The sequence below is a fragment of the Leptodactylus fuscus genome, chromosome 7 (assembly GCF_031893055.1).
Source record: "Leptodactylus fuscus isolate aLepFus1 chromosome 7, aLepFus1.hap2, whole genome shotgun sequence".
NCBI lineage: Eukaryota > Metazoa > Chordata > Amphibia > Anura > Leptodactylidae > Leptodactylus > Leptodactylus fuscus.
In genome coordinates, this window is record NC_134271.1 from 114,054,962 (window position 1) to 114,343,319 (window position 288,358).

The following is a 288,358-nucleotide window of genomic DNA, read 5'->3' on the forward strand; positions in this document are numbered from 1 at the left end:
TCTGTTATACACGGTGTACCCCAGGGTTCAGTGCTAGGTCCTCTGTTATACATGGTGTACCCCAGGGTTCAGTGCTAGGTCCTCTGTTATACATGGTGTACCCCAGGGTTCAGTGCTAGGTCCTCTGTTATACACGGTGTACCCCAGGGTTCAGTGCTGGGTCCTCTGTTATACATGGTGTACCCCAGGGTTCAGTGCTGGGTCCTCTGTTATACACGGTGTACCCCAGGGTTCAGTGCTAGGTCCTCTGTTATACATGGTGTACCCCAGGGTTCAGTGCTAGGTCCTCTGTTATACATGGTGTGCCCCAGGGTTCAGTGCTGTGCCCTCTGTTATACATGGTGTACCCCAGGGTTCAGTGCTGGGTCCTCTGTTATAAGTGGTGTACCCCAGGGCTTGTTGCTGGGCCCTTTGCTATTAGTGGTGTACCCCAGGGTTCAGTGCAGGGTCCTGAGGAAACAGTTATTATAATGATGTCATAGTACATATATAATAAACACTGTGATGTCACAGGAAACAGTTATTACACACAGTGATGTCACAGTATATATATTACATCTCACACTGTCTTGTGTATATTTGTTCGTGCTTTGGTACTTGTGTTCAGTGACTGCTCTGTCAGCATTCCCCTGTGTGCTACTCCCCGCCATTCCCCCTCCTCAGGGCCGCAGTATTACATTCATTGCCCCCTATAGTTACAGCCCTGGCTACACCAGTATATTTAGTATAGAACCAGTCCGTGTGCTCCTATCCATGTAACCATAGTAAAGTGCATCACTCTCCGTGCTATAGCTATGGACTATCCCAGTGTATTAGGCGCCAGCACAGCCTCCATCTTATGTACAATGGGCCTTGTGGGGCCGCCAGACCTAGTAGTGTCTAGTTAGTTTCTGTTCAGTCCTGTCAGGCCGTACGTGTAATAATACTGTACACACCATCCTCCTTCCTCCAGTAGCCACAACGGACTGCGCTGAACTTTCATTCTCTCAGCCCGGGACTACAAGTCCCATGATGCCGTGCGCCGCATCCTACCCACGTGGTGGCCGCCTGGCTGCAGGAACAGAAAGTGCTGGGGTTGCGTTCACCTTCAGCCCTCGTCTCATCACAGACCTGCAGGGGGTGAGCGGCCGCCATGAGTGCAGGATCCCGGGGTGCGGTGGAGGAGATCGAGCTGGTCAGGGGCCCCTCAGGTACCAGGGTGGGGTGTGGGGGGCGGCAGCACTGCACTTCCCATACGGGTCACTCCATGGATAGCAGTGTCATGGGGCTGTACAGGCCTCGGGCATCTGCAGGAGAAAGCAGCATGTTCTGTGTGCGGATGTGTTCACATTATGTCCACTGAAGTGACAACTTTGCGTCTCTCAGGGTTAGTGCTCCAACCTATGGCTGTCCGCAGATTGCAAAACTACAACTCCCAGGATGCTGGAACTTGTAGTTCTGCCACAGATGGAGAGCCATTGGCTGAAGAGAGCTGCACCTGTTCATAAGGATCTCCATATCCTCAATAGCTATGGACCATGATGCTGGATAGTACTATGCAGGGACTCTTAAAGGGCATGTCCATGATTGTTAAAAAGTTCTAGCAAATGCAGTATGCACCTATGCCTGTGTGCACATCCTGCCATACCTGCCTCTGACCTCTTGTACCATATATACAGGCATCCCCTATGAGACCAGTGCTGCATATTCAGTTCACATACAGATGGAGTACCCCTTTAAGTCATGTTTTCTTTTATTATCCAATTTGCCAGTGTTGAGAAATGGGCTGAGGCCACACGTTGCAGAAAAGCTGCATTTTTTATGGCGCTGAATTTTTGAATTAAAGCCAAGAGCGACTTCAAAAGGAATGGGGGATATAAAGGATGTTCTTATACTTCTCCCTTCTGCTAAATCTACTCCTGGCTGTGCAATAAAAAGTCTTCAGCAAAATTTGCAACATAAAAATGCAGCTTTTCTGCAATATGGGCAACGGCATTCAGAGCATTCAAGTGATCTTATAATATGTCCTAGATATACGTGATAAGTTGTGTGATCTCACATCGCTGCTTATTTATGGTATGACTGGAGTCACGTCAGATGATTCTGCCAGGATTTAGGGGCAAGTAGCCTGATCGTGTGAACTTGGCCTTAGAATGTGCTGTTAGAAATCTCTGAGAAGTGCAAAACAAGGCTTAATCACTATGTACAGCCCTTTATTTTTTCTGTGGTGGTCCAAGATCACAAACATATCTATGACTTATCAGATGAACATTTCCCCTTTAATTGGCAATGGCCGTTCATGAGTCCATAAGCCACGAATGCTTTTACGCTGGGGATGGGATGCCCTGAACCGTATAGGGAAAGGGCTCTGGACTTGCTGGCTGGGTTTAGAAGATGTTTGTAAATATTTTGAAAAGGTGACGAATGAATGAAAGGTAGAGGAGGAGTTGTTTTAAGGGTCTATTTAAGAAGGGGGCACGTAGGTGGGTGCTAACCTTCTGCTTAGCCTAGGCTGGTGAGAGGAACACCCACCCACCCTGCCCTACTGGTTTAGTGTTTGACCCGTTTTTTTGTTTGTCTTGGTTATTTTTCTTTTCTAGGATTTTGTTGTCACAGCATGGCGGGTTACCATGCCCAGGAAGCTGACAGAAAGTACTACATGCCTGCTGTTAGAGCAGGGCATTCAGGTTAAAGTGATCCGGATTTGAAGATTGGGCATGGTTGGTCTAATTTTGGTTTATTTTGATTTACAATGTTTACTAAATAAATAAAGCTGTGGCCTTCCCACATATACCACGTACTTTATGGTTTAGTGTGTTTTCTTTGAAAGGGTTAATATTCTAGTCACCTAATTTCTACGGGGTATATATATATACATGCGTCCAGCAAGTCTTCTCCTTTGAGCTGCTTGACTTGGAGGTGGCCATTTCCATTTTTATTATTTGCTGCAGAGCTATGGTATGGTCCAGGCCTGATGCACCTGGTGTAAAGATATGGCCAGGCTCCCTCAACCTGATATGTAGCTGTAATGGACATTGGTATAAACATGGTGTTACTGTTGCGTGTAACGTACATTGAGTTTTATTAGCACGTCATTGTCTGAATATTTCTTTTACCTACAGATTGGTAGATCCAGTACAGCCATATAGCCACTTATCATTGTGCGTTTAGTCTAGATATGTAGCCAGAGCTTGGCAGTGCCATTCATACCATGTTTATCACGAAGGCTCTGTTCACACTGGCATTGTTTTCTTTCCATCAGAGGTATTTTTTAAAAATTTATGCCATCTGATATGGCAGTAGGCCCAGCTTGTCTCATTTTAGAAGCCTTTTGAGGACTCCATGACGAGAGCCATGATGGCATAAGATATGCCATGCCATTTCCAAGCCACTCATTTGCTGCCACCTGCTAGTAGACAGAGATTGTAGGACTGCTGAGTCTTCTATGGTGTATTTACTGCTGGATTATTTGCGGCTAACCTCTTTAGACTGTAATCTCATAACATGCAGCCTTTCAGATATTACTCCTCAGATACATTGGCGGAGATTCACCAAGACCCTGTGGCATAAAAAAGAAATATGTCACAAATCACATGAGTTAAAAATGTGCTGCAAGTGATATTTTTTCGCCATGCTTGGCACTTTCCGAAAAGGGATGGTGTAGCAAGCAGGGCTGTGGAGTCGGTAAGCCACAGTTGCGACTCTGACTCCGACTCCTGGATTTTATCAGGTTCCGACTCCGGCTCCTACTCCGACTCCTTCATAAATGGCCAATTCGTAACAATAAATTTACTGTTGTAAACTATTAACATCTAGTCTAGAGGAGGAGCTTTACTACTAAGAATTTGCAACACATTATCACTTTCAGTTTCATTTCATACATTGTAAGTAGGGGGGTTGGGGCAGCATGAGGTTAACCAAGTATAAGAATACATAAGGGCAGTGTAGAGCAGTGACACACAAGAAGTAAGAAATGTCTCTATCTCCAGCAGAATTGCTTACCACTGTTGTTCATAGTTTGATAGAACATATATATTTGAGTAACATTTATAAAATTCATATGAAAATTCAATTATGAAATATTAATACTTTATTTTAAAGCTGGAGTCAGAGTCGGTACATTTCTACCGACTCCGACTCCAACCAAAACTAACTCTGACTCCGACTCCACAGCCCTGGTAGCAAGAAAGTACACTGGCGTATACTGTTGGATGCTCAGGAGGTGAACGGCCAGGATCTGAGATGCCAGCTAACATCCACTATGTCGAGATGAGAAATAACTCAAAATCTTGACATACAGTTATATCGATTTTTGGAAGGGGTTATGTGACCTGCACTGCTTATACCAATATGCCGCCATTTCCCCTATATTTTAGGTCACACATAGGACTTCTGAGCATGATTGTCGTGTTATAAAGAGCCGCAGGAGATTAACTGGTGGCACGGCTGCCAAGTAAACCAGAGCTGATTTAAATGGGTACTTGGCTATAAATGCGTCTTCTGGCAGACGGCAAAAATGACTTTGTGTTCAATGTTATCTCATTGTAAAGAGTTAATATCTGAAATTGCGCAGTGAGTGCTGACGCTCATTTTTACCACGTGGAAATGCGCTGAAGCCGGAATCTCGTGTATTGTACCTGCAGATAGCTGCATTGTGTTAGGTCATGATTTACATAGTATACAAATGCTGCACATGGCTGCCTGCCATCCACCTGTCCTCACAGATGACGGATACACGTACTAGTGCGGCACAGTCACATTATTAGTAAAAGGACTAATGTATTCTGGATCTTGTTATGACTGGCGGCTCACAGCACATTTTATAGGTGGCATTTGTTTAGACTGTGGTGTGAACACCCTGTGAGTTTCTGCAAATCATACCCTTTAATTTTATATAATTTCTGACAGGTGATATGAAGAGACACGTAATCACTATGATCTCATTCCCATTGAGATTATATATAATATATAGGCAGATTTTCCTGCAGTTTTTGGAGCCAAAGTGAAGAGTGGCTGCAAAAAGAATGGGAAAGATATAGGAAATACTTAGGGCTAGTTCACACATAGTTTTTGATCCTGATTTTGACGCGGAATCTGCATCAAAATCCTGGTCCAAAAACCGCCTCCCATTGAATTCAATGGGAGCCGGTCATTTCCTTTTTCTGAGAGTGGTAAGAAGTGACCTACCCTATCTGTGGCGAAAATCACCGCAGCATCCTGCATCAAGACAATCCCTCCAGACTAGGCCAATTCATTTGGGCCAAATCTGAAGCGGAAAGCCACGACTGTTGAAAGCAGCGTCAAAATCCAGACAAAAAAACTACGTATGAACTAACCCTTAGGCCCCATTCACGCGGGGCATGGGATGGCGTAGTTTGGTCCTGATTTTGATGCGAGAAGCTGCGTCAGAATAGGACCAAAATTCACCTGCTGCGACATTTATTTGGGCCTACTCCGGAGGGTGTTGCAGCGAGGCGGACACCGAGGCTGAATCAGCCGTGGAATCCGCCTAAGGAAAGGGCCACTCGCTTTTTTTTTCCCTTAGCGGGAACATACCACTCACGGAAAGAAGGCAGGTAGCGGTCTGCATAGACCTCTATTGTGAGGGGGCAGCTTCTGACGTAGATTCAGTGCCAAAATCTGCCCCCTTTTGCCCCGTGTGAACGAGCCCTATTCAGTGTGCTATCCAGGTTTTTCCCAGATAGCCCACTGGCTCATTTATTTCTTTCAACCCACGCACATGACTGTGTATTACATGGTTCCGTGTGCAGGCCGACAGTACAGGCCGCAAAAATCGGTACAGGTCCTTTTCCTGTCCGGTTTTGTGACCATGCTTCTGTGGCTCCTATTCATTGAATGAATGGGGCTGCAGAAGCACAGCCGGCACACGGATGGCACTCAAGGTGATCTACAAGGGGTATGTCCGCATAGGACAAATATTCTTCAGATTTTCTGCCCTAGAGTGGAGGGTAAAAAATGTACAGCATCTTACAGTAGTGTCAAAATATTTTGAAATTTAAATAAATCTCAACCACACACTTGCATGAGGCAAAATCAAAGCTGCTTATTTCCATGTGGACATACTTTTAAAGGGGTTGTCCAGACAAAAATTGACAAAAAAAATGTATTTTCTAAATCAGCCAAGGACAGTGAAAAAAAAAAAATTGTACTCTCTTTTCTACGGTGGTCCCCTCGGTCCATTGTTATCTTCCACCGTGGATCCCTGCCACACGTGACTACCTGTTACATCCCGAGACTTTTGCTGAGACTGCTGATTCCTCTCAGTGGTTACGTGACCACTGAGGACATTCTGCAGCAGAAGGGATCCGGGGTGCCACAGCCAGTGAGCAGTTTCACTTTGAGAAGACGACAAAGCAGCAGGACCGGACTGCACTGGGAGGACTCTGGAACACCAGGGACAGTTGAGTATATTTTTTTTAATTTTTTTCACTTCCCCCGACCTATAAAAAATATTTTTTTAAAAATGAGCCTTGACAACCTCTTTAAGGCTAAGGCCCCATGTTGCAGAAATGCATCTTTCTTTGTTGCGTTTTTTGGAGCCACATCCAGGAGTGGATTTAGTAAAGGTAGAAGTATAATTATTTGATATATATATCTTTTGTAGCTATTCCTGGCTTTGGCTCAAAAATATCACTACAAAATCTGCAAAAAAAAAGCTGCGTTTCCGCAACATGGGGCCTAAAGCTAAGGCCACATGGAACGTTCCGCAGCGGGAACGCATAGGGGTTCTTCCTGCAGCGCTTTAAACAGAAAGTTCTCTGAGTTTTCCTCCGTGGACTTTCTGTTAAAATTATATCTACCGGTAAGCCGTTGGCATTTCCGTAGATATAATTGACATGCTGCGCCATGTTTATGTACTTTTGCAATGGAAGAAAATCTCTTGCATGCAGGACTTTCTTCCATCAGAAAAGTAAAATCATGATAGAAGAAATCCCCATTCATTTTTTTTTACATGTGGGTGAATGCAGATGGCCACCCTAAACAGGGGGCTCCATCTGCAACTGTCATTTAATGTCCGTTGCGGTCATCCTGTGACAGATGAGAGAATTGGACGTCAAATAGCAGTAGTGTAAAGCCTCCCAAAATTAGATACTTTTCTTGCATGATATCAATAGCATCCTCCGAAAATTTGCGCCGACTTACTACTAGACAGTGTAAACTTAGACAGTGTGAAAATGTTCCAGATTTATCACAGTGACTGATGCTGGATGATAATCCTGGTGCATCGTTATGGAGATTTAGCAGATGCAAATAAAAGTTTAGGGGCTAAGGCCCCACGATGCAGAATCGCAGCATTTTTTGTTGCAGATTTTGCTGTGGATTTTTTGAGTGAAAATCAGGAGTGGATTTATCAGAAGGGAATCGTCTAAGATCTTCCATTCCTTTTCAAGCTCCTTCTGACTTTGGCTCAAAAAAACACAGCAAAATCTGCAACAAAAAACACTGAGTTTCGACAACCTGGGGCCTTAGCCTAAAGTGGTATTCCAAACACAACAAGTTTACCCCGTATTTGCTGGATAGGAGGTAACTTGTTCATCAGTAGGTCAAACTATTGGGATCCCTCCAGATCTGAGAACAGAGCTGTTTGGGGTGGGGGTTCAAAATGCACCTTCCTCCATTTATTTCAATGGGACCATTGGAGGTCTCTCTGTCACACTGAAATGAATGTTTCGCCCAATACTCCGTTCAGCCAGGGGTGAAAAACAAACCTTTTTTGTGGATAAAAGCACTGCGTGAACTCACCCCTTGTATAATAAATATGTAGTAATGAATAATCTCTTGAAAAAGGGAGCCAATGTACTTTTCTGGGTTATTTTATAGCCTATGGATTGGTCTGTTCAGCTGTTATCTCCTTGTATGTAGCAGTATAAAGCTTCTAGTTCCACAATCCTGTATGTAAAAGGTCCTATGATTGGTTATCGTCCGCCTACATGCAGGCTTTGTGTACAGTAACTTGATCTATATGACATTGTGTGTTGGGGGTTGTGTAAGGTATGATAAAGTATTATCTGGTCTTCATTGATTCTGCAGACAGGACATCCTGCTGACTAGATATGTAATGGTCTGCAGAGCTCCAGGAGCCCACAGCATTCACCACCAAAGACAAACATGCTAGACAGTAATGGTTATGGAGGATCTGTGCAGGGTACAGGTTCGGCTGCTTTCACACCACTATTTCTATCAGTCAAGGAATGTGCGTAGGCAGGTTCTGGCAAAAAATGGATCTCTTGATCAGTGTGCGGGTGTTTTTAATAAAAAAAAAACCAAAAACCCCACACTAGTCTGTCTCTGCCTTGTCCGTAAAACGGATTGTACTCATGTTGCTGACTACCGTGCGACCATACATAAAGAATAGTATAGGGGATAATTTATCAAGATGGCCTGTGTGGACTTGACCCAAAGAAACAACTTTTTGTAAGCGTATAGATGTCATTAGAGTCCTCACGTAGTTTTTTCAATGATGCCATTTTTCCAATGGAGGTCAAGGAAGCCAAACTGAATCCAATCTGTGACCTGACTTAAATAATGTTGATGGAAATGGATTACTCAGGCGGACGTAGATGTACCGATTATATAACCAGCATTAGTCAAATGCGAATAGGTGGAAAATTACAAGAAATTCAATACTGACTTGTACACACAGACATATCTACTCTGGTGCTCCCTAGTGTAACCTCTGGAGATCTGACCTTTGCATAGTGGATGCTAAAAGCCTGAGAAATAAAGCATTTTTGTGATTTCTGGGGAATGTTTACAAGTTTGTACACTTAGGATGAAAGTCGTAATGTGTGATCTGCTAAAGTGATGTATATGGACGAATAATGACAAGTATCCAAGTATGTTATATAATGTGTGCATATATTGTATATAATATATCTCTAAGATAAAGATATATCTTTGTTTTACCTCTATTACAATTAATAATAATTATTTAGGCCACATACCCAGAGTATAATTAGCGAAGACCTATGGAAGTTGAGCAAAAAAAACCCAAACAGTTACCTTCCCTGGTCTCTGGTACATGGTGTTAAGACGCAAGTGTGATCAACGTTATCCCGTTTGCATCTTTGCTTCACGATACCAAATGACCGCCAAGGCCTCAGTGGTCCCTGACATAATTCAGGAGACCAGAAGAGGACTAAGACCGACACCAGAGCCCAGGGGAGTTGAGTAACACAGTCAGTTTTGGTTATTTTTTGAATAATTGTCTAACCCTAAGAGCGATAGATATCTATACATACAAAAAGAAACACAAGCCCAGGTTTCTTAACAAGTAAAGGCTTCTATTTATTTAATCTAAAAGAAACCATAGAGAATCTGAAGTAGCTTCATTCAGCCATTTAGCATCAAAAAGTCCGTAATTCAGGCAAAATGTCCAAAACAAATGAATTGGTCTCATCAGCTTGGTCTGAACACAGTAGCAGACTGTCAGATGCTTCTACAGCCTGGTGAGCATCCAGAGCAAGGTTCTCCTTCCAGTCTCTTACTCCCAGACATACACTTGTTCTGTTCACCATCTTACGTCTGGGCAGGTAAGAGGAAGGCCCTGGATGGAGTGTAGAAGCGACCTCCCCACTAGGCCTGTGGTCACTACTAAATCCTGGATTATTTCACCTAGACAAGAATCCTCGGTGACACACACCATCCGTGATAGTCCCCCTTGGATTACTACAAAATATATTCTAGGGTAAGGTCCTTAAAGGTCTCTCACGTCCCTTCCAGACATAACAGTCCACCCCCAGTAGTGACAGCAGGCCTCCCACTCCTTAGTAAACATACCTGCCCCCCTTTAGTCACAGCAGGATCCCTCCATTTACTCAGTAGTAACAGCAGGCCTCCCTCCTTCCCTGTGATCACAGCAGGGCCATCATTGCCATCTCTTTTCTCAGAAGGCAGCTACTGTTGGATATCTGACAGCCATTATTACAATTGTTGCTATATTACTATGTAATACCTATGTGTGCTTTATGTATATGAAATGTACACGAGACAATTATTATATACCACCAGTTAATCCATCTTTTTTTCTTTTAGGTCTGGGGTTTAATATTGTGGGTGGCACAGACCAACAATATGTCTCACATGATAGCGGCATCTATGTCAGTAGCATCAAGGAGAACGGGGCTGCCGCCGTGGATGGCAGGCTGCAGGAGGGAGACCGGATATTGGAGGTGAGGCAACAGTGATGAATGGGAGCCGTCTGGCTGCTATTGTTTTCAGTGCTATCTATCTCCTTCTCCTATATTCTCATATACTTGCTATTCCAGCTGTTTACTTAAGGAGCATATTCTCATAAAAAGCCAGGATCTGCCCTATGTCCATGTTCCATTATGTGAATGATCAGATTTATGTCTTCATAGACAATTCCTGGGTGTGTATGGAGGACAAGAATGCATAGTAGGTGTTATAATAGATATGTATGGCTCCTTCACCTACTATACAGATATCTGCTGCACGTGTAACCTATTTTATTCATTTATTTTTTTTATTATTATTATTCTTGGAAGGATGGTTTGTATAATGGTAAGATTCACCTGCACAGTAGATATTGAAGGGGTTGTCCGGGATAAATTAAAACTTTGTGTATCCAAAAAGAGAAAAAGACATGGCCCACACATCCCAATCTTATACATTGATCTAGTGCTCCTTAGCAAATTCTACAATACTGAACATGAGGTTCTAAGTATACATATTGATCAAGGTGTATAAGCCCAATAGCCACTTCTCAGCGACCTCTTTATAGTGGGTCCCTATTGTACTGGGTGCGGCGCTGCACAGCGACTGCAACACAGCGCCCCTGCCCTGGTGGCAGGGGTGTTGCCGGACCACTGGGTCGCTCCCCTTGTGGCTGCCGTGTTGCGGTTGTGGCGGTCGCTGTGCAGCGCTGCACCCAGTAGAGTAGGGACCCACTATAAAGATGTTGCTGTGAAGTGGCTAGTGGGCTTATACACCATGATCAATATGTATACAAAGAACCTCATGTTCAGTATTGTAGACTTTGCTGAGAAGCACTAGATCAATGTACAGTGGGGCAAAAAAGTATTTAGTCAGTCACCAATAGTGCAAGTTCCACCACTTAAAAAGATGAGAGGCGTCTGTAATTTACATCATAGGTAGACCTCAACTATGAGAGACAAAATGAGAAAACAAATCCAGAAAATCACATGGTCTGATTTTGTAAGAATTTATTTGCAAATTATGGTGGAAAATAAGTATTTGGTCACCTACAAACAATCAAGATTTCTGGCTCTCACAGACCTGTAACTTCTTCTTTAAGAGTCTCCTATTTCCTCCACTCATTACCTGTAGTAATGGCACCTGTTTAAACTTATCAGTATAAAAAGACACCTGTGCACACCCTCAAACAGTCAGACTCCAAACTCCACTATGGTGAAGACCAAAGAGCTGTCAAAGGACACCAGAAACAAAATTGTAGCCCTGCACCAGGCTGGGAAGACTGAATCTGCAATAGGCAACCAGCTTGGATTGAAGAAATCAACTGTGGGAGCAATAATTAGAAAATGGAAGACATACAAGACCACCGATAATCTCCCTCGATCTGGGGCTCCACGCAAAATCTCACCCCGTGGGGTCAAAATGATCACAAGAACAGTGAGCAAAAATCCCAGAACCACGCGGGGGGACCTAGTGAATGAACTGCAGAGAGCTGGGACCAATGTAACAAAGCCTACCATCAGTAACACACTACGCCGCCAGGGACTCAGATCCTGCAGTGCCAGACGTGTCCCACTGCTTAAGCCAGTACATGTCCGGGCCCGTCTGAAGTTTGCTAGAGAGCATTTGGATGATCCAGAAGAGTATTGGGAGAATGTCCTATGGTCTGATGAAACCAAACTGGAACTGTTTGGTAGAAACACAACTTTTCGTGTTTGGAGGAAAAAGAATACTGAGTTGCATCCATCAAACACCATACCTACTGTAAAGCATGGGAGTGGAAACATTATGCTTTGGGGCTGTTTCTCTGCAAAGGGGCCAGGACGACTGATCCGGGTACATGAAAGAATGAATGGGGCCATGTATTGTGAGATTTTGAGTGCAAACCTCCTTCCATCAGCAAGGGCATTGAAGATGAAACGTGGCTGGGTCTTTCAACATGACAATGATCCAAAGCACACCACCAGGGCAACGAAGGAGTGGCTTTGTAAGAAGCATTTCAAGGTCCTGGAGTGGCCTAGCCAGTCTCCAGATCTCAACCCTATAGAAAACCTTTGGAGGGAGTTGAAAGTCCGTGTTGCCAAGCGACAGCCCCAAAACATCACTGCTCTAGAGGAGATCTGCATGGAGGAATGGGCCAACATACCAACAACACTGTGTGCCAACCTTGTGAAGACTTACAGAAAACGTTTGACCTCTGTCATTGCCGACAAAGGATATATAACAAAGTATTGAGATGAAATTGTGTTACTGACCAAATACTTATTTTCCACCATAATTTGCAAATAAATTCTTACAAAATCAGACAATGTGATTTTCTGGATTTGTTTTCTCATTTTGTCTCTCAGAGTTGAGGTCTACCTATGATGTAAATTACAGACGCCTCTCATCTTTTTAAGTGGTGGAACTTGCACTATTGGTGACTGACTAAATACTTTTTTGCCCCACTGTATAAGACTGGGATGTGCGGGCCATGTCTTTCTCTGTTTTTTGGATAAATTAAATATTTACCCCTAAGCTAAACCGCTTCCCACGCCTAACTTCTAATTTACAGCCTTTAAAAATAAAATGTGTATTTACCCATATGCCTGGGGTAAATTTTTTGATTTCCTGGTGACATCCTGTTTCACTGTTTCTGTAGACGGGAAGCCACTAGTACTCCTCTCTCTCCCCTCACCCCGTCCCTTCATATTCACCAACGCTCACTTCCTCACTGGCTGTCGCTTCCTTAACAAGTGAGCCGTTGCCTGCTCAATACAAATCCAGCACAGGCAAAAAGAAGCAGCGTTCTATTGCGCATGCGTGGCTTCTGCTGGCGTTCTGTAGCGCAGGTGCCAGTTCTGGATCCCAGGTGCGGGCAGAAGAGGGGCAGCAGCACCTCAAAGTCGTCTCCAGGATGGGATGACAAGACAGGTAAGTATGATGGGGTTGGAGGACTGAGTTAGTTAGCTAGGTAGGTAGATAGGGCTAGTAGTCCGCAGGCTAACTAGGGAAATCGGTGGAAATGGGAGACAGAGTGAGAGGGGGTTCTGAGTGAACTGCAATGCATCATGGTAGTTGTAGGCTCAGACAGCAGGAAGCATGTAAACAAATGCAGAGGACACCAGAGAGAGCCAAAAATCACTCAGAACACTGCAAAAGGTATATGGGTGCACTTAGCGCTATCAAATTTTTTTGCCCAGAAAACCCTTTTAATATTATCATAGTATTCTGACTCCATTCATTATCATTTCTATGAAAAGGAAACCTGTCACAAGATTTAGGGCTTCTGAACCAGATACATGCCCTTATGTTACAGGTTTAGCACCCCAAACCTGATCACCTGGTCCGGTCAGTCACAACGTTACAAGTGTTTTATTCTTCCAAACATGAGTTATGACTCTTATTTGGCAGTTCCTGGCATATAGACAGTGAAGTGAGGTGGACTCTCCTAGGCTTCATTGTGCTGGAGCTGCTGCGGGAGTGTTGTAACTCATCCTTCACTTCCTGCCATATACCTTGACGGACAGGACTGGTGTTACCAGGTTCAGTTCTTACTCACAGCAGCATGAAGACACGCTAGTGGTGACAGGCAACATTTAAGCTCAAGAAAGCTGGGATAAACATGGATTTTTTTTAATATAGATCAAGGAGTTTTCCAGGTACATACACATGTATATTTGTATAGATAGATAGGTAGGTAGATAGATAGATAGATAGAAAACATGCCTCCGCAAAGCAAAAAGCATGAAAAATGTTATTAGTTGTTTTCTGAATTAACCTAGTACATAAGTAAAATAAGGCAAATCTTCCTGATCAGGATATTTATATGGTCTGTATGTTGTAGGTATGTTTTATACAATCCTCTTTCTTATTCCCATTATGAATACATGCTAGCGCTACCAAGAGATGAAGCTCATGTCCTGTATGAGTATGGAACATCTTTATCAGATAGTTGCACACAACCCCACAACAGTGGCGAGTTTTCCTGTTCTTCCTAACAGAATTGCGAAACTTTGTGCTGTGCTGCCGTGTAGCTTAGGATATTATTATGGTCTGCAGCTTCCTGCAGAATTTAAGGGCAACTAATGGAAATTAGATTTCCTGGCGACTGAGCTAGAACATACAGATGTAGCAGAGTTGAGCCAACTTTCTGCAGTAGAATAAATTTCTGCAGTGTGATATCTTCTCATAGAAGACAACAAAGACAATTCATTAAAAAAATACAAGTTACAGTGATTTGTCTTATATGATGAGATACCATGCTTTGGCAATTTATCCGGATTACTCTGCTATATGCTTATGAAACACTCAAACATGTGTAGTTGAATATAGTATATCGGTAGCTATTAGAGATGAGCGAACACTATTCGAAACTGCCGTTTCGAATAGCACCCACCCATAGAAATGAATGGACGCAGCCGGCATGTAGGGGGTTAAGCGGCCGGCCGGTAAAGTCTGCGTTCCGGCTACTTCCATTCATTCCTATGGGAGCGTGCTATTCGAAAGCAGCAGCATGGAGGACACTATACAAAAGTACTGAGCAGCTATGAATGTAGGAGAGACAGTTAAACACTTGTCAATTACAGCATTTGTGTCTGTGCAGCAGCCCCTTCTTCCAGTTCCCCTTCTCTTTTCATACTCTTCTATGGGCAGCATGTCAGCTAACCCTACAGTGAGCTGTTAGCCATATTTGAGCAGTGAATTGAGATTGAGTGATTATTCCTTTACCACTTATTAAGCTGTTCTCCTGCTCCATATCTACAGTCACACTGCTTGTTTACATTACAACAGTCTCTATATTCAGCCACACAAATACAACACTGCGAACCTGAATAATTGATTTATTGTCTCATTCTTTATCAGCTTCATATCTACAACTTAGCAGTGTTAGTTTAAAAAAAAAACCAAAAAAAAAAAACCACATGTAAAAGCAACAATTATTTGAGTGTCTCTTCTAATCCCCCTCCTCTCTTCATAGACTAATATAGAGAAAGTAACTTCCTGAAGAGTGGAGAAGAATACATATTTCTGTAATAAGATGTATTACAAAGTTTCATATTTTCACCTGTACTATTCATTTATGAAAAGTTACTTATAACTGGAGGTACACTCTAGGCTACGTTCATATCTATGCTGAGTCCACTGAAAATCGGCAGAGGAAAAGTTCTGGTTACTGTGGCTCAGCCACACTGGGAATGGGCCACCTCAGATGAATATAAAATACCAAAAGTGTACCTATCTTCCCCTCCAGCACCAGTGGTAAATGCCCACCTTTCTAAAGTTGCCCCTGTAGATGCCAATGTAAGTAAATATTCTCTTACAAGTAAGGCCTGGTTCATATCTGCGTTTGGTATTCCGTTCGGGGAGTCTGTTTGGCGATCTCCCGAACGGAAACCTATACGCATTAAAAAGTGGTTAGCTAAGAAACCACACGGACCCTATAGACTAATATGGGGTCCGTGTGGTTTCCGCTCGTTGTCCGCACAAATCATGGGGGAGAAAAGTACTTCAAGCAGCACTTTTCTCTCCGCATGTTCCGTGGGGAAACCACACAGACCCCATTATAGTCTAAGGGGTCCATGTGGTTTCTTAGCTAACAGCTTTTGATTACGTGTAGGTTTCCGTTTGGGACTAGGGGGGTCCCCAAATGGACTCCCTGCTCGGAATACTGAATGCAGATGGGAACCGGGCCTCAGTCTGCGCAAATGCTATAAAATGTATTATTTTCTTTCTGTTTAGGTAAATGGTTTGAAACTAGAAAATCTTTTGCATAAGAAGGCTGTGGACCTCTTCAGGAGTTCTGGTGACCATGTGGTGCTAAAAGTTCAACATCAGGTCTGTGACATTTACTCTTCTACGTCTTGCACTTTAGTTAGACTTTAAATATGTGTAAATTTTTATCTATGAACTGTATTTGTGGTGTGGGACACTTGGCATAAACTTTTAAATTCTGTTTTTGTCGAGGGACAGGGCATTTTATATATCTTTAAAAAATCCAGAGGTTGGAATTCCCATCACCACCAATTCCTGGCCTGCCATCGCTAACCAGCATTATTACTGGCTAGTGCACAGAAAGATGATTTGCTTACAGCTGATGGCCTAGAACCCATGAGCCATGGTCTATGGGATGGTGGGGGATTTCCAAAACTGCACATCTGAGGAAGAAAAACACAATGCTGTGCTAAAATTGGATCAAAGTTCCACTTATTTCCTTATTAAACATAAAATATAAAATATGTTATTCTCTGCAAGGGTCCAAAATTTAATTTTATTTGCAGCAGTGGGAATCCATAAATGTGTAGGCGGCGTGTGTCCCTGTGTCACTTGTAGGAATCAGTCGTGGCTTTTAATAGGGGTTTTCCAAGCTTATAAAAATGTAGAAAAGTGTGTGTGTGTGAGAGAGAGAAGGCCCATCAAGTGATACCTTGATAGATCAGTAGTTATCTCTCATTTTCATTGCTCAGCTCTATTCTGCACCTTTTATTTTGATGCCACCAGAGCTTGCCGTAGAGCTATACCATGTGAAGGACTTTAGTTCCCATGATTTGTTTTTATATTATAATTACAGCTGGCTGAACTAGCCTGCACATCAGATGTGTAAGGATGTGCTTTCTTTACCCCCTTACAATGCACACAAGAAAGATCTATTGGCACATTGTTTTGCTGCCCAGCATGTGAAACATGATCCCTTGACAAGGAGCTAGAGAGTAGTGAAGTTAACAGACATGTGATGTGTGACTTCCAGTACATCAGGGAGGGGAAGAGGAGAGATAACAATAATGTTTACTACATATGACTTACATAGACATTATAAATTCTTTAAAGGGTTTAAAAAAAATGAAGTAAAAGAAAGAGAACTTGGAACATTTGGCTGCTTTGGGCATGGATTGGTGATTGGGCATGGTGATTGCTGCTGTTAGTCAACCGCACCTAAAACTGCTGAAATCAGCCATTGAAAATTTAAGACGTATGGCCAATTTTAGCCACAGAATTGTCCTTGCTCATCATGATTGGTGAGCGGATACCAGTCCTATCCCATAAACACATGGAATATTACGTTGATGAAGATTGTTACATTTTATGGCAGTTTTGATAGGCATAGATTTTTAATCATTAGATTAATATGATGTACCGCTTTATATTGGCTGCACATGTAATGGTATGAATGAGACACTGGGTAAGTATTGTTCTGTATGTATCACAATTCTTCAGTCTTATCCTGATGGTAGACTGAAATGTTGCTGAATAGGGGCAAATAAACACTTACTGTTTTTAGTACAACTTCTGAAGTATTGCAACAATTTTTAATTTTCCTTGTAAATGCTTTAAGGAAGATGGATATACTGTGACTTGTGTTTGCCAGAATAACTTTTGTACGATCACGATTTTTAGTTGTAGCCATAGAAACAGATTGTAACTGGGTTTATCCATTAAAGATAGATGGCAGCAGATGTGTTCTACCTAACTCTGGCAGCCATTGTTCTCAGTAGACAAATGCAAGCTGTCAGGACAGATTCTTTACCCTCTCCTTGCCTCGTATACTTGTCGTGTCCTTCGTGAACTGCTCTGAACAGCAAAGCAGGACGTCTGCAGAGTGTTGTTTCTTCTCTACACCCGAGGTGTAAGCAGTTTGTTTGGTGGAACACCCTTGCATTGGTTATTAAACAAATGGTAATGTAGATGAGTGTCCTTATACATTGCAGGAGAAGCTGCTGGTAGAGCCTCAATAAGTGATGTCAGCTCTGTGTCTTGTTCCCTCTGCTTGCTGACCTTCTCCCACGGGATAGCGATCTCTGCTCCACAACATAAAACAATTTTCCATAGTCCACTTTCATTTCTGCATGTCATTATGTTAATTTCCACCTCTCCATATTGCATTAACCCTTTCAGTACTTGAAACCCTTCCACTTCTTTAGTGGCATGGTTTGTCTAGTTATTAGAGATGAGCGAACAGTGTTCTATCGAACACATGTTCGATCGGATATCAGGGTGTTCGCCATGTTCGAATCGAATCGAACACCACGTGGTAAAGTGCGCCAAAATTCGATTCCCCTCCCACCTTCCCTGGCGCCTTTTTTGCACCAATAACAGCGCAGGGGAGGTGGGACAGGAACTACGACACCGGGGGCATTGAAAAAAATTGGAAAAAGTCATTGGCTGCCGAAATCAGGTGACCTCCATTTTAGACGAATAGTGGATTTCAAATCCGGGTCATATGAGAATGTGAACTTTGTGACTATGAGACAGGGATAGCTAGGGATAACCTTTATTTAGGGGGAAATGTTATTAAAAATAACTTTTTGGGGCTCTATTGGGTGTGTAATTGTGATTTTTGTGAGATAAACTTTTTCCCATAGGGATGCATTGGCCAGCGCTGATTGGCCGAATTCCGTACTCTGGCCAATCAGTGCTGGCCAATGCATTCTATTAGCTTGATGAAGCAGAGTGTGCACAAGGGTTCAAGCGCACCCTCGGCTCTGATGTAGGAGAGCCGAGGGTGCGCTTGAACCCTTGTGCACACTCTGCTTCATCAAGCTAATAGAATGCATTGGCCAGCGCTGATTGGCCAATGTATTCTATTAGCCTGATGAAGTAGAGCTGAATGTGTGTGCTAAGCACACACATTCAGCTCTACTTCATCGGGCTAATAGAATGCATTGGCCAGCGCTGATTGGCCAGAGTACGGAACTCGACCAATCAGCGCTGGCTCTGCTGGAGGAGGCGGAGTCTAAGATCGCTCCACACCAGTCTCCATTCAGGTCCGACCTTAGACTCCGCCTCCTCCGGCAGAGCCAGCGCTGATTGGCCGAAGGCTGGCCAATGCATTCCTATGCGAATGCAGAGACTTAGCAGTGCTGAGTCAGTTTTGCTCAACTACACATCTGATGCACACTCGGCACTGCTACATCAGATGTAGCAATCTGATGTAGCAGAGCCGAGGGTGCACTAGAACCCCTGTGCAAACTCAGTTCAAGCTAATAGAATGCATTGGCCAGCGCTGATTGGCCAATGCATTCTATTAGCCCGATGAAGTAGAGCTGAATGTGTGTGCTAAGCACACACATTCAGCACTGCTTCATCACGCCAATACAATGCATTAGCCAGTGCTGATTGGCCAGAGTACGGAATTCGGCCAATCAGCGCTGGCTCTGCTGGAGGAGGCGGAGTCTAAGGTCGGACCTGAATGGAGACTGGTGTGGAGCGATCTTAGACTCCGCCTCCTCCAGCAGAGCCAGCGCTGATTGGTCGAGTTCCGTACTCTGGCCAATCAGCGCTGGCCAATGCATTCTATTAGCCCGATGAAGTAGAGCTGAATGTGTGTGCTTAGCACACACATTCAGCTCTACTTCATCAGGCTAATAGAATACATTGGCCAATCAGCGCTGGCCAATGCATTCTATTAGCTTGATGAAGCAGAGTGTGCACAAGGGTTCAAGCGCACCCTCGGCTCTGATGTAGCAGAGCTGAGGGTGCACAAGGGTTCAAGTGCACCCTCGGCTCTCCTACATCAGAGCCGAGGGTGCGCTTGAACCCTTGTGCAGCCTCGGCTCTGCTACATCAGAGCCGAGGGTGCGCTTGAACCCTTGTGCACACTCTGCTTCATCAAGCTAATAGAATGCATTGGCCAGCACTGATTGGCCAGAGTACGGAATTCGGCCAATCAGCGCTGGCCAATGCATTCTATTAGCCCGATGAAGTAGAGCTGAATGTGTGTGCTAAGCACACACATTCAGCACTGCTTCATCACGCCAATACAATGCATTAGCCAGTGCTGATTGGCCAGAGTACGGAATTCGGCCAATCAGCGCTGGCTCTGCTGGAGGAGGCGGAGTCTAAGATCGCTCCACACCAGTCTCCATTCAGGTCCGACCTTAGACTCCGCCTCCTCCAGCAGAGCCAGCGCTGATTGGCCGAATTCCGTACTCTGGCCAATCAGCACTGGCTAATGCATTGTATTGGCGTGATGAAGCAGTGCTGAATGAGTGTGCTTAGCACACACATTCAGCTCTACTTCATCGGGCTAATAGAATGCATTGGCCAATCAGCGCTGGCCAATGCATTCTATTAGCGTGAACTGAGTTTGCACAGGGGTTCTAGTGCACCCTCGGCTCTGCTACATCAGATTGCTACATCTGATGTAGCAGTGCCGAGTGTGCATCAGATGTGTAGTTGAGCAAAACTGACTCAGCACTGCTAAGTCTGCATTCGCATAGGAATGCATTGGCCAGCCTTCGGCCAATCAGCGCTGGCTCTGCCGGAGGAGGCGGAGTCTAAGGTCGGACCTGAATGGAGACTGGTGTGGAGCGATTTTAGACTCCGCCTCCTCCAGCAGAGCCAGCGCTGATTGGTCGAGTTCCGTACTCTGGCCAATCAGCACTGGCCAATGCATTTCTATGGGGAAAAGTTAGCTTGCGAAAATCGCAAACTGACAGGGATTTCCATGAAATAAAGTGACTTTTATGCCCCCAGACATGCTTCCCCTGCTGTCCCAGTGTCATTCCAGGGTGTTGGTATCATTTCCTGGGGTGTCATAGTGGACTTGGTGACCCTCCAGACACGAATTTGGGTTTCCCCCTTAACGAGTTTATGTTCCCCATAGACTATAATGGGGTTCGAAACTCATTCGAACACTCGAACAGTGAGCGGCTGTTCGAATCGAATTTCGAACCTCGAACATTTTAGTGTTCGCTCATCTCTACTAGTTATGCCAGAATAGGGGATTTATTGTTTGTTTGTTTTATATAAATTCTTTATTTATAAACATTTTACAAGGAAGCAAAACAAAAAGACAAAGCATAAGGGCTAGTCCACACAGGGTACCATGTGAACACATTCTGTCGCGGCTTTCCGCTCCAGACTAGGCCCAAATTAATGGGCCCACTCCAGAGGGTGGTGTCGCGAGGCTGAATCAGCCGCAGAATCCGCCTGAAGAAAGGGCAGCTCGCCTCCCCTCTCCGCAAGCGGGAACAAACCGCTCACGGAAAAAGGAAATTACCGACCTCCATTGATTTCAATGGGAGGCGGCAGGATCCTGACGCGAATTCCGCGTCAAAATCCTCACTATTTTGCCCCGTGTGAACTAGCCCTAACAAGGAAGGGCCAGAGAAAGCTGGCCTGTGAAACAAGAAGAAGGCACGTTAAAACGGACGAGTCGAGACAAGGCAACAAAAATCAAGTGTCAAAATAACACAATCAATAGCAAAATGACAAAGCAAAAGAGGGGAAAAAAGGAGTAAGAGGGAGGTGGAGAAAAGAATAGAAGAGACAGAGAGAGAAAAAAGGGAGGGAGAATGGAGATTAGGGAGAGCAGTCTTGTTATAGAGACGCCATTCATGATCCAGGAAAAGCAGGGTGACAAGTTTGGGAGCTGCAATGGTGGCTATTACAAGGGTTTTTACATCTCAGTAAGCGGTGTATTCTTAGGTGAAAACTAGACCATCTCGTACAGCTGATCAGTAGGTCATTGTCTAAGGTACTGCCAACTTTCTATTGCCCTACATTATTTTCTTCTGATTCCTACAGGAGCGTATCTGCTTACAAAGTGTAGAACTCTGTAGGGCAGAAGTTGTCTTTGCTTGACCACTTGTAGGACAGTTGTCGCTGTAGTGGTACAGTACCCGAGTAGTATCATTGAATCCTGGATATTTATTGGGAAGTCGGGAACTACACTATTACAAACTCCCAGTCCACCATATGGCCATCCTATAAAATATTTCCACCAAAATGTGAATATAACTCGTAAGAGTCCATCCACATGGATTAGTGATAAACGTGTGTGTGTGTGTGTGTGTATATATATATATATATATATATATATATTAGCTTTTACCTGCGACTTCGTCTGCGGTGATTTGAAAATTGGGCGGACACAGACGTGTGAAAATGTAAAAGTGCTTTAAAAAGTTTGGTGGGATAGCAAATGTGATGTGTTATATTGTGTATGTAGTGATACAGACAATGTGATGTGTTATATTGTGTATGTAGTGATACAGACAATGTGATGTGTTATATTGTGTATGTAGTGATACAGACAATGTGATGTGTTATATTGTGTATGTAGTGATACAGACAATGTGATGTGTTGTATTGTGTATGTAGTGATACAGACAATGTGATGTGTTATATTGTGTATGTAGTGATACAGACAATGTGATGTGTTATATTGTGTATGTAGTGATACAGACAATGTGATGTGTTACATTGTGTATGTATGTTATATTGTGCATGTAGTGATACAGACAATGTGATGTGTTGTATTGTGTATGTAGTGATACAGACAATGTGATGTGTTGTATTGTGTATGTAGGGATACAGACAATGTGATGTGTTGTATTGTGTATGTAGTGATACAGACAATGTGATGTGTTATATAGTGGAAAGCTATATGTAAATGTGAGTGAGTAGAGTGAGGGCTACTCCTGAGGTGACAGTAAGGAGTGTGCAGGCAGGTTGAGGCAGGAAATGCCAGGCAGTGTGTGTGAGTCTATAGCTGGGGCTAGGAGTCCTGCTTTTGTGAGTCTCCTGCTAGGAAGCCATGTTGTTTAGTGGCACCAAAAGTAGCCTGTGATTCAATCCTAAGGGAAAACTATGTTTGTGGAAAATTGCACGCAAATCCGTCCAGGCGTTTTAGCGTGATTGAGGAACAAACATCCAAACTCACAAACATCCAAACATCGGATATGTGATAGTGATAAAATTCTGCAGCAGATTTTTGCCACAAATTCACATGGACATGAATTACACGCTGATTTGTCACAGATTTCTTCGACTCTTATATTAAAAAACATGAAATATGCAGTGAAAATGTGCAGTATAAATGAACATCACAGATTGATATCCACGCAGATTTTTGTAGATGAGATATCTGCAGCATATCAGTCCTGTGTGGACATTCCCGTGGTCTTGCTTGTGACATGAACATGTATATTGATCTCGACATATTGTTTCTTAAAGGTGTATGTTAATTTGAATGTTTTTTTTCTTTCACCAGAATCATCTAAATGGTCCTTTGGGAAGTAAAAGTGATAGAGACTCTGAAGGGACTTCGCTGGTAGCCATTGTTGTGCCTGTAATTCTAGCTGCTGTGGCCATCTATGCATTTGTAAAATTCCGACAACGTTCAGCAAGATTCTAAATAGGCCAAATAGGCAAATCCTAAGAAGAGAAACTCATCCAGCTATATATACATCTGCTATCTCCCAAGATACCTCCACAGTGTCTGCTGCCTGGAAATCTATGTAATCGCTTGGAGTGGTACAAACCACAGGAATATTTAGTACAATCATTCTGACAATAGATGGTATCTTCTATTAGATACGGCATTATACTTTAATACACTTAATCTGTTCCTATTCTTGTTAAGTCTTTCACAATAAGTTATTTAATGTAAATTTCAAGTCCATGTATACTTTTTTTCCAAAATTTATTAAGGTGGGGCCTAAGAATATGAGATATGGTACGTGCTTGTCTGTTCTACATGACAAAGAAAAGAATGGAAGGTTTTTTGTTTGGTAGAAGAATATTTGTACAGAATAAGTGAGCTCTGCCACCATGACTCCTGAGAACAGTGGTTGGTCTTCTTCTTAGGAGTCCGAACTACTGCCTGGGTTCTGCTGAGGAATAGTTTAGAGCAGTGGTCCTCAAACTTTTTAAACAGTGGGCCGGAGGCAGAGCAGGTCGCACAGACATCGGGAGCGGTGCCCTCCAATAGGTAAAGTGAAGTGCGCTCCATGGCCTGGCCCGAGCTCCCCAGGAGCTTCGTTATAAATGCACGCCTGCCGGCGTTGTCGGCGGGGCCAGACAGTAGTGCTTGGTGGGCCGCATGTGGCCCGCGGGTCGCAGTTTGAGGACCCCTGGTTTAGAGGGTATAGTTATGCTCAGGTGTCATGGAGAAAGTAGGTTAATAGATGCAGTTGCATATCAACTCAGCCCTACAAATAGGTTGGGGTCACCTGAATCCCTCCATCCCTCCTCTGATTGACAGAACCAGGCAGTGTACACCAATCACCTGTTCACCTGATCCTGAGTTCTCTTGTACCCTCTGCTACGCCGTGCATGCGTAGTACTGCTGTGGTGTTTGCCTGATCCAGGCCATACTGCGCATGCACCGAGAATATGAGCAGCAGAGTGCCTGGGATGGAGGGTGGCACAGAGCAGTGGGAGGCTTACCTCTTCGAAATGATGGCAACATCCTCGTCACTTCATTGAGCTCATTTGCAGCTTGACAGAAGCTGCATATCTAGGCAATGGTTACATTGATTCACAAGGGAAAAAGGTCACCTTAAAGAGGACCTTTCACGTCCTAGGGCACATGTGGTGTAATACACCATTAGAAAGCCGGTTTTCCCGTTCTGTGCCCCTGGTGAAGAGCTATCGGTGCCAGTACCGTAGCTCTTCATTGTCAGAAGGGCGTTTCTGAAAGTCATTCAGGAACGCCCTTCCTCACAATAGCGTCTATTGCGCTGTACTGTGAGAGGAGGAGCGTTCCTTCGGCCCAGCCATGACGCTGAGCGGTGAGGAATGCCCCCCCTCCCCAGTACTTGTCTATGAACGAGTATTATCAGGAGGAGACGGGGGTGTTCCTCACCACTCTCACAGTACAGCGCTATAGGCGCTACTGTGAGGAAGAGTGTTTCTGACTGTCAGAAACGCACTTCTGACAGTGAAGAGCTACGGTACTGGCACCATTGGCTCTTCACCGGGGGCACAGAACGGGAAAGCCGACAGTGCGCGTAATTCAGCGCACTGTTAGCTTTCTAGCGGTATATAAAACTGCATGTGCCCCAGGAGGTGAAAGGCCCCCTTTAATCAATTTTCGGGGCTGGGTTGAGGTGTCAGACCCTTAGTACATCACTGTACCTGTGGTATCTGCTGGTTGCTTTTGGGCCTGTTGAAACTGTTGGTCAAAATTTTTAATGCCAAAATCTGGTACACCATATGGAAGCTGCAGGCAGCATTCACAGACAGTCCTGACCCTTATGAGCCCAGAAGAAATGGATTGTCCTTCATATGTTAGAGGTGAAAGGGTTCTGCTTGGAGTCTGAGAAGCTCAATGATGTGATTATTTAGTGGCCACCTTTCTGAGATACGTTTTAATGTCTCTGGTTTTCATGTGTAGAGCCCTGGGCTCCCCCCTTTGCTCTGACTGTTTTTTTTTTTTTGTTTTTTTTGTTTTGTTTTTTTTTTTTTTGGGGGGGGGGGTTTATGGCCCTCCTCTCACATTCAGCATGTAGATTTCAATTTCTTTGATAATGTGGAGACACTAATAAATGGTCCTGTCTTAATAAGGCCTCATTCACACTTCTATATTTAGGTCAGTACTTTGCATCTTTATTTTGAAGTCAAACCAAAGAGTGGACTCTTCACACTTGTTCTGTATTTTGGACTTGATCCTATTTTGGATTTATGCAAAATACTGACCAAAATGGTGTGAATGAAGCAGAATTTTTTTTTAAAACTTCACTGTAATATAGATTTTATGCTTGAGATTCTATGCAATTTTATTTTATAATAAACCTAACGGTTGTATTACTAGTTAACGTCAAAGGGGTATTCCAGCATGAGACATTTATCACTGATTCATTGGGTAGGTAATGAATACCAGATCAGTGGTGGTCTAACTTTTGGGAACTCCAGAATTGGGAACCCTGGATAAGTTTGAGGGATGATTCTCCATTAAGTTTCTGGCATTGATCAAAACAGCTGAACAATGTATGATCAATGGGGAGATCCAGTGGTTGGGCCCCTTAGACCTGGCATTTATCTTCTAGAAAATGAATATGTGATACTACTGGAATATTATTTGTGGGGTTTTACAGGAAAAAAATATTTTTGACATGTCCAAAGTCAATATAAGATTGGTGGGGATCAACATTTTGCCCTGCCACCCACCCCAACGATCAGATATTCTCAACTACTGATATGGAGAGAATGGAGTAGGAATCGGACAGTTCTGTTCTTTGTTGCTTCTAAATCGAGTCAGTCTCATTCGAGTGAATGGACACTGATCTGAAGTACCTGGTTTGGCCACTAAACAGAGAACAGTGCTGTCTGCTTCCTGTTCCATTCTCTATTTCTGCTGAAAAAAAAACTGATCAATGGGGATGCCAGATGTCGGCCCCTACAGATCTGATATTGATGACCTATCGTTCAGTATAGCAATATTTTTAGCCTGTCTAACCCCTTTTAAGTAAGTATTCTAGGCTTCCCAAATTATAGCATATTGTTAGACTTATGTGATCACTTACTCCAAGCACTGGAGATATCTGAAACTTGGTGCCATACAAATCAATAGGATGAGTTGCGGTACCTGCACCTTGTGCGACAGCATATTCTAGCCCTATACCTTCAATTGCTATGACTGGAATCCCCCTTTAAGTTACTAAGCCTCTAAAAAGATACATTTGAGACACTGGCTAGCAACATTCCCAATTTGTATTATGTTCTCTCTTCTGATTCACTTTGTGGCACCACTAGACTGCAGAAGATTGCCCTGCTTGCTATGGATTTACCTGCGATGAGCTTGTGAATGTTCTCCCCGCTCTCTCTTATGTAGATTATTTCCCAAAGACTTCCATGACTTGTGCCTTTTACCCTGGTATTGGTGGAAGTGCCTTGTAACAAGTGTATGAACATCTGAAGATTCATTATCTTACCAATACTGTTCCACTATGTACAAGGCACTGCAATCATTCTGGTTTTTAGTTAGAGGTTTCAGCCATACATCATTTTGAGGGGTAGTCCAGTCTTAAAGGTGTTTTCCATGGTTTAGATTATCAGGTCAGTGGGGATCTGAAACCTGGTACCCCCTCCATTTTAGTTGAGATTGGGAGCCATGACAGAACTAGTACAGTGCACAAAACTGGAAGAAGAGAGCGCCATACATTGTTTAGTGGCCACTCCTGGTTACTGCAGCTCAGATACCATTCAAGTGATTAGTTGCTGAGGTGCGTCCACTACGCAGTGTACGGAGGTGTATGCTTCTGCCTCTGTATACTGCACTAGATCTAGGGGCTTCTGATATCAGTGGCTCTGCCAGGCGCTGGATGATCCACAATTCTTATATTGATGACCTTTCATAAGCACTGGCCAATATTATCCGAATTCCAGAAAAACCCTTTAAGAAATTATGTTTTGGATTTTGAGGAACAAAAGGTTATATACTTTCTTACATAATTTATTTCTATTCACCGAATAAAGCTTTGAAGAGGTTGTAATGGTTCTCATTGAAGAGACCCAGAAGGTGTATGAAGGCTTCATTTATGGGAAATCTCTGCAAGATAGTTCATATAGACTCCTCCAACATGACGAGAGGCTCAGATGGGGTGCTCTTCATTTTGGAGGATTCTGTGGTTTGGCTGACATGACCTAATTTCATATTATTCTACATGTGATTTATGTAAGACCAGGCAGCCCCTTGTATAGATACTATGCAATGTCTAAACCTACAACAATTGTGTACTAGGTTTAGACACACACATTGAATTTGTATGAAGGTAATGGAAAAATGACACGATCATAGTATTATCATGTTGTGGAGTTATACATTTCTTGACATTAATAACTATGTAGTCTCAGTCTAAGGGAAATGGAGGAATACTCAGGTACGTCTAGGAGATGAAAGTGTAAAAAATAGTTTGGCAACCTATGGGTTAAATCGGTGTTTAGGGGTTAACAAATGTATGCCTGATAAATACAGCAGAGGCGTGCAGCACCACGTTTCACAGAAGTCCACAGTCTCAAAGCCACCACATGGCACTGTAATATGGAGATATATACAGTACCTCCATAATATGGCATCAGCTGAAACATGGTTGGGTTCTTTGTGAACCTTGTATATGAAATAAAGCATATAGACATAACATAGTGCCCCATAGTGCCGTTATATGGCTCTATACAAAGCCTCTTTCCTTGCTCATGATGTCTATGCAGTCCAGTCTGTATTCAATGTCTATGATAGTCCCTATAACATGGAGTTTTTAAAAACATCACAACTGACTGCTCCATATTATTATTTTTTCTGGTTTTAAAGGCTAAAAATATTGATGACACAAAGTAGGTCACTAACATCAGGATTGTCGGATGTAACATTATACACAGAGAATAGAGCAGGAAGCAGTCAGCTTTGTTCTCTGTATAGTGGCAGTACAAATCATCACTACAGCTTTAGTTCCCCCATTCATGTGAATGAAAGCTGATCTGCAGTACCTGGTCTGGCCACTTCTCGGAGAGCAGAGCTGTCTGCCTTTTAGCCCATTCTCTGTGTGTCAACTGCAGAGAAATGCTGATCGGTGGGGTGTCAGACCTCACCCCCCCACCAATCTATCATGGATGTGTGGTGTTGCACGCCAAGCCCATTAACTTCCATAGAGTAAAGCTCCGATACTGGACATAACCCAGGGACATATGTGCTGGTGTTTTGGGAAGAGAACAGCCATGTTTTTTTTTTTTTTTTACAAGATGGACAATCCCTTTAAATGAAGGATAGAAGGTTAGTACTCATATATTGAGCCTCATGATAGCAATTTAAAACTGAAACTTTAATTTTATTTAAAAGCTGACAAAGTTGGCATCTGCAAAATCTTACATTTGATGGCTATACCTAGCTGGATAATCCACAATGGAGCTTTAGGTTTATTCTCTGACTGTAAATGCTTTATGATCAAGGCACTACACTAATACTATGGGTTCTTTTAATTGTGAAAATTGTGTAGGATACCTGTACCTTGCTTGCATCAAGACCGTGTTGGTATGAGAATAATAATAAAATTGTACACTAAACACAGATGTCTGCTTCTGAAATCCCTTTTTACAGGCAATGACAATGTTATAAACTGTGATTTTCCAGGGAGCCTTAGTGTATAGTAATCTGATTTTATACAGTCTCTTCTTACATGACTGTTTAGGACATGTTGAGCCGATTAATGGGGGCCCCAGGCTGCTCCTCTGCTATCCGTATAGCTCTCATTTTAGTTGGCACAAGGTAATGCTTTATTTTCCCTTTAGCATCGCTGCAGGGAAAATAAGCAAGTAAATGGTATTTCACCTGGTGATAACCGCTGATCCCAAAGCCTTCCTGCAAGGAGACATCCCATAACAAGCTGCTGTAAAAAGTCATTGTCCAGTACAGACAACCAGTTCATTTTCAAGTGACACAAGCTACAGTATCTTATACAGTAAAATTCAATGTCTCTGGCATCAGTAGGGGAGTTATATACCAGATTATCATGATAAGATGTTCGTAGACAAGTATATAAACTCCTTGTGGAAGCCGAAGATATTTAGGAAAGAAGTCAATCATGAAAGGTTTGTAAGATTTTCAGAATATGGTTGCTTTCTTATAGCTACTAGAATCCAAGGGCCTGGTGCTCCGAAAACAAGCTTATCACTGGGTGCCATGTTACTGGGATCATAAGCAATACGCTGTAACCTGTGGGTGATCCTGTGGTGTTCACATGGGGCAAGAGGGGGTGGATTTTGGCACTGAATCCACGTCATAATCCGCTCCCTCACAATGGTGGTCTATGTAGACTGCTAGCCCTCTCTTCAGGCGGATTCTGTGGCTGAATCAGCCGCAGTGTCTGCGTCGCGACAGCACCCTCCAGAATAAGCCCATTCATTAGAGTAATTCCCCTTCACACGGTGTAAGCGCGCCGCTCATTTAGACACATATACACGTGTCCGAGCGCGGCACTTCAAAACAGAGCCCACTGATTTAAATGGGAAGCGTGCGTGTGAAGGGGCCCTCACATTGTACCCACTAAAATTGAAGAAGCTTTCCTATGTTCACATGGCTGAATTTGGAGCTGACTTTGAGGCGGATTCCACTTCAAAATCTGCTACAAGCTCTGCCTGAAATCTGCCTCCCATTCAAACGCTGAGTTTTTCCTATAGCCAAATTTTTTATCCTGCAAAAAAAAAAATGTCATGATCGATCTTCAAGCAGATTCCATCTGATAACTTCCTAAAGTGTGGTATTCTGTTCGTTTGTGCCCATCAAAAAACAAACAAACCACAAAATACACAAATGAATTTCATCTGGAACTCATGTCGGAGTGGTGTATCTTTCCCCTGGTTCACATCTGCATTTGGTAAGCTGTTCGGGGAGTCCACATGGAGACCCCTCGAACGGACTACCGAACACACTCGCAAATGGTGTACAGTGAAAGCACATGGACCCAATAGACTATAATGGGGTCCGTGCGCTGCCCGTATGAATCGTGCGGACATGAAAGTAGATCACAAAGTATTTTCACGTCCGCATGATTTGTGCCGGCAGTGCGCGGAGATCACACGGACCCCATTATAGTCTATGGGGTTTGTGTGCTTTCACTGCACACCGCTTCACAATGCTTTTGGTAATCCGTTTGGGAAGTGGGGGTCCCCATAAACGGATTACCAACACAGAGGTGAATGAGGCCTTTGGTGCAAATTAGATTTGTGTTCCAAAGATGCATCATTTCTTCACCAGTTTTTCTTATTTTTTTGAGGCAGTCTCATTGTAAATTCTTGCTTTGACGCTCTAGTCACTTGAATGAAGCTGTGCTACAATACCATGAAGAGCCCATGGAAACAATCCACATCTTCCTCTCTCCCTAAAATGGATCACAATCTAATTTTCCTATCATAGACACATACTAGGGCTAATTTTTTAGGACCTATATCAGCATGCTTTTGGTGTGTGAGTGAAATCTACCCAAACATGGAGAAGTAAAAAAAAAATTGCAGATTCCCTTGGTCAGATTGCAACCTGCGACAAATCTGAGATGATGAACACTATCATAAGTCCTGTATCATGCCAACAGTAAATTCTTGAGACCATTCATGTGTTGGGTTGCCCTTCATCCAAGGCAATGGACAATTTGACCATACGAACAATGCCCTAAATAAAGAACGGTTTCTAAACTTATATCCAGCATACCTGGATGATTTGCACAAGTCTTGAAAAATAAGGGTCAGCACTGGAAATCTTGGAGTCATTGCATAAACATTGTCAATAAAAGTGTAAAAATGTGTGAAATTAATACATTTGTACTTTAGTACACCTAAGGTTACATTCACACTACCATTATTAAGCCCTTCCCATCACAGGCATTTTTCAATTTTGACTCCTGCCTTCCAAACCACATAACTTTTATTTTTTCTATTTATTTTTTTGTTCACAGAGCCATATTGTACCTCATAGTGGTACCATTTAATATTCCATATGATATACTGGTAAGCAGGAAAAAAAATTCATAATGGTGTGAAATTGGAGAAAAACCCCAGTTGATGCAAATTTCTTATGGGCTTTGTTTTTTTCAGCATTCACTGTGCTGCCAAATTGACATGTCACCTGTATTCTATTCGTTGGTACAATTCCAGGGATACCATTTACTTATAGGTTTTTGGGGTGTTTTTACATTTTAACCCTTTATGAAAATAATGTTGCGAGTTGCCATATTCTGACTTCCTCTTTTTTTATACATTCATGTACATATTAGATTGGGGAACGTCTAATGTTTTGATCGTTTATTTGACTTTTTATATTACATTTTTTTTTTTAAATGGCAGTTTGGTCCTTTTTTTTTTACCTTTTTTTTTGGGCCTTCGCCGTACCAGAAAAATATTTTTTTTAGGTTTGTAGCCCAGGCGTTTTCGGGTGCAGGGATGTATAACTTGTTTATGTTTGTTTTTCGTTTGTTTATATTTCAAATTTATGGAAGCTTTTTTTTTTTTTTTTTTTAAATATTTTTAAAAGCTATAATTTTGGAATATTTTATTAGCTTACTCTAGGGGGCTTGAACCTGCAATATTTTGTCATATACCAACCTTAATAGCTATAGTATTATAACAAACCTAGGAGTCTTCATTAGACTCCCGGCTGTCATAGGAACAGGACGGCTTTTTACTTTGAGGACCCATCACAGAATGTAGTGCCCATGATCAGAGTGAACTCTAATCACGGGCATTAGCTCAGGGTCTCTGCTATACAATACAACAGAGACCCGGTAACTGTGGCGGCTGCTTAGCTTCAGGGTGGCCACCATCTTTACAGACTCTGCTGCAATAGTACAGGAAATGTCCATGACTTTCACCTATCATAGGAGCAGAGGAACTGACACAGATGGAATCCCCTCGGTCTACGTCAGTGCCCGTTGACTCTAATGTAAACAATGTGACAAATGCGCTCTTCTGTCATGTATGTATGCCTACTTTTTCTTCCATCAGAAAAGTGAATGCAGATGGACACTCAACAGAGAAGACTCCTGTGATGGATGAGAGCAACGGACATTCAATAATGATAATACGAACCCACCTTAAAGGATCCACAAACAATGAAGCAGTAAGCTTTGTGTAAACCGAAATTTGTGTCAGTCTCAAAACTTTTAGCCACGATTATAGGGAAAACTGAGGAACAGCTAAAAAGATATTTCCAAGGGCTTTTGTGTTTAGTTGGCCAATAAGAAAACTGAGAAACTGCTGAAAAGTCACGTTTAGAAAATAGATCCAATTACAAGTGAAGTGAAACAAGTCTGCTTCGATGAAGACAGCAATTCTTCTGGCCTGTGGCATATAGACAGTATGAAGATTTCTTGAAAATAATTGCTAGATCTGCTGGAAAGACTACAATAAGCAATGCTGCAGGAAAATGGAGCGTACACATTGTGCCTTTTAAGAAACAGACCGACTGTAATTTACAGTTAAGCTGAAATCGATGTTCCTTTATGAAGATCAATAATGGCTTGTGACACAATCCAGCTGTTAACTCCTTAGGGATACGTTTTAGTTTTGGAAAGGTTTCATTTCTTTTTCCTCCCTACCTTCCAAGAGCATTTTTTTGCCAACATAGGCCGAGTTCAGATCTGCGCCTGGGACTCTGTTCTGCAGGTTTCCGTGTGCTGCCCGAAACTGGGCAGGAGATGGAAACCTGCAGTCATGTTTCAGTTATTTTTACACATTTTCATTTATGGTAGGGGCCACACGGTGGCTCAGCAGATAGCACTGCAGCCTTGCAGTGCTGGAGTCCTGGTGCTCAAATCCCACCAAGGGCAAAAAAACCATCTGCAAGGAGTTTGTATGCTCTCCCCGTGTTTGCATGGATCTCCATCCCATATTCCAAAGACATGCTGATATAGAAAAATGTACATTGTGAGCTCTATGTGGTGCTCACAATCTACATAGAAAAAAAAACAAAACATTTTCATTTATGGTGTTCAATAGTAAAAATTACCGTATTTTCCGGACTATAAGGCGCACATAAAATACTTCGATTTCCTCAGAAATCGAAAGTGCGCCTTATAGTCCGGTGCGCCTTATATAAGGCTTGAAGCGGCGGCACGCGAGGAGTTAAGCGGCGGCCGCCGCCGGCAAAGTCTGCATGCCGCTTCCATACATTGCAATGGGAGCGCGCTATTCAAATAGTATTCGTTCATCTCTAACTATTTGAATAGCGCGCTCTCATTGTAATGTATGGAAGCGGCATGCAGACTTTGCCGGCGGCCGCTGCTTAAAGAGATTCTACTAGAGATGAGCGAGTACTGTTCGGATCAGCCGATCCGAACAGTACTCGCTCAACTCTAGATTCTACCATTAAAAGAACCTCTTCCCCCTAACCACGTCGGAATAGCCTTAAAAGACTATTCGTCTCTTACCTTTCCCATAGCCAGCGCCGCCTTCTCCCTGAGCTGTGTTCGCGCCTTCCGTGTCGTCTTCTTTGGGCCTCATGGATGACGCATGCGCAGTCGGCTCTGGCTGCGAGAGCCTGTTAGAGCCGACTGCGCATGCGTCATCCATGAGGCCCAAAGAAGACAGAGACGGAGCTGCGGAAGAAGGCGGCGCTGGCTATGGTAAAAAGGTAAGGAGATTATTCCGACGTGATCAAGAAGGAAGTTCTTTAACTCCTCGTGTGCCGAGCGCTTCCATTCATTTCAATGGAAGCGTACCATTGAAATGAATAGAAGCGGCTGGCACGCGGGGGGTTAAGCGGCCGCCGGCAAAGTCTGCCGGCCGCCGCTTTCAATCATATAAGGCGCACCGGACAGCGCTGCGCCTTGTAGTCCGGTGCGCCTTATATATGGACCTAGGCAGGACTATAAGGCGCTCATGGGTAATGCGCCTTATAGTCCGGTGCGCCTTATAGTCCGCAAAATACGGTACACATTAACTTTATTGTGTGGAGCAGCCTCATCACAGAAATACCATAATATACCAGTTATGTATGTATGATTGATTAGATTTTTTATTTCTAATAAATTTAGGCTAGGTTCACATCTGCGCCTGGTCTCCGCCTGGGGTTTCTGTTCCCCATTCCACTTGAAAAATGCGCTTCTCTCGTCGCATTTTAAATCCTTTTAGGGCGGAAACCCGGCAGACCCCATTACCCCATTATAGTCTGGCGTCTGTAGGCTTCGGAAGGTAACGGCTTTGTTAAGCCAATTAAGTTTCCGCACAGGGGTCCCTAAATGGACCCCCGACCAGAAACCCAAACGCATCTGTGAACCTAGTCAATTGTGTGAACCTATCCTAACAGCAGAGACCTGAGCAAGAGATTCCTGTTTAAAAACTTGATGTCCACCATAGATGTATGGTGGATGTTGCTTAGGATTGAATGGTCAGGAGTTTACGAGAAGGGGTGGATTTTTTTTTTTTTAGATACTCGTTCTTATAGCCTAGCATGTATTTGGCAGTATATTGTAATTGGGGAAGATGTCCCTTCTTGGACTATCTCTCTGCTGATAGGGATCATGAGATAGGTGGGTAAATACTTGGATAGGGGCAACTGGATATATGTGGTAGATAACCCTACAGTTGGGAGTTAGGGGGGGTGGCCCTATACAGTACTGCATTATAGGGAGGCCTGACTATGTTACAAATGTATATTTTGTTAAATTGTGTTTATTTGTATTTTATGGAAAATATAATAAGAAATATTGGATTTAAAAAAATTCTCTTTTTCATGAACATACTTACCACCTTTTAAATACAGTTTAATGAAACACTTATTAAATTCCAACTCTTTTTTTCCTTTCCATGGGACCAGATCACCACAGCTCACCTTTGACCGCTTTTGTTTTCCACTGAAAAAGTACTTGTGGGGCACCTGGGGGCATTGTAACATGGATTCATTGGTCATGCAACCTTTATAGGCATCACCCCAAGTATGTTTATACTATTCTTCCATATGTTCCAACCATCTCGGATTCAGTGGGACAGTCCTGCATGGTGGGCAGTATTTACCATTTTTAATGCAGATGCAAATGTAGTTGAGTGCAGTGGTAGAGCAAGAAGCCAGTTCCTCCCTGCTCCACCATTCAGCCCTTGTTGCATGCTGTAGCGCATTCGTGAATTATCAGTGTATAATGTATCACTACGGCCATTTTCTCTGTTTTCTGTGTTTGTAGGAAGGGTTTGTGAAGGAAGTATAGACTGGATGACAACCAGTCCAGGCTGCAAATACTAAATATCTAAGTATAACTTGGTTTATGTGACTGACCTGGCAATTATTATTCTGATATTTATAACCTCTGGGCAAAGGTTTGTAAGGCAAAATTCTACGTCAGCATAAGCTCTCACTGCAACAAAAGTTATTTTTATGGCCCTCTATGTTGGCACCATTTGTTGGCTTACCTATCAGTATCTTTGTATTAAATTGAGAATACATTTCGATTTTATATTATATTACTATCTACAGGTGGATGTGGTATTTATCAGGCTAAGAGATATCCATGTCTGACTTATCTCTTCTTTGTGGAAGTGTTGAACTTTGGCAAGTGACAAAACATGTCAGCTTGTGGTTATCATTTGATTTGTAAGGGATGATTTTTTAGAATAGGTCATCAGTATTGGATCAGTTGGGGTCCGACATCTAGCACCCCACCGATCAGTTGATTAAAGTAGACCAGTGCTCAGGTGACTGCTACAGCCTCTTAAAGGGGCTCTATCATTGGCAAAAGTAATTTTTAACTAATCACATCCTTGCATATCCTTTAGAAAGGCTATTTCACACATACTTTTTGTATGTAAATTGGCTCAGTAGTTTGTGAATGAGTCCATTTTTATTCATATGCTAATTAGGCTCCAGCATGCACAGGATGTTGTCATCCAGCTCTCCTCTCTATATGCTGTGTACTATGTATTAGAGCAGGGAGGAGGAGTCAGCAGCAGACAGTGCACAAAGAGACTTCCGGGGTGCACAGAGCAGCTAATTAGCATATGAATAAAAACGGTCTCATTCAAAAACTACTGAGGCAATTTACATACTAAAGGTAGGTGTAGCCTTTCTAAAGGCTATGCAAGGATGTGATTAGTTAAAAATGACTTTTGCCAATGATAGAGCCCCTTTAATAACTGACATCATGTCTATCAGCCACATGATCCTTTCCTCTCAGTCTCATTCATGTGATATAGCTGCTGCACTATGTAGGGTGCTATGTCTGGCATACATTAAAAGGCTCAAGTGCTCGCTCAAATACTGCAGTCCTTTCATTCAACTGATCAGTGGCGGTGCAGGGTGTCTGTATCCTACTGATGACATATCCTAAGGTTTAGCCATCCTTATAAAAATCCCAGAGTACTCATTTAGCGAAGAATCCGTTATGGTGAAAATGCAAGTCATATGGGTCGGGTTATATTTTACTAGTAGTATCACATACAGTATATGTAATTATAATTTTTTTTATGTAGATTGTGAGCCCCATATAGCCCCATATAGGGATCACAATGTACGTTTTTTTTTCTTCCTATCAGTATGTCTCTGTAGAATGGGAGAAAATCCACACAAACACAGGGAGAACATAAAAAACTCCTTGCAGATGTTGTTCCTGGTGGGAATCGAACCCAGGACTCTGGTGCTGCAAGGTTGCAGTGCTAACCACTGAGCCACCGTGTTGCCCCTATAATTTTTTTTAATGAACACAAGTGAAGAAATCTCACTGTGTCGATAATCTTAAAAGGTAAACTTGGGGACATAAAACGTGAATCCTGGCAAGTGACGCTGCATGCTTACTCATCGATGACATTTCGATGCCTGTTTTATCTCTATCATTCCTAGATGGTCCCTTTGTATTTCAGGGGTAAACAGAAGATCTAATCCTCTCCTGCTAATAGAGCTGAGGTGGGGAGCAGGTGTCGCAGCTTCATAAATGACTCTGTTATTTGATGACTTTGAAAAACCATCTGATTGCTTCATGTTAGATAAAACAGATTATAAATGAGGCTCCAGGAATCCTTCTCCCCGAGGAAGGTTTCTTCAAGTGCCCTAAGATATCACGTTTCTTTTATTTTTCGACTTGAAAAAAAAATAAACTGGTATCTGGCAGACGGGTCTAATCACAAATCCATATGCTTGTCATGTTGGGCAATTTTAGAAGCTATTTGAAGTGTACAGAAACGCATTAAAGTGGGAGACATTCTCTGTCACTCTGCCTTCTATAGACTCAGCCATGCTTTGTCCCCATTTTAACTCTTCTTCCTACAAGCCAAGATGTGAGCAAGGCTTTGGAATATTTGCTCTATATAGAGATTTCTAAATCTTTAAAACCATCTGCTCAAGCCCGCATCTTGGAGGAAATCCACAAGATGAGTTAAATGATGCATTATAATTTGCTCACTTTATTTGTAATCATATGCTGTGGGAATACACAATGCGCAAACCAGCCCCATCCTTAATTGTCCTTTCTATAAAAATAACTTTTATGCTTTGGGGACAAATTCTGAGCCAGTGATACATATTCCTCGAGGGCTACTTCAGTGATACAGATTTCTCTAGGGCTATATCAAGAATAGTCAGTAGAATGCACATATCGGTTATGAAAAAAGATTATAAACAAAACGAGGTATTGTGAGGTTAGGTAAGGCGTTTCCAAGCAAGAATCTTGGTCTACAGGGCTATTTTTGTTGGTACAAATAGTGCAATCTTAATAGAGCATGCTGGGAGTTGTAGTTATGAAATGTCTGGCTAGACGCAAGTTACTGATGGTATATCCCATCACTAATGGCATTTAAGTGGTTAAACATAGGAAGGGGGCTCTGTCTGTCATCCTATAGCCCCACCCTCTACTCTGCAAAGCGATACCAGAATAACAACAATTACTATAGCAGCCGGAGGTCTAATAATGGAAGCAACAGCCTGAACTATTAAATAAGCTGATTGTTTATCCTGCATATTAAATGTTAAAAAGAAGCCAGAATTGCTAATTTTTATCATTTTTCCCCCACCCAAAAAAAAAACCAGTTAGAATTTTGCATATATTGCAATGTAATACCAATGAAACACCAAACTCAAACCCCGACACAAAAAAAAGTCCTCATTCAGATCAGTTTAATTTCCTGTCCATCATTTATAATGCAAACAACTGCTGTTTTTACATTCCTGTCCATAAGAAAGACTTAATAAAAGTTAGCTAATAAGTTAGATGTACTCCTAAATGTTGCCATTGAAAAATACTACCTGCAAAAAACAATTCCTCATGCAGATATAGTCGAGGGGATTTCGTCACTCCATAGGGAGAGACCACCATATAGGTGTGTGGAGTCTTATTAAGCCATTAGCTCTCCACTGTGCAAGGGATCATGGGAAGAATATGCAAATCTGTCTTCCATGATGTAAACATCCTGCACATCCTCAGCTAGCGCCCTCTATTGGTGTGCACATACTGAGGCACTGTCTTTCTAATTACATCATGGAAGACAGATTTGCATATTCTTCTAATGCAGATATATTAATGGAAAATAAAAAGGTTATTGTGCTTTAGAAATCATGGGAAATCAGGTCCTTCTGCGGGGTCGGCCCCACCTCCTCTTGTTGTCTATCGGCGCCTGCACAATAGAGTCAGGGACCGGCACTTCACGAGAAGGAAGTGATGTTCCATGCCCAGAATATCCAGACTGGAAGACAGGTAAGTATAATGGGGTGGGTGCCTTGCACCTAATATGGACGGACCTTTGTGGAATTTTCTGATGGTCCGTCGTAATTGTTCTATTTTTACTGTTGTACTGTTCATACTCGTGTCTTTCTTATGTGTTTGCTGTGTTTTAATCCGTCTATTTTGGACCTTATTGTGTCTTAAGATCTTGCAATAAAACTTTGAATTGAAAAAAAATTAAAAAAAAATATGGGGTTGGTGGTTAGTATTGGTGACGTTCCGTCTCCAGAAAAATCTGAAAATGTGCCTGGATTAGTCACATGACCTCCCCAGCAATATAGATAAATATACATTTTTGCTAAAGTAAGTTAGAAGTTAGATGGGGAAGGGAGTTTAGCTTAGTTTAGAAGTATGATTTGATCCCAGACAACCCCTTTAAGGTCTAAACTCTAAACAGTCCTGGCTAATAAGAGGCAAAACACAATGTTTATTGATTTCTGGTCTAAGTTTGACCATTAGCTGTAATGGAATTGCCTAGATCTTCAGGGCCATTAACCCCTTAAGGACCAGGCCATTTTTTGGTTTCGCATTTTCGTTTTTCCCTCCTCACATTTCAAGAGCCATAACTTTTTCATTTTTCAGTTCACAGAGTCACATGATGGCTTATTGTTTGCGGGACAAGTTGTACTTTGTAATGGCACCATTCAATATGCTGTGCAATGCACTGGGAAGCTGGAAAAAAATTCAGAATGAGGTGCAACTGGAGAAAAAATGCATTTGCGCCATTTTCTTATGAGTTTAATTTTTACAGCGTTCACTGTTTGGTACAAATGACATGTTACCTGTGTTCTACGTGTCAGTACGAACGCGGTGATACCAAATTTATATAGTATTTGAAATGTTTTGATACTTTTAAAAAAATGATAAACTTTGCAAAATAGAAAAAAAATTTTGTGTCATCATGTTCTAACACCTGTAACTTTTTCATATTTCCATGTATGGAGCTGGTTGTGGTGTCTTTTTATGCGGGACAAGATGACGTTTCTATTGATACCATTTGGGGAAAGATCTGATGGTTTGATCACTTTTTATTCAATTTTTTATAGGAGGCAAAGTGTTGAAAAAAACGCTTTTTGGCTGTTTTTATTTTTTTTGCCGCTACGCCATTCGCAGTACGGGATAAATGTTTTAATATTCTAATAGTTCGGGCATTTTGGAGCGCGGGGACACCTAATATGTTTATGTTTAATGTTCTTTAATTACTTTTATAGCTGATCTAGGGAAAGGGGGGTGATTTGAACTTTTATATTTTTTTAATTTTTTTAATACTTTTAAAAACTTTTTTTTTTCTTCTGTTACATTTATGATCAGACCCCTTAGGTACCATGAAACCTAGGGGGTCTGATCGCTCATACTATTCACTGCAATACTACAGTATTGCAGTGAATAGGAAAATCGCAGCACTTCTATTAGACAATGCCTCTGGCATCGTCTAATAGATCTAGTGCAGAGACAAGCCTGGAAGCCTTCAATAGGCTTCCGGCTGTCATAGCAACCGATCACCGCCCTCATGTGACGTTCAGGAGGGCGGCGATCGGGGAAACATGGCGGCGCCCATGCCGCCGGCGCCGTTTACACACTGCGGTCAAGTTTGACCGCAGTGTGTAAAGGGTTAACAGCAGCGATCGGCTCGGGCACCGACCGCTGCTGTTAGTGGCAGGTCCTGGCTGTATGATACAGCCGGCATCTGCCGTGTATGGAGCGAGCTCAGCGTGTGAGCTCGCTCCATACATCCCCATGCGACCCATGACGTACAGTTACGTCAAGGGTCGCTAAGGGGTTAATAATTCTATGACTGTATAAAGTAGCTATGCCAGTTAGGTGTAGTTACAGTTATATCCTGTGGAAGGCAATCATAAGGCTGATGTTAATATATTGTTAATACACATAGATAATAGGGTCCTAATTATGTCACCCTACAGGTAACAGTCCTCCTACAGTTAATAGTGTCCTATCCATTCCCCACAGGTAATGGTCCTCCCCACCCCAAATCACATCATATATAGTCCAGGCCACACAACTCTGGTGAATTGCATATTTACCCCTTTTTTCCTGCAAAGAGAATGAAGTGGCACCCAGCTGTGCACCCCTTCTATTGTCCTCCCAGCTACCCTGCCTCTTTCGCTACGGGACCACAAGCAATACCATAGAGTGGCATAAGCTATGGCCAGAAGGACATGAAAAGCGATGCACATCCAGGTGCTGCTCTTATTACACCAAATAGCGACCTCCTTGTTATGACTGACAGGGCTAGGCAGTATATATGTGAATCATAGTATGAGGATTTACAGATTGGGTACAGGAATGCATAGGTCTTTGGTGTGATGAGAGCAACAGTGATGCCCTTATTGCCCCAAACAGCTTTTTTTCTGGTATGCTAATGAGATAATATCTCAGCAATGGAGACACAAGGAATAATCTTTTATTCAAGTGAACCCTTGCTATCTGACTGTAGTTATAGTTCAATAGAGATTGCTCTGGTGACTGACTACATTTAAGTGGCCTTAAGGGGTTGTTTGTGATAGGAAAGAGCTAGAGATAATTTCTTCCAAAACAGTTCCACTCTTAAACTTGAAGTTCAGTCCTACTTAAGTGAATGGGACTGCAGTACAATGCCATCCATAGCCAGTGAACAAGAGTAGCGGTGTTTGTGAAAATCAGTTATCCTTTTCTAATGTTACAGATCCCATTTTAACGTATATAGGTTCAAACATGATATACAAGGAAAAATAGGACATCTTGAAAACCTGTTGTGACTACGCAGTTCACTACTCCCATCTCACTGACCCTGTTCACTACACGATCACCGAGATTTAACATAAGAAAAAATGTCTTTGTACCGTGTTAGCCAGTGGATATATCCACTAGCTAACACGGTAAAAAGACATTTTTTCTTATACAAAATGGATGTTACCAGAATCTACCAGATTTTTATGGACCTAAAGACACTTCTGAAGAAACGGGCACAACTGGTTCGAGATTTAACATATAAAGATTGAGAGTTCTCAGTAGTTGATACCTTTTTTAATGGCTAACAAAAAATGATGACATATTGCGAGCTTTCAGAACTACTCGGTTCCTTCATCAGGCTGGTATAACACAATATCTGAAGGCAAGCACATTTATACAGGCATACAGTTTTTGATTCACAAATGATGGAAAACAGTACAAGCAAATAAACACATAAGTCCAAAAAATGGTTCTCTGAGTTTTATGATTCCCTTGATCTGTGACGTGGTGTCTAGTTATTGTTCTTCACCTGCAGAACACCTAATGTGGTGTATTTAACATTATGTACCAAGTTTCTCACTGGTGTCTGTATGTAGGAGGAGACGGGCCAGACATTTAGGATGAGAATGAACTCACACCATCACACAATTTCAGAGCAAAGAATGGACCTCCCTGTGCCAAAACACTTCTGTAATCAAGATCATAATATCATCAATGACATGAAGATCCTGGTTCTAAGAGGAAATTTCAAAAGCAAAAAAGATCGGCGTGTATATGACTATAAACTAATGATGATCTTTGACACACTCCAAAGGGGGTTAAACCAGTCACACAGTTTTATGTCCTTTTACAACAACTAGACACCACGTCACTAATCAAAGGAGTCATAAAACTCAGAGAACCTTCCGGTGAACTGACATTTTTTTGGACTTATGTGTTTATTTGCTTGTACTGTTTTCCATCATTTGTGCATCAAACACTGTATTCCTGTATAAATGTGCTTGTCTTCAGATATTGTGTTATACCAGCCTGATGAAGGAACCAAGAAGTTCCGAAAGCTCGCAATATGTCATAATTTTTTGTTAGCCATTAAAAAGGTATCAAGTACTGAGGACTCTCAATCTTTTCATTTCATATCCACTAGCTAATATGGTACAAAGATTAAATTTTCCGAGACTTAACACTAACCTTTGGTTCACATCTGCGTTCAGTAGTCAGTTCGGACAGTCTGCATGGGGACCGCTGAACAGACTACCGACCGAATTTGCAAGCGGTGTGCAGTGAAAGCACACGGACCACATAGACTATAATGGGGTCCGTGTGCTTGCTGCTAGATCTTGGCACGAGTCATGCAGACAGAAAAGTAGATTGAGTACTTTCCTGTCCGCATGTTCCCTGCAGAGATCTCGCCGCAAACACACGAACCCCATTATAGTCTATGGGGTCCGTGTGCTTTCACTGGCACACCGCTTGTCAGTGCGTTTGGTATTCTGTTCTGGGGGGTCCCCATGCGGACTCCCCTGAATGGATTACCAATGCAGATGTGAACGAGGCCTTAGTCTGCTTCTTGTTCAGCAGATTTCACCCAACAAAATGGTTGATTGTGAAATGGTTTGTATATGGTTAAAAAAAAGTATATGCCTTTTTGCTTACCAACGTTGTGCATGGGCTATGTCTTGTATTACAGCGTCACCCAGTACAATGGAGCTGAGCTGTAATACCAGACACAGACCATGGACACAAGTGGCACTATTTCTAAAACTTATGGAACCCATGTAAGGGTAAATAACAGATAACTCCGTAGGGTATGTTCACAACACAGGAATTTGAGGTGGTGAAAAAAAGAAGTCTCCTGCTCGATCTTGCTGCTGTTTCCACGGCTGAGTGACTGTGAAAACTGTAGCTCCAGGTCTCATGCTTGAATAGCTCCATTGTATATAACAGTAATTATGCATGCAGGGTAACCTTCTGGCCCCATTAGTAAATCCTATAATGGGGCCCTATTCTACCATAATCACCTTGTACACATTTCAAGAACCTATTGTTCCTATTTTGGTCTCCTTTACAAACCGTGATAATACGCATAGAGATTTCACAGTACAAAGATAATGCACACAGTGATGTCACAGTACAGAGATAATGGATATACTGTAGTGATTTTACAGTACATATAATGCACACAGTGATGTGACAGTACAAATAATGCACACAGTGATGTCACAGTACAGAGATAATGGATATACTGTAGTGATATTACAGTACAGATAATGCACACAGTGATGTCACAGTACAGAGATAATGGATATACTGTAGTGATGTTACAGTACAGATAATGCACACAGTGATGTCACAGTACAGAGATAATGGATATACTGTAGTGATGTTACAGTACAGATAATGCACACAGTGATGTCACAGTACAGAGATAATGGATATACCGTAATGAAATTACAGTACAGATAATGCACACACCTTGTACACACAGTGATGTCACAGTACAGAGATAATGGATATACCGTAGTGATGTTACAGTACATATAAATGCACACAGTGATGTGACAGTACAAATAATGCACACAGTGATGTCACAGTACAGAGATAATGGATATACCGTAGTGATGTTACAGTACATATAATGCACACAGTGATGTGACAGTACAAATAATGCACACAGTGATGTCACAGTACAGAGATAATGCATATAGTGATATTACAGTACAGATAATACACACAGTGATGTCACAGTACAGAGATAATGCATATAGTGATATTACAGTACAGATAATGCACAGTGATGTCAGTACAGAGATAATGCATATAGTGATATTACAGTACAGATAAGGGCTCGTTCACATCTGCGTTCACTGTCCTTATTGCAGGTTTCCGTTTCCTGCATGAAACAGATGCAGGAGACGGAAGCCTGCAGGAGACTTTCTCACCCATTCATTTGAATGGGTGAGAAAGCTGTCAGGCCGTGCGCGGCAGTGAGCGTTTTGCGCTCTCCGCCGCGAAACCGGGTTTTTTAATCCGGACACAGAGTCGGACATGCAGTACTCTGTGTCCGGATAAAAAAATCCGGTTTCGCGGCGGAGAGCCTAAAACGCTCACCGCCGCTCACGGCCGGACCCGGTCTATGGTTTCCGTCTTCTGCCATGCAGAAGACGGAAACCATAGAACGGAGACATGAACGCAGGTGTGAACCCAGCGTAATGCACACAGTGATGTCACAGTACAGAGATAATGCATATAGTGATATTACAGTACAGATAATGCACACAGTGATGTCACAGTACAGAGATAATGGATAAGGCAAGGTGATGTCCCAGTCTTCTTTTTGGCCAATATACACATATGGTGTGGTAGGATATATTTCTGGCCATATAACAAATATACAATGAAATAAATCAAAGGAAATCAGCTCCTAAAACAAGGTTGATGCAAGTTTTTTCCCCCCAGCTGCTTTGTATGTTTGTGTGTGTATCATGAGTTAAATAAAAATGAAAAATGACTCTGAAGAAAGACAATCCTCTGCTTGCTCATGTACTCTACAAAGATATGATTTGTTTTCCATTTGGCATGGGAGAAAGGGCTTTGTCTCCCGATAAGATAGCAGAGAGATATTGCATTCCCATTTCCCTGCAAAAACGGCAGTCATATAAGGAAGAGACTGCAAAGCACAGGTAATTCAATAGCACAACCAGCTCAGCTGTATGTAGAGGGTGAGAGGAGCGGACACATTCTGCCTTATCATTAGAGGAATATGCTAACAATATCCCTTAGGTGGCTACACCTGTATTTCTCTATGATGAAAGTCTCCATGACATTGATGTGGCCTAGTGGTCAACAGAAGACTCCGAACAAAAGTGGTTCTTACCAGAAATGCCAAATATAACCTCTAAAGATGGTGATGCCCAACGGGGGGGCCCTTAGGTGCTTGATGTGCAGCCCCCAGCGGAAGGTAAATTCATTTTCTGTAGCTGCCTCCTCTAGGATAATAACCAGGTATCAGCACCCCTGAGGACTCTACTCAGCCATGAAGCTCCTCTGTTTTCTCTTGAGTGATATCCACCTGAAGCAGAAAGCTGTCCCCGCCAAATAAAAAAATACCAGTCTAGGTTGTGTTATGGGCCTTTCCTAATTAAGATTGTAGGAAACCTAAGGGTCCATTCACATGGAGTAAACGCACGCTCATTTTGGCAAAATACACGTGTAAAAAATACACGTGTATAAATAAGGCTCCCATTGACTTCAATGACATTTTACACGTGTTTTTTGGCGGTGAAAGACGGATGCTAGGTTCACACTAGCCCCCATTCACTATAATGGGATACTTTAGGTGTCTGCTGTTTAGAAACAGAAAATGGTCCTACTTTTTTCTCCACTGATTTTCGGCATTCCAATAAAGACTCCAATGTAAACCCTGCCTATTGGAATAACCCTTTAAGCATTTGTCAGATGACACGAGTATCAAGAAACTGGGAAAAACTTCAATGGGTGCCGGCTTATGTGCGCTACACATTGAAATCAATGGGAGGCTTTATAACCCATTGATTTCAATGTGTAGTGTGCGTAAGACTGGCACCCATTGAAGTAAATGGGATCTGTTTTTAAGCGCCTTGCTCTGACACGTGTATACGTGTCTAAATGAGCGGCGCGTTACCCCGTGGGAATGGGGCCTTAAACACCCAGTCAGGGTCCATTCACACGGAGTAAACGCGAGCTCATTTTGGCAAAATACACATGTTTAGAATACACGTGTAAGGGTCCATTCACACAGAGTAAATGCGCGCTCATTTTGGCAAAATACACATGTAAAGAATACACGTGTAAGAATAAGACTCCCATTGACTTCAATGACATTTTACATGTGCATTTTGACATGTTTTTTGACGTGTTTTTTTACATGTGTAAAAAAATGTCATTGAAGTCAATGGGAGTCTTATTCTTACACGTGTATTTTTTTACACATGTATTTTGCCAAAATGAGTGCACGTTTACTCCGTGTGAATGGACCCTAAAATAAGACTCCTATTGACTTCAATGACATTTAACACGTGTATTTTGACGTGTTTTTTTACACGTGTAAAAAAATGTCATTGAAGTCAATGGGAGTCTTATTTTTACACGTGTATTTTTTACACGTGATTTTTGCCAAAATGAGCGCCGTGTGAATGGACCCTAAGACACCCAGGAATAACGTAAATCAGGGCTGGAGGCAGACATAAGGATACTCGGGGAAGTAACTTTTAGTGAAGCTGGTTGCCTTGCCTAATATATATGTTGCATATGATTTAACCCTTATTGTAAGAATTGACAACAGTGTTTGAGCCCATACATCCTACTACACCTATACACCAATCCTCACCTGACTAGGCTCCTAGTATATAGTACTATGGGACATATTTACTAATAAGACTAGGTTCACACCTACACCTGGATTTTGTTCAGGATTCCATTCCCCATTCCTCTTGGGGAGAGAAAAGTCTTGCAAGCAGGAACCCTGGCGGACCACATTATAGATCTGTGGGTTTCCACAGGTAACCTCTTTTTAAGTGGATTGGGTTTCCGTTTTTCAGGTCCCTAAGCAGACCCGAAGAACTGAAACCCAAATGCATGTGTGAACCTAGCATTTGCCAAATCTATCACAATAGCGCACTTTGTATAATTTCCGATTTGAAGTCGCCCCCACTTTACCAGACACTTTTAATATAGTATCTGGCAAAGCTCAAACATCTATTGATTTTTTGGTGTATATCGATAATAAATTTGTCAAAATGATGGCTCAACTCATCTTAGAAATTCTGCTGCAACAAACAATAGTAAATCTGACCTTATATATTTATATACAGTATATATTTCCCAGTTGTCTCCGTATACATGAATATAATTAGGATATAAGGTCTCGGAAATGTCACTTGCCATTGCATTGTACAGAAGTCTTCACATGCTGTTGCATATATTGTCTAGATTATGTGATTTTCTGGCACAGAAGCGGTTAATGCTACTCTCCTATCCCAGACGAGCCCGAGTCCTTCTCTATGAGGGAATCTCATTAGGGAATTCCAAATGCTGGAAGTTAATAAAGAGGGAACTCAGTTCTGCTTCATGAATGGCTCACATGCACTACTCATGGTTCCACCTCCATCTCTAGAGGCCTGGGGATGCTGTATGATGTAACTTGCCTCCCTGCAGCTTCCATTCACATCTATTAGAAAGGCGGCCAGGACTCCTCCTTCTATTTAGATGAAATCATCCTGTCCCTATATTTTTTATGGATACTACGCTGTCTGCACTATACAGGGTCGCACTCTGTCTCCTGATGTGAAGCCGCATGGATTTCTCTGCACCTTTCCTCGCCTGCTCTCTCTATCCTATACCATGAGTTGTCTCTTTCCCTGATTCTCCAGGAAGCAGCATCAGCACCATGGGCTCTGAGATCTGTCAGTATTCCCACGAGCGGTGATACACATCGGATACAAATCCCAGGGAAGCCTATCTGATTTAATGCTATTCTTGCCTTATGCAAGACACAATCTCCCTGCAATCTGTGCTCCGGTGGCAGCCAGACAGAAGAGATAAACAGCTCTGTATTTTCCACAACTGATGCAGAGTAGATTGGATAATGCGGGGAGAAACAGCATGTTTTCCAGGGCTGAGCTAACCTTAAGCACTGGAAAGGTCATTGGCATACAGATGCTAAATGCATTGCAGCAGATTCCATAGTATTCTGTTGTACTGAACTATGTCCCTTTGGGAAATGGATTGCAGAACATAGAACTTGGGGTTCACACCTGACTCGGCGGACGTGTCTAAGGGCTACAGCATGAGAACAAAACCTGGGATTTGCATAACTTTGGCCAAAAAGAACCTCCAAGTCGTTTGTTCGGAGGACCTAGAATGAAAACGTTCCCTTTCGTCTGTACCCCATTGCAGTATTGATCAGAAGGAATTTACAATCCTGGGAGAAACCTAAGGAACCGACTGGCTTCACAATGGCAAATGAACCGGTTATACTAAATGTATACGATATGGTAAGTTCTTCATGCTTGTGTGGTGAAAGGGTTAAATAATCCACCTATCTAGCACTGGTGGACGTATAGAATGCTGCAGCTCTTTCTAGGAGAGCACCCCGCTTGCTTGCTTGCCTGCTGTCTCTGGATTTACTGCTTGTATGTGATTGATATGCAGGTCCATTCATTTTAGTTATTTGTAGTTTTCTAGTGGACGGTCAGGGTGAATTTTCTGCGGTTTGTAAGACATAGCATGGCTTTTTACGGATGTTGTGTGCGTGAAATAAATTGTGATGATTGATCGTGGTCTAGAGAAGTAAGGCACTATGGGTGGCATTCATCAGTCTGCCGGCTATAAATCTACAGTACAACAGTCATGGCCGCTATTAACTTCCCTCCAACATTAATCTATATTTTATACACTTTATTTTATGTAATGTAATATCCTCAAACGATTATTTTATTACATGCCGTCTGATATCCTATGACTGGTGTATGTTCTATAGGCCAGGAAAGGGTGCTTACTCCTGTGAGGTCAGGTGTGGCACCTTGAGGGGTTATGGATCAAGTGTCCTTAGGATTTTCTTGTAGCTTGTCTGCTTTATCTTCTAGATACATGAACTAAAAGACATTGTGGTCATTTTTGTGCCGATAATAGTCTGCTAAATAGACAAGGCGATTGGTGATGCTGGTGCCAAAGAATATACTGATGGGTGTGTGATGGATACTGAAGTAGTTGCCAACTGTACATTATGAGCAGTATAGGTCTGGGCATCAATTATGATCCAATTAAGCACTAAATACACAAAGGCTCACTTATACAAAGTCCTGATAATGGGAATTGTCTGAATTCGGTCTTATTAAGTGGAATATGTACAGTGTCAGACTTGGGTTCTTTACGCTAACCAAATGAAAGGCGAGGTCTTAGGTAGGGTTCACACTACGGTTGGATTCCGTTCAGAAGGTGTCCATTAAAAAAAAACAAAAAAACAGACACCTATCATAATGGACACAGACAGACAGTAACTGGGGACTATCAGTTACTATCTGTTAGGATTCCGTTGCCCATAGACTTCAATGTTAAAAAAAATAACGGACACTTGTCCTGCATGTAAGATTTTTTTGTCCGCTTGAAAAAGACGGACATCGGCGTAAACAGACACAAACGAACACAAGATAAAATCCCATTGAAATAAATTGAAATTTCAGACGGACCAGCTGGTGTCCGTTGCTAAAATCTTGTATGGACAATAGCTGAGCGGACACCAACGGTAGTGTGAGCGCCCACTTACAGAGTACATGTCACTTGAAGGGAACCTGTGACCTCTCCTGACTTGTGTACTTTAGTAAATACGTCTATTACCCATGAAATAACAAGTCTTGAGTATATTTTTTCAGAACTCTGAACCGTTCTTTTCTTCTTATATTCCTGATGTTTTTTTTTGTCAAAGGGGTGTGTCATTACACTCTCACCACTGATTGGACAGTGTTAGAATGATTGGCAAACGTCCTCAAATCTTAACACCCAGGTAGCAATTTATTTAAACATGTATAAGAGGAGTAACAGAGGAAAGGTCATGATAGAGAGTTCTATGAAAATAAAACTTTTTAAAATTTTTTTAAAGGGGGTGTCCAGGCAAAAATAGACAACCCTTTTAAAGTTTAAATAAGCTGCAGGCAGTGAATTTTTTTTTAAAAAAATGTATACTTACCTGTCCTCAATGCTCCGGTGTCCTCCCGTGCCTCCCCGTTCATCTGCTCTTGTGGTGTCTTCCGGCATTGTGCTGAAGCCACTGAAGTCATGTGACCACTGAGGCCAATCAGCGAAGGGCCTGAATGTCACTACCTGTGACATCATGGGTCCTCTTCCTGAGGCCTGCTGAGGCCACTAATAAGCCTCAGCGGTCACAGGACTGCAGATTTAAATTAAAGTTTAGCCTGGAAAATCACATTAATGTGAAATTGGAATATTTTATAATATGCTGAATGTGTCATCTATAAGGTCTAATAGGATTTTTGCAAATTGCAAGTTCTCCAGGATTTAGGGCACACTCATGGGGAGGCCGGGGTGGGTGTAACAAAACTCCACACTCCCTTCTCCCCTGAACTCTGTTGTATGGTCCTTCCCCTCCTAGAACTTGCTGCACCTTAAGCAGAGAGGCTCCCATGACCACTGAGACCAACCAGTGGCTTCATTGATCGCTGGTAAGAAACCAATAACCTGTGATTGGCCTCGGTGGTCATGTATGTGTCTCCACTTCTGGGGCGGCAAGTTCTGGAGATAAAAGGAGGCCAGCCAGGAAAACCCTTTAGGTTACATCAGAGTCAAATCGTGGACAACCACTCTAAGCCATAAGAATAGAACCCAGTGGGAAGTGGTTGTGACCAACATCAGCTCCAGATGTTTCTGCTGTGTTTGTCAGAGCTTGGAGCTGCTGGGAATCCTCAGGTGGCCCAGGTTAACCAAATACATATACACACATAAAAGCAATTTGTTGCATTAGGTGTATTGTACTGAATTACAGAAAATAACTGCTGTGAATGGCCTTAGGGTGAATTCACACTGAGTAAACGCTAGCTTATTCTGAACGTAAAACACGTTCAGAATAAGCGGCGTCTAAAGCAGCTCCATTCATTTCTATGGGAGCGGGGATACGAGCGCTCCCCATAGAAATGAATGGGCTGCTTCTTTCACTCCGTGCAGTCCCATTGAAGTGAATGGGGAGTGCCGGCGTATACAGCAAGCTCTGCTCATGCCGAGCCGTACACGCCGGCACTCCCCATTCACTTCAATGGGACTGCACGGAGTGAAAGAAGCAGCCCATTCATTTCTATGGGGAGCGCTCGTATCCCCGCTCCCATAGAAATGAATGGAGCTGCTTTAGACGCCGCTTATTCTGAACGTGTTTTACGTTCAGAATAAGCTAGCGTTTACTCAGTGTGAATTCACCCTTAGTTGGGAAAATGTACTTATATGCTGCATGGGTGATACAAATTAGCTCCTTTTTAGATTTCTAGACTTGCCTATGAGTATGAAACCCAATGTGCATAACTCATAAAGTACTGAGCCATCCTATAACTAAGACACACTTTATTCTAAATGATTGCTTCTATGGCAAGTATATCCAGTGTAGAATGGTCCAAATGGAATATAATACTCTAAAGTGCGCCAACAATATTGTAGATGCAGTAAATAGACTTGATCTTCACTCTACCAAGTACCTTATGGTTTAGGATTGTGTCACTTGATAATGACATCAGTATAACACCCTAAAGATTGAGTTTAGTCTCCAAACACGTCAACCATCTCATTTGTTGATTTACGTTACCAATATTGCATTACACCAGTAAAATATTGGCAGTAATAAGTTACTTGGCACTCTATGGCAGATGACTGCACCATACCGTGAAAGTATAATGGAAGGTCCTTTGGGTGTAACATACAATATATCAATAATATCATCACTTGGTAAGAGGCTAACTCAAAAATAACCAATATGGCTGCATTTCAAGTGGGCACTTTTGCTGCCATAAAGGGCGCCATAGCAAAACAGAAAGATGTCAATACTCCGGCTTTCCTCATTACACCCTGAACCTGGCCGCCCCCTTAGATGGTATTAACAACTTCAGCACTCGTGACTATTCAGTTTCCTCCTCTAAGTATACTCAACATGGATGTGTTACATGTGTGCTATAGTCAGTGATGTTGGTGTTGCCACAGAATGGAAAGTACTGCACACGTATATTTGCACTGCACAGACAAAGGATTTCAATGTGGCGACTTGTCATGTTGAAGGTGTCAATAAAGAGCAATGGGGCTGCACAAGCAGAATTTAGTGAGGAGACTCCGAGCACTTGGAGGGTTTGGTACTGCCCACTTAAACTCCTTTGCATCTTGCACCAACCCTCATTTTCTTGGTGGCCGGACTTCTGTCCAGGAACATACAAGCATACTTGTAAAACTGTTTAGTCCACTACATACAAACCAACAATATGTATTGATCAGGTCACTCCTATAAAGAGTAGAATTTCACTTTCTGTACAGTGAATGCTCATTTCCTCATGTCTGAGAATTTCCATGCATATTCATAAGTCCAGCTGCATTCCCTTTTTATTCTGTCTATACAGCTTTCCTCGTTTACAAAAAATCTTGCACATAGTGCAAATCCTCATAAAAGCCTAATGATTTATACATTGGTAAAGTCTATGTAAAATTATATTATATGATGAGAATAACCTTTAAGCCTCCAGCACATAGGTGTATTGTACCACCCTACATCCTAAGAATTGTGAGTAGCCTTAATATGGCACCCATGGACAATGTTAAGGCAAGCTGTATTGATGGTTTCGCAGTGTGTCCCCAACATTCAGTATGATAGCGGTGATTTAGTTACCCTATATGCTCCTTCTTACTGTTCCTCTCATCCCCTGCAGGGCTGGAAGGACACTAACACATATTGCTAATGAGTCCTCCTGGAACCACCATCTTCCTACAGATCCTCTTGTGACTCCTTATAGATTTCTGTCACCATAGCTATATGTGAACAATGACTTTATACCAGAAGTCCTTTATATCCATAAATACCGTAATGCCCTCTGGTCCTTTATACGCTTCTTGGACAGAATATGCGCCAGTTTTTTGTACTGGTTCCTTATCATATGTTGCATTCTTCATATTCACTAAGAAATGTTTAGCGGAATTTAAAGGGGTTTTCTGGACCTTAGGGTAGGTCATCAGTATGTGATCGTGGGCGTCTGTTACTTGGAACCTCTGCAGATCAGCTTATTGAAGAGCGTTCAGATGAGCACTGCTGCCTCTTCACTTACTACTGAGCAGCATGCTATACGTTGTGCATGGTCAACGCTTGATATTGCAGCTCAGCCCCATTTACTTCAATAGGACCTTGTGACCAATGAACATGATGTCATCAGCAAAGGAAAGCAACCGCAGCACTCCTGAGCATTGCAAACTCCTCAAACAGCTGATCTGTGGGGGTCCTGGATGTTGCACCCTCACTGATCACATATTGATGACCAATCCTAAAGTAAGGTTATTATTAATATATAAGTCCTGGAAAACACTGTAAAGTAGAGGATTAGTAAATAAATATGAATGTAAATAAATCTAAAACACCCTTCTACTCTTTTCTACCCTACTAAGGCAGAGACACGAAGACAAATATATATTTATAACACAAGACACGAAGACAAATATATATTTATAACACAAAGCTAACTGTGAAATAGTTGTTGCACCTCTGGAGTGTCAAGTGAGATGCAGGCGGCTCCTAGAATACTCAGCATATGGGTTACATTGACGTCAATAGCAGTTACATCAGTGCGAAGTCTCAGACTAATACTAATAAAACTGTCAAAAAGCAAAAGTGAACCTTAAAGGATGTAAGCACCAGGCAATGGAAATGCATTATTACAGCACTCAGCTTTCTGTTCCAATGATCAATGCACTGCAGAGTAGGCCTTTCCTGCTAAGCCTGACCTTCCACCCCATCCCATCACACTAGAAAAACAGTCAATCGGTGACCTGGGGATTAACCATTTTCCTATTGTGGCTCCATCTTCTATAGCCTGAAGGCACATAGATCTCACCAATGGAAATTGCTTGCCCCAACTAATTCACATTGATCCAAGAGACCATCTGTAGGGCGGAGGTTTAACTTCAAGCTGGGAACCAGTGCAAAATATGTAACTGGGCCCTAACTTATCATGTGCTATCTGAAATCCTGGCGTCTTATGGTGTAGAGAGGCGTTTGCATCCCCTGAGGCATCAGGACCCTGTGGCAAGTGCCGGATTTAACAATAGGCTAACTAGGCTTCAGACTAGGTCCTCAAGATCAAGAGGGGCCTACATTCAAATTGTTAGCAAAATTAAAATTACACTATTCTAAAAACAGTGAACACTAAAACACAGCCGAAACTCAGGAGAAATTCTACGTATATGACTAATAAACAAACATAAAACTGTATTGGTTAAGATTGTGGCGGAGCTACCACCAGAGGGCAGCAACAACTTGCCCGCGACATACAAAACCGGAAGCTGACGTAAGTCACTCTCTCTTCTACTTTGTATTCGACGCAGTGAGCAGCAACGAATGATCGCGCTCTCGACAATAAAGTATTTGTTCAGCTAATCTAAGAATGAGTAAAAGATTTGAAAGTGGCGCTTGCAATCGCAAGAAAAAGAAGCTACAAGAGTATGAGGCAAAGAAGCTAACGCCAATTACTGCTTACACGCATGTGCCAACTAGTACTACTCAATTGGAAGCAATGCAGCACGTTGTATGTGAGGACACGGCTGTTGCACCAACTCAAAGTGAAAATATGGAACTAATTCAAGAGCAACTTACTGAACACGAATATACAAACGAGCCACAAGAAAATAATAGGAAGATACTGAATTTTTTTCAGACAACTAATGAGAAACACCATGCTCAAGATGTTGCAAATTTAGATAGTGATGTCAAATATATGTCTACTGCAACAGATGTTGGCTTGTGGACCAATTTATCGCAAAATGGGGGCTACATGGTGGCTCAGTGGTTAGCACTGCAGCCTTGCAGCGCTGAAGTCCTGGTGTTCAAATCCCACCAAGGGCATAAAACCATCTGCAAGGATCCAGTATAGGAAAGCTATGCCTATGAGTGTGTGGGTTATTTAATGAATTAGCTGGGGGGTTCCTTATATAGAGATTCTCTGGAGGAAACAAGTATTCGAGTATTACTCTATGGGGGACCTGCCCTAGTGAATTGAGGACTCACACATAAGTGGTGGATTAGGGTAGCTTGGCTATTCACACACAGATCCCATTTAGCCCTAATTGAGTTGACCATTTTATCATGCGGTTATTTAGGCTTTTAGGTTTATTAATAAAAGTTAAATTTTAAGTGCACTTTCCCATTTTTCATTCAGATTGTGTACAAAAGCAATTTTTTATTCAACAAAAGCCAATGGAGAAAAATATACTCTAGAATGGCTTGTGTACTCTCCCTCAAAAGGCCGCGTTTTTTGTTTTGATTGTAAACTCTTTCCAAATATTACATCTTCTGCAACAGCATTAACGATGTTTGATTAGTTATTGTTACAAGTACTATATATGGTGCTGAGAGTAAATGTCCAAATAAGTGTTCTCGACTTTTTTTTAATTTAATATCCGTGTCACATTTTTTATAAAGGTTAGTACCAATAACAACATGTTTCACTTAACATATTGATATATATCACAGTAATGATGAATTTTATTATCTCTCATGTAATTTACAAACTTAAAGGGATTCTACCATTAAAACCCTTTTTTTGTGGATAAGACGTCAGAATAGTCTTTAGAAAGGCTATTCGTCTCTTACCTTTAGATGTGATCTCCGCCGCGCCGATCCTTAGAAATACCGGTTTTTACCGGTATGCAAATTAGTTCTCTCGCAGCGATGGGGGCGGGCCCCAGCGCTGGAAATGTGATGGGGGTGTCCCCACTGCTGCTCGAGAACAGGCTTCAGCGACACCTCTATCTTCAGCTGGATGCTCCCCTTCTTTCGTCGTCTTTCTTCGGTGTCACCTCTGACGCCTGCGCAGTTGGCTCTGCCAGTGAGACACTAGTAGAGCCGACTTCGCATGCGTGCAATTGTGGCCTCAGAACTATGGCCGCCAGCCGGCATGCGCAGTCGGCTCTACTAGTGTCTCACTGGGAAAGAAAAATTGGCATGTGTGGTGCACCAAGCAAATCCTTAGGGGGCACCTATGGTTGGCGCACAGTAAGTGTTCTGAGGGGGCTTTTAGCTTCCAACCAGCTTTTGACTCATTAGATTATAGATAAGAAGCTACTTGACGATTCAGAACACCCTACCCGCTGTTCCACTCCCTTATCCTGACCTGATATCGTCTGGCGCCTGCCTCTATATCTGAAGAAATCCAATTAAAGGGCTTGTTTGGGACTATGATATTGATTTCAGTGGCCTCTTCACTATTAACCAGACAGCACTGTACATTAAATACTGGCTGTGGTTGGTATGACGTAAAGGGGATTGAGCTGCACCATGGCCATGTGACTAATCCAAGTGGCGCTCAAATAAAGTCCCGGACAACCTTTTTCATTTGCAGTTTGTCTTTCATTAAGACTCATCCACATTTCCTTTGGTTTTCAATCTGCACTTGTAAAAATGAACAACATTCCTATACTCCTAGGAGCTTATTCGTACAGTGGGAAATTCTGTGATACAAATAAAATACACTTTTTTTTTTCTTTTCCAATACTAACTTAAGGTTCAAGGGTTTCAAGTGCCATTTTTTTTTTTCATTGTTTCCATCGATATAGCTGTATCAGATCTTGTTTTTTTGGTGCCAAGTTGTATTTTCCAGTGACACCATTTTGATGCACTTTTCATTTATTATTACTTTTATTATTTTTTGGTCATTGATCGGCGTCTTTTGCTCTGTAACTTGCTGTTTGCACGACATGTTCAATGTCACAGCTTCACTTTAAGCAGTGTTGTAATAAAATGTTTTATTAGAAGTTTTTCATCTTCAGCTACTGAATTCCATCACTTGTTCATCTACTCAAATGGGGCCAAGGATCAAGACAAGACATAGCTCTAGATTGGGGTACTCAACTGATGGCCACAGTCTGACCTTGGACCACAGCTGTCAATGGTTCAGACCACTGCTCCCTTATCTAATGACAGTAATCCGAAGAACACAGAGTTTCTGACAGCCGTCCCTTTAGCACTGATACATTACAGTAGCGGCAGCCGGGATCAGTAATTGTCCTTGAGCAAGGAGTAACATTGCTCTGTAGGCCAGCAGGGACGATTGGGGATTCCTGGTGCTACTAGTGTAATGTATCACTGCTAAAGGGGCAGAGGAGGAACGCTCAACCTTTCTGGCGACCGCTGTGTCAGGAGACATTATAATGTACAGGGGCACTAAAAGTGGAGGAACTAAGGAGCATCTTAATGTGTGTGGTCATATACGGGGCATTATACTGCGTAGGGGTACTAAGGAACATTATAATCTGTGGGTGTACTAAAGGAACATATTACTATGTGGATGTCATTTAGGAGCGATATACTGTGTGAAGGATATTGTGTAGAGGCACCAATAGGACATTATACTATATGAAGGCCACTAATGGATCATTGTACGTTTTGTGGGGAGTAAAAAAAAAAATCATTATACTGTGTAGGGTCGCTAATACGGAATCATATTGCATGGGGGGCACAAAGTTCTATGGGGGGGCACTAATAGGACATTATATTATTTGGGGGCTACTATCGGGGAATTATACTGTGTGGGGTCAATACACTGTGTTGAGTGAACTATGAGGGTATCATACTATGCGGAGCCCACTAGGGGGTAAATATTCTGTGTGGGAACACGAAGGAGGATTCATTATTACATAGAGAAGGACACTATTACTTTATAGGTGCGCAAAGATATGTGTTGGGTCAAAGTGGCATGGGCAGGATTGGACACATTCAGTCAATGTTAAGCTTGTTCCTTTACCTGATGACAAACCCTACACCAAGTCCAGAATATCCCTGCTCTATGTAGTGTCTTCAGGGGTGAACCTACCCCTTTTGCCGCCCAAGGGAGGGGGCGGAGCGAAGGGCGTGACCGAGTGAAGGGGCGTGGCATAACGAAGGGGGCGGGGCTTAGCGTCATTCGCAGGCAGAGAGCAGGCACGGAGATGACCTGCTCTCTGCCTGAGCGTGAGGGGAGGCTGCTGGAGCAGCGCTGCTCCAGTGGCCTCCCCAATCCACTGCTCGGTGCTAAGCCAGTCCAGGACAGCTTGTCCTGGACTGGCTTAGGTAATCAAAAATGCCGCCCTCCCTAGGGTCCTGATGTAGCGCCGCCTGAAGCGCTCGCTTCAGGTCGCCTCATGGGAGGTGCGGCGCTGAGTGTCTTCATTATAGTTTATGCAAGAAATAAGTTTCCCCAAGACCCAGCGATATCATCTTCAGTCTGTTGTCTGGATGAATAATTACGGAAAGTCAGCCATAAGCTAGAAAGTGGCTCCCATAACAAGATTCCTCTTTTTCATATAACATAATAGAATTTTAGATTAAGTCTTGCATTTCAACAGCTGCTTATTGGTAATTTCTAGATTTTTTCTTATAGACTCCTGGGAATACTTCACATATTTGTACAGAATACATAATAGATGCAGATACATCACAACTAGCACAGTTTCCTATATATCCCTTTAAGCCTTAAAAAAAGTGTCTATAGGTAATGAATAGTTGCTTAACACATAGCCAAAGTGCCTTCCCTGCAGTTCCTACTATGGGTACCTTCCATGTGCGCTATTTTACTTCACAGACAGTGTAATTCCTCCCCTACTATGTAATGAGCACGGCAATTTCATTCTCGGTGGGAATCACTGATCTAAAGAAATGCAGCAAGAAACTGTAAAAACTAGCAGAGTTTTGGTACATGCATATATTTAGGGTTTTCATTTTGCCTGTTATAGCTTTCTACTAGCAGATCAGTGTATTTTAGATTATCACACCAAGTGCCACCTCGAATGGCAAAAATGGGTAAGCCGGGGGGGGGGGCGGCTTTCTGTCTCGGGCGACGAAAGGGGCAGGTTCACCCCTGGTTGTTGCAGATTTTCCAGATTTTTTTGAGCCAAAGCCTAGAGTGGCTTCAATAGGAATGGAAAATATACTGGAAGCTCTTATACTTCTCCTTTCTACTAAATTGACTCCTGACTTTGGCTCAAAAAATGGAGCAAAATTTGCAACAAAAAGGCAACTTCTCCACAACGTAAGGCCTTAGCCTAAAGTGGTCTTCAGGAACTTTTTAACTGATGACTAATCGTCAGGATAGGTCAACAATTGAAGATCCGTGGGGGTTCTGATACAATGGATCAGTTGCCTGCAGTGGTTTGGTAAGTTCTGAAGACCCCGCAGAACTCAACCTAATGCTGCAGCCACTTTAAACAGCTCATTGGCTGGGAACCTTGTTGTTTGACCCCTGCTGATCTTAAAATTTATGTCCTATGCTAAGGATAGGTCATCAAATGTTTACCCTGGCAAGCCCCTTTAGGCTGAGGCCCACCTCATGTCCCTTCTGTTAAATCCACTCCTGACTTTGGCTCTAAAAACCACAGCAAAATCTACAGCAAAAGACACTGTGTTTCCACAACGTGGGGCTTTGACCTTACAAAGGACTTAACACACTTTACATGAAAAAGTATTAATCCCTTTCCACTCTGTGCCGTACTATGACGTAGCGCTGAGCATATAATTAAATAAGCCCTTTTCTTTGTAAATTCTTTTTGGAAAATTCTAATAAAATTTATCGAAGAGAAATAAACCCTTCTCCTACCATGCAAATTGTATATGGCCATCACTTGCCCAAACAGGAATGCCTATAGTTAAAAAGGGAAATCTTTGCTAGCCTCACCAAGTTGAGAGAGCTTGTATGCTGGACATATGGCCATCCTAACACCATAGAAGACCCAGTTAGATTTCTAAGGTAGGGCAAGGAGTGTGGTTGTGCCAACATGGATGTGTACCATCTAAATTGGAGTTGGCTTTTAGGATGCAGCTCAGAAAGTATCAAACGTCGCAAATGCAATGCTAATGCGAACCTGGCGAAAAAAGTACACAAAGTATAAGCACTCCAGCTTTAACAGCCAAACTAACTTGCGCCTTTAAGGGGTTAATCCGCGATTTACGTTTGTTACTGTTTTTGTATATTTTATTTCATACCATGTTATTCCGATGTTTCTCACAAATGATGCCAGTGAGTCTAAGAATGAATACAGAGGGCACTCTTTATGCAGAGATATAAATAATTCCTTGGATTTGTGAATCGCCGTTGCCAGGCACTTTGCTTATTTTGCGTCATTAATTAAACAAAGTCTATTCTTAGACACCTGACATTATTTGTGTGACGGTACCGCTGTAAACTGTCCCACAGTCAGGCTGCAGCATCTAATGAGAAGAGATGTATCTGGGCAACAGCATATTAGTGGAGTAGAAAGACTCGACATGAAGAGTAACTGCATTCTATAATAATCCAGTCCTGGGAGACTGGCTCTGCGCAGGATCATTGCTAATTCTCTGTACCCTTGCACGCAGAGTCAATCCTTCATTTAGACTGTGTGGGTGGAAGTATGTTCCTTTATATTGGCAATTACTACCATCTATAAGACCTTATTGTGACAAGAAGTTCAGCGCAAACTTATGTCAAGGCAACCTATGCAACTTTTCCAAATATGTTTTGTGTTAGCAATAGGTTATCATGTTCTTGAGGGGTACCCCATTCACAACCACCCAAGACCAAGCAGAGAGCTCAAATAGTGTGTCTCACTGTAGTGGACTTGGCTCGTCCATGTATTACATGGTTAATATCAGTGGTGTAACTAGGAATGGCAGAGCCCTAAGGCAAACATTTGATATGACCTCCCCCATCACCTTCCTTCCCCCTTACAAACTGCGTTCCTGCACATAGTATTATGCCCCATAGTGGCCCCTGTACAGTATTATGCCCCATAGTGGCCCCTGTACAGTGTTATGCCCCATAGTGGCCCCTGCACACAGTATCACCCCCCATAGTGGCCCGTGCACACAGTATTATGTCCCATAGTGTCCCCTACACACAGTATTATGCCCCATAGTAGCCCTTGCACACAGTATTTTACTCCATTGTGGGCCCCTGCACATAGTATTATGCCCCATAGTGGCCCCTGCTCAGTATTATGCCCCATAGTGGCCCCTGAACACAGTATTTTACCCCATTGTGGGCCCCTGCACATAGTATTATGTCCCATAGTGGCCCCTGCTCAGTATTATGCCCCATAGTGTCCCCTGCACACACCCCATAGTAGTCCTTGCACACAGTATTTTACCCCATTGTGGGCCCCTGCACATAGTATTATGCCCCATAGTGGCCCCTGCACATAGTATTATGCCCCATAGTGGCCCCTGCACATAGTATTATGCCCCATAGTGGCCCCTGCACATAGTATTATGCCCCATAGTGGCCCCTGCACATAGTATTATGCCCCATAGTGGCCCCTGCACATAGTATTATGCCCCATAGTGGCCCCTGCACATAGTATTATGCCCCATAGTGGCCCCTGCACATAGTATTATGCTCCATAGTGGCCCCTGAACACTGTGAGAATTCTGCAAGGAATTTCAGTAAATACTTGATACACCATAAAACTAACTCAGGAGGATCTTTTCATAGAAGTTACATTACATTATGTAGATTATGCTATTCTTTTTCTCTTCCTTGATATTATGATAAAACTGATAACTTGGTGACTCCGTTTGGGGATGTGTCTCCATACAGTCTGACTCTGTCTAACACACAACCATAGGACAAGAAGAACGTAACACTGCTGCGTCCAGTTCTTCCCTGGTTGCCATTAGCAGCAGAACTAAAACAAAGAGTGTCCTCCTCCACATCCCATCCCCCTCGGTGTATACAGCCAGTTAATTGAAACATAAGGGTATATTCATGGTGACACTGCGAAGCAGGAGCTAGGGTCGCTTTCCATCTCCATACGCCGCCTTCCCGCTCTTACAGTAAAGTTGTGTGACTTATAAACACGGGTCTGGGGTCCCACTGAGCCAATTATATTCAGGCTATTGCTTTAAGTAATAGATACTATGTCCTTACACGTTGAATTCCTCCAAGGAAGATGGCACCAGTCCCAAGCCCTTGACAGAGAAGCATTAGGCATTTCTGGTTTTATAGCCTGGTTTGGAGAGGCATGGGTGGCATTCACTCTCACAGCAAAGATTTCCTCTCTCTGTTGGAGGTTTTGTCTAAATACCGAGCTACTCAATATCCGATTCTTCAGTGTATGCCATCGCAGAATTGGATTTCTACTTCAAAATAATGCCATTTCCTAATTGAATTTTGTATTTAGTGATCCCTTATGCCCTACTTCCAATGCATCACCAGGCGTCTGCATGCACTGGTAAATAATACAGGCTCAGACTCTTATCTGTACACCGCTGCAGCATCAGTATCCAGGGAATGAATCAAATCTCTCCATCATAAATCTGACACCACCTCAGAAACATTCCTTATGATGGATCTTCACACTGGAAGGTTTAAGAAACAGGCAAGCGATATTGGAATATAGGAATATGATATGGAACATTAACCCCTACAACCAATTTCTCATATGTATTGAAAGATTAGACTAAATTTACATGGTATGGTTATGTACACACACAGACATCCCTTGTACTCTATGAACAGAAGGATAATTCCTTTTTTTATTTTTATTTAGGATAATTTGATACCTATAGATCCAATGGCCATGACTTACAGTATGTTACCATAATGGCTTCCAAATAATATGAGAATGTCCTTAAAACTCCCTCATCATGAAGTGGTTAAAGTCAATTAAAGTGGCTCAAAATAGTGTAAAATAACACTATACATTAAATATGTATATATATATATATATATATATATATATATATATATATATATATATATATATTAGCTGGTACCCGCGACTTCGTCTGCGGTGATTGTAGCAGTGGGTATATACAGGCATGGGTAAGGTTTTCGTACTGTGTATATGGTATGGGATATGAAATGTAAGTTTGTATCTTGTTTTTGCTGTAATTCAGACAATACGTGAGACTTTTGTGTTGAAGTTAATTTGTATTTGAGCTGCTATATATACGGTGTTGTGAGAAACTTTACATAGTGACTTTGGGACAGAAGTATTTGAAGTTAACCCTTTCCCGCCAATGGCATTTTTTGATTTTCGTTTTTGACTCCCCTCCTTCTAAACCCCATAACTTTTTTATTTCTCCGCTCCCAGAGCCATATGAGGTCTTAATTTTTCCTGGGACAAATTTTTCTTCATGATGCCACCATTATTTATTCTATATAATGTACTGGGAAGCAGGGAAAAAATTCAGAATGGGGTGGATTTGAAGAAAAAATGCATTTCTTCAACATTCTTACGGGCTTTGGTTTTATGGCGTTCACTGTGCAACCAAAATGACATGTCCCCTGTATTCTGTGCTTCGTTACGATTCCGGGGATACCAAATTTATATGGTTTTATTTACATTTTGACCCCTTAAAAAAAATCCAAAACTGTGTTAAAAAATTATTTTTTGAAAAGTCGCCATATTCCGACAGCCGTAACTTTTTTATACTTGCGTGTACGGGGATGTATAGGGCGTCTTTTTTTGCGGGAACGGGTGTACTTTGTAGTTCTACCATTTTTGGGAAATGTTATTGCTTTGATCACTTTTTATTCAAATTTTTAGCAGAATCAAAACAGTGAAAAAATGGCAGTTTGGCACTTTTGACCATTTTTCCCGCTACGGCGTTTACCGAACAGGAAAAATATTTGTATAACTTTGTAGAGCGGGCGATTTAGGACGCGCGGATACCTAACATGTATGTATTTCACAGTTTTTAACTACTTTTATATGTGTTCTAGGGAAAGGGGGGTGATTTGAATTTTTAATCCTTTTTATTTATTTTTTTATATTTTTTTTACTTTTTTTAAACTTTTTTTTGCATTTATTAGACCGCCTAGGGGTATTGACATGGGTGGGCGGTGTCGCGGATTGTCAGAGTGGTGGGGGCAAACATGGCTGCTCCGGAGCGTTAAAGAGCGCCTCCTAGAGAATCGTTAAGGTGAGGAGCAAAGTGGTAAAGTATATGTATATGTGATTGTGTGGGGTTAGGGGCGAGGCTGTAGAGGGCAATATGAATTTTGTGGCTTGCTATGGTCCAAAGTGTGTGAGATTGCAGAGATGGTGGTGTGAGTTTGGGTTTTGTGGGGGTCCTGGCACAAACGTATGTGCGCTATTGTGACGAAAAGTAGCCTATTGTTTAATCGAGTGTAATAACTATGTTTGTGGAAAATTTCAGACAAATCGGTGGAGCGGTTTTTGCGTGATTGACCGCCAAACATCCGAACATCCAAAGGGTCCTGGGAAAAACGTATGTGAGCTATTGTGATGAAAAGTAGCCTATTGCGCAATTGAGTGTAGGGACTATGTTTGTGGAAAATTTCAGCCAAATCGGGGTCCAAAGTGTGTGAGATTGCAGAGATGGTGGTGTGAGTTTGGGTTTTGTGGGGGTCCTGGGAAAAACGTATGTGCGCTATTGTGACAAAAAGTAGCCTATTGTTTAATTGGGTGTATTAACTATGTTTGTGGAAAATTTCAGCCAAATCGGTGGAGCGGTTTTTCCGTGATTGAGGAACAAACATCCGAACATGCAAACATCCAAACACACAAACCCACTAAACCACAAACTCACAAACTTTCACATTTATAATATTAATAGGATATATATATATATATATATATATATATATATATATATATATATATATATATATATATATATATATATACACACACACAGTATATATGTCATTCTCACTTTACTGATCTATTACCACCTCTAATCCAAGGCTTTCCTCCAATACGACCAGCCTCTACTTGCTGGCCCCTCTCGATAAACAGTAAATGACCTGGCTCCAGTAGTGATCCACCTCAGTGATTGACTGAGCTGTCCAATGAGTCCATGGGACTCAGTAGTAGAGACCAGCAGGGGATCAGGGAGATTTAGAATGGGAGCAAAAGGAGATTGGTAAAGTCATTGTGACTTATTTTATTATTTTACACCATTCTTAGTCTTTTTTTTTTTTTTTTTTTTTTTAAGTGAATGAACTGGACAAGTCTTCTCTTAGTCGTCACTGGTAATTGGGCCCTTTCTTGTCTCTGTTAATTGGGAATGAAAAAAATTCCAATAATGTAGATCTTATCTTGACTTTCTAAAGGGATTTTTCCATCGCAGCCAAACATGGTGGAAACAGGAATTCAGCACTTCTGTACTCTAGGACAGACGTTAAGGAAACTGCTCAATACTAAAGTGTTCTACGCTGTTTCCACTACTCCTGTTCACCTCTATTGGATGTAAGTCCGGCCTGGGGTTGGGACTTAGAAGGAGTTATTACCATTTTGGCTGAGATGTGAATATTCCTTTATTTTGATGCTTCCAACAAATGCCCAGTATACATTGACCAGTTCCCACATCGATAATATTTAACTATTGCAGGTTCTACCGAGGAAAATCTGCCACAGGAACAAGGCAATGGCTATAACACAAGGGCAACATGGAAGCTTTGAGTAACATGACAGATAAGTCGTGACCATAAATATTTGTGCAACTTGCTGCTGTATGACTATTTTACAGCTGATACTAGGCTGTAAGAATACAAACAAATCGCAGCAAGTCGCACATACATTCACTAAATGCAATGTCGCAGGGAAACATTGGGATCTTCATATCAAGAAACATGTCGCCATTTATGAACGGTCTAAGGGCACAAAGGTAGCAGTCGCACATGGGCCTTGATGCTTGAAAAGCTCCTGTGCCAGATGAAGAGACGCCAGCAATGGCATATGATACACTGAGGCCCAGAAAATTAAAATGACACCTTTACCAAAAACATATTGTGTAAAATGTAGAATTTAGAGTGCTCAGTTGATGTGTAAAGTCTTAGGCATCTATTGTCACAAGATACAGAACCATGCAAATTAATATTTATAGTGATCGCCCTTTGGAGAAGGAGTCCTGGAAGTGATGATATGACCTCAACAGAGTGCTGTTCTCAATATCATCCAGTCTGTCTGGGATTACATGAAGAGAGAGAAGGATTTGGCCAAGCCTACTCCTACAGATGATCTATGCTTACTTCTCCAAGGTATTTTGAACAACCTCCTTGCCGAGTACCTTCAAAAACGGTCTACGAATGTACTGAGAAGAACAAGGCAAAGGGCGGTCACACCAAATATTGATTTTATTTATTCACTTCATTTTGTTAATTGACAGAAAAACTCCTATTAACACTTCTGTTTCTAAAAACATTCTATCTTTGCATCTTTTGCCTATAACTTCTGCACATCTGTCTCTTTAAGACTGCCAGTGTATGATAGATGAGAATCCTATCATATCTGCCTGCTTATGTGCTGCAGTTATTGAAGCTGACAGCTCAAAATTGAATCTGGCTGAGAGAATATGAACATTGTGCAGAGGAGGCTTCTTCATTATATTACATTCCCCAATCCTGGGTCTGGTTTGCTTTATATAAAGTTACGTGTGTTTTCATTTAGTTAATTGCTTTGGATGACAATATCAATGACTGGTTTTCACACTGACACCTATTTTAAGTAATAAATATGACAATTTTTTTTGTTCATTCAAAGGATTTTCCGTTCTTTATGTTATTGATTACCTATCCTAAGAATAGGCCATCAATATCAGATCATTAGGAATTTGACATCTGGCACTCTCACCAATCCGATGTACATAGCAGCCGCCGATGCCCAAGCTATGTCATGGATGGAGCTGGAAATAGATTGCACCATCCATTGTGTAAGGTCCATGACAGGTTACAGCAGAATTCACTTGAATGGATAGACAGACTTGTGCTTTTAGGCCACCAATGATGGCTATCATTTATTTAGGTTTTCTCACTCAAAACTCAGATAGTGAATATAGGCAGGAGCATTGCCACTTTATTGATTTCTATGAGACTGTCAGATTAGCTATTGTTAGGAGCTCAGATGTAGGTACAAGGTCCAGAGTAGTCAGAATCGAGAGAAGCAGCAGAACTGAACCTAATGACCGCTAGCGGAGAATCCGTAACCAAACACACCCAGTATAAGCCAAAGCCAATCTCAGGATGTTTTCACCAGAGCTCCCAGTGGTGAAGGTGGACTTGGCAATCTCAGACCGGAGTTGACAACACAGAGGAATGTGCCACAAACTGATTAACCACGAGCAGAAGCCAGAGAGCAGTGTCACAAGCAACTCTCCAAAGAGAGAACAACACAGCAGTGGAAATAGCAGTGAAGTACAGGAACAAGTAACAGTTGGGGGAAACACGGTGGCTCAGTGGTTAGCACTGCAGCCTTGTAGCGCTGGAGTCCTGGGTTCGAATCCCGCCAGAAACAACATCTGCAAGCAGTTTGTATGTTCTCCCCGTGTTTGTGTGGATTTCCTCCCTTTCTGTAAAGACATACTGATAGGTAAAAAAAAAAAAAGTACATTGTGATCCCTATATGGGGCTCACAATCTACATTAAAAAAGAAAAAAAGAAACAAGTGACAATTTGAGAGGTCAAAGGTACGTAGCCGGAGTCAATGCCAGAGAGAGTAAGTTCAGCAGAGTCACAATCTAAAGAGAAGTCCAGCTAGACAGTCCGATTGTCAGCGCCAGAGAAACACAAACATCAAAATGGACGGGAGCCAAAACCAAGGTGAAACCAGTAGCCGGCATAGAAGAGAGAAATGGGGGGGGATTATAAAGACCTGAACAGACGCATAAATTAAAATACAGTTTCTTAAAGGGGAATTGGTCTCTATGACCATGTATGACGTCACAACCCGAACAGACCGGAAGTGGTCGGACTGACACTATTCTACAACTTAGATGTACAATCAGTCACCAAGAATATAACCCATCGAGAAGGGGTTATTAGTATCAAATGAAACTTTATGTGTGACTAATGAAATATGTAAGTGATTACAATATTAGAACAAAAGGAGAAGTTTATTGGGGAAGACAGAAGAGCTGAAAGTCTATAGGACCCAGTTGAGCCGCTCACTAGACTGGATACAACATGAGACATGTTGAGCATGGAAACATATAAGGGGGGAAATTTTGCTAACAGATGTTACAGTTGGGTCTATAGATCTGGCACACTTATAGGTTGCTGCATTTGGCGACACAGCTCTTCCCGTAAATTCTTGATTGGCAATAAATTTGGCAACAATCTAAAGATACATCAGATTTATTATTCTGAATCAGCCTCTGTGATAAACCTAGTGGATTTTCAGGTGCAAAACCCAGGGCAGGTTCTATTCCAGTTTGTTTTGTGGTCATGTTCATTCAACTATATGGGTCCATGGAAAGCATGTACTGCACATAGATTATATATTATATATATATACACACACACTATGTGATCAAAAGTGTCCGGACACCCCCCAAAAACATACGTTTTTCATATTAGGCGCATTGTGCTGCCACCTACTGCCAGGTACTCCATATCAGTGACATCGTGAGAGAGCAGAATGGGGCGCTCCACGGAACTCACGGACTTCGAACGTGGTCAGGTGATTGGGTGCCACACATCACACAGATCAATGCCAAACGACTCCTCGCTTGGTGTAAGGAGCGTAAACATTGGACGATTGAACAGTGGAAAAACGTTGTGTGGAGTGACGAATCACGGTACACAATGTGGCGATCCGATGGCAGGGTGTGGGTATGGCGAATGCCCTGTGAACGTCATCTGCCAGTGTGTGTAGTGCCAACAGTAAGATTAGGAGGCGGTGGTTTTATGGTGTGGTCATGTTTTTCATGGAGGGGGCTTGCACCCCTTGTTGTTTTGTGTGACACAGGCCTACATTGATGTTTTAAACACCTTCTTGCTTCCCACTGTTGAAGAGCAATTCGGGGATGGCGATTGCATCTTTCAACACGATCGAGCACCTGTCCATACTGCACGGCCTGTGGCGGAGTGGTTACACGACAATAACATCTCTGTAATGGACTGCCCTGCACAGAGTCCTGACTTGAATCCCATTGAACACCTTTGGGATGTTTTGGAAAGCCAACTTCGTGCCATGCCTCACCGACCTACATCGATACCTCTCTTCAGTGCAGCACTCTGTGAAGAATGGGCTGCCATTCCCCAAGAAACCTTCCAGCACCTGATTGAACGTATGCCTGTGAGAGTGGAAGCTGTCATCAAGGCTAAGGGGGGGTCAACACCATATTGAATTCCAGCATTACTGATGGAGGGAGCCACAAACTTGTAAGTCATTTTCAGCCAAGTGTCCGGATACTTTTGATCACATAGCGTATATACTGTATATATCTCATCCATTCCGGTTTTCCTGGACACGTACATACACATGGTCATGTTCATTTAGCCTATGTATAGATCACCAATGTGTTTTCCAGACTCTTTTTCTAGTTCGGTGTAGATAGAGACTTTGTATACAATAACCCAGACCTCTGCTTCCTAAAACCACAAAAATCTGCAATTCTCAGTGTGAATGGAGGTGTGCTTCAGTAGATAAGAAAAACAATTGGCTGTCCCGAATATAACTATATTTCTGAATGTACTAAGAAATGAATGCTGGCAATATATTATTAAACCATGATCCTTTTCACTGCCTGTACCATTTCCATAGAGGCTACATGTTGTGTAAGTAGTGTGCATATGGAGATCGGCAAGAGATCTATTCATAGATTTCTTCTAACAGGTTTAAGTCGAAAATTAGAAAACACAATTAAGGCATCAACCCAGAGGAAACCCATGGCGGAGGCGCTAAGGAAATCACAAAAGCCTAAATGATGGCTCAAACCCGATAATTAGAAATGTGAAAACGGGTCTGTTGTAGGAAGAGCTGAAAATAACAGCTTTATGGACTAAACATTTCTATGGCATATTTCCAACATCTTAAAGGGGTACTCCCATCATCGGAACAGGCGGCAGCCAACCTACTGCTGCAGGGAATGGAGAAGCGGCCATATGTGCAAGGCTCTCACCATTCACTTCTATGAGTCTGTTAAGAACAGCCATGTCTCCCTATACGTCCTTTGTAACCCAGAAAGCAACACACTCAATGAATCCACAGGTTAACACTACATTGTACTATTGTAGACAGCAAAAGGATTAACAGGGTGACATATAGGCTGGGCCCACAATGGTCATTCTGGCAGCAGGTTAGTTGCTGTAAACTTGTCAGAGGCTAACCAGCTTTGTTATACGGTGACAGCATAATGGATGATTTCTACAAATCCCATCCATTTGCTGTGGCAGAAACCTGCAGAGCATATTGCCTGGAATTGTGGGCAATTCTTGTGTTTGTTGCGATTTTCGGTGATTTTTGCAGTATTGGCTTTCAAAAGAACAAGCTCTGACAGAACTTTACGGTGTGTATGCAAGAGGCTTAACATCAAGCTCCTGGTTCCCAGTGCAAAACCTGTACAAAACTATAATGTATCATTTATTGTACTGGTACCCTCAAATTGGGAAAAGACACCTTTTGAGCCCCCTAATCTTCTGGGCCCAGGTGCAAGTGCACTCTCTGAACCACATATCAGAGAATCGCTGGTGCAGCATGTAACTACTTCCACCTTCCTGCACATCACCACCACTATGTGGGGATACCTTACACCAGGGGTCCTCAAACATTTTAAACAGTGGGCCGGAGGCAGAGCAGGTCGCACAGACATCGGGAGCGGTGCCCTCCAATAGGTAAAGTGAAGTGCGCTCCATGGCCTGGCCCGAGCTCCCCAGGAGCTTCATTATAAATGCACGCCTGCCGGCGTTGTCGGCAGGGCCAGACAGAAGTGCTTGGCGGGCCGCAGTTTGAGCACCCCTGCCTTACAGTATGGGCACTGCTATAGAGTAAGGCCTCATTCACAAGCATTTTAGTTGGCAGTGAATACAGAGGTATAAGGCCAGTGGACGATCATTGTATTTCCTGAGATAGACCGATATTGGAGGTGTCAAGCTGATCATGCCAGTCTATCAGGGGGCAGCTATTATGACAGGGGTGTAATCTGTACGGCCAGTAGGTTAGGGGGTTCACTGCCACTTTGCAGATAATAACTTTCTGCTAATAGATCACAGATAATGATTTTCATAGTTCAGAATTATTGTTGAATGGTTAGAGAGACACAAGGATGTAGCCGTCACTAACTTAAAGCTGGCGAATTACGGTACAAATGCCGCAAGCCATATTGCTGTATGCTTTTTGTGTAGTGGAGCCATTCTTTTACTAAGTAAGTGAGCAATGCACTACACAAATAGTATAGGTGTTCTATGTTGATGGTTTAGTGTGCCATGCTGATTGGCTGGGTGAATGCTATACCCGTACGTGTGCTCTCCATGCTAAGTTACTAAAGAGCAATGTGGCCAATAGACTGATCTTCAATGGGGGCCCTCTGTTATTTCTGTCAGCCCCTGCCTCAAGAATATAGATTTGTACTATATTTTATTCCAGACTGTGCATTAGGCGCTTGTAGCTACTTATATAACTCTTTCCTGGTGGATTTGTTCCTCGGCTATAGTGAGTCCAGATGGTGGTCACTCCTGCCCACACACAGTGATTGACAGCTTCACCTATATGAGTGTGCAAACAGTCTAATCTGCCAACCACTATGTGGGCATGAAGACACCTACTTATTTTGGTCAGTAATTTCATTTCCTGCTGATAGTAGATGTGACAGTGAGTCCTTATGGGAGATTTGCATGGTGAGCCATGTGTGCCCAGCCTTACTTAAGTGAATTAACATGGTGAATAATCCTTAGCGGGGCAATATATAATGAAGCCAGCTTACTGACAGGTCATATTATTCCCTGCATCCTATGTAAACATTGATTTACACAGATTTGTCCTGCCACTGTGTAGATAATGGATTAACAGAAATGAATTCTCTATGCCATGGGTGAGCAGAATACAGATGAGCTGGAACAACATGAGTGGACATGTGTGTGCACTGATGCTGGGGCTGATACTGATTGTAGCAGAACAAAGGGAAGAAATTGCACCGTACATACAAAGGTGTGCGATATATCACCTAAACTGAAATAAAGTAGCAAAAAAGTCAATGGTACCGCACACTCTAAAATTATATGTGGTGCTAGCGAAAAAAGGTCCTTCGACCCAAATATACTAGTGAAAATAGATTTTGCTGCACACACTGTTTTGTGATCAAAGGAATATAGAGATTTATTTTACAATATAGTTAACGCCTTTTGACACAATGCAAAATATTGGCATAGAAAGACAGGCTAGATCAATTGGATCTAAAAATGGCTGTCCGTGACTGGATGCCGGTGCAGTGCATACAATATACCGGCATTCAGTCGCAGAATTCCGCTCTGGATTAGGCCCAAATGAATGGGCCTAGTCCGGAGGGAGTGACGCGCCACGGTCTCCCGCGGCTGATTCTTCCTCGGAAGATAGGGCACATTGCTTCTTTTTTGGAGTGAGCGAAACAAATCCCCTAACTGGAAAAGAAATGCCCGGCTCCCATTGAATTCAAAATGAGGTGGTATTTTAATCCAGAATTTGACGTGGAATCCGCGCCAAATTCCAGACCAAAATCCAAAGTGTGAACTTAGCCTAAATAGAGACACAGGACAGACACCCTAAATAAATTCAGTGACTACACCCTCTATAGGACAAAAGTTTGACAAAGTGGATAATCCCTTTAAAGGGACGTTTGTTCACCAACCTGCACGCTGTTGTGCTCTATTCACTTCCTGCTTTTTTCGGCACATTGGTGGGCAGGGTTTCACTTGCACGGCATTGGTTGTAAATGAATTACCACAGTGTGAAGCTGATGTGGCAGTGCTGGATTTGAGTCAGTTCAGTTTGCATTACATACAGAGGTAACGGACTCCCTATATCAGCCCATATCAGCCAAATTCAATTAAACCGACTGATAAGAGCTCAGAAATCTTGGAGCTCTCACCTCCCCTATCTGAGAAGCTCCACTACTTATCAGACACAAACAGCTCAGAGCTGCTCCCAGCCCCTCCCTCCCCCTGAGAGCAGGCAGCTACATCACTTGGAAAATGAGCAGACAATCCCAAGGGCCATAGAAACGGAGTGTGAACAATGAAGTGAATAAATTAAGATAGCGGCCAAACAAAGCAGTTTTGATAAAGCAATGCATTTAGGAAAAGTCTTAAATCCACATAAAATAGCAGTATAGATAGGATCCTTGTGATGGGACAACCCTTTAAGTCTTTTAGGTGCTTTGGATTAATGTAGGTCCCCCCAGACAACTGCACATATAGAACCTACCACTGTCGTAGATAAAACAGTTTTGCATAGTACTAGCTACCTGGATCGCTGGTATCATGAATAAGAGATTGTAGACCATCCAGTCATATGATAGTGACCACTTATATATGGTGTTAGATGATACCAAGCTCAGAACTACTACACCAAAATCCATATCGCATATAAGTATATTGGTTTATCATTTTAATTACATACTGTATAATGTTTCTTAATAGGATGCCTCATTCCAATGCTCCATCTCCAAATACTCTAAGTTAATAGAAGTCCCCCATTAATTCAGCAAGGCAGCACCGCTATAAAGAGCATATCTCTCGAGGATACAGCAAGCCATTGATTTCAATGGGTGCTGTGTAATACCTCATCTCCCCTGTGGTGGCGCTGTTGAGAAACTGACTAGTTACCAAGATGCTGGACCTAGCTGATCAGAATCAGATACTATTTAGAAGCCAAGTCGAGATGTGAATAGCCCCTAAAAAGTGGATTGTTCCATTCATCACAAGAACTTCTGAAGGACATACTTCTTTGCCTGCAGCTAATATACATAGATTTCCAGCACATTAGTTTCAATATGGGAAGACTAAGGATTATGGAGATTAATGTCATGATATATATATTTCACAGTTCTTCCAGCTAATAATACATTGCTGTGCTATTTTCTGATAGGATTAGGGATAGAAGTGTGGATTTGACTCTGCGTATAGGCTGCATTGTTGTCAAAGTCAATATAGCTAGTGACGCATATGAAGATCTTATAGCAGATGACACTCTGAGATGTGCCCCTGGATCAATGCCCGTGGGGACTCATCCGTACCCTTTAACTATGGGTAAAAATTGTTGATCTAGAAAATGCATTAAACTCATCTGAAGTGAATCTTGTGGTTTCTGTACACTTGCCTACAACACTGTCCTGAGTGTTACATGGTGGCTATTCAGATCGCTTAGGCCCGCTAAACCGAGAGCCACTTCTTAAGACCCCCATCTATGGCACCTATATGACTTAATGTCATCATGAGACAACCTCTTTTATTGAAGACAAGAATATCAGGTAGCCCCATTCAAATATTGTAAGCGATTAGTCTGACAGAGCAAACTAACTTCTAAACCATGTACATGCTATTGTAGAGGCAGTTAGAGGCATGGTGAATTTCTTGTACGCCTTACCAAAAAGACATGCTAAAAATTAAATATGAATTGACAAAAACCTGAAATTCACCATTACCCATATACTCCTGGCCCAATTGGAAAGCCCAAGAGAAATACAATAAGAAATAAAGGGCAAATGATCAGGTGTGCGAACACCCACTACACCCAAACACTTTGTCAGTACTATATACATTCATATACAAGTAAGGCCTTGTTCACATCTGCGTCGGTAATCCGTTCGGGGGAGTCTGCATGGGGACACCCCCCCCAACAGACTACTGAACGCATTTGCAAGCGGTGTGCAGTGAAAGCACACGGATCCCCATAGACTATAATGGGGTCCGTGTGCTTGCCGCGAGATCTCCGCAGGGAACATGCGGACAGGCAAGTAGTTCACAATCTACTTTCCTGTCTGCATGATTCATGCGGACACCGCATGGAGAGCTCACGGACCCTATATTAGTCTATGGGATTCGTGTACTTTCACTGTACACCGCTTGCAGATGCGTTCAGTGGTCCGTTCGGGGGGTCCCCATGCGGACTCTCTGAACGGATTACAAAATGCAGATATGAACCAAGGGTAAGGCTACATATACATGACAGTGATTAATGGCCATGTCACATCCATTTTTCTAACGTACGTCACAAGGTGGCATTAATCAGTGAATGGGGGCTAGCCACATGACCGTTTTTTCCAAAATATATGTCCTATTTTTGAGCACTTTCACAGATCCCTCCGTACACTGAAATGTATGAGAGATCCATGAAAACGGGGACCCTTGCGGTGCAAGACGGCCATGAAAACTTTACTTTTTTGACGGCTGTTTTGCACCTCTTTCGTCTGCATCTAGCCTGTCTGCTACCTACCAGGTGTTGTATATGAACACCTTCCCGTTTTATGGTGTGTTGCATTTCTTGTAATTTGTATGTTTTTATCCTGTAAACTTCTATGAAGTTTTTTGTCATTTCATATATAACTTGTTGTCTAGCACCTCTTTTGGCTTCTTAGCTTTTGTGCACTACCTGGGTACGTACATAATGTGCAGGGTTCTTCTTGGCATGCCTTTATTACATCATAGTACAATCTTACTGCCAAGAAGATACAATTTAACCAGTATGCCCTAACATTAGGTTTGACAGGTCGCGTGTGATGACCTCAGATAAAAACAGGTGTTTCGGCATATGCAGCCATGTTAATTTGCATGGCAGAAAGAGGTCACAGACACAAAAATCAGAATGTTCACTATGTCAATAACCCGTACACAAGTGGTATAGAAGCCATTTTGGTGATGGCAGACTTCATACATATCAAGCACAAAGGGGAAGATTTATCAAGACTGGCAGTCCAAGCTGGTCTTGAAAATCTCTTTTCCGACAGAGGATGCACCTTATTTATTATGGCGCCGTACATCCTCCAGCGGAGCCTGTGCCTGTACAGAAATCTATGCCAGCTCCTTGTTGGCATAGATTGCAGAAATCATTCATGCCAGAAAACTAGTGTAAATGATGATAAATCTGCCTGGGTCAATGCCCTGCCATGCCCCCTGCCACATTTCATTACAGGAAAGTGATGATACGCTGCTTGCAACAAGTACAAGATTATTTGGGACTTGTTTCTAACGCAAAAGTGCTGTAGGGCCTTAATAAATATGCCCCAAATTTACTATAAAGTTGTGCAGTTTTTCATTGTACACTGAATACATTTTAAGCATGTGCAGTGAACCATACAACGTCTTAAACAAATGTCCTAAAAATACACAATGACATTTATATAACAATGCACCACTTTTTTAGATCCTGCTATGTCTAAAATGATCATGTTTCCGGAGAAAATACGTTTTTGGTTAATCGACTAAAATAGTAATGCTATACCCTACAGCTTTAATATGGACTTAAAGTGAACATAGTAGTGGGAATTTAATAAAGGGATTGTAACATTAGAATCCCTTTTTTCAGTACGACCACATCGGAATAGCCTTAAGTTAAAGTTGGAATAGCAATTGCTAACCCTGGAGCCTGAGGGGGCCTGAAGGAGTTTGTATAATATAAGCAGACACCAGTATTATATAGAGACTCGGGACATCCTCTGTGCTGCTTCAAAAAACTCTCCAGCAACACCCTCCGTCTTCTTCTCCAGCTCTTCTCCCGGGTCACTACGCGTCTTCATCCAAAAACGCTGACTTCGCATGTCCATCGGCCATTCTCCTGTGGCCGCTAAATGAGTGAACGCAGTCTCGCGAGAAGAAGACGGAGGAGCATGTGTGTGGCTGTAAAGGAAGAAGGGCTTCACTGGAGAGTCTTCAGGCAGCACAGGGCACGTTCCTTGTGCTGTTTGAGCACAGGGGGACCGCCCCCTGTGCTGTCTGGAGACTCATTTGCATATGGAGAAAACCGAGAATATCATTGGAACAGCAGAGTGGAGAAGAATTCTACAGGTACCGGAAGAATAGCCTTTCTTAAGGCTATTCTGACGTGGTGGTACGGAAAAAAGGGATTCTAATAATAGAATCCCTTTAAGACTGACATATTGTACTGCAGTGTTAATTTATTCATCCGGTGGTGTGAGACATACCAAAATTATTAAGAGGCTCTGGTCTGTCAATAATTCCGTCATTCTCTGCATCCCCTATAGCTACGCCCGCACAAATATAGGTTGTAAATCAAAGCTATTCCAATTCTATGGCAGTTTTCTGAATACAAGGGATAATAAATCCCCCCCCCCCCAGTGTTGCTTTAATAAGCTTACCATCATGGCTTTGTTCATACTTGTGTGACATTACATTATTATTTTCTCTCCAGTAAAAGAAAATAGAAACATGGCAGCCTAAATTGTAGCGTAATTGATCTGTCATTTCTCCCCATAAAAACCTTAGCCATGACACTGGTGTTTACAGAGATTGTCATCAGAATCTCCCATTCACTGCAATAGGGCAGCTTCAGAGTTACAGTCCGAATGAGGCAACTCCAAGATACGATGATCTCCAGATCAATGACTAGAAGGGCATAGTGCTCGGTCACCAGAGCAATTGCTAGCAATTGCTAGTCACAGGACTCAAAAAACTGGACAAACTATTTGAGCATATTATTATGTGCAGGTAACTGCCATGCTATGTTCTGGAAAATGTACCGCATGTTGCCCCCCAGGGTTACAGTGATGGGACGAGAGCCACGGACACCAATCTATTTAAATTTTTGCTCATTTTCCAAGTGAGCAGAAAAAAATGAAGGATTAAAAACAAGATGTATCCAATTGTGTATTAGAGCGTGTCTGCAGCTACAAACAAGTGCTCTAGAAGAAGATTACTGTGTCATATTCATTCGGATAAGGGTTAGAAGCCAGATCAGTATTTTAGGAAACAAAAAATTCTGTCATACAAGTGATTTTATAATATAATGTATATGAGAAAAATGCTTCTTTCTCCACTTGCAAGGCTTTATTTCCTCCTCTTATTAAAATGATATTTACTGTGAAATCTCTTGGGAGACTCTTGTGCTAGGTTCACACTAGTGCTGTCTCTTGTTGTTTAGGTCCGTCAGGGGAACATTAATACGCACAGAGCCCAGTATGACCCCATTGACTACAATGGAATCCATCAGGTGTCTGGCAGAGGAAAAAAGTCAGACTTGCAGATCTTTATCCTCTGCTGATATTCATTGAACTCTGCATAGAGGTGAATGTAGCTTTTAGTATAAAATTATATGTGCCCATAAAAGTTAATGGAGAGGGGAGAAAGGGCAAAGTGAGAGAGAAGCGGAGATCAGCAACACAGACTGCTGCAGCTAATAGTAAGTTTTGCATCTCATCCCATGTGCTTTATTCATATAAATACTGGTAAAGGGAGTCTGTCCACAGGAAAATTGCTATTAAATCAACCCCCATACAGTACAGTAGACACTATGATAGTCACCTTCATATCTTTAATTTTGCTAATAGCTTCTCCATTTCTTTGAAAATCACAAAAATCACATGAACTACAACTTGGGTATGTCAGAGACTACATGGGTCCCATGTCTAGTTATGCCTTTTCACTAAAAACCCCACCCAGTGTCATTCCTGTATGGCTTAGTGTCAGTCTCTTCAGCTGCACAGTCCAGTCACATTAATGTGACCACCTGTCAAAATCCAGAATAACCACCTTTGGCAGATCGGACCCCTGCGAGACATGCAGGAAGAGAAGGGATGTTGTGATGATGTTCGTTGTGATGATGTTCACTGCGATGTTGAGCCATGCCGACTCCAGTGCTGTGGCCAGCTGCGCTAGGTTACGCGGTTGAGCACCTATGGTGCGAGCAACCTGATCGAGGAGGTCCCACAGATTCTCGATTGGGTTCAAATCCGGCGAATTTGCTGGCCAAGTGAGTACAGTAAACTCATCCTGGTGCTCCTTGAACCATGCATGTACACTGCGAGCTTTATGACACGTCGCATTGTCCTGCTGGTAGATTCCATCATCCTGAGGAAAAACAATTCACATGTAGTCTGCAAGAATAGATGCATACTTGTGTTGGTCCATCGTGCCTTCCACAACGATGAGTGCACCCACATGGCTGATGACACGTGCCTTCTGCGAATGGTTATTTAATTTTTTTTTTTTTTAAATGTAGATTGTAAGCCCCACATAGAGCTCACAATGTACATTTTTCCCTATCATTATGTCTTTTTTGGAATATGGGATGGAAATCCATGCAAACACGGGGAGAACATGCAAACTCCTTGCAGATTGTTTTATGCCCTTGGTGGGATTTGAACACCAGGACTCCAGCACTGCAAGGCTGCAGTGCTAACCACTGAGCCACCGTGTGGCCCCTGGCTATTTAATTTTGATGTTAAAAGTAGGCGCTGGTCACATTAATATGACCGGACTGTGTATAAGGCTGGCTGAACTCTTTGGCTGGTGCATGCACAATAAAGTCCCAAGTGACACAGGCAGGTTCAGGAATTGTACTGTGCATGTGCCAACCAGGGAAAGGTAGCTATTAGCCTCAGAGCTGAAGAGGCTGTCAATCAGCTGTATAGGAGCAAAACTGTATAGGACAGTTCAGGATGGGGTTTTTAGCGGAGATGCAAATCTAGAAATGGAGCCCATTCCAGTCTTAGACAATTCCCGCAGCACTTCATTCTCATTTGTATATTCCAAAAATGGATTTTCAAACAAACGGATCAGGTAGTTTATGGATCACTTGAATGGGCTTGAGCAGCAATACCAGACACAGCTTTTAGACAATAGTGGCAGTGTTTCTAGAATAAAGCTTCTAGCCCTGTACATTCCTTTTCATTTACATTTTATTAAATTACTGAGGTATATAGTAGAGTCTTAACTTTCAGCAATGATAATCCTGTTTTATTCTCTAGCGCTGTCATTTCATATGGATTTTAATTCAATTTTCCTGAACCTACAGTTTCATATAAACTCATATCTTAGTAAATCCTTACCAAACCCCCTACCAATTCCTGACTTGTGTAGTATTACATTTTCATTTCTTCTTCACTTTGCTACATGAAGCTTCTATAAATCATTATGCTGGATCTTTGTCATTGCAGCTGTAGAAAGGCTTTGATATACAATGTATAAATACCGGATTCCAGTGCGTGCAATCTTCTTGCATTCATTTCCTCTGCTAAACCCTGCAGCACAAGAGCCATGTTTTTTCACACAATAATTTTAACTTAACATTATTCAACACTTTGTTCTAAGTAAAAATAGGGAGTTTTTTTCCTTTTTAATTTCTCAAAATAGGTTTTGCTAAAATTATAAGAAAACAATAATAAGGATATAAGAGGTAAAGGAAGTCTATCACCTCTGCCAAGCATATTCAACTGTCATCTTATGCAGATAAGGTAGTTGGTGCACTGGGGGTGGGCCTTCACCACCCTGGAGCACTGCTCTTGTCACTCAGACCCTCCCACTGCTATGACATCATCCATCTGACTTGAGCTGCAAGAACAGTGCTCCCAGGATTGAAGGCCGCCATCAGTGCACCAACTGTTTAAGACTTGTTGGTTTTCTCCAACAAAAGTGACAGACTCCCTTTAAAGATGTCCCAGAATCACAACCTATCACCTCTCCACAGGATCCTTGGTGAACTGAATACTGGGAACTCCATCTACTACAAAAACAGGGGCCACCATCCAAATTGAGCAGGGTTCAAGCATTTGCATTCCTGCTTTCAACCCAAGATGGCTGAACACTGTACTCCGCTATCTTCAGCAGTCTAAGAGTCTGGATAGAGTTTCAGTTCACATGTTCAAACCAGTACTCTATAAGGCTAGTTCACACAGAGGTTTTTTTGCAGAAAAAAAAAAAAAATGCCACTCGCTTTTTTTTCTCGCTAGTGATTTTTTTCCCCCACAAGCTGGAAAAAGAAACAACATGCCCCTCCTTCCCACGGATTCTGCGGGTGAGACAGCCGCGGGCATCTGCAACTCAAGACTCACTCCCGATAAGGCCCATTCAATCTGGCCTAACCAGGAGCCGGATGCCGCGATGGGATGACAGTGCACTGCATCTGAATCCCGTTGCGGTTAGCCGCGAGGAAAAGGTTTCTGCCGTGTGAACATACCCTAAGACTGCTAAAAACAGGACCCAGGGCCCACATTTTCATGATCAATGGGGTCTCATTGGTTTGATCGTCACAATTCAGACACTTATTGTTTGCCCAGCAGAACCTTTTCTTGCCAGATAAATAAAATCCACTGCTCTGTATGATCTGTACAGAAAGATTATGTGACTTTATGTGACTTTCAGAATTTAAGAGGGGTATGTGGCCATGGGGGACCTAACGGTAACAGTCATACCTGGGTCTTGGCTCCTAAAGGCCACACACTACACCAGCATTATAAACAAGAGTGGAAGTATTTATACAAATATATCCATCCTTACCTTTCCTCTTGACTCAAGATATCCCTCTATGCACAAGATGACTAGCTCTGCGGAAAAAATTGTTATTTTCAGGTATTGTGAATGCGAAAGATTGTTTATTTTTTTTCCCATCTAGTCATCTCGTGCCACTTATCTTGGCATATCTCAAGCAAAAAGGAAAGGTAAGGAAGGACACATCTGGTAACTTTAGCTAAAAATGTAATGGATCTCTGGTTTAGGCTCTTTCCTAGTAAGTATCAATGATCCCTGGTGTTCTTGTGGTTACATCACTGTGATGATACAAGGTCATTCATAATCTTCCCACCCCTCCACATTTGTAGGGAATGTTGCTGTATCTACCACCGTAACAAAGTCTGAACTTTCTTTTTATATAAATATGAACTATATATTTACATAAAACTTAACAGAAATAGGTCAGAAAATTGGGATAAACATATATCGTGCCTCAAAAACAACCCTGAAAATGATAAACCTTGCTCGAATGCAGCTCTGTCCTAATGAGTTTCCTTACCACATCAAGCCGGGGGTGCAAACTGTAGCATACAGTAGGTGTAAGGTGGTGGATGCTATCACCTGCCACAAAATGGCCTTAGGTGAGTGGCCTTCTTAGATCTTTGGCCAAGATTGGCCTGTATAAGTGGTTGTTGTTGTTCTGTATAAGTGGTCTGTTACTTATGCTCAGGGTTTTTGTATATTTTATGATATGGATTGCAATAAATATTCTGATGATTTATTATAATGTATAATTTTACACTGTCAACTCGTATAAAAGTGAGGATTTCCTGCACATTCATGTCTTCCATCTGAACCTCAGTTGCTATTGTTTCTAAGTTCTGTCTATGTACTGCAATTCCAGAGACGAGTCTGTGTAGCCGAAGCCCTGGGTGACAAATCTGTTTTATGCCTAAGTCGTTGGCAAACCCATGTAAGAACTGGGCAATTGCTTTGTGTGCCACGGCACTGCTGTATGTTTTGTTTGTTGTGTTGGACTACTGATGCTGATCTGGAGTTGTTACACCTAACTCCATCTACCTCAATAAACTCCAGTATGGTAGTAATGTGCCTGTGTAGGTACAGTGTATTTCTTGGTTGCGACTTGTACTATCAAGAAGCAAGAATCCGATTGCCTTGTCCTTGAATAGGTTAGTGTGGGTGAAGGGGGATTGCCTGGCGCATTGTAACAGCCATCACAATAAGAGTTCGACCACTGGCCCCTGGCCTCTACACAAGAGTGAACAACCTGCAGCCATTTTGTGCAGCGCCCATCCATCTGAACACAAACATGCTTGTCTGATAGTGGCTGCTCGCATGTAGCTTCATGAAGGATAGAAGAGGAGCACAGGAGCAAGTACTAAAGGTACACTGTGTAGCTATGTTTAGGTATCCCAAATATCAAGAAAATAGAGGCTTAATTCATTGGGCACTCCAGAAAGTTGATATTTGGTAAAGTGAAACATGGAGCTCTCCGTTATAGTTTAGGGTACACTGTGTAGCCATCTGTGGGTCCTTTAACTCATTTAGCACTCTAGAATTTAATATATGAGGTAGATGTGGCCATGCATGAATTTGGCTCTCATTATAATATATAGGCATTATAAAATATTAGGGCCAAACCACCTATAACCTATAATGGGAGAGCCACATGCATGCATAGTCTTTTCCTCTCTGAATTGCTGACTAAGTTGACCCCCATTCTCCCAATAGGTTGCAATCTTGGAACAAAGGCTATATTTACCCAAGATGGCGAATCTATCCGTATACAGTTCAATAAGATCAAGTGTATTTTTGTTGCTGGAAAACAAATGGAAGGTTGGAATTAGAAAAAGGCTTAAGATTCAACACTAAGTCAAGGAATAAGTGATGTCAAGTTAGACTAGACAGGCTAAATATATAGCAGAGTTATCAGACAGCAGCAGTCGCTTTGATAAATCTGCTGCAGTTTAAGGCTGTCTAAAACTTAGACAGTATTTGTATATTTGTCCCTTTATGCCAAGTGGATGACATCATGAAATCTGCACATTGTACTACAGCACTGCATTATTTATTACCGTCCCTGTTTTCACTTCACCTAAGTGTAGAGTAGAGGCAAGATATTACAAGCTTCCCGTCATTTTCTGTGGAGCACACAATATTCATCTGTTCTCATTGGAGTAAACAGCTGTCATAATATGTTGTTACAACAAGAAGAACATTGAAGCTAAAAGTCACCTTGTAAGGAGCGGAGCACCAGTATTCATATCTGAGGTTTCCTATAAATGCTATGCCGCAAGGATGACATTTCATTACAGAACTGTTCTTCTGACATGATTTACAAAAAGAAAGCTTTAGTATATTATTTATACCAGTAAGGTATCCATAATAAAAACTTCCATGGGCACAATGTAGTATTGCCGCAGCCCAGATGGAAGGAACTGGAGGATGGGAGTAGTAGTGGTGGAAGACATGCCACGAACCAGGCCGAGCACACTCAACCACGCTCTATAGCTCTGCTCCTAGGCTGGACACCATTGAGAGGGGTCCTGCAGCACTATGTCATGTTGGTGGTAGTAGTTTTCCCGGGAGCTTTCAGTTGGAGAGGCTCTGAGCCGGGAGGAAAGTCGGAAGGGCATTGATTGTAAGGCAGGAACAACTCAGGTAGACAGACGTGCATTAGAAACATGGTGTCACTTTACTCAGCAACTGATCAACAATACAACAAGCAACATCCAAATGGGGGTTGTAGTTCTTCAGTGTCCACCTCCCCAGCCTTGGTCTTAGAACGTTGCCCAGGGATGTTATCACTCTAAGGATAAACTCCACCCCAACTGCTCTCCGCTGCCTCTCCCATCAGTAGATAGTGGGGGCTGTAGTGCAGGGTAGTCCCTAGCTCAGGGCTACATTTGGTTGATCCTTGTGCTGAATCTTCCTCCTTGGGGATGTCTGGAAACTTAGACCTCAGTTGTCAGTGCTGGCATGTACTGTTCACTGTTACCTGCCACATTCTAGACTAGACTGACCTCTAACAGTTCCCTTAGGAGACCCAAGTCTCCTAGACCCTGTCCAGTGGCCTGGGATCGGACAGGGCTTTGCCAAGTGTGAGGTTTGAAGGACAGGGGGACAGGGGGAATGTAGAACACCATATAATATTTACAGTACACAGAACATGGAACATAGAACACAGGGCATACAAACACCAGAGGCACAAGAGACCCAATAAAAGTAGGAGCACTCTGAGATGCTTCAGTATCCAAGTTAGGCAAGATATACTGCAAATGATATTTCCTCTGTTCTCCAAACAAGTTGTATTTATTGGTATATCTATATATTAATATTGTAACATCTCTACCTGTTCGGGTCACTGCACAACCCTCTGCTCGCATGCGGTGGTACAGGAGGCGTGTGCAGTTTGGTTCTTGGCTTAAAGTTTTTGGTCGCACTGTGTGAACACGGCTCTAGTTCTCTGATTGAATTTCCACCACACCCATCGTCTGCCCTTGTTTGCCTCTGCTCATGAAGTGTTAATTCGTGTGATTGACAGCCTGCCTTCCTGTCAACTCCAGGGGCTCGTCCTCCCTATTTAGTCTTGGCTCTCATTCACACCAGTGCTTGCTATTGCCTTGTGCATACTTGCTCCTTACTGTCCCTATTTTTGCTTGCATTCTGATCCTTGACCTTTAGCTTTCCCTACTGACTATTCTTTGGACACCGATTTGGCACAGCATCGCTCGACTGTTACTGACCCTTGACTAGCTGACCTCCTGTTGTTGTTGTCCATCTCGTCTTTGTTTTGTGTCTCACATATACAGGAAGGGACCGTCTTCGTGGTTGCTGCCTATTACGTAGGATAGGGCCTGGCAATAGGAAGGGACAGTTGGGGGCTTCAGCTTAGGGCTCACTGTCTCTTGTGTTCCGTCCCAGGGTTCAACAGCTACTGGGGAATTGCTGTCCTAGCAATTCCCTAACAAATATGTTCATGTATGTGGTTTTCAGCTAATTGCTAACCAGGCTTGGACTAGTCTACAGGGGATCAGGTGACTCCTCTGCTGGACCCCTGCTCCAAGGTTGGCCTGTAGCCGAACACCCCCTGTACAAGCAGTATACAGCACAGTACACTCACTGTACTGTGTACATATCAGAAATGTAAAGCAGCTGATCCAGCCTACATGCCAAAATAATAAGTTAAATTATTTAACAAACTACCCAGTTTATTATAATATAGACACATTGGGGTATAAAATATGCCGGTCTTGATGCCCCCTTCTCTAATGCAAGGGGTGCTTAATTCATAATGAGGGTGCACTTCATCATGAGTTAGGTGATGCATCTATCTATCTATCTATCTATCTATCTATCTATCTATCTACAAGTTTTAAGGACATTATACAAATTACAATTAAGGCAATATCACGTATGGCGGCAATGGCCATGTCCGCCCCCAGCTGGTGTGGCCAGTGTAGGTGTGCATGGCTTTACAAGCAGTTTTTGCAACGGTTGCTGTATCCGTACCTAAAATTGTACAGAAAACTGCAAATGCCACAGAATCTCTACACCTATAGGACCCTCCAAGAAACCTAAGGGCACATCTGTGCTTCAAGTGGACACATTAGACACATGAAACAGGATTCATCATTTCCATAGTAACAATCCTTTTCATCCCACCAGTCCTCACCGCCTAACATGTCCTCTCATCCTGATGTATAATCTAGTAGATGCCATTAACACATTCTAATTTGCATTACAAGTGTAGTCATTACATGGCTTTTTTATGTGCATGTCAGGGCTGGATTATTACAGAAAGGCTGATGAAAACATTGAAGTATAAATTTTATATTTTTTTGTATTTTTTTTTTACCATAAAGTAATTTTATTATAAGGAAACTACCAGTTGCACAGCTTTTAAACCACTTATATGCTGTTGTAGGCTCTTAGTACACATAATTTCATACCTTTCTTGTGTCAAAGTATAGTCTTGCGGCAGAGAAATTCTACTTTTACTCCATATGTCAAATAGCTGTTCAGTGCACTTGTCTGAGCACTTGTTTTCTAGCTGCAGGGAAAAATATCAGGGAGATTTGGGATACTAAACCATGCACAAGCCATTATGGTCCTGTTATAATGTAATCTGCAGTCGCATCAAATCTATAATCCATAAGGTTAAGGCCCCACATAGCCAAGTGGAGAAAAAAGAAGTGCTGCGGAAAAAACTGCAGTGGAAACGCATCATGTTTTTTACCGTAACAATTTTCATTGCGATTTCCCAGAGTTTTCCACTTTGGACTCTCTGCCCCTATTATACCTAGGACAACTGGTGTATAAATAAGAAAAAAACAAGAGCAAGCAAAGACAGGGAAAAAAGATGGAGAAGAATACTTTACAAAACAGTAAAAATCCTCCCAATGAAAACCTAGCTAAGGCCAGGGCCGCATGTGGCGTAAACGTCACAGAAATAAAAGTGGCGTTTTACAGTCACAAATAGTCTAACAAATGTACATGCTGCAATTTCCAAAACCATTGTGTTTTTTGGAAATCACAACATGTCAATTAAACCTATGGAAACGCTGGTGGTTTCCCTATAGCTATGATTGAAGTAGAAAGTCTGCAGAGAAAAACTGTGAACATTCTGTGCAAAGCGCCATGGGAAGAACCACGATGCATTACCGCCACGGTTTTTCCCACAGTGCTTTTTCGCTGTGGCCATAGCCTAAAGGAAAGCAGGCAAAGGATATTCATAGGCAGAAATCTTCCTAGACAATTAGGCTTTGTTATTGGTCACCTTAAACAATTGTAAGAGTGCATTCATATCGAGGAAAATGGCGAGGAATTTGGTGTGGAATCCGTGTTAGATTCAGCACTGAAAAAAAAGCCTCCTATTGACTTCAATGGGTTCCTTTTTCTGCTAGCAATGGGAGGTACCAAATTCAGCGCCATTTTCCTCTGTGTGAATGCACCCTAATAGTTTTTCATTTTGGACAACTTCAGACTAATTTTAGCTATCACCTATGTTCCACTTTGGTCACAACTTGGTGGACTGTGGTTTATTCTGCAGCTCTCTGCACTGTACGGTGGGATCTTTCCTTTTACTTATCCTAATTCAGCTTTGATCTACACTGTATGTTTGTTCAGCTGTGACCATGACCAATGCAAAAGAATCTCAAACTGGATTTCAAGAGGTCTCAGCGGTATCCCAAGATTAAAATGGGTAATGGTGGACAAAGGAGACATGGTGCTAGAGTTATCTTAGCAGTTATTGGCTGTGTATATTTTTAAGGCCCAATTCACATCTGCGTTTGGTGTTCTGGTCGGGGAGTCTGCTTGGGCACCCACCGAACAGAATACAGAACACATTAAAAAGCGGTTAGCTAAGAAACCACGTGGACTCCATAGACTATGATGGGGTCCGTTTTTTTTTCCGTGCAGTGTCCACACGAATCATGCAGAGAGAAAAGTACTGTTTGATTCCCCAAGCAGACTCCTTGAACGGAATACCGAACGCAGATGTGACCCAGGCCTAACTTGTGGTAGAATGGAGAGAATTTACTATCTACTTTACGCCAGAAAACTGGTATTGCTAGGAATGGATGTAGCACATCTTTTCTTGCAATAAAGATGCGCCACTTTCCTCTTTCTGCGCCTTGCTCGCCACTTTCTACTTTAGTGGACAGAACAGGGCACAAATCAGAACAGAATAGGATGCCTTAGCCTGTTAGGTGTGAATCAAATAGGAAGTCTATGCTAGTCCCTGACTGGCGTAGATTTCCATTCTGGCTCATGGGCATGCACCTGAATTATAAAGAGGCCAAAGCTTCTTAATTCAGGTGCATCTTATATAAACTTGAGACTTCATTAAGACTGGCGTACAGAATACCAGTCTCAATAAATCCCCCCCTATTGTCTATCTGTCACTGAAGGGGAAAACTTCAAGATGTCCGCATTGTAGTATTACTAATATATGTATGTGTGCTCGATCTTAGATGTGACCTGGCATAGCAGCTACGCTCCAGATACCAGCAGTGAAATTAAAAAGTCACCCAGGCTAAAAGAAATATCATCGCATCGGGATAGCTGGTGGAAAGTCATTTATCAATGTTGCAGAAATGCAAAGCAGGTGCTGTGAATGTACGCGTATCGGTGAGCACCAGACCGTAAAGCCGAGCATGCCATGCTGATGTGTTATCTGGTCTTATTGCACTGCCTTATTGCGTTTTCTACATACTGATAAAGTATGTGATTTATGTGATACTGGGCGGCTTTATATTAACATGCAGCATTTTACTTATTCCAATTTCACACTTTTCCTCTGCGGACTGCCACTATTATACCTATATGGAAAATGCCAGGGTTTCCGTAGGTATAACGATGGATTTTATGCGATTTACAAATATGCAGCATTTTTGAAAACACGGCATTTCCGCTGCAATTTTTTTTCCTGCTATGTGTGGATGGGATTAGCCAGAACCATATCCACTTTTCCAGAACAATAAGGGTAAGTTCACACAGGGTTTTTTGGACCGGATTTTGATGCGGAGGCCACCTCAGAATCCAGTCCAAAAAATGGCCAGCTGCGACTGAATACCAGTGCACTGCAGTGGTATTCAAGTCGCGGCATTGCGCTCTGGATTAGACCCAAATGAATGGGCCTAGTCAGGAGGAAGTGTCGTGCTGTGGACACTGCGTCGGATTCCGCCACGGAATTCGTGGCAATAATGGGCAGGTCGCTTCTTTTTTCTGCGAGCGGCAAAAAACGCTAGCGGAAAAAAGAAGTGAATGGCTTCCATTGAAGTCAATGGGAGGCGTTTTTTTGGAGTCGGATTCTGAGGCAGATTCCGCATCAAAATCCGGTCCAAATAACCCCATGTGAACCTAGCCTTAAATGCAGTATTTTCGCAACATGTGGCCCTGGCTTTAGGCAGTTGTGGAGAAGCTGCTTTTTTGTTGCAGATTTTGCTGTGGCTTTTTGAGAAATGGATTAGCCCAAAGGAAGAAATATAAGGGCTTCCTATTAGGGTTGAGCTGATCTTGAGATTTCAGGATCGATTTTAAAATAAGATTTCTGATCATTTTCCAGCCGATCCCGATCGTGAAATTGGTAGATCGGAATCCGATCTTTTCTGATCCCGATTGCTCAACTCGACTTCCTATATATTTTCCATTCCTTCTGAAGCCACTCTTGGTTTTGACTCAAAGAAACGGAGCAAAATCTGGAACAAAAAAGCAGTTGACTGCAACATGTGGCTTCAGACCTAAACCCAATTGGAAAATGCTTTTAGGCCAAAAAATATACATAAAATAATAATTTGAAAAAATTGTGTACATAATCTTTAATGGCAGTTTGTCTTCCACGTTACAATCCTGTCAGCTTTCAATTCCTTTATGCTCATTGTAACGTTTGGTGTACTTTCCCATAGAGGCCACTCCAAGGATTTTTGGAACAAGAGTCTCTAGTGTGATTTATTAATACAATTTATTAAGTTGTTATATATAAGTTCATAGGATGTATGTAGAGATACTACTTATTACTGGATTCAATCCTTGTACATTTTTTAAGGAATAAAAAATAAAACCTTTGCATGTACAATTGGTGTCCAACAGGAACAGAATGTTCCCAGTTTTGTAATCCTTCTGTAATTGGTTTTCATATGAAAAATACCATGGAGAACGGGAAGTGAAAATGATCGAACTCCCTGGTCGCCTGCTCCTGTAAATTATATTTTCATTATGCTTGGATTACTAAGAAAGGTGGATCATCTTGAAGAACATCTTAGTTTACGGTCATTTCATTAGTTGTCGGGATAAAAACTCATTAAATGGAGCAATATAGGAAAATCTAAATAGCAAACCCCGGTTCAGCTTCTCTCTGGTCCTTATCTGTAATAATGCAGGGCTAATGGATCTCAGAAATATTGCTGACTCTAACTTTAAAGGGATTCTACCATTAAACTACCTTTTTTTTCTAATGAACACGTTGGAATAGCCTTGAGAAAGGCTATTCGTCTCCTACCTTTAGACGTGGTCTCCGCCGCGCCGTTCCGTAGAAATACCGCTTTTAACCGGTATGCAAATGAGCTCTCCGCAGCAATGAGGGCGGGACCCAGCGCTGAAAGGCCGATGAGCGCATCCCCATTGCTGCCTAGAGCTCTTTCCTGTGCCGCCTCCTTGTTCTGCAGCAACTCCGCCTCTCTGGCTTCTCTTGCTCTTGTAGTTCAATACAGGAGCATAGAGAGGCCACCCCAAAATGGCCGCCGGCCAGCTCCTGTATTGAACTGCAAGAGCGGCTACCCAAAAATAGCCGCCAGGCGGCTCCTGTATTGAACTGCAAGAGCGGCTACCCCAAAATGGCCGCCGGCCGGTGGCCATTTTTGGGTAGCCGCACTTGCAGTTCAATACAGGAGCCGGCCGGCGGCCATTTTGGGGTGGCCTCTCTATGCTCCTGTATAGAACTACAAGAGCAAGAGAAGCCAGAAGAGGCGGAGTTGCTGCAGAACAAGGAGGCGGCGCAGGAAAGAGCTCTCGGGCAGCAATGGGGATGCGCTCATCGGCCTTTCAGCGCTGGGTCCTGCCCTCATTGCTGCGGAGAGCTCATTTGCATACCGGTTAAAACCAGTATTTCTACGGAATAGCGCGGCGGAGACCACGTCTAAAGGTAGGAGACGAATAGCCTTTCTTAAGGCTATTCCGACGTGGTAAAAAAGGTAGTTTAATGGTAGAATCCCTTTAAGATGTAATGAAGCAAGATGAGTTTCACCTATTAATTTGGCAAATGTTCTGGTAGCTGATGCTAGATCAGACTCTTTATTAATAAAACAGCACAACACAATTTGGGCTCTAAACGGCCCTTTCTCAAGTGCAAATAACTCAACCAGTTGGGCCAGATGCACTTGAGAAAGGGCTGTTTATAGCCCGAAACGTGTTGTGCTGTTGTATTAATAAAGAGTCTGAGTGAAACCATCCGGTTGTCTCCTTGAGTTTGGACCAGTGAGCGCGTTTTTTCCTTCTGAGCCTTGTGGCCCTCCTTCAAACTGACTGCCCAGTTCTCTGGTGTTAGCTAGTGATTTCCGCTGCCATCCCTGCCTTTGGTCATTTCACATATGCAAGTGGTGTTGTTGTGACTTATTCACAACATCCAGAGGTGAGAGGCCAACTGGTCGGATTTATATATCTCTATTTTTTCTACATCATTACCTATACAATAGTATGCTCGGTGTCTTTTTTTTTTGTTATCTTTTTTGTTTTTGTTAAAAAAAAAATAAAAAAAAATTACAGACATCACATGGTCATTATTCACTCATGAATGTAGCCAAAGAAAAAAAAGGTCTGCCAAAAAAAATGGACATGTGAATAGACCAATAGACTCTAGTCCAGAGACACAAAACTATGTGTCACCTACAAAAAAACTGCATAAAGGTAAGTTCACACTGAGTTTTTTGGCCAGGGTTTTGAGGCCGTAATCGCCTCAAAACCCTGACCAAAAAGGCGGCTCTCATTGAAATCAGTGGGAGCCGCTCAGGAGCTTTTTCCGGGAGCCGTTTCTTCTGGTTCCTGGGCCTAATCCAGAGCGCAGAGCGGCTGGATGCCAGTACAGTGCACCAGCTTTCAGTCGCGGCGACCCGACTTTTGGATTGAAACCTGAGGCAACCTGCGCCTCAGGTTCTGATCCAAAAAACTACACTAACCCTAATAGAAAGGGTAAACTATTTAAAGTAGTATCTTGTGCTATAAAAAAAAGGCAATAAAAAATGTGAAAAGCAGACCCATTTACCTCCCCGTTTTTTTCAATTTACCTGGATATTAAAAGAAAAGTATGCAAAGATAAAAATGACATAAAAATAAAGCCCTTTGTATTACAGTAAAAAAGACAAAAAATATTTTTTATAACTTTTGCAAATACAATGCAGCAAAATTTATTAAAAAATAGTGTTGGGGTTCTTTACAAATTGTAATTAATATGCTATTTAGGGGTTGTCTGATTCCTTCATCCCCTCTGTATAGTTTATCTAATGTTGCCTAAATTTCCCAGGATCAATCCTAAGGGCAGCAACAGATAGATAAGCAACATAGACCTTCAGTCCCCTAGCACACTCTGCAGGCATTAACTGCATCCTGCTTGTGATAAATTTCTCTGTCAGCTCTTACAAGCAGGAGGCAGAGGGATTGGTGTGAATCTGCATCTGATAGGAATACACAGGAGATTCTTAGCCCATCGCACTGATGATAGCAGGGAGCAGTTTTATAGGAATTTTAGAGGCCCATCTAATAATTTTATGGACTCATACTACATCATTGCTCTACTGGTCTACCGAAATTATGTCCTCAGCCGACATCTATGTATTGTGAGAGAGTGAAGGGTGTGGTGTGGGAGGACAGGTATATTCCAGCCAGGCAGTTAAAGTGTGTATGTTAAGACCCACACCAGGGAGGTCAGCCGCATGTGAGGACTAGGAGCTGTGGTACCACACTGACAGAGCTGACATGTCCAGACCATACCTATAAAGCAGGCACTGTGCCGCCTGTTGTTGTTGCCAAGGCAGGAGTCTGGTAGCCAGATTCCTGTATAGTCAGGGAATAGTTTTCTTATGTTTAGTTAGATCTCAGCCGAGAAGGTTTTTAGTTTGTTTATCCTGTGCCTTTGCAAAGGCAGTTAATGTGCTACAAGTGAATAAAGACTGAACTTGTGTGCAATCCAGTGTCTGTGTCCCTGTTTCCTGCACTGCTACAAGCATCTACCTGAGCGATTCCCCACAGTATGGAGTGACAAACAGTGGTGTGTGGAACGTGTTGTGGTCTGAAAGTTGCCAGGAGGTATTTTAATAGATGCTGATGCAATCCTGTAGTTCATAGGAAACTGAATGACACTCGGAACAACAAGCTCTGGACTGATGGTCAGACTGGGCATCATATGATATAGCTGACTATAATGAAAGGGCTCAAAAAATATGGATGCCACTGAGTTGTGATGTCACTAAATATACTCCTATTGCTGGTGGATCATCATCACATGTCCTAAAAATATTTATTTAATGGTACACAGATAAATAAGACTCTAAAAATATTCTCAATTTATCTAATTCACAACTAAATAAATCTCTCTTTTCTAATCGCATGCAATTTATTGAGCGGTGGATGATGTCTTAATGCATGACCACTTCATGACCAATTGAAAGATTACACTAAATCATCTGATCAATAAGTATATTCCATTTTTATTGCAGTACTGGATCAATGAATACACCTCAACACTGGGCATTGGAGTATTTCATTCAGGGATAGAAATCTATGGAAGAGGTAAGTTAAAGCTCTTGTTGATGTCTTTGTCTTTTATTAAGGCAAGCGAACCCTCTCCCCGAATGGAAACCCGAACGCAAGTTAGAGGGCTTCTTAAAAAGGTGGTCTTGTCGAGAATTTTCATTGCATTCAGTTCAATGTATTATTAAACTAATGGCACCCATGGTAATGCCAGTTGCCTCCATGTCCCTCTTTCTAGCCATTCTGTAGTAAACATGTTGCGTCTAGCCTCACAAGACTCAAACCCTACCCATCCGCAATGGCCGCACAACTTTAAGGCCGGGGCCCCATGGGCTGGAAATGCTGCAATATGCTCGCGGTGTTTTACAGTACAGACAAAGTGGATTTTGGAAATTGCAGCATGTCAATTATATCTACAGAAATGCTGGCGCTTTCCCCATGGATATAATTGGAGCAGAACTTTATTTTTAAAGGGGCTCTATCAGCAAAATCATGCTGATAGAGCCCCACATATGCGTGAATAGCCTTTAAAAAGGCTATTCAGGCACCGTTAAAGTTATATTAAACTACCCCCCGTTTTAAAATAATACCCTAAAACAGAATGTGATAAACTTACCGAACGTGCACGGGGGGTAGGCATTCAGGGTCCGACATCTTCTTCATCCACGCCTTCTCTTCCTTTGATGTCCTCTGGTCCCTTCTTCCTCCGGCGCTCGCAAACTGACATCTGATTAAAAAAAATTGTCCTGGTCGCATGCGCAGTAGCCGTAGTAGAAGCAGCATGCTACTGCGCATGCGCCCAGGCCATTTTTTTAGCAAATATCAGCTCGTGAGCGCCGGAGGAAGACAGGACCCGAGGACATCGCAGGAAGAGGAGGCGTGGATAAAGAAGATGTCGGACCCTGAATGCCCGCCCCCCGTGCACGTTCGGTAAGTTTATCACATTCTGTTTTAGGGTATTATTTTAAAACGGGGGGGGGGGGGGGGGTAGTTTAATATAACTTTTACGGTGCCTGAATAGCCTTTTTAAATGCTATTCACGCATATGTGGGGCTCTATCAGCATGATTTTGCTGATAGAGCCCCTTTAAAATTCTGCGGGAAGAACTGCGATGCGCTGCTGGCGGGCTTTTTTCCGCTTTATTGGTGCGGGTCTTTCCGTGGGGCCTTAGCCTAAAGGAAATTGTGCAGCCACTGTGGGAGGATAGGTTTTGCCAGTATTCGGTTAACCACAATTTGTGTCTGTCCCTGAGCCCGACACAATAATAAGCAATCTATGAATGTAATGTGTAAAATATGGCCTTACAGAAGAATCCATTACAGCAAATTGAACAGTTTTATTTTTAATCACCATGGGAACCATTTCTTCTCTGTAAAATTGTTTTCATCATAACAAAATATTCCCGTTTATGACTGATTAGATGGGTAATTATCGATGTCTGTCTGAGCGATAAATGGTAATGGTCACTGCGGCCAAAGCACAGCTTTCCTGCACTCAAGTGGTAGAGAAAATAGAGAACGTAAGGTGAAATTTAGTTACATACAGTAGTGAATGTGTCTCTATTTTTTTCATAGACTGTAATTATATTAAAGTGATAAAATAATGAATCCTAGGGCTGCAGTACGTGTTATCCGGCGTGTCCTCTGCCGGCTGCCCATCCACCCCCGCTAATCTATATTCACCTTCTCTGCTGTTTTCGAAATGTCAACTCAGTGACATTGTAAAATAATTACACCTCACCCTAGTCATTTATATAGCGCGGCTGACATAAATTGTGCTCCATTTGTCTGCGGTGCCCCAGAATTCAATGGGTATTTGTGCCTCTAACTCTTTGTATTGTACACAGGACTGTTTAAGGTCAGACAAGGCTCCTTATATAAAGGGGGTGGGTGGGGAAAAAGCTGCGGTTTATATTTTATTTTAGAAAATATATTGTAAAGAATAATCTTCCCAAAGTCAATAGCCAACATTTATCTTTGCTATGCAATAGTATATATATATATATACATATCGTACTAAAATTATAAATGTGAAAGTTTGGATGTTTGTTACTCGATCTCGGTTGAACGGATTTGGATGATAAAGCCAGGTCTGTTATCTCTCTATGTAAACACACAGATAACCCTCAGTCCATTGTGTATAAGCATTTGCATATTATCTGATCTGCTCCAGGCAGTGCTGACACACTGGATGGGAAAACACCTTTAATCCAAATTGCAGGTTGCCAATTTTAAACATGCCGGGAAAAAGGAAATCTAATTTGTTGCAAAATTCTAAAACAATGAGAGCTATGAAGGTAACCAGAAGTCAACAGACTTCTCAAGCGGAGCTTAGAAGGATTGAGCAAGCTAGGTGTCAAGCAGCTATTAGAGCAGCTGAAACGGCACCCAGCAAGCTGCTGAGATGTCGGAACAATCACAGGCAGAGTGCGAGGAATGAGTTCAGCGGCAGGCCAGCTTGAGAACTGCCGAAACATTGGAGCATGCGGATCATCAATGCCAGCAACACTCTCATTATATGCCGTCCCAGCGAGCTGCTGACATGCTGGAACAAGCACAGGCACGGTGTGAGGAACAAGTTCAGCAGCAGAACAGCTTGAGAGCTGCCAGAATACCTGAGCAGGCAAACCATCGACGGCAGCAATTTGCTGAATATAGGCGGATCATCGACGCTAACAACAGAAGCTAGTGTGTATATATGTGTGTATATATATATATATATATATATATATATATATATATATGCAATAATTTATCTTTGCTATCTGCTACTACTAATTCTGCAGAGCCTGTTTCCTTTCAGACCTATTCATTATATAGAAATTCAGATAACTACATATTTATATGTATTTTGCTTCCGCACGGCTCTCTCAACAGGTCTATGTAAAGAATGTTGTGTTGTCATGACAACTGACATTCACTATGATGTCATTGGCAGGGATGATTAAAACCCAAGTCTGTTTTTGTAATGTACCTACTTCTAGATCCGATTCCTGATCCCCCTTCCAATTCTTGTGCTTTGCCCAGGTCGTGACATCTCTGCTGTCTTCTCCAGTTCTGACCTTGACTTGGTTTGTGACCTACCGTATATACTCGAGTATAAGCCGACCTGAATATAAGCCGAGATCCCTAATTTTACCACAAAAAAACTGGGAAAACTTATTGACTTGAGTATAAGCCGAGGGAGGAAACACAGCAGCTACTGAAAAATTTCTAAAATTAAAATGGTCAGAGTTTTTGGGTGCAGTCGACGCTGGGGAAGGGGAGGGGGTGTTTTGGTTGTCTGTCTGCCCCTTCCCTGAGCTTGAGGACTGGGATTTTTTCCCCCACTTGGAATTCAGTCTGGCTGAATATAGGGTATCTGCAGTGCTCCTATTAATACCTTCCTGACGGAATAGAAGCACTGCAGATACCCTATATTTAGCCTGGCTGTAGTCAGGCTGAATTTTAAGTGGGGGGGGACCCCAGTCTCAGGGAAGGGGCAGTTAGAGCGGACGTTCTTGGACACGGGGATATCTAACGTGTATGTGTTTCACAGTATTGACAGTATTAGTTATTGATTATATGTGTTCTAGGGAAAGGGGGAGGATTTGAATTTTTAATACTTATTTTTATTTTTTTTTCCTTTTTCTTAATTTATTTATTTTTTCTTCCATTTATTAGACACCCTAGGGGTCTTGAACCACCAGGGGGTCTGATCACTAATGCATTGCAATACATTGCAAAAATTGTCATTTCTTTTGCAGGCTGCATAGAGCAGCCTTCAAAAGAAAAGCACTGTAGGCTGGGGAACCTTTACAGAAGCGCTGAGGGGAATCCCCGGCAGGAGCACCGAAGGGCGGACCTGAAGGAGAACCTTGGCCGGCCGGACCTGAAAGGGAACTGTAGCCGGCCGCTGGCGGAGGGGATCCCCGGCAGAAGCGCTTCTTCCGGCGGCTGGCTGCAGTTCCCCATCAGGTCTGGCCAGCCAAGTTTCTCCTTCATGCCCGCCCCTTGGCGATCCTGTCTGCAGAAGGGGATGTCCCTCACCGCGGCCGAGCCTATCTTCAGGATTGCCCTTGAGAGAGCGGTCGTGCCCGCTCCCTCCTCCCTCCAGCGCCATGGTGGCGCCTGCCGCTTCCCCGCAGCGGTTCCCTTCGGCACATGACGACAATCACCGGACTGGGACATCATCGGAGAGCATCTCCGCTGTAACACTTACAGCGGAGATGTCAAAGCTTATGCCTGCAATCTCTGATTGCAGGTATTAGCTCAGGCATTACCGCTGTAAAAGTTACAGCGGAGGTGCCAGTTGGTATGGTGACCACTCTGGAGCAGAGCAGCACTATTATACAGTAGTTACAGACCTGGCATACAGACACTGGGGCGGGTGCCAAGGCCGCAGCAATTCAAATTGCAGAAGTACTTACAGTACTTCTGCTAGCAGGCCCCTGCTATGAGCGTGGCGATGCTGCTGCCCGGCACCCGCCCTGATGTCTGTATGCCGGGTCTGTAACTATGATGTACCATAATGACTCGAGTATAAGCTGAGGCTGACTTTTTCAGCACAAAATCTGTGCTGAAAAACTTGGCTTATATTCGAGTATATACGGTATTCTCCTTCAAAATCTCTGAACTAACCTCAACTTCTCGTGAGGTTTCTAGAAGTTTGGATGCCATCAATTAAAGACTATTCTTGAATATAGCCTCCTTTTATTCAGGGTTTAAGGGTGAAGACAAGGGGCTCCAATACAATTTCTCTTTTATTAAAGTTTTATGCTTTTTGGTTAAAGAAAACAGGTCAAATAACACATCACAACAGGACAGAAAGCAAAAGTTATTGCAAAGAATTGTACAATATAACATGGTAAACCCGATCCAGCCACTGCAGAATGTAGCACAACTATCAATCACACAAGGACACAACTTTCACACCACTTCGTGCCCTCATCCACCCCCAACTTGTAATATACCCGGCTAGGTCTCAGACATCTTCAAACAATATGACCATTATTTGTGAGGTCATTTCCTATTTAGGTACAGAGTCTGGTAGAGGAGTACATACTTATTAATAAGCTGAAGCCAGTTTTAAGGCCACACTGTCTGGCTACTGGTGATCTGCGGGGTCCTGGATGTTAGACCTCTGATTATCTAACATTGATGGCCTATTATAAGGATAGACCATCAATGTTAGAAACCAGATACATTCTTTAGGCTAGGGCCCCATGTGGCTAAGGCCCCACATAGTGGGCCGAGGAAAAAAAGTGGTTCAAGAAAAACTGAGGCGGAAACCTATCATGATTTTTCCTGCAGAGCTTTTCACAGAAAGTCTGCAGAGTTTTCCTCTGTGGACGTTCAGCTTTAATCATACCTAAAGGGAAACCGCCAGCATTTCCGTAGGTATAATTGACGTGCAATTTCAAAAAATGCAACAGATTTGGAAATCAAAGCTTTTATGCTGCAATCTGTAGATGGGATTCGCTAAACCCCAGTATTTACACCATGAGGTGCCCCTGGCCTTAAAGGGGTATTCCCACGTCGCATACTCACCAGTCTTCACTGCTGTAAAATCTTCTTTCTTCTTGGTTTCTTGCGTCATTTGGTGGGCGGGGTTTCACATGCAACCTGTTATTCAGCTCACCCCTAAATTAGCGTGTAGCTCCGCCCACCACATAGCGTGATCCTATGGGGCGGCTGAAGGGCCTGTGGTGTCCTCAAAGAACACTGTATGCACAATATTGGACTATGGAGTACAGGCAGGAGCAACTCCATTCTGTGTTACATATAGAGACTGCCTGTCTCTGCCATAATGAACACAATTGAATTAGCTAGCCTGATAACTAGGAGAACAGAAGATGAGTTCAGAAATGAAAGCAGCTCCTCTCCCCTATCTGAGTGCAGGGCCTAGGTCACGTGGTGTAGACACAGGAATAGCTAGATACACAGGCTCGCTCCCGTGCACTTAGCCCCTCCTCCCTCCCCCCTGAGAGCAGGCTGATACATCACTTGACTTTTGAGAAGATAAGTCAAGGTCTGTGTCAACAATGAATTGAATAAAGTAAGATAGTGGACAAACAAAGCAGTTTTGCTGAAGCAATGTATTTAGGAAAAGTCTTAAATCCACATTAACAAGCAGTATAGATAGGATCCTTGTGATGGGACAACCCCTTTAATGTCATTGTATAAATTGTCATATTCCTTTCATGAATAAGAGGAAAAAGAATTCCCTTTTGTATGTAACTTTTTACAACTGCAAACAAATTTTACATCATGACAAAGAAAATACAGGAAGAAAAATGCATCTGATCACTACCAAAATATCTGACCAAGAAGGGTCATAAAATTGGGACTGAAGCATTATTAATCAGAAGAATGCACATTGTGCAAATAATATTCAGGATCAATACAATGGGGCAGATTTAAACCTATGGAAATATACAAGAATTTTGGAACAAACTGTGCCAAAAAGCTGGTGTACATTCTTTTCAACGCATGTATTAAAGGGGTTTTCCGAGCAAAAAATCTTTAAAAAAAAAATCTGTTAGTGCTAGTAATGGGTTAATAAATTTACCCATATACCTTTAGCAGTGTTTTGAGTGATTTCTGGGTTTCTCTGGGAGCTCCTGGTATGCTCTGCATTTGTTTACATGATGTAGCTTTCTGTGCTTTTATCCTACAACTACCATGGTGCATTGCATGAGCTGACTCACACTACCTCCCACCCACTGCCCCTCTCCTCTCTCATCTCCCTGTCTACCTAGCTTTCCTGCCCATTACTAGCCCTTTCCAACTAACTAACTCACTCAGCCCACTCCCCACCACATCATACTTACCTGTCTTCCTCTCTAGGAGATGGCTCCTCCTTTTCTTTTATTGTGTGCAGACTGAAGATGCCCTTCTTCCTCCCTGCAAGCGCACACAGACCGGAAGTACCTCTGATGTCCATCCTCTGAAGTGCCATCTCTACTGTGCATGTTTAGTTGGCACCTTCAGACTGCGCAAGTGCTTGCAGAGAGGAACGGGAGGAGCCGTTTCTGGAGCGGAAGAGAAGTATGTATGACGGAGTTGGGGAGGGGTGGAGTAATGGTGACGTTCCTTTTCGGAAACGGGAAAACAAAACTTCATTGGATTATCAGAAAGTGTGCCTGGGACGGTCATATGACCACCTCAGGGATATAGGTAATTATAGATTTTTTAAAAAAATATATGTAAATTAGAATTTAGGGGGGGAGAGGGTTTAGTTTAGGGGTTAATTTTTATTTTGTCCCGGACAACCCCTTTAACTCAGCAGCTTAACCCATTAACTGCCACGATCCCCAATTGGGGATTGGGTACTTTAACCCGCCTATGAATGCCATCTGTCATTGAGGTATAGAAACATGATATTCACGTGCTCCAGCAGGATGTCGCTCGTAATAAGAAACCTAAACTGATCACGTGCATGTATTGCCTTGCGCACCCAAGGTCATTTTAATGGGTTAAGGTATGACACCATGCCCTATTGTCACAAATAGAGATGAGCGAACACTGTTCGGAACAGCAGTTCCGAACAGCACGCTCCCATAGAAATGAATGGACGTAGCGGGCACGCGGGGGGTTAAGCGACCGGCCGCCGACAAAGTGTACGTGCCAGCTGCTTCCATTCATTTCTATGGGAACGTGCTGTTCGGAACGGCTGATCAGAACAGTGTTCGCTCATCTCTAGTCACAAAGTAAACCAACTAGTTTATGTAAGCTAATACCAGACAGTCTATAGTTGTGCCAGATTTACCTTCCCTTAAGCCACTGTGATAAATCTGGTGCATTTTCAGAATATGTAGTTTACACTGTCTATTAGGCTTAAGTTCCATGTTGCGAAAACATAGTGTTTTACTTTAACTGCAAAGTGAATGGGATTCTGGCTAATCCCATCTACACATTGCAGAAAAAGCTACATTTTTGAAAATCGCAGACTAGATATAATAAGAACAGAAAATCTGCAGAGTAAAACTCAGAAAAATTCCAAAGAAAAATGCTGCAGAAAATATCTTAGCTTTTGCACAATTGTTCTTCTGACATGTTGCATTTAATATTCCCTGTACATTAGTTTTACTGGGGCCATGAAAAATAATGTATGAAAGGATGCAATTCTTGTATGTTTACAGAATCATGTGATGGGCAGTTTTCAAATTTGCAGTAAAACATCACATATTACATGGCTATGGTATAAAATCTGCATTAAAATATCACATATTACATGTTATACAACATGGATATGGTATAAAATGAACATATTTTTTTTTATTTTACTCTCTGATAAACCAAACCAGCGGAAACCTGAAATCTACAAGTCTGAATGTGCACAAACATGTTTCTCACCTTCACGCTGTTTCTGATGAAAAGTAATTAGCAGTTTGCCAGTATTGACCGTGGAGATGTTTTACACAAGGCACATTCAGCCCATTAACAAGCTTTCTGTTCCTTAAAGGGGATGTTTTATGACCTTTTCAAACAGAAATGAGGTCTGGGTCTGATATTTTGTAGTGATCAGATTCTGACCAGACATTTCATGTCCAGCTTTTTATAGGGTGAGTAAAGAATAATGTTTGAGCAGGTTAAGGCCTGGGCTACATATGGTGTAAATGTATACAGTTTGGGAAATTCGCCGCATGTCAGTTATACCTATGTAAACGTTGGTGGTTTCCCTATTGGTGTAATGGAAGCAAAAAGTCCACAGAGGAACGATTTATCAAGCAGAGTTACTTTTTACGTTTTAGTCTATGGAGATCAGGGCCGCCATCAGGAATTTTGGGGCCCCATACAGCCTAAGTGTCTGCCCCCCCCCCATTTTAAAACGACCTTATTTTGCGTCATACCAATTCTGTATTACATTTCCCTTTATTTAGCAGCATTACAAGGCTTAATCAAATTCTATTTGCAGGTATAATCTGCTACGTGTGGCAGCGCCTATAGAGAGCCAACACCATTTATAAGAGCCCTCCTAATAAATCCTCAGGGCTTATTCACATTGTGTTTTTGGCCTCCCTTGCCAGGATACGTTGGTAACCAGTCAAAATCAGCTGTCAACTTATCCCTGCACGAACTGGCCATTAAAAAAAAAAAAGGGGGGCCTGCAGTTCTCCGTGCAGGGATCCCAACAATCCCCCCCCCCATCCACCCTCTAACATCTTTCCATTGCCCCCTGTACCCATACCTCCCAACTTTGCGCGCCGTGGGAAATTTAGCCCCACCCACTGTTATGTTGACTCCGCCCACTCATTAATTTTTCATGTGCCCGCACACTGTATAATCCTCCTACAGTCACCCGTAAATTATATGTCCCCCCTCAGTCTCACCCCCCGGCTTCATATACACCCTTCATCTGCCCCCAGATTCATGTCCCCTGCATCTCTGCCCCCAAATTCATGCCCCCCATCTCTGCCCCCAGATTATGTCCCCTCCATTTCTGCCCACAGATTCATGTCCCTCCATCTCTGCCCCCAGATTCATGTCCCCCCATCTCTGCCCCCAGATTCATGTCCCCTCCATCTCTGCCCCCAGATCTATGTCCCCTCCATTTCTGCCCCCAGATTCATGTCCCTCCATCTCTGCCCCCAGATTCATGTCTCCACATCTCTGCCCCCAGATTCATGCCCCCCATCTCTGCCCCCAGATTCATGTCCCCTCCATCTCTGCCCCCAGATTCATGTCCCCTCCATCTCTGCCCCCAGATTCATGTCCCTCCATCTCTGCCCCCAGTGTCATGCCGTCCTCTCCATCTCTGCCCCCAGATTCATGTCCCTCCATTTCTGCCCCCAGATTCATGTCCCCTCCATCTCTGCCCCCAGATTCATGTCCCCTCCATTTCTGCCCCCAGATTCATGTCCCCTCCATCTCTGCCCCCAGATTCATGTCCCTCCATCTCTGCCCCCAGTGTCATGCCGTCCTCTCCATCTCTGCCCCCAGATTCATCTCCCTCCATCTCTGCCCCCAGTGTCATGCCGTCCTCTCCATCTCTGCCCCCAGATTCATGTCCCTCCATCTCTGCCCCCAGTGTCATGCCGTCCTCTCCTTCATCTGCCCCCAGTTTCACGTTCCACATAATCCACATTACACTTACCTTTTCCTCGTTCCCCCGCTGCTCTCTGCGCGCCTCTCTCTCTTACTGGCGCACAGTTGTAGACGCGATGTGACGTCATCACATCGCGTCTACACTGCCGGGTAGCCGGCGGCAGCGGCTGAAGCGAGCTGACCTGTGTCAGCTCCTCGCTTCAGCCACGTATGTGTTCAACTCAGATCGGCCCCCCCCCCCCATTTTTAAATTTGGCCGGGCCCCTGACGCCAGTAGCAGTAGTACTGGCCTATCGGCGGCCCTGATGGAGATGGGAGGGGTGGAAGAGGGCTTCTGGAAAACACACAAAGATAACTGCTGCTGCCACACTGTGCTATTCTGTGATTGAGGGGGAGCTCTCTTAAAGAGGACCTTTCATCAGATTGGGCACAGGCAGTTCTATATACTGCTGGAAAGCCGACAGTGCGCTGAATTCAGTGCACTATCAGCTTTTCCGATTTGTGCCGCGGGTAAAGCGCTATCGGTCCCAGTACCATAGCGCTTTACAGTCAGAAGGGTGTTTCTGACAGTCAGCCAGGAACATCCTTCTCCACAGCAGCGCCTATCACATTGTACTGTGTGAGCGGGGAGGAAGCCCCCTCCCTCTGCTCACAGTGCTTGTCCATAGACGAGTATTATCAGGAGGGGAGGGGGGGTTCCTCCTCGCTCACATTGTACAGCGCGATAGGTGCTGCTGTGAAGAAGAGCGTCCCTGGCTAACTGTCAGAAATGCCCTTTTGACTGTAAAGCGCTACGGTACCGGGACCGATAGCGCTTTACCCGGGGCACAAATCGGGAAAGCCGATAGTGCGCTGAAGTCAGCGCACTGTCAGCTTTCCAGCAGTATATACTGTAGAACTGCCTGTGCCCAAATCGGTGAAAGGTCCTCTTTAAGGCTGAGGCCCCATGGGCCGGAAACACAGCGTTTTACAGTATCTGCAAAGTAGATGAGATTCATGTGAATCCCATGCCCAGTTTGCATTTCAAACCGCAGCACGGACTCACTGCAATTTCCAAAACCGGCACGGTTTTGGAAATTGCAGCATGTCAATTATATCTACAGAAATGACAGCAGCTTTCTCGTAGATTTTAATTGTAACAGAAAGTCCGTAGAGGAAAACTCCGTGAACTTTCTGTTTAAAGCACTGCAGGAAGAACCGCGATGTATTCCCAATCATGGTTGTTCCCGCAGCGCTTTAGCATTGTGTATCGTCCCATGGGGGCTTAGCCTAATACTGCTACCATAGAGGCAGAAATCAATTAACATTCTCCTTATCCCCCTCCCATCTCCATAGAGCTCTGTGCAAGATACACTTAGGATTCTATGTAATCATACAGACTGATAAGAAGTTAAGGAGGAGAGCAGCCTAATAAGTGGAAAAAGAACCGTCTCCTTTATAAAATATATTCCATAGTTTCTTATATACACTTATTATATACACTTCTTATGTACTATTCACTTATGGAAAACTGTTTATGATTGTAGCTATACTTTAACATTGGGGTGCAAAAAGCACCTTCATAAAGGAATCCCCACCATCAGTACAACTCCTACAGATCTCCATAATATTCATGACATGTTTGTGTTGGTTTATCTTTATAACCTTCGATAGCAATATCACTGGCTATTGTTACCGTATATATCAATACTCTCCAAGGAAAGATTCAGATTTTTTTTGTAAAATGACTTTGTTATGACAAGATCCCAGCCAATATAAGATACAGTAACATTCACATTTGCCAACACTTGTGTTAACAGAAAAATATCTGAAAAATACAGAATCAGAAGCAGTGAGGTTTGCCATCTCAGGCACAGCGGCGTTTGTTGGCAGAGACTAGATATAAATTATATTTCTAAAGGCTTTTCTAACAAAGAGGCATTAACATGACAGTATGGTTGGCCGTGAGATTGTTATTTTAGTAGGATCTGGCAGATTATAGAGATGATGTGCTTTTTTCTATTATTAAGTATAGCTTTTCTAGAAACATACATTTATGGCTGGAGATGACTAATGCTCACGATGAACATTATCATTACTGTTATCATTCCGTTATACACATATTTGTGTAACTGGATAAATATTACAGCATTACATACGCCTGGAAAAAACAGATACATGGGGATGTATTTATCAAGTGTTTGCGCCTATTTTGAAGGCTTTTACTGAAGCCGTGTAGATTTGTCGGGGAAAGAGGGCTTGGGTTATCTATAGTAACATTTTTCAAGGTATTTATGGCATGTGCCTATTTTTAAAGAGGCATAAAAAAGGGGCAACTGATGAGCACAGCTAAAAAGGGGCAAAAAAACCAAATAATAAATTCCTCCCACTGTTTTATTCCCAGTGTAGGGCATAAGGGTCTGTGTATAATCTCATACTTGATAGAGATGAGCGAGTACTGTTCGGATCAGCCGATCCGAACAGCACGCTCCATAGAAATGAATGGATGCACCTGGTACTTCCGCTTTGACGGCGGCCGGCCGCTTAACCCCCCGCGTGCCGGCTACGTCCATTCATTTCTATGCGAGCGTGCTGTTCGGATCCAAACAGTACTCGCTCATCTCTAATACTTGAGTCTTCTTTCAGACCTTGAGTCATAATTACATACATACAGTTGAATAAAGACATATGTTTATCAACTTCAACTAAGGGATGGAAAAGAATGTATCTTAAGGAAAGGAATGTGGGAAACAAGAAAGCTATACATTTCTATAAGTTATAAAGTTTACTGTAAGAAGACATCTAAGCCTTTATGGAGGTTCACTATTCTATAGATTCACAGCTCATATAGTGAAGAAGCCTTGTTGTCTTCAGAGACTGAAATTGTTTTCCCAGACAGAAGGAATGCCCCCTTGTCGTTTGAGGGGATCTCTGATGGAAAAAACAGTTTATCATCTTGCTTGTGTCAGTTTTTCATGTTCCACTTTACCCTACGTTCACACCTGCATTAAATTTTCCATTCTTTGGGTCCTCTTAGGGACCCTAAAAACGAAAGCCCAAGCCACATAAAAAGCAGTTACCCGCAGAAACCTGCAGACCCCATTATAGACTAGTTGTGGCGAACGTATAGAATGCGTCCCTGAGATGAACTCAGATAATATGTGGGGGCCACTGTGGAGCATAATATACTGTGTGTGGGCTACTGTAGAGCACATTGTACTGTGTGGGAGCCACCGTGGAGCACATTTGACTGTGGGGGAGACCTTTGCTATTTATCCGTTTTATAGCAGACATATGATATTTTTACAAGCTGTAATAACATTGCATGGTTACTATAAAACAGATCCTGTGCAATGTAAATAGTGAACGCTAATTGTAAATGTATAAAGTTATACCAAATGCAAACTTTTACCTTTCAGTACAAAGTTGGTTGTATCATTGATAGCTCTGTAAAGCCCCATTCACTTGACAGTATTAAGGTTAAATTGTTGGTTTGGTCACTTGGTCTCTAAAAGGTTCGCTATTACTGGTCTAGACTATAATGGGGTCCGCCAGGTTGCCACCTGAGAAATGCAGAGAGAAAAATCCTCCATCCCACTGATCTCCATACCATTCTGCCCAGTTTTGTAAAAAGTGGTGTGAGTACAAAAAGTGGGATTTTCTGGGGAGTTTTCAGCCTCTGCTATTCAGCTTTGCAGCTACATTTGCATGGAAATCACCATGTTATTGCATATGAAATTATTAATTATTAGAGATGAGCGAACAGTGTTCTATCGAACTCATGTTCGATCGGATATTAGGCTGTTCGGCATGTTCGAATCGAATCGAACACCGCGTGGTAAAGTGCGCCATTACTCGATTCCCCTCCCACCTTCCCTGGCGCCTTTTTTGCTCCAATAACAGCGCAGGGTAGGTGGGACAGGAACTACGACACCGGTGACGTTGAAAAAAGTAGGCAAAACCCATTGGCTGCCGAAAACATGTGACCTCTAATTTAAAAGAACAGCGCCGCCCAGGTTCGCGTCATTCTGAGCTTGCAATTCACTGGGGACGGAGGTTTCCGTCCAGTTAGCTAGGGGTTAGATTCTGGGTAGGCAGGGACAGGCTAGATAGGAAGGAGAAGACAACCACAACAGCTCTTGTAAGAGCTAAATTCCAGGGAGAAGCTTGTCAGTGTAACGTGGCACTGACGGGCTCAATCGCCGCAACCCAGCTTTCCCAGGATCCTGAATGGAATACACTGTCAGTGTATTCCCGTATACCCGATATATACCCCCGATACCCGTTCCAACGGTGTGCCCCCCCACCTTCACCCCAGAAATACCCTGCAAGTCCCCTAGCAATAGGATTGGGGCTATATACACCCACTATTTTTGCTACTGCCATATAGTGCCATTGTCTCACTGGGAATTCAAAGAATATATTGGGCTTACATATAACTTCAATTCCAGGGAGAAGCTTGTCAGTGTAACGTGGCACTGACGGGCTCAATCGCCGCAACCCAGCTTTCCCAGGATCCTGAATGGAACACACTGACAGTGTATTCCCGTATACCCCATATATACACCCCAAATCCCCGTTCCAACGGTGTGCCCCCCCACCTTCACCTCAGAAATACCCTGCAAGTCCCCTAGCAATAGAATTGGGGCTATATACACCCACAATTTTTGCTACTGGTATATAGTGCCATTGTCTGACTGGGAATTCAAAGAATATATTGGGGTGACGTGCACCCACAATTTTTGCTACTGCTATACAGTGCCATTGTCTCACTGGGAATTCAAAGAATATATTGGGGTTATGTGCACCCACAATTTTTACTACTGGTATACAGTGCCATTGTCTGACTGGGAATTCAAAGAATATATGGGGGTTACGTGCACCCACAATTTTTGCTACTGCTATACAGTGCCATTGTCTCACTGGGAATTCAAAGAATATATTGGGGTTATGTGCACCCACAATTTTTACTACTGGTATATAGTGCCATTGTCTGACTGGGAATTCAAAGAATATATGGGGGTTACGTGCACCCACAATTTTTGCTACTGCTATACAGTTCCATTGTCTCACTGGGAATTCAAAGAATATATGGGGGTTATGTGCACCCACAATTTTTACTACTGGTATATAGTGCCATTGTCTGACTGGGAATTCAAAGAATATATTGGGGTTATGTGCACCCACAATTTTTACTACTGGTATACAGTGCCATTGTCTGACTGGGAATTCAAAGAATATATGGGGGTTATGTGCACCCACAATTTTTAATACTGGTATACAGTGCCATTGTCTGACTGGGAATTCAAAGAATATATTGGGGTTACGTGCACCCACAATTTTTACTACTGGTATACAGTGCCATTGTCTGACTGGGAATTCAAAGAATATATGGGGGTTATGTGCACCCACAATTTTTACTACTGGTATACAGTGCCATTGTCTGACTGGGAATTCAAAGAATATATGGGGGTTATGTGCACCCACAATTTTTGCTACTGCTATACAGTGCCATTGTCTCACTGGGAATTCAAAGAATATATTGGGGTTATGTGCACCCACAATTTTTACTACTGGTATACAGTGCCATTGTCTGACTGGGAATTCAAAGAATATATGGGGGTTATGTGCACCCACAATTTTTGCTACTGCTATACAGTGCCATTGTCTCACTGGGAATTCAAAGAATATATTGGGGTTATGTGCACCCACAATTTTTACTACTGGTATACAGTGCCATTGTCTGACTGGGAATTCAAAGAATATATGGGGGTTACGTGCACCCACAATTTTTGCTACTGCTATACAGTTCCATTGTCTCACTGGGAATTCAAAGAATATATGGGGGTTATGTGCACCCACAATTTTTACTACTGGTATATAGTGCCATTGTCTGACTGGGAATTCAAAGAATATATGGGGGTTACGTGCACCCACAATTTTTGCTACTGCTATACAGTGCCATTGTCTGACTGGGAATTCAAAGAATATATTGGGGTTATGTGCACCCACTATTTTTAATACTGGTATACAGTGCCATTGTCTGACTGGGAATTCAAAGAATATATGGGGGTTATGTGCACCCACAATTTTTACTACTGGTATACAGTGCCATTGTCTGACTGGGAATTCAAAGAATATATGGGGGTTATGTGCACCCACAATTTTTACTACTGGTATACAGTGCCATTGTCTGACTGGGAATTCAAAGAATATATGGGGGTTATGTGCACCCACAATTTTTACTACTGGTATACAGTGCCATTGTCTGACTGGGAATTCAAAGAATATATGGGGGTTACGTGCACCCACAATTTTTGCTACTGCTATACAGTGCCATTGTCTGACTGGGAATTCAAAGAATATATTGGGGTTATGTGCACCCACTATTTTTAATACTGGTATACAGTGCCATTGTCTGACTGGGAATTCAAAGAATATATGGGGGTTATGTGCACCCACAATTTTTACTACTGGTATACAGTGCCATTGTCTGACTGGGAATTCAAAGAATATATGGGGGTTATGTGCACCCACAATTTTTACTACTGGTATATAGTGCCATTGTCTGACTGGGAATTCAAAGAATATATGGGGGTTACGTGCACCCACAATTTTTGCTACTGCTATACAGTTCCATTGTCTCACTGGGAATTCAAAGAATATATGGGGGTTATGTGCACCCACAATTTTTACTACTGGTATACAGTGCCATTGTCTGACTGGGAATTCAAAGAATATATGGGGGTTACGTGCACCCACAATTTTTGCTACTGCTATACAGTTCCATTGTCTCACTGGGAATTCAAAGAATATATGGGGGTTATGTGCACCCACAATTTTTACTACTGGTATACAGTGCCATTGTCTGACTGGGAATTCAAAGAATATATGGGGGTTACGTGCACCCACAATTTTTGCTACTGCTATACAGTGCCATTGTCTGACTGGGAATTCAAAGAATATATTGGGGTTATGTGCACCCACAATTTTTACTACTGGTATACAGTGCCATTGTCTGACTGGGAATTCAAAGAATATATGGGGGTTATGTGCACCCACAATTTTTGCTACTGCTATACAGTGCCATTGTCTCACTGGGAATTCAAAGAATATATTGGGGTTATGTGCACCCACAATTTTTACTACTGGTATACAGTGCCATTGTCTGACTGGGAATTCAAAGAATATATGGGGGTTACGTGCACCCACAATTTTTGCTACTGGTATACAGTGCCATTGTCTCACTGGGAATTCCACAAATAATTTGGGGATTCATTCACCCTACATCTCAGGCTCTTGCCATATTCACCCAGGTTGTCAGTGCTGCACCAGCTCGTTCCCAGACAGCTCGGCCCGAAAAACACGTTACCTATATAGAGGATTTGGACAATGAAGACAACATGTTCTAAATCTAATGTCTGCACCTTCTCCAGAATTAAAATAAAGGCAGCGTTTAACTTTCAAATAGCACTGCACAAAGGAAGAGCTTATCAGCTTGTCTCATGACATGCTACTGAAAAGTTTCATTTGTGTATCTTAATGTAAATATAGTTGTATAAGCTTTTTGGGTTTTAGGCACTGCCAAGTTATTTATTACCACCTGCTCCCTTATAATGATGATGACGCCAAAGTCACTGTGGGTGTTCAGAGCTCACAGCTTTGGGTGACATTTGTCTTGCTCTCTGTCGGTACCAGCTGTCTTTTTGGATACCGTAAAGTTATGTTGACTTTATTAACAGCTATAGAAGCTTTAGCCAGGTTGTGACGGTGTGTAACCCTAACAACACTAAGTGGGATACACATTAATAGTCAGTCTATGTACGCTAAACGTATCACTGAAGTAATTTTTTTTCCCTCTCCCCTAATATAAGAAAGGAACAGACATTAGACCTAGACCGGGGTTCGAGGCTTGAAAAAATCCAGTATTATTTGTTCTTCATGATGTGAAATATGTGTTGAAAAGCAACCCAAGATGAAGTCAGCCATGTGTGCCAGTGTGTTACTTGGCATGCCTTTGCTGGCCCCAACTGTAAGGGTCACTCTCCATTTCCTCCATTTTCCACTCCCCTTCACACCATTTGTGGTGAAGCAATGGGATGCACTGAAGTGCACCCTCTAGCCTCGTGTGGGATAGGGACATCAGATGCCACTCCAACCCCCTCGTCTTCCTCCGCCAGCCAATGGTGCGAAGATGAGAGGAGTGTGCTCTGAATGTTTTCTGCCTAGCAGAGGCTAGTTCTCACTTACGAAAATGGCCCCACTTTGACCTGTATATCAGGCACAATGGTGTAGGTTTCAAAGAAACATGGCACCAACAAGTTGGAAAACGTGGGCCATGCGTGGACCGTGTTTGAGTCTGGCAAGCTCCAGATCTGCTACCAGGTTCCAGCCATTATCACAGGCGCAAAAATGCCAGGCCCCAGGTGTAGCAGGGAAAAAAAAATGCCATCTCAGCCAGGATGGCATCCCTGACCTCGGAGGCACTGTGCTGTCTGTCCCCCAAGCTGATCAGTTTCAGCACGGCCTGCTGACATCTCCCCATGCCAGTGTTACAGTGTTTTCCGCTAGTAGCTGGGGTGGAGGTTGTAGCTTCGTAGGGTTTCAGTCTACTCCTGCCATGAATTTTGGCCTGGGAGAGGAGATAGGCCACCCCAGTTTGCACCCGGGGAACAGACTCCATCACATTCACCCTGCCTGTCATTAAAGATAAGCACTGCAGCATCCCTGACCACAGGCGCTTGTCCATGTGTCGGTGGTCAAGTGGACCTTGCAGCAAAGCGCAGAGCTCTGGGCCCGACTGATGTTATGGGACACATGCAGGCGCAAGGCAGAGACAGCACACCAAGAGAAGTAGTAACGGCTAGGCCCAGCATAGGGAGGTGCCCCAGCTGCCATCTGCTGACGGAAGGCCTGGGTCTCCAGAAGCATAAACAAACACCAACATCTCCAGGGCCAGCAGTTTATCGATGAGGCTGTTACAGGCTTGGGCATGGGGGTGGGTTGTATTGTACTTCTGCCTGCAATGAAAAGCTTGGGAAATGTGGAGTGGCTGGGAAGAGGCGCATGATGGTGCAGGCCAAAAGGGCGCATGAGGGTGAACTCCCCAATGTGTCAGAGATAGGTGTGTAGGTGTCCTTGCATCATATACTTGCACCATATTTGGCTTTGGAAGTTAATTTTGTGCCAAAAAGTGGTTAAGACAGCGATCCCTCAGCTACTCCCGTTACACTGTCTATTGAAGTTACCATCTGTGGAAGTGGACCACCATTTCTAAGATCCCAAAGGAAGCAGGCAAGAGATGTGCAGTTCAGAAAAAAAGATGAGAAAATAAGTTTAGGCTGTAGAGCACAGAGGGATCGGAGAGGACAGAGCTGGTGTCGGCCAGGTATTCCCACAACATGCGCCTATACTTGTCCCTCCTGGTGACACTAGGCCCCTGAGTGGCAGTAATTTGTCCAGGGGGGCCATTAACGTGTTCCAGACCTAGGAATAAGTCTTCCAACAGGGTAGAGTTTTGCATGCCTTTGCTTCTACCCACTGTTTTTGCTGCTTAGCTTCCCTCCACATCTACTCTGCTTTCACCCCTAAACATCACCCCAGTTTATGCCTTTGCTTCTACCCAGGTTTTTTGTTGATTTAGCTTCCCTCTACATCTACACTGCTTTAGCCCCTAGACATCACCCCTGTCCATGTGGGGTCGGTGGCCTCGTCATCCACCAACTCCTCTTCCAATTGCGCACTGCCCCCTTACTGCAAACCGCACATGACCACAGCTTGCCTTGATGGCAACTGTGTCTCATGATCCCCACTTAGGTCCAGACAAGTCGGTGGCGGGTCCAAAACCCCAAAATTGGAAGGAAATGGCAGATGCTGCAGTATTTCTAACACCTGTTCCTGGTGCTCGGGCCTGGTCTGTGTTGTACCCTGCACCCTGCTTAACGCATCTGCCATATCCGAAGTTGTGCTGAGCGCATGCTAATGTTTCGTGTCCAGTGCAATGGATGGGATGGGATTTCACATAAGTCTGCCACCCATGGCCACTCATGGTTGAGCAACTGAGGGAGTTGACTTTGACGAACCCGAGGGTTTTGGAGTTGGAACTACATCAAAGGTCTGTGCTGCTCACACACTCTGCTCAACACATGATATGTTTAGTGCCAGCAGTGTGGAGACGTCGCACAACAGCCGTTGTTCCAGCAGGTACAGGCGTTGTAGGAGTGCATAGAGGCTAGCAGCGGCAACTATACACTTTAAAAACTATCCGCACAAGCGCCACACTTTCACCAGTAGCTCAGGAACATTGGGGTACCTTTTTCAAAAGATTAGCAGCAATGAGTTAAAAACGTGGCCCAGGCATGGAATATGTTGCAGGCTGCCAAGCTACAGAGCCAATCCCAGGTTACGGCCATTATCACACATGACAACATGCCTGGGCCCAGGTGCAGTGGCAAAAACCACATTGCCGTCTCATCGAGGATGGCATGACTCACTTTGTAGGCAGTGTGCTGTCTGGCCCCCAAGCTGATGAGCTTCAGCACGGCCCGCTGACGTCTCCCCACACCAGTGTTGCAGCGTTTCCAGCTCGTAGCTGGGGTCAATTTAACAGCGGAGGAGGGTGGTGTTTCAGCCCTCCTCCCAGGAATGTTGTGTGGGGAGACAAGTCAGGCCACCACATTTTGCGACCCGGTCCACGCCTCAACTACATTCAACCACTGTGCCCAAATTGAAAGGTAGCGTCCCTGTCCGCATGCACTTGTCCATTCGTAACTGGTCACATGGAACTTTAGGGCTAAGCGCTGAATTTAGGGACCGCCTCATGTTTGGGGGAAAGTGCTGGTGTGGACGGCACAGTGCGGTGGCGCAGTAGACACTCTGCCCAAAAAGGGCAGAGTGTCCCCCAGCCGGGATTCCAACATCTCCTGGGCCAGATTTCTTGAGATGAGGCCGTTGAAGCCTTGGGCATGTGGGTGGGTTGCGCTGTACTTTAGCATGAAATGAAAGGCTTGGGAGATGGGGAGTTGCTGGGAAGAGGCGCATGATGGCGCGGGCAAAAGGAGAAATGGCAGGAAAAGGTGAGGATAAGGGTGAACTCCCCAAAGTGTCAGAGGCAGATGTGGAGGTGTCCTGGCTCCTGGTCTGGACTGCAGCGCCAGCCCTGTCAACAGTGGAAGAGGCAGTGGCCGCCAGGCCAAACGACGATTATCCTGCGCTTGCTCTCACCCACTGAGCCCAGGGCTTGCCTTCCAAATGATGGCACCCGCAAGAGGTGGTGAGATTCCTCTCCGCAGATCTCCAAACCATCTTGGACTTGCAAATTGCACTAAATTTGTCATGTAACTGACATGTATATGATGAGTCTATCCATTGTCTGTTCATTTTGGTGAAAGTCAGCCTGTCAGCTGACAGACAGCTGTGCTTGTCAGTGATGATGTCACCGGCTGCTTGTACCCCCAGTTTTTGCTGCTTAGCTTGCCTCCACATCCACACTGCTTTTGCCCCTACACATCACCCCTATCCATGCCTGTGCCTCTAGCCATAAGTCTGCCACCCATGGAAACTCATGGTGCAGAAAGTGAGGGAGCTGACTCTGAGGAACCCTTGGGTTTTGTAGCTGGTACTCCATCAAAGGTCTCTGCTGCTCACACACCCTGCTGAACATACGGTATCTAGGGTTAGAGCGTGTGGTGACCTCGCACAACAGTAGGTGCTTCAGGCAGATGTAGGCCTTGCTGGAGTGTATTGCGGCTAGCTCCAGGTACTGTAGACTTGGGAAAGTGGGTGTCCAAGTGCCGCACTTTCACCCTTAGCTCAGCTAATTTGGGGTATGTTTTTAAAAATCATTGCACCACTACATTGAACATGTGGGCCAGGCATGGAACGTGTTGGAGGCTGGCAAGCTCCAGAGCCCTCCAACAAGCTAAAAAACCTGGCCCCAGGGGCAGCGGGGATAAACAAATTGCCATCTCATCCAGGATGGCATCCCTGACCTCAGAGGCAGTGTGCTGTCCGTCTCCCAAGCTGATGAGCTTCAGCCCAGCCTGCTGACGTCTCCCCACACCAGTGTTGCAGCGTTTTCAGCTCGTAGCTGGGGTCAATCTAACAGCGGAGGAGGAGGAGGGTGGTGTTTCAGCCCTCCTCCCAGGAATGTTTTGTGGGGAAACAAGTCAGGAAAATTCTTGAAACGGGAGAGTTTTGCATCTTTGCCCTTGCTGCCTATGGACATCCCTTTGCCTCTAGCCACCATTTTCCCTGCTTTGCTTGCCTCCACATCCACACTGCTTTTGCCCCTAGACATCACCCCAGTCCATGCCTTAGCTTGTACCCCCAGTTTTTCCTGCTTAGCTTGCCTCCACATCCACACTGCTTTTGCCCCTAGACATCACCCCAGTCCATGCCTTAGCTTGTACCCCCAGTTTTTCCTGCTTAGCTTGCCTCCACATCCACACTGCTTTTGCCCCTAGACATCACCCCAGTCCATGCCTTAGCTTGTACCCCCAGTTTTTCCTGCTTTGCTTGCCTCCACATCCACACTGCTTTTGCCCCTAGACATCATCCCTATCCATGCCTCTTCCCCTAGCCATAACTCTGCCACCCCTGGAAACTCATGGTGCAGAAACTTTGGTTGCTGACTTTGAGGAACCCTTGGGTTTTGTAGATGGAACTCCATCAAAGGTCTGTGCAGCTCACACACCCTGCTCAAGATATGGTATTGTAGGGTTTCAGCGTGTGTGAATGACGGACAACAGCCTGTGTTTGGACAGATGTAGGCCTTGCTAGAGTGTTTTTAGGCTAGCAGCGACTCCTGTGCACTTGCAAAAGTGGGCGCACAAGCGCCGCATTTTCAACAGTAGCTTCGGTACATTTGGGTATGTTTTTAAAAAACTTTGCACCACTAGGTTAGACGTGGGCCAAACATGGAACGTGTTGGAGGCTGGCAAGCTCCAGAGCCGCTACCAGGTTCCAGCCATTATCACAGGCGTAAAAATGCCAGGCCCCAGGTGTAGCAGGGAAAAAAAAATGCCATCTCAGCCAGGATGGCATCCCTGACCTCGGAGGCACTGTGCTGTCTGTCCCCCAAGCTGATGAGCTTCAGCACCGCCTGCTGACGTCTCCCCACACCAGTGTTTTAGCGTTTGCCGCTAGTAGCTGTGGTGGAGGTTGCAGCGTCGTAGGGTTTCAGTCTACTCCTGCCATGAATTTTGGCCTGGGAGAGGAGATAGGCCACCCCAGTTTGCACCCGGGGAACAGACTCCACCACATTCACCCTGCCTGTCATTAAAGATAAGCACTGCAGCATCCCTGACCACAGGCGCTTGTCCAAGTGTCGGTGGTCAAGTGGACCTTGCAGCAAAGCGCGGAACTAAGGGCCCACCTGATGTTAAGTGACACGTGCTGGTGCAAGGCGGGGACGCCACACCGGGAGAAGTTGAGACGGCTAGGGACGGCATAGTGAGGTGCCACAGTTGCCATCAGGTCCGGGAAGGCGGGAGTTTCAACAAGCCGGAACGCCAACCTCTCCTGGGCCAGCAGTTTAGCGATGTTGGCGTTCTAGGCTTGCGTGGGTGGGTGGTTAGCGGTGTATTTCTGCCGGCGCTCCAATGTCTGAGAGATGGTGGGTTGTTGTAAAGAAGCGCCTGATGGTGCCTTTGATGGTGCAGGAGAAGGAGATAAGACAGAAACAGGGGAGGATGAGGGAGAAGTCAACAAAGTGGCGGAGGCAGATGAAGTGATGTCCTGGCTCGTCCTCTGGAGTGCATCGCCAGCACTGTGAGCAGAGGCAGTGGCATGAACGGCGGGCGACGTTTGTCCTGCCGTTGCTGCCTGCCACTGATTCCATTGCTTGGATTCCAAATGACGGTGCATTGAAGTGGTGGACAGGTTGCTCTTCTCAGGGCCCCTACTCGATTTCGAGAGGCAAATTGTGTAGACGACACTATATCTGTCCTCAGCGCATTCCTTGAAAAAACTCTACACCTTCAAGAAACGTGCCCTCGATGGGGGAGTTTTTCTGGGCTGGGTACAAAAGGGAACATCTTCGGACATTCCGGGTCTGGCCTGGCTTCGGCAAAGCAGCTGACCTCTGCCTCTGGACATGTCTCTGCCTCTAGCTACCCTTTTTGGTGCTGCACCTGCCTCAACATCCACACTACTTTCCCAGCTTGACATCTGCCTTGTCCAGGTGGGGTCGGTGTCCTCGTCGTCCACCACCTCCTCTTCCAACTCCTGTCTCGCCTCCTCCTCCTGCACAATGCGCATGTCAACTGGCTGCCCTGACAGCAACTGCGTCTCATCGTCGTCGATGAGGGTGGGTTGCTGGTCATCCGCCACCAAATCGACCGGAGATGGAATGGAGGAGACTCTAGTGTTTGAGCATCTGGACACAGATACTCGTCTGTTAGGTCCGTGGAATCGCGAAATGGAGGGGCAGGTTGCGGTACAGTCAAAGGAAGGGAGAACAGCTCTGGGGAGCAGGGACAGTTGGGGTTATTGTTCTGGGAAGATTGGGAATTTTGGGTGGAAGGAGGACAAGACTGTTGGGTAAAAGGAGGTAGAGGCTGCCTGGCTGGTGGACAATGTGCTTTAAGCGTTATCCGACAGCCATTGCAAGACCTGTTCCTGGTTCTCGGGCCTACTAATCTTTGTACCATTCAGCCTAGTTAATGTGGAACTTTTGTGCAAAGCGCAGAACTTAGGGCCCGCCTGATGTTAAGGGACACACGCTGGTACAAGGCTCAACTCACCCTAAGTGCCAAAAACACTGCTGGTGCAAGGCTCTACTCATGCCAAGGGCCTCAATCTCTGCTGGTAGCTCAGCTTAAGGTCCTGTAACTTTGTTTGGAAGGGCTCATGTTAAGGGCTAGAAAAGTGAATTTTGGAAGGTCTTACCACATCACACACACACACACACACACACACACACACACACACACACACACACACACACACACTCAAAATGACAGTTAAGGGTGAGGGCTTTTGGAATTCCCATTGCCTATTCCATTTGTGGTTGTCATGGGGAACGTGATTTAAAGGGGTGGTTGTTACTGTTTGTTGAGCTTAAATTGGGGTTTGTGTCCATCCATTTGGGGAGTAAAGAAGGTTTCCAGCTATTTTCCCACTTTGATAGAGGTTTTTTTGAATGTGGAAAGTGTGTAGTTGTTAGGCAGTGATGTTGGAGTAATAGAGGGTCTTTGGTGTGTTAGATGCCCCCAGACATGCTTCCCCTGCTGTCCCAGTGTCATTCCAGAGGTGTTGGCATCATTTCCTGGGGTGTCATAGTGGACTTGGTGACCCTCCAGACACGGATTTGGGTTTCCCCCTTAACGAGTATCTGTTCCCCATAGACTATAATGGGGTTCGAAACCCGTTCGAACACACGAACATTGAGCGGCTGTTCGAATCGAATTTCGAACCTCGAACATTTTAGTGTTCGCTCATCTCTATTAATTATTATTATTTATATAGCACCATTAATTCCATGGTGCTTTACATTTGGGGCTTTACATACAGTACACAAAATATACAGGTAGATATAATACTAACAATGATTGACTGGCACAGTGGGGTAGAGGGCCCTGCCCGCGAGGGCTTACAGTCTATAAATGAAATTACAATTTATATAAAATGGGGTTCCAAAGCTGAATAATAGAGCCATAAATGGAAGTTGTAGAAACACCTCTTTAAGTATTCTACATGATAGGTTTATAACCAGTTTACTATTAAAGGACTCCCTTTAAGGGACCATTCCTTCCCTGCTGGTCTAGAGAACAGGGATCCAAACAGCTGGTGTCTCTTTGTCTCTGTATCCATCCAGAAATTCACTACTTTCCCCCTCTCCATAGAGCATGTAATATAATCCCTCAATGAACTGAGTCTCTTCTCTGAGGATGGATTTAACGAAGTCAATGATCAGTATAAAAAAGGGGGGAGGTGCTGTGGGCTGCTTTATTATAGGTTATGGAGGGCGTTTCAACTTATCCATCAACTCTAGTTCTTAGAATCTGTTAATAGATGCCTCTCCACTGATTTCAAAGCAGGCAGCTTTTATTTTGCCCCCACCATTCCTGAGCAAACTATGCAGTAGCTTTGAAGCCTGATATGCTATTTAGAGTCTGTACTTTCATGGCAACAGTGGGAAAGGGGACGTGTCCCTCAATCCTCCAATCAGGGATGGACAGTGTCACAGGACACACGACTTTCCTGTTCCTGCATGACAAACCATGAGACAGACCCGACCTTGAAATGCCTTCACTAGCGCACGCTGCAAGGCCAAGTGGGCTTTGCTGAATTTGGGCATCCAAATTATCACTACCAGAATCCACAATTAACTTACAGGGCAGATTGGGATCAGGAAAATAATGTTCCAGACGTGGTGTCAAAACCAGGAGAAGTCGCCAGAGACAGAATCAGGACACAAGTCCAATATCCAATAGAAAGCCAAAGGTCAAATCCAAAGATGTATGTCAATGGCAGAATCAGCAGGCTGACTAATAACCAGAAAACAAGCTAAGGGTCAGAAAAGCAATCCAATACATGTGATTAGATTGACAGCCAAAGTAGAGAACTAAATTAGCAGTCACCTGGGTCAAGAGGGAGGGGGTCTTATATATTCCCCATCAGCTGCTAATTGGACAAGCCCAGGGAACCTCCGACACTGTAGAAGACTCCAGGTTGACACAATAACCTTAAAGGTATAGCAGCTGAACTGAGAATACTGACAGAAGGCCAATGGGGTTCAAGAAACATCCTTCTGGTGTGTTGTATGTCTGTATTCCTGAGATCTGAATGGTTTATGGACAAAGCTTTATTCTGGTAAAATCTGTATCTATGATCAGCTGATTCATGACTTTTACAGTAAAAGGACTGCTGAATTCTCCAGACTATACAAACCGAATAAGGCACCTACGAATTATAATTATAATACTTACCGTATTCACTTTGGTATCAGCTTGAACTATAAGGTAAATGGAAACAAAAGATCTGAGTTTCCTCACTGTCCTGTGATTTTGAAAGGGCTTATGATGTTACAGCTGGGCACTCTCTACTGCCAGCTTCTTTATATCACTTTTTTTGATATTTAGCAGTCATCAGAAAAAAATCTAAAAATCCTTGAAATCAAAGCTGACAATCAAGAGCCCAGTCACACTTCCTTGGGAGTGCCTTCTCGAAGACCACTTGTAAAGCAGTTTATCCAGCTGTTCTAAGGTCAGATGCTTCAATATGTACCACTTCAGAAGGCACTTCATAGATAAGCTTGATACTATAAGGAAACATAATTGCTTCTTAATGCCAGCTGGTTGATGAATCAAAGTTCTATTTTTTGGCACCTTTATGCCTTCTGAATACAGATTCTGGAGGAATTTCCTATAATTAGCATCTTTATTGGTATTGATGGGACAGTTATGGATCTTTTCACATTCCAAAGGATTTCTTAAGGCCATTTACATGGGCCGATGAATGCTAGGGTCTGGTGACCGACTCTTTTTAAGGTGGAAATCTAAAATTAGCTGCATGAGGCGAGGGTCACATGGCTACCGAATCCGATGATGGTCCTGAGTGAAGGAGTTGTAAAACGACATGGCAATCTTTGGTCACACAATGGAGTGGCAACCAAAGTCGCTGGTTGACCCTTGCCTTAGCTAAAAATTTACCAGAGCTTTAGGGATCCAATGGGAGGCCAACTATACATGCATACTGAGCACCTTCAGCACTCCAGCAGTTGTGAAACTACAACTCCCAGCATGCATCACTTCTATGGGAGTTCAAAGAGCAGCAGGGCAAGCTTGCATGGAGAGAGTTATAGTTTCACAACAGCTGAAGGTTGCTGACCCCTGGGCTAGGTTGTCCACAGGCCTCCCATCCCCTGAAATAGGATTTTAATATTGATGGTGACCTAACCTTAGGATAGCCGAACCCGGAGAGACACTTCAATGGGCATCACAGTAAAGTTGAGCACTTTCGAAAAAATTAAAAGTAATGGATAATGGAGATTTTGTTATTACACCAGCTGCAGATATAATGAACTACAAATTATTGTCACATTTTTAGTCCAGTTCTTGGCCATCCTGTAATATGACAGGAAGAAATTGCTACGCTGTGGCAAATCTCTAGTGAGTGGCTTCCTGAGATAACAGTCCCTTGTGAGCATCATCTGTCATCTTGTGGCCATCATTCCTCCATATACCTACCCTCAGCAACAAACTCATGAATTTCACTTTGATATCCAGACAGCATAAAACCGTCCACATTTTAGAGTACTGACCAGTATTTCTAGTATATCTTAGCACACTGCATATCAAAGAGCATTAGACTGAATTTCCTGTTATATATTTACACCTTGCTTGTTATTTAGAAATGGATGTAGCTTGGCATTGGTGGCATTGGTGGCATGGAACCAAAATACATCTAAAAGGCAGTTAGCAAGCTTTTACCTTCTAGAATTCTTCCAACTCCTTGGTATCATTATAATTCTTATACGTCTAGAAGGCTTCCCATTTATAAATAAGTCCAGTAATTGTAATCTACCATCTTTTGGGTTCATTCCAAAAAGATATAAAAGAAACACACATTTCCGTGTTTGAAATTGAGCATAATGAGCCTTAGGGTGGATTCACACAACCGAGTTTAAGCTGTGAAACTGGTTCCTTGTGTTCACTGGATTTACCAGCCTGCACCTTGTACCGGGAAAGGAACTCCTAGCATAATAGTTATCTAGGCTGGCAGGGGTCCCTATACTGTCTCATACTGATTACAGCACAGAACAGTGTGTCAGTGAGAGGAAGGGACTCTTAGCAGCATAACTATACTGGTAGAAGTCCCTCCCCTAGTATAAGGTGTAATCCGGTAAATCCGGCCAAAACACGGACCGAGTTTCATGGCTGAAACTTGGTCATTTGAATGCACCCTATGTCTTTGAATGGACAACCTGACGACCCTGGCACTCACCAAATGGGCTGATCTGCCATTTATCCTACTGAAGAACAAAAAAGAAGTGACTAAGGCAGCCAAGTATAATCAAAGTACAAAAGCTTTATTTATACATCAATATTTAAAAGAGTACACAAGGGAGGACAACATACCATCAGACTGGAGTCTCGGCTAAGGTAGGTATATAAGAGTATACATGGGTAAGTATCTAAAACATAGGAAGATGTCATATACAGCGACAAGTCATATACAACACAGTGACAGAGTCAGACCAAATTGACATATACTATAATTTGTCGCCATGTATTTGAATCCTAAGTAAAAGTATATATGTGCTAGGCAGTATGAATATGGGAGATAGTGTAGCATAAGACCATACAGAATGATATAAAAGAATTTCATATACACCGACAACACAGTGACAAAGTCAGACCAAATGAATATATAGTAAAAGTTGTCACCAGGTGTTTAAATCTTAAGAGAAAGGGTGTATATACTACACAGTGTGGGAGATGGTATAGTAGAAGACCACACAAAGTGCAGCCTAATTATTGATAATGATGTTAAAGATTATTACCCAGTGTGTTACAATAAATGGACCAATGTCCACTGTGTGTCATATAGATATGGTGTGAGCAGGCATAAGTTTGGAAAATACTAAGTGGTGTGTCATGTAGGTACATAAACGTAGACACACAGAGAATGCCAGCATACAGAAAGATAACTATAGTGGTACAAAGATAAAACGTTTCAACACACTAATACCACAGTCTAAACAGACCCATGATAGCAGAGTTGCAGGAGGAACATATCTAACGGGGACAAGGCTCTAGGATCCCCTACGCGCGTTTCGGCGCTAGCCTTCTTCTTCTTCTACCCCCGGAGTATGACATCTTCCTATGTTTTTGATACTTACCCATATATACTCTTATATACCTACCTTAGCCGAGACTCCAGTCTGATGGTATGTTGTCCTGTGAGAAGCTCCAGAATCCTCTCTGTGCAGTGTACAGGCAGAGAAAGCTGTGTGTAAACATGCAAAGGGAGAGACTTGTCCCTGCCTCTTCACTCTTTGTGTTCCTATTGAGCCTGCTGATTTCTAAAGATGGACTTTCCCTAGTAACATGGGGTGAGCAGCAAATTAAGTAAGAAGGAAGCATTGAGTAGCAGGGACATTACAGTTTTTTGTCAGGAAAAAATAGCAATATTTTTAAATAAAGTGCATTACATTTTGGTCCAGAATCACATGCTGTATTAAATGAGACTAAGTTATCTGAAAAGTTAATGACCATTAAACATCAACCTTTCTGTCTGTACTCTTTCAATTACAGAGTTTGCCTATGGAGGACATCCCTACCCATTTAGTGGAATTTTTGAGATCACACCTGGTAGTGCGGTGGAACTTGGAGAGACTTTCAAATTCAAGTAAGATTTTATACTTTACATTAATCTTCAACAGGTAGGCATTGATAACAATGTGATACTACTAGTTTGGGCATAGACCATATCACAGAGATAAGTCTTCTAATATAAAAGTGTTATCCCACAAACAAAACTTTTCCACTTTCCATAGTATGGGAGATAGGTGTCGGATCACTGGGGTTTTACTGGGACTCCCATCAATTACAGGAATAAAGTACTGAGCCGTGTTTTTGAACAACAAGGGGGTCTGCCAGAATTAGCTGATCTCTGTTCTCAGCTTCTCTTCTGAAGTCTCATAGATGTGAATGGAGTAGCAGTGTGCATGAATGGCCATACCTTAATTCAAACAAGGGGCTTAGGATCGCTGTTCTCGTGATAGGTGGACTTCCCAGTAATAAGACACAATAGTGAGGTCAGATTCTAAACCATTGAGTATACCCAGAAGAACACCTTAGCAGAATACTGCTGCCTAGAGGTCCAGAGGAGAGTCAGCAGGAGCTGCTGGTACATGCTGGCCCTTTAAGAGAACAGAATGGCAACATATTAAAGCAGAAATTAAATGTGTGCTTGCTCTACCTTATTCCACCATTTTGCTTTCTAAAATTCATCCCGTCGATAGAACCCTTGACATGATTCAACAGAAAATAGCAGGAATTCATGAAGCCTATGTACTTTTTGTTGGTCTTTATGCCCCCTGTAGCAGCAGAGAAAATGACCACTTACACAGTATTGTAAGCGGCCATTTTCTCGTGGCCTAGGCCCGAGGCCTAGAAGTCTGAAGCCTGCACCGGAAGAAGACATGCGAAGAGGACGTTGCTGAAGAAGATGGAGGTGGTGCTGGAGAGAGTTCTTTCGCAGCATTGGGGACGCCCCCAGTGCTGTTTGAGCGCTGGGACCCGCCCCCAGTGCTGCAAGCGAACTCATTTGCATACCAACGAAAACCAGGATTTCAAGCGAACGGCGGCGCAGAGAAGACATCTAAAGATAGGAGAAGAATAGCCTTTCTTAAGGCTATTCTGACGTGTTAGGGAGAAAAAAAAAGTGTTTGAATGATAGAATCCCTTTAAGCATCATTTTATGCCACTTTTGTGGCTTACATGATAATGAATATGGCACATGGGGAAGCCCCTCTCACGGCCCCACACACTTTAGGAAAAGTGTCAAGACCAGCAAAAAAACACAATTTCCTGCTATTTTAGTTGCAAAAGGCAGTATATAGCTTATAGAACTTATGTGGCGTAGCACATTTGATGAATGCCCCCACTGTTCCTTAATGTCTAACTAGCAATTTAGATATCTGTTTATTCGGTAGATATACTCAATGCATAGGAACAGCAATTAATAATGCACGTCTATTATCTGTGCCTCTCACAGGGAAGCCATTGCACTTGGCACAACGGATTTCACAGAAGAAGACATTGATAACATCATGGAGGAGCTGGGGAAGGAATACAAGGGCAACGCCTATCACTTAATGCACAAAAATTGCAATCATTTCTCTGCAGCTCTGGCTGAGGTTAGTAACATGGTGACCTCCCGCTGCCATACTGCGTTCATCTGCATTCAGTTTCCTCAACATGACAACAACATTCCCAGTCTCATCCTTCATTCCATATTAATCTGAGGGAGTGCGCCTTATTGGATTACTGATATTGCAGAGAAACAGTGAGGGAAAGGCAAGAACACGTCAGACAGTGGTAAATACAGTATATTCACATATGTGAGACGTGAAATGAAGGTGTGTATGGAAAGGGACACATGTCAACTAATTTCTGAAGTCCGAACTACCAGCTTATGCTCTGAGCTAGTTATATACACTATTCAGGATGAAGGACACATTTATTAAAATACTCTAATTGGTCGTTATAGGCAACTAATACAGTTTTGCTTTTAGATTATTAATAAGGCCTTGCTGTGTTTTATAAGCCAAAGCCAGGTGTGGATTATAAAAAGGAATGGACTCAGACTGGGGTGTAACTATCGGGGTAGCAGCAGTAACAGCTGCCACAGGGCCCAGGACAACAGGGGGCCTGGTGGCAGCCACTAACGCATGCATGCAGGGTTCTTCTGTCCGCTTGAGAAGTCGGACATCTTCACTTGCGGACAGGGAAGGACGGGCACGGAGTGCAAAACAACGCACCCGATGCCCATTGAAATGAATGACAGGTGTCACGGACACAGCTAGTGTCCGCTCCTAATGTCCGTGACAGATTTTGAGCGGACACTAGGAGCAGACACTACCTGTCGGACACCGACGGTAGTGTGAACGCTCCCTAAGTTACACCGCAGGCCGCAATCCCCTCAAACACTATCATTATACTAGTGGGTCTGAAAAGACCCCCAAGTATAATGATCGGAGGCCCAGGAGAGGTGAGGGAACATAAAAAACACTGTTACTTACCTCTCCTGGCTCTGGAAGGCTTCAAGCCTACTCATGTGACATCAAAAGTTCACCACGGGACCACGCCATTCCTAGTTACGTCACTGGACTGGGGTGTAGCTTTAGGGATGCAAAGGAAGCAGTCACTCTTGGACCCTGGAACCAGAAGTGATGCAGAGCTCCCTCTGCCACATACGAAATACCAGTATTTGAAATGAAAAAGGAAAAGAAGAGAAACCGAGCGCACTAAGTGTAATATTACACTGTAGAAATGTAACAAAACTTGTGATAATAAAAACGACCAGTTGGCCTCTCACCTGATGGGGTTGTGACAGGATCACAACACCCAGAGACACAGTTGTGTAATAGATGACTCTGGTGAGAGTGGCAGCGGTTCCATCAGTGAACAACGGATACCCGGGAGGCAAATAGGATAGCAAAACGGAGAAGAGGATCCGCGCTCATACAGGGAAAATGGGAAGCGGTCGTATGGATAAGAACAACTTTAATGGAGTATAAACAGTACAGCACAACATGTTTCGGATTAAAAGACACCCTTTCTAAAGTGCAAAAATCACAAATACATGTCGGGCAGGATGCATACAACCGCTTCCCGGTTTCCCTGTACGACCTTTGAGCGCGGATCCTCTTCTCCCTTTTGCTATAGTATTCGAAATGACACAAGATAAATAGGGGACCCTTTACAGATTTTGCATCAGATCCCAAGAGCTTTAAGGTACGCTTCAAAGAATGGTGAATATAAAAGAAGCACTTGTACTTCTCCTTCCTGCTGAATCCATTCCTGCACAAACAAAAGGCAGAAAAATCTGCACCAAAAATGCAACAAAAACTGAATATTGGTCTCCATCCTAGGTCATCAATATCAGATCAGTGGAGCTGCACACCCACAGATCAGTGGTTATAAAGAGGCTGCAATGTTCAGGCAAATGCTGTGGCCTCTTCACTGCTTACCTGGCACAATGCTGTACATTGTATAGCAGCTGCATTTCGTATCGCAGCTCAGCCCCTTACACATGAAAAGGACTGAGTTGCAAACCAGGAATGCGATAATGAATGTGACATCACAACCTGTGAAGCAGAAGCAGCACTTGGGTGCAATTGAAATAGCTGATCAGTAGGGGAACCAGTTATCAGACCATTGCCAATCTGACATTGATGTCCTATTCTAAAGAAGAATTGCAGAATTACAGAACTATTGGAATGCATTATAAAAGTGATCACACATTGAAGTCCTGGGGTGGATGGGAGATGAGGTCTAAAAAATATTCTATTAGGGTAGGAAACTGATACAGATTTGGTGATGGATTATGCTCCAGAATCCGTGGCAGATTCTGCCCTGAATCTATTGTTTTCAATGAGAGGCAGTGATCGCAGGAGGATGCTGGAAAATCAGTGCTTCGCTCGATCTTAGGGTCCATTCACACGGAAGAAAATGGTGAGGAATTTGGCGTAGAATTTCAGCGCTGAAAAAGCAACCCATTAAAGTCAATTGTAGCCTTTTTTTCAGTGCTGAAATTCCACACCATTTTCGTCTATATGAATGGACCCTAAGGCTAAAACCCCACATTGCGGAAACACAGCTTTTTTTGCGTTTTTTTTAGCCAAACCCAGGTGTAGATTGAGCAAAAGGATGAAGTATAAGAGCTTCCTGTATATTTTCAAGTTCTTTTGTAGTCACTCCCGACTCAAAAAAAGCAACAAAATCTGCAACAAAAAAAAAGCTGCGTTTCTGCAACGTTGGGGCCTCAGCCTTACTGTGGATTCTACGGCTCGAGCCTTCCTGCTTATAAGTCCCATTCATCTGGGCCTAACCAGTCGTAGAAATCTGCAAAGGATGCCTTGCTATACCAAATACGGCAGCAGTAATTGAAGGGAAATTTCTCTACATTTTCCGCCTTGTGAACATAGCCAATAAATCTAATTTTAATTACACAAATATTATTTCATTTTCACCTTACATAAAAATCTATTTAAAAAAACTAAGAAAGCTTAGCTCCTTCAACAGAAAAATCTGTGTCAGAGTTTGGAGACAAGAATTATTTAAGTTTTTAATTTTTTTTATACATACGGTATATACTAGAACATACCGAAAATGATATGACTTTATTAGTCCTGTAGTTCTATTAACCCACAGTAAAGGTTAAAATGTCATTTTTACCCATCATAAAAACAAAACCTAAAACATGGTTGAATCGCGTTTTTTTTTAATAATATATGATACGGAAGAATAAATGGTAAAGTTAATTGTAAGTTATGAAACTTTTACCTCTTGCAATCCTATATTCACACTAATGTTGTAATCTACCGTGAAATTAACAACACATGGCTGCATTAATATTCATTTATGTGAATGGGGCAAGCCCGTTGTAATAGACTGTCAGCATAGGGGTCATGCTCTATTTTTATCCATTTTCACAGATCTTTCCATATACTGCAATGTATGAGGGATCTGTGATAATGGATGCCACTTGGGTGCAAAATGGCTTTGAAAAATGGACGTTTTTCATGGCTGTTTTTTACCTTCGTTGTGTGAGTGTAGGCTATGGCTTTGTTGTCAGAAAAATTTTAATGGGTGAGCAAAAAAATGAAGGGTTAAATGCCCTGGATAAAAGTGAATGGCTTTTAGCGCCACTTTGCGCCCAGCACAGCACATATTGGGTATTTGCTGGTTTTACGCAGGGTTGACATTGCTCATGTGGCACCTTAAATTCCTTCTTATTGGTTTATATTGTTGTTCTAGATGCTGTGCGGAAAGGAAATCCCACGCTGGGTTAACCGTTTAGCTTACTTCAGCTCGTGCATACCATTCCTCCAGAGTTGCCTACCTAAAGAGTGGTTGACACCAGCAGCTCTACAGAGTCACATCACCCTCGGCCTCCAGCGAGAAGACCAAGGAGACACAACAGATGACGACTCTCCGTCTACATCGAATGTGGCAGCGGGCACAACGACAACATCTGCCTCAGCTGGGGCTTCACGAACCTGTAGGCACACTAGAGTATAAAGGACTGTGTTCTTCAGGACTCTCTTTTGAATTACGAGACAGGACATTTACCTATTTCCAAGTCCAGAACATTCATTATCTGCTTTCATCAGATTTTTATTTGGAGACTTTCCCATTTTCCATCGTCCCCTCTGGTGTGATTCTTTACATTTTGAAAGGATCATGATTATGCAAAAAGCAACAATTTTCTTTACAAGATTAATTCCCAGGGAATTCATGCATTTGCTGCATTTTTCCTATTGTGTTTTTCCATTTCTTCATCAAATGCACATAACACCTACACTGGGTCAAAGGGGCAAGTTTTATGGCATTGTCACTAAATTATTGGATTCTAATAAATGGATGGGATACAAAGGATGAATATAATATGGTTCCAAATTGTGCCTTTCTAACATGTAAGTGACTTGTGCAGAAGTATCAGATCTTTTCTAGGTCTCTCTGACCTGATTGAGTTTTCCCTCTTTCAGATGTGATTGTATATTACTACTATGGTATGATATCCCTTCCTTTGAGATGGTGCTTGGAGGTTTTTGACTGCTGCATTCCTACAAATATCCTCAAAATGAAGGGGCTGCAGACTGTCTCATCTACCCACTGAGCAAGGAAATGTAGCACAGTTGCATTCACTTTAACCAGAGCAGTATAAAAGTCTATTTACATGGTCAAGCATCAAGCAGGACAAGCAAAGATGAACGATATGAAACAGCGCTGGTTTGTCAGCCATTGCAAAGGTATAGGTGCTGTGATCCTTCATCCTTTATAGAGCTCCATGATGTCAGCAGCACGTTCATTCTTTACAAGGGGGATGCACTACCAGCCAGCAAGCATTATTATGCCCAGATAAATGAGAATTATGCATGTGCGGCACTGTTTACATGGAGCAATGATTAGGAACGAGGATGCAATCTTTTGAATGATCATTGACCCGTGTAAGGACAGGGCCCCACGATGAGAAAAACGCTGAGCTTTACATCATCTGCAAAGTGGATGGGATTCTGACTAATCCTATCCACACATCTTGCAGAAAAAAATTGCAGCAGAAATACTGCAATTTCAAAAATGTGAGTGTTTTTGCAAATCGCAGCATGTCAATAATACCTATGGAAACACTGGCATTTTCTATATAGGGGTAATAAAAGTAGAAAGTCCACAGTGGAGAACTGCAGACTTTCTGTGAAAAATTCTAGCGAGTAAAATGTGATGTGTTTCCCACAGTGTTTTTTCTCTGCGGCTCGATATGTGGGGCCTTAGATTAAAAGGGCCTTTTCCGTTCCCTGTTCAGCTGGTGGATAAAAAGCATATCATTCGCAGTGTTGGTTCACACTAGCGTTTGTATTCCGTCTGGAAGGAGTCCCCATGTTGACCCCCTGGACGGAATACAATCGCTATTGCAAGCGATCTGCTATCAAAGAACACGGACCCCATAGACTATAATGGGCTCCGTGTGCATGCCGCGCACTGCCCGCACGAATGATTTGTGCGGGCAGTGCGCGGCAAGCACACGGAGCCCATTATAGTCTATGGGGTCCGTGTTCTTTGATAGCAGATCGCTTGCAATTGCGATTGTATTCTGTCCGGGAGGTCTCCGTGCAGACTCCTTTCAGACGGAATACAAATGCTAGTGTGAACCAACCCAAAGGGTAAGAGCGCATTTTACCACTAGTTGCTGTAGTTTTACTATGTAGCTTTCAGCCAAATGTTTTTTCTTTAACAGGTGAAATAAGTTGAAAAAAATTATTTTACCTATACAAACCGTGCAGCCGCAAACTGCAGATTAAACTTATGTGTGCATTGTGCATCAGATCTTTCTGCACCCTTTTTGAAACATGACTAAAGCTCTATTCACACAATTATTAATGGCCTATTACAGTTGCAATAAATGGAGTCTACCATCTCTCCAAGCATTTTCAACTTTCACCACCCGGTTACAGAGTACATTACAGTGCTACACAATGCACCTTTGTTATGTACGTTACTTTTGAAGATCTAGAGAAAACAACTTTGAATTCTTATGCAATCTAAACAGTTGGTGCACTCAGCACCGCACCTCCCATGAGGCGACCTGAAGCGACTGCTTCAGGCGGCGCTATGCCAGGGCCCCAGGGAGGGCGGCATTTTTCCTCCTAAGCCAGTCCAGGACAAGCTGTCCTGGACTGGCTTAGTGTCACTGAGCGGTGGATTGGGGAGGCCGCTGGAGCAGCGCTGCTCCAGTGGCCTGCCCTCAGGCAGAGAGCAGGTCCTCTCCGTGCCTGCTAAGGCCGCTCCGCCACACCCCCTTTGCTCTGCCCCGCCCCCCTTCACTCCGCCCCCTCCTCCCGGTGCACTGGGGGCAGGCCTGCTCTTTCCACTCAGACCCCTACCATCTCCTGCCTGAGTCACCCCTTTTAGTCACACTTGATCCTCCCAAAGTTAAGACATCACCCATCCTTTTGAGTAGCAAGAGTGGTGCTTCCAGGTCTGAAGGTCCGCCCACAGTGCACTATCTACCTTTAGTTACCTAAGGGTAAGTTCACATGGAGTTTTTTGGTCAGGGTTTTGAGGTTGTATCCGGTTTTGAAATCAATGGGAGCTGCTCAGGTGTTTTTTCCGGGAGCTGTTTCTTCCGGCTCCCGGAAAAAAGAAGCGAGATGCTCATTCTTCAGGTCGAGTTGCCTTATGATTCAGCCTGAAGACACTCCCTCCTCCTGACTAGGCCCATTCATTGGGCCTAATCCGGAGCAGAGTGCGCAGCTGGATGCCGATGCTGTGCACCGACTTTAAGTCGTGGCTACCCGGTTTTTGGCTGGGAACCTGAGGCGGCCTCCATCTCAGGTTCCGGTCCAAAAAAACCTGTGTGAACTTACCCTAAGAGTTCAAAGCTATATCGCTCCAAAGCTACAAAAGTGACATAGACAATAAAGGTGTAGCTATAGGGAGTGCAGTGCTAGCAGTCATGACAGTAGCATTTTTAACTAGGTGTGGAAAAAATTCTGCAAAGAAAGGCCCCTTACATATATCCGTGGGCTAGGTAAGAGTGCTATACAGGTTTTTCCCAGATAGCACACTGACCTATTCATTTTTACTGGACCATGACATGACCTGTATTACACGGATCCGGGTTTCAAAACTCTGGACAGGTGGTATTTCTGTCCGGTTTTGCATCCGTGCCTCCTATTCATTGAATGAATGGGGCCATAGAAACACAGACGGCACAAGGATGACATCCATGTGTTGGCCATGCTGTTCAATTCAATCAGCTCTGGTCGTGTGCAAGCAGCGTAAGAATTGTTTGAAGAATAAAAGTGTTAATGAGGGTTGTCCACAGATTTCAGAAATCCTGGAGGAGGCCAAGTAAGGGGAAATATCAAAAATGCCCATCCCTGTGGTCACGTGTGGTGCAGGACTTCTACTGGCATAGGTACTGGTGTGAGATGGACCAAACAGTAGCGGTGAACGATGGAACACTGCAGACAGGAGAGTATAATTCTTTTTTTAATGTTTCCTCTTCCGTTGCCTCCTACAGTGTTTCTGAAAATTTGAAGAAACCCCTTTAGACTGAGGCCCCAGTAAAAAAAGCTGCATTTCCACAACGTGGGGGCCCAACCTTAGGCTAAGGCCCCCAAACGCAGATTCTGCTGCATTTTTAAATGCAAACCTAGTTCTTATACTTCTCCCTTCTGCTCAATCTACTCCTGTCTTTGGCTCAAAAAAAAAATAAAAAAAAAATGCAGCAACATCTGCAACAGAAAAAGCTGCTTTTCCAAAATGTGGGGCCTCAGCCTAATAGTTTATATTTGACAATTAACAAAATGCAAAGTGAATGATAGAAGAGGAATCTAAATCCCATCAATACTTGGTGTGACCGCCCTTTACAAAACAGCATCAATTCTAGGTTCATTTGCACACAGTTTTTCAAGGAACTCAGCAGGGAGATCGTTGCAAATAACCTGGAGAACTAAGCACAGATCGTCTGTGGACTTTGACTTGCTCAATTCATGTAATCCCAGACAGATTGGATGATGAGATCAGGGCACTTTTGGGTCCATATCATCACTTCCACGACTTCCTCCTCAAAGGGTGGTTACAATGAATATTGATTTCTCTTTTCTTCATTAATTTCATTGGCAAAAACAAACTATAAACACTCCTAATTCTAAAAGCATTCTTACTTTGCAGCATTTTCCCACACCGGTCTAAAACTTTTGCACTGTATGTGGAAAGAAAAGCTTACGCAGTTTGCAATAGGGATCAATAGGGAACAGCTACAGCTACATATGTAGCAGCCATTGAATGAATGTTCATTGCATTATTTTTGCTTGTTACTAAGTAGCCACTGTCATAGTAAATGTTCGTTTAGCAACTGCTACATATGCAAATCTAAGGGTGCATTCACACTGAGTATACGCTGAACTGATTCTGAACGTAAAACATGTTCAGAATCAGCGCGTACAAAGCAGATCCCATTCATTTCAATGGGAGCCGGCATACGTGCGCTCCCCATTGAAATGAATGGGCTGCTTTTTTCCCTATTGGTTTCAATGTGATACGCGCGTATGCATCCCGTCACGGCTACCCATAATTTGTACCAGAACCTGAGACGGCGTCCGTCAAATTCCGGTCCAAAATACCCCGTCTGAACCTGGCTTAAACAGTTTTTTGGGACTTGTAAAAGAAAAGAAAACATAATATACTGTATATCTGTGTGGTATTTCTTTCCGTGCCGTTTTTATTCACACATTTTTGACACTTTTTATTCCTACGGAGAAATACACAGGTAAACAAAATTTAAAAGAATAAAATAAAATTTCTGTAGGGTATTTCAGGACCTCTATACTGGCCTCATCATAAATCACCCACATGTCCCAGTTACAGAATGGTCATTTGCATCAGTCAGTAACTGGTGTAGATACAAAAAACCATCAGGAATTCTAATAAATATGTCAAGCTGAGGTGTCCCTGTCCTGCACACAATGTAGTGAGGAAGGGACTCAATGGGCCTTGCATCAAATGTGAACCACAATATCATCCCGCTACACCAGGAAACTGGCATTGATCAATTCCTCCCACTGTTTTTTCCCTCAAAATAAGACGGCAATAAAAATTGTGAAAAAGGTGGTGTGGTTACATGACAGATCATGTGTGAAACCAGTCTAAAAAAATTTTGCTTGTCAAAAACAGTGTACACTTTCAGGCTTATGCTGGGTTCACACCAGCGTTCGGCTCTCGGTTATCAGGTTTCCGTCTTCTGCATGCAGAAGACAGAAACCTGTCAGACCGAGTCTGGCCATGAGCGCCGGTGAGCGTTTTATGCTCTCTGCGGCTAAACCGTTTTTTTTAAAACCGTACACAGAGTACTGGATGTCCGACTCTGTGTCCGGTTAAAAAAAAAACAGCTTTGCCGAGGAGAGCATAAAACGCTCACCGGCGCTAACGGCCGGACACTTTTGAAACCCATTAAAATGAATGGGTTTGAAAGATGTTGGAAGGTTTCCGTCTCCTGCCCAGTTTTGAGCAGGGAACGGAAACCTGCATAACGGAGTCCTGGGCGCAGCTATGAATGAGCCCTTAGGCCCCACGTTGCAGAACCACAGCTTTTTTGTGTGTTTTTTGAAGCCAAAGCCAGGAAAGGCTACAGATGGAATGGCCTAAATCTGGTCATAGCCATACACATCTGTTTTTCTGATGGTCGTTTGACGGTGGGATGGTGGGTTGAAATTGTCCATTTTGGTCAATTTGAGACATTAGTATCACATTGTCTGGGTAACCTTATGGAAGACTACCGTCAATATACATTACCTGCAAGACAAGCATGGTTGTGGTAAAGATGTATTGAAAACATCTCACTTGCAAAAACATCAGATATTTGTTTCTTTTGTTGCCTTCAGTAAACTTATTTGTATAAAATTCACAAAACTGTAACAATAAAAGAGTAGAATGTGAAGAACAATAACAAAGCATTTGCCATAAATTTTGTCAATGCCATTATGTCTAGTATAAGTGCTGAAATGTGAATCGTAATGGATCCCAATGATAGCGCTTGTGTGAAATGAACAGAAAATACTATGCAATGAGGTCATGAATGCAGTGATATCAGATTTACTAAAATATTTCTAAAATACCAACCAAAAACTGACAGTGTGAAATTGGCCTAATTCACCAGCATTTGGTAGTCTATAGCCATGGGGGCACACAGCTTTGTATAGTAGCTGTAGACAGGAGCTGAGGAGAGTATGCGCATAATGTATTGAACCTTAGAAAGTATAGACATCCATACACTTCATGCTCTATTCTAGGAGTCCGCAACCTTCAGCTCTCCAGATGCTGTGAAACTACAACTCCCAACATGCTCCATTCACTTCCATGGGAGTTCCAAGAACAGCAGAGCCAGTATGCATGCTGGGAGTTGTAGTTTTGCACCAGCTGAAGAGCCGAAGGTTGCCTACCCTGCTCTATTCTATGGGAAAAACTGAGCAAACCTGATTAATGTCAAAGGCGCACATCACTCAACTGCCTGCTTATTTCTCTTCCTTTAACAATTGGTGGGGGTTTGGGCAACCCCCATCAAACATAAAGTATCACCAGAGTTATACTTCACTGGCAAATGGTAGGTAAGAGGAAACCTTGTACAATTTCTTTTTTCTTGTGGCTCAATAGGTTCAATCTACACCTTTAAATATTATGTCGTATTCCATTACAACCGACTATAAGATCCCTTTTAGAGTCACTTTAGCTTTTACAGATTATGAAAAATTCCTTCATGTGGGGTTATAGGAACATCTCCCATTACAAGCAGGGATGATTCCAATAATAGGGCCTGATGGCGTAATGTATTGTACTGCTGGGAATATTATATTACTGAATTTCTCAAAATCTAATTAGTATAATACTTAAAGTGGTTCCAAACCTCAATTCCAATTGCTAAAAAGGAATACAGTATGCGGACAGGACTAGATCAGCTGCCAAGGTTAGTGGCCAAGGGAACCCTCCAGGCCCCCCATCATTACAGCTCATTCCCCTCAGTATGTGTTACCTGGCGTCTATCCTTACATCACTAGTGGTTTAGAAATCAGCATTTTATAATCATCTGTACTGATATTAAAGGAAATTTCTTCTTCATGTATTGACTTATTGGTGAGCCTGTGCATTATACACAAGAGCCTATCAGAGGAGGCCGAGCTGCGGGAAAGATGGACACACAGCAGCAGCCTAAACCAATAATAAGACTGGAGGTGTCTCAGACTAACTAAAGGTTGTTTAAACTAAACTCAGTACCAGTATAAGGCTTCATAATACTACTTTATTATGGTTGTGTTTAGTAAAAAACTGTAATAAGGCTCCCATAAAGGTTCGTCAACCATCTACTACTTAGCAATATAACAGTAGCCTATACAGATTTCAAGGTGGTGATGTCCCCCAGACAGTCCGCATGGCCTCCATCTATCCATGGCTGTCTTTAATTAGAATATAATATGCCTGAATTACACTCCCCCTTGCAGCCATTTCATTATTGTCTCCATTTTGACCATCAGAAAGTATAATGTCCCCCTTGTGGTACCCACACTGTATGTCTCCCTTTTACCATCCACATAGTATAACTTTTCCCTTTTGACCACCACACAGTATAATGTCAACTTGTAGCCTCCAAAGTGAAAAAAGTCATACTTCCCTTGCCCTGTCCCCTCAGAGTCAACTCCAGCCAACTAACCGGTATCTCCTGCACCCGGGCGCACATTGGAAAAGCTGACAATACACTGAATTCAGCGCACTGTCAGCTTTGTAGCCAGTGGATGTGAAAGCTCCTTTTAATGGTCCTTAGTATACCAGTGAGATGTATAATAACATGCGCCGCTCCCAAACAGATCTTTATAAATTAACATCTACCATATGTAGACACTCAGAAACCGTCACCTCAGTTCCTTGTCACCTAATAGTATGACCCACTGACTGTCAGGAACAGGACATCATACTTATTAGATTATTAGGAAAAAGAGTGACCCCTTAAGAGGTGGGGTTAGCTGTATGGTGCACATGGTTAGCCAAATATGGATGGGTTTAACTACAAAGGGGAGAGGGTTAAGTGAGTTGTCGGATTCCGCAGTTCACCCATATCAGTTCTGCAGTAAGGCTAACTTTGTGGAGACGTCTTCGGCAAGAAATTAGGATATAATACTGAAGATCTTAAGACATGACAGATTAGACAGAAAATAGCCAGGGGTCGGGATGGGGCAAATGATAACTCTGCAGTATTAGTCTCTGTTACACCGGCTTCTCTGTACATTAATCCTCTCCATCATTAATATAACAGATAAGAGACATTGCCAATAATGTCTATAATGATTTTTTATATCATCATTTTTTTGTCATCAGTTATCTCCGCTCAGTCAGGTGTTTGTGGGGCAGGCATAAAAGCGCAGTCAGATCTGCTATTCTACATAGTTACAATATTTCTACCATTAAAATCAATTATATCGGTTTTGACTTTATTTTGATCCATTAGAAACCAACCCACAGTCTGTTTTCATTCATTCAGTACATGTGCTTGGAAATGTGCTCAGAACATATGTCAAATAGGTCTACAATATCCTATGGGGCAACAGAAGCCACAAGCATGGCTGCCATACACTATGGTCTATACCAGTGAAGGCGAACCTTTTAGAGACAGAGTGCCCAAACTGCAACCCAAAACCCACTAATTGATCACAAAGTGCCAACACAGCAATTTAACCTTAATAATGTATGGATCCACAATTGCACACAATTACAGACCTGCAAAATATGGTCATACGAATGGGGCTTTAAAGAGCCTTCTGCTTCACAGTGACCCACACACAGTACAATCTGCTCCACAGTGGCCCCCACACAGTACAATTTGCTCCACTGTGGCCCCTACACAGTATAATCTGTTCCACGGATGAGTGCCCAAAGAGAGGGCTCTGAGTGCACCCGTGCCATACGTTCGCCATAACTGATCTATACAGAACATTTCACTGTATGTGAAAGTATAGAGATCCGGGCACTATAGTCAGGAGAAATCTCTGAATTACAGTATAGGCCAGTGGGGTCCCCAGTGCCTGGACCCTCTAAATGAACATCTTCCTCCATGTGGAAAGGAGTTTTATAACTAAACTGTAGATATGATCATTAGAACAAATATGAATATAAAAATTATGTAATATAAAACACATCAGACATATAACAATTAGTTTCATATTTTCCATGCTGAAGTGTTATCTACAGTAACATAAAAAATACTTTTTTACATCTATAATGTGTCAGAGTGGAGTCCCTGGGCGCATCCAGAGGAAAGGATTGTGAATGCTCACCCTCCATCTATACAGAGCATATGTGTGGCCACTATTACTACCATCAGAAACATTGTAGGTAGCAAATGTATATGGTTTTATTGTTGTATCTACAAAGGACAAGAACAGCATCAGAGGTATCAAAAGTACCATGTGCGATACAGTGGCATGCAAAAGTTTGGACACCCCTGGTCAAAATGACTGTTATTGTGAATAGTTAAGCAAATTGAAGATGAAATGACCTGTAAAGGCATAAAGATAAAGATTAAACATACTTGTATATAATTTTAAGCAATATCGGAGTATTATTATGTTTGAGTACAATTTTAGCGTGAAAAAGGAAAGGAGTACCTTGCAAAAGTTTGAGAACCCTTGTAGATTTCTGTGCTCAGATAACTTTGGCCAAGGTCTCAGACCTGAATTATCCAGTTAGGGTTATGGCTTGTTCACAATCATCCTTCGGAGAGGCCAAGTGATACAAATTGTACAGCTTTCTAAATACCCAGCCTCCTCTAACCTTGTGCTAAAAAACAGCAGCCATGGGTTCTTCTAAGCATCTGCCTAGCAGTCCGAAAATGACAATGGTGGAGGCCCACAAAGTAGGTGAAGGCTATAAGAAGATAGCAAAGCGTTTTCAAGTTGCCCTTTCCTCAGATAGAAATGTAATGAAGAAATGGCAGTCACAGGAACAGTGGAGGTCAAGATAAGGTTTGGAAGACCAAGAAAAATTTCAGAGTCAGCTGCTTATAGGATTACCAGAGTGGCAAATCAGAACCCCCACTAGACTGCAAAAGACCTTCAGGAAGATTTAGCAGACTCTGTTGTGGTACATGGTTCTACTGTTCAGAGATATCTGTACAAATATGACCTTCATGGAGAGTCATCAGAAGAAAACCTGCCCATCCCCGGGCCGCCATTTTCTGGTGGTCTGTTACAGCGCTGCATCCGATGCCTGAAAAAGGCAGACGATACAGAGAAGAGAAAGAGAGAAATGAACACAACTAGCTAAGGGACAAAGAAAAATTATGATGCCTGGTGCTCAATGATCGTATTTAGCATAACAGAAGAAACAAATTTTATCAGAAACGTTGGAGAGAAGAAAAGAATGCAATGTAGGAGTAGAATAATCTTTATAAAGGCTAATCCAATGTCCCTTTAAGCCATGCGCATCGCTATATGAAGTTTTAGGAAGATTTATGTACTCTAAAAATGTATATTTATCCATATGCCACATTTTCTGATTTCCTAGTGATGTACCGTTTCGCTGTTTCCAGAGACGGGAGGTTAAAAGTACCCCCCTTCCCCATCATACTCATCAATGTTCACATCCTCTTCTTCTGCTGGGCTTCACTTCTTTCACAAGGGAGCCGGCACCTATGTAATAGAACGCTGGCAGAAGCGAAGGGAAGCAGCAGGCTTCCCACTCTTGCACAATAGAAATGTTCTGTTGGCGTTCTATTTATGGGGAGAAAAGGGGTCAGCAGCACCGATGAAAGTCATCTCCAGGATGAGCAGACAGGTAAGTATGCTGGGGTAGGGAGGGGCTGTGGGGACTGATTTAGTTAGCTAGGTAGGTAGGGCTAGTAGTTTGCAGGCTAGCTAGGGAAATAGAGGGTTTGTGAGGAAGGAAGTGAGAGGGGGCATCTGAGGGAACTGCAATGCATCATGGTAGAAAAAATGCCTACAAAACATTCTCTGATTGTACCATCCCTCTAGATGTCTGATCACTATTGGCGCGACACTGATGCTCCTGGTACAATGCTTCACGTTTGGTAGGAATACTACTCTACATTAGCCTTTTTGAATGAAGATCTTTGAGCTCTAGAATAGTTCTTCTCTGATAGCTTCACCCTATAACTCTCCTAAACACTGTTCCTGGAGCTCTCCGAAAGTCAATAGGGTCTTCCTTTTTGAGAGCAGCTAGAACTCTTTTCTCCTGCAACCTGAAATCCCCTGTCATGCTGCCATTACATTGAGGTTAATAGTCTATACAAATGGCAAATTTTTTTGATGACACTTATCCATATCTGGGCTAGCTAGTTTACATTCAGGGACAATGATTATCTCTGCCATTAACTGAATGGCCACTATTGATTTAAGTTTTATATTTATTTGGATGAGCCTTTGGCATATGCACCTGTAAGTAAATCTACCTTATCCCCTACCTTCCGATGTCTCCTCGTTTCCCCAGATTCCCTCCTCCTTCCTTCCTTGTGTTTTAGTCTTTTTTTTATTGTTCTGTTGTTTTCATCTTGCACCTTGTTGTTGCATCTTTCATGGTATTGGTCATGTGATCACTTAACACTAGTGTAAGGGTTGGTTCACACTAGTGCTTGTATTTCGTCCGCAAGGAGTCCACATGGAGACCCCCCCGGACGGAATACCAACGCTAATGCAAGTGCTGTGCAATTAAGCACACGGAGCCTATATACTATAATGGGCTCCGTGTGCTTGCCGCGCACTGCCCGCACAATTCATTCGTGCGGGCAGTGTGTGGCAAGCACACGGAGCCCATTATAGTCTATGGGCTCCATGTGCTTTGCAAGCACATCGCTTGCAATTGCGATTGCATTTCGTCCGGGGGGGTCTCCATGCGGACTCCTTGCAGACAGAATACAAGCGCTAGTGTGAACCAACCCTCACCTATGACTATCATTCACTATTATTAGGAAACTGATTATAAGTTATAACATTATTACATTGTATTGTATATTTGTTTCCATGTTTGCAATAACCCAAATAAAACATTGATATTAAAAAATAATCAAACATACAGTACATCAAAAGGCTAAGCGGATTTCATAGAAGCCAATATTCTGAATCATGTCTGCCAATCTGTGCTCATACCATGCGAGAAAAATATTGATGCTAGTAATCACATGAAAGTAGAGGAATCAATAGCACAGAAATCATTAACTTTCTTACCTTCTTTGCACAGAAATCAGATAATCCTCAATGTAATTACTTACTGTCACACTTGACTGACCATTGCTGAAACCTACAAAACAAGGAATGAATAGTGTAATACAGGGAAGATCCTATTATGCAGGATCAGAAGTAATTATAGCCCATCTTGTTTTTGGCATGTACAATCTGGAATTTAAGATAAAGGTATCAATTAGAATAACTGAGAAAAGGAAAATTTATATTCTAGTAACAAAAAGTATTTTCTGGTAAGTAAAAAATTGTTTTGTATTAATCCCTCACAGTTTGCAAAACCCCTGTTGTTAGGAGTGTAGAGCACGCGTTCTATCAAACCTGGATAAAGGAATTCCCTAAGCTAACAGGCAAGCTCCAAAAAGTATGGAGCTAGCTGAAACTAAATTTGGTTACACCTTTGCTACACACACAAATTTATTGTATTCTGACAAACACAGACAAGTCAGAAAAGAGTTCAAAATGATAGTAGTGACCACTACCCTTGCAATGAGCCCTTCCGCAAGTAGCTAGAGAAAAGCCTTCCTTCCTATCTTCTATTAACTGCACACCAACGGTTCTTTACTTCCATTCGCACTTACAATAGTACTCCTCCCCTGACCCCCCCCTTCCCCCAGGAATGACTCCAGTAGTCACAGCAGTGCCCCCAAATATTCTTATAATGGTGCCTCTCTTCTTCCAACAGTATTTATAGCAGTGCCCCAATTATTCCTATATTAGTGCCTGTTTTTTTCCTCTATTAGTCACAGCAGTGCCTCCCATGATTCCTATATTAGTCTCTCTTCTTCCAGTAGTCACAGCAGTGCCTCCTATGATTCCTATATTAGTGCCTCTTTTTCCTCCATTAGTCACAGCAGTACCCCCATTATTCCTATATTAGTGCCCGTTTTTTCCTCTATTAGTCACAGCAGTGCCTCCCATGATTCCTATATTAGTGCTATTCTTCTTCCAACAGTAGTCACAGCAGTTCCGCCATTATTCCTATATTAGTGCCTCTTTTTCCTCCATTAGTCACAGCAGTGCCCCCATTATTCCTATATTAGTGCCTTTCTTTTTCCAACAGTAGTCACAGCAGTGCCCCCCATTATTCCTATATTAGTGCCTTTCTTTCTCCAACAGTAGTCACAGCAGTGCCCCCCATTATTCCTATGTTAGTGCCTCTTTTTTCCTCCATTAGTCACAGCAGTGCCCCCATTATTACAATATTAGTGCCTTTCTTCTTCCAGCAGTAGTCATAGCAGTGACCCCATTATACCTATGTAACGCTCAGGAGGGCCAGGGCTGGTATCACGGGTAATATATCAGATGTGACCGGCTTTCAGGGGGTCCCTGGGTCCCAAAATCTCCTTTTTGATGTCCCCGACTACCCACCCCCACTCTGATATCTGACAATGACAACAGACAACCAGGCTTCGGGGGTAATCGTTGCTCTTTTACTAGCAGGACAAGGTAATCCAAATGTACATATGGAGTAATTCTTCACATACAATACAGCGATCTTTGTAGGTAGTGTCCAGTTAGCAGGTGATGGAGGCAGAATGCTTTGGATAGCTTAATTAGTAGTTGCTTGGGTAGTTAAACTTGTATATACTTGTAAAGATGGCCTGTATCCAGGGGGTTAGTTCTCAACAAACTGGGTACACGTATGTAGAAGAGCGAATACAATTTGTCAGCAACGGGAGACCCTCAATTTCTGCCAGACTAGCTATGGGCTTCTTAAATATAGATTTGTCCCAAAGACTTACTTGGATAGAGAGATACGTGTAGACGTCCCAGATGTATGGATAAGCAGGTCCGTCAACTTTAGTGCTTTTTAGGCTTGGAGCTTCAGAGGAAAACACTCTCCGAGGAGGATCTCGAGTACAGAGGAAAAGCCATCTCTGCTTGCAGTGCTCTGAGAGTTGGCTGCCATTTTCAGCTCTCCATGTGCTGCTAGGTCCACCTGTCTTGTCTGCCGTCTTCACACAAAGGACCAAGAAAAAGGTCCCCAACCCCCCTAGAGGGGGCTGTAACCCCTCCTCCTCCAGGCCAGTCCTGAAGGTCACCTGATTATACTGGACACACCTTCACACTGACAACTCAAATTACAATGGCAAAGTATAGGCAGGTGTAGTTCACAAAAACATCCACAAGATGGCGCATTAATAGACCCCCTGTGTGCTGGCTCTGGTAAAATAGAATGAAGGGGGAGGAAACTCTTTACCTTATATGCAACTGTCCATACCATCTCGGTCTGCAAGGACTATTAAAGGGAATGGGACGAACAGTACAGGGACATTACACCTATATTAGTGCCTCTTTTGTTCTTCTTATAGTAACAGTGATGCCTTTTCCCTTGCCACAGTAATTCTTACCCTTTTCCTACTATAAAAGATGAATATAACAGGAGCACACTGAGTTTTGATCTTCTAATACACCTTATGTGTCCTCTGCTATTGGGGTGAATGGGGCGGGTTATTGTCACTGACAGTCTGCCTCCATACATTGAGAAAAGGGTAAAAGCACTCAATAAGTAAATGTACTTAGTGATGGCAGATGGATCTGGCTGATAAAGCTGATTTTCTAGTCACTATAGTGAACAGATATTAAGTCCAGATTTATGCATTGCTTGCACATGGATGCCCTCCATGTACACATGGGCTTGTTGCAACAAACCCTATATGTTCAACTTTAGATGGAGATCCTTGTTCTGTGTACTGTAGAAGACAGCCTTCACAGATTAGTATAGCTGGCATATATTGTTTATGCACATAATAAACAGTATTCTGTTTGCCTATAATTTCATGGGGTATTAACTTTACATTAGAAAGGAACAAATATGTTTATGGAGTTAGAGCAGACTGGGATCATCTCAATTTTGCCGTCTTGGAGTGAATGAAATTTACTTATTCAGTCTAATTCCCTTATCCGGTCACTTCATGTAAAGAAACCTTTCTATGAAGCCGAAAATTATGAGACTCTGGGTCCCTCTACTGACAAAACTGATGAACTTTTTAATGAAGGATCTAAAAGATGACAAAAACATACAGATAACTAAAGGGAAAAACTGTAAGTCTGGGTTCAAACGAGGATTTTTGGACCGGATTTTGATGTGGAGGCTGCCTCAGAATCCAGTCCAAAAAACGTCTAGCCGCGACTGGATGCCGATGCAGTACACTGGCATCCAGGCGCGGCATTCCACTTCGGATTAGGCCCAAATGAATGGGCCTAGTCGGGAGAGAGGTATCACACTGCGGTGGATTCCACCGCAGAATCTGCGGCAAGAAAGGGCAGGTCGCTTCTTTTTTCTGCGAGCGGCACAAAACTGCTAGTGGAAAAAAGAAGTGAACGGCTCCCACTGAAATCAATGGGAGGCGTTTTTTTGGACCGGATTCTGAGCCTCCCAATAGACCTCTATTGGGAGGCTTTTTTTGGAGGCTGATTTTGAGGCGGATTCAGCATCAATATCAGCGCCAAAAAACTCTGTGTGCACTGACCCTAAAGGTCCATTCACACGGAGGAAAATGGTGAGGAATTTGGTGTCGAATTTTCCACGCGGAAAAAAAGTCTCCCATTGACTTCAATGGGTTCCTTGCTACCAGAAAAAGGAACCCATTGAAGTCAATGGGAGGCTTTTTTTCAGCACTGAAATTCCACACCAAATTCCTCACCATTTTCCTCCGTGTGAATGAATCCTAAGGCTCCACATGCACATCATTGTTTCCTTTGTCAGTTTGCTAGGTGTATTTGTAACAACTAGCAATCTGGCCCATTATTTCCTATGACTACATACAGTAATGTCTGAGCATGATCAAGTGTTCATGAGCCTTGGGACAAAACTGGAGATCACTACATGATTACATGATCTGAAAGCATCTGTGGAGGGTACAGGTAGCACAGGGGTACCATCCATAATGCTATTTTCTTTACACAGACGTATAGATGCATGCCTTGTACATTTATGTAATCTTATTAATGGCCTGATCCTCAGACTGTACTGGAATACTATGGCGAGTGAGACCCTGCCGCAATACAGTGACCAAAGATAACACAATTTTAAAGATAATATCTGCTGTGAGGACAATGTGGGTCAGGTGCCTTGAAAAGTGAGGAGCCAAAGATGTCTGTGTTGCAAACTTTACAGAGACAAATCACAGCTGGAAGGAGTGGTCACGGCGGCTCAAACGGAAGAGAAGGGAAACGTGAACGATTAGTCAGAGATGTCTGCTGTAAGTCACAAAATGTTACAGCACTGTATATACCTAAATGATAGAGGATAAATACCTGGTTAATGGAGGTCTGTCTGCAGAGACCCCCACTGGGCCTGAGAATAGTTTTTTAACCCCACTCTGGGAATTCAGCCTGACCGCAACCAGGCTGAATATATAGTCATGTCGCTTGGTGGATGGACAGACCCACGTGGCTCTCATTTGCCTCAATGGGAGTGCCAAAGATAGTACAGTACTCAACAATAGCGCTCCTATTAATGAGAATGCAGCTGGTTAAAGGCTACATATGACTTTTTGATCACTTATGGTGTTCACCATGTTGGATACAAAATGTGTTACATTAAACAGTGGAGTCCTGGGTTTGAATCCCACCAAGGACAACATCTGCTAGGAGTTTGTATGTTCTACCGGTGTACGCCATGATTGAAAACCATCAAGACACATAGAATGTATTTTTTTCCTTAACTTGTTGTAGCTGCTTTATATTGATATTGGTGCACCAAGAGAATGAGTTCCAGCAGGAAGAAGAAAAGCTGCAGGTGACCAAAGAATTAGCAGGACTATCCCCTAGGGAACATACCAGTCAGCTGGTGTGGGGGCAGGGCTGGGTTTAGACAAAGTGTGGCCCTGGGCAAAATAAACAGACGGGCCCCAAGTGCTGATATACAAACAACACCATAATCTTCCAGTGGAAAACCCAATAATAATGCCTCCTTTCTGTCCCCAAAACAGGCAGCTGGAGCTGGATGAAGGCTACATATGACTTTTTGATCACTTATGGTGTTCACCATGTTGGACACAAAATGTGCTACATTTATCAGTGGAGTCCTGGGTTTGAATCCGACCAAGGACAACATCTGCTAGGAGGTTGTATATTTTGCCAGTGTACGCCATGATTTCATCTGAGTACTCCGGATCCTCCTCCACTGACAGGGAACTTACATTGTAAACTCTTTATGGGACAGTGACTGACAATGTCTGAAAAGCGCCATGGAATATGATGGTGCTATATGAGTAGGAGAAATAAATAATCATAGTACAGGTGAATGCGGGAATATTAAACATGGAATTAGATTTATTTCTTTACATTATATAGATTGTGGACATGTTTGTAACTGGATTTTGTTGGTGCAATTTTCTTGTAGGTACCTATAGAACTCAGCATACTGCTCAGTATGCTGTTCTATAGCGAGCTACACCAAAATGGCACTCGGACGTGCAGCACTGCAGATACCCGAGCACCATTTTGGTGTAGCTCGTTATAGAACAGCATACTGAGCAGTATGCTGAGTTCTATAGGTAGCTACAAGAAAATGGCGATCGGGCATGTGCAATAGCACTCAGAACAGAGCATTACTGCGCATGCAAGGGATTTGAAGTGCAAGGAGTGAAACAACAGAGGATGTAAGCGATACAGCAAGTGTGGAGTAGAATGGCATAACAGAGCACAAGCAACGGAGGGGCGTTACTGAGGTATGAAGGGGGGGGGGGGTGCTCACTGGCCCTGGAGAACGCCCAGGGTGCTCGGTGAGCCTCCTTAGCATATTGTTTTTACCGATTTTTGCTAAAAACAGGGGAAGAACTGGAGGCAGAACCTGAATAGCCTTTTTAAAGACTAATCAGGCATATGCTTAGCTCATAATCTATTTTATGAATGATAGAGCCCCTTTAAGGCTGAAAAAAAAACAACTATTTTGTTATTACATTGTTTTTCCATCCAAATGATAAAATTCTTCATCTTCACTTTCATCTGTCACTAACTACAGTTATAAATGTGAGGTTCTTAGCGCACAATTTGATGAATTGTGCGAGCCCATCTGCCCCGTCACGGCGACCTCATTCAGATGGGTCCCTACACTAAGACTAATATACCTCTATAATAAATGCTGCACTCCCCCTATAGGGAAGACCCCAGAGAGAAAGTACTTATAGACTGCACTGTAACAGCGATTATATAAGAAGACTATCTCCTGTCCTGTATAAAGTGTTAGTATAGGGACCCATCGAAACACTAAGTGGTCGATGGGATGTATAGCGTGTGTATAACATCACTATAGATAAGACATTATATATATATATATATATATACACACAGTTGAGCTCAAAAGTTTACATACCCCGGCAGATTTTTTGGGTTTTTTTGGCCTTTTTTCAGAGAATATGAATGATAGCACAAACTTTTTCTCCACTTACAATCTCTGACTATGTACAGTATGTCTATAGATATATACTCACTTTACTCACTCTATACAAAGTTACTTATTGCTGAAGCTACTTAAAGTCTCTAAGTATACATATAACTTTCTATACACACACTGTACACATATTGTATATAGAAGTTCTTGTTAAGCACATTATTTACAATCTCTAACTATACATATATAGATAAATATACTGATACTTTATAAATACTGAATATAGAAATATTTATTAACACTTTACAATCTGACATATGCATTTATATCTATATATACACAAACCTTATACATACAGTATAGATGAAATTATTACTGACGTTATTTACAGTTTCTAAATATACATATAAATATACATATACACAAATATAACCATAAGTACCGCTATATACATTATTAATGACCTGACCTACAATCTATTAACATACATACATATCTAAACCTTACACATACTGTATATAGGAATATGTATTACTAAGATTACTTACAATCTCCTACTATGCATATTCTCATATATATACTGACACTTTACTCACTCTATACAAAGCTACTTATTGCTGAAGCTACTTAAAGTCTCTAAGTATACATATAACTTTCTATACACACACTGTACATATATTGTATATAGACGTTCTTGTTAAGCACATTATTTACAATCTCTAACTATACATATATAGATAAATATACTGATACTTTACATATACTGAATATAGAAATATTTATTAACACTTTACAATCTTAAATATGCATTTATATCTATATATACACAAACCTTATACATACAGTATAGATGAAATTATTACTGACATTATTTACAGTTTCTAATTATACATATAAATATACATATACACAAATATAACCATAAGTACCGCTATATACATTATTAATGACCTGACCTACAATCTATTAACATACATACATACATATCTAAACCTTACACATACTGTATATATGTATTACTAACATTACTTACAATCTCCTACTATGCATATTTTCATATATATACTGACACTTTACTCACTGTATACAAAGGGACTTATTGTAGAAAGGTACTTAGAAGTCTCTAAACATCTGCATATATATCCTATACACATATTATATATATACTTAAACCTTTAAATACACATATATGTCTATATATATACGTCCAGTTGTCCTCCTCTGCATACAGTATGGAGTGCACCTATAGGAGAATAACAATAAAGAATGTTAAAGAATTACTCCGCATTTACATGATAGGGAATAGAAACAATGGATGTTATACGGAACTAAAAGGATTATGAGCTCAGAAAGCCGACAACAGGGATTATTTATTAGAAAGGAACATCCGAACCTCAGGGAACCCAACACTGAGAAATCTCAGGAACATTTATCCCCCTTTTTCATTAGAATATCCTCAAATATAAAAAAATAATCTGAAATCTCTCTCCCTATCTTATCTGTAGAGTCTGTCACCAGGGAAATACTCAGAGATATCTAGGCCGGCTCTTAGATTTCACTCATCATTTATGTAAAAATCCTGGTGATCCACTGGCCCCGCCCACAGCAATTCCTCGCCATTATCCGTAAAAGAAAGCAGAGTAAGAACGCCAATGTCTCCTGTATGAATGGAGCAGCGGCCGAGCATTTGTTATATGAGAGAATATCTGTGCTACTTACCTGGACTGGACCGCTACAATCTGCCAGACTCAGGACATGTAGGTGGTGATATAGAACTGATGATGTCATGTGCTTTGTGAGGTCATAGGTTCTAATGGTTGTCGTGGCAGCAGGGGCCTCACAATGTCTTCCAGACCAGAGGCTCGTCCTAATAGAATGCCTGTCAGTTTATGCTCATAGATAATAATGTTTTGATATAGTATATAGTAGGATATGAGTATATAAGGTTATAAGATCACAGTGTGATGCCACCTAGTGGGATCTACAAAGTAAATTGCATACACTAAAATCCTATTAATATTATAAATGTGAAAGTTTGTGAGTTTGTGGGTTTGTGTGTTTGGATGTTTGCATGTTCGGATGTTTGTTCCTCAATCACGGAAAAACCGCTCCACCGATTTGGCTGAAATTTTCCACAAACATAGTTAATACACCCGATTGCGCAATAGGCTACTTTTCGTCACAATTGCGCACATACGTTTGTGCCAGGACCCCCACAAAACCCAAACTCACACCACCATCTCTGCAATCTCACACACTTTGGACCATAGCAAGCCACAAAATTCATATTGCCCTCTACAGCCTCGCCCCTAACCCCACACAATCACATATACATATACTTTACCACTTTGCCCCTCACCTTAACGATACTCCAGGAGGTTCTCTTTAACGCTCCAGAGCAGCCATGTTTGCCGACCCCCACCGCTCTGACAATCCGCGACACCGCCCACCCATGTCAATACCCCTAGGAGGTCTAATAAATGCAAAAAAAAAATTTTAAAAAAAAGTAAAAAAATATATAAAAAATAAAATAAAAAGGATTAGAAATTCAAATCACCCCCCTTTCCCTAGAACACATATAAAAGTAGTTAAATACTGTGAAACACATACATGTTAGGTATCCCCACGTCCGAAATCGCCCGCTCTACAAAGCTATACAAAATTTTTCCTTTTCGGTAAACGCCATAGCGGGAAAAATGGTCAAAAGTTCCAAACCGCCATTTTTTCACTGTTTTGATTCTGATAAAAATTTGAATAAAAAGTGATCAAAGCAATAACATTTCCCGAAAATGGTAGAACTACAAAGTACACCCGGTCCCGCAAAAAAAGACGCCCTATACATTCCCATACACGCACGTATAAAAAAGTTATGGCTGTCGGAATATGGCAACTTTTCGAAAAATAATTTTTTAACACTGTTTTGGATTTTTTTTAAGGGGTCAAAATGTAAATAAAACCATATAAATTTGGTATCCCCAGAATCGTAACGAAACACAGAATACAGAGGACATGTCATTTTGGTTGCACAGTGAACGCCGTAAAACCAAAGCCCGTAAGAAAGTCGCAGAAATGCATTTTTTCTTCAAATCCACCCCATTCTGAATTTTTTCCCTGCTTCCCAGTACATTATACAAAATAAATAATGGTGGCATCATGAAGAAAAATTTGTCCCACAAAAATTAAGATCTCATATGGCTCTGGGAGCGGAGAAATAAAAAAGTTATGGGGTTTAGAAGGAGGGGAGTCAAAAACGAAAATCAAAAAATGCCATCGGCGGGAAAGGGTTAACTTCAAATACTTCTGTCCCTAAGTCACTATGTAAAGTTTCTCACAACACCGTATAGCAGCTCAAATACAAAGTAACTTCAACACAAAAGTCTCACATATTCTCTGAGTTACAACAAAAACAAGATACAAAGTTACATTTCATATCCCATCCCTTATACACAGTACGAAAACCTTACCCACGCCTGTATATACCCACTGCTACAATCACCGCAGACGAAGTCGCGGGTACCAGCTAGTAAAGTTATAAAAGACAATAATGTAATGACAAAAAGTAATTTAATGTAGTAAAAGTGTTAAAAATAATAAAAATCCCCATGTGTGGTATCACCGCAATTGTAACAGCCTGAACCATAATGACAAAATGATATGATGAGATTTATACCCTCATGGTGAGTTATTGTTGTGTTTTTGCTGTTGCAGCCAGGCCTTGTACAGTATCTGGAGGTTGATGAACCAACAATGTTTCAGCTTGCAGCGCCAACCTGATCCACAACAGGTGACTGTCACCCTCCAGCTGCACCAGCAGGTACAGCCATACCTAGAGCGCACCTATAGTCCAGCAGATAACTCCGACCCCAGGGAATTCTGGGCCAATAGGTTAGAGCAGTGGAAGGAGCTGGCCCAGTTTGTCATGGGAGTTTAATCTTGTCCGGCTTCAACTGTTATGGCCGAGAGGTTGTTCAGTGCTGCCGAGATGTTGTAAGACCTAAAAGAGTGGAACTGTCCACAGGTAGCATGAAAAAAATTACTTTTATCGGCATAAATCAGGTATTTGTGAGGATTTTCACAAAGCTCCAGCTGATGCCTCTGAATAGTGATGTCAGAATCTCCCTTTATCATCATCTTCCATTTACTGCACTGCTGCTGATGCTGCCTATAAATAGCTACCACCACTGCCATCACTCAGACAGGCATGTCCTGTGGCCTGGTCCATCATATTATGTCCTACAGCACTGCCACACATGGTGCCACAGCGGCCTAGTGCTTACTACCACTGGCACCACTCAGCAACATGTCCAAGTGGGCCTTGAACTTATGTATACTGATATTATCAATATATGATGACCGTATAGTGATAAATATTGGCTCTACGCAAGGCTCTGCAGACGATTTAGGTGAATACATTGCAGTAACATTTAGTGACTTACCAGTGACGTCTCTGACTAATCGTTCACATTTCCATTCCATTTGTCTTCCAACTAGACCGCCATGATAATTACTTTCCTGTGTAATTAAAACCCTTTAAATAAAACCCTATATTAACCCATTCCCGCCACAGGTATTTTTTGTTTTTGACTTCCGCCCTTCCAAACCCCATCGCTTTTTTATTTTTCTGCTCTCAGAGCAATATCAGGCCTTAATGTTTGCAGGACAACTTGTTCTTCATGATATTTCCATTAAATATTCTGTGCAATGTACTGGGAAGCTGGAAAAATATTCAGAATGGGGTGGATATAAAAGAATGTGCATTTGTGCGACTTTCTTATGGGCTTTGTTTTTATAGCGTTCACTGTGCAGCCAAAATGACGTGTCACCTGTATTCTATGTTTCGGTACAATTCTGAGGATACCAAATTTATATAGTTTTTTCTTACATTTTAACCCCTTAACAAAAATCCAAAACTGCCCCAAATTTTTTTTCTAAGTCACCATATTCTGATACCCGTAACTTTCTAATACTTCTGAATACAGGGATGTATAGGGCGTCTTTTTTTGTGGGGCCAGGTGTACTTTTTAGTTATACCATTTTTGGGAATTCTATTGCTTTAATCACTTTTTATTAAAATTTTTATCAGAGGCAAAACAGTAAAAAAAAATGGCAGTTTGTCACTTTTGATTCTTTTTCCCTGCTAGTGTTTACCGTGCGTTTTTGGACACAGGGATACCTAATGTGTAGGTGTATTACAGTATGTAAGTACTTTTTTATGTGTTCTACAGAAAAGGGTGGTGATTTAAATTTTAATTTTTTTAATTTTTTAACTTTTAAAAAAAAATTTACGCATTTATTAGACCCACTTTGGGTGTTTGAACCACAGGAGGTCTTATCACTAATGCAATGCATTACATGCAAAAAAAATAGCAATTCTGTTATTCTACTTATTATAATGTCGGGTGTGAGGAGACCCCAATGTATAATAATAATAGCACTAAAACAAATCAAAGGGCCAAACCTCATAAAAAATTCATAGAAACAAATTTTGTGGGGTTCGCCTCAAGTGTCTGAAGCTTCCAGAGTGTATTTTACTTAGGGGAGAGAGCTCTTGGGAGCATATTATACTGTGTGGAGTCATTTCCACATTCTCTGGCCTCCTGGCAAAAATCAGAATTTCCTGGACAACCCCTTTAAAAACAAAACCCTTTTACCCCATCAAGAGAATCCAGATCTGATGGTTGTAATAAAGATGTTAAAATACAGTTGTCTGAAAGAGTCCTAATGTATCAAACCCAATGTGGTGTGATATCTGCTAAGTAAGCCAGCATTCATCTAAGTCCACAACCAGCTTCAGGTTAGTCTATGGACAGTATATGGACCTCAAGTTATGGATCCCACATAAAGACGCACTGGATAGATGAGCCATAAGGAAATAATCCTATACCAGCATTGCTAAGGGATTATTTTATTGCCACAAATTACATCTGGACATCACCTGAATACTGAATAACACAATTTCATTTGTAGATCATGTACATGGAATAAATAGACTGTAATAAATCTCTTGGCACTGTAGGGTCTGGTGACGTCAGAGCTCCTGTAGCTTCTAGTATCTGTGATCAGGCTGATGCATCTGCTGGGCCTGGTGGTGCATGTCTGTAATCCCAACTACATGGGAGGCTGAGGCTGGTGGATTGCTTGAGTCCAGGAGTTCTGGTCTTTACTGTGCTGTGTAGATCGGGTGTCTGCACTAAGTTTGGCATCAATATGGTAACTCTGGGGGAGCTCAGAGCTACCAGGTTGTCTAAGGAGGGGTGAACCGTCCCAGGTTGGAAACAGAGCAGGTCAAAGTCCCCATGCAGATCAGTAGTGGGACCGCGCCTGTGAATAGCTGGTGCAGAGCAGCCTGAACAACACAGCGAGACACAGCTTTTTTTATGTATAAAAACACTTTACGTTTTTAAAATTCATATTTCTCTTCTACATTTTTATTATTATTATTATTATTATTATTATTATTACTACTATTATTATTGGTTTTTTCTATACTGTTAGTTGTATTGTACTATGTGCTACTGACCTCTAAGTGGTAAAATCAAGGAAATGAGGTCATGAAACAGACTAGCACTTCATTCACATGGAGGAGGCATGGGGACATTCGGGTCCTCCTCTTGATCACTGGGTGAAAAAACCCCAAAAACCCTATTCACCTGTTTCCGGTGCTCTGGTGTCTCCAACCGCGGTCTGGTTCTGCTGCTCATGAATCTTGTTTTTGCAGAAGTCCTCACGCACTTGACCGCCAATTGGCCTCAGCAGCCTAAGGAAACGACACTGGACGTCACAGGTGACCTATGTGAGTGACCTCCTGGCAAAAATCTGATTATTCTGGACAACTACTTTAGACTAAGGCCCAATGTTGTGGAAGTGCAGTGATTTTTATTGTAGATTTGAGGTTTTCGACCCAAACTCAGGATTGGATTTAACAGAAAGGAAATGTATAAGTGCTTGCCTTATACTTCCCATTCCATATGTAGCCTCTCCTGACTTTGGCTGAAAAAAGTACAGCAAAATCTGCAAGAAAAAATGCTGCATTTCCACATTGTGGGGCCTTAACCTCAATGACAAAACCCTTTAACCCTACCAAGAGGATCAGGAACTGGTGGCTCCCTTCTTCAGTATTTGGCCCCTGTCTCTGCCTCAGGAGTAGTAGGCACAATGTTGTGACGTCACTTACATCGCACCTGCAGTTCCATAAAGCAGAGGGTAGAACAGCAGGGCAACAGGGAAAGATGTGTATAGTAGTTTCTTTTTGTTTGGGTAGGCATTATAATGTGGGGGTAAACCATGCCAGGGTGACTTTAGAGTGGTTATACTGTGTGGGGGCACAAAAAGAAATTGATGGGAATATGCGGAGTCAAATTGGAAGTGTTTGTTAATTTTCCTCCCCTTTCCTGGACCTCTACTTATTATACTCTGGGGTGTGAGGAGACCCCAATGTATAATAATAATAGCCTCAAAACAAAACGGAGGGCCAAACCTCTTAACTATTCTTAGAAACAAATTTTGTGGGGTTCGCCTCAAGTGTCTCAAATTTCCAGAGCACATTTTACTTAGGGGAGAGAGCTCTTGGGAGCATATTATACTGTGTGGAGTCATTTTCACCTTCTCCGGCCTCCTGGCAAAAAACAGAATTTCCTGGACAACCCCTTTAAAGACAAAACTCTTTAACCCCATCAAGAGAATCCGGATCTGATGGCTGTAATAAAGATGTTAAAATACAGTTGTCTGAAAGAGTCCTAACGTGTCAAACCCAATGTGGTGTGATATCTGCTAAGTGAGCCAGCATTCATCTAAAGTCCACAACCAGCTTCAGGTTAGTCTGTGGACAGTGTATGGACCTCAAGTTATGGATTCCGCATAAAGACCCATTGGATAGATGAGCCATAAGGAAATAATACTATACCAGCATTGCTAAGGGATTATTTTATTGCCACAAATTACATCTGGACATCACCTGAATACTGAATAACACAATTTCATTTGTAGATCATGTACATGGAATAAATAGACTGTAATAAATCTCTTGGCACTGTAGGGTCTGGTGACGTCAGAGCTCCTGTAGCTTCTAGTATCTGTGATCAGGTTGATGTATCTGCCGGGCATGGTGGTGCGTGTCTGTAATCCCAACTACATGGGAGGCTGAGGCTGATGGATTGCTTGAGTCCAGGAGTTCTGGTCTCTACTCTGCTATGTAGATCGGGTGTCCGCACTAAGTTTGGCATCAATATGGTAACTCTGGGGGAGCTCAGAGCTACCAGGTTGTCTAAGGAGGGGTGAACCGTCCCAGGTTGGAAACAGAGCAGGTCAAAGTCCCCGTGCAGATCAGTAGTGGGACCGCACCTGTGAATAGCTGGTGCAGAGCAGCCTGAACAACACAGCGAGACACAGCCTTTTTATGTATAAAAACACTTTACGGTTTTAAAATTCATATTTCACTTCTACATTTTTATTATTATTATTATTATTACTACTATTATTATTGTTTTTTCTATACTGTTAGTTGTATTGTACTGTGTGCTACTGACCTCTAAGTAGTAAAATCAGGGAAATGCAGTCATGAAACAAACTAGCACTTCATTCTCAATAGATTTTCCATTCCATTTGTAGCCTCTCCCGACTTTGGCTGAAAAAAGTACAGCAAAATCTTCAACTAAAAATGCTGCATTTCCACAATGTGTGGCCTTAGCCTCAATGACCAAACCCTTTAACCCTACCAAGAGGATCAGGAACTGGTGGCTCCCTTCTTCAGCATTTGGCCCCTATCTCTGCCTTAGGAGTAGTAGGCACAATGTAGTGATGTCACTTACATCGCGCCTGTAGCTCCCCAAAGGCTCTGGACCATAGAGAGAAGAACAGCAGGGGAGCAGGGAGAGGTGTGTATAGTGTTTTTTCTTTTTGTTTGGGAGGCATTATAATGTGGGGGTAAACCATGCCAGGGTGACTTTAGAGTGGTTATAAAGTGTGGGGGCACAAAAAGAAATTGATGGGAATGTGCGGAGTCAAATTGGAAGTGTTTGTTAATTTTCCTCCCCTTCCCTGGACCTCTACTTATTATACTCTGGGGTTGTGAGTAGAGTTGAGCGAGTACTGTTCGGATCAGCCGATCCGAACAGCACGCACGCATTGAAATGAATGGAAGCACCTGGTGCTTCCGGTTGGACGGCAGCCGGCCGCTTAACCCCCCGCGTGCCGGCTGCGTGCATTGATTTCAATGCGTGCGTGCTGTTCGGATCGGCTGATCCGAACAGTACTCGCTCAACTCTAGTTGTGAGGTGACCCCAGTGTATAATAATAATAGCACCAAAACAAACCAGAGGGCCAAACCTCATAAATATTCATAGAAACGAATTTTGTGGGGTTCGCATCAAGTGTCTGAAGCTTCCAGAGCATATTTTACTTAGGGGAGAGAGCTCTTGGGAGCATATTATACTGTGTGGAGTCAATTTCACCTTCTCTGGCCTTCTGGCAAAAATCAGAATTTCCTGGACATCCCCTTTAAAGACAAAACCCTTTAACCTCATCAAGAGAATCCGGATCTGATGGCTGTAATAAAGATGTTAAAATACAGTTGTCTGAAAGAGTCCTAATGTATCAAACCCAATGTAGTGTGATATCTGCTAAGTGAGCCAGCATTCATCTAAAGTCCACAAGCTTCAGGTTAGTCTATGGACAGTATATGGACCTCAATGTATGGATCCCACATAAAGACCCACTGGATAGATGAGCCATAAGGAAATAATCCTATACCAGCATTGCTAAGGGATTATTTTATTGCCACAAATTACATCTGGACATCACCTGAATACTGAATAACACAATTTCATTTGTAGATCATGTACATGGAATAAATAGACTGTAATAGATCTCTTGGCACTGTAGGGTCTGGTGACGTCAGAGCTCCTGTAGCTTCTAGTATCTGTGATCAGGCTGATGCATCTGCCGGACATGGTGGTGCATGTCTGTAATCCCAACTACATGGGAGGCTGAGGCTGATGGATTGCTTGAGTCCAGGAGTTCTGGTCTCTACTGCGCTATGTAGATCGGGTGTCCGCACTAAGTTTAGCATCAATATGGTAACTCTGGGGGAACTCAGAGCTACCAGGTTGTCTAAGGAGGGGTGAACCGGCCCAGGTTGGAAACAGAGCAGGTCAAAGTCCCTGTACAGATCAGTAGTGGGATCGCACCTGTGAATAGCTGGTGCAGAGCAGCCTGAACGACACAGCGAGGCACAGCCTTTTTATGTATAAAAACACTTTATGTCTTTACAATTCATATTTCACTTCTACATTTTTATTATTATTATTATTATTATTATTACTACTATTATTATTACTACTATTATTATAGTTTTTTTTCCTACACTGTTAGTTGTATTGTACTGTACTGTGTACGCCACAAAAAGGGAGGATGTAACACTCAGGAGGGCCAGGGCTGGTATCACGGGTAATATATCAGATGTGGCCGGCTTCCAGGGGGTCCCTGGGTCCCAAATGTGCACAAAATCTCCTTTTTGATGTCCCCGACTACCCACCCCCACGTGATATATGACAACAGACAACCAGGTCTCGGGGGTAGTCGTTGCTCTTTTACAAGCAGGACAAAGTAATACAAATGTACATATGGAGTAATTCTTCACATACAATACAGCGATCTTTGTAGGTAGTGTCCAATTAAGCAGGTGATGGAGCTTAGAGCAGGAATGCTTTGAATAGTTTAATTAGTAGTTGCTTGGGTAGTTAAACTTGTATATACTTGTAAAGATGACCTGTATCCAGGGGGTTAGTCCTCAACAAACTGGGTACACATATGTAGAAGAGCAAATACAATTATCAGCAGTGGGAGACCCTCAAATTCTGCCAGACTAGCTATGGGCTTCTTAAATATAGATTTGTCCCAAAGATTTACTTGAATAGAGAGATACGTGTGAGGTCCCAGATGTATGGATAACCAGGTCTGTCAACTTTAGTGCTTGTAGGCTTGGAGCTTCAGAGGAAAACACTCTCTGAGGAGAATCTTGAGTACAGAGGAAAAGCCATCTCTGTTTGGAGTGCCCTGAGACTTGGCTGCCATTTTCAGCTTTCCATGTGCTGCTAGCTCCACATGTCTTGTCTAGATGTCTTCACACCAAAGAACAAGACAAAAGGTTCCCAGGTCATGTGACGTCCGACGTCATAGAAGAGGGCCGACAGCGGTCAAGACTGCGTAGGAGTCGGGGGACAGGTAAGTAACAGTAATTTTTTATGTTTTTCTTTCCCCAGGTCTCCAATTATTATACTCTGGGGTCTGAAAAGACCCCAGAGTATAATAATTGTTTATGAGTGTCCACTATGGGGGATAGTACTGTGTGCAGGGGCGACTATGGGGAATAATACTGTGTGCAGGGGCGACTACGGGGGATAATACCGTGTGCAGGGGCGACTATGGGGAATAATACTGTGTGCAGGGGAGACTATGGGGGATACTAGTATATGCAGGGGACACTATGGGCTATGATACTGTGTGCAGGGGACACTATGGGCTATAATACAGTGTGTAGGGGACACTATGGGCTATAATACTGTGTGCAGGGGACACTATGGGGGATAATACTGTGTGCAGGGGCGACTATGGGGGATACTAGTATGTGCAGGAGACAATATGGGCTACGATACTGTGTGCAAGGGACACTATGGGCTATAATACAGTGTGCAGGGGACACTATGGGCTATAATACCTGTACAGTGTACAGGGGACACTATGGGGCATAATACTGTGTGCAGGGCTTACTAAGGGACATAATAGCGTGCGGAGGAGGGGGTCGGTCAAGGTCTTCGGCGTCGGTTGGGGGGCGGGGCCCCATGTCAAAGGTTCGCCACGGGGCCCCGCCATTCCTAGTTACGCCACTGGTGCTATATAATGTATGTACAGGCCTCCTGACCCCTCACCAATGGAAGTCTGCCCAGGAAAGGTGAGTAAAAATAACTCTCTTGGGCTTCTGATGGTCCCTAGCATGCACTTCAGAGCTCCTCCATCCTGAGTCTAATGTCACCCATTCCAGTGGTCACTGCCGGCGTAATGACCAGTGTATATCTTGGAGAGGTTTTTTAACCGGACACAGTCTTGTATGTCCTACTTTGTGTCCGGTTAAAAAAAAAAGTGGTTTCCCCCTGGACAGGTGAATGGGTTATAAATCTGACCGCCGGGTTTCCATCTCCTGTCCAATTTCGCGGGGCAGAAGACGAAAAGCGTCTGAATTGGCTAAACCGGAGACCGGGCGCAGATGTGAACCCACCCTAAGATGTATTTCCCCAATGTCTCCCCCAACACATTATTTTACATGGTGTGAACAACAGATGCTAAAGCAAATGCTGGAAAACTATCTTGACTTTTCTATAGTGGGAGGAGCTTAGCTGTGCGCCCTGACAAATGGCGCTGTGTATGGAGAGGGAATTATCATATGGATGACACATTTTCTGGCTATACATTATATAATGATCTATATATAGTCACTGAACACATCACCCCAAACTAGATCTTTTTTGGTGACAAGCAATAAATTTTTATTGTGTTTTCCAATCATGGAATATAAAATCCCCCTCATATACAGAGATAATAAGTGACTGTGTACAGAGAAGGAGCCACAGCAGTCGCTCTAGGAATTTATCAGGGCTCCATTAGTATGGCGGGTGCAGTATATAAGAAAGCAGCCCCAAACAGCTCTTCTCCACCTTCAACTCCCTTCTCCGTCCTCCCACCCCCCCCTTCGACATCACTTATCTCAGCTGACGACTTTGCCGCTTACTTTAAAACTAAAATTGACACCATCAGAGACAGTCTCACCCTACTCCCCCGACAACCCCTCTACCCAACTACTTACTGTTCCTCAACCCTGACCTGTTTCTCCTCCATAACTGACGAAAAACTCTCCTCCCTAATCTCCAAATCCCACCTCACCTCCTGCGTGCTCGACCCGATCCAGTCACACCTCATCCCCAAACTCGCTGAAGTCATTACTCCAGCCCTAACCCATCTTTTCAATCTATCCCTAACCGATGGATCCTTCCCCTCAGCCTTCAAACACGCCACTGTCACTCCTATACTTAAGAAACCGTCCCTCGACCCGTCCTCTCCTGCCAACTATCGTCCCATCTCTCTGCTCCCGTACGCCTCAAAACTTCTTGAGCAGCATGTCCACTCCGAACTCTCTTCCTATTTCTCATCCAACCTGCTCTTTGACAGACTACAGTCAGGCTTCAGACCCCGGCACTCCACTGAAACTGCCCTAACAAAAGTCACTAGCGACCTGCTAACCTCCAAAGGCAAGCGCCATTACTCTGTCCTCCTCCTCCTCTCCTCTGCCTTTGACACAGTTGACCACTCCCCCCTGTTAGAAATTCTCTCATCCCTTGGTATCTCAGACCTGGCCCATTCCTGGATCTCCTCATACCTCACCGACCGCACATTCAGCGTCTCCCACTCGCACGCCACCTCCTCACCACGCCCTCTCTCTGTAGGTGTCCCCCAGGGCTCCGTCCTAGGACCCCTCCTGTTCTCCATCTACACCCTTGGCCTGGGCCAACTCATAGAATCTCACGGCTTTCAGTACCACTGCTACGCCGATGACACCCAAATATACATCTCTGGACCAGACATTACCTCCCTGCTGGCCAGAGTTCCAGATTGTTTAGCGGCCGTAGCCTCCTTCCTCTCCTCCCGCTTTCTCAAACTCAACATGGAGAAAACAGAGTTTATCATCTTCAGCCCATCCTGTATGGCCCCTCCACCTGACCCATCTATCAAAGTTAATGGAACCACAATTACCCCTGTCCCACAGGCCCGATGCCTTGGGGTAACCCTGGACTCTGGCCTATCCTTCAAGCCACATATTCAAGCCCTCAACACCTCCTGCCGCCTCCAGCTCAAGAACATCCACCGAATTCGCCCCTTCCTCACCCAGGAAACTACCAAGATGCTCGTCCAGGCCCTCATAATCTCCCGCCTAGACTACTGCAACACCCTTCTCCATGGACTCCCAGCAAACACCCTCGCCCCCCTCCAGTCCACCTTAAACTGCGCTGCTCGCTTAATCCACCTCACGCCCCGGTCTTCATCGGCTGCTCCTCTCTGCCAGTCCCTCCACTGGTTACCTATAGCCCAACGAATTGAGTTCAAGCAACTAACGCTAACATACAAAGCCATCCACAATCTGTCCCCTCCATATATCTCTGAACTAATCTCCCGCTACCGGCCCACACGTAACCTCAGATCCTCCAATGACCTCCTACTCCGCTCTGCTCTCATCCGCTCCTCACACAACCGTCTCCAAGATTTCTCCCGTGCATCCCCCATCCTCTGGAACTCCTTACCAAGACACATAAGACTGACCCCCACAATCACAGGCTTCAAGAAGGCCCTGAAGACTCACCTATTCAGGAAGGCCTACAACCTCCAATAACACTATCACCGCACCGCCATCTGCACAGCCTCCCCGCTCTCCTTCTGTGTCTATTCTCCTTCCCTCATAGATTGTAAGCCCTCGCGGGCAGGGCCCTCTATCCCACTGTGCCAGTTGGTCATTGTTAGTATTATATCTACCTGTATATTCTGTGTATTGTATGTAACCCCCAAATGTAAAGCACCATGGAATTAATGGTGCTATATAAATAAATAAATAATAATAATAATAATCTTGAGCACTGTATCACACATGACACATTTACTGCATACATGACATTAGTGGGCGCAGATCATATTACACGTCATTGTACATAGAATAGATTGTAATACATGACTTGGTCATTCCTTGTGTAGTGTCGGTCACTTGCAGCAGCTGCAGGTCTCACATCCATCATTGCACACGCAGCCCTATTGTCTATTATATGGAGACGTCACCTTATAATAAAAATGGGACTTCTAGGAGCATGGATGTGAGACCTGCAGCTGCTGCAAGTGACCGGCACTACATAAGGAATGACCAAGTCATCTATTCCAATCTATTCTATGTACAATGACGTGTAATATGATCTGTGTCCACTAATGTCATGTATGCAGTAAATGTGTCCTGTGTAATACAGCATACCTCCCAACCGTCCCGATTTCCGCGGGACAGTCCCGATTTGGGTGACATGTCCCGCGGTCCCGGTTGGAGGGAGGTATGTCCCGATTTCAACTTAGATCTGCGTCCAGAGGACGCAGATCTGAGTTGAACACACATGCGGCTGAAGGAAGGAGCTGACACAGGTCAGCTCCTCGCTTCGCCGCTGCCCGCCTCTCTCCCTGACACACGCGGCTGAAGCTGCTCGCGTGCTCGCTTCGCCGCTGTGTCTCTCTCTCGCTGACACATGCGGCTGAAGCGAGGAGCTGACCTGTGTCAGCTCCTCGCTTCGCTGCTGCCGCCGGCTCCTGGCTTGTAGACGCGATGTACACGCCAGGAGCCGGCGGCAGCAGCGAAGCGAGGAGCTGACACAGGTCAGCTCCTCGCTTCAGCCGCATGTGTCAGCGAGAGAGAGACGCAGCGGTGAAGCGAGCAGGCGAGCAGCTTCAGCCGCGTGTGTCAGGGAGAGAGGTGGGCAGCGGCGAAGCGAGGAGCTGACCTGTGTCAGCTCCTTCCTTCAGCCGCATGTGTCAGCGAGAGAGGCGGCGAGGGAGCGGAGGAGAAGGAGAAGTTTAATGTGGAGGTGGAACGTGAATCTGGGAGCAGATGAAGGAGAGGACGGCATGACATTGGGGCAGAGATGGGGGACATGAATCTGGGGGCAGAGATGGAGAGGACATGAATCTGAGGGCAGAGATGGGGGACATGAATCTGGGGGTAGAGATGGGGGACATGAATCTGGGGGCAGAGATGGAGAGGACATGAATTTGGGGGCAGAGATGGAGGGACATGAATCTGGGGGCAGAGATGGAGGGACATGAATCTGGGGGCAGAGATGTGGGACATGAATCTGGGGGCAGAGATGTGGGACATGAATCTGGGGGCAGAGATGTGGGACATGAATCTGGGGGCAGAGATGGAGGGACATGAATCTGGGGGCAGAGATGGAGGGACATGAATCTGGGGGCAGAGATGTGGGGACATGAATCTGGGGGCAGAGATGGAGGGACATGAATCTGGGGGCAGAGATGGGGGACATGAATCTGGGGGCAGAGATGGAGGGACAGGAATCTGGGGGCAGAGATGTGGGACATGAATCTGGGGGCAGAGATGTGGGGACATGAATCTGGGGCAGAGATGGAGGGACATGAATCTGGGGGCAGAGATGGGGGACATGAATCTGGGGGCAGAGATGGAGGGACAGGAATCTGGGGGCAGAGATGTGGGACATGAATCTGGGGGCAGAGATGGGGGGACATGAATCTGAGGGCATAGATGGGGGGACATGAATCTGGGGGCAGAGATGGAGAGGACATGAATCTGGGGGCAGAGATGGAGGGGACATGAATCTGGGGGCAGAGATGGAGGGACATGAATCTGGGGGCAGAGATGGAGGGACATGAATCTGGGGGCAGAGATGTGGGACATGAATCTGGGGGCAGAGATGGAGGGGACATGAATCTGGGGGCAGAGATGGAGGGGACATGAATCTGGGGGCAGAGATGGAGGGGACATGAATCTGGGGGCAGAGATGGAGGGGACATGAATCTGGGGGCAGAGATGGAGGGGACATGAATCTGGGGGCAGAGATGGAGGAGACATGAATCTGGGGGCAGAGATGGAGGGGATATGAATCTGGGGGCAGAGATGGAGGGGACATGAATCTGGGGGCAGAGATGGAGGGGACATGAATCTGGGGGCAGAGATGGGGGACATGAATCTGGGGGCAGAGATGGAGGGGACATGAATCTGGGGGCAGAGATGGAGGGGACATGAATCTGGGGGCAGAGATGGAAGAGGGACATGAAACTGGGGGCAGATGAAGGGTGTATATGAAACTGGGGGAGAGATAGAGGGGGGACATATAATTTACGGGTGACTGTAGGAGGATTATACTGTGTGCGGGCACATGAAAAATTAACAAGTGGGCGGAGTCAACACAAAAGTGGGTGGGGCTAAATTTGCCGCGGCGCGCTACACTCGCCGCACATTTTGTCCCTCTTTCGGTTCTTCAAAAGTTGGGAGGTATGAATACAGTGCTCAAGATGTCACTGCTTTCTTATATACTGCACTGGGGTTTATAATTCCTGTCACACAGCAAGCACCAGTGGACTTTAGCTGTGTCTTCCACCCTCCACTACATTACCATAGACACATATATTCACTATAGCAATAGCATAATAAGAAGCAGCAGGAATGCCTGCATCATATGGGAACTATTGTGATTGTTCTCGTTTTTCAAGGATACGTTTGAAGTACGCACCACTCCTCAAGTGACTGATCACATGACCATGACGTCATGCCAGGTCCTTTAGCCTACTATGATGCTGCTGCTGATAGCAATGTAAGGGTGCCGGATGTCAGTAGTAAGGTGTACTGTGTGCTGCCGTGAAATACTTCCCCCAAGGTGATAGGGGATAGCTGCAACATGCTGGAAAAGTTATGGTTATCGTGTAAAAACAATGCAACGCTGCGGTATGGAGTGCCCATGCTGGTGAGTGCACCTTATTAGCAGAGCCCTTCACTAAGCTGACTGCAGAGTGTCATGCTTATTTGGTGTGTGTCGGTATTAGTGACCCTGTGTGTGCTACACAGTTACCAGTCTGTAGAGAGGGCACTTATGTGAGCTCTGATTATGTGAAAAAAGGAACACATAACAAAATCACAACTGGTGTGTGTGAATGCAGCCCAATGAACATGCCTGCGATTGTATCATGTAATTTATTTCAGTAACTTCTCATTTTCAAGATTCCTCTTTACTGTCAATGAAAGGGAACATTCTTGTTTACAATCAGGAGAGACAAATGTATCTAGCCTAGATAATCCTTTTGTGTGCTCAGCAGCCTGGTCTGTAGACTGTTACATTATAACCATGATTAACTGGGACTCCAAACTGATACATTGTAACAAACTGTCAGCTTTGTGCCTCTCCAGGCAGAGCTGTGGAGTTTGAGTCGGGACCTTATACAACTAGCCTCTGCCCGCGACTTTGTCTTTGTGTTGTTGGTGGGCGCCGATGATCCGCAGCAAATTGCTGCCGTCGATGGTCCACCTGCTCTAGCTTTTAGGCAGCTCTTAAGCTGTCCTGCTGCTGAACTTGTTCCTCGCACCGTGCCTGTGATTGTTCCGGTATCTCAGCAGCTCGCTGGGATGCCATATAATGAGTGTGTTGTTGGCGTCATTGATCCGCCTGCTCTGTTGTCTTGGCAGCTATCAAGCTGGCCTGCCGCTGAACTTGTTCCTCGTGCCATGCCCGTGATTGTTCCGGCATGTCAGCAGCTTGCAGGGACACCATATAATGAGCATGTTGTTGGCATTGATGATCCGCCTGCTCCGGCGTTTTGGCTGCTCTAAGAACCACGTGACGCCTAGCTTGCTCAATCCTCCTCAGCTTCGCTTGAGGAGAAGTTTGTTGACTTCTGGCTACATTCATAGCTCTCAATTTTTTTAGAATTTTGCGACAAATTAGATGGCCTATTCTAAGGATGGGTGATTTACACAGAAATCTCTGTATGCCTGAAGACCTTCTGTACACTCATCTCAATAAACTCCACAGCTTTTGTGAGATGGGTTTTGAATTGAAATCTATGGTAGTCAAGAACTGGAGTAGATTTCAGGGATGACTCTCACCAGCCTACTGGCATGAGTAATAGTAAATTTGTCTCCTCCTCATTTTTGGAAAAAGTAGCAAGTGAGCCACAGATGCAACAATTTGGAGACTCTTGGCATGGGCAGATTAGTAAATCCCTCCTCCATTGTTTTTATATTGCTTTTATTGGTACATATTTTTCTGTGGTTTTTGAGTCAAAGTGTTTCCTTTGTATTTACCATTCCTTTGGTCTCTACTGGCATTGGCTCAAAAAATTCAGCAAAATCTGTGTGTCACCAGCCTTAAAGAGAACCTATCATCACTTTCGCCAAGGCCAGCTTTTTTCATCATTTAACCCCTTCCCGCCGATGGCATTTTTTGATTTTCGTTTTTGACTCCCCTCCTTCTAAACCCCATAACTTTTTTATTTCTCCGCTCCCAGAGCCATATGAGGTCTTAATTTTTGCGGGACAAATTTTTCTTCATGATGCTACCATTAATTATTCTATATAATGTACTGGGAAGCAGGAAAAAAATTCAGAATGGGGTGGATTTCAAGAAAAAATGCATTTCTGCGACTTTCTTACGGGCTTTGGTTTTACGGCGTTCATTGTGCAGCCAAAATGACATGTCCCCTATATTCTGTGTTTCGGTATAGTTCCAGGGATACCAAATTTATATGGTTTTATTTACATTTTGACCCCTAAAAAAATTTCCAAAACTGTGTTAAAAAATTTTTTTTCTAAAAGTCGCCATATTCCGACGGCCGTAACTTTTTTATACGTGCGTGTACGGGGATGCATAGGGCGTCTTTTTTTGCGGGGCCGGGTGTACTTTTTAGTTCTACCATTTTCGGGAAATGTTATTGCTTTGATCACTTTTTATTCAAATTTTTATCAGAATCAAAACAGTGAAAGAACGGCGGTTTGGCACTTTCGACTATTTTTCCCGCTACGGCGTTTACCGAACAGGAAAAATATTTTTATAGATTTGTAGAGCGGGCGATTTCGGACGCGGGGATACCTAACATGTATATGTTTCACAGTTTTTAACTACTTTTATATGTGTTCTAGGGAAAGGGGGGTGATTTTAACTTTTAATTCTTTTTATATTTTTTTTTAACTTTTTTTTTTTTTTTTTTTTTTTTTTTTTTTTTAATTTATTAGACCCCCTAGGGGTGTTGAACCCCAGGGGGTCTGATCACTAATGCAATGCATTACAATGCTAATGCATTGCAAAAAAGCATCCTTTCTTTTGCAGGCTGCATAGACCAGCCTGCAAAAGAGAGGATTTGCAGACAAGCCTGGGAGCCTGTACAAGGCTCCCGGCTGTCATGGCAACGGGACGTCAGCCCTGGAGCATGCTCCAGGAGCCGGCGATCCCGGCCAAAATGGCGGCGCCCATGCGCTGCCGGGAAAATGGCGCCTCCGGCGCCTTAGACCGCGGCGCCGGAGGGGTTAATGCCTCCGATCGGTCCGGGGACCAATCGGAGGCATTAGAGCCGGTTGTCTACTGCTTAAAGCTCCCGGGCGGTCGCCATAGTTACAGACCCGACATGCGCCGTACTATTACGGCGCATGTCGGGAAGAGGTTAAAGAGGACCTTTCATCAGAATTCAGCGCACTATCGGCTTTCCTGATCTGTGCCCTGGGTAAAGCGCTATTGGTCCAGGTACTGTAGCGCTTTACAGTTAGAAGGGCATTTCTGACAGTTAGCCAGGAACGTCTTTCTCCACAGCAGCGCCTATTGCGCTGTACAGTGTGAGCGGGGAGGAACGCCCCTTCCCTCTGCTCACAGTGCTCGTCCATAGACGAGTATTATCAGGAGGGGAGGGGGCGTTCCTCCCCGCTCACACTGTACAGCGCGATAGGCGCTGCTGTGGAGAAGGACTTTCCTGGCTGACTGTCAGAAACGCCCTTCTGACTGTAAAGCGCTACAGTACCAGGACCGCTAGCTCCAGCAGTATATGGAACTGCCTGTGCCCAATCTGATGAAAGGTCCTCTTGACCTTGTCCACCTGCCTGACACCGCCCTTCTGACAATACAGAGCATAAATAGCATATCATGAACCAAGAATAACAGAACTATCAAATCTGATTGCTCAGGAACCGCACTGGACTCAGTGGAGTGGCGCCTATTAACAGATGCTAAGAACTGGAGTTAGTGAAAGATCCTCTTACTTTTTTTTTTTTTTAAAAAAAAAAACATAATATAAAAATGCACTGAGAAAACTGATGTATAAGTGACACCTCTTTGGTCCACAGCCTCAATTTGTGCCAATGATGAGCCACTTTGTTTCTGTGTCCTGCTCTCCACTGTACAAGGACATCCCTTCCGAAAGCTGTCATAGGTTAATAGCTGAAATTTATGCCATGCCTCGACTAGCATAGATTTCCATCCTGGCACAGAAGACCAACAGAGAATTCTTAAGAGGCTGGAGCTTTTTAATAAGTCACAGCAGGGGAGTGGATTAAAACTGGCTGAGAAAATCACCATTCTTAATAAGTTCCCATGTGTGCTGAGTGCTCCTTATCTGCTCACTCTGCTAGTTATGATGACCACAACTCCTGGTATCTTTTGGTTGGTAAGTGTGCAACTGTCATATACCTCACCTACAAATAGGTGATCAGTATCTAAATTGTCAGAAAACTCCTGTAAGGCTGCTTTCACAGGGCAGTATTCTGGTCAATGTTTTACCTGAATAGTCGTAAGCCAAAATCGGAGAAAACTTAAAATGGAAAGATTTCTACGTCTGGTACTCTGATCCTCTTCTGATTTTGGCTTCCAAATATTGATGCGAAATAGCGACCAAAACACTACTGTGTGAATGTGACCTAACCCCTTCTCACTTTGGATTGTATACATGTCGTGTACAGCTCTGGCACCGGGATCATACAGTTACATGCAGGTGATTGACATTTCTGATCCTCCTTGTTGAACTTTGCATTATTTCTGTAAAATGTATAGCATGCGGTATGTTGCATGAAGATTTAAAGAGGACCTTTCCTGTCCTTGGACATGGGTTGTATTATATGCCGCTAGAAAGCTGACTGCGCTGAATACAACGCACTGTCGACTTTGCCCATATGTGGCCCGGTTTCTCTGGCACCAGGGCACATACTGGCAGTGAGCTGAATTCCGTGCAATGTCCGCTTTCTAGCGAGATATAATACAGCCAACGTCTGAAAACATGAAAGTTCCCTTTTTAAATACAGATTTCTATTGGGAATTGATTTTGCCCGTTGCATCTGAAATGTTGCAATTCTTTAGTAAATATGCATCAAAATCCACATGTAGAATGTGCAAAATTTGTGGCAGATTAGTCAGTGGCTCAGTGATCCATTTTAGAATCCACTCCAATGGTTGCATCCGGTTTTACGCTGGGGCTACACTGTGACTTTTTGTAGCACTACTAATAGTTTTTCAGTATTTAGCTACATCTGCAATCCAATTGACTGCCTGCATTGATGTGTGCAAGCTTATGTCCTGCAACAGCCACTAAAATCATTTTAACTATTTGGCGAAAACTGCAGGACACAAGATTGTACACAAGCAACGCATTCAATTGGATTGCAGATGTAGCTAAATGCTTGAAATCTATAAGTAGTGCTACAAAAATTGTAGTGTAGCCCTGGCCTTAAAGCCACCTTTCTCCTGCCCTCCCCCAAAAAATAATAAAGCAGAACCCTTTAAACAGGATGCAAAAACATCCTAGTGTGCAAACCTAATATTATCAGATGGGACTAAGTATGGGCCCCCTCTTGGCAGCATGTGTCAGCTTGTCACCTATGCTCCCTGCAACAATGTGTGCCAGTCTGACACGGGATCACTTTTTGAGTGCTCCCCTCTGAATGTACCATGTATCCTCCTGTAACAGCGCATGTAAATCTGTCAGTTACCCCACGAGTGTGTTTCCCCTGCCAAACATAAACTTCTAAAACAGCATATGCCAGCCTGCCACAGATAACCCCCTGCAATGGGCTATGCCAACTTTCCATAGAATACCCTGTGTATTAGCGTGTGCCCTTCTGCCACAGTTTGCGTCCTGTAACGGTGTGTACCAGTATTGGGGGAACACCCCAGGAAGCCCATGCTGTAGGTTCCAAATTAAAACAAAATGGCCGCCGAGCACGGGGAACACACACAGAATCAGACACGCTTACTTTCTGTAAATCATAGGTGTTCAGATGTTTATTAAAAATTGTTATCTTTTATAGAGGAATAATGGCTGTATGCTAATTTAGGCCTAACAAACGACATCACATAGAAATATAAATTATCATTGGTCAGAGTATATGGGCGTCTACGAATGATAAATACATGCATAAACAATTTTTTGAGTTAACACATGGTTGTCTGTGTCATCCATTTTAGTTTAGTATTTGGACAGACTTCTTGACATGAGGATAGTTGACAAGTATTCTGTACAGGAATGTTTAGTTTTTTTTCCTATGCAACACACGTTAAGGTCTAATGGCCATTTTTCTGCACCCTGACTGTCATCATTGATAGGGCCTCTTAAATCTCTAGGGTACCTGCTTCATCATTACACAACCTTGTGTCCCTGTAACAGAACGCAGAGTGGACTACGTGATAAGTTGCTGCTTGGCTACCTAACTGAATGTATAACATGTTTTTTTCTCTCCGCCCCGGTCCCCAGAGTCCTTTGGTGACCTCGTAGTTCTTCCCGCTGTAGACAGATGCCTAATTAATGCTGTTGCTCGTTCTTCCATGTTTTCGCGGGGCACTGTTACATGATTAAACAGGTGGTTTGGGGATATATCCGACAGATGTATCTTCCCACTCTTTCCTTCAGGGTGCAGCTGATGTTCTTAGGAAGGGATGTCACGCCATTTAAGGATTTGTTAACAAAGTTTTATTTCCTTGTTTCTTAAAGAAAAGTAACAACAACTATCTGCAGGTTATTGAGCATCCTTTGGAGCTGGAAAGGCTGGGTGACGACGGTATGGACACCATAACTGGTCCCAAAGAGTTTGTCACCTTCTGCTCCTGGTCACTGCAGAAATAGCTGGGTTTTTTTTTTTTTACCACTGGGGATATATTTGTTTGCTCTTTTTCTGTAAGGTACGTTGCTTGGTATCATGGCTTGGGAAACGGATACTTATTCTATACTGCCCAGCTTTTTATGTGAGCAGCTTTAAAATGAGCATTGTCACCTTAAAGGGACAATGCTTTTAGGCTACATTCACATGATCGGGCCCAGCACTTGGCTGTGAAAAAAGTAATGATTCCTGTCCAAGTATACAGTGGAGGGTAATCCAATTTTATGGATCCTTCATAGATATGAGTCTATTGAAGGATCAGTGACTTTAACCCAGGATAACACTTGCTCCAGTTTCTTTTTTTGGATCATTCACATGGATGGTGGAAACAACGGTTAATGGGGGCAGTGTGCTGGCCATTAAAGCAACAGCTGAGGAACCCTGTCGTGTTAATGAGCCCTTAATTGAAGTTGCTCATATGTTGCATGGGAAACCCATGGCTATCTATATATGTCTGCTATTGTGTAATTATATATTCCATTGTGGTCATTTATATAACCATCTCTGTAATGGATGGTGAAGAAGAACTTCTGGATCACTCACCCATCACACACTTACCTAGCTCCTGCTATAAAGATAGTAGACATATTGCCAATGACCAACACCTTGTTCCATAGAAGTTCGCAAATGGAGGTAAAGCTTTATGGGGTTCAATGCAGGTCATTTAATCCCTGTGTAATGGGTGGACCAGGTCCACCAGTGTCAGACCCATTCTTTGTAAGTATCTGGCTAATGGGTAAGAGCAAGGAACCAACGTCTACGTCAAGGGACCCTGTTGGGATTTCATTGGTTTGGGCATTATGAATCTCCTGGCAGGTGCCTTTCATCATTACGTCATCATTACACATCAAGTGTTCTTTAGGAGACATGTATTTCACTACATGACTTTTTCACTCTTAGGGAACCATTAAGATCATACAGGGGCTGCTGAGTATCTGAAGCCTAAATCTATATCTGACTGCACGTGCAGTTCCATAGTAGCGAGTACGCAAGTCAGAAGGCAAGGATCTATGGTACAAAGTACAGTGCAAAATAATTATTTTTTAATTTTTTTGGTAGATCTATAAACTCAAATGATTTTCTTTCTTTTCTTGCAGCTGCTGGTCATAGGCGGCTCCTTTGGACTGCGGGAATTCACTCAAATTCGTTATGATGTTCAGAAGCTAAAAAATACAGTAAGTAATGGACCATATAAAATCTGTGAATGATGGTTATTATGATCTTGAAGAGCATTTTCTCAAAGCTGTTGCGGTTCATGCAGAGGCTTTTACCCTTGGTTTCTTACTCTGGTTATTTAAGGATTAATCCCTGCTTGACAATGCAGATTTGCTAGCAAAGGGGTACTCTATGAAAGACAGCTATTACCTAAATGCCTCATCATTGGTTTCCTCTGATTGGTGCCCTTGTCTCTATTCCAGGAGCAGTGATCGCACCATTGCTCCATTTAAACTATGTTGGACAAGCACAGAGCTTTGTTTTCTCCATAAGACTCATAGATAATGACTTCAGTTACCTTACATTACCGGAACAGGGGCTACGGATCTACATTCAAGTGATTGTGAGACCCCCGGCTATTACATATTCATAACCTATGAAAGGTTATACATTGTCTTTTGTGGAATAACCCCATTTAAGTTATTTGGATAAGTGTAGGACAGAAGGGATACCATGTCTCCTTAGGAGACTCTCTTTTCAGGCCACCTTGCAGTGTGCATGGTCTTACAGACCATACCTGATTTGCTAAGAATTCTGGGAAAAGGGGCAACACGGTAGCTCAGTGGTTAGCGCTGCAGCCTTGCTGCGCTAGAGTCCTGGGTTCAAATCCCGTCAGGCGCAACATCTGTAAGGAGTTTGTATGTTCTCCCCGTGTTTGCGTGGATTTCCTTCCATTCTACAAAGACATACTGATAGGGAAAAAAAATGTACATTGTGATCCCTATATGGGGCTCACAATCTACATAAAAAATAAATAAATAAACAAATTCTGGGAAAAGAAGATGTAAATAAGAGGGTGTTCACACATAGGAATTTGACGTTGAATTTGTCAAGCAGAAAATTTCTGGATTTTGACGCTGAAATTGAAGTGGAATTTGGAGAATATTGCCAAAGTATTTTTCCTTTATTGGACAGGGCCAGATTCCAAATTTTGCTAGCAGATTTTGACAAATTCCACATCAAATTCTGCTCTGACGGAAACGGTTTATTCATTTCAAAGGCAGTTCGCAGGTGGAATCCGTCTGAAGAATGAGCAGGAAAAAAATCTGCTACTGCCACTGACATTAATGGGGGACAGATTTTAGGCGCAATCTGAGGTGGATTGCGAGGCAGACTCTGCCTCAAATTCAGCGTCAAAGTTCTAAATCGTCTTTGGTGGAGAAAGGACAAGTTCCTTTAGCACCACCATTTGGAAGGTAGTTACCATTAGAGTAATGTCTGATTTTCCTGAGGTTTTGTGGCTTGATCTGGGAAGGGAGACATATCTGCAAACTGTTTTGGGGTTTTTGCCCCTCATCTCACTTGGCCAGTCAGTATTCTGATTCATACTGATGAGAAGCAATAATCCTGAAATAACTTAGATATTGCCAAATAGAATAAGACCTCTGCTTATAAAACCTGTACAATGACTCCTAGTGGGTTTTTTTTTATCATGTTTCCTAAAGTGATGCTTCAAGGTCAGCGTTTTTCTTGAAGGTTGTAGGAAGTATTAAGATGAAAAATCTTTAGAAGAAGAGTCCAATTCATTCCCCGTGAAATAAACCGTTATCCAGATGTTGCTTGTGTTGATGCCTATAGCCGTACCAGCCCCAATAAATGTAGTATCACAATACCACCAGAAGGTGGAGCTGTTTTCCCTCTGTTTTTCTCTCCCATGTCTTGCAGTGGTGCACACTGAAAGGAAAGGGGAGTAGCTGAGGAATAAGTATTCAGCAGGTGTCCTGAGAATGGGTTTCGCATTTTTGTCATACTCATTTTAACCTTAATTTAGAAAATGGAGACGAAAATTCTTTTCCAGTCACAGCCATTGTCAGGCACAAACATGTGTTATGCGAATCTGTCTACATTGTAATAAGTATTGAAAGTGAACTGTTGCCAGAAACATGTTCTTTGTGCATAAGGTTTACTATTGCTTTGAGGAATGTTCAGCTTTAACTTCCATGTACTGCAGTAGAGAAATCTAGGTCAAGGAGAAGGAATTGAAATACTCCGCTTTGTAATATTCTCGACGCCATATCCTTTTGGCTGTGCACGCACGTTCCTGTCAGGTGTTAAGTATGTCTGAGCTGAGACATCTAAGAGGCAAAGTAACAGCTGCACCATTACAATGCATCATCACAGGCTCCTTGCACTAGGCAGGGCTAGGGGACACAGTGTCTCCGCCAAGTCCCACAGTGCACCTTTCTGTTGCTCATATAGAAGACTATACATATATACAACCATCTCTGTCACATAGGATTTATAAGGGACTGTAGATTTATAGCCCCATTGGGTTGCACCAGCACATTCAGCAGGTCAATATGGTGCATTGTATTGCTGAGAAATGTTGATTAGCTAATGGATGCCATCCAGCCAAGCCTGAGAGGTTTCATTATGGAAGTTTACATTGTCTTAAAGGGCACCTGTCATCGGGTTCATGCTGCCCAAACCATGGGCCGTACTAGGTCTTTTATGGCAGAGAGTTGTGTTTTACTCTGACATGCTGCAGCAAAACAGAGAGTCAATGCAGCTATGCAGGGCGGGGGGAGCAGCCCTTATCTTCCCATACCTAGGCTCATTTCACTGTGCCCGGCTCCTTTTTGCCACAGGGTTTCAGAATAAAACATTTCTTTTTTCATCAGGGACCCTTGTCAAGATTTAAAGGGCTTGTCCAGACAAAATTGGAAAACTCCTTTAAAGGGGTTGTCCCATCACACGGATCCTATCTATACTGCTTGATAATGTGGATGTAAGACTTTTCCTAAATACATTGCTTCAGCAAAACTGCTTTGTTTGTCCACTATCTTACTGTATTAAATTCATTGTTGACACAGCCCTTGACTTATCTGCTCAAAAGTCAAGCGATGTATCTGCTGCTCTCAGGGGGGAGGGAGGAGGGGCTAAGTGCACGGGAATGAGCCTGTCTATCTAGCTATTCCTGTGTCTACACCACATGACCTAGGTCCTGCTCTCAGATAGAGGAGAGGAGCTGCTTTCATTTCTGAACGTCTTCTGTTCTCCCAGTTATCAGGCTAGCTAATTCAATTGTGTTCATTATGGCAGAGACAGGCAGTCTCTGTATGTAACACAGAATGGAGTTGCTGCTGCCTGTACTTCATAGTCCAATGTGGGTGGGCGGAGCTAAACGGCAGGTTGCATGTGAAACCCCGCCCACCAAATGATGCAAGAAACCAGGAAGAAAGAAGATTTTACAGGAGTGAAGACTGGTGAGTATGCGACGTGGGAATACCCCTTTAACTTTTAAATCAGCTGTGGGCAGTAAAAAAAATAAATAAAATATGCATACTCTCCTGTCTCTGATGCTCCGGTGTCCTCCCAGCACATCCCAGTTCTTCTCCAGCATCTTCTTCCAGGTCTCTTCCGGAGTTTCGCTGATTGGGCCTCAGGAAGAGGACACGTGATGTCACAGGTAGGGAGGGTTCACACCTGCGCCCGGTCTACGCTCTGCGGGTTTCCAGGTGTCCGATTAAAAAAAATTGTTTCGCCGCAGAGAGGCAGAAGACGCTCACGGGCGGTCTGTTTGCAAACCCGTTCAAGTGAATGGGTTTGAAAACTGATTGACCGATTTCTGTCTCCTGTCCAGTTTCTCACGCAGAAGAAGGAAACCCACAAAGCGGAGACCGGGTGCAGGTGTGAACCTGCCTGTAGTGACATCAGTTGCCATTCTCTGATTTGGAATAGACCAATTCAGCAGAAGAACTGAAGTGCATCGGATGACATCAGAGACTCAGGGACAGTGAGTATGAATTTTTAAAAAATATTTTCAATGTCCCCGGCTGATTTAAAAGTTAAAAGGATTGTCCACTTTTGCCTGGACAACCCTTTACTTCTACTTTGCAGCATAAGAGGCATTTTGCATCACAAATTTTTCAGTTCAAATGTTGTCAGTGAAAAAAACGTACAGCACACGGACTTCTTATAATAAATGGAGTGATTCACACATCCATTTTTTCATTGACTGAGAGTTTTTGGCATGCCATTCAAGCTTGTGGGTCCATGGGAAAAAATATCACACATTCATTACTCTTATGCATGTTAATTATTAGATGATGCTGAAAAATAAAAACAAAAACAGCAGACTGGTAGAGGAACGATAAAAAAAAAAAAATATCTGAAAGTGAAATAGGTTGTACAGGGTTTGTACACAGTCACATTTAGAAATGACAGAAATACATCTCAAAGTTTGGACAGGGTTTTCAAAAAGCTGGAATAGTAAGTGGTGCTAATAAAAACCATCTGGAGGGCGAAATTTCCACTAAGTGACGTGACTGTGCATGTATAAGAGCATGTTAGGCAGAGTGTCTCAGAAGCATAGATGGTCAGAGGTTCACCAATCTCCGGAAAACTGTGTCTAAAAATTGTGGAACAATTCCAGAAAAATGTTTCTCAATGTAAAATTGCAAAAGCTTTTATATATCCCACCATCTGAAGTACATAATATCATCAAAAGTGTCAGAGACTCAGGATGCACTGCATTAAAGACAGGCATGCATCGATAATGCAAGGTGCCAGGAATACTTCCAGAGATCATTGTGTTCACAGTTCACCTTTCAATCCACAAATGCAAATGAAAGCTGTATCATGCAAAGAAAAAGCCATATATCTACAGAAGAATGGGGCAATATTCCTCTCCCAAACCTCCAGACTGCTGTAAACCGAACAGGGGATGCTACACAATGGTAGAAAAGGCCCCGGCCAAACTGTATAGAGATTCGTTACTGCCATCAAATTCTAAATGAGTTAATTATGTCAAATGACATGGAAAAATAAACTATGACATGGTGAATAAACTATGGGTATAAGAGATTTCTGACCTATGGTAAATTTAAGCAATATTGCCACTCCTGGAGTTCTGTCAGGGTGCAGATTCCATGACTTACACGTGGTAGAAATAACAGCCATTGCATGTGAAGGGGGTATTTTTTTTATACTCTCTTCACCTGCAGCAGAATAGCAAAAACACTGCAGATTTCAGCACCCGCAGCATGCCATTATGTGCTTGGATTCCATGGGGCGAAAAGCTGCAGATTATCCATGTGTAGATCTGCTAGCAGAAATTGCAGCAGAAGTCAGAGTTTCTGTCGTGAGTTTCCGCTGCTGATTCTTACATGTCACACTTGCCATAGAGAAATCCAGCAGATGTGAACATAGCCTTAGAGAAGGACTGTTGTACACCATTGAAATAATCCATTACGTTGACTGATGAATTCTTGTTGTAACTTGCTCTTGCTTTAGGTAGAGGTCAGAGGTTAGTGGGTTATCTATCTTCCAATACTGATGACCTATCCTTAGGATAAATGGTTGATATTAGATCTGCAAGGGTCTGACACCAGGGAACCCTGTGGTATAGACCATTAATATTTGAAACTGGATCACCCATTTAATAAGTTGATCAGATCCAATAATGTACACTCCCTTTGGGACATATGCTGTGTGTTGGGGCATATGGACATCTCAGGCTGGGTTCACATCTGTGCTGGAGTCTGCGTTTGGGGACTCTGTCACAGTGTATGTGGGAAATTGCCAGATGAAAATGTTCTGCAAGTCCCATCTTTTCACAGGAGGGCCGAAGTATTATCTGCAGTTAAATCTGGCAATTGAGATGCATTTGCAAGATGATTTGCATTTCCTTAAGAAGATTAATATCTTTTTATTGCTTCATCAGTTTGTTGCCACAGAAGTACTATTACGGCAGCTGTATTATACAGGGGAGACCCTACAGCAATGCCTACAATCCGTGTCTGCACTGGTGGTGGGCATTAACCTTCCTAAAACCTCAGTCAAAACTGACCGAATTTTGCCTAGGGGCTCTAAAAATAAAACTTTTTAAAAATATATAAAAATAAAAAAGAATTAAAAATAGAAATCACCCACTTTTCCCTAGAAGACATAAATAAAGTTAAACACATACACATTAGGTATCTCTGTGACCAAAATAGCCTGCTCTACAAATCTATAAAAATATTTTTCCCGTATGGTGAGCGCCATAGTGAGGAAAAAAACGAAATCAAAAGAGCCAAAATGACATTTTTTTCCTTGTTTCGCCTCCCATAATCATATGGGTAAAAAGCAATAGATGTAAATCTGGTATCGTCGTAATCGCACCGAACCAGAGAATCCAGGTGACGTGTCATATTGACTGCAAGCTGAACACCATAAAAGTGAAGCTGTAAAAAGTCACACAAATGCAGTTTTTCTCTAATTCCATTCCATTCTAATTTTATTTCAGCTTCCCAGTACATCATACAGAATATTAATGATGCCATTGCAAAATTTAACCCTCTGTGAACGGAAAAAGGTTATGTTATTTGGAAAGTGGGGAGTCAAAAATGAAAATTAAAAATTGGCTGCAGCGGGAAGTGATTAAAGGCCCCTACATGGTAGGGTAGCATGGTGGCTCAGTGGTTAGCACTGCAGCCTTGCAGCGTTGGAGTCCTGAGTTTGAATCCCACCAGGAACAACATCTGCAATGAGTTTGTATGTTCTCCCTCGTGTTTGCGTGGTTTTCCTCCCATTCTATAAATTCTATTGTGATCCCGATATGGGGCTCACAATCTACAAAAAAAAAAAAGGCCCCTTCATGGCACTATTATTGGTTTGGGAGACATTTTGGACCTGACAGACTGACCTTTTATGTCCTCACAGTTAAGGGCTCATTCACATCTGCGCCCCGGGTCTCTGCTTTTAGGTTTCTGTTTCCTGCCCGAAACTGGGCAGGAGACGGAATCCTGCTGGCTTTTTCAAACCCATTCAAATTAATGGGTTTGAAAAGTATCCGGCCGTGAGCGTTTTGAGCTCTCCACGAAGAAACCGTTTTGTTTTTGTTTTTTTTTAACTGGACACAGAGTCAGACATGCAGGACTTTGTGTCCGGTTTAAAAAAAACGGTTCCAAAAAGCTCAAAACGCTCCCCTGCACTCACTGCCGGACCCGGTCTGACAGGTTTCTGTCTTCTGCATGCAGAAGATGGAAACCGCAGAACGTCGACCGCACGCTGGTGTGAACCCAACGTCAGCAGTATTATAAAGCTGAGTGGTATTAGATAGTGGGTGCAGGAGATAGCAGTGCTGTTATTTTTGGTACTGATATCCCTCGTCTGTCAGAAAGGCAGGCCTTACAGCCTAGTGTCATCGCCCCTCTGACAGTACAAGGGTGTGGATGAGTACTGTTGGGGGTACATTCCTCACAACCGAGCGAAACTAACGGCACTGAGATCTCCTGCACCCAGCGCATATCGGCAAAGCTAACCGTGCATTGAATTGAGCGCACTGTTAGCATTCCTACAGCATATAATACCGCTAATCTGCCAGGACATGAAAGGTCCTCTTTAAGCCTCATCTATCTCATCTTATTCTTCCTCTGTATTTTGCTATGTTCCCTGTTAAAACTGCGCATCTTTTCCGTTCAGGTTTGTGGCAGACGCTCGATCTTATTTATTTGTGAGGTTTTTCTAATACAATTTGTTTTCCACTTGATATCATCATACAAATTCTGTTCTTTCTGGCTGCTTTGGTGATCCAGACGCTGCTGATAGAGAACATATTCACTTGTGTTTCAATTATCACATCTTTTATTTGAAATGATTTTTATCTTTTTTTCATTTGGTCCCAAGTGTTTGTTTTGACATGATTAAATATTGAATGATAATGCATTGTCGTGAAACACCAGATTGTATTATGCTCACAACCCTGCATAATAACCCGCTGCATATTAGTTTATAGCCGAGCTTCGAGGACAGACTATTTCCTTGTAGAAAACACATTTCGGAGTAGAACAAGCCCTATTTCCTGAAGAGGGGGGCAACCATGTCTTTTATAGCAGTATACTTGTCATAGAGACAATCAGTTGTACTGCTTTAGGACTAGGGGTGGGCTCTGAATTGTGGGTAGCCCACCACTCCAAAACTGGAATATGGTGTTGGTGTATTTTGGGTCTCCTTCCTGTAATGGCGCACAATCCATTCGGTCTCTTGGGGAAACATAGCTGTCTACCTTCATTGCCCTGCCTTATAGCTGCATATACCTGCTTGCATTAGGACTACATACCAGTATTACTTATCTTAGGCTGGTTTTACACGAACGTAATGTAAGTCCCTAAAGACTGGTTTGAAGCTACACGCGGCTCCATAGCGGTAGGGGAGCCCCTGAATGGAATACTGAACGCATTAAAAAGCGGTGAGCAATGAAACTACATGGACCCTCATGTGGAGAGAAAAGTGATGCTTGAAGTACTTTTCTCTCCACATGACTCATGCGGACACCGCACAGAAAACACATGGACCCCATTAGAGTCTATGGGGTCTGTGGAGTTTCATTGCTCACCACTTTTTAATGTGTTCGGTATTCTGTTCAGAGAAGGTCCCCAAGCGGACTTCCTAAACGTAGATGTGAACCAGGCCTAACTCTGTCTTACTACATAGAAAGAAGCTACAACATGGTGCCAGATCTGTAGCATGATGGCCCTCTTTGACATTCAAGATGATTTATTTGTTGTTTTGGTTGCCTTGATGCTAAGAACAGCACTGTATGTGGCTCCATTCTTGATATCAAATGAGACAGAACTTGCCGATGGAAACTCCATATAAACAGTGTGAACATATCCTAACAGGTTGCTATTTAATCCCTAGAGAAAGCCTGATAAGTATCTGTTCACATTGGCATTAGGGGGTTCTGCCAAGCTTTCTGTCACTTTTGGTGCCAAGCACAGTATGAAGTCTCAGACGAAACCTCTATGAACCCCATGATGATCCTATCAAGGAGAGAGTGAAGAGATGACATAGTACAGATGCCAACAGTGTGAACAGGGAATCGACACATTGTGGATTTTGGAGGCTAGTAGTTTTATCAATGTGCTATCATTGAGAATGTTTGTTATTATCTAATAGGTTCTAGTTTTGATTTGTATACAATTTTGCAAAATAGTTTTTGTCCCCATCAAAATGCCTCCTGTTATTGTAATAGTTCCTGTAGCCATTCTGAGTATAAGAGAGTAGACATAATATGATATTATCAGCTATATCAGCAGTCTTGTCTTTGAAATCTGTTGCCAAAAGAAGAAAAAGGGGAATAAGGATGTTTATATAATAATCCTGCTCTCATGTATCATAATGGAGAGCCATGTACATGAGGAGCATGTCCTGTACTTAGTGGGTTCAAATGCCCCCCATTCTTTCAGTAGGTGCAGGTATCAGGCAAGTGGTTGGCCTTGGGGCTGTGTAGTCTAGGCTGATGCACAGGGGACATCAGCTCCCCCTGCTGATAGGAATTCTTCTAATAAACTGGCTGGAATGATGTTTGACCGAAATGTAAATTCATTAGCTTCTGCCCGCGACTTCGTCTGCGTGTTGTTGGCGGTGATGATCCGCCTATATTCAGCAAATTGCTGCCATTGATAGTTCGCCTGCTCCAGCGTTTTGGTAGCTCTCAAGCTGTCCTGCTGCTGAACTTGTTCCTCACGCCATGCCTGTGATTGTTCCGGCATCTCAGCAGCTCACTGGGATGCCATATAATGAGTGTGTTGTTGACATCGATGAGCTCCGCTTGAGGAGAACTCTGTTGACTTCTGGCTTCCTTTATAGCTTTCGTTGTTTTAGAAATTTGTGACAAATTAGATTTTCTTTTTTCCTAGCATGTTTAAAATTGGCAAACTTCCAATTTGGATTAAAGGTGTTTTCTCATCCAGTGCGTCAGCACCGTCTGGAGCAGATTAGATAATATGCAGGTGCATGTACACAATGGACTCCGGGTTAGTTGTGTGTTTACATAAAAACACAATGTATGGAAAGCCAGACCTGGCTTTATCAGCAATCTCCAATTAACTGAGATAATGTAGCCAAGAGCAGTTTAATATAGTATGTGAACATAAATTCATAACAGTCGTGAAGCCATGTCATTTACTGGGATAAAAAGTAGCCTATGTGTTAATCCAGGTTACAAACTATCTATGTGCCAAATTTCATCCAAATCCGTTCAGCTGCTTTTCAGACCCCCGAGTATAAATAATCGGAGACCGAGATGGACGTCAAGGACATTACAGAAGTAGGCCCGAAGCCTGTATGGAACTGGGAGAGGTAAGTAACAGTGTTTTTCTGTTCCCTTACCTTTCCTGGGCCTCCGATCATTACACTCGGGGGTCTGAAAAGATCCCCGAGTATAATAATAGTGTTTGTGGGGCCTGACGCGTCACTTCCCAATCCCAGCCCCTGCCAGGATCGGTAAGTAAATAGGGCCCATTACCGACTGGAGTAACTCTAGCCGGTAATGGCCGATTCAGAAAAAAAAAATCACAGCTATCGCCGGCCCCTAATTTCCCGGGCTCTGTGGCAGCTGCTACCACTGCTACCCTGGTAGTTACGCCACTACTGATGGTCCAAGATCCCAGGTGTCGGACCCCTGACTTTCTTAAATGATGATCTAGCCTAAGGATAGGTCATCAATTATTTAGCCTGGAAAACCAGTTTAGTATTGTTAAGGACATCCCTGGAGAGGTGCAGGGGACCGCTAAGACCACATGAAGTGGTGATCTTGGTTGCTCTGGGAATTCACCCTGTTAAAATCAGCATGAGTCAGATTATTGTGAAATGGTAAAGTTTATATAGTGTGAAATCTGGCAGCACAATCTGTTAGATCACTGCCTGGATATACAGAGAAAGTCTTTTCTTTGTGAGGTCAGAATAATGCTGGAGCCTCAGAGTAAAGTCTGTTGAGGAGTTATAAGACTCTTTGCTACTTTACTATGCTATCGATCTCTAGACCTCAGCACCCTGCGGCTCTGCCTTGCGGTATAGTGCAGTGGTCATTAACATCCTTGCTTTTCGCTTTTGTAAGGTTCACGGTATATCATTCATACGTTCTGCTAAAACATGTTACTTTGAAAAATGTTCACTGTCAGATCCCAAACTGCTTCACCAAAACTGGCCGGCAAATGACTTCACTAAAAGATCTGATGTATTCATGGGAAGTGTAACTATACAGAGAAATGTGGAGCCATAGCAGAGAAGACAGACTGATATTATTTATATCAATGACGCTGCAGATATTGGGGAAGAAGAGCGGATTGGTACAGCATACAGTCCTTATGGTTATGTGACATAAAGGAAAAATCCTATTGAAATGTACACACAATGTATGGAATATCCGCGCCTGTCCGGTATAGGAAACCACCAAGGAGTTTCCATGTATAGAAGCTGCTAGTTAAGTGCATTTCTACAAGTTGCAGAACTCTAAAGTGATTTTTAGTATTATATATTATTTAAAAGGGGATCCTGCAGGTCCAGTGGCCAGATGCCCACCGACCATGATTTCATCCCGCATACAGTGGATACATTAAAAAAAAAAAAAGTGTTACCTAATTGTGCCCAGACAGGTGTCAAGAGGAAACTCTGTTGGCATAAATCGACCTGTTATAGCCTTTGGATATTTTCCTGGCATATGTATCAAACATGCACCAGATACTTCTAGCTAACATAGTCTTGTTTTGGAAATGCAGCTTTTTTTGTTGCAGATTTTGCTGAAGTTTTTTGAGCCATAGCCAGGAGTGCATGTAGCATAAGGGAGAAGTATAAGAGTGTCTTATATATTTCCCATTCCTTTTGTAGCCTTTTTTGACTTTGTCTCAAAAAGCCGCAGCAAAATCTGCCACAGAAAAAGCTGCGTTTCCGCAACATGGGGCCTCAGCCATAGGCTCTGTTCACATTTTCATTGGAGGCGCCGTGAGACGTTCATGTTTGGCAGAGGAAATAGCACAATATGCTGCGGTATTCGTCCTGGCAAATTGATGGACACTAGGATAGATACTTGTTAGAGCAGTGATGGCGTACCTATGACTTGTGTCAAAGGTGATATGCCAAGACATTTTGGGTGACGCACATTGTCCGAACCAAGTGGTAACTGCATGGGTGCACCTTCCATGGGGCGACCTGAGGTGATGGCCTCATGGAATAAACTAGGGGGTGGCATTTTTTTTAATCGGTCGCTACTTATTGACGATTATTTTTACTCACCTGTCCATGCTCCTGTGCTGGCCGCCCTCCGCTACCTCCTATAGGTGGTGCTATACTTATATCACGATGTTAAAGATTGTTCTTCAACGTTGGCTACAGCGCACGCTCGACGTGGCAGCAAATGGCAGCCAGGACAGGAGCATAGACAGGCGAGGTGATGAGGTGTAGAAAAAGGGATGTCAGATACTGTTTGGTGGGCCATAAAAAGATGTGACATAGCAATTGAGTTAAGTCTTTGTACAAATTTTGACACCCCAAGCTCAAAAGGTAAGCCATGACTGTGTTAGACCCCTGATAAGTCAGTGGGGCCTGTCAGGAGCGTCTGATAGCTGTCATAGTTCATCCTGTGATTCTGTTTTTCCCATTCTTTTGGCTCCTCTGAAGTAAAAATCAAAGTAAGTGTGAACATGGCCTTAATGGTGTTTTTTTTTTTCTATTACCATTGTCCCGTTTTTTTCTAGTGACTTGTCAGCCTCCGATAACTCTCCACACTAGCCATTAATACAATGCTTAAGCCTTTGATGAAGCCGGATGTTTAATCTGGAAACTCCATTTGATGTAATGAAATCATCTTGTGCTTTGTTTCTATATGGGATTGTAAAACCCATAATTGGATCACAGTTGGCGTTCTGTGCTGCCAAACAGTGATTTAGGTCACATCTAAAACAACAAAATTGAATAGGAAGAGAATTTAAGAGGATGGTGGAGGGGGAGATGATCCACGGGGAAGGTATATGAGTGTACGCTCGCGGGGTGCAATGATCCTTTATGACTTTTCAAGTCCTAATCTTTCTCCCAGCAGAAGTTTCCCACTCTTACGACATCTATCAGTTCAGCTAATGAACATTAAACAGAGACCATCTGGCAATTGAAATATGTTCAATTTTGCAAATATTTAATTTCCTGAATTGCAGCATTTACGCATTATGGCGGCTAGTAATAGTGGCATCCGTTCATTCAAGATTTCACTAAACCATTGTGAAAGAAAACAATGCAACTGTTATTTAAAGGGTAACTTTGGGTAAAGGCTGTAAATTTAGATTGTGTCCAGGATTTGGCGCGTCCATTAACAGACTGAAGGCTCCACCAGGCCACAATGGCACGTGGCAATGGAATGGACTTAACATAAGCCGAACCTTAAGGGTGTTCCCTCTACTGGATATCGCCTGTTTCCTAGGAGTCTTATAAGCTATTTTGCTTGGTTGCCTCTATGGTAGCCAACTATTGGACCACCAACGATCTCTGTAATGTGACCAGTCAGTGTGGCCTGCTTCTGGGAGCCTCAGTCTAACTAGATCTATATGTACTATGACCTGATTGGGCCTGTATACCTGCATTGTAGCCAGAGTGTATATAAGTATGCTTTATACATACACGAGACCCTCAACAGCTGTATCTAGGTGTGGGGATATACTGTAATCTGGATGGTTGTAGGGAATGGGATGTGGGGTACCAGCCCTTCATTGTCTTGAGGATGGTGGTGGTGATGGTGGTTGCTACTGCTTTGTGGTTTTTTGCTGTTTCTGTTTCTATATGTCTAGGGAAAAAAAAACTTTAGTAAATGTATCAGCTGTCAGCTGACCAGTGGCTGTATATATAAGGTAGAGACGTATGATATCTTATTCATGGTGATGTCACTAGACCGCACTGTATAACTGATCTTGCATTTTATTGTATATACTCAATAAAAAAAAAAAAAAAACTTGCATCATGTATAAAACATGTATAACTGAAATCTATCATCTCGCACAGATGTTATCACAACGGTCTCTGTGGGGTGCAGTCTTACATGTGGTCATGCCAATCCCCCTAGAAAGAGAGCTTCTGTATGCTCTATTATAGTGGCGCCCCATGTTGGAAAAGAGTTTTATTATAGTCTTATATAAGGACAGGACTAGAAAGAGACAAACAGAAAAAAATTGTATCAGGAATAAAGGGTGGCACTTATCTTATTGGCTGCTTGTTTCCCCAAAATGGTGCAAGGTTTCAATTGGACCGCACTTTATTTACTTATCAACCGAAGACAGGGGTCTTCCATCCAGGGTTGAAACACATTGAGGGTAAACTGGCACAGATTGCTGAATTTTTGGCATGCTGCCCTTTTTGTGCCAAGGATGCGCCACATTATTCTTTTTGCACCCTGCTCGAGACTATGGTTGGCTGGAGCAGGAGACTATGGTTGGCTGGAGCAGGAACGTCTTGGGGCGGCTCGGACAGGGACGCCTCAGCCTGACAAATTTACTGTAACTCACACTAGAATACTGCTGTGAGTTATATCTGAAATTTATGCTATTTCCTACATGGCATGGATTTCATTTCTGCCATACGGGACCTCCTGTGGTGTGTGTGAATTATTAAGAGGCTGGAGCATCTGGCGCATTGTACGTCTTATATTATAATAAATATTTCCATACGAATCCTAACTTATCCCATGAGCAGCCACGAAGAGATAAGTGGCGCCTCCTTTTCTGGCTCTATTTAATGGCTTCTTAGGGACCTACAGGAGGGCTCCCGATGCCAGCAGTATCCACAGCTTGCATACTCTCAATGATAAGAGTTGTGCCTATTGGTAGCACCACCTAACAAGGTGCCATTGGTTTTTACATATTTTTTTCCATTTACAAAGCATCCATGTCTTCTCTCCCTTCTATTTTTTCTAAAGTGATTGGGTTCCCGTTGATGGGAAACAGCGAGACCTTTTATCAGCTTGGTAAGAGAGGACGACGCCGTGGCTTGTACCCATTAGAATAAAACTGGGCTGAATGTGAGCAAAAAGCACAGTGTCTTTTATACATAAATGAGGGACACATATAAATAATGTAGCTAAGTAGTCACCTGAAGGAGAAAAACAAGCGAGAATCCGTTTTTCTGTGATAGGTAAATGGGAATATATTGATGATAGTTGCTTGGAGATGTCTCACATGAAACCAATTTTAATTTGCAGCCCAGCATGAGTCTGTAATAAGCGTGGCGGGTTAGATGCTTTCTATAACCGTATTTCATTTTCTTTCAGCCCTTCCCCTGATTTTACCTTGTTGTTTGGAGCGCCAGGCTGCCAGATCGCCTTGTCATTTAGTAATGTGCATAGTGCAGTGACATCGCTCCTTTTCAGCAGCCTCTGAATGATGATGTACATCTAAACAAGTGTGCGTGGATTAGTCGATCTGTGCCCATCAGATAATGATGTGAGTTTGGGAGGCCTTTTCTTGTTCTCTCTTGACCTCTGCATCCCTTACAGAATTAGACTGCCAGACAGTAATCTAATCTATGGCAGTACACAAGTGGAAGTGGTCAGAGTACACCTGCCTCCGATAGATGTGGCCGATATTCACTTTTATGATAAGAAAAAGATGTATGGTAAGAGATAATACCTGCTCAATGAAGAGTCCTTTCTTACTATTAGGGTCTCTGGGCACAAAGCTGATTACATTATGTCCGACTACTGGTCCTACAACATTAAAGTAGTGTATTATGGAGGTTATCCAGTTGGCTTGTGAATGACAAATCTAGCAATAAAGCCATACGTGCCATCATTTGGCAGTAGATGTCCTGGAGATTTTCAGGTGACTTCATGCCCTTATTGCCCTGGTCTTTGTTTTTTGTTTTTTTAATTCTATGCCCCTTTTTGTAATGGGGAAATGTAGAGTTCTGGCTACACCCTTATTTCAGTATGGGACTGGCACATAATGCATCCATGTCATCTGATGCAGTAGTATTCTGCCAAGCTTGGGAGATTTGCCCGCTCTTCTAGGACTCCAGACGGTCAAAGTTCTTTATTGGCAGCTTTGCAGATGTGTTGGGCACGGTTGGCATAGTTGCCTTGTGACGGGCCAATCTAGCAGGTAGCTATAAATCTATACTGGCCAATATTTGGGAGTTGATATCTGGCAAATGGTGTGCGGACATTTTTAGGTAAGGCCACATCCTTATTGCCGTGATCATGTCCCCCTTTTTTTTCTTTTTTGTGCATGTGGTGCCCCTTTTAGTGCTTTAGGAAAGCAGTGTGATAATTACACCACTTTTTAGGATGTCACTATCACATAAAGTGCCCATGTCACATGTAAAATGAAAGAGAGCCTAGTGAGTCTAAGGGTGCGTTCACACGGAGTAACGTGCCGTGTGACCTGGCATATATACGCTGTGTGATATTTTGAGCGCCGTATACGCTCCCATCCGCAAAATCATGGCCGCAAAATAACACGACGTATAGGAGACTAACTCCCAATGAAATCAATGGGAGCGTATACGGCGCTCAAAATCTCACACGGCGTATACGTGCCAGGTCACGCGGCACGTTACTCCGTGTGAATGCACCCTAAGAGTCTAAGAACATTCTGATTGGGACGGTAACTTTGCCCCCTATTCATGGCGCTGGGAAAGGCCCGCATGGTGGGACTATTAAAGGATTATCTTATCCCAGGAGTTGGACACTCGCAGGTCTAGTATTGACGGCCTGACCTTAGGATAGGCCTTCAATATTAGAAAATGGATAACCCCTTGAAGAAGCAATATTGCATATTTGTTAATTGTCTTGAATTTGGTGGAACAGTCCCAAATTTTTAGAAGCAATTCTGGCAGGTTTCAGGTAGGCCCCAAAAATGGCGTGTAGCTTATGACCGCACCCATCATACCCATGCCAAACTCTTGTCCACGTTATTGGCAGGTACTTTTGTTTGCACAACCCCATTTATTGATGTATACTTTTCTATGTTTTAGTGCATTACAAGCCAAATCTGTTGTGTAGGAAACTTTCATCTGTCGGATTGTGTTTCTGTCTTTTTGGCTGCAGCATAATGATTCCTCACACTCCGCTGGATAATTTTTACGCAGATCTATTTAGTAGGAACTCAGCTGATCGGAATGGCTGGAGCGCACAGATGATTATCTCGGAAATTAGAAAAAATATTGCATGAAAAGGAGCTTGGATTTTATTCCTCTCATTTGTTATAAAACCCCTACAATTAACATGTATAACTCATTTGGTGATAAATTCTGTTAACAAATTATTCTTGTGCTATTATGGCTCTGCTAATGTAAGGTGTAAAAACAGACTGATCTAATGCAATTTAATAGGCGAGCGCTTGGCAGTTATCCATAAATATGGATCTTGTGTAATATTCGGCGTATATTAATTACATTACCGGTATAAATACACATATTGTTTCATGGCAGCCTGTGAGGATTGTGAACGTGTCCAAGGACTCACGACGGGTGTGGGGAAAAAGATTTAGGAAAGATTAAAGAATAAATCCTCTATTATTGGGCCTTCAAGACTATATACAAGGTCTAACCATTTTAGTGACTTTAAACCTCTTCCATTTTAGTTTGAGATTGGTCAAGAGGGTCCGGTTGAAATAATAGGGTGTGGCTTAGTTTCCTATTCTGCATAGGGCAGTGAGTTGAAGGATTTAGCTGGTCATACACATAAGGTAAAAAGTTGGCTTTGATGAGAGATCAATGGTATCACTTGTATGAATTATCCCACCATTAACATCTCCACTAGATTGTTTGATCAAATTTCCAGCATGACAGGCCACTTTGGCCAACTTTTATCCTACGTATATGGACAGCTTATGTCTGACTGGTAATATGAAAATAAGAAAGAGTGGTAGAATGGCTTATGGGGGTTTCCAGGATTATTAAATGATGACCCATTTCTTGGATAGGTCATCAATTACAGATTGATAGGAGGTCTGGCTATTGGATCCATACAGATCTGTAATTGATAAAGTCCAATCAACTTGATTGAAGAGGTTGCAACATTTTGACGAGTACAACCACAGGGCCATACATTTGTACACTTGCTGTGCATGGTATTGCAGCTCAGCCCGTTCACTTATATGGGACTGAGCAGTGATCAGGCCATGTAACCAATGAATGTGATGTCACAAAACACTAAGAAGCGACAACTAAGGAGAGGTCATGAATTTTGAGCTCTTGTAAAATCCTTTTAAAAACAATTGAAAAGTCATCCACCCCTCAGAACCCCCAAGCCCTTCCTTTCTAGTTGTTTCTGGCTGCATCTTGCCCATCACTGGCTGAGTCGAGTCACCGCTCTGCAGCTAGTGATTTGAGTGGTCACATTTCTGTGTTGATAAAGGCCATCCAATACAGAGACTGAGAAACGGTGTAATGAAAGTAATTAAATAAAGCCATTCTAAACATTTTAACAAAACAAATAAACAAAAAATATCATTGGATAGCATGTAGGAATAGCCTTAAGAAAGGCTATTCTTCTCCTACCTTTAGATGTCTTTGCGCCATCGTTTGGTACAAAACGGGTTTTTTCGGTATGCAAATGAGTTCTCTCGCAGCACTGCAGGTGGTCCCCAGTGTTCAAACAGCACTAGGGGCGTCCCCAATGCTGCGAGAGAACTCTCCAGCGCCGCCTCCATCTTCTTCTGGAATGCCCTCTCCCTGTGTCTTCTTCCGTCCTGGGTTTCAATCTTCTAGGCCTTGGGCAGAGCTGACTGCACATGCCTGGGCCGCAAGAAAATGGCCGCTTACACAATAAACTGGTGTAAACAGCCATTTTCTTGTGGCCAGGGCACGCGCACTCGTCTCTGCCCGAGGCCTAGAAGATTGAAACCCAGGATGGAAGAAGACACAGGGAAAGGCCATTCCAGAAGAAGACAGAGGTGTTGCTGGAGAGTTCTCTCGCAGCATTGGGGACGCCCCCAGTGCTGCAAGAGGACTCATTTGCATACCGAAGAAAACCTGGATTTCTACCGAACGGCGGTGCGAAGAAGACATCTAAAGGTAGGAGAAGAATAGCCTTTCTTAAGGCTATTCCTACGTGTTATCGAGAAAAAAAAAAGGTATCCAATGATGGGATCCTTTTAAGGACCCTGTTGCAGCGATATGTCACATAGCTAAAGTTTTTTTTTTGTAATTACATTCACATTTTGGGGTTATTTTATATTGGACCTTTGAGGCCTTGTTGTATTAAGGGCCAGCTAATATGTCAGAACCCATGGCCACTGGAGGATTCTTGGGTACCGGTTTGTTTTATTGGTATTTGGAGTATTTTTTTTCTCCTATAGCTTGTAATTTTGTCTGTAAGCAATGCTGTGTCTATGTGGGATTATGGGAAGGTCCATGTGGTCTTTCTGTCCTCTTCTATGTCTCCTTCAATTACATTTCTGTTTAATTTGCAGGTGGACCCCTCTGTAGTGGGGAAGATCAAAAATAAAGAGCGAGAGGTTAGCCTGGAATCTGAGTACGAGGTATGTTCCACTAGCAATTTACCAAATTTTTTTTTTTTTCACCAGGGAAATCGCCCGACTATTTAGCTCCTCAAACCACAGAGTTGGGTGTGTTACAGACATAACCAAAATTAGCACTTTCTATCTATAGGAACTGACTGCTCTGCAACTTTATTTCTTCTTTACCACATCATCTGGTCTATAATCTAGGATGAAATATAGATGAAAAAACACCAGATTTTTTAACCACTTGCATGTGTACTTTTATATAACTTCCATTTATTTTATTTGACATGTAACATTTCATATACCGGTAAATGTATTATACGTATACAACGATGGACACACAAAAAATATTCCATGTCCTGTTATAGTCTATTTTCCCAGTCTCTCACAGCCTAGAGCCAGTTGTGTAGACAGCCGTTCATCTATAGTATTAGGGTAGGTTAATTTTTTTTTTTATTTAATTTTTTTATTAAATTAAGCAGTCTTTGTAATTGGAGCTTTTTTTTAATGTGATCTATGTGTTTTTTTTTTTAATTATTATTTTATGTTGCACACAACTATTTTTTCCGCCTCCCATTGATTTAGATAGGATTTCCCGTGCTGATTCTGCCTGAAGAGGGGACAGGTTGTTTCACCTAGCTGAAAATATAACAAATGTATTATTATTTTTATTTATTAAAATCAGATGATCAGAAATAAATCACTTTTTTCTGTTTTCATTTTCTGACTATATTTTTATTTATTTATTTTTTTAATTGTATTTTACAATAAATAAGTTATATAATTACAATATTGTATTTTCTACATGTTATTGTGGGCCGCCAGCTTGCCCGTGTATCTCATCTGCCATCACATAGCTGTATTAATATTCATTCTCATACGACTGATATTCTGATGGTGATGCTTAATATTTATCCGTTTTCAAGAATTCCTCCATACACTCAAATGGCAGCTCCTCGGGTTCAAAACGGCCATGAAAAATGGCCATTTTTCGCAAGTGTTTTCACCTTGTATCCTTTGTGATATACTGTACAACATAGTCATGGCCAAGGGCAGCAACAGGCTGGATCCAAAATCCCTTTTGTAGACTTGCTCTGTGCAGGTAGGAGTAGCGAATAAGCTGTGACATCATCTATTGTCAGTGATGGACGTAATGGTGGGTCAGTGGTCTATTGAGGTATTACCTATTATAAACCTGTCCATGATGTAAATGAGGTGACTGCTGCAAAGAAAACCCATACTTTAAATAAAAAAATCAATAATGATGTGGAAAAATTTAAAAAAGAAAAAAGAAAAAAAAGAAAAAAGAAAAACTTGTTTCTTAAAATAAGTACTTTTCTGGTGATACGTTCCCTTTAAAATCAGAGGCAAATACGCAGTGTGAACAAACCCCAATATTGCTTTTTGACAGGGTGTATCCTTCAGAGGCTGCCTTCTATCACAATTCCCTCTGGCCTATAGGATAAGCTGTATGTTCATTATTGCCCTGTGTCAGCAATAAGAAACTCTGCAAGTATACAGTAGATGCCGGACTGACGCATAGGGTGCACAGAAATGTCACTGATTTATACAGCTCAGGCATAAAACAACTGGTCGGGTGCTAGTTATATATGTGAACCCACCATAACTGGGAGTCCTAGAGAGGAAATAATATTGACACTGAATGTCCCATATGGTGAAGGGTTAACACGGCAGAGTTATTGCTGCCACTACTTCATGAGCTTTTTATGTGGGTGAATCTTCACCGAGCATTGTGTTCCACAGCTTATATAAGTATACATTTTTAATTTTCTCTGCACTTCACTCCCACCGGGTATAATAGACATTTCCTACATATCTGGGTCGTGGTACATGATTATGCTATTCCACAGAGTAAAGTGGGGCAATCTCCAGTGCAATTGTGCCTTATGGTTATTTCTGGCAACTTTTAATGCCAAGTCATGTTTATTTCAACGGGCATATTTGCTTAATTTTTTTTTTATAGTTACCCATATGCAACTAATACTGTATAGTCAGAAACCCCTTTTAAAGGGAACATGTCGGGTGAATTTTGCACACTAGACCCAGCACCCTAAATATGCTTATAGTATGCCTGTCAGTGCTGGGGTGTTAAGAATTAAAAAAATAAATCTTACCAGGAGGAGCAACAGGAGCACTGGAGTGGGCAAAGGAACGATTTTTGTATAGTGTCTCAAATTCACATGACAGGTTCCCATTTAAGGTTTACATACTGTGAGAAGGTGACAGGCAGAGTGCTGGAGTCCCAGTATATCTTCCCCAGGTTTCTGACCTATGTGTGGTCCAGTGCGGGTTTTGAGGATGCCTCAGCCCAGGTGTGGGTCATAGGCCCGTTACTGGGTCATAAAAGCCTGCAGAGCCTGCACTTCAGGGCAGGTCCTGGGATCAAGAGGAGGCCCCTGAGTCTGTCCTGAGAGACTGGTGAGACCTAAGTCTGGTATTTGTTTATTCATGTGGCTGGTAGTAAGCCACACATATAGTTAGCCTTATACTGTTTATTTAGAGCTCGGACGAGCAGGCATTGTTTGACGTTTTGCCTGAAATTAAGGCTACAGTCCTATGGAAAAGTTTGGGCACCCCTATTAATCTTAATTAGAGATGAGCGAACACTAAAATGTTCGAGGTTCGAAATTCGATTCGAACAGCCGCTCAATGTTCGTGTGTTCGAACGGGTTTCGAACCCCATTATAGTCTATGGGGAACAGATACTCGTTAAGGGGGAAACCCAAATCCGTGTCTGGAGGGTCACCAAGTCCACTATGACACCCCAGGAAATGATGCCAACACCTCTGGAATGACACTGGGACAGCAGGGGAAGCATGCCTGGGGGCATCTAACACACCAAAGACCCTCTATTACCCCAACATCACTGCCTAACAACTACACACTTTCCACATTCAAAAAAACCTCTATCAAAGTGGGAAAATACCTGGAAACCTTCTTTACTCCCCAAATGGATGGACACAAACCCCAATTTAAGCTCAACAAACAGTAACAACCACCCCTTTAAATCACGTTCCCCATGACAACCACAAATGGAATAGGCAATGGGAATTCCAAAAGCCCTCACCCTTAACTGTCATTTTGAGTGTGTGTGTGTGTGTGTGTGTGTGTGTGTGTGTGTGATGTGGTAAGACCTTCCAAAATTCACTTTTCTAGCCCTTAACATGAGCCCTTCCAAACAAAGTTACATGACCTTAAGCTGAGCTACCAGCAGAGATTGAGGCCCTTGGCATGAGTAGAGCCTTGCACCAGCAGTGTTTTTGGCACTTAGGGTGAGTTGAGCCTTGTACCAGCGTGTGTCCCTTAACATCAGGCGGGCCCTAAGTTCTGCGCTTTGCACAAAAGTTCCACATTAACTAGGCTGAATGGTACAAAGATTAGTAGGCCCGAGAACCAGGAACAGGTCTTGCAATGGCTGTCGGATAACGCTTAAAGCACATTGTCCACCAGCCAGTCAGCCTCTACCTCCTCTTACCCAACAGTCTTGTCCTCCTTCCACCCAAAATTCCCAATCTTCTCAGAACAATAACCCCAACTGTCCCTGCTCCCCAGAGCTGTTCTCCCTTCCTTTGACTGTACCGAAACCTGCCCCTCCATTTCGCGATTCCACGGACCTAACAGACGAGTATCTGTGTCCAGATGCTCAAACACTAGAGTCTCCTCCATTCCATCTCCGGTCGATTTGGTGGCGGATGACCAGCAACCCACCCTCATCGACGACGATGAGACGCAGTTGCTGTCAGGGCAGCCAGTTGACATGCGCATTGTGCAGGAGGAGGAGGCGAGACAGGAGTTGGAAGAGGAGGTGGTGGACGACGAGGACACCGACCCCACCTGGACAAGGCAGATGTCAAGCTGGGAAAGTAGTGTGGATGTTGAGGCAGGTGCAGCACCAAAAAGGGTAGCTAGAGGCAGAGACATGTCCAGAGGCAGAGGTCAGCTGCTTTGCCGAAGCCAGGCCAGACCCGGAATGTCCGAAGATGTTCCCTTTTGTACCCAGCCCAGAAAAACTCCCCCATCGAGGGCACGTTTCTTGAAGGTGTAGAGTTTTTTCAAGGAATGCGCCGAGGACAGATATAGTGTCGTCTACACAATTTGCCTCTCGAAATCGAGTAGGGGCCCTGAGAAGAGCAACCTGTCCACCACTTCAATGCACCGTCATTTGGAATCCAAGCAATGGAATCAGTGGCAGGCAGCAACGGCAGGACAAACGTCGCCCGCCGTTCATGCCACTGCCTCTGCTCACAGTGCTGGCGATGCACTCCAGAGGACGAGCCAGGACATCACTTCATCTGCCTCCGCCACTTTGTTGACTTCTCCCTCATCCTCCCCTGTTTCTGTCTTATCTCCTTCTCCTGCACCATCAAAGGCACCATCAGGCGCTTCTTTACAACAACCCACCATCTCTCAGACATTGGAGCGCCGGCAGAAATACACCGCTAACCACCCACCCACGCAAGCCTAGAACGCCAACATCGCTAAACTGCTGGCCCAGGAGAGGTTGGCGTTCCGGCTTGTTGAAACTCCCGCCTTCCCGGACCTGATGGCAACTGTGGCACCTCACTATGCCGTCCCTAGCCGTCTCAACTTCTCCCGGTGTGGCGTCCCCGCCTTGCATCAGCACGTGTCACTCAACATCAGGTGGGCCCTTAGTTCCGCGCTTTGCTGCAAGGTCCACTTGACCACCGACACTTGGACAAGCGCCTGTGGTCAGGGATGCTGCAGTGCTTATCTTTAATGACAGGCAGGGTGAATGTGGTGGAGTCTGTTCCCCGGGTGCAAACTGGGGTGGCCTATCTCCTCTCCCAGGCCAAAATTCATGGCAGGAGTAGACTGAAACCCTACGACGCTGCAACCTCCACCACAGCTACTAGCGGCAAACGCTAAAACACTGGTGTGGGGAGACGTCAGCAGGCGGTGCTGAAGCTCATCAGCTTGGGGGACAGACAGCACAGTGCCTCCGAGGTCAGGGATGCCATCCTGGCTGAGATGGCATTTTTTTTTCCCTGCTACACCTGGGGCCTGGCATTTTTACGCCTGTGATAATGGCTGGAACCTGGTAGCGGCTCTGGAGCTTGCCAGCCTCCAACACGTTCCATGTTTGGCCCACGTCTAACCTAGTGGTGCAAAGTTTTTTAAAAACATACCCAAATGTACCGAAGCTACTGTTGAAAATGCGGCGCTTGTGCGCCCACTTTTGCAAGTGCACAGGAGTCGCTGCTAGCCTAAAAACACTCTAGCAAGGCCTACATCTGTCCAAACACAGGCTGTTGTCCGTCATTCACACACGCTGAAACCCTACAATACCATATCTTGAGCAGGGTGTGTGAGCTGCACAGACCTTTGATGGAGTTCCATCTACAAAACCCAAGGGTTCCTCAAAGTCAGCAACCAAAGTTTCTGCACCATGAGTTTCCAGGGGTGGCAGAGTTATGGCTAGGGGAAGAGGCATGGATAGGGATGATGTCTAGGGGCAAAAGCAGTGTGGATGTGGAGGCAAGCTAAGCAGGAAAAACTGGGGGTACAAGCTAAGGCATGGACTGGGGTGATGTCTAGGGGCAAAAGCAGTGTGGATGTGGAGGCAAGCTAAGCAGGAAAAACTGGGGATACAAGCTAAGGCATGGACTGGGGTGATGTCTAGGGGCAAAAGCAGTGTGGATGTGGAGGCAAGCTAAGCAGGAAAAACTGGGGGTACAAGCTAAGGCATGGACTGGGGTGATGTCTAGGGGCAAAAGCAGTGTGGATGTGGAGGCAAGCTAAGCAGGAAAAACTGGGGGTACAAGCTAAGGCATGGACTGGGGTGATGTCTAGGGGCAAAAGCAGTGTGGATGTGGAGGCAAGCTAAGCAGGAAAAACTGGGGGTACAAGCTAAGGCATGGACTGGGGTGATGTCTAGGGGCAAAAGCAGTGTGGATGTGGAGGCAAGCAAAGCAGGGAAAATGGTGGCTAGAGGCAAAGGGATGTCCATAGGCAGCAAGGGCAAAGATGCAAAACTCTCCCGTTTCAAGAATTTTCCTGACTTGTTTCCCCACAAAACATTCCTGGGAGGAGGGCTGAAACACCACCCTCCTCCTCCTCCGCTGTTAGATTGACCCCAGCTACGAGCTGAAAACGCTGCAACACTGGTGTGGGGAGACGTCAGCAGGCTGGGCTGAAGCTCATCAGCTTGGGAGACGGACAGCACACTGCCTCTGAGGTCAGGGATGCCATCCTGGATGAGATGGCAATTTGTTTATCCCCGCTGCCCCTGGGGCCAGGTTTTTTAGCTTGTTGGAGGGCTCTGGAGCTTGCCAGCCTCCAACACGTTCCATGCCTGGCCCACATGTTCAATGTAGTGGTGCAATGATTTTTAAAAACATACCCCAAATTAGCTGAGCTAAGGGTGAAAGTGCGGCACTTGGACACCCACTTTCCCAAGTCTACAGTACCTGGAGCTAGCCGCAATACACTCCAGCAAGGCCTACATCTGCCTGAAGCACCTACTGTTGTGCGAGGTCACCACACGCTCTAACCCTAGATACCGTATGTTCAGCAGGGTGTGTGAGCAGCAGAGACCTTTGATGGAGTACCAGCTACAAAACCCAAGGGTTCCTCAGAGTCAGCTCCCTCACTTTCTGCACCATGAGTTTCCATGGGTGGCAGACTTATGGCTAGAGGCACAGGCATGGATAGGGGTGATGTGTAGGGGCAAAAGCAGTGTGGATGTGGAGGCAAGCTAAGCAGCAAAAACTGGGGGTACAAGCAGCCGGTGACATCATCACTGACAAGCACAGCTGTCTGTCAGCTGACAGGCTGACTTTCACCAAAATGAACAGACAATGGATAGACTCATCATATACATGTCAGTTACATGACAAATTTAGTGCAATTTGCAAGTCCAAGATGGTTTGGAGATCTGCGGAGAGGAATCTCACCACCTCTTGCGGGTGCCATCATTTGGAAGGCAAGCCCTGGGCTCAGTGGGTGAGAGCAAGCGCAGGATAATCGTCGTTTGGCCTGGCGGCCACTGCCTCTTCCACTGTTGACAGGGCTGGCGCTGCAGTCCAGACCAGGAGCCAGGACACCTCCACATCTGCCTCTGACACTTTGGGGAGTTCACCCTTATCCTCACCTTTTCCTGCCATTTCTCCTTTTGCCCGCGCCATCATGCGCCTCTTCCCAGCAACTCCCCATCTCCCAAGCCTTTCATTTCATGCTAAAGTACAGCGCAACCCACCCACATGCCCAAGGCTTCAACGGCCTCATCTCAAGAAATCTGGCCCAGGAGATGTTGGAATCCCGGCTGGGGGACACTCTGCCCTTTTTGGGCAGAGTGTCTACTGCGCCACCGCACTGTGCCGTCCACACCAGCACTTTCCCCCAAACATGAGGCGGTCCCTAAATTCAGCGCTTAGCCCTAAAGTTCCATGTGACCAGTTACGAATGGACAAGTGCATGCGGACAGGGACGCTACCTTTCAATTTGGGCACAGTGGTTGAATGTAGTTGAGGCGTGGACCGGGTCGCAAAATGTGGTGGCCTGACTTGTCTCCCCACACAACATTCCTGGGAGGAGGGCTGAAACACCACCCTCCTCCGCTGTTAAATTGACCCCAGCTACGAGCTGGAAACGCTGCAACACTGGTGTGGGGAGACGTCAGCGGGCCGTGCTGAAGCTCATCAGCTTGGGGGCCAGACAGCACACTGCCTACAAAGTGAGTCATGCCATCCTCGATGAGACGGCAATGTGGTTTTTGCCACTGCACCTGGGCCCAGGCATGTTGTCATGTGTGATAATGGCCGTAACCTGGGATTGGCTCTGTAGCTTGGCAGCCTGCAACATATTCCATGCCTGGGCCACGTTTTTAACTCATTGCTGCTAATCTTTTGAAAAAGGTACCCCAATGTTCCTGAACTACTGGTGAAAGTGTGGCGCTTGTGCGGATAGTTTTTAAAGTGTATAGTTGCCGCTGCTAGCCTCTATGCACTCCTACAACGCCTGTACCTGCTGGAACAACGGCTGTTGTGCGACGTCTCCACACTGCTGGCACTAAACATATCATGTGTTGAGCAGAGTGTGTGAGCAGCACAGACCTTTGATGTAGTTCCAACTCCAAAACCCTCGGGTTCGTCAAAGTCAACTCCCTCAGTTGCTCAACCATGAGTGGCCATGGGTGGCAGACTTATGTGAAATCCCATCCCATCCATTGCACTGGACACGAAACATTAGCATGCGCTCAGCACAACTTCGGATATGGCAGATGCGTTAAGCAGGGTGCAGGGTACAACACAGACCAGGCCCGAGCACCAGGAACAGGTGTTAGAAATACTGCAGCATCTGCCATTTCCTTCCAATTTTGGGGTTTTGGACCCGCCACCGACTTGTCTGGACCTAAGTGGGGATCATGAGACACAGTTGCCATCAAGGCAAGCTGTGGTCATGTGCGGTTTGCAGTAAGGGGGCAGTGCGCAATTGGAAGAGGAGTTGGTGGATGACGAGGCCACCGACCCCACATGGACAGGGGTGATGTCTAGGGGCTAAAGCAGTGTAGATGTAGAGGGAAGCTAAATCAACAAAAAACCTGGGTAGAAGCAAAGGCATAAACTGGGGTGATGTTTAGGGGTGAAAGCAGAGTAGATGTGGAGGGAAGCTAAGCAGCAAAAACAGTGGGTAGAAGCAAAGGCATGCAAAACTCTACCCTGTTGGAAGACTTATTCCTAGGTCTGGAACACGTTAATGGCCCCCCTGGACAAATTACTGCCACTCAGGGGCCTAGTGTCACCAGGAGGGACAAGTATAGGCGCATGTTGTGGGAATACCTGGCCGACACCAGCTCTGTCCTCTCCGATCCCTCTGTGCTCTACAGCCTAAACTTATTTTCTCATCTTTTTTTCTGAACTGCACATCTCTTGCCTGCTTCCTTTGGGATCTTAGAAATGGTGGTCCACTTCCACAGATGGTAACTTCAATAGACAGTGTAACGGGAGTAGCTGAGGGATCGCTGTCTTAACCACTTTTTGGCACAAAATTAACTTCCAAAGCCAAATATGGTGCAAGTATATGATGCAAGGACACCTACACACCTATCTCTGACACATTGGGGAGTTCACCCTCATGCGCCCTTTTGGCCTGCACCATCATGCGCCTCTTCCCAGCCACTCCACATTTCCCAAGCTTTTCATTGCAGGCAGAAGTACAATACAACCCACCCCCATGCCCAAGCCTGTAACAGCCTCATCGATAAACTGCTGGCCCTGGAGATGTTGGTGTTTGTTTATGCTTCTGGAGACCCAGGCCTTCCGTCAGCAGATGGCAGCTGGGGCACCTCCCTATGCTGGGCCTAGCCGTTACTACTTCTCTTGGTGTGCTGTCTCTGCCTTGCGCCTGCATGTGTCCCATAACATCAGTCGGGCCCAGAGCTCTGCGCTTTGCTGCAAGGTCCACTTGACCACCGACACATGGACAAGCGCCTGTGGTCAGGGATGCTGCAGTGCTTATCTTTAATGACAGGCAGGGTGAATGTGGTGGAGTCCGTTCCCCGGGTGCAAACTGGGGTGGCCTATCTCCTCTCCCAGGCCAAAATTCATGGCAGGAGTAGACTGAAACCCTACGAAGCTGCAACCTCCACCCCAGCTACTAGCGGAAAACACTGTAACACTGGCATGGGGAGATGTCAGTAGGCCGTGCTGAAACTGATCAGCTTGGGGGACAGACAGCACAGTGCCTCCGAGGTCAGGGATGCCATCCTGGCTGAGATGGCATTTTTTTTTCCCTGCTACACCTGGGGCCTGGCATTTTTGCGCCTGTGATAATGGCTGGAACCTGGTAGCAGATCTGGAGCTTGCCAGACTCAAACACGGTCCACGCATGGCCCACGTTTTCCAACTTGTTGGTGCCATGTTTCTTTGAAACCTACACCATTGTGCCTGATATACAGGTCAAAGTGGGGCCATTTTCGTAAGTGAGAACTAGCCTCTGCTAGGCAGAAAACATTCAGAGCACACTCCTCTCATCTTCGCACCGTTGGCTGGCGGAGGAAGACGAGGGGGTTGGAGTGGCATCTGATGTCCCTATCCCACACGAGGCTAGAGGGTGCACTTCAGTGCATCCCATTGCTTCACCACAAATGGTGTGAAGGGGAGTGGAAAATGGAGGAAATGGAGAGTGACCCTTACAGTTGGGGCCAGCAAAGGCATGCCAAGTAACACACTGGCACACATGGCTGACTTCATCTTGGGTTGCTTTTCAACACATATTTCACATCATGAAGAACAAATAATACTGGATTTTTTCAAGCCTCGAACCCCGGTCTAGGTCTAATGTCTGTTCCTTTCTTATATTAGGGGAGAGGGAAAAAAAATTACTTCAGTGATACGTTTAGCGTACATAGACTGACTATTAATGTGTATCCCACTTAGTGTTGTTAGGGTTACACACCGTCACAACCTGGCTAAAGCTTCTATAGCTGTTAATAAAGTCAACATAACTTTACGGTATCCAAAAAGACAGCTGGTACCGACAGAGAGCAAGACAAATGTCACCCAAAGCTGTGAGCTCTGAACACCCACAGTGACTTTGGCGTCATCATCATTATAAGGGAGCGGGTGGTAATAAATAACTTGGCAGTGCCTAAAACCCAAAAAGCTTATACAACTATATTTACATTAAGATACACAAATGAAACTTTTCAGTAGCATGTCATGAGACAAGCTGATAAGCTCTTCCTTTGTGCAGTGCTATTTGAAAGTTAAACGCTGCCTTTATTTTAATTCTGGAGAAGGTGCAGACATTAGATTTAGAACATGTTGTCTTCATTGTCCAAATCCTCTATATAGGTAACGTGTTTTTCGGGCCGAGCTGTCTGGGAACGAGCTGGTGCAGCACTGACAACCTGGGTGAATATGGCAAGAGCCTGAGATGTAGGGTGAATGAATCCCCAAATTATTTGTGGAATTCCCAGTGAGACAATGGCACTGTATACCAGTATTAAAAATTGTGGGTGCACATAACCCCCATATATTCTTTGAATTCCCAGTCAGACAATGGCACTGTATACCAGTATTAAAAATTGTGGGTGCACATAACCCCCATATATTCTTTGAATTCCCAGTGAGACAAAGGAACTGTATAGCAGTATTAAAAATTGTGGGTGCACATAACCCCAATATATTCTTTGAATTCCCAGTCAGACAATGGCACTGTATACCAGTATTAAAAATTGTGGGTGCACATAACCCCCATATATTCTTTGAATTCCCAGTGAGACAAAGGAACTGTATAGCAGTATTAAAAATTGTGGGTGCACGTAACCCCCATATATTCTTTGAATTCCCAGTCAGACAATGGCACTGTATACCAGTAGTAAAAATTGTGGGTGCACATAACCCCAATATATTCTTTGAATTCCCAGTCAGACAATGGCACTGTATACCAGTAGTTAAAATTGTGGGTGCACATAACCCCCATATATTCTTTGAATTCCCAGTGAGACAAAGGAACTGTATAGCAGTATTAAAAATTGTGGGTGCACGTAACCCCCATATATTCTTTGAATTCCCAGTCAGACAATGGCACTGTATACCAGTAGTAAAAATTGTGGGTGCACATAACCCCAATATATTCTTTGAATTCCCAGTCAGACAATGGCACTGTATACCAGTAGTAAAAATTGTGGGTGCACATAACCCCCATATATTCTTTGAATTCCCAGTGAGACAAAGGAACTGTATAGCAGTATTAAAAATTGTGGGTGCACGTAACCCCCATATATTCTTTGAATTCCCAGTCAGACAATGGCACTGTATACCAGTAGTAAAAATTGTGGGTGCACATAACCCCCATATATTCTTTGAATTCCCAGTGAGACAAAGGAACTGTATAGCAGTATTAAAAATTGTGGGTGCACGTAACCCCCATATATTCTTTGAATTCCCAGTCAGACAATGGCACTGTATACCAGTAGTAAAAATTGTGGGTGCACATAACCCCCATATATTCTTTGAATTCCCAGTCAGACAATGGCACTATATACCAGTAGTAAAAATTGTGGGTGCACATAACCCCAATATATTCTTTGAATTCCCAGTCAGACAATGGCACTGTATACCAGTAGTAAAAATTGTGGGTGCACATAACCCCCATATATTCTTTGAATTCCCAGTGAGACAAAGGAACTGTATAGCAGTATTAAAAATTGTGGGTGCACGTAACCCCCATATATTCTTTGAATTCCCAGTCAGACAATGGCACTGTATACCAGTATTAAAAATTGTGGGTGCACATAACCCCCATATATTCTTTGAATTCCCAGTCAGACAATGGCACTATATACCAGTAGTAAAAATTGTGGGTGCACATAACCCCAATATATTCTTTGAATTCCCAGTCAGACAATGGCACTGTATACCAGTATTAAAAATTGTGGGTGCACATAACCCCCATATATTCTTTGAATTCCCAGTCAGACAATGGCACTATATACCAGTAGTAAAAATTGTGGGTGCACATAACCCCAATATATTCTTTGAATTCCCAGTCAGACAATGGCACTGTATACCAGTAGTAAAAATTGTGGGTGCACATAACCCCCATATATTCTTTGAATTCCCAGTCAGACAATGGCACTGTATACCAGTATTAAAAATTGTGGGTGCACATAACCCCCATATATTCTTTGAATTCCCAGTGAGACAAAGGAACTGTATAGCAGTATTAAAAATTGTGGGTGCACGTAACCCCCATATATTCTTTGAATTCCCAGTCAGACAATGGCACTGTACACCAGTATTAAAAATTGTGAGTGCACATAACCCCCATATATTCTTTGAATTCCCAGTGAGACAATGGAACTGTATAGCAGTAGCAAAAATTGTGGGTGCACGTAACCCCCATATATTCTTTGAATTCCCAGTCAGACAATGGCACTATATACCAGTATTAAAAATTGTGGGTGCACATAACCCCAATATATTCTTTGAATTCCCAGTCAGACAATGGCACTGTATACCAGTATTAAAAATTGTGGGTGCACATAACCCCCATATATTCTTTGAATTCCCAGTCAGACAATGGCACTATATACCAGTAGTAAAAATTGTGGGTGCACATAACCCCAATATATTCTTTGAATTCCCAGTCAGACAATGGCACTGTATACCAGTAGTAAAAATTGTGGGTGCACATAACCCCCATATATTCTTTGAATTCCCAGTCAGACAATGGCACTGTATACCAGTATTAAAAATTGTGGGTGCACATAACCCCCATATATTCTTTGAATTCCCAGTGAGACAAAGGAACTGTATAGCAGTATTAAAAATTGTGGGTGCACGTAACCCCCATATATTCTTTGAATTCCCAGTCAGACAATGGCACTGTATACCAGTATTAAAAATTGTGGGTGCACATAACCCCCATATATTCTTTGAATTCCCAGTGAGACAATGGAACTGTATAGCAGTAGCAAAAATTGTGGGTGCACGTAACCCCCATATATTCTTTGAATTCCCAGTCAGACAATGGCACTATATACCAGTATTAAAAATTGTGGGTGCACATAACCCCAATATATTCTTTGAATTCCCAGTCAGACAATGGCACTGTATACCAGTATTAAAAATTGTGGGTGCACATAACCCCCATATATTCTTTGAATTCCCAGTCAGACAATGGCACTATATACCAGTAGTAAAAATTGTGGGTGCACATAACCCCAATATATTCTTTGAATTCCCAGTCAGACAATGGCACTGTATACCAGTAGTAAAAATTGTGGGTGCACATAACCCCCATATATTCTTTGAATTCCCAGTCAGACAATGGCACTATATACCAGTAGTAAAAATTGTGGGTGCACATAACCCCAATATATTCTTTGAATTCCCAGTCAGACAATGGCACTGTATACCAGTATTAAAAATTGTGGGTGCACATAACCCCCATATATTCTTTGAATTCCCAGTCAGACAATGGCACTGTATACCAGTATTAAAAATTGTGGGTGCACATAACCCCCATATATTCTTTGAATTCCCAGTCAGACAATGGCACTGTATACCAGTATTAAAAATTGTGGGTGCACGTAACCCCCATATATTCTTTGAATTCCCAGTGAGACAAAGGAACTGTATAGCAGTATTAAAAATTGTGGGTGCACGTAACCCCCATATATTCTTTGAATTCCCAGTCAGACAATGGCACTGTATACCAGTAGTAAAAATTGTGGGTGCACATAACCCCCATATATTCTTTGAATTCCCAGTCAGACAATGGCACTATATACCAGTAGTAAAAATTGTGGGTGCACATAACCCCAATATATTCTTTGAATTCCCAGTCAGACAATGGCACTGTATACCAGTAGTAAAAATTGTGGGTGCACATAACCCCCATATATTCTTTGAATTCCCAGTGAGACAAAGGAACTGTATAGCAGTATTAAAAATTGTGGGTGCACGTAACCCCCATATATTCTTTGAATTCCCAGTCAGACAATGGCACTGTATACCAGTATTAAAAATTGTGGGTGCACATAACCCCCATATATTCTTTGAATTCCCAGTCAGACAATGGCACTATATACCAGTAGTAAAAATTGTGGGTGCACATAACCCCAATATATTCTTTGAATTCCCAGTCAGACAATGGCACTGTATACCAGTATTAAAAATTGTGGGTGCACATAACCCCCATATATTCTTTGAATTCCCAGTCAGACAATGGCACTATATACCAGTAGTAAAAATTGTGGGTGCACATAACCCCAATATATTCTTTGAATTCCCAGTCAGACAATGGCACTGTATACCAGTAGTAAAAATTGTGGGTGCACATAACCCCCATATATTCTTTGAATTCCCAGTGAGACAAAGGAACTGTATAGCAGTATTAAAAATTGTGGGTGCACGTAACCCCCATATATTCTTTGAATTCCCAGTCAGACAATGGCACTGTATACCAGTATTAAAAATTGTGGGTGCACATAACCCCCATATATTCTTTGAATTCCCAGTCAGACAATGGCACTATATACCAGTAGTAAAAATTGTGGGTGCACATAACCCCAATATATTCTTTGAATTCCCAGTCAGACAATGGCACTGTATACCAGTATTAAAAATTGTGGGTGCACATAACCCCCATATATTCTTTGAATTCCCAGTCAGACAATGGCACTATATACCAGTAGTAAAAATTGTGGGTGCACATAACCCCAATATATTCTTTGAATTCCCAGTCAGACAATGGCACTGTATACCAGTATTAAAAATTGTGGGTGCACATAACCCCCATATATTCTTTGAATTCCCAGTCAGACAATGGCACTATATACCAGTAGTAAGAATTGTGGGTGCACATAACCCCAATATATTCTTTGAATTCCCAGTCAGACAATGGCACTGTATACCAGTATTAAAAATTGTGGGTGCACATAACCCCCATATATTCTTTGAATTCCCAGTCAGACAATGGCACTGTATACCAGTATTAAAAATTGTGGGTGCACATAACCCCCATATATTCTTTGAATTCCCAGTCAGACAATGGCACTGTATACCAGTATTAAAAATTGTGGGTGCACATAACCCCCATATATTCTTTGAATTCCCAGTGAGACAAAGGAACTGTATAGCAGTATTAAAAATTGTGGGTGCACGTAACCCCCATATATTCTTTGAATTCCCAGTCAGACAATGGCACTGTATACCAGTATTAAAAATTGTGGGTGCACATAACCCCAATATATTCTTTGAATTCCCAGTCAGACAATGGCACTGTATACCAGTATTAAAAATTGTGGGTGCACATAACCCCCATATATTCTTTGAATTCCCAGTGAGACAAAGGAACTGTATAGCAGTATTAAAAATTGTGGGTGCACGTAACCCCCATATATTCTTTGAATTCCCAGTCAGACAATGGCACTGTATACCAGTATTAAAAATTGTGGGTGCACATAACCCCCATATATTCTTTGAATTCCCAGTGAGACAATGGAACTGTATAGCAGTAGCAAAAATTGTGGGTGCACGTAACCCCCATATATTCTTTGAATTCCCAGTCAGACAATGGCACTATATACCAGTATTAAAAATTGTGGGTGCACATAACCCCCATATATTCTTTGAATTCCCAGTGAGACAATGGAATTGTATAGCAGTATTAAAAATTGTGGGTGCACGTAACCCCCATATATTCTTTGAATTCCCAGTCAGACAATGGCACTGTATACCAGTAGTAAAAATTGTGGGTGCACGTAACCCCCATATATTCTTTGAATTCCCAGTCAGACAATGGCACTATATACCAGTATTAAAAATTGTGGGTGCACATAACCCCCATATATTCTTTGAATTCCCAGTCAGACAATGGCACTGTATACCAGTAGTAAAAATTGTGGGTGCACATAACCCCCATATATTCTTTGAATTCCCAGTGAGACAATGGCACTGTATACCAGTAGTAAAAATTGTGGGTGCACGTAACCCCCATATATTCTTTGAATTCCCAGTCAGACAATGGCACTATATACCAGTATTAAAAATTGTGGGTGCACATAACCCCCATATATTCTTTGAATTCCCAGTCAGACAATGGCACTGTATAGCAGTATTAAAAATTGTGGGTGCACGTAACCCCCATATATTCTTTGAATTCCCAGTCAGACAATGGCACTGTATACCAGTATTAAAAATTGTGGGTGCACATAACCCCCATATATTCTTTGAATTCCCAGTGAGACAATGGCACTGTATAGCAGTAGCAAAAATTGTGGGTGCACGTCACCCCAATATATTCTTTGAATTCCCAGTCAGACAATGGCACTATATACCAGTAGCAAAAATTGTGGGTGTATGTAGCCCCAATTCTATTGCTAGGGGACTTGCAGGGTATTTCTGAGGTGAAGGTGGGGGGGCACACCGTTGGAACGGGGATTTGGGGTGTATATATGGGGTATACGGGAATACACTGTCAGTGTGTTCCATTCAGGATCCTGGGAAAGCTGGGTTGCGGCGATTGAGCCCGTCAGTGCCACGTTACACTGACAAGCTTCTCCCTGGAATTGAAGTTATATGTAAGCCCAATATATTCTTTGAATTCCCAGTGAGACAATGGCACTATATGGCAGTAGCAAAAATAGTGGGTGTATATAGCCCCAATCCTATTGCTAGGGGACTTGCAGGGTATTTCTGGGGTGAAGGTGGGGGGGCACACCGTTGGAACGGGTATCGGGGGTATATATCGGGTATACGGGAATACACTGACAGTGTATTCCATTCAGGATCCTGGGAAAGCTGGGTTGCGGCGATTGAGCCCGTCAGTGCCACGTTACACTGACAAGCTTCTCCCTGGAATTTAGCTCTTATAAGAGCTGTTGGTTGTCTTCTCCTTCCTATCCTAGCCTGTCCCTGCCTACCCAGAATCTAACCCCTAGCTAACTGGACGGAAACCTCCGTCCTCGGTGAATTGCAAGCTCAGAATGACGCGAAGCTGGGCGGCGCTGTTCTTTTAAATTAGAGGTCACATGTTTTCGGCAGCCAATGGGTTTTGCCTACTTTTTTCAACGTCACCGGTGTCGTAGTTCCTGTCCCACCTACCCTGTGCTGTTATTGGAGCAAAAAAGGCGCCAGGGAAGGTGGGAGGGGAATCGAGTAATGGCGCACTTTACCACGCGGTGTTCGATTCGATTCGAACATGCCGAACAGCCTAATATCCGATCGAACATGAGTTCGATAGAACACTGTTCGCTCATCTCTAATCTTAATCATTTTTATTTCTAAATATTTTGGTGTTTGCAACAGCCATTTCAGTTTGATATATCTAATAACTGATGGACACAGTAATATTTCAGGATTGAAATGAGGTTTATTGTACTAACAGAAAATGTGCAATATGCATTAAACCAAAATTTGACTGGTGCAAAAGTATGGGCACCTCAACAGAAAAGTGACATTAATATTTAGTAGATCCTCCTTTTGCAAAGATAACAGCCTCTAGTCGCTTCCTGTAGCTTTTAATCAGTTCCTGGATCCTGGATGAAGGTATTTTAGACCATTCCTCTTTACAAAACAATTCAAGTTCAGTTAAGTTTGATGGTGGCCGACCATGGACAGTCCGCTTCAGATCATCCCACAGATGTTCAATGATATTCAGGTCTGGGGACTGGGATGGCCATTCCAGAACATTGTAATTGTTCCTCTGCATGAATTCCTGAGTCGATTTGGAGCGGTGTTTTGGATCATTGTCTTGCTGAAATATCCATCCCCGGGGTAACTTCAACTTCGTCACTGATTCTTGAACATTATTGTGAAGAATCTGCTGATACTGAGTGGAATCCATGCGACCCTCAACTTTAACAAGATTCCCGGTGCCGGCATTGGCCACACAGCCCCAAAGCATGATGGAACCTCCACCAAATTTTACAGTGGGTAGCATGTGTTTTTCTTGTAATGCTGTTTTTTTTGGACGCCATGCATAATGCCTTTTTGTATGACCAAACAACTCAATCTTTGTTTCATCAGTCCACAGGAACTTCTTCCAAAATGAAGCTGGCTTGTCCAAATGTGCTTCTGCATACCTCAGGCGACTCTGTTTGTGGTGTGCTTGCAGAAATGGCTTCTTTCTCATCACTCTCCCATACAGCTTCTCCTTGTGCAAAGTGCGCTGTATAGTTGACCGATGCACAGTGACACCATCTGCAGCAAGATGATGCTGCAGCTCTTTGGAGGTGGTCTGTGGATTGTCCTTGACTGTTCTCACCATTCTTCTTCTCTGCCTTTCTGATATTTTTCTTGGCCTGCCACTTCTGGACTTAACAAGAACTGTCCCTGTGGTCTTCCATTTCCTTACTATGTTCCTCACAGTGGAAACTGACAAGTTAAATCTCTGAGACAACTTTTTGTATCCTTCCTCTGAACAACTATGTTGGACAATCTTTGTTTTCAGATCATTTGAGAGTTGTTTTGAGTAGCCCATGATGCCACTCTTCAGAGGAGATTCAAATAGTAGAACAACTTGCAATTGGCCACCTTAAATAAATTTTCTCATGATTGGATACACCTGGCTATGAAGTTCAAAGCTCACTGAGGTTACAAAACCAATTTTGTGCTTCAGTAAGTCAGTAAAAAGTAGTTAGGAGTATTCAAATCAATAAAATGATAAGGGTACCCATACTTTTGCACCAGTCAAATTTTGGTTTAATGCATATTGCACATTTTCTGTTAGTACAATAAACCTCATTTCAATCCTGAAATATTACTGTGTCCATCAGTTATTAGATATATCAAACTGAAATGGCTGCTGCAAACACCAAAATATTTAGAACTAAAAATGATTAAGATTAATAGGGGTGCCCAAACTTTTTCATAGGACTGTATATTTTATTTTTGCTTATTCTGTGCTTGACGTATAAGTTTTTGTTATTTTTGCTGTTTTTCCAAATAAACCTGTTTGCACCAGATATTGTGTCTCTGTCTCTGGTTGGGTCTGAACCATTGCTGCTACCAAGCTACCTTCCCCACAATACACAGTACAAGTACAGAAAGAATGTGACCTGTCGTTGAGATTAAATTCGTGTGAAGTAGTAGGAAAAACTGACTCTGTCTTCAGAATAAAATTGTTTAATTATTTTAAATTGTTTTAATTATTTTTAATTCTATGATACCATTTAGATACGTTGACTGTAGAGATGAGCGAACACTATTCGAAACGGCTGTTTTGAATAGCACGCTCCCATAGAAATGAATGGACGTGGCCGGCCCGCAGGGGGATAAGCTGCCGGCAAAGTCTGCGTGCCGGCTGCTTCCATTCATTTCTATGGAAACGGCTGTTTCGATTAGCGTTCGCTCATCTCTAGGACTGTTACATATTTGCTTTCATAGTTCAGTCTCTAGGTCTGTACTGCTTCTGACTATGGCTGTCAGCCATTTATGATAGAGTTGGAATTGGACTGTGGAAAAATAGAAGAGTCAATAGTTTGTCTTACTGACTGCACAGCTCTGACTACAAGAACAATAAACACTAACTAGACGACTAAGCTGATAGTAGTAGGAAAGATATTGTTGCAAAACCTACCTATAGTCCCAAACTATATAGCTATACTATATACTGTATGTGCATATGATTTCTTATTACCTATGGACATCCAGAGAGCAGCCCCTGCACAAGACCTCATCTACGAGCCACTATGTTGCTGCTGTGGTGCACAAAGCTCATCCATACATTACATAGTCAGCTTGTAATGTTACTTTCCTCCTGCAGCGGCTCGACCCTAGGGATTAGAGGAACTGAACCTGTGAACTTGGAGCTGCTCAAGTCTTTTAACACATTTCATGATTCACCCTTTGAGATTCAATAAGTTTTCAATGAGGAAAAATACAAAGTAAAGCGAGACATATATATGCGGAAACATGGCCTGCAGTGAACAGTATAAAGTAGACTTCAAGAAGTAAGTAGTAATATGCCATAGGAGATCAGATATGTAATCTGTGGAGGAATCATAAACGGATAGCTAAACCTCACAGCAGGGTGGTGGGGACTTTCTCATACATACAAACAGAGGAATCTATTGTTGTCATGGACCAATATGTGACAATGAAATTTATATCGCTTAGAAAGTTTTTCCCATGAAAGTAAGTTATCTCTCTTCCATAGGATAGAGGATAAATGTCAAATCGCTGGGAATCTGACCGCTTGGACCCCACTAATAAGGTGAATGGAGGACTCTCCAAGACTCCAATTGAAATTAATTTATATGGGATACCTTTCTTTCATAGGACAACCCCTTTAAATGACACATAATGAGACAATGAGTCCCTAAATATCTATCTATCTATCTATCTATCTATCTATCTATCTATCTATCTATCTATCTATCTATTAGTAATAAGGTTATCCAGTACAGAGAATGCACTGCTAAGATTTAGTTTTGCTGAAATAACCCTTTTAGGGCAACTGTTCTCCATTTCTTTGCAAAGTAAAACCCAGTTTATATTATAATGATACGGCCAATAATCACCTAGCACTTGCAAGGATTGCCTACACTTAGCAGATACCTGAGCACAAATTTGTATACAATGAAAGAAGTTGTAAACTTCTTTTTTAACCACTTCCGGACCGCCCATAGACTATATACGTCCGGATAGTGGTTGTCTAGTTCTGCCAGGACGTACCTGTACGTCCAAGTCAGAACACAGCAGCTGCACAAGATCGTTCAGCTGCTTTCACTAGGAGTCGGCTGTAACTTCAGCCGGAGCTCCCAGAGAGATAACAGGGAAGGTTTATTACCTGCTCTGCTATCTTGATCTCTGTGTATACAGCGCTCAATGAGCGCTGTATACACAGCTATGGACGCAGCCATAAATCAGCTGCCCTCTGACCGGGAGCAGTGTCCTGCCAGAGCTTCTGGGTCCTACAGGACTCAGATCAGCTCTGTATACCATGTAGCAGTGTGCAAGAGGTTGGATTTCTCCTGTAACTGAGATTAAATGTAGCAGCCTCAGTTATAGGAGAAATCAGCCTCAAGTACAAAAAAAAAAGTGATCAGATGTCCCCAAAGGTCTCTTATCACCTTATGGGGACACAATCTGGGAAAAAAATAAAATAAAAATATAATAAAAAAGTTTTAAAAAAATGTAAATAAAATAATAATAAAAAATAAATAAATAATACGCTAATAAAACGCCGTTATTAAAGGTTATAGCCCCACCCCTGACGACACCATACAAAATAAAAATTACCGTAACAGAGAGGAAAAACTATATTATAAAGTTTTTCAGTGACACTTTGTGTTATTAAATTAAAAAAAAATTATAAATTGAAAACCAGACACAATTTCCCTCCTATTTTGTTTATATTTTCCTGGATATAAAAAAAATTAAAACACATTTGAAAATAAAAATAGCAAAAAAATAAAGCCCTATGTGTCCCCGAAAAAAGAGGCAAAAATTAGTTGACTAAGACATACGAGAAAAATTTTACAGACCTCAAAACCGCACATACATAATAAACCTAAAATGTGTCTGGTCCTGGACCACAAATTGGCCCGGTACTGAAGTGGTTAAAGGTACACATAGGTATAACTTAGAAAGTTGTTATATTAGAAGTTCACTGTGGTTGCCTTCGAGTAATATGAATGTCCACTGAATGCTGCTGTCACGTTTTAGGCCCATGATACCTTGCAGTTGAGTAATCTTGTCCAAGCCTTGGTGGGTCGTACTCATTATATTGAGGGTTTGCCTTGGTGCGAGAACCTTCTTAACCCTAGGTAACCAGTGCATAGATTTTCATGGTTCCCAATAAAGTTGGGTGAAATCCAGTTTTTGTTTTTTTTTTCTTGTCACTATAAGATGATTTGTCTTTATCCCTGATCTAGTTATTTGTGAATGGGGTGCCCTACAGGCTGCATATAATGAAGTCGGATGGCACTGGATAACCTGCTTTGCTTAATAGGTCTATGACCCAGGGCAGTCATCATCTTTCTACCAGGACAGCCGTGAGTGGGAAATATGATTCACCAAGGCATTTGCATAATGCTAATGACAGTTCTCTAAGTTCACCGGAGCCAAATGTGTAATGTACGCTGTGAGATCAGAGATCCAGGAAAGTGCATCAGGAATATGAAACAGTGCAATTCACATGTTAGATTTATTGGACCGAGGCTAGGTACATGGCAAAGAATTTGGAGTGGGATTTGAGGTGGTCTTGCACCCTCGCACCATGAGCTTTGCGGCTGAAACAGCCGTGGTGTCCGTGAGAAGATCAAGTGAAACACTTTATTTTTTTTCAGCATCCATCACTGTCTCCGATTGAAAGTAACCGTAGGCAGATTCCAGTTGGAATTTGGAGATGGTTTTGAACCGGAATCCACCTGAAGCAGGGCCCTCAATCTCTTTTTGTCTGTACTTGAATCCTACAATTTGTAAAGTGCTGCGGAATATGTCGGCGCTATATAAATAAAATCTAGTATTATTATTATATCAACCGAAACATAAATGTATTGTGGGTCTTGGAATGCGGAAGCACAAACCGCTTTTGTGTTGTGCAAAAATAGTAAAAGCAAAAAAAGAATATAAAATGCGACCACAAAAAAGTGTGTTCTCAAGGAGTTAATAAGCTCAGAATATGCACAAATTCTGGGTATCTTTGGATACAAGCTGGCCTAAGAGAGAACATAGTGGATGTATCCATAAAATAGCAGGATGCTAAAAGACTGTGCTTGCTATAAGGAAATCTAGTTTTGGCTTTAGGCTAGGGCTATATGACAATTTCTAAATTCATGCTGACGTGACAAATCGGGTGACTGCAGTGTGACAGATGCCTCCTTACAGTAGGTTTGCATTAAACCACAGCTCAACTTTGTTGTGCAGGCCCATACAACAAGCTGCTGAATGTTGTAGTGGCAGGCTTATGGAGATGGACTTTATAGAGAATTTCTACCTTCTACTATTCAGATCTGACCTATAAAGGTATGGACTTCACAAGTGACAGCAGATCCTTCAAGCCTTAAAGTTATGAGGTGGGACCTTCATGGATCAGACTTCTTTTTAAGCAAATTTCACAGATGATCAATCCTACCGAGTTCTTGGGAATTTTGGGACCAAGTCAACACCTTGAAGAATTTTTCAAGTTCTTCAAACCTTTCCTAAAAAAAAAAAATCCAGACAGGGCCCATTTTTTTGCTGAAAGAAGCCACTTCCATATATTAAACATCATTGTCATGAAAGAATGTACAGGATCTGCAACACATGCTGGCTGAGTTCCTGCTCCAGTTTCTGGACATGCCAGCTTGGCCAATCATGGACTGAGGTAGGACACCACTCTGCCCAGTGGTTTACCAAGCTGGCGTTTCCAAGCATTTTATGTGTTTGGACCAGGAAGTAGAGAGCACCAGGGACCTGGGAAGCAGATGGGCCACAGCATTAGGGGATCACGTAGAGGTGAGTAATATTTTGTTATGCTGGGGCCCCCCTGTTTAGATGTCTTAAGGACATTTTCATTCCCAGGGGAAATTTTTTTTAAAAAATGATTGAAAGGTATATGCCTTGATTTAGGTCATGCTCGCCCAGCCCCAGTTCCTGGTAGGGTTGAGCGATCGTGATTGGAAAAGATCAGATTCCGATTCCGATCTTTTCCTGCGGGATCGAGGCTGGAGGTTATTTCCCACAATGCTCGCCTACTGGCCAATCATTGTTAGCTTTTCTCACAATGATTGGCAAGTAACCAAGCATTGTGGGAAATAATCTCCAACCTCGATCTCGCGGGAAAAGATCGAAATCGGAATCCGATCTTTTCCAATCCCGATCGCTCAACCCTAGTGCCTGGTTATGTGATAGACACAGCGGTGCACCGCTTATTACAAGAAACCTGTGTCCATCACATGACTATAGTTTGTAGTATAAGTAAGCAATGAATGGTAGGAAACAGAAATCTAGAAAACTGTTAGGAATTGATACCATTCATCAGACAAATGATAACTTTTCTATGCTGAAACTGGACAACCCCTTTAAATAAATAGAAATAAGAAGGTGTTCCAGGGTAGTCATTCACTTTTTTCTATTATCTTGGAGGACTAGGGCACATGCTGACCATATTTTGCAGTAGAGTTCCGTCCATTCTGCTTTCACAGGCACCTTGTGTGCAGGGCCTGCTTTACACACGTGTATACATTACATGCTCACATACACATTTATTAATGGATGACTTGTTATGTTGTGTGTCATCAGTCTCCCACTCAGCAGTTGCCTTCCTTCCTCGGCATGAACGCTGATGCCTGCCTTTGCTTTGTTGTGTATCCATTTATTTTCACGAGAGAAGGAAAGCAGTCTGGCAGATGAGATGATCTGTCACCTCCTCAGAGCCCAAGTCCCCGATCCAGACAATATTTGTCACAATTCTCCTGATTCTGTGCGCTGTGATGATTTATCAGTCCTTTCATCACGTTCTAGTTAGGCTAGTGAGTTACATTTGTTCATCTGTGCATGTGTTTCCTTCCTCTGTGCAGCCATTACCCCCCCTCCCTAAAATAATAATGAAAACCAAAAAAAAACAACCCTTTATGTCACGATGACTGTCTCACCGCATCACTTGATGTTGTATTCTGCCAGAACTGTTGCTAGAAGCTCACATTAGATCTTATTCAATTGGAGCAGCTTCCCAAAGCCCTTGGCCCGCCATCCAAGGCTGCCACATACTGTTTGTTACACACCTCAGCTACTGAGCGGCAGCATGCTGGTCTCAGCTGGGCCTTGCCAGGAAACATTCCTCTTGTTTTCAACATCGATATCATATGCAGGTTAATTTTCTGAGGCATCTGTGTTGTCCGCTCAGTGTGTGCCTCGCATCATACAGTGGAACCGGAAGATTATTAAGCCCTAATATCAAAGCAGATTTCTAATGAGTTGGCCAAACATAAAATTCCTATGTAGGGATTGTAAGATTAAGTACATTAGATGTTGTTGTTGTTGTTATTTTCTATTCTGTTTTACCTTCGCCATCGCAACCCATGAGGATACTGCAATTTTTAGTAAAAAAAAAATCCTACAGTGTTCGCTCTTTTTGCGAATAGAAGTTGCATTTGCAGCAACCCCCAGGGTCACAGTGCAACCTCATTCAGTTACATTCTTTGAGTCTCTGTCAATGACGCCAGGTAACCCTAGCCTTAAAGGGGTTGTCCCATCTCAAGGATCCTATCTATACTGCTAGCTTATGTGGATTTAAGACTTTTCCTAAATACATTGCTTCAGCAAAACTGCTTTGTTTGGCCGCTATCTGAGATTATTCACTTCATTGTTTACACTGCATTTCCATAACCACAGACCTGGGGATGATCTTATCTCTCCGCCCAGGACAAGTGACGTAGATCCCTGCTCTCAGGAGGGGAGGGGGAGCTGAGTGTTCGGGACTCGGGAACAAGCTTGTATTTCTGAGCCGTTTATCTCTCTCTTCCAGTTATCAGGTCGGCTAATTGAAATTTTGCTGATAAGGGCTGAGACATTGAGTCTGTTACCTCTGTATGTAACACAGACCTAAAACTGAGTTTATTGCAAGCTGACTCTTGGTCCTGTAGCATGTAAGTTTAGGATTCTCATCACCTATCAAATCCAGCTCTGTTACATCAGCTTCATATTGTGCATCTTTCAGTGATACTGTGCACATTATTTACAACCATCCCTCATTACTGACTGCAAACATGTACTGCCATGAAGAGAGATAGCAGAGCTGCCTTTGTCTAGGAGACAGCAAGTGAAACCCTGCCCACTAATTTACTGAGAAACCCAGGAAGTGAACAGAGCATACAGCCTGCAAGTTGGTGAACAGGCGAAATGGGAATACCCCTTTAAGTCACACTTCATTGAATTATGAGGAAATATAAATTTCTTGTATGATATTACTTTCTACTTTTAAGATGCCATTAATGGATTTCATTGCCCAGTATGTCCAGTTACTTCACATTGGAGCTATTAAAGGGGTACTCCCATGAACACAACTTTTTTAGGTGATCAGAAACTCCATTAAATACAGACATGTGTTCACCCGATAGGTGCTAATATGAAATCTGACTAGAGTAAGTACACAGATGAGTGTAGGAGATATCTAGGCTACAGAGACTTAAAGGTTAAATTACACATAAGGACAAACACCGTGATGACTGTCTTGTTTGGAGGAGGAGGGACAATACTTTGAGGATATTTTTAGGCTTGGCCTACCTAGCCCCCATAGTTCAAGTGATGGTAAATCCTAATGCCTTCAGTGTAGCAAAACATCTTGTATAATTATATGCTTCCAACTTTTTTGTTCCAGCATGACTGTGCTCCAGTGTACAAAGTGACCATGGTTGGTGACCAAGGTAGGGTTGGGCGAGCTTGGTGTAGGAAGAACTTGACTGGGCCTGCGTCCTAACCTCAACTCCTTCAAAAACTTTGTTTGGGTGAATGAAAACAGAGTTCTCGAGCCAGGTGCTCTTGTCCAACATTGCTGTCTGACCTCAGAACTTCTCTTCTGGATGAATGGTCAGACACACCCGAACGTCTGGTAGAAAAAGCCTTCCCAGAAGAGCGGAAGCTGTTTTAGCTGCATTGAGGGGGCCAACTGCATATTAATGCTTATGGATTTAGTATGGGATGTCATAAAATCATGAAAGGTATGGCTAATTTCTAGTGGCGGTGGCGTTTTGTCCTTTTCCATCCTTCTGACTTTCTTGCCTTTGTGTTTTTTATTGTGAGTAACAGTAAGCGAGCTCTGGTGATTATGTGGTTTCAGAGGAATGAAATAAAGCTGCTGAACAAATCACATCTCATCCGGGCTTTGTTCCCTGCCATATGTTTTGTGATGATCTGTGTTTCCATAAATAGGGTTTTACTTATGCTTTCGAAGAAGTTATTTTATGGCACTTTAAAGGGGTGGTGAATTGACGCATTTTGTTACGTCTTATTAATGAAATTTCCATGGTGACCAAAGAAATAAAAGAGAAAGCTACTACAAATTGGTGACCTTTTTATTTGTAGCACTTTGTCTATGGTGTGTTTGAGTAGGTTTTTCTGAAAATAATCGAGGACCTCTATTACAGTCTATTGATAGGGAGTAGTGGTAGGTGTACAGTCAAGGTCAAAACTTTTGAGACTGACAAATTTTGGTTTTCACAAATTTTACAGCTTCATTGCTTTTAGATCTTTTAGTCAGATGCTTCTATGCTGGATTTAAGTACAATTCTTAGGTTTGCAAATACATTAACTGTATTCTAAAACTCAACATTTACAATGATGATCCTTAAGATTTTCACAATTTGCCCTTGCATGTGAATTTCATGACACAGGACTCATTGTAGAAATCACCTTTGCTTCTATGGTCAGTCATTCTTCTAGAGCAGGGGTGCCCAATACGTCGATCGCGATCTACTGGTAGATCGCAAAGGACGTATGGGTCGATCGCGGGATGCAGGGATCCCCGGTGTCTGCTTGTTCACAGTGCAGGCTGAGAGTCATCTCCGGACACTTGCAGGCGGGGCCACCGCAGCCCCAGCCTGCCAATGTCCAGAGATAACTCTCAGCCTGCGCTGTGAAGAAGCAGACAGCGGGGATCCCTGGGCAGCCACAGAACGCCGCTGTCTCCTGCTGTCATGATCCGCCTGGCCCCGCCCACAGACATGCCCGTCCTGCCCACAAGCCCGCCCAGTCCCGCCCATAGGCCCACCCCGGCGACGCCCACAGGTTCGCCCCGGCCCGCCCTATTAGATCTTTTGCCTTGGTCAGCTAATAAAGTAGCTCACACGCTAAAAAAGTGTGAGCACCCCTGTTCTAGATGTCCCATACAGTCCAAAGAGGGCTTCAATTAACTTTACCCTAGGCTTATGCGGTCCAATTCCTGTACTTTCTGCAAGATGTCAGTCTTTCATTGAGGTCTTCTTAGAGAGAAGTACCGTACTTGAGAGGACCAAAGCAAACCCAAAGCTTGGGTTTAGGAAAATGAAGGACTGCACTCCACCACGGAAGATATCCAAGAATGCGAACTTCATTTACTACCACACGACGCGTTTTGGGGTAATCACTCCTTTTTCAAGTTTACAAGTAGTTACCAGGTAACTGTTGTGCACTTCAAAAAGGGGTGATTATCCCGAAATATGTTTTGTTGTAGTTATGGTTTGTAGTAAATAAAGGTCACATTCTTGGATATCTTCCATGGTTGAGCGCAGTCCCTCATCTTCTTAAGCCCAAGCTTAGAGTTTGCTTTGGTCCTTTCAAGTGCATCATTATACACCTTAGGGTGTCACAGGATCTTACTGCTGGAATCCGGCCAGAGCACAACCCTCTGTGCAAGTGATTTCAATGCAGTTTTTGGTGGTTGTGATTGATTTTCACAAGCCTTGAAGGTGAGAGCATTTCTTAACCCACTTACTTGTGCTTTCCGTAATTACGGTTTTACACTATGTTCCGCTCGGTGCTGCCTCCCTGTTTTATTTGAGTTTCTTAGAGAGAAGTGTCTTCTGAAAGAATGATTGTTTGGAGATGAAAAACTGAGTCCTGTGTCATGCCAATAGTAAAGCATCATAAGACCATTCATGTCTGGCTTTTGTTCTCATCCAGTGGAGTGGGCTTACTGACAGTTTTGCCTAAGGACACTGCCATGAATAAAGAATAACACCCTCCAAGAAAGCCCTTTTGGCCATGACTGTACTCTGTGTATTTCTGTGTGCTTCAGTGTCTAAACATAGTACAGCTCCTCACCACGTACTCTTGTATTGTATCCCATAACTTTTGTCAGCACTGACTGGATACTGTATATGGGGGCCTTCGAGGCAGTAACTGGGCATTATAAAGACACCATTGGGAAAAATATAAAGTTCCCTGTGAGGTACTGATGGTGATTTGGTGGGGTAAATCCAGTCTCACAGGTTTCTTTTAACCTTCTAAACCAACTACAGGCTTCAGAATGATAGCACAGAGCGGTTCCTTAGGACCTTTTCTTGGTACTATCCTCTTGCCTTGTGCTAGTGCTGTTCAGCTGTTCTCATCCCTTTCTTAGTACCAGGATAAGTCCTATAGTGTGCTGAAGATAGTTTTCATATGCACCGTGCAACATTACAGGGAGTCTGGTAACCCCCAAATCTCTTCTGAACCACTTATATGCTGTTGTAGTTGCACTTAGAGATATGATGAATAGTTTAAGTTAAAGTCTGATCTTGCTGCCAAGAAAATCAACAATCCCGGTATACTTGAGCTGTTTGGCGTTGCCATGTTCATCAGAGCGTCCATTTCATCTATAGTCTCTGCAGCTGTCAGTTTTTATGAGGCAGTCAGTAGGGGGCAGCACTCAATGGCAAACACAAGTGCTGCCACATCCTAGGTGCACAAGCAGTTCATTTGCATGTAGATAAAGTATAAATGGACACTACAGTGTGTATGGAGAAGTCTGACGCACTGTCTGTGATCGGTGTTGGACTCCTACTGATCTCTTAAAGGACTGGACCAGTCTTGGACCATCCCTTTAAGGCCAATGTTTATTGCCCATTACAAATACTGACAAAGTTTAAGAGGAACTGACAAGTAAGAGAATCCTGTCGGGGGGCGGTAACAACCTATTAAGGAGGTTTTTTGGATCTCTCTTGTGGCTTTCCTAGCCCGGGTAAGTAATAGCCACAGTTTGATGCCTCTCCTGCAGTCTATAATTTCCACATCTTGTTATTATGCCAGTGACACAGTTTCATCTTAGTCACATCTGCTCTCAGTCTGTGTTTCTTGTAATTGCACGTGTTGGCATTGCCATGTGCCAGCTCACTATGTATTTATATGTTATCATATATTTTTAAATATGTTATGTACAGATGGCTAAGCACGATACGTATACAATAATAGCTGCTTTATAGGAGTATGGGTACATGCCAGAGTTGCCAGATGACTCATTTGTGTTGTATGGATTTTTATTTTTGTATTTTAATGTCATTTGGGAAGGTTATTGGTATAAACATTAAATTTGTGGCCCGACAACCTCTGTAAAGTTCCAGGAAATGTGTGACCCATCCGTAGAAATCGCATGCACTTGGCACTAATTTCCAGGCTGGAATAGAAGGTTCCCCAGCTATTATTCATTTATTATACACTATAGCTATGGTATATGCAATGCGCCTAAAAAACGACCTCCCTATCAGCTACAGACATGATTGTAGAAATCTTAGCCATTCACTTGTAATAGGGATATGCAACCCTTTAACAGACTGATGGAGGTGTTCAGCAGAGGCGGTATTGGGGCCGAAATTGCTGTTTTGTCATCTTATCCATCTCCCTACCTATATGAAGAAAGATTGTTTTGTGCTCACAGGATTGCTTTGACCCTTGGGTGACTGCGATTTCTTTTGCAGTGAGTTTTATTCATAGATATTCGCTTTATACTCTTAAGTTGTGGTAATTTGTATTATAATAGTAAGGTCAAATACACAACTTCTTTTAAAAAGTTTTCTTTTCAAATTTTTGCCTTTTTCACATGGTGATGAATATCAAAGAACTGGACTAATAAGCTATACAAGACGAATCCCGTAGAAAATGCGGTTTGGGAAGTGTCTTTGTATTCTACATTTTGCTCCCATCTTGCTTAATAGAACAAATGGAACAAATATTCAGTATTTTTTTTTACCTAGGATGTTCTACCCTTGTGTTGCTTGTCTCTGAGGTATAGGGACATGACAACCCATCTGATAATATTCCTGGCCCTACTAGCTTTAAGCTGAGGGTCCGTGGCAATGTTGGTAGCAGCAGTAATGCTAATATGACCAAGTGGTTGTTTAGACCATCACTCACAGTAGCCAAAAAAGCACTGATGGATTTTTTTCCCTACTCCATTCACTGTTACTTGCAATGTTGCCAGGTTACATGGCAGTCTTTGGTCACAGCCAATATCTTTGTATATTTCCACCATTAACCAGACAGTCAAACTGGAATATTTCCTCTAGTCCAGAAACCACAGTGCCACATAGGACAGAGACTCTTGTAAAATGAATGTTAAAAGTCTGGAAATTAACTTTCTATAGGGGTGGGTTGCTTGTTTAGGGTCCCCTCTATGAACCAGAGCAAAGAGAAGACCCTCTCCCTCAGTGGCTGACTCAATGCTGCCAAGTATTAAGACATTTTCCATGGTGAAATTGCCTGTTGGGCTTTACCGGCTGTTAAAGAAGCCAGATATGGGTCTGCTTTATTCTAAAAATTTCCAGTTGGGACAATCTCTTTAAATAACTGATGTACGTGTGCGTAAGTATCCTTTGGTTGTTGTTTTTTTGTATAATAGCTCCAAGAACCTTGTAATTGCAACCTCGTCCAATAGAAGTGAATGGGATGAGGCTGTAATTGCATTGCATGGCCACTATTAAATAGTATGCAATATAGACAGTGAAAGATATCACTGCATTTACACAAGAATTGCAGCCACATCAAGCAGCTGATCAGCAGAGGTCACTAAAGAAAGAACTTAACCAACCCTGTAAATTCTACATCTACCACCTTGGCTTATGACCACACAACTGTAGAGGGATTTCTATCCCAGCAGCCCTGCCGGAGAGATTCAGATCCATTTTTGTCAACAAGATAGATCGTACATTTGCATTTAATTTCCTGATTAGTCATCACACATGGAATGCAGAGAAGGACACAGCGACCGGGAGAGAAATTCCTGCTAGCTACTTCTGTAATTCATCTGGTGGGTAGATCTCAAATGCAAGCATTCCTAGCCAGCAATTGTAAAGGTGAATGGAAACGTAGGGACAAGGCCTGTAAAATGTTTAACAAGAATGGATGAAGAAGAGACCCCAAGGTTACTTGAAAGGGTTGACAGCTAAGTCTGTACTTGACCTACTGAATAAGTGAAGGAAAATAATGTGGTACAACAAAATAGATGAAGGACAAGTCTTCTTACAAATGTAAGTCATGCAGCTGGGTGCGGACAACTGTGACTGAGTAATGAGGGAGCTGAAAGAAGAATGGAATGAACTAGTCTCCAAAACGTGTCTGCCACTCTTATTTACCAACGTGCTCAAGATAGACCTTTTATAGTGTTCATGTATCTTTTCATGAAGAGTACATGTGAATCTAACTTTGTTATATATTTTACTAAAGGAATTGTGCCTGGACACTTATCACCTATCCACAGGACAGGAGTCCCCTAGTTATCAGAATGAAGGGGACCCAAAGCCCCCTAAGGCCTCCTTGTGACTGTAGCTCCAGTACACTTGTGTGACTGGCGCTCCATTCAATTCTATGGATCTGCCAGGATTGTAATCTCTGGCAGTGCCCATAGTCTCGTAGAAGTGATTAGAACGCTGGTAACGTAGATGCACTGGCATTCACAGTCTGTAGGCAAAGTTTTGGTCCACCATCCTCCTGATCACTGGGTGACCCCACAATCGGACCCTTGTCCTGTCCAGTGGATAAGGGTAAGTGTCCATATCGCTACAAGCCCTTTAAGAAGATCTGTTTTCTTCACCACTTACTAAGCTGTTGTCCTCAGCGTCAGTCTGTTTACATAAGATTTCATCTCCTTGTTCACCTCACACACAGCTCTCTATGGAAAAGGGAGGGGGAGTAGGAGGCTGCTGTTCAGTTGGGTAATTGATTAATTGCCTTACTCTGTTCACTAGTAGTCTACCATCTACAAGCATAGTAAGTAGTGTAGCAGCAGTAATTATTTCAGTGTGTTTTTTTAGCAGTCTCTTCCTCCCACCTCCCCTTTTCATAGACTATATAGGAAGTAATTCCATCTGCAATGTGGAGACAATACATATTTCTTTAAGATATATTACAAAGTTTATTTTCACCTGTAGTGTTCATTTCGCACTGTAGGGTTATAGGTTGGACTTGATGGACTGATGTCTTCATCCATCCTCATCTACTATGTAACTATGTATCTGGAGGTAGGCTTTAAAGCGCCTTTTGGAGGGGACAGCTCATTTCAGTGTATTGTCACTGTGACATCCAGCTAATAAGGTAATTTGGGAGGAACATTGTAAGTTGCTACATATCTGCTCTTCTGTTAGACATCACCAGCGATGTCCTCATCAATTCCGTGTTTAGGGCATCTGAAAGACATGACTACTTTCAAATGTCCATGTAAGTTGGATGCCAATCACATTATACAACCCTAAGTCTGGTTCTGTGAACCTTATTCAATAAGTGCCTCTGACACAGTTTCAGTGGAGCATTAACAGAGTTTTCCCACTATGGACACTTGAGAGTAGAGAATCATAGAGGGAAAGAAGCTGAACTCTGTGATATATAGGTTTCATTTGAAGCAGAGTAAATCCACACAGGAGAGATGTAAGAGATCTTCCAACCCACCCACACACAGTGATTGACAGCCTTCTGCGTACACACACTGATACAGGTAGAGCTATCAATCACTCTATGTGGGTGAGGTAAGCCAGGACTCTTAGGGCTAGTTCACACCTGCAGTGACGGGGTGGATTATGGCGCTGAATCTACGTCATAATCCGCCCCCTCACAATGGAGGTCTAAGTAGACTGCCAAGCTACTTTTTTCCGTGAGCCGCAACATGCCGCTCACGGTAAAAAGAATCGACTTGCCCTTTCTTCAGGCGGACTCCGCAGCTGATTCAGCTGCAATACCTCTCTCCGGAGTAGGACCATTCATTTGAGCTTATTCCGGAGCGCTGCACCGGTATCCCATCGCGGCAGCCGCCCCGGATTATGCACACGTGTATTTGCGTGTGAATTTACCCTTACTGTCTCTTTTTGGAGTCCTGTCACTTACTTTGCTTTTTAATTAGAAGTTCCACTCCAAATTCTATAAACCTATATATTTCACAGAGCTCAGCTTCTCTGCCTCTATCATATTCTGCTATCAGAAAGGGCAGCATGTTTTACTTGATAGGATGACAACCTGCTTTAATTCTGTTTATGGGAATGACCAGCGGCAGCAAAGAATGTCAGTGCTAAGGTCGATTTGCACTAATAAAATGGATATAAATATTCTCCTCTTTTATGTCCATTTACCTAGGACCCTTAAAAACTGGCTGACTTCCAGTGGTGTATCTTGAAGCACCTGGACATATATTTTATTATATAGACTACCTCTGTTCCCACTATAGCCACATCCCTGATGACTATCTATGTAAGACAGCTGAATGGGTTATTGCCTTGTTTTCTCAGGAACAAATATCCTATATACTACATTTTAGTTAACAGTAGATTAGTCAAGGACATGGTGAATGGTGAATGTCTAAATGTAATGGGCAATGTTCTTTAATCATCTTCAGTCTATGTACAAATGCACTTTTAACAAAATCAAGGCCCAATACATAAAGCCCATCAGTTTCTAAGGACGGTAAATGGAATAAATAGGAAAGTATGATTCTTTATTGTCAGTGATGTCAATTAAAATATATATACATTGTACTTTGAGAGCTACTGTAAATGGTTGGATAACTATGGCAATGTTCCATGAACAGTTTCTACTAAGGCTTGGGAGTGCTTAACCTATATATATGTGTTTCTTAATGTGTCCATAGATTCTCATTATCCAAATTTATTCCAAAAGAGTTCCTTTACTGGGAACTCCATGCATCAAAAGAACAGGGCTCCTCTAAAGAAATGGGGCACTAGTATGTATCCATGACCACTGCTTCATTCAAAGACCGAGACCTACAGGGTACTTTGGGGTGCCCAGTCTGCTGATCGTGGTGGTCCCAGCCAAGGCAATGGAGTTAGAGTTGGAAAAAGTTACCGATTATAAAATATAATGGTTGATTTAAATTATAATATACAATTTTTAGCATTGTCTAAATAATTTGATGCATAGTTTGTTACATATTTACTTTCTTAGGAATTTAATTACTAATATTTTAGTGAGTTGGGCTGTGGAAAAATACAGAAGTCGGAGTTAGTGGTTTGGCTACTGATTCCACATCCTGGTCCCAGCAATTTCCTATCAAGTGAACAGGTGATGAATGTTGTTTATAGGAAATCCCCCTTTAACTTTGAAAAGTGTAGATGACTAATATATGAAAGTTTTGCAAAAAATATAACCCACACATCATGTATTTTATTTATGGGAAAGGGACAGTTATGTCGTTGCTTTTCCCTATAGATTATAATCACAGGCCTGCGTCGAACGTCATAAATTCCACATTTAAGCCACAGTGTGTCTAGAGACTAAGACTGTAATCACATAAAAAAGAAAAAAAATGTTATCACATGTCTGCACTAAAATTAGTGCTAACCTATGGAACCATTCATGTGTCCGTTTTTATTGGATCATGCGAACAGTCCAACAAGAAATGGGGAGTGTTTTAAATTTGGCCCTTTTTGCCAGTCGCTTAATAAACTCAAGCGTATGAGGTATCTGTGAAAATGGGTGCCGCATGGGCTGAAGTCCCGCCCCAGTGCACCAACTGCCTCACTTACATAAGGCTTATGAAAACCTTTCACCACCTCTACTAAGTTCAGTTCTTTATATTATCTAATAGATGATGCTTCACTGATTCTGGCACAGTTGGGATTTTGTCTCTAGCCCCCCTCTGTTCCTGAGCAGTAAGTGTTGTTAGTTTTGGTGCCTGATTTGTGATTTAGGTTGTACACTGTCAGGAGGGCGGGGTCAGGCAGGAGCAAGCAAGGGGTGTGATTCTGAGCTCTGACCCTGGCTGTGTCTGATTGGAGCTCTGAATCGCACCCCCGCCTCACACTGCTCTTCTGACACTACAGAGCTTAAATAACACATCACACACCAAAACTAACTGCACTTGTTCCTCAAGAGTAGCGGGGGCTAGATTCCCAGAACTGGAGTTGCTGTAGACGGTGAAAGGTCCTCGTTAATGTTGTGTTTTTCCAAATCCGCAAAAGTGACGTACATAACACAGCTATATTATTTCTCAATGTAATGTGATAGTAGCAGTGGAATATGCTTGCGGGAGGTGGTAGACTCCTTTAAGAACAGAGGAATGTTCTCCTTGCTGTTTCACCCGTGTAATATTTATTATGCAGACAAGTTGTTAGAAATAAAAGAGTTTGAGTGCATACCTATACATAGCTGTTAGCCGTCTTTATCTGGGGCTTCTTCTTAAGGATTGCAGGTTCTGTAGCCACAAAGGGATTTGAGAGACGTTTACCTGTTTGTTCATCTCACTCTCGTATTCCTAGCACACAAACATGCTCATTGGAGACACCATTTGTCTAAGCCATCATCACTCTTTCTATCTGCTGTGCTAAGGCTAATGAAGATGATTTGTTCCTGGGCTGAGGACATGTAAAACAGATTGTAAGGAATGTACAGTTTGTCACCTAAGGCCCAAGACGAAGTAGGATATTTAGACTTTGTTTTTAAAGATGCCACTTCACTTTTTTTCGGCATTTGAATCAATTTTGAGTGTCAATTATGGAATAAAATCATAGTATAGAAGTATGAACAAAATAAATATAATAGATACTATATGGCAGGATAAAGACATAAGTATAAATAATGAGTACTTAAAAGGGTTATAAAACATGGCCGCTTTCTTCTTCTTATAAAGTAAGTTTATTGGTCACATGGCCATGCTGCATTGCAGTGACCAGAGGACATGATATTTCTTCCTGTGAAGAAGAAGAAAGCAGCCATGTTTTATAATCCTGAAATGAAGATAACAAGGAGGGGGTTTCCATGATGAAGGCTTGCACCCCAAGGAGTGAGGCCTAAGAAAGATACCATATACAGCAGGCTATCATTACTTTTAGGTTCAGACTTACATATAATTTTCAGCTCCAATTAGCTAAGTAAGAAGTTGTCCCTCTCTTTAAAGGGATCCTATCATTAAAATGCATTTTTTTGTGACTAACACGTAGGAATAGCCTTAAGAAAGGCTATTGTTCTCCTACCTTTAGATGTCGCCGCCACCGCCATTCGGTATAAATCCCGTTTTTTGTCGGTATGCAGATGAGTTCTCTCGCAGCACTGGGGGTGGGCCCCAGCGCTCAAACAGCACTGGGGGTGTCCCTAATGCTGCGAGAGAACTCTGCAGCACCGCCTCCATCTTCTTCAGGAACAGCCTCTTCACACGTCTTCTTCCGGCGCTGGGGGTCAAACTTCTAGGCCTCGGGCCTCGCCGACTGCACAATGCCTGCGGGCACAAGAAAAATGGCCGCATACACAGTAAGTAAGCGGCCATTTTCTTGTGGCCTGTGGGCATGCGCAGTCGGCGAGGCCCGAGGCCTAGACTTCATAGCAGCTATCATCCACCGACCAGCTTAAGGAGGACTGATGACTGGATATGGAGCCTACAAAGAGGAAATCTGACAAAAGATCACAATATAAGTCATATAATGGTCATAAATAGTATTATGACTCATGTATATGCACTGTACTATTGATTTATGCAAAGATTACGTATGCTATAATGGGCGACAATGCAGCAATAATGTGTACTGAATCCCTATCAGCCACTGTGGCCAGTGACTGCACGATTTTGCAGGTAGCACTTACTTTTATTCACCCCATTGGGAGGCCAATAGCCATTATAGGGGGAGCAGGTTCTGATGGTAGCTAACTGTACCGTCACCCTACGACCTTATAGCCTCCGGTGTTCCCAATTTGGATTACAATAAATAAGTTGCAGATGAAGTCATGGAACCATTAAAGGACACATGTTTTAATATAACAATTTCCATCCCTTAATATCTTTCTTAATATACAGAAAACAGCACAAAACAAGGCCTGCAACTTGTTTGAGGAGATGGATATAAGGAATTCTGATCAAATCCAAATCTGGTTTTAGTTGTAATTCTTTCGCATTGGTATTTTGTAACGGTTGCAATATGTCCTTTAATTTATTATCATATTGTACTTTGGATATCATTTTCCTTTTGAAAGCTTTTTTGTTCCTTTTTTACATCCTATTAGATAGATATGACATTTGAAAGCATGGGCTGTCTGGTCTGATCTTTGCATTTTACTTATGATCTCAGTCCATTTACATTTTTTTACATCTGACGCTTTGTGTGATTTGTTTCAATCGTCGGATAGGCAGACTGTGCTCTTTGGCTTTAGTTTTATATTATTTTTGCTTTTTCGTAAGCACTTTTTAAATGTAATATCATACGATTACAAAAGGACAAAGATTTTTATGCTGAAGTACAAATATGTTTTATCTGAAAGACTGGAGATAACCTTGCATAGCTCTTGTCCTTGGCGCTTCTTATTAATATCAATTAATATATAGTAATCTAAGAGAGTAGACTGTATACTAAAGGAGGTTTTAGAAACGGGTTTATAGTATATCTAGCACCTACACTATGTGATCAAAAGTATCCAGACACCCCCAAAAACATAAGTTTTTCATATTAGGTGCATTGTGCTGCCACCTACTGTCAGGTACTCCATATCAGCGACCTCAGTAGACATTAGACATCGTGAGAGAGCAGAATGGGGCGCTCCGTGGAACTCACGGACTTTGAACGTGGTCAGGTGATTGGGTGCCACACATCACGCAGGTCAATGCCAAACGACGCCTCGCTTGGTGTAAGGAGCGTAAACATTGGACGAATGAGCAGTGGAAAAACGTTGTGTGGAGTGACAAATCACGGTACACAATGTGGCGATCCGATGGCAGGGTGTGGGTATGGTGAATCCCCGGTGAACGTCATCTGCCAGCGTGTGTAATGCCAACAGTAAAATTCGGAGGCGGTGGTGTTATGGTGTGGTTGTGTTTTTCATGGAGGGGGCTTGCACCCCTTGTTGTTTTGCATGGCACTATCACAGCACAGGCCTACATTGATGTTTTAAACACCTTCTTGCTTCCCACTGTTGAAGAGCAATTCGGGGATGGCGATTGCATCTTTCAACACGATCAAGCACCTGTTCATACTGCACGGCCTGTGGCGGAGTGGTTACACCACAATAACATCTCTGTAATGGACTGGCCTGCACAGAGTCCTGACTTGAATCCTATAGAACACCTTTGGGATGTTTTGGAACGCCGACTTCGTGCCAGGCCTCACCGACCTACATCGATACCTCTCCTCAGTGCAGCACTCTGTGAAGAATGGGCTGCCATTCCCCAAGAAACCTTCCAGCACCTGATTGAGAGAGTGAAAGCTGTCATCAAGGCTAAGGGTAGGCCAACACCATATTGAATTCCAGCATTACCTATAGAGGGCGCCACCAACTTCTAAGTCATTTTCAGCCAGGTGTCCGGATACTTTTGATCACATAGTGTACATTATAAGATTCATGTATATACCCTCAGGTAGGTGAACAGTTACATATTCTCCTATAAAGGGCTTTTTCTATATGGGTATAAATTGCCCAGGGGGTACTCTGCTCTACTCTATGTACATAACACTGGGGTAGAGCAGAGTCCATGATGGCACAGAAAGCAGGAGTGGCAGCAGAAGAAGACGGTTTTGGCCTGAAACACTTTATAATCCGCCACAAAATGCTACCAAAAGTTACTCAAACCATCGGATTGCAATTTTTCAAGGGATGTCAACCCTACAATGTCTTGTTTCCACATATCAGTATATGCATGGATGGATATTTGTGTGTGAGGATGTGATGTATTGTGTGACAGAGCGGAGTCTTGTGATAATAAACTTCTGAAGGGTATATATTGCGGCCACTTATTTGCCATAGGGATACACTTGACATTTCTAGGTTTCTATCCAATTGCTGACATACACGGCCATCCCTTATTATCTTGTTTCCTAGTTTATCTCCTCGGTATAGATGGCAGCCTGTCTCCTATATTATAACAGATGAAGGAGTTCTAGTCCCCTGTGCCAGAGAGCATAATATTTCACAGTGTCTCATAGTGTCCTGTATACTACTAAATGTACATTTTAGATGTGCTCATGTTTTTAGCCCTCTGGTAGTTCCATAATGTAGTTTTGTGTCTGCAGGTAGTTTTGTAAATATATTGTCGAGCTGCAGCAACTGAAGTGTCGCATGTGAAAAGTGAATGAGTGCATAAATGATGCCATATCATGTTTTGGTCACATTTGCCAAACCAGTAGCCATATCAGTAAGAAGAATTTGACAGTGCTCACTAGTGACGTAGTGGCAGCCTCTTGGTGATAATGCTAACTTCATAAAACCCCTCATTGTCCTAATCATATAGGAGTCCATATAGTATCGGACTTACTGTAGAACTTGAAGTACCAGCCTCCTACTAAAACACAGTATACATACCTATTCCAAACTCCAACACTACTCATTTCTCGACGTTGACCAGTCAGTAAGTTGTAGACTGGCCTTTATACCAGTGCCACTCTCTACCATTATAGGAGAAGTGTGTCTGTGCAGTAGGAATATATTTACCATATATTTACTAAAATGATGCCCTCTGTAGTAGAATAGTAATAATACAGAGGACATCATTTTAGTAAATTAAGTTTTAAGTTTTTAAAAAATATTTTTTGAAAATTATTTGATTTAAAACAAAAAATTCATGTCACATCTATTTTTATTTTTTAAAGTTATAAAATCCTGCACAGATCATGACTAGGAAACTTTTCCCTAGAACTCAAGAAGTCAGCTCTAGACTATTGTTGTCCATGGCCATGATCATGCTGTTAAGCTCTTTGCACACAACCATGTACTAGGTCATTGTGCTATTCAAGGTTTTTCCTGGATAGCTCACTGACCCATTCATTTCTGTGGTCCCATGCACGTGACCCTGAATTTCACAGTGCCTTGTACAGGCCGACAGTCCAGGCTGAAAAATATGGGCAGGTCCTATTCCTGTCCGATTTTGTGGCCATGCTTCTGAATGAATGAATGAATGAATGAAAGAAAGGGACCTTGGAAGCATGGGCGGCACACAGATGACATTGTTTATTCACGGCCGGTGGTTAGCACATGGTCTTGTATAACCCACCTAAGAGGGCCGCCCTCATGAGCATGTACAGAAAATAGAATGAAAAAATCATTATTATTATTACTTATTTACATAGCACCATTAATTCCATGTTGCTTTACATTTGAAGGTTTACATACGGTGCACAAAATATACAAAACAAATATAATACTAACAATGACCAACTGGCACAGTGGGATATAGGGCCCTGCCCACAAGGGCTTACAAACTATGAGGGAAGAGGGATAGAGACAGAAGGTGAGGGGAGAGACTGTTCACATGGTGATGTGGTGACAGTAGTGTTATTGGGGGTTGTAGGCCCTCCTTGATAGGTGAGTCTTCAGGGCCTTCTTGAAGCCAGTGATTGTGGGGGTCAGTCTTATGTGTCGTGGTAAGGAGTTCCAGAGTATGGAGGATGCACTGGAAAAATCTTGGAGAATGTTTTGTGAAGAGCGGATGAGAGCAGAGCGAAGTAGGAGGTCTTTGGAGGATCAAAGGTTACGTGTGGGTAGATAGTGGGAGATTAGGTCAGAGATACATGGAGGGGACAGGTTGTGGATGGCTTTGTATGTCAGAATTAGTATTTTGAACTCTATTCGCTGGGCAACGGGTAGCCAGTGAAGGGGCTGGCAAAGGGAAGTGGCCGATAAAGAACGGGCGGAGGTGTATTAAGCAAGCAACACAGCTTAAGGTAGACTGGAGGAGGGCGAGAGTATTTGCATGGAGGCCGTGGACAAGGATGTTACAGTAGTCTAAGAGGGAGATCATGAGGGCATGGACTAGCGTCTTTGTCGTTTCAGGGGTGAAGAAGGAGCAGATTAGATAGAGGCAACAGGAGGTGTTGAGGGTTTATATGTGTGATTTGAAGGATAGGTCAGAGTCCAGTTTTATCCCAAGGCAGCGGACCCCTGGGACAGATAGATGGGTCAGGTAGAGGGGCAGTGTGGGGTGGGGCAAAGATGATGAACTCTGTTTTTTCTGTGTTGAGTTTGAGAAAGCGGGAGGAGAGAAAGGAGGCTATGGCCGCTAGACACTTTGGAACTCTGGCCAACAGTGAGGTAATGTCTAGTCCAGAGAGATATATTTGAGTGTCATCAGCATAGCAATGGTATTGAAAACCATGAGATTCTATGAGTTTGTCAAGGCCGAGGGTGTAGATAGAGAACAGGAGGGGTCCTAGGATGGAGTCTTGGGGGACACCTACAGAAAGAGGGTGTGGCGAGGAGGTGGTTTATGATTGGAGACACTGAATCTGCGGTTGGTGCGGTATGAGGAGATCCAGGACAGGGCCAGGTCTGAGATGCCAAGGGGTGAGAGCATTTCTAGTCACAGCTATTTCAGCTTTATAATCTGAATTCTCCCAGCAGGTAAAGGTGATTTAGATAACATTGAGGAAGTAGCTGTCCCTATCACCCCCAGTGATTCCCATATGAAAGTGGCTTTTGCATTAACGCACTGAAAAATTTATTTGGCGATGTTACTTTGGACAAATTCATGCTTTAGGCTAGCCACCGATAATCCTTTATTTATGACTGTGTACATTTTCTGTTGTCGATGCCATAGTATTACCATATATCATGTTATGTTTTCTACAGAAATTGAAGGAAAAGTCCTTTGAAGACTGGAAAAACATTCGAGGGCCTCGTCCATGGGAGGACTCTAAATCATACCAAGACAACCAGAGGATGAGCATCACCAAAGAGACATGAAATGTAATGGATTCCAAGGAAATCTTCATAGACGTGGCTGCCAGGGACAGAAATAAAGAACATATTCCATTGAGTTCACGTCATTCTCGACAGGTCAGGTCTTCTGGCACCCCCATCCTTCAAATAACAAACATGCTCCGACAGTCCCAAAAATGTATTCCATCTCTTTGACAGGTGGACCTTGATGAAGCGTGGACCCTAACCGAGATTTTGTGATTGTTTTCGGAGACCTGCTTCTGGTTAATATTAAACTATTTTTTATGCAATCCTGCACTTCAGGTCTTTTTTTCAGATTTCTGCACATGATTGCTGCAAACTGAATATTAAATCTTCCACATAGGACCAGTCATAGAAATTGATTTCTGTGCAGAACTGTAGACACTGCAGAACAGGAGCCAGTCAGGGAAAAGGCGAAAGCTGCTTCCTATGTAAAATAAAGCATTTAATATCCGAGGTTTACGAGTCATTAAAAGAGGTTTTGTAACATTATCATTATTGCAGCAAGTACAATGTATAGTATATAGACAGGTACGCATTAAAGGGAGATATATATGGCATTCTATTCACAGGATATGTCATAACAGTTTGATCAGTAGGTGTCCTACTTATTGACAAGGTTCCCTGAACCCCATTCCACCAGTCGAGCTTGCCACATCCAGTAGTAGCCTCCAACCTATCAGACATAAATGGCATATTCTGTGGAAACGACACAAACGTCTGAGATAAGAATACCAACACCCAACAGATCTCATTATAGTCAATGGGGTTCCCCCTTTTGAATCTTCTGGATACACCCACAGCCGATGGGATTGAATTCCGTGCTACCTCTGTCCGGAGACATTTGGCATACATAATGTGGACTGTGCAATAGAAGGTCTGAGTAAGTGGGCTGTGTTTGTCCCTTTCCCCCAGTTCCTAAGTTTGTATTTACATTTTTCTAATCATCTGGTCTTTCAATGGACCAGAAAAATGTAGACCACACTGCGGATAAGAAACAAGATACAGGTAGTCCTTGGGTTACGATGGTCTCGCGTTACGACGTTTCGTGGTTACGACTAGAGATGATCTAAAAAAGTAAAGCTCCCTCGTAGCAGAAAACTGCCAGCACTCCCGACTAGCAAGGACGAGCCTGCGGCAAATCAATGCTGGTTCTGCAGCAGGCTTGTCCTGGGCTGGCAGATTGCTGTTACGAGGGAGCTTACTTTTTCTCAGGAATGAATTGACCAGCGTCGATTGGCCAGTGCACAGCATTCGGCCAATCAACGCTGGTTCTGACGGAGGCTAGTCTGTGAGGAGGCGGAGTCTAAGATCGTCCCACAGCAATCTCCATTGTGGTCTGATATTAGACTCCGCCTCCTGGCCAGTGTTGATTGGCCAAATGCTGTACACTGGCCAATCAACGCTGGCCAATGCATTCCTATGAGAAAAAGTAAGCTCCAGCATAAACGCAAGCTGCCAGCTCTCCCTGTACAGTGCATGATTTAGTGTGCAGCGGCTCGGAACCTAGGAAGACTGTACTGTTCTGTACTGTATATGGTACAGTCTTCCTCGGTTCCTTGCCGCTGCACACTAAATCACGTTGATCCGTTCCTACGACGCCGTGCAAGAACGGATCAACATCGTAAGTCGAAGACTACCTCTACACTGTCTACCAATAAGTATTTGGATACCTGTGGTAGAATAGAAAACAACATTTATTCATATTCAGTAGTTGGTAGAGCCTCCACGAACGGCAGTTACAGCCTCCACCCTGCATGGCATGCTTTCCATGAGTCCTTGTATGACGGCTAGTGGTATTTTATTCCATTCGGCTTGGAGAAGACAGGTAAATTCTTTCACTGATTTTGGACAACTGTAGTTTCGGGGGTCTGCCGACGCAGGGCACATTCCAACAATCACCATTCACCTGCCACTTTGTAATCACATAGGCCACTGTGTTGATTTTGGGTAATTCAGTTCACTTGCTATGTTCCTTAAGGATTGACCATTTCTGTGGTACCCCCCAATTATCCCTTTCTTGAAATTGGACAACTCTGCACTTAGTGGCATCTTGCATCCCACTAATGCCAAAGCTGTTTCCTACACAATATTTAACGGCGGAAGGCGTGACGTACATCACGACCACATGGGTGTCCAAATACTTATTGGTAGACAGTGTATAACACAAAACCATAATACATAAAAAAAATCCAGGACATAATACCATGCTTGACTACCGTGTTTCCCCCGAAAGTATGACACCCCCTGAAAGTAAGGCATGCGGGGGTTTCTGTTGAATTGCCTAATATAAGGCATCCCCCGAAAAAAAAGGCATGCCCGGCAGTGGTGAGCGGGGTTTCGGGGGGCGGGGCTTAGCGGATGTTTCGGGGGCGGGGCTTAGCGGAGCTTTGCAAGCTCCACTTCACTGACACAGCAGCCATGCTCTGTGCTCCGTGTGCACAGCAAAGCCGGCTGCTGCCTCTGCTGTTGTAGAATGAGCTCTCCCAGCTCATCCCAGAGGCAGAGACAGCAGCTGCCATACAGAAGAGGCAGCAGCCGGCTTTCCTGTGCACACGGAGCACAGAGCACGGCTGCTGTGTCAGTGAAGTGGAGCTTGCAAAGCTCCGCTAAGCCCCGCCCCCCGAAGCCTAGCTAAGCCCCGCTCACCACTTCCAGGACGAACAGCAGCACCAGCGCTGCTAGGAAGAAGGGAAAGGTAAGTATGATACCTTCCCCCCTCCCCTACACTACACTACCTACAACCGGCAGTCATGCTGACGCTCCACTAAGGAAGTGCCGGCATGACTGCCGGGTGTAATAAGGCACCCCCCGAAAATAAGACAGGTCCTATATTTAGAGTGACAATTTAATATAAGACACTGTCTTATTTTCGGGGAAACACGGTATGTATATTAGTGCAAGAGGCAAATGTAGTATATAGCCAAAATAAAAGTGATGATAACATTAAGGGTCCCTGCAGACATAGCTGTTAAAACCCATATGACACAGCAGATTTTGGCCACCTGGTTTTTTACATATGAAAGACATTAGTAATGCATGGGTACCATTTTAATACAGGCAGCACACATGACAAATACAATATATGAGTCTATGAATCTATCAAGCAGTTGGAGTAGCATCACAGGGGTTTTCATGGCCTATAATATTGATGACCTACACGTAGTATCAGTTTGAAGGGGGTCCAACTCCTAGCACCCCCGCAATCAGCTGATTGAAGAGGCTGTGCAACTATGACTGCATCCTCTTTACTACATACAAGGCTCAGCATTGTACATGGTATAGTCAGCGCCACTGCCTCTTCAAACAACTGATCCAGAGGGGTTCCAGGTTTCAGACCACCTTCAAAGAATATCATTGTCTCAGAAAACCCCTTTATGTCTTGAGCTCCGTGCCAACATGTGATTATTATGTGCCAACATACACCAGATCACCCTATACAGTGGACTGTTAGACATGGCTGCTTGGCTGTTTCCATAACTCCCATAGACGACTACTACCTGTTGTCCATACAGCAGCCAAAATGCAGGATTTTCCCACTTGATTCAGTCCCCAATAGCATAAAACCCAGATCGGAGGCACCGTTTGCCCTATTGCTAAAGCAGCCCTTCTTCTCCCTATTCATTTTTCACCATGTGGTTTTGGGATACCACCATCGAAAAGCTTATACTACCGATAGGTTGGTTTAGTTCATGCCAACTTTTTTTGCACAGTGTCACATTTCAAGCCCTACCCCTTTCCTGCTAAACGGCACCTCTTTTTGATTTAGGCCATGCCCCTTGTTGAGCGGGGTTGGAAAAACGGCCTAACACAAGAGGCAACAATTTGCACCAGAAAAGTTCCAAACCGTTGGCACATTTTACACCACAACCATTAGCATATCTGCCCCTGTTATGTACACTTAGATTTCAGTAGACGTGTTACGTGAAAAGAGATGATGATTGAATTACTCAATAGTGACTGGTTTTACGGGATAACAGAAGTCCATAATATTCCAGCACTATACAGTGACATGATCTAAGGTCCAAGAAGTGGAGCTTTACACTCACCGGCCACTTTATTAGGTACACCATGCTAGTAACGGGTTGGACCCCCTTTTGCCTTCAGAACTGCCTCAATTCTTCATGGCATAGATTCAACAAGGTGCTGGAAGCATTCCTCAGAGATTTTGGTCCATATTGACATGATGGCATCACACAGTTGCCGCAGATTTGTCGGCTGCACATCCATGATGCGAATCTCCCGTTCCACCACATCCCAAAGATGCTCTATTGGATTGAGATCTGGTGACTGTGGAGGCCATTGGAGTACAGTGAACTCATTGTCATGTTCAAGAAACCAGTCTGAGATGATTCCAGCTTTATGACATGGCGCATTATCCTGCTGAAAGTAGCCATCAGATGTTGGGTACATTGTGGTCATAAAGGGATGGACATGGTCAGCAACAATACTCAGGTAGGCTTTGGCGTTGCAACGATGCTCAATTGGTACCAAGGGGCCCAAAGAGTGCCAAGAAAATATTCCCCACACCATGACACCACCACCACCAGCCTGAACCGTTGATACAAGGCAGGATGGATCCATGCTTTCATGTTGTTGACGCCAAATTCTGACCCTACCATCCGAATGTCGCAGCAGAAATCGAGACTCATCAGACCAGGCAACGTTTTTCCAATCTTCAATTGTCCAATTTTGATGAGCTTGTGCAAATTGTAGCCTCAGTTTCCTATTCTTAGCTGAAAGGAGTGGCACCCGGTGTGGTCTTCTGCTGCTGTAGCCCATCTGCCTCAAAGTTCGACGTACTGTGCGTTCAGAGATGCTCTTCTGGCTACCTTGGTTGTAACGGGTGGCTATTTGAGTCACTGTTGCCTTTCTATCAGCTCAAACCAGTCTGGCCATTCTCCTCTGACCTCTGGCATCAACAACGCATTTCCGCCCACAGAACTGCCGCTCACTGGATGTTTTTTCTTTTTCGGACCATTCTCTGTAAACCCTAGAGATGGTTGTGCGTGAAAATCCCAGTAGATCAGCAGTTTCTGAAATACTCAGACCAGCCCTTCTGGCACCAACAACCATGCCACGTTCAAAGGCACTCAAATCACCTTTCTTCCCCATACTGATGCTCGGTTTGAACTGCAGGAGATTGTCTTGACCATGTCTACATGCCTAAATGCACTGAGTTGCCGCCATGTGATTGGCTGATTAGAAATTAAGTGTTAACGAGCAGTTGGACAGGTGTACCTAATAAAGTGGCCGGTGAGTGTATATACAATTGAAGAAATGCAAGTTCCATGTTATGGGTTATAGATGAATTCTACACCAGTCCCTAGCCTAGACGGCGTAGATGTCAACTCTGGTGCTCGAGACCTTCTGAGGTGCGTCAGAACTATTAAGGGGCCTGAGGACTCAAGACTGGTGTAGCAAACGTGAGTGTTCATAAATTCCCCCAACTATCTTTACTCCATTGTCATAATGGACAGCAGTCAGTAAGCAGGCCTGGAATAGATGCAGGTCTTCTAGTCTGTATCAATAAGAGGCCTCTGTGTATTTGCTGCTATTAGATTGCAGCAGATCTCGTGGACGTGGTAGTATTGCTTCTTCTTCACAAGGGATTTATCTGCCAGCAGTGAATGGATTTAAAACCCCTTTGGCATGTATTATCCAAGTCACCCGGCATATGGACAGCATTTAGTATAGAAGTTTCCCTGGCTGCAGTGTATTTCTAATATATTCCTGGCATACTATTGTCCTATGTTCAGAAAGCAAGAAGGATTAAGTCTCGAGAAAATGAGCATTTGTTCAGCAGGACTGAATGAAATTCTGCGCTTTATGAGCATCAGCTCAACAGCTGTCCATGCTTGGGGTATGTAATACATATATTGAGGGTTTTCTTGTTGTTGTTGACAATGTTTAATAGCTTTTATGTAAAGTAGAACACGGCCCGTTTACCTACTTACTAACTTTGGTATTTGTATCACTATCATCACAATTCCCAGAAAGAAGGAGCTTATTTCATCTTATAAGACAGTGGGCAGAGCTATGCCACTCATTCATTTCTACCCCCATGTCCCCCATGTCCTCTTACCTTTTAGACTATTAAGAGATTTGCCAAGATAAACAGTACGAAATGAGCAGCTTTGAAAAAGTACATTATAAAATATTCCAATTTACAGCGAAAGTACTGCAATACTTTTCCTTTTTTCAAAGCTGGTCATCTCATGCAACTTATTTTGTTATAAGAAGGTCTGCATGGCCACTCCTAGTAGTGATATGAAGGACACTAACAGCTCAGTGATATGTGCGGGACATCCTGTGGCCAGAGGGGGCGCAGAGGGCCCAGGAGTCTTAGGGGGCCCATAAGCACTGGCATCAGTATTGAGATTGCAGCTTCCATCTGACCCATAAACCAAGGGGTCCCACAGATTCTCCGAACCACACTAAGGTGGATTACACTCCTTAGCACCCGTAACCATCACTATCAAGAATTTGCTGTAGGGATGAGGCAGGGGCCCCAGACAAATGATTGCACCGGGGCCCACAAGGCTTTAGTTACACCACTACCTGTGGCCACATTTGTTGCCTCTCATGGCCGGGCTTCCACCTGGCATTTTTTTTGCACGATAATACTGACTTGCTCCAAGCAAGGGTTTTCCAGGAATGTATTTACCAGATTGCAACGCTTCCTTGGCCTGCTCAGTCTCCAGCTGGGATGCTAGCTTTGGCAACCTATGAGTGTGCAGGGTCTAAACGCCCTGCTGCAACATCTGTGGGCAAATGTGCTGCGGGATACCATACAGAACCTATTTGGCTCCAATCCCAAACATATATCATCAGAGGAGGCACCATAGGGTCCTAGAGCCTCCCTGCCATTGTACTTATTTCTCCAATAAACATCTCGTTTTGCTGTAATATTGTAATCACTTGCATAGATCTTCATTACATTCATACACACTCCTTTATCCTGTGTTATTCTTTTTTGTCAATGAGTGTATTTGCATCTTGTTCTGCTTAGGTGTTTTTTGCAGGTCTTGTAGACAGATAACACTTTACAACATGCTCATTTTACACTTGGGACTAAAAATAATGTGAGCACAATCTTCTACCAGTTTCAGCGATCACCAATAATAGGAGAAGAACCTAGAAAAACATTCCAGAATCTCATCTAGCCGTCTATCATATCTACTTATTATTGAATCGCTCCTTATGTTTCCAAGAACTTTCCAAAATGATTGCAGATGGAACAATCTGCACTTTTAGGTAATAAATGGCCTGTTGGCAGATACTGAAGGCATGGCAGCATAAAATATCTATAAATACTATGTATACAGAATATCTCTATTCCCAAACAGTATGTGAACCTGAGTCCAAACCTTAGGTAGGCTTATATCTTTTCATAGACACTTTCTTCCATAGCAACTATTTAGAAGTTAGTATAACTTTTCAGGACTAGGGTTCGGAAAAGATCGGATCCCGATCGAACAAATTTCACGATCGGAATCAGTTGGAAAATGATCGGAAATCGGATTTTGAAATCTCAAGATCGGCTGAACCCCAAAAGTGACTTTTCCCATAGAGAAGCATTGACTAGGATTCACCGATTGGAAAAGATTGGATCCTGATCAGTGATCGAGCAAATTTCACGATCGGGATCAGGAGCGGCTGGAAAATGATCGGAAATCAGATTTTAAAATCGATCCTGAAATCTCAAGATCAGCTCAACCCTATTCAGGACCCATTTCTTGTGATAGGTTTGTATTAGTGGGAATAGCACATTGATTGTTTGCGTGCTGTTTTTTCTTGGCATTGTCTAGTGACTACACAAAAGCTCCTTATTGCTGTGTGCACCTTGTTTGATTCTTGCTGAGCCCCTCTGATCAGTTTGGCATTTTTATTTTTGAAAATTTTAGCCATTCCAAAGATATGACCCCTAGACGGTTACATGTAAATCAGCTCTTGTTCGCCAAGTGGGCAGTAACCTCTTATTTTTTTCACAGTAAGCACAAGTATATATTTCTTGCCAATCCTGCTCGGAGAGTGCACTGCCCAAGTCCCAATACTAGTCCCGCACAAACACAGGCAGCTCTCTCACATCGCCCTCCACTAGGACACTATGTAGAAGAAAAATTAGATGATACAGGGTTTTACTATCCAGCAAAGTGGACTCAAAGTCTATGGGAAATAAGGAGGCCATGTTTTAGGCTGTGTACAGTTGTGCATATTCCAATCATGGGAGCCGTCTCCCGCATACACTGTCTTGAAGAACTTGGAGTTTTGTTATGTAATGGAGCTTCGGTTTTCAGTTCACTTTGGCAACCCTATATATATGTCCCATATTGAACCATCACTTGTCGCACTGGAAAGATGGCAGGATGCTGTTGCTATGACTTATACCACCACTGCAGACAAGAAAACAATGATAATGGCTGTTGGCAGCAGAGATTTAATATTATTATGTCAGCTAACAAAGACTCAGCATGCTCCTGACAGCACAATAAATGATATTTGCTCTCCATACCATTATTCCAGTGGTAGCATTGCCAGCATGTAATTTGCAGGATATGAACACATCCTCACCTGGCTTTTCCAGGATTTCTTTCAATGCAAAGTATATTATTGGTTGATCTGAAAGTTCACATTTCGTAATGAGCAAAATCACATTCTCAGATCTGAACTGATCCACGAGGAAACTGTAATTTGTCTTACTTTCTAAATTACAGTAATCTGACATCCTGTTACAAATCTCCTTAAGACATTACTGTGCTGTAAATACTGTGCTCCTGCAGATTAGAGACCTGTCAAAGCATGCAATGCTTACTTTCAAGAGACCCCATATTAGGGAGATGTTGGCATCCTGTTTACCCAATGCAGAGAAAAAAATTGCATGTTTTTTCAAGAATCTGAGTAATGAAAAGAAGAGATTTAGTCATGTTAAGATTTATAGTGTAACTATTATTTATCAATACGGAAGTCTTAGCAATGAGGCGTAATTGTATTTTTCAACCTTCCCCAGAAGAGAGCAAACACCAAACTTCTTGATAAAGGGGTTATACAGGGAGACCTAAAAATGACCAATGTATAAGCTTTACTATGAACATACCTGCTATAGGGTCTCTCTATGACATCACCAACTCCCCTCTACTCAGGCTTCATGTCCAAAGAGTAGGGTGGTGCTGGTCATAAGGAATTGGCCATGAGGAACATGAGAAATTACATATTCCTGGGTACAGAAAATGTCTGTTTCCCAATATCAATATGAAACACAAAAAGGAATTTAAGAGATTGATTGAGCCATTGCTGGGATTTTTTGTGTCTTTCTGATGTTTAGTGTTTAAGATACCTAATAAGTAATGACCGCCTTGAAAAGAGATACATAAGGAGGAGCAGATATCTGTCTTCTTATTTAGGCAAGACTTATCTGAGTTTATTTTTTCCCTATCAGAATGTCCATGGAGTGTGGAAGGAAATCCGCGCAAACACGGGGAGAACGTACAAACTTCTTGCACAGTGGTGTAACTAGGAACGGCGGGGCCCAGTGGCGAACTTTTGACATGGCTGCCCCCCCCCCCCCCGACCGACGCTCGCTGAAGACCCCGACCGACCCCCCCCCCCCTAACCACAGTATTATCCCCCATAGTGGCCCCTGCACAAACTATTATGCCTCATAGTGGCCCCTACACACAGTATTATGCCCCACTGTGGACACCCATGAACAATTATTATACACTGGGGTCTTTTCCGACTCCAGAGTATAATAATCGGAGACCGAAGGGGGATACAAACATAAAAAACAATGTCACTTACCTATCCCTTGCTCCGCTGCAGTCCTCGGTGGTATCAGCCATCTTTAATGACGTCCAGGACGTCACATGACCCGGGACGCAGGCCCCGGTCATATGACGTCAGGGAGAGTTACAGAAGTAGGCCCGAACCTGCCCAGAGATGCAAGTAACACAGTTTTTTTTGTTACCTTACTTCCCCTGGACCTCCGATCATTATACTCGGGGGGTCTGAAAAGCCGGTAACGGCCTATTAAGAAAGGGAAAAGAAAACGGAGCAGTAGTGGCTATCGCTGGGCCCCTAATGTCCCAAGCCCTGTGGTAGCTGCTACCCCTGCTACCCTGGTAGTTATGCCCCTGTTCTTGCAGATGTTTGTCCTTGGCAGGATTTGAACTAAAGACTCCAAAACTGCAAGACTACAGTGCTAACCACTGAGCCAAAATGCTGTCTGACTTATCTGGATCTGTATACCCAGTGGTATGAGCAAAAAATTTTTTGAAAAGCTTATGTAATTCTCTTTTTAAGAGGTACCATTGTTGCCAGGCAAATATAATGTAAATTATTTAATTCTGTCTTCAAAGCTCATTTATCGACTATGTATATTTGTAATATTTGACCCCACCATGATAGTATGCATATCTTGTGTGCTGCTACATATGCCATATTTTTTTTATTAGTTATGACTCCATTCGTAGCATCTCACTTCATATATTTACCATGGCGTATGTTTGGTATGGCCTATGTATGGTATGGCCAGTTCTTACAATTGTCGAAGAAAGGGACAATGACAAGCAACAAGGTTCAGTATGTGTATTATTATAAAACACTTGTTCAAATTCTTACATATATATATATATATATATATATATATATATAATTATTACTAGCTGGTACCCGCGACTTGTAGATTGTGGCGATTGTAGAAGTGGGTATATACAGGCGCGGGTAAGGTTTTCGTACTGTGTATATGGTATGGGATATGAAATGTAAGTTTGTATCTTGTTTTTGCTGTAATTCTGAGAATACGTGAGACTTTTGTGTTGAAGCTAATTTGTATTTGAGCTGCTATATATACGGTGTTGTGAGAAACTTTACATAGTGACTTTGGGACAGAAGTATTTGAAGTTAACCCTTTCCCGCCGATGGCATTTTTTGATTTTCGTTTTTGACTCCCCTCCTTCTAAACCCCACAACGTTTTTATTTCTCCGCTCCCAGAGCCATATGAGGTCTTAATTTTTCCTGGGACAAATTTTTCTTCATGATGCCACCATTATTTATTCTATCTAATGTACTGGGAAGCAGGGAAAAAATTCAGAATGGAGTGGATTTGAAGAAAAAATGCATTTCTGCGACTTTCTTACGGGCTTTGGTTTTACGGCGTTCACTGTGCAACCAAAATGACATGTCCCCTGTATTCTGTGCTTCGCTACGATTCCGGGGATACCAAATTTATATGGTTTTATTTACATTTTGACCCCTTAAAAAAAATCCAAAACTCTGTTAAAAAATTATTTTTTGAAAAGTCGCCATATTCCGACAGACGTAACTTTTTTATACTTGCGTGTACGGGGATGTATAGGGCGTCTTTTTTTGCGGGAACGGGTGTACTTTGTAGTTCTACCATTTTTGGGAAATGTTATTGCTTTGATCACTTTTTATTCAAATTTTTAGCAGAATCAAAACAGTGAAAAAATGGCAGTTTGGCACTTTTGACCATTTTTCCCGCTACGGCGTTTACCGAACAGGAAAAATATTTGTATAACTTTGTAGAGCGGGCGATTTAGGACGTGCGGATACCTAACATGTATGTATTTCACAGTTTTTAACTACTTTTATATGTGTTCTAGGGAAAGGGGGGTGATTTGAATTTTTAATCCTTTTTATTTATTTTTTTTATATTTTTTTTACTTTTTTTAAACTTTTTTTTTTGCATTTATTAGACCGCCTAGGGGTATTGACATGGGTGGGCGGTGTCGCGGATTGTCAGAGTGTTGGGGGCAAACATGGCTGCTCCGGAGCGTTAAAGAGCGCCTCCTAGAGAATCGTTAAGGTGAGGGGCAAAGTGGTAAAGTATATGTATATGAGATTGTGTGGGGTTAGGGGCGAGGCTGTAGAGGGCAATATGAATTTTGTGGCTTGCTATGGTCCAAAGGGTGTGAGATTGCAGAGATGGTGGTGTGAGTTTGGGTTTTGTGGGGGTCCTGGCACAAACGTATGTGCGCTATTGTGACGAAAAGTAGCCTATTGTTTAATCGAGTGTAATAACTATGTTTGTGGAAAATTTCAGCCAAATTGGTGGAGCAGTTTTTGCGTGATTGACCGCCAAACATCCGAACATCCAAAGGGTCCTGGGAAAAACGTATGTGCGCTATTGTGACGAAAAGTAGCCTATTGCGCAATCGAGTGTAGGGACTATGTTTGTGGAAAATTTCAGCCAAATCGGGGTCCAAAGTGTGTGAGATTGCAGAGATAGTGGTGTGAGTTTGGGTTTTGTGGGGGTCCTGGGAAAAACGTATGTGCGCTATTGTGACAAAAAGTAGCCTATTGTTTAATCGGGTGTATTAACTATGTTTGTGGAAAATTTCAGCCAAATCGGTGGATCGGTTTTTCCGTGATTGAGGAACAAACATCCGAACATGCAAACATCCAAACACACAAACCCACTAACTCACAAACTTTCACATTTATAATATTAATAGGATTATTATTATTATATTATTATATATTCTTCTCCTGTACATGTCAGAATCACAAAATATCTTTTACTTTGCATCCACCTGAGGTTTTCTGTTCCTCAGGATTACACTGCCTAAGACTTGTATAGACATCTTAGTATCCGTCGTGCCCATCCCATTTACAGAACTTGTTGTGTCATAGGTAGGGTTGAGCCAATCTTGAGATTTCAAGATCGATTTTAAAATCCGATTTCCGATCATTTTCCAGCCGATCTCGATCCTGATCGCGATCGTGAAGTTTGCTCGATCACCGATCGGAATCCGATCCTTTCCGAACCCGATCCTTTCCGAACCCGATCCTCAACCCTAGTCAATGCTTCTCTATGGGAAAAGTCACTTTTAGGGTTGAGCCAATCTTGAGATAACCTCCGATCTCGATCCCGCTGGAAAAGATCGGGTCGGAAATCCGATCGCGATCGTGAAATTTACTCGATCGTCGATCGAAATCCGATCTTTTCTGATCCCGATCACTCAACCCTAGTCATAGGTGAAATGTCCTTAAAAAGTTAGAAAGTAGTCCTGGAAGTGCATTACAGTCCAAGAACACCCTTGGTACTAACCACCAATAGTGGGTGATTTTAGAGCCTTGGATCAAGCCATGGTAGTTGCACTCCACTTGGGCTATACAATACGTACATGTCATGTGCATCAGGACTAAGAGAAGGAATTAAATGAACCTTCGTTGTCCTTTGTCCAGCACCCCATTACTTGTTTTTGCATAGTCAACTGTCGACTGGAACCATTCCATTGGAAGAAGTTGTGTCCATTGTGAAGAAAACATCGAAGAATAACTGGACAACTGTAATGTGGAGTATGCCCTGAGAAAGTGAGCAGACTTTATCCAGCTGTACAATGACAAGAGGGAGTCAGAAAGACAAAGGATGAGTATGTTCTGGAGGTTGACTATTCTCCACTTTACCCTAGTTAGGTTATGTCGCTGGATGTCACATCAGTTAAATTATTAATACTAAATTGTATGACATTCGGGAGGACTGAGACTAGGACTGACCTTGGAGCAATCACACTTGCAGGATTGTTCTATGTCCCCTTGTGCGTCACTCATGAAGAAAGGCTGCAAGATTGAATGTGGCAGATGCTTTTAAGTACATTAGGGGTCACTTTTAGAAATAAAAACAATGTCCTTTAAAAACGTTGAGCCTTCAATTGCCGTTATAATGTGACAAATACATGTCATTGAAAGGGAACACTTTATTACATAAGATAAATTAATAAATGCAGACTTTCTACTGTTTAGTTGGTGAATGTAGCGATAATTTGGGAAGAAACTTAAATTATTACTGTCTTCCAGATGTGCTGCTTTGCCAAGTCCTTCAACCCATAGAATACAATGAGTGAATCCATTGCAAATCAACATATGGGGCAAATAAAAACCACAAGATGTCACCTCTCCCATATATCACCCCTTGGCTTCATTAATCTCCCGGAGGGAATGTCTATCTAAGTCAGGGTAAAGTGCACTGTGGTTCTTAATATTGTCCCAGCTTGTAATGATGTTCAATGTCCTCAAAGACCTCGAACAAACTAGAAGGGCAGTATTTGGGCATGGACAGCCAGACATCTTGTGGCTGCTTCTCTCCATTCTTGACTTCAAAGTCCTCACTTGCATACATCAGGAAGCAAGATAGAAATTTAAAGGGGTTGTCCATTATTTTTTTTTTTAGTTATGACTTATCTTTAGCATAAATAAATTCGTATAAATACACAGTCTAGTCACATTAATATGACAACCTGTTAAAATCCAGAATAGCCACCTTTCGTAGAGAGGACTGCTGCGAGACGTGCAGGAAGAGAGGGGGTGTTGTGATGATGTTCACTGGGTTGTTGAGCCATGCCGACTCCAGTGCTGTGGCCAGCCGCGCTAGGTTACTGGTTGAGCATCCATGGTGCGAACAACCCGATCAAGGTGGTCCCACAGATTCTCGATTGGGTTCAAGTCCAGGGAATTTGCTGGCCAAGAGAGTACGGTAAACTCATCCTGGTGCTCCTCGTCCACGCACGTACACTGCGAGCTTTATGACACGTCACATTGTCCTGCTGGTAGATGCCATCATCCTGAGGAAAAACATTTTGCATGTAGGGGTGAACATGGTCCACAAGGATAGATGTATACTTGTGTTGATCCATCGTGCCTTCCACAATGATGAGTGCACCTAGATGGCTGATGACACGTGCCTTCTGCAATTGGTTATTTAAATGTTGCTGTCAAAAGGAGGCGGTGGTCACATTAATATGACTGGACTGTGTTTATAGGTATATAAATACAAATAAAAATGCATAAATATCTGATCATATCTGATCAGTGGGGGACTGACAGCTGGACCCCAAAAAGATATGTTTGGAGTGCCGTTCATTTGTTGCATTATCTACTTGTGACCGTATGCCTGATCACTTGGAACTTGTACCCACTGACTGGGTCAGGTCTTTTTTCTGGTGCTGCTCTGTACAACTGTTTTTGTAAATATGATTCTGGAGATCGGAAGACCCCTTTAATTTGTCACATAATGAAGCACCTCCTGGGCATTACAAAAACATTGGGAACCATATGGTGAATGTGATAAGGTACTGGTAGCAGTTTGGTGATGGTGGGAGGTATACAATCCATCTGACAGGTTCCCTTTAAAGTTTTTATTCAGTTTCGAAAACTCTTTTTGATAAATAAATTCTGAGTATATAGACTTGGGTTTTCTATTCAGGATCCTCATCTCTTTGCTACCATGGAAAACAGTTACACAGATGGTCTCCTATACTGTCATACACAAGCACTTTTTAGGAGCTAGGACATGCATGGACCTGTGTCGGAGAAGATATGAATACATGTTAATAGGTTATTGGTAGGATATCAGTAGGAAACAGCGATTGGGGTGGAAAAAATTGACCACTATAGCCAAAAACTCTTGATTCTTAAGGTGTAGAATTCTGTACACACAGCTTTTCCTATCTCATTCGTTTTATTACTTTAGCATTGCAATTTTCCTAAAACCCTGCTATGTATTTTTGTGTGTATGGTATGTAGTATGTTTTTACTGTGGTTATGCTAATTTCATTCTTTGCCGTTGCAAGTGATACAAATATTCAGCCAACATGGTGCTTTATATCTGTATTATATGGCACAGATCTCAAATCTCCTAATTTGTATTTAACTAACTCAGATTCTGGGATTATCCTTATATTCGCTTAATGCATAAACATCTGCGCCAAGAAGAAAATACCATCTGGTTTCCTTTTTACCAAAAATGAAACAGGCAGTAGGAGATTTTGAAGAAGAAACCAATTGTACATAAGATTACATTTTATGTGTGCATGCACTGGGCCTCAAGTCTCAAAGTGATATAAATACAAAAGAAAATCATGGAGCCGGGGCAAATGAAGGCTACCAGGGGCTACCTTACCTGTGTATAGATTGTGGGGCCCCACCTGTCTAAGGGCCCCTTCACACGGCGTAAGCGCTCGGCTCATTTCAAGCCGTATACGCGAGCGCTTCTAAACACTTCCCATTTACTTCAATGGGAGAACGCGTAAAGCCAGCTTTACGAGCGCTCCCATGGAAGTGAATGGGAAGTGTTTAAAAACGCTTGCGTGTACGGCTCGGAATGAGCCGAGCGCTTACGCCGTGTGAAGGGGCCTTACTTGATCAAAAATGATCAGGTTCTTTGTGCATAGAAACAAGTATAGAACAACGTTTATTGCATAAATATGGCACCAGAACCAAGTTTACTGTATAGACAGGGAACCAGAACCAAACTCACTGCATACATATGGTATTTCAACCAAGTTCACTGAGACTGGATGTAAGATTTCATTGTTAGGGCTCTGTTCACATCTATGTCATGTTATCCATCTGCTATGGAAGCCACAATGTTGTTCCTGATCTGTTGTATGACAGATCACATTGGATTGTGATGGGTTCTATTGAGTTCTCCCTCATTTTGATGGAATGAAAAAATATGGATTTATATGGGGCAACATGGTGGCTCAGTGGTGAGCACTGCAACCTTGCAGTGCTGGAGTCCTGGGTTCAAATCCAACATCTGCAAGGAGTTTGTATGTTCTCCCCGTGCTTGTGTGGATTTACTCTCATACTCCAAAGACAAACTGATAGGGAAAAATGTAATGTAGGCAATAGTTCAAAATAAAATACGCGATATTAAGCAAGTTGTAGTATAAAAAAAAAACAATCATATTCACCCATCACAGACATATTGTGATCACAGAGTCTTTATCAACCTACATTGTGAGCTGTCATCCAATTATATTCAATATCCAAAATAAAATCTAACCCATGACTAGCGCCCCATATTTTCCTTCAGCGTGACTTTTGGAACTATGAGACCTCATCTGATGCAGAACCTCAAGGGAAGCCTGGATGTCAATCATGATTTTGCTTCTTGAAATCACCCGCTTCCACTGTGAAACACAACAGAGAATGACAGCTCTGTTTCCTTATTTAACAGCCTCAGACTTTGCAGCACTGACCTCTGTGGTGGATGACTGGCTTCCGACGTTGATCCAAATCATTAAAATCAAACCAGCCTGCGGGCCAATTGCTCAGCTGCCACTCAAGCCTGCTTGCCCCAGAGCTGAACAAATTTCAGTGCCTTGTGTGTATTCTTAAAACAAAAGGGTGTATTTATTAAGCGACAGTCAGCCCTGTAGAACACGTGCTCCACAAAGCCTGGCTTCTCAGCCTCAGCTCTTCCATTCCTGTTTTTCTGAGTAGATGTTTATTATGTTTATAATGATCTCCCATTTTTCTATTTCTAAAACTGTTTCTCGAGGCAATGCCTTTTTGCCTTAAAGACTTTGCCCCAAAAGACCTTTGTTTCAGGCATTTGGACTTTTATTAAACACTAAATATCTAGTATACACTGTCTACAATAAGTATTTGGACAAATGTGGAAGAATAGAAAAATAACATTTCTTCATATTCAATAGCTGGTAGAACCCAGCAGACGCTTCCTTACTAGAGATGAGCGAACACTAAAATGTTCGAGGTTCGAAATTCGATTCGAACAGCCGCTCACTGTTCGAGTGTTCGAATGGGTTTCGAACCCCATTATAGTCTATGGGGAACATAAACTCGTTAAGGGGGAAACCCAAATTCGTGTCTGGAGGGTCACCAAGTCCACTATGACACCCCAGGAAATGATACCAACACCCTGGAATGACACTGGGACAGCAGGGGAAGCATGTCTGGGGGCATAAAAGTCACTTTATTTCATGGAAATCCCTGTCAGTTTGCGATTTTCGCAAGCTAACTTTTCCCCATAGAAATGCATTGGCCAGTGCTGATTGGCCAGAGTACGGAACTCGACCAATCAGCGCTGGCTCTGCTGGAGGAGGCGGAGTCTAAGATCGCTCCACACCAGTCTCCATTCAGGTCCGACCTTAGACTCCGCCTCCTCCGGCAGAGCCAGCGCTGATTGGCCGAAGGCTGGCCAATGCATTCCTATGCGAATGCAGAGACTTAGCAGTGCTGAGTCAGTTTTGCTCAACTACACATCTGATGCACACTCGGCACTGCTACATCAGATGTAGCAATCTGATGTAGCAGAGCCGAGGGTGCACTAGAACCCCTGTGCAAACTCAGTTCAAGCTAATAGAATGCATTGGCCAGCGCTGATTGGCCAATGCATTCTATTAGCCCGATGAAGTAGAGCTGAATGTGTGTGCTAAGCACACACATTCAGCACTGCTTCATCACGCCAATACAATGCATTAGCCAGTGCTGATCGGCCAGAGTACGGAATTCGGCCAATCAGCGCTGGCTCTCCTGGAGGAGGCGGAGTCTAAGGTCGGACCTGAATGGAGACTGGTGTGGAGCGATCTTAGACTCCGCCTCCTCCAGCAGAGCCAGCGCTGATTGGCCGAATTCCGTACTCTGGCCAATCAGTGCTGGCCAATGCATTCTATTAGCCCGATGAAGTAGAGCTGAATGTGTGTGCTAAGCACACACATTCAGCACTGCTTCATCACGCCAATACAATGCATTAGCCAGTGCTGATTGGCCAGAGTACGGAATTCGGCCAATCAGCGCTGGCTCTGCTGGAGGAGGCGGAGTCTAAGGTCGGACCTGAATGGAGATTGGTGTGGAGCGATCTTAGACTCCGCCTCCTCCAGCAGAGCCAGCGCTGATTGGCCGAATTCCGTACTCTGGCCAATGCATTCTATTAGCCCGATGAAGTAGAGCTGAATGTGTGTGCTTAGCACACACATTCAGCTCTACTTCATCGGGCTAATAGAATGCATTGGCCAATCAGCGCTGGCCAATGCATTCTATTAGCTTGATGAAGCAGAGTGTGCACAAGGGTTCAAGCGCACCCTCGGCTCTGATGTAGCAGAGCCGAGGGTGCACAAGGGTTCAAGTGCACAAGGGTTCAAGTGCACCCTCGGCTCTCCTACATCAGAGCCGAGGGTGCGCTTGAACCCTTGTGCAGCCTCGGCTCTCCTACATCAGAGCCGAGGGTGCGCTTGAACCCTTGTGCACACTCTGCTTCATCAAGCTAATAGAATGCATTGGCCAGCACTGATTGGCCAGAGTACGGAATTCGGCCAATCAGCGCTGGCCAATGCATCCCTATGGGAAAAAGTTTATCTCACAAAAATCACAATTACACACCCGATAGAGCCCCAAAAAGTTATTTTTAATAACATTCCCCCCTAAATAAAGGTTATCCCTAGCTATCCCTGCCTGTACAGCTATCCCTGTCTCTTAGTCACAAAGTTCACATTCTCATATGACCCGGATTTGAAATCCACTATTCGTCTAAAATGGAGGTCACCTGATTTCGGCAGCCAATGACTTTTTCCAATTTTTTTCAATGCCCCCGGTGTCGTAGTTCCTGTCCCACCTCCCCTGCGCTGTTATTGGTGCAAAAAAGGCGCCAGGGAAGGTGGGAGGGGAATCGAATTTTGGCGCACTTTACCACGCGGTGTTCGATTCGAACATGGCGAACACCCTGATATCCGATCGAACATGTGTTCGATAGAACACTGTTCGCTCATCTCTATTCCTTACCGATGATATTGATCGACACAATACTCTGGGATGCCTGGTGAAACTCCTGGTGTATGTGAGCCATTGGTTGGGTGTGGTTTCTCGTCGGTCTCTGTCTCCCAGTTTCGGGGGTCTGCCGACTCAGGGCACATTCCGGCAATCACCGGTCACCTTCCACTTCGTAATCACATAGGCCACTGTCGTTTTTGGGTAATTCAGTTTGCTTGCTATGTCCCTTAAGGATCGACCATTTCTGTGGTACCCCACAATTACCCCTTTCTCGAAATTGGACAACTCTGCACTTCGAGACATCTTGCATGTGACTAATGCCAATGCTGTTTCCTACATGAAATTTAACAGTGGAAGGCGTGATGTACATCATGACCACAGATATCTTCATTTGCATGGGTGTCCCAATACTTATTGGTAGACAGTGTAGGCTATAAAGGAATGTAAAATGGTCAGTGTTTCTATTTTACACACTTTTATTATGGTACGTGTAGAATTTAATATGATATGTGTCATTTTTTTCTCCTACATGTCTATTAAAGGGATTGTCCCATTAAGGATGCTTATGCCCTATCCATAAGGGACCACCAATGTTTTCTGGATGACAACAGGGGAATATCCTGGTGCCAGATGTCTTTGATTGTGGTTTATCTTCCCTTAGCACAAAAGGATCAGCATGTTGAAATCCAACAACTTGATCCTTCTTTCTCAGGGGGGAGAATTGGCAGAGGTGTAACTTGAGTGTGTGTAGAGATTGCAGTGACACCAGGGCCCAGGAGTATGGGGGTGCCCATAAGCACTGGTGTCAGTATTGAGATTGCAGCTTCCTTCTGGCCCATAAGTCAAGGAAATCCACAGATTCCCCTAACCACACTAAAGTGAATTAAACTCCTTCCTATCTGTAACCATCACTATCAAGAATTTGCTGTAGGGATGAGGTAGGGGGCCCCGGACAAAAGACTGCACCGGGGCCCACAAGACTTTAGTTACACTACTGAGAGTTGGTGTGCCACCATACACATTAGAAGGTTGACTGAAATTGGTGGATTTGGCTGGCAGTACTCAAAAGTGTATGGACACCTTTGGCTTGGTCACAAGTTCTGATAAACTATATGAAGACGGAGAAGAGCTATTCTCAATAACCTTCAGATGTACAAATTGATTTTTGCAGATAGAAATATTACACAATCTAATTCTCTGTAACATAGAATAATAAGTACAGGCCAAGCTCCTTAATCTGTTTCTCGGTTAAATTGCACTACAGTTTTCAAAGCATAAAAAATAATCAGCCATCGCTGACCCAAAAATAATTTCTAATTGCGGTTCTAAATGGCAGCGTCTCCTGGAATAGAGATGGATTGTAGCTAATTAGCTGATAGATCCAACTCGAGAATCTACAGCTGCAGATCAAAGATCTCTCCGGCATCAGGCATCTTATACACACAGTCATTAGCCAACAGATTTTATTCTGAACTTCGGCTGAGGCAAGGATGACCTACATCTTATTTTTGATTCATCATTTATTAAGGGCAAGGTTATTTTATTAGTATGAAATTAAAGAAGGGTCGAAGATAATATAATACGGTAATTCAAAGACACATCTAAACATGACACACTTCTTATTTATGTTCCATTTCTTATACATCCTATTCTGCAGCCCATCAGTCACTCCCAAGTGAACTCACATCCCATTCATTCCATATCTATCTGTAATAAGAATCAGAGGGGGCACCCCAAAAAGTGCTTGAAAAAACAGGTGAATTTATTCCATATGTGATTTATTCATTACAAATGGGGACCTTTCCCAAGCAAAGATATGGATCATATATAGTGAGACACTAGGGCACATTTATCCATATAGTCGAACTTTGCATAATTCCATTCATAGTTTTAAAGGGGCTCTATCATTTGGAAATCATGATTTTTAGATAGTGATAAAAAACCAATATGCAAATGAAACTCTCAGTGCACCCTGGCCGTTCCCCAAGCCATTGTGCACTCCCTGCGTCATACCTTTGTAATGCCCCCTCCTTTGCTTGTGCTCCTGTGATGCCCTCCTCCGTAGGTGGAACCTCCTACATTCTCTGTAGTCTTGATCCTGCACTTTGAAATCTTGTGCATGCGCAGTAACGCTCCCTTCTGAGCGCTACTGCACATGCCTGAGTGCCATTTTCTTGTGGACTTTCTTGATTGTCCACAAGAAAATGGCGCTCGAGAATGAATAAATGAATAGGCAGCCAATGTAGTGACTGGCACAGACCCGAGGCATCACTGTAGCGTCTAGCCTGATAGATGAGCCTGGCCGCTGCATTCAGAATAGATTGTAGAGGGGAGAGTTTAGAGAGGGGAAGACCGATTAGTAAGGAGTTACAGTAGTAGTGATGCGCAACAGGAATTTATGGCACTCAATGTAAATTGCTGTAAATTCTTTACATCATTTTCAATTTGGTCTACTTTGCACAGTAATTTTGCACCATATTAGTTATTTTAGGTTTTATAGTTTTATAAATATTAAGTTAAACATAATAAACATAAAAATAATAAATTAAAATCTAAATTAATTTAATTATGAATAGTCAAAAATTTAGTAGAGTTTTAAAGGTTTTCTCTAACCATATTAGTGGTGACAATGTTTTTTTGATAGGTTGCCAGTGAATATGGCCATAAATACAAAGAAACAGCCATCTGTAAGGCAATTGAGGAGGAGGGCTTGAGGAGGGCAAGGAGAAAACAAAACAGTTGTCCCAAAGCTAAACTCCCCCCTGCCCCTGCCTACTTGCCTCACTGCCCTAGGTGGCAGAGGACAACTTGGAGGCAAAATCCTTCCTAGATATACGTGATGATACAGAATGCAGACAAAACAAACAACACAGAAACAGAGAAACACAAACAGGAACAGGGAGTGGAGCCAAAACCAAGGTGAAAACAATAGCTGGCATGGAAGAGAGAAATGGAGGAGATTATATAGACACGGACCGATACAAAAATTAAAGCACTATTTCTTAAAGGGGAATATGTCTCTGAGGACTCGGCAGTCTTAAACTGGCCACAGTAGACTTCACAACCCTAACACTATATACTGTTTTGTGTCTAGTGCTGGATCGGAAGAGGTAGTCCATTATTCAGGGCTGTTTTCCTCTAAAATTGGTTCCTTGGGCATAAACAAAGTATGGCATTGCCCCCGTTTGAATTTTTGTAGTTATTTTATAAGCTTTATGTTATTTTTTTATGTATTCTTCTGTTTTTACATGAGTGAAATGAAATGGCTTATTTTGTAGCACTAGTGTAACAAGGCTCATATATTATTCTTTGCACACTGTTTCCCTTTCCCTTACAAGCATCTTATCATCTTTGTCACTTCATTCCCTCATTATCTTGTGACATAGAATGCTGACAGCTTATAAAGACCAATTGGACCATCTGGTTTGCCCTGTGACTGTCTTCATCCGACAATTGTTTTATAAATACATGCAGACTGCAAATCACTTTGCAGTGAGAAGAGTCGTGAAGTGAATTGTTGTGACTGCCTTAAATTTACGCTAGTTGATAAATATGCCCCTAAAGGCCCAATATGAAGCTAATCTACAGCTGTTACTGGCTTCACGCAATGTATTCTGTCAGCGGAGATGACATGCATTTCAATCATGGTCTCACTTTACACCTTTGATGTTACTTATGTATGCCACCTGTACTACAACAAACATGGCTGTAGAAATTCAGTCTATGCACTTCATAAAGTATGAGCACAGTTAGCCAGCTAAAGAGTTGTGCAAAGTAAGGGCCCATTCACACGGAGTAACATGCCTCGTGACCTGGCACGTATACGCCGTGTGAGATTTTGCGGGCCGTATACGCTCCCATTGATTTCAATGGGAGCATGGATCGTAAACGCCGCGTTATTTTGCGGCCGTGATTTTGCATGATTTTGATCACAAGGAGCCTAGATGTTCCGAAACGTTGTAATCTAAGGAGCCTAGACGTTCCGAAACGTAATCTAAGGAGCCTAGACGTTCCGAAACGTTGTAATCTGTCATCATTATTAGTTAGCCATTAAAAAGGTATCAACTACTGAAGACTATCAAGTTTTTTATTTTTATATTTCCTACCCACTGGCTAACACGGTACAAAAACAAACATTTCCTTATACTAGATTATATTATATTATACTGACTAAATTAAAGGGGGTTTCTGGGCAAAAAAAATATATTTATTTATTTATTTTAAAAAGTCTGTTCATGCTATTAATGGGTTAATAAATGCACCCGTGTTTTGAGTGATTTCTGGGTGTCTCTGGGAGCTCCCGGTATCTTCTGCATTTGTTTACCAGGTTCAGCTTCCTGCTATGTAACTTCCACACTAACCTCTCTCACCTCACTCCCCCCACTTCCTCTTTCCCTCCCTCCAATACACCCCTTCCCTGTCTCTTTAGCTATCCCGCTCTCTACTAGCTCTTCCCTACCTACTCAGCCTAAACCTGACCTCATTATATACTCCTCTCCAGGCTTCTTCCTACAAGACAGGATCCTTCTGAATACTGGGGTGCACAACAGTCCCAGTGCTGCTCTATTCTCTGGGAGCTGTGCAGTAGAGGTGGATTATCAGCAGTAGTGCGCAGAGCAGCACTGGGAGAAGTGGCGGCCATGTACATTGGGGCGCGTTCATGTACATGGAGGTCTACTTATAGGTAAATGTAACCCTGCATGGTCTTAATTCTATTTATATACTCTATGTAAACCATGTTTAAACTAATGAAGTGCTGTTCAGATGCACAGATATACCATGACATCTGATATATATATGTAACATGAGTTATACCTACAGCCTTTGATGCAGTATTGCAACTTAACCTCCATGTATTATATGGTTTGTACTATTCACTTATTATTAATTATTATTTTTCACTTTTTAATATTTATTTCACTATTCAGCTTGTTGCTGACTTAATGATACAAATTGTTGTATCTCATCCTCACTTAATTGATTATAATTATTTTTGTATGTTTTTTACATATATGAATTCCTTATAGATATAATTTCTTCACATTTTGTCACATTTTTTACACTCTTTGCATATATTTTTTATGTGGTTTTCATTTATATCTCAGATAGTGTCTAAAAAAACGTTTGCTTGATGATTTGCTTCAGGCTATTTGAAACAATACTAGAAAAAATGTAGAAGGTTCACAGCTCACCCAAAATAAACAGAGTTGGCTAAACCTAAATGTGCACGAAAGATATACCCCCGGCTAGGGCAATAATGTAACCAGAAAAACAAAACAAACAGTCTTCAGCACAAGAAGGTATTACTTTAAAACATAATATTTATTTCAAAAACTTTTTTAAAAAAATAGTACCAGATGTAGAAAAAATATGCATAGCACTTACATGGTAGATTCCATAAATAAACGCATGTTTTTGAGAAAAGTCAACCAGCCTACGCGTTTCAGGACATCCGTCCCTTACTCATGGCCATGAGTAAGGGACGGATGTCCTGAAACGCGTAGGCTGGTTGACTTTTCTCAAAAACATGCGTTTATTTATGGAATCTACCATGTAAGTGCTATGCATATTTTTTCTACATCTGGTACTATTTTTTTAAAAAGTTTTTGAAATAAATATTATGTTTTAAAGTAATACCTTCTTGTGCTGAAGACTATTTGAAACAATGTAATGTTTTGTTTACTCACTTCACGTAGTTTATTCCCGGTCCGATGCACATTCTCAGTGTGAGTCGCGCCTGCGCCGTGCGCTGTCCTCGCATGACGCGATCACGTGCCGCTGCGGTCATGTGATCGGCACAACTCCTTGTGCCGATGCTGGCGCGCATGCGCGTGAAGCCTCGTGTGACGCCATCACGGTGCCGGCGCGCTCGGAAACACTGAATCACCAATGAGACGCTAATTTTATGGTATATAAATACGAGCTGTTTGCAATATACAAACTATGCCTCCTGAGGAAGCCTGACACCAGGCGAAACGCGTCGAGGCGTTCGGCCCATAGGGTTTGACACTAGCAGCACGGACACGGCTTTAAAATGACCACAGGTAATGGGATCTAACTGATATAGGGATTGTAACTTCTGAATGGTTTCTCCACTACTTAACATGTGTGGCGTTTTTGGATTTGTTTAGTATTAGTAAGGTGTTGGCATTTACACACACCTTAGTGCAGTCAATTGGTTACTCAAATCAAGCCATATTATAGTGGTTGAAACTTTTGACTGCATCTTTTGCCTGCATATGTTGGGAATATATCATGATTGCTTTATATATGTTTGGAGAACCCTCTGCATATGGCATCTGAATTTATGTTATTTAAAAAGATATTTATACATTCATTAGATGCCTTTTTGCAATATACTTACCTTATGTCATCCCGATTATTAACTTTTCTGTGTGTTCTGACTACTATATAGTATCCACTTTATATTTATAAGTCTGGTCCGTTGTTTGCGTTTTGGTATATATCCATGTAATTGCTATTGTTCCATCTACATCTGCTGATCACAATGAATTTTTAATAATTTTGATAAATAAAATATATGGAAAACTTTTTTATATACATTGGCTATTTGTGACTTTGTACGGTCCTTTATATGGTTTGTACTATCCCCTGTACATTTATTATTGTGTATTTTTAATGTGTTAAATTTAATAAAGTACAACATTTTTTTACAACAATTTTTGAGATGTTTATGGCAGTTCGCCTGATTCAGGCACAGTAGAAATACTCATATAGTTCTGCCCCTTTTTTGCCCTAGTTTTTTTTGTGTATAGTGGCCCAAAACAGTATACTATGCTCCACAGTAGCTCTCACACAGTATAATATTCTTCACAGTGGCCCCCAAACAGTATAATATGCTCCACAGGGGCTTCCACACAGGATAATCTTCTCTTCACAGTGGCCACATTCAGTATAAAGGGCTCCCAAGAGCTCCCCCGAGCCACTTCAGATGAGCCCCATAAAATCCGAGAAATATTTGCGAGGTTAGATCCTCTACTTTGGTGCTATTATTGTACTCTGGATTCTCCTCAGACCACAGAGTATGATAAGTAGAGTCCCAGGAGAGGGGCTTCTACACTCCTACTTTTACATCCTCGCTCTGTCTGTCTCTGTTCAGCATCTTTCCAATCCACTTCTGTCTGCAACTGAGGTGATGTACCCCACACGTCACTGCTGGGGCCTGTGATTGGGTCTCAGCAGTCATGTGGAGCACACTGACATCATTATGTGACCTCACTGGAAGAGCCCTGGAGAGGATGCTGGGATGCGTCAGAGAGGTGAGTATAAATATTTCTTAATTTTAGTCACCTCCCTGGGCTGGCATCTATTGGACATGCAGGGCCCATTTTCATTAACGATATGTATAGTGGTAGGAAACCAGGAATCTCCAGCTGGCCGCTGTTCCCATTACACCACTGCACAGCTTTAATTAGATCAGTACATGTCATTACTTCAGCATATATATTCTGCATGGACATGTGGCTGTTTCACTGTTATGGAGCAGATTCTCCTTCACTTACTTTGAGTAGTGTAGGGCAGCTAATCTCCATCCACCATCTCAGAGACAAGGCACAGCAGGGAAGCTCCTGCTCCAGCCAGGTGAATTAAAGCTGGTCACAGGACTGTGAAGAAAAGAAGATGACTTGACTAAGATTCTGGTCACCCAGAAAAAATTTCCTTATATGTTACTCAGTTTTAATAGTAATATGGGATGCAATAACTGCAATGAGTTTCCATGGTAGGAACATCCTAATCCTTTTTTTTTTCAAAATGGTTAATTTATTGAAGATTGACATGGAACAGTGACCCATAGCAGCCAGCTTCCAACTCCTATTCCCTAGAGATCACAGATTTTTTGATCATAGCTGCACATTGATTGTCCCTATGGGCAGTGCCTCTCTATTTCAACAGATTTCCACTTTTTGCTGAAACGCCTAGTCCCTAACCTTCCTGATGAAAACAGCTTTCAAAATGGTTTAAAGGAGTATTCTGGCCAAATATCACCAATCTACTGAATATGAAAACATAAGATCAGTAGGGGTGCAACTGCTGGTACCAACAACAATTGGGGATTGCTGATCCCTTTTTACTCACTTTCTTGCAAGACCATGGCTAGGAGTGATTTGTATAAAAGATATTTTTTCAATTCAAGGTTTATGTCACTGATATAAATAGCCAAGTATGGGGGATAGGTAATTGCTACCCCTAGGTTTCTGGTTCTGTGCCCTCTGTAAATTACATTTCTCATTAGCACATCGCCCCGCAGGTTACCATGATGAAAAGGAGCATCAGCTTTCTTTCCATTAATAAGTATAACAAAATATCTTGGTTACATACACGCTTTTTTGTTGCAATACTTTGCATTGCTTTTGTAATACTGCTCATTGTAATGCCTCTGATACATTGTAGGTTACAAATTCCATCTATATTCCTTACAGAATTCATATGGTCATTGTGGTTCCACCAGGAAATGTATGATTGTGATAGCTCCTCTTAGGATGAAGAGTCCCAAGGCTATAAAGTTTATTTTATAGTGGACTTTGGTTCCTGTCAACTTGAAGTACAGTATAACCGATTTATCCTTATGCCTCAGAGGAACAATTCCCATTTTTGAGTACTTGGCTTGTAGGTTGCCCCAGGTGACTAGTGGATTTCTGTCATTTTGAATGAGAAATCTTAATTACATTTGTTTCCAGGTGGTGAATTATCTGAAGCTTTATAATTATCGAGCCGACCTTTTGTTCAATACAAACTTGTCTTTGAACCCGGTCGTGTCAAACTCACTTCATGGAGATGTTAAGGCTATGGAGACATTTGACAGGAAAAAAATATTTTGATGTATGTGATTAATTGCCCTGAGAAAATGTACTTAGCTTCATTCCATCTTCATTCTTGATACATGCTGGAGGAGAGGTGTGTGGATCCATGATGATGCTCATGTACTAGCTGCTTTATTCCAGGACTGATTTCTCCTTCTATCACCCTAAAAGGGGTTTCTCACCGTGACAAACCCTGCCACTAAGAGCCAATAGGGACCACCGCCTACCATTTCCAAGTGCCGATATGGGTACTGCATGGTACTAGCTTCTCTAGCAGAACCCAATGTATCTGTGTTTATAAAGTCACCACTTCCTTGTCATGGGAGGAAAAACAGCTCAAAGATATACTATGGCCGTCCAGCTAACAATTTGGAACAAGTACTTAGTATTCTAGGTAAATGTAGGATGACAGGCTGCTTGTGTATGTCCTCTCTGTGAGAGTATGCCTTGACATTACTGCTGGTCACAAGCTTTCTTTCCATTAACTCTCCTTAAAGGGGTGGTCCATACTTACATGTGCATTCATCATTTCTCAGCCACTGACTGGTGCACTGTAATGTCTTTGCCTGTTTGGGTCTCTGCATATTAGAGCAGTATGGAGCACAGCAGTTTTAAGTAACAGAGCCTTCGGAGCTCCAGATGACTCATTTTCTTATTGTGAAATAAATGAATATTTGAATAACAATCACACAAATTTTCATGGGGAACAATGTGTTACATTCAGGTGAGCCTGTCCTATCTAAGAGTAGGTTCACACTTAGCTTGTTTACTAAAACAGTGATTACCTGCGGATACCTGCAGACTCCATAGACTATAATGGGGGGGTCTTCCAGGTGTCCATCGCGAGTCCTACAAAGACTCCAATGGAGATGTGAATCTAGTCTAATTGTGTTACTGGTTTAATATACTTCACCCTGGTAAGAGACTTCCCTTAAGAAAATGTGCAACAAAAGCCAATGGTGGCACCTCCATCTGTATTCATTTGAATGGTCACTATGTAACACTACCTTACGCCTGCAGCTTTCGTACAATATGTGGCTGGTTATGGCTTCCCCAGTGATCACAGCTAATTTTGGGAGATTTGAGAATTTGGTTTTTCAACGTAACCCTTAAAACAAAGTTTTTTATAGCAGTTTTGTAAAAACGACTTGGTCTTGTAGTTTTTATTTTCCATTTGTTTTAATAAAGAAGTTACACATTGATATACTGCAGCTTCAGTTACCATAACAAGCCATGTGACTCTTTTTTGCATATGTCTACATTCACATGGCCATAGTACAAAATGGCTGTGAAATATGGTAACGCATCCTGAATGCCGCCTGTTTTCACTGATCCCTTATACTGTGGAGTGTATTGAAGGATCCATGGAAATGGGTAAAAGAAGGACCCAACCTATTTTTTGATAGTCCATTAAAATTAAAGGGAGTCTATCAGCACTAAAAGACCCATTAAACCAGTCCCAGTGCCGTGAGCACAATGTTATCACTTATTTATAGAATAGCCAATTAATTTTAATGAAAAGCTGTTTTTATTTCTATGTAAATGAGCTAAGAGTGCACTGGAGGCGGTCCCGGGGCAGCTGAGCATCCGGCAAGATCTTCCTCTTGCATAGGGGGAAAGCAGGAGGAGAAGAAGATCTTGCTGTGATAATCAGCCGCCCCATAACATGCTCCTGATGCATTCTTAGCTCATCTGCATGGGAATAAAAACCTGTTTTTTGTCAAAATTAGAAATGCTGAAATTGAATTGCTATAGAAGTGATATTTTTCAAGCTCAAACCAGTTAATTCAAAAAAACTTTTTAAAGCTGGGACCCCACGTTGCGGAAACACAGCTTTTTTTTCTTTCAGTTTTTGTTGCGGTTTTTTGAGCCAAAGACTGATCTAGACTAAGTAGAAGTTAGGAGTATAAGAGCTTTCTATATATTACCAATTCCATTGGTAGCCACTCTTGGCTTTGGCTTAAAAAACTGCAACAATATCTGCAATAAAAAAAACTGCATTTCTGCAATGTGGGGCCTTAGCCTATTAGACAAATAGGGCTGTTTATGGCCAACTCTTTCAGTTATCTAACCCAAATACAGGCAATATATTTGAACATTTTTTCTCATAATAAAGCAACTACATACAGTCCTATGAAAAAGTTTGGGCACCCCTATTAATCTTAATCATTTTTTGTTCTAAATATTTTGGTGTTTGCAAAAGCCATTTCAGTTTGATATATCTAATAACTGATGGACACAGTAATATTTCAGGATTGGAATGAGGTTTATTGTACTAACAGAAAATGTGCAATATGCATTAAACCAAAATTTGACCGGTGCAAAAGTATGGGCACCCTTATCATTTTATTGATTTGAATTCCCCTAACTACTTTTTACTGACTTACTGAAGCACAAAATTGGTTTTGTAACCTCAGTGAGCTTTGAACTTCATAGCCAGATGTATCCAATCATAAGAAAAGGTATTTAAGGTGGCCAATTGCAAGTTGATCTCCTATTTGAATCTCCTCTGAAGAGTGGCATCATGGGCTACTCAAAACAACTCTCAAATGATCTGAAAACAAAGATTGTTCAACATAGTTGTTCAGGGGAAGGATACAAAAAGTTGTCTCAGAGATTTAACCTGTCAGTTTCCACTGTGAGGAACATAGTAAGGAAATGGAAGACCACAGGGACAGTTCTTGTTAAGCCCAGAAGTGGCAGGCCAAGAAAAATATCAGAAAGGCAGAGAAGAAGAATGGTGAGAACAGTCAAGGACAATCCACAGACCACCTCCAAAGAGCTGCAGCATCATCTTGCTGCAGATGGTGTCACTGTGCATCGGTCAACTATACAGCGCACTTTGCACAAATAGAAGCTGTATGGGAGAGTGATGAGAAAGAAGCCGTTTCTGCACGTACGCCACAAATAGAGTTGCCTGAGGTATGAAAAAGCACATTTGGACAAGGCAGCTTCATTTTGGAAACAAAAATTGAGTTGTTTGGTTATAAAAAAAGGCGTTATGCATGGCGTCCAAAAAGAAACAGCATTCCAAGAAAAACACATGCTACCCACTGTAAAATTTGGTGGAGGTTCCATCATGCTTTGGGGCTGTGTGGCCAATGCCGGCATCGGGAATCTTGTTAAAGTTGAGGGTCGCATGGATTCCACTCAGTATCAGCAGATTCTTGAGAATAATGTTCAAGAATCAGTGACGAAGTTGAAGTTACGCCGGGGATGGATATTTCAGCAAGACAATGATCCAAAACACCGCTCCAAATCCTCAGGCATTCATGCAGAGGAACAATTACAATGTTCTGGAATGGCCATCCCAGTCCCCAGACCTGAATATCATTGAACATCTGTGGGATGATTTGAAGCGGGCTGTCCATGCTCTAACTTAACTGAACTTGAATTGTTTGTCCAAAATACCTTTATCCAGGATCCAGGAACTGATTAAAAGCTACAGGAAGCGACTAGAGGCTGTTATCTTTGCAAAAGGAGGATCTACTAAATATTAATGTCACTTTTCTGTTGAGGTGCCCATACTTTTACACCGGTCAAATTTTGGTTTAATGCATATTGCACATTTTCTGTTAGTACAATAAACCTCATTTCAATCCTGAAATATTACTGTGTCCATCAGTTATTAGATATATCAAACTGAAATGGCTGTTGCAAATACCAAAATATTTAGAACTAAAAATGATTAAGATTAATAGGGGGTGCCCAAACTTTTTCATAGGACTGTATATATATATATATATATATATATATATATATATATATATATATAACATGTCTAGACCCAGCATTCATTGCAATTATAAGCGGCATTTATTAATCCTTATGGTGCTGAAATCTTAACTGACCTGAACAGCTGCAGGTAGTAGGTGCAATATAATAGACAGCACCCAGTAAAAATAACATAAAACTCATCTGTATTGCTGTACATGTCCAATGATGTGTGCCAATTAACAATAAGCAGGGTCAAACTCACAATGACACCTAAATAACCCTGTGTTTCGTGTCCCTATGCTCCTTGGATACACACTAGAGAATCCATATGTAAGGAGCGCAATAATTGTAGAAATATAAGTGGTGGTGGGCTGAGAAAATAAGGGGTCTGCTTGATACCTTGGTGTGGTCATACTCACTTAGCCTCTGACAAATATTTTTTTGTCTTTTTAGTCCTCTTGTAATAGTGATAATAAAAGTTGTATTTTAAAGCAACACTTCAGTATTTTTTTTTTGTCTTTATGTTCCTATTCCCCCAATACCCCAATATATATATATATATATATATATATATATATATATATGAATAGCAGTCCAGTCCGTCAGCAACCATATATATAGCATAATGGGAATTATCACAGTTACTGCAGATGATAAGACAGGCTCCTGTCACACAGTCATAATACATATCATAACAGTTCATCCTTTCTATTATATAGTTATAGTCTGTCTAATCATTTAGGAGTAAACAGACGGTGTTTGGGGTATCTGGTTCCTCAGCCTGGGTGGTTCGCCTGACCTTTCAGTTGGTCTTAACCCCCGTGCTACTATTGGGGAAGGCAATGAAGACAAAACGTCATCATTTGGCAGTGTAATAGTGCTGGAGGTTGCAACTTGTACTCTTGGATATTTACTTGCAATAGTGCAACATGGAATCGGTGTCCAAATATGCAAGGATCCAACATTTTGTACGTTTCAGTGTGGAGGAACATGAAAGAAAGCAGAAAGGTTTGTGAAGAAGAAGCTCTTGTTGGGCCTATTCCAGCTAAGAACCAATATGGACAACCCAAAAAGAAGACAAACAATGTTACTTTTTACAGCATATTCTTCTATTTGTATTTTTTGAGAATCTTAGAGAGGACAAAGTATGACCCAAAGCTTTACGGGATAAAGGTTATCCAGTATTACATGGACAACAAGAAACTAATAATTGTTACAATGTATTCTCGTAACATCAAAGAAGAAGATTCTGAAAGCTTACTGCAAAAAGGATATTGCTAGGAGAAAAGTGCTCAGTCTGAGGTCTGAACGGGCAAGGGGAAGTTTTTTTTCTGCAAGCTAGGAAGACATATTTTACTTGGCCCATCAACAGGGGATGTCTCCTTTGCATGGATGGACGGCTTCCTCAAAAATGGCAAGAATTATGGGCACAACATGTAAAATTGCAAGAAGACTACTGTATGTGTGGAATAGCCTTTCTAAAGGCTATGCAAGTATATACTTAGTTAAAAATGACTTTTCCCAATGATAAAGCCCGTTTAAGGTTGACATGCCTATCAGTCAGACTCTGGCTGGGTATGTTTAACCAGTGAGTTCTTTGAGACACTCAGCCAATCAGAGTGCGGCATCATTGTCCAATCCTTAGATGAGGCAATTTATACCTAGTATTGATACTAGGTATTGTCTCTGTGTGCTCACAAATTATCTTGTTTTCTGCTGATTCCATGGCTACTGACATTGGCTTACTCTTCTGGTTAACCAGCCTCTTGCTGATTTGGTTTTTTACGTTAACTCCTGGACTCGAATCCTGGTTTGGACTCTCTTGCAGCAGTTTCCTTAGTTTTCTGGCATATTGTCCTGAGATTGCAATCTAGGTCCCAATGCCGCCAAGTCCATCTTATCTTGCAGTGGGCTCTGGTGACTATCTCAGGGAAACCTTGGTGGTGTTGGATTATAGGTAGCTTGTTTTACTTGCTGGTTTTTGTCCTGCTGTGTATTAGATCTTGCTTAAACAGCAGTTCTATCACTTAGAGAATTGCTTAAGTAGCAATTCCATAAGACTTATGTGACCATTCTGAAAAAGAAATGCTGCAGCCCCTTCATTATATATTTTTAACATAAATTAAATCTTTACACACTATCCATAATTTCAATTAAGCTAATTAGATCTTTGGTAATAATGACTCAATCAGCAATTAAAAGACATTAATCAGAACAACACTGATCCAGATGTCAATTCAGCAACTTGAATGTATTTGGAGCATTTTGTATGTCTCTGGAACATCGTGACCCATAGAAAATGAAAGCATGGATTAACAACAAAGTCATTAATAATTCTTGGTAGGGGGCAGGGGCATTTACTGAATTATTCAGTTCCTGGAATATTAATCCCTACTGTAATGAAGCGTTAATGACTTAGTTCATGTAAGAGTACGTGGGCAAACATATTATATTGCACATTGGTAAATGGTCACTAATTTTTCAAGAATAACTTTTTTCATGCATAAAGCAATATTGCAAGCAAATTTAGTAAATTTTGTAATGTGTCTTATCAGAGAAATTTCTTATTTTGCTGTTTTTTTCTGCTTCCTCCTCCCTACTAAACTGGCATTCACTTTGAGATATCTGATTATTCAGCCTTGCTCTAGTGAAATGGATTAAGCAGAGATTTCAGAGTGAATGTCAGTTATGGTTGTCACTGAAGTTCACGGAAGCTTTACATAGAAGGGGACAGGCAAGGAGAGAGGAGTAAATAGGAAAGACTAATGCAGCTCAGTAGGATGTTTCTATCTCACCCCAAGTGCTTTATTTCAATACAAGTCAGTTCTTCTCTAGAATGTTTTATATCATCCTGCTGCTTTGGAGTATGAACGTTAGATGACCAAACTCTCCTCTATTTTTTGTGTAGTGCAGCTAGCCTACACTCACCACCTCAGGTGAGTGGAGTATGCCATCATACTTGCCAGCTCTTCTGAAACATTCAGAAGGCTCTTGCAAAAATGCGTCATCTACGGACATCTTGGGTTGGTGTTGGTAACATGGGCACGTTATGTGCTGGTAATGTCACAAAAAGATTCATAACCAACACAATTCATGCCCATGTTATATAAGGAGACATATAAGACCCAAAAAGGTGCATGGCATACCACCGAAAGGGCAGAGCTTTAAAAAGAGGATAGGGTCATTCCTGAAAAAGGATGCTCTACAGACTATAGTCTATAGACACACATGGAAAACCAGCCCTGGCACACTTTAATAATGTTATTGATATGGCCCTTAAATCTGTAGGGATCTTTATGTAACCCCCAAATATATTAAGAGATGTTGTCAAAAAAGAATTTTAATATAGCCTTACCCCTGAGGAAATGAATCACTATGTAATTGATCAGTCACTATGTAATCGCTGTAATAAATTATTTGGGAGAGAACATCAGGTTGTGCTGGGTGGAGAGGACAATAATGGAGGCATTGTGGCTACAGGAGGCTACATGCTCATTTCAGACCTATGTAAGGTTTGTTCAGGGCAGAGCTCGGTGTAGTTTATCCAGCAAGTACCTCTTATATCTATAGATAGCTTCCAAACATCCCACAGATTGGAAAACATAGCTTTGGGTTCTCCAGCCTCGCCTGTCTTATTTTGGCACATATAATTTAATTTCCTGTGGTCAGATGAGTCTTGTGGACTAGATGGATTTCTTTTGATAATATGCTCAGAACAGTAAATGTGTGAAATAAATTGTGTTTCGTCTTTCACATACACATACAGAAAGTCTACAATAACTCGAGTGAGTATGAAGCTATGAAGGATTCCTTACTATTTTATACTTGATATTTTATACTCGTGGCAGGGGTGGATTAAAAGATATGGAGCAACCCATGTTGTGGGTTATCCCTGGTCCCTGGTGCTTCATTGCTCTTTCCTCATCTTCTACCATTAGCTTCAGACCACTATAATGTTTTTGGTAGGAACAAATTGTTCTTGTAGAGCTTTACACACAAGCATCTTAGGTTCCTCACATTTCTTGTATCCCTCTGCTATCCCTTATACTGTGTCGCAAATATTGTCTCCTTATGCTGCCAGACAAAATAATGTTCCATAGTAGCCCTCCACAAAGTATAATGTCCCACAGTGATCCCTTCACATGGTATAATGTCCCTTAGTGGCCCTCATACAGTATAAAGTCTCAGAGTTGTCCCTATGCCTATACGACAGAACCAATTCGTAAGGATTTGGGGTATGCCACTGATAAACCACTATTATACTCTAAGCTTGTTATGTTCGTAAACATTACATACAGTCCTATTCACTGTCATGGCCTCTGGTGTGTGTTCCTCCTGAATGACATTAGGGACCATTGAGGCCCATGATTGGATCTCAGCAGTGATATGGGGCATGTGATAATGCTTGAATGTTTGGTCTGAAAAAAAATATGGTGGGCAAGGGTTCACGGGATGAATCTTGCAAGAATAATAATGTGGCCAAATGGCAATTAATTGCTGTTGTGACCCCTTGCTGCCCCTTGGGATCTGGGCTACATCCCAATTTGTCCTTATTGAAATTCACTCCTGATTTGGGACCTGTTGTGTGTCCGTCAAACTTATCGGTTTCTGATTTTAAAATATATAATATGGTCTTGGTACACAGCCACATTAAACATAGGGCATCTGAACAAGGCTCTATGGCAGCAGAGGACCACCTGGCTGCTGTCCCTAATACAGGAGGACAATCCTGCCTTGTTATTCCTGATGACCGGTACTGATTTAGCTATCTGTGTCCTCAGAACACAGAGCTGAATACAATGGTGAGCAAAATGCTGTCAGGTCCATGTTAACCATTGTGTGTCCTGGTAACCAACAGACTACAACAAGTCGTGTAAGCTTTAAGACACAATATGCACCAGGCTGGAGATAGGACTAGAGCTGGAGCCTACAGAAAGCTCTGTGGAAATGGGGATGTTATGTCATATTATTGTTATGTCAGTCCAGGTAGCTGCAACAAGGCTAAGGAATAGCAGTAGGAAATCTCGCCCTGCACTACTCCCACTAGCTATCCCGGTCCCTGCCTCACGGGTGTGGGTCGGCTGTACTCAGGCTAAGCCTGACTCCGACGGCTCCTCTCTCACTGATACCGTAGGCCTAGAGGGAAGTGGGAGAAGGAATGCCCTATAAGATCTCTAGGGACTGGAGACTAAAGGGGGTCACCCCTAACGAACAAGTGAAGCTGCTACTGACAGGGACTGACAAGGGTGTGCGCTGACTAACACCACAAGCAGCACACAGGAAAAACGTGGGAAAGGATTCCCCCAAACATATATGGGAAGGTACCTTACACTAGGAAACAAACACAGGGAAACTGAGTAGAAATCAAAGGATAAGGCAATTCACTCACACAGTAAATTATACACAGAGGGAGGATTGGTGAACACAGAAGGGAAAACTCTCACACCAACTAGTTCACCCAAACCTCCCAAAAACCAACCACGGAACTTCCTCTATCCAAGATAACCACCTACTCCTCCTGCTAAGGCCTAGCTCTGTAAAAGAGACACTCAGCACAGAACCATGGGAGGCATGGGTTTAAATACAGAGTAGAGACCACTCCTCCCAGGTGCAAATGGGAGGACAGACTAATCAACCAGGAGATAAAGCTGCCTACCAGCAGTGCGCACGTGCAAGTCAGAAGGTGTGCACCAATACCCACGACAGGACAACCCCGCAGCGCCAGGATGCCACCCCAGACACCGCGCAGCCAAAAACTCCCCAGATAAGAAAAATAGAAAGCAATGAACCAAAATACTCCTAACAGGATCCTCCCCTCAAGGAGAAGACTCCGGATTCTCTAGGAGCATCCTTCTTCAGGAACTCCTTGTGGAATTTCTCCACGAGTCTGGGGGCTGACATATCCGACTCCAGAACCCAAGAATTATCCTCAGGACCGTATCCCTTCCATGCCACCAGATACCGTAGCTTCCCCCGAATGTATTTGCTATCCAGAACTCGGGATATCTCATACTCCCCGGACTCAGAAACTGGTGGAACCTTAACTGGAGACGTTCCTTTCTTGGCCTTCTTTAACAAGGAGACATGGAACACCCGGTTTATCTTCCACCTTTTAGGTAGTTGCAGCTGCGCCGCCACTTCATTTACCATCTTGATGATCTTAAAAGGACCCACAAACCTGGGACCCAGCTTCTTGCTAGGAACCGTCAACCTGATATTCTTGGTGGACAACCAAACCATCTCACCAGAGAAGAACAGCAACTCTCCTCTCTTCCTATCCGCCTGGACCTTAGCCTGGTGCGATGCCCGCACCAGATTCTCTCGGATACGGGACCATACCCCTTGCAGCTTTTTAGAAAATAGCTCCTCCTCCGGAACTGGGGAAGAAATGGAAGAAAATACTCCGAAAACAGGATGTCTACCACCGGACCAAAAAAAGGTGTGGTACCTGTGGCGTTGGAATCATGGTTGTTTAGGGAAAATTCTGCCAGGGGGAGAAAGTCAGCCCAATTATTCTGGTTCTCTCGAACAAAACACCTCAAAAACTGTTCCACATCCTGATTCTTCCTCTCTGTTTGTCCGTTAGACTCCGGGTGAAACCCGGAGGAAAACGACAGTGTAACTCCCAACCTGCTGAAAAAAGCCCGCCAGAATTTAGCCACAAATTGCGGACCCCTCTCCGAAACGATCTCCTCAGGAAGACCATGCAACCTTACAATTTCTTTAATAAACGCCTCTGATAGTGTCTTGGCACATGGCAGCCTGGAAAACGGGATCAAATGGCACATTTTCGTGAAGCGGTCAACGACTACCCAAATGACCGTGAAACCCTTAGACACCGGAAGGCCCGTGATGAAATCCATAGACAGATGAGTCCAAGGTGCCTTAGGAGGTTCCAATGGATGTAGAAGACCGTGGGGACGGGTATGCGACGCCTTGGCTCTTGCACAGACCGAACAATTTTGAACAAACTGCAAGACATCCTTACTCCACCCTGGCCACCAAAAATTCCTAGACACCAATATCATGGTCTCTGAAACCCCCGGGTGACCAGCAAGAACCGACTCGTGACACTCCCTTAGGAGACTTTGTCGGAGAGTAGTTGGGACAAACAGCTTGTTTCTAGGTATCTTGGAAGGTGCCGCGTGTTGCGCTTCGATCAAGGCCTTCTCCAATTTTGCGCCCAATACTGCTACCACCACTCCATCCCCAAGAATAGTGGCAGGCGCCTCTCGTTCCTCCTCAGTCGACATATACCGGGATAAAGCATCAGCCTTAACATTCTTCGAACCCGGCACATAAGTCACGGTAAAGTGGAACCGCGCAAAAAATAGAGCCCATCTGGCCTGCCGTGCATTTAATCTCTTCGCTGACCCAAGATAAACCAAATTCTTGTGATCAGTAAATACCTGGACTGGCCTTCTGGCCCCCTCCAGGAAATGACGCCAATGTTCGAACGCTAGTTTTATTGCCAGTAGTTCCCTATCTCCGATGTCATAATTCCGTTCAGAGGCAGAGAATTTCTTAGAAAAGAAGGCACAGGGATGCGTACCCTCCTTGAACTCCTGAGAAAGTACTGCTCCCACCCCCACCGAGGAGGCATCCACCTCCACTCGGAAGGCCAACCTCTCATCCGGCTGTCTCAAAATGGGAGCGGACGAGAATCGCTTCTTCAATTCTTCAAACGCGGCTAGCGCTTCTGGCGACCACTTAGCACAGTCAGCCCCCTTCTTAGTCAAGTCCGAGATGGGTTTCACAACCTCAGAAAATCCCTTAATAAACTGGCGATAATAGTTGGAGAATCCTAAGAATCGTTGGACCGCCTTTAGATTCTCGGGTCGCGGCCACTCCAAGACTGCCCTGACCTTCTCAGGGTCCATCTCGAATCCCTTTTCCGATAGGATATAGCCAAGGAAACATAATTTATTGACCGCGAACACACATTTCTCCAGCTTAGCACTTAATTGGTTAACCCTCAGGAGATCTAAAACTTCTCTCACTCTCTCCCAATGAGTCTCCAAATCCGGGGTGTAAAAGAGTATATCGTCCAGATAGACCACAACCCCCCTCCCTATGACGGCACTTAGTACATCATTAATAAAATTCTGAAAAAACGCGGGCGCATTGGTTAGACCGAAAGGCATCACAAGACTCTCAAAGTGTCCTAGGGGTGTGTTAAACGCTGTTTTCCACTCATCCCCCTTCTTGATTCTCATCAAGTTATACGCCCCACGTAAATCTATTTTACTAAACCAGCGAGCTCCCGTAATCTGGCTGAATAGATCCGAGATCAACGGGATGGGATAGGGATTCCGCACCGTGATCTTGTTAATCTCCCTAAAATCCAAACAAGGGCGCAACCCTCCATCTTTCTTCTTTACAAAGAAAAACCCCACTGCTACTGGGGACTTAGATGGGCGAATATGCCCCACCTCTAGACTCCCCTCAATATACTCTTTGAGCGCCTCCCTCTCCGGAATAGTGAGATTGTACAACCGTGTCTTGGGTAGCACTGCATTTGGTATAAATTTAATCGAGCAATCATAGGTGCGATGTGGTGGTAATGTCTTGGCTGCCCTTTCCTCAAAGACCTCCCTGAACTCACATATTTCTTGAGGCAAATTGTCTATAGACAAAGACATAACGGATATGGGCAGACATCGACCATTACACCCCTGCCCCCAAGAAACTACTGACTCGGTCTCCCAGTTGATAATAGGGTTATGCTGCTTCAGCCAGGGCCACCCCAACACTACTTGTGCTGGTAACTTAGACAACAAGAACAAGTCAATCTCTTCCCTGTGGCCACCCACATTAAACTCCTGACTCTCCAGCTGTTTGGAGATGACAGCTTGCTGTAGAGGGGTCTTATCAATAGCCCACACTGGTATCTGAGACTTCAAGACCAAAGGACTCACCCTTAATTGCTCACAAAACTCTGAGTCAATAAGGTTGACTGCCGAACCACAATCAACCAGAATCCGGCAGTTCTGCCCATTTACCCATCCATCAAGGGTCAACCCGGCAGTCTGAGTACAGAAAACATACACACCTCCCTCCTTAGTAGGTTTTCTCCCTTTACCCTCAATAGACCTGGGGTTATTACTCTCCTTGGCGAACCATTCTCTGGAGGGGCATACCCTTGCTACATGTCCCATCCCTCCACACACAAAACAGCGTACTGTGCGGGACCCTTCATTCTTGGGTCTAGCACTTCGCACAGTGGCCCCAATCTGCATGGGTTGGTCCCCCGGGTCCTCTCTAAAAACAGAGAATTGAGGAGGGCTAACCCCCCTAGGACTCTTGTCTCCACGCTCCCGGAGGCGCCGTCCAACTCTAATTGCCAGCTGCATGGCCTCATCTAGATCTCTCGGAACAGGGTGAGAAACTAGATGGTCTTTAACCTGGTCCGAGAGCCCTGTCTCAAACTGACTAAGTAGAGCGGGGTCATTCCAGTGTACTTCTGCTGCCCACCTACGAAACTCTGTGCAATATTTCTCTATAGCGTGATCCCCTTGCACCAAACGTCGTAGGTTATACTCAGCCTGTAGTAGTTATACATACCCTGTCTGGGTCGTCATACAGTAACCCCATTGTGGAGAAAAACGCCTCTACAGTTAGTAAGCAAGCTGAGTCGGCTGGTAACGAATGTGCCCAGATGAGGGGATCATCTCTCAATAAAGTAATAATAATCCCCACTCTCTGTACCTCAGAACCGGAGGAAAACGGCCGTAGCCGGAAATACAAAAGACAGTCCTTTTGAAATCGGAAAAAAATCTGACCTCTTACCTCGGAAGGGTTCAGGTAAGCTGACTTTTGGCTCCAGAGGCCGACACACAGGGGCGTTACTCACCTGCCTCTGTATGCCCTCCACCTGAGAGGCTGTGTGTTGAGCCAACTGCTGTAACTGAGATACGTCAAAAGCTTGGATGGCATCCACTCGTAGCTTGATCCCCTCCATCTCAGTAGAAATCTGCTGCACCGCCTGGTACAACTGTTTCAGGTCCGCCATAATGCAAACGAACCTTTTTTTTTTTTTTTTTTTATGGCTGAGTGTACTGTTATGTCAGTCCAGGTAGCTGCAACGGGGCTAAGGGATAGCAGTAGGGAATCTCGCCCTGCACTACTCCCACTAGCTAACCCGGTCCCTGCCTCACGGGTGTGGGTCGGCTGTTCTCAGGCTAAGCCTGACCCCGACAGCTCCTCTCTCACTGATACCGTAGGCCTAGAGGGAAGTGGGAGAAGGAATGCCCTATAAGACCTCTAGGGACTGGAGACTAAAGGGGGTCACCCCTAACGAACAAGTGAAGCTGCTACTGACAGGGACTGACAAGGGTGTGCGCTGACTAACAACACAAGCAGCACACAGGAAAAATGTGGGAAAGGATTCCCCAAACCAATATGGGAAGGAACCTTACACTAGGAAACAAACACAGGGAAACTGAGTAGAAATCAAAGGATAAGGCAATTCACTCACACAGTAAATTATACACAGAGGGAGGATTGGTGAACACAGAAGGGAAAACACACAAACCAACTCGTTCACCCAAACCTCCCAAAAACCAACCACGGAACTTCCTCTATCCAAGATAACCACCTACTCCTCCTGCTAAGGCCTAGCACTGTAAAAGAGACACTCAGCACAGAACCATGGGAGGCATGGGTTTAAATACCGAGTAGAGACCACTCCTCCCAGGTGCAAATGGGAGGACAGACTAATCAACCAGGAAATAAAGCTGCCTACCAACAGTGCGCGCGTGCAAGTCAGAAGGTGTGCACCAATACCCACGACAGGACAACCCCGCAGCGCCAGGATGCCACCCCAGACACCGCGCAGCCAAAAACTCCCCAGGTAAGAAAAATAGAAAGTAATGAACCAAAATACTCCTAACAATTATATAATATGTCTATACTCCATCCTCCTAATAAGTACCGTACATTTAATGCACTCATTAATAATAATATATAATAAATTTTATTTATATAGTGCCAACATATTCTGCAGCGCTGTACAATTTGTAGGGTTCAAATACAGACAGAAAGATGCATTATAAAGCAGTAGTCATTTCACACACTGGGACTGAGGGCCCTGCTCACAGGAGCTTACAATCTATGAGGTAGAGGGAGTGACACAAGAGGTAGCAGGGGCGGTATTGCTTATATAGGGGTCAGATAATTCTGTAATAGAGGTGACTGTCATTACACAAACATAAAACTTTATGAGCCGTCACCAGTCATGTCCTTTAACATGTGGATGGAGCTTGGACCTATAAAGTTAGCCTGAAATGGCATCATATCATGTAGGGAAATGTGGGAGCGGGGACAGAGGAGGGTTAAATTTGGGGGATTCTAATTATAGTACGGAAGGGTTTACATTAGGAATTGTGATAGGCTTGTCTGAAAAGATGTGTCTTTAGTTTGCGTTTGAAACTGTAGAAATTGGGAGTTAATCTGATTGTCCGGGGTAGAGCATTCCAGAGAAGTGGTGCAGCTCGGGAGGAGTCTTGTATACGAGCGTGGGAGGTTCTGATAATAGAGGATGTAAGTGTTAGGTCATTGAGTGAACGGAGCGTACGGGTTGGGCGGTAGACAGAGATGAAGAAGGAAATGTAGGGAGGTGCAGCATTATGGAGAGCCTTGTGGATGAGGGTGATAACTTTATATTTTATTCTATAATGAATAGGCAGCCAGTGTAGTGACTGACACAGACCCGAGGCATCGCTGTAGCGTCTAGCCTGATAGATGAGCCTGGTCGCAGCATTCAGAATAGATTGTAGAGGGAGAGTTTAGTGAGGGGAAGACCAATTAGTAAGGAGTTACAATAGTCAAGGCGAGAATGAATCAGAGAGACAATAAGTGTCTTTAGTGTATCTCTGGTGAGGAAAGGGCGTATTCTGATGTTTTTGAGGTGGAGGTGACATGAACGTGCGAGTGATTCAATATGAGGGGTGAAGGAAAAGTCTACGTCAAATATGACCCCGAGGCAGCGGGCATACTGCCTAGGAGTTATAGTAAGGCCTGAGACTACAATGGATATATCAGGGACAGATCTATTAGATGGTGGAAACAGCAGTAGTTCAGTCTTAGAGAGATTTAGTTTCAGATAGAGCGAGGACATGATATTAGAGACAGCAAAAAGACAGTCACTGGTGTTCTGTATGAGTGCAGGGGTGATGTAACGGGAAGATGTGTATAATTGGGTGTCATCAGCATAAAGATGGTACCTGAAGCTAAATTTGGCGATGGTTTGTCCAATGGGGGCTGTGTATAGAGAAAAGAGCAGGGGGCCTAGGACCGAGCCCTGAGGAACCCCAACAGCAAGGGAAAGAGGGGAAGAAACAGAGCCCGCAAATGATACATTGAAAGTGCGGTCTGAGAGATAAGAGGAGAACCAGGAGAGCGCAGTGTCATTGAGGCTGACTGAGCGGAGCATAGTGAGGAGAAGTTGATGGTCAACAGTGTCAAAAGCTGCAGAGAGGTCCAGAAGAATAAGAAGAGAGAAGTCACCATTGGATTTAGCCATTAGGAGATCATTGGAGACTTTTGTGAGAGTCGTTTCAGTAGAGTGCAGAAACCAGATTGTAAGGGGTCAAGCAGAGAGTTAGCAGAGACATAGCAGATTGAATGAGAATAGACCAGGTGTTCCAAGAGTTTAGAGATGAAGGGGAGGTTAGAGACGGGTCGATAGCTAGCAGCACAGGACGGGTCCAGGGAGGGTTTTTTCAATAGCAGAGTTATAACAGCATGCTTGAAGGAGGATGGGAAGATTCCAGAAGAGAGATTGAGAGAGGTTAAATATTTTAGTAAGGCAAGTCGTGACAGCAGGCGACAGAGATTGGAGAAGGTGTGAAGGGAAGGGGTCACTACTGCAGGTTGTAGGGCGAGATGAAGAAAGCAGCTGGGAGACTTCCTCTTCTGTAACAGGTTCAAAAGATGAGAAATGGACAGTCTGAAGTTCGGTTAGTGAAGGGATCAGTACTATGGTAGGTGTGGGAATCAATGTCACCTGGGGCTCATTAACATTGTTCCTTTGCATATATGACTTGAAAAAGGTTGATATAGACCAAAATGTTGTTGGCAATTGATCTGTAATAAGAACTTTGTTTCACTGTGATAGATGGATTGACCCATGGATTGTATGATTTTCCATTCTCTATATTCCATATTCACTGATGTGTACAAGAACCTGCTCTCAATAAAGGCTATGTAACTTACCATCCTAACAATAATTTATATGGCGGTCCTGGAGATGGGAATATGTCCTTTAATATTCTGTGCCACAGTGTTGTTAACACTTTAGGTAAACTGTAAAAAAAAAACCAGTATCCCATCTCTACTGCGTTTTATATAAATTTTTTAACCTGTAATCGAAAAAAAAACCTGCTTGTTTGATGGGAACATCTATATAGGAGAGTGAAAGCCATTGCAAACTCCTAGAACTTTTTTCTTTCTTGCCTACAGAGACAACAATTTTGGTCGTCACTATCCTGGAACATCTTTTGTGGCATGCAGTGAAGTGCAATCATATTGGACACGCAGCACTTGACGAGGGCATGGAAATTACTATGGATGGCGAAGCAACTAGAGCAATTTCATGTGCCTTGGCTGCTTCTAATGCCTGTCTGAGAGAAAACATTTAGTTCATGGAGTTTGAGGTCATATGAAACTCCGAAGAGTTAGATAAATGGCATCAGGGTCAGAAAAGACAAAGAATAATAACAAAAAATTGAAGCAGTGGAACGTTATTTTGACATTTTTTGTGACATGACGCTCTTTTGTATAGCTTTGGAGAAAACCTTTTAGAGCATTTGTTGTCATGGAAAGAGAGGCGAGTGTCTTCACCGTAAACAAATTGTCCTTCTGTGATTTAGATTGCTCTAATCCATGTACATGTTGTGATGCTCTCGTAAGAAAACATTTGGTGAACAATTAATGTTTTTGTACGATGAACAATTTTTGCTAAGTATTTTCCAGATTCATATCCAACTGCTATATGTTATGTCAGTCCAGGTAGCTGCAACGGGGCTAAGGGATAGCAGTAGGGAATCTCGCCCTGCACTACTCCCACTAGCTATCCCGGTCCCTGCCTCACGGGTGTGGGTCGGCTGTACTCAGGCTAAGCCTGACCCCGACGGCTCCTCTCTCACTGACACCGTAGGCCTAGAGGGAAGTGGGAGAAGGAATGCCCTATAAGATCTCTAGGGACTGGAGACTAAAGGGGGTCACCCCTAACGAACAAGTGAAGCTGCTACTGACAGGGACTGACAAGGGTGTGCGCTGACTAACAACACAAGCAGCACACAGGAAACATGTGGGAAAGGTTCCCCAAACCAATATGGGAAGGAACTTTACACTAGGAAACAAACACAGGGAAACTGAGTAGAAATCTAAGGATAAGGCAATTCACTCACACAGTCAATTATACACAGAGGGAGGATTGGTGAACACAGAAGGGAAAACACACAAACCAACTCGTTCACCCAAACCTCCCAAAAATCAACCACGGAACTTCCTCTATCCCAGAACACCACCTACTCCTCCTGCTAAGGCCTAGCTCTGTAAAAGCGACACTCAGCACAGAACCATGGGAGGCATGGGTTTAAATACAGAGTAGAGACCACTCCTCCCAGGTGCAAATGGGAGGACAGACTAATCAACCAGGAGATAAAGCTGCCAACCAGCAGTGCGCGCATGCAAGTCAGAAGGTGTGCACCAATACTCACGACAGGACAACCCCGCAGCGCCAGGATGCCACCCCAGACACTGCGCAGCCAAAAACTCCCCAGGTAAGAAAAATAGAAATTAAAGAACCTAAATACTCCTAACAGGATCCTCCCCTCAAGGAGAAGACTCCGGATTCTCTAGGAGCATCCTTCTTCGGGAACTCCTTGTGGAATTTCTCCACGAGTCTGGGAGCTGACACATCCGACTCCAGGACCCAAGAATTATCCTCAGGACCGTATCCCTTCCATGCCACCAGATACCATAGCTTCCCCCGAACATATTTGCTATCCAGAACTCGGGATATCTCATACTCCCCGGACTCAGAAACTGGTGGAACCTTAACTGGAGACGTTCCCTTCTTGGCCTTCTTTAACAAGGAGACATGGAAGACCCGGTTTATCTTCCACCTTTTAGGTAGTTGCAGCTGTGCCGCCACTTCATTTACCATCTTGATGATCTTAAAAGGACCCAAAAATCTGGGACCCAGCTTCTTGCTAGGAACCTTCAACCTGATATTCTTGGTGGACAACCAAACCATCTCACCAGGGAAGAACAGCAACTCTCCTCTCTTCCGATCCGCCTGGACCTTAGCCTGGTGCGACGCCCGCACCAGATTCTCTCGGATACGGGACCATACCCCTTGCAGCTTTTTAGAAAATAGCTCCTCCTCCGGAACTGGGGAAGAAATGGAAGAAAATACTCCAAAAACAGGATGTCTACCACCGGAGCAAAAAAAAGGTGTTGTACCTGTGGCATTGGAATCATGGTTGTTTAGGGAAAATTCTGCCAGGGGGAGAAAGGCAGCCCAATTATTCTGGTTCTCTCGAACAAAACACCTCAAAAACTGTTCCACATCCTGATTCTTCCTCTCTGTTTGTCCGTTAGACTCTGGGTGAAACCCGGAGGAAAACGACAGTGTAACTCCCAACCTGCTGCAAAAAGCCCGCCAGAATTTAGCCACAAATTGCGGTCCCCTGTCCGAAACAATCTCCTCAGGAAGACCATGCAACCTTACAATCTCTTTAATAAACGCCTCAGATAGTGTCTTGGCACATGGCAGCCTGGAAAACGGGATCAAATGGCACATTTTCGTGAAGCGGTCAACGACTACCCAAATGACCGTGAAACCCTTAGACACCGGAAGGCCCGTGATGAAATCCATAGACAGATGAGTCCAAGGTGCCTTAGGAGGTTCCAATGGATGTAGAAGACCGTGGGGACGGGTATGCGACGCCTTGGCTCTTGCACAGACCGAACAATTTTGAACAAACTGCAAGACATCCTTACTCCACCCTGGCCACCAAAAATTCCTAGACACCAATCTCATGGTCTCTGAAACCCCCGGGTGACCAGCAAGAACCGACTCATGACACTCCCTCAGGAGACTTTGTCGGAGAGTAGTTGAGACAAAAAGCTTGTTTCTAGGTATCTTGGAAGGTGCAGCGTGTTGCGCTTCGATCAAGGCCTTCTCCAATTTTGCGCCCAATACTGCTACCACCACTCCATCCCCAAGAATAGTGGCAGGCGCCTCTCGTTCCTCCTCAGTCGACATATACCGGGATAAAGCATCAGCCTTAACATTCTTTGAACCCGGCACATAAGTCACGTTAAAATGGAACCGCGCAAAAAATAGAGCCCATCTGGCCTGCCGTGCATTTAATCTCTTCGCCGACCCAAGATAAATCAAATTCTTGTGGTCAGTAAATACCTGGACTGGCCTTCTGGCCCCCTCCAGGAAATGACGCCAATGTTCGAACGCTAGTTTTATTGCTAGTAGTTCCCTATCTCCGATGTCATAATTCCGTTCAGAGGCAGAGAATTTCTTAGAAAAGAAGGCACAGGGTGCGTACCCTCCTCGAACTCCTGAGAAAGTACTGCTCCCACCCCCACCGAGGAGGCATCCACCTCCACTCGGAAGGCCAACCTCTCATCCGGCTGTCTCAAAATGGGAGCGGACGAGAATCGCTTCTTCAGTTCTTCAAACGCAGCTAGCGCCTCTGGCGACCACTTAGCACAGTCAGCCCCCTTCTTAGTCAAGTCCGAGATAGGTTTCACAACCTCAGAAAATCCCTTGATAAACTGGCGATAATAGTTGGAGAACCCCAAGAACCGTTGGACCGCCTTTAGGTTCTCGGGTCGCAGCCACTCCAAGACTGCCCTGACCTTCTCAGGGTCCATCTCGAACCCCTTGTCCGATAAGATATAGCCAAGGAAACATAATTTATTGACCGCGAACACACATTTCTCCAGCTTAGCACTTAATTGGTTAACCCTTAGGAGATTTAAAACCTCTCTCACTCTCTCCCAATGAGTCTCCAAATCCGGGGTGTAAATGAGTATATCGTCCAGATAGACCACAACCCCCCTCCCTATGACGGCACTTAGCACATCATTAATAAAATTCTGAAAAAACGCAGGCGCATTGGTTAGACCGAAAGGCATCACAAGATTCTCAAAGTGTCCTAGGGGTGTGTTAAACGCTGTTTTCCACTCATCCCCCTTCTTGATTCTCAGCAAGTTATACGCCCCACGTAAATCTATTTTACTAAACCAGCGGGCTCCCGTAATCTGGCTGAATAGATCCGAGATCAACGGAATGGGATAGGGATTCCGCACCGTGATTTTGTTAATCTCCCTAAAATCCAAACAAGGGCGCAACCCTCCATCTTTCTTCTTTACAAAGAAAAACCCCACTGCTACTGGGGACTTAGATGGGCGAATATGCCCCACCTCTAGACTCCCCTCAATATACTCTTTGAGCGCCTCCCTCTCCGGAATAGTGAGATTGTATAACCTTGTCTTGGGTAACACTGCATTAGGTATAAATTTAATCGAGCAATCATAGGTGCGATGTGGTGGTAATGTCTTGGCTGCCCTTTCCTCAAAGACCTCCCTGAACTCACATATTTCTTGAGGCAAATTGTCTATAGACAAAGACATAACGGATATGGGCAGACATTGACCATTACACCCCTGCCCCCAAGAAACTACTGACTCGGTCTCCCAGTTGATAATAGGGTTATGCTGCTTCAGCCAGGGCCACCCCAACACTACTTGTGCTGGTAATTTAGACAACAAGAACAAGTCAATCTCTTCCCTGTGGCCACCCACAATAAACTCCAAACCCTCCACCTGTTTGGAGATGACAGCTTGCTGTAGAGGGGTCTTATCAATAGCCCACACCGGTATCTGAGACTCCAAGACCAAAGGACTCACCCTTAATTGCTCACAAAACTCTGAGTCAATAAGGTTGACTGCCGAACCACAATCAACCAAAATCCGGCACTTCTGCCCATTTACCCATCCTTCAAGGGTCAACCCGGCAGTCTGAGTACAGGAAATATGCACACCTCCCTCCTTAGTAGGTTTTCTCCCTTTACCCTCAATAGACCTGGGGTTATTACTCTCCTTGGCGAACCATTCTCTGGAGGGACATACCCTTGCTACATGTCCCATCCCTCCACACACAAAACAGCGTACGGTGCGGGACCCTTCACTCTTGGGTCTTGCACTTCGCACAGTGGCCCCAATCTGCATGGGTTGGTCCCCCGGGTCCTCTCTAAAAACAGAGAATTGAGGAGGGCTAAGGCCCCCAGGACTCTTGTCTCCACGCTCCCGGAGGCGCCGTCCAACTCTAATTGCCAGCTGCATGGCCTCATCTAGATCTCCCGGAACAGGGTGAGAAACTAGATGGTCTTTAACCTGGTCCGAGAGCCCTGTCTCAAACTGACTAAGTAGAGCGGGGTCATTCCAGTGTACTTCTGCTGTCCACCTACGAAACTCGGTGCAATATTTCTCTATAGCGTGGTCCCCTTGCACCACACGTCGTAGGTTATACTCAACCGTGCGTACCCTGTCTGGGTCGTCATACAGTAACCCCATTGTGGAGAAAAACGCCTCTACAGTTAGTAAGCAAGCTGAGTCGGCTGGTAACGAATGTGCCCAGATGAGGGGATCATCTCTCAATAAAGTAATAATAATCCCAACTCTCTGTACCTCAGAACCGGAGGAAAACGGCCGTAGCCGGAAATACAAAAGACAGTCCTTTTGAAATCGGAAAAAATCTGACCTCTTACCTCGGAAGGGTTCAGGTAAGCTGACTTTTGGCTCCAGAGGCCGACCCACAGGGGCGCTACTCACCTGCCTCTGTATGCCCTCCACCTGAGAGGCTGTGTGTTGAGCCAACTGCTGTACTTGAGATACGCCAGAAGCTTGGATGGCATCCATTAGTAGCTTGATCCCCTCCATCTCAGTAGAAATCTGCTGCACCGCCTGGTACAACTGTTTCAGGTCCGTCATAATGCAAACGAACCTCTTTTTTTTTTTTTTTTACCGGCTGAGTGTACTGTTATGTCAGTCCAGGTAGCTGCAACGGGGCTAAGGAATAGCAGTAGGGAATCTCGCCCTGCACTACTCACACTAGCTATCCCGGTCCCTGCCTCACGGGTGTAGGTCGGCTGTACTCAGGCTAAGCCTGACCCCGACGGCTCCTCTCTCACTGACACCGTAGGCCTAGAGGGAAGTGGGAGAAGGAATGCCCTATAAGACCTCTAGGGACTGGAGACTAAAGGGGGTCACCCCTAACGAACAAGTGAAGCTGCTACTGACAGGGACTGACAAGGGTGTGCGCTGACTAACAACACAAGCAGCACACAGGAAACATGTGGGAAAGGTTCCCCAAACCAATATGGGAAGGAACTTTACACTAGGAAACAAACACAGGGAAACTGAGTAGAAATCTAAGGATAAGGCAATTCACTCACACAGTAAATTATACACAGAGGGAGGATTGGTGAACACAGAAGGGAAAACACACAAACCAACTCGTTCACCCAAACCTCCCAAAAACCAACCACGGAACTTCCTCTATCCCAGATAACCACCTACTCCTCCTGCTAAGGCCTAGCTCTGTAAAAGCGACACTCAGCACAGAACCATGGGAGGCATGGGTTTAAATACAGAGTAGAGACCACTCCTCCCAGGTGCAAATGGGAGGACAGACTAATCAACCAGGAGATAAAGCTGCCTACCAACAGTGCGTGCGAGCAAGTCAGAAGGTGTGCACCAATACTCACGACAGGACAACCCCGCAGCGCCAGGATGCCACCCCAGACACTGCGCAGCCAAAAACTCCCCAGGTAAGAAAAATAGAAATTAAAGAACCTAAATACTCCTAACACTATAGGGTGGAATAGAAAAAGAAACCAAAGTGATTGTCCCCCCTGAAAGCATTCTATCCATTGACCTTGGGATAGGTCATAGATATCAAAGTGACTGACAAAATTCTGGGGTCTTCCATTCTGCCTTATTGGATATAAATATAACATATATAACTTTATTGTAATTTCTCTAAAAAAAACCCCAAAAAACTAGAAATTTAATTACTAGTGTCAATATCAAATAAATGTTTTTTGTTTTTTTTTTATATAAAACCAAAACATAGTATGTTCAAGAAAACAAGAAAATATGTTTTATACTTAATAACTGTATTTTCAGAACTTTTATTATGATTCTTAATAAACTGTATAAATAAAATGTGTATTAAGAACATATTATATAACATAGATACGGTATATTCTTTTTTATTAAAATCATTATGAGAGGTAAAACAGTGAGAAGACGGCGCTTTGGCTCTTTTGATTTGTTTTCCAGCTACGGCATTCACCATATGGGCGTTTTCGGGATAGGCATACTTAATGTGTATGTGTTTCACTTTATTTCTTTACTTTCCTATGTTTTCTAGGAAAATGAGGGATGATTTGAAATTTTATAATATCCTTTATTTTATTTTATTTTTTAAAACTGTAACTTTTAGACCCACTAGGAGGGTCTTAAAACCCCAGGGGGTCTGATCATTAATACAATGCATTATAATGATAATGAATTGCAAAGTATTACAGAATACCGACACTTCTATTACCGTCTACATAGAAGTTAAAGAGGAACTTTCATGTCCTCAGGGTACATGTGGTGTAATACACCGCTAGAAAGCCAACAGTGGTCTTAATTCAGCGCATTATCAGCTTTCCCATTCTGTGCCCCCGGTGAAGAGCTATTGGTGCCAGTACCATAGCTCTTCAGTGTCAGAAGGGTGTTTCTGACAGTCAGTCAGGAACGCCCTTCCTCACAGTAATGTTCCTTACTGCCCTGCCA

The 288,358-nt window shown here is 43.1% G+C and overlaps 3 protein-coding genes across 4 annotated transcripts; all 3 read left to right on the forward strand.

Annotated features, from left to right (window-relative positions):
* Window positions 1–1,025: 1,025 nt before the first annotated feature.
* On the forward strand, window positions 1,026–28,988 carry SYNJ2BP (synaptojanin 2 binding protein). Of its 2 annotated transcripts, XR_012717258.1 has the most exons (5): window positions 1,026–1,190; window positions 10,036–10,172; window positions 15,898–15,993; window positions 23,150–24,471; window positions 24,869–28,988. XR_012717258.1 is itself a non-coding variant. In XM_075282917.1 (4 exons), exons 1-4 carry the CDS (start codon window positions 1,133–1,135, stop codon window positions 23,291–23,293), a joined length of 435 nt encoding a protein of 144 aa, XP_075139018.1. In that variant the 5' UTR covers window positions 1,026–1,132; the 3' UTR covers window positions 23,294–28,988. The 2 variants fall into 2 exon arrangements, 1 of the variants encoding a protein (XP_075139018.1); XM_075282917.1 differs by having other exon boundaries at window positions 23,150–28,988.
* Window positions 28,989–48,022: 19,034 nt separating this feature from the next.
* Window positions 48,023–130,033, forward strand: LOC142214129 (deubiquitinase DESI2-like). Its single transcript, XM_075282915.1, has 5 exons — window positions 48,023–48,823; window positions 93,874–93,946; window positions 124,176–124,269; window positions 125,641–125,782; window positions 129,408–130,033. Exons 1-5 carry the CDS (start codon window positions 48,785–48,787, stop codon window positions 129,669–129,671), a joined length of 612 nt encoding a protein of 203 aa, XP_075139016.1. The 5' UTR covers window positions 48,023–48,784; the 3' UTR covers window positions 129,672–130,033.
* A 35,596-nt stretch (window positions 130,034–165,629) lies between these two features.
* COX16 (cytochrome c oxidase assembly factor COX16) lies at window positions 165,630–235,853 on the forward strand. Its single transcript, XM_075282918.1, has 4 exons — window positions 165,630–165,799; window positions 173,055–173,132; window positions 192,330–192,398; window positions 235,295–235,853. The coding sequence occupies exons 1-4, from the start codon at window positions 165,734–165,736 to the stop codon at window positions 235,406–235,408; spliced, it is 327 nt and encodes a 108-aa protein (XP_075139019.1). The 5' UTR covers window positions 165,630–165,733; the 3' UTR covers window positions 235,409–235,853.
* The last annotated feature ends 52,505 nt before the right edge of the window (window positions 235,854–288,358 follow it).

Excerpts from the sequence above, each read along its gene's own strand:
- SYNJ2BP (XM_075282917.1), top strand. The coding sequence starts at position 1,133 with ATGAGTGCAGGATCCCGGGGTGCGGTGGAGGAGATCGAGCTGGTCAGG. Across the intron at positions 10,173-15,897 it reads AGGGAGACCGGATATTGGAG|GTAAATGGTTTGAAACTAGA; the intron begins GTGAGGCAACAG and ends CTTTCTGTTTAG. Across the intron at positions 15,994-23,149 it reads TGCTAAAAGTTCAACATCAG|AATCATCTAAATGGTCCTTT; the intron begins GTCTGTGACATT and ends TTCTTTCACCAG.
- LOC142214129 (XM_075282915.1), top strand. The coding sequence starts at position 48,785 with ATGGCAAATGAACCGGTTATACTAAATGTATACGATATG. Across the intron at positions 48,824-93,873 it reads TACTAAATGTATACGATATG|TACTGGATCAATGAATACAC; the intron begins GTAAGTTCTTCA and ends TTTTTATTGCAG. Across the intron at positions 93,947-124,175 it reads GATAGAAATCTATGGAAGAG|AGTTTGCCTATGGAGGACAT; the intron begins GTAAGTTAAAGC and ends TTTCAATTACAG.
- COX16 (XM_075282918.1), top strand. The coding sequence starts at position 165,734 with ATGCTGGAAAAGTTATGGTTATCGTGTAAAAACAATGCAACGCTGCGG. Across the intron at positions 173,133-192,329 it reads TTCAGAAGCTAAAAAATACA|GTGGACCCCTCTGTAGTGGG; the intron begins GTAAGTAATGGA and ends TTTAATTTGCAG. Across the intron at positions 192,399-235,294 it reads GCCTGGAATCTGAGTACGAG|AAATTGAAGGAAAAGTCCTT; the intron begins GTATGTTCCACT and ends TGTTTTCTACAG.